At 38.8% G+C, this 288358-nt stretch overlaps 1 protein-coding gene and 1 pseudogene across 1 annotated transcript; both read left to right on the top strand.

Moving 5' to 3' along the window:
- Window positions 1-71326: 71326 nt before the first annotated feature.
- On the top strand, window positions 71327-265184 carry NEO1 (neogenin 1). The gene is made up of 31 exons (XM_032593504.1): window positions 71327-71479; window positions 71827-71939; window positions 85403-85497; window positions 88174-88491; window positions 94149-94424; window positions 98011-98164; window positions 117395-117531; window positions 156263-156417; window positions 158449-158569; window positions 204052-204271; window positions 210835-210989; window positions 213443-213591; window positions 213964-214102; window positions 219792-219841; window positions 220768-220915; window positions 225034-225144; window positions 226264-226458; window positions 232522-232617; window positions 234991-235214; window positions 235300-235438; window positions 237878-237985; window positions 239971-240165; window positions 240815-240847; window positions 243775-243843; window positions 247271-247418; window positions 252997-253235; window positions 253859-253951; window positions 257312-257470; window positions 261459-261722; window positions 264018-264154; window positions 264354-265184. Exons 1-31 carry the CDS (start codon window positions 71327-71329, stop codon window positions 264435-264437), a joined length of 4677 nt encoding a protein of 1558 aa, XP_032449395.1. The 3' UTR covers window positions 264438-265184.
- LOC115515969 lies at window positions 163687-164413 on the top strand (annotated as a pseudogene).
- Window positions 265185-288358: the final 23174 nt, after the last annotated feature.

Below are 288358 nucleotides of genomic sequence, written 5' to 3'. Positions count from 1 at the left end.
CAGGGCTCGAATTCACGGACCACAAGATAATGACCCTGACCCGAAATCGGGCGTTTAACCGACTAAGACACCCAGGTGCTCCAAAACACATCTGTGCTTTTAAAATTAGGAAACAAATTGCAGAAAGACCACATTTTGCATTCTGTTGAAAACCAAACATTTGAAAACAGTTCTAAATAGTTGGTTGAATACACAGTTCTGCTAGCTCTATAGCTCCCTAACATACATATATTGTTTTGAAAAACAACAGAGCAAGTTACTACACGTTTTTAAATTAGTATATGTGCTGCCGAAGCGAGCACAAACACGTTTTTAAATTAAAAGGGAGGAGATTCAATATTCAACAATAATTTAGGTTTCTGGGTTTTTCTATAAAAGTAACCAAACTGCATTTGGAGTGGGTCTCAGGGGAACGTGGGGGTGATGTAAAAAATGATTTTCAGTAATTAATCTGCCCATTTCAATATACATATATTAGAAATAGTTCTTTACTACATAACTATCCAGAAATACGTGCTTCCTTAAAAAAAATTTTTTTTAACTAGACAGGAAGGTTAAACACCAGATGTCTGCTTCAATACCAGACACCTGGCAAACCTATTAAAACTTTGTCAGTCCTCATAGTTCTTTCCCTGGAACTGTGAATTTGTTTTGTGCCACCTGGGTGACTGCAAGGGTGGGGATGGGAGATGCCCACCAAGCAGGCCCCCCAGGCCTTTCCACAGCTGAGGTAAAGCAAGGCCAACCAAAGCCAAAAGAGGGGACTCCAAAGCAGTGGCAAACTTGACAGGGAAGTGTAGAGGCGAGGCCCTGATTCTGAGGGCTAGCATTCCAGAGGCAGAGCCAGGTCCAAATGGACAGCTGTCAACCCGGCAAGGCAGACACAAGTGTTTAACTCAACAAGGAACAGGAGCACAGACCAGGAAGAGATCCAGGGCTGAGCTGTGGTTGGCCATCTCCATTCTCTGGTCAGTCTCTGAGGCCACTATGGCCCAATCCCTCAGACTTAAAGGTACTGGTGAGGGATGAACACGTTTGCAAATTCCTTATACACTGCGTTAGGATCTCATCTAAGGACAGCAATCTGGTGACATGTGAGCCACCACTCTCAATGAGTGGTCCCGGCTGGATGGAAGCAGCAGGGCCTCCCTAAAGAGGAATATGGTACTTGGGTCCTGTCTTAGGAAAATGGGTGGGCCTGGCTAAAGAAGGGCATCCAAAACAAGCTGCCAAGGAAGGAAGGGCCAGGTGAGTCTGGCTTAGTTGCTGAGAGTCAGAGAAAAAAGGAGGTCAATGAAACAGGAGATGAGAGTAGGGAGTAGCAGGTTAAATAAGCTAAGAAGGAAGTAGCCTCAGTGAATTCTGGAGATTGGGCCAGACCTGATACAAGGAGGTGAAGAAGACTATACTAACAAGATTACCCACTAGGGAGAATATTAGATGTTGTTCAGTGTCTCGTGGGGTGGGAATAAGGCCCTCAGAGAATGGGCTTACATAGTACTAGGTGGTTACGAAACTCGCCTTCTAAAAAGGGTGATAGGGCCACTACCTGCAAGCTTTTGCTGGAGGGACAGTGCAAGTTGAGCTGAATTTAGAGGGGTGTGAAAGAACGACGGAAGAGAACTGGTAAAGAGAGAAACGCGATGCTTACTCACGGGGATGACGATGTCTGGGGAATTCCTTCCCTCTCCCTAATTAAATCTTCGGCACATTGTATGTTAATTACTGGGGTTTTCGTACGGGCGAATGAAAAGAGGGGCGCTGGGAGCACAAAAGTTGCTGTAGCTGCATCACAGTGATGTGTGGTGGAAAACAGCACACACATGGTGACAGCTGACAGAGCAGACAGCGCCCCAGCCCTCTGAGCCCTTTTCCTTGGATGAGATTCAACTAGGGTTCCACCTGGAACCTGGTAGAAGGTCAAATGTTCTCTAAGATAAAGTGGACGATGAGATCTCACTACCACTTTTCTGGCCTATGTTCTCCCTAGCAGTCCAGACAGAGAGCCAGCAGAGGGTCACTGGGGATTAAGCAACTGTTTCATGACAGTCTTCAGGCCCCTTGTCTTGGTTCACTGGGGACATCTTTGGATGTTGGTGAGCTGGATATAGAAATAAATGAAAATGAGATGAACACGCCTGGAGAGGGGCAACCGGTATTTTATAAAAAGTGTGTATTGGGTGGTTTTCATTACCTCAAATGGCCCTCAGTAAGCTCCTTCAGGTATTAGGTTGGGCAGACCAAATATGTTGTGTGGTTTTTTTGTTTGTTTGTTTTGTTCTGTGTTGTTGCTGTAATGAGACTATAATCCCTTCTGGAGAAAGAGAACAATCCGGTGATAATAACTTGCAGCCTGGAGTGGAGTAAGTAAAGAACCAGTCCTTATTAAGAAATAGATGATCCAATGCTAGTGAAGTGGATTCTTTGTGCCAATAAGTTGTGTTCAGCAATCAAGGATGGAGCACATTTATCCCTTCCCCCACAGCCCCCGCCTCAGTCCATGCAAAACAAACTGGAGTGAGGACAACACCATCTTGCTCATTTCACACTGAGCGAAAGAGCACGTCAACTCCTTCTCAAGGTTAGGAAGTCCAAACTCAAAAAGGCACTCTTCTAGCTATTGCAGTAAAAATGCTTCCAAAAGCAGGAACTCTGCAAGCTTAAAAAGAGTCCACTATTTCCCCAAACACGACTTTGTAAGGGCTGAGCTGATCAGGGCTAAACAGCTGAGGGCTTTCTGACAGGGGCGCCACGTAGGGCTTCGCTTAGTGGCACAAAGCCCTGTTTCACTAGCCAATCGCACTTCTGAGATTTGGGGCCTCTGACTGAGATGAGAACAGCAGTAGGCAAGACTGTTCTAATCACCCCAGTGCTAGCATCCAGTGCTGAGAGAAAGAGAATGAAGTACAAAGATAAGTCTTGCTCAGTTTGAGATCCTGTTTTGTGCTGATAGTTTCCTTTGGTGTAGGAACCACTTTCTTTTTGTTTTTGTTTTGTTTTTCACAATCACTTAAAAGAAATTGAAATCCTTAATTAAATTCTGTTATTCTATTCCGAAATGATGCTTTGAGTTAGAGAAGAAGCTTACCCCTATTTACTTTACTCAACTAAACTCTGGGTTCAGAAGTAAAGATAAGGGAGTGTTCTGACAGAGATGAGAAGGCGGACAGCCCTTTGGTTTTTGCAATAATCTTAAGTTCTACACGGTTCTAACTAGTCACCAGTTCTAACTAGCCACCAGTAAATAATGCTGCTCCCAAGAGGACCCCTGGAACAGTAAGCAGCTGGACTTGTCTTAGAGATCAGACACTTGCAACGCAAAGTCTGAGAAGAATCAAGTCTCATGCCACTTACCTCACTGGTGTGTGTGTCAGCAACTTATAATCTCTTGGGAGAAACAGGAAATTAATAAAAAAAAAAAAAAGATAAATTGTGACATGCCAAGTACCAAATAAGTGTACATTATGTGAAATTATACCTCTTCTTGTTCATAAAGCTTCGGTACCAGAGTTTTGAGACTTGGTGAACAAGACCTCATTAACCTGAATTCATTCATCCATTCAACCATCTGTTGGTGCGTCCATCTGCCCAAAAACGTACTCCAGTGCCTGCAGCGCCAGCCCTCAGAATTACCAAGACAAATAAGGCGTGGTCCCTGCCTAGTTGGGGAGGCAGACCTGCAAATCATAATATGGCACAAGTGCAATCACAGAAGTGTGTTCGAGGTGGACGGGTAGCCAAAAAAGAGGAAGCAGTTTGGCCACACGAGAGTGGAATGTGGGGGCACGGGGTTATAGGCAAGAAAAACTTCCGAGAAGAGTTGAAATTTAAAAGAGAGTTGGAGCTTGCCAGGCACTTCTAATCAGAGGGCACAGCTTCAGCAAAGGCATGGAGACATACGAAAGCATGGGGTATCTAAGGAGCCAGAAGCCACGTAATATTGCTGCAGGGGTTTGTGTGGCCATGACAGAGATGAACCTGGAGAAGGAGACACAGGCTGGAGTAAGACAAACCTTACACGTCATGTGAAGACATTTCCCTATAGACAATGGGCTTTGTTGGTGGGATTTCTGTAGGACATGTTTAAGAATAATCTCTAGGATGGCTATAAGGAAAATGGATAGGAAGACAGTGAGAACAGGACAAGAACCCGAAGAAGGGCAAGTTGTCACGGTGTTCACACCATGCTTTTTTAAAAGCTTGTTCCTTTTTTTTTTAAATAGGTTTTGGGGTATCTGGGTGGCTCAGTCGGTTAAAGTGTTGGACTTGGACTCAGGTCATGAGCTTGTGTTTTGTGGGTTCAGGTCCCACATTAGGCTCCGTGCTGACAGCTCAGAGCCTGGAGCCGGCTTCAGATTCTGTATCTCCCTCTCTCTCTTCCCCTCTGTTGCTCACACTGTCTCTCTCAAAAAATGAATAAACATTAAAAAAAAAAATTTTTTTTTAAAACAGCGTTGTTTTTTTTAGAGCAGTTTTAAGTTCACAGTGAAATTGAGTGAAAGGTCCAGGGATTCCCCACATATGCCCTGCCCCCACATGTGTATGGCCTATCCCTTTATGGACACTGGCACTGGAGGAGTACATTTGTTACACTCAACAACCTACATTGCCACATACTCACCCAAAGGCCATAGCTTTAGCCTTTGTATGTCTAGACTGAGAAATGTCAATGTTAGTCAATCCAGTATTTTTAATATCATGGATCTTATAGAAACTGGTCATATTTTACCATATCTGGTATTTTTGCCACAAGCATTTTCTCAGCGAACATTTTCACCATTTAAGTAGTTGGCCGTAAGGCAATTTTGCCATAAAAGATAAAAAAATATAACTGATTAACACTTTGGTTTGACAGTTTGTTGTTTCCAACACTGGTTGGCAGTTTGGTCTCATTTCTTCACTGACATATAACTCTATTTTTATAGAGTATACATCGTAGTCCTCATAATGGTCTATAGAACAGAGCAGAGTTTTGAACCCACATTTCCCATAGAACTTTGGAACATCCGTCAGCGGACATGTGACATGTGCCAAGAACAAACAACAGTGTAGAAGGCTTTACAGCACAATGCAAGCCTTGGTTGCAAATATGTATTCTAGAAGGAAGAAAAAATGCAATGTTGAACGAGGAGCCAAATAACAAGCAAAAAAAAAAAAAAAAAGTGTGTCATACTACGAACAAAAGACTTTGGAGACAAGTGCTAGGTACAATCCACAAAATAAAATCAGTTATTTGTGCACTATCTCCATGAATCTACAGTATACATTGTAAATGTATTCAAATATTTTGTAGTTCACAATAAAGTCTTTTTAATTTTGTTGTTCATTTTGATGTTTCCTTATATCCTTTTTAATGCATGCCCTCTTTTATTTTTCATGATTTTATCTTGTATGGCAAAACTGCCCTAGAGCCAATTAGTTATGCAGCAAAAATGTGACAAAAATGCTGCGGCAAAGGTGTTTATGGCGAAGGTATGCAGAGCCATTTTCATGGCATACTGGGGTTGAGCACACTATTGAGTCTGCTTGTTGCCACTCAGCCAGTCCAAAGGCTGAGGGAATCAGCAGCTCAGCCTCACCCATAAAGCCTTGTGCCTCAGTGGCATTCAGTCTACCTGTTCTGAAAATTGATTAAGTAATAATAAACAAGCTTATCTAGAATAGATCTGGAAGCCAAGCTTTGATGTTCTAATTCCAGTTACACTGTCCTCCTCTAATTCAACCATGCTGCCCCTCAGAGCTGTGCTTGAGGAGAATTTCTCTCTCAAGGTATACAAAAATGGGTAAACAGTCCCTAATAGCCAATCAAGGTAGCTGGAGGGTATTTAGGATTGACCTCCTAAAAGATAATCATGCTTGCTCATAAAACCTTTCAGTTTCAAAGTCACAAAGTCTATGTTGTTCAGGTCCACACTATTGTTCACAGCTGGTGAAGTATCTCTGGGATCTGGCACATGTAGATACAGGGATTTTGGATAATCTACAAAAGTAATTGAGTGAGTAGGAAAGCTAAGAACAAAACAATACCCCATTCTTTTGAGTTTACAGCTGAAGTACCCTATTTGCCATGGTACCCTTTCTTTCTCTTCATTTAGAGTTTTTTGTGTTGGCAAAAAGGATCATGCAATAACGTTATTTTTAATTTGCTATTTGGTCTATGAATAATTCATTTAAAGAAAAATCTCACTATCGTGTGAGCTATTTTAGGGTCCTAAGCATTGATTAAAATATTCAGCCTGTTTAACATAACAGCATGGTGCATGGCAATCTTCAGGAAACGTCTTCCCTCTCTGTGCTGTTACATACTTCTGGTGGATTCCTTTTGCATATATCACATTGCATTATATTACAAGACTTTCTTCTTGCCATACTTTATAGTCCACTTACTAAAGGGATTTTCTAAGATTTTTTCCTTAATGTTTGTTTCATTGTGACTAAAAGAGTTAACCGAATGTTCTGAAGATATCTGCCAAGTTGACAGAAATGGTAAAAGTTATTTGTCCTCACCTCATTTTTGTCCTCAAAGCACCACATCTAGCTAGGAGTAAGAAAGGAATGTATGCTGTGGTAACATTAACTTCTTAGTGTCCTGCTCAGACTGCCAACACAGTAGCCAACAACTGTAATAATTTCTGGAAGGCATTTGTGACATTGACACTTGGCCCATTATGAACCGCACCAAACCCCTGAATCATTTCATATGGGTCTGAAAGCTGCTGTCAGGTGATAAAAGCTCTCAATTGTACCGAGTTGCGCCAGATTTGCATTATACTTACAAATTTCTATTTGGTATTTCTGTTTGTGTTTGAATCAGGGCAAAGGTACATTTGGAATCTTAAAATTTCATTCCATATTCTTTTAATCAATACAAATCAAAGCAGTCTCAGAAATGCCTAGTTGTCAATATGTCCAGCCAGGTCAGAAGCAAATGTCATGTCTCTGAGGGTGCATTTTCTCAAGGAAGCAGTGTTCGGGCATATTTGCTTGCCTCAATTAGTCTGATTTAGTGGTTCAGTCAGTGAGCTAGGGCCATCTGGCACTCAGCAGAGCAATTGATTTCTAAGCTGCTGGTAAGGGACTAAAAACCATCCAAAACGGTTAAACCCACCGTCCTGAAAGCAGATTGTACAGATCTTGACATTCCTGGTCTCATAGCTGTCAGGGAACTGCGCTGGTCTTTCACACAATCTTCATCCAGGACTGGAGCCCGGCAGTGTCACATGCCTGGAGAGTCGACTTTGACCATCAGTTCCCTGAGAATGCTGGGAGGTGATAGGAAGGTGGTTCCTTTTGCAAAGTCTGTTTCCCTTAAGTGATTCTTGTTCTTCTCTACTGCCTTTAGCTGGCACAAGGTAGAGGCCTGACAGCCTTGTAGATAAGTACTGCAGGGCATGTTGTAGAAAGGGAGAATGTCATTCTCAGAGGCTATCGATCTCATCGCTTTTCCCCTCACTTCATCCAGAGGCCATGAAATCAATCTTCTACTGCGCGGATACGTGCTTTGGAAAAGTGGTCACCTGTAACTGGAACTACTTAGGACCCCAATCCAATGGCAGAAATGGTGGCTTGCGTTACCTAGATAAGAGATGAGGAGCATGGGGACCAAGATAATCTAAACCAGTGAATTGTATTCTCCTCTCTCTTAATTCGCTGCTGGACTGATCTGGCCATGTAACATCAAAAAGGATAAAGTTTACAAATAAAAGCAAAGCAAAGATATATAAGCACAAATAAACCAAACAGAGGTCAAGAAAGTAAACTTAAGGCCAAAGCCATTTAGCAAAGAGCATAGTTTAATTTTGATAAGAGGTGTATTTCAAAATAGAAACATAACAGCAATAAATCCTAAAACATCAGGTAAAGTCAAAAACATAGAGTAAAACCTGTCAGAAATGCTGTATAAGGGAGAATAAGTGGTATACCTCTAAAACCAAGAGATGCCATAAAAAGCTATTGAATGATAAAAAGAGTTCAATAATGGTAGGATTAGACAAATATACAAAAATCGATAGCTAGCCTGTATAACAGCAATAATGTGTTAACAATGTGATGAAAAAGGAAATCCCATTCTTAACAGCATCAAAAATACAAAAATGGTAGGGGGCAGACTGTGATGAATGTTTTATGAAATTAGGATAAAATGTATCTAGAGAATAAATCATAAAGGGTAACAAAAGAATATATGTTAAAGGTAAGCATAATTAGGGAGAATTAGCCCTGACAGGTATTCAAATGTCTCATACTCACCAATGTATGAGGGAAAAAAACAGCAAAGAGTGTTGGGACACTGGTAATTATGCAGAGAGAGGAGCACCCCACCAAAGTTAGGGGTCAGTCAGAATCTGGAAAAGTTATTTGTAGCAAATACGATAAAAGTGAAACTTGTACTCTTTTAAAAGCTCATTCAAACCAATAAGAAATTCAAAGCAGCAAAGATTACAAAATAGGTGTAATGTCCAGTGATCCCATCTCAAAGGTGGGAATACAAGTTGGTCCAACCCTTTGGAATGTAATTACAAACGTAACTTACAACAAATATGAATAGTATTCACAGTCCTTGATTCAGTCATTCTTTTGTTAGTATCTTGGCAAAACAATTTGAAAAACTTAAAAGTATTATGAACCACTGTACTCAATGCACTATTGTTTGTGTTAACCATGCTATATAAAATAGCAGCTTTGTCCCCCTTTATCCCTTTTCCCTGCTTTTTTTGGGGGGGTGGGTGGGCATTTTTTTTATCACCTGACATTTATTTATTTATTGCCACTCTTCCCCTCACTAGAACTGCCTACTTTCTTCCCTACTGTATTTCTAGGCACCAGAAACTCTGCCCAGCACATAGTAGGAATTTGTGGAGTGAATAAATATTTGTGGAATGAATAAACACGGCAAATACCCAACAATAAGAAAATGGTAGGGGCACCTGGGTGGCTCAGTCTGTTAAGCCTTGACTCTTGATTTCAGCTCAGGTCATGATCTCACAGTTCATGAGTCTTGGGGGTTTTCTCTCCCCTCTCTCAGCTCCTCCCCTGTTCTCTCTCTCTCAAAAAATAAATAATCAAAACAAAAAATAAAATGGTGTAGGCAATTATGACTTATCTATTCACATGAAATTGCCAAGTATTGCATATATTTTTAAGAATAATAATTTATGACAAAGTAGTTATGATAAGTTTAGTTTCAAGAAAGCAGAATATATGTTTAAGAAAGCAGAATATGTATTTATTTATGGTACGATTACAAATTTTCTTCCGCTATTTTCTCACAGAGTTACAAAGTTAAAAACTAGTGTCTTATTTATGTATGTATGTATTTATTTATTTACTATGTTTAGTTTAGAGAGAGAGAGCACAAGCAGGGAATGGGCAGAGAGAAGGAGACAGAGGAGTTGTAGCGGACTCTGCTGAGAGCAGCAAGTCTGATGTGAGGCTTGAACTCACGAACCACGAGATCATGACCTGAGCTGAAGTCAGACAGTCAACCGACTGAGCCATCCAGGTGCCTCTAGTGTAGTTTTTAAAACCAGAATAGACTACAAAGTTTTTTTTTTCTGTATACATTGCAATTACAAATATAGAAAAAAGCGTTGTGGAGAGAAATAAAAATGGAAAGAGATACAGCCAAATACTAAGTGTGGCGTGGGAAGAAGGAACATAGGTAATTTTACTCTTCTATTTACTTTTGGGCATTTTCCACATGTTCCAAAGCATGGATTCCTTTAATACTGGGAAATTTGATAAATTCAGCATCAAATGGGATGGTTTTTAAAATCAACAATGACAAGAAGGTATGATTTCAAACGAAAATAATGACAAGAAGGAAAAAGAGAGGAGGAAGAAAAAGTGCTCAGTATAAGCAGTTACAAGTTAATGTCTTGGCTTATGTTAATGCAATTAGAGAAGTTTGGGTTTAAGAATATGAAAATATATAAAGCTGATTATCCTTTGAGTCACTGCTTGCTTCTGTCATTCAATGACATTACCAGCCTTAAGTTCCTGTTATAAATAAATTCTGAAGCCATCTAGCGATTTCTCAAAAATACATATTCCTAGGGTCCACCCCTGGGAGTTTATAATTCAAGAGAATTGGGGTGAATCTCTTCCCTAGGAATCTTTGTGTGTTTTATTTTTTAATTAATTAATTAATTACTTTTTAATTTACATCCAAGTTAGCGTATAGTGCAATAATGTTTTCAGGAGTAGATCCCAGTGATTCATTCCCTGTGTATAACGCCCAGTGCTCATCCCAACAAGTGTCTTCCTTAATGCCCCTTGCCCATTTATCCCATCCCCCCTCACCCCAAACTCCTCCAGCAGCCCTCAGTTTGTTCTTTGTATTTAAGAGTCTCTTATGTTTTGTCCCCCTCCCTGTTTTTATATTCTTTTTGCTTCCCTTCCCTTATGCTCATCTGTTTTGTATATTAAAATCCTCATATGAGTGAAGTCATATGATATTTGTCTTTCTCTGACTGACTTAATTCACTTAGCATAATACCTTCTAGTTCCATCCACGTTGTTGCAAATGGCAAGATTTCATTCTTTTAGATTGCCAAGTAATACTCCATTGTATATATGTATATGTAACACATCTTTATCCATTCATCTGTCGATGGACATTTGGGCTCTTTCCATACATTGGCTATTGTCAATAATGCTGCTATAAACATGGGGGTGCATGTGTCCCTTTGAAACAGCACACCTGTATCTCTTGGATAAATACCTAATAGTGCAATTGCTGGGTTGTTGGGTAGTTCTATTTTTAATTTTTTGAGGAACCTCCATACTGTTTTCCAGAGTGGCTGCAGCAGTTTCTTTGTGTGTTTTAAACATATTCCTTGGGTGACCCTGTGGTTGGGAATCCCTGCACGAAGTCAGGGAGTTTACCTCTCCTGAGACCAGCACCCTTGAACTTCTGGAGGGGAGGGACCTCTCATCTGCCCCTGAGTCACTACTGCTTCTGCAGTCTTGCTCCAGCTGCTGTGGTTGTGGTTGTCCACCTGAGGGTATGTGTGCAGAATCTAGAACACTCACGCGAGCAGCTAACAGACTGGCCCTCTTCTGGCTCTTTCGCCTCCACTGACTGAGTCAAAGCCCCAAAGCTGTGTCAGGCTGGGCTGGGATCCTCCCAGGCCACAGTCCTCACCATGGTACATTGGCTTAGTGTCACCACCGACTCAGAACCTCTCATCCCAGGGGTCATTATCCTGCAGGCTCCTTTTATAATGTTCTGCACTTCCTCCCCATTGATGCAAGCTCTCAATGCTCAACCTCCCTTCCAAACATCTTTTCGGTTCCCCTGGAAGTCCCATTGGGTTATAAACAAATGCCTCCATTTACCCATTCTCTGCTGAGGCATTCTCTGTATCTCCTATTTTGTTTTGTTTTTTAAATCTAACTTTCTCCCGAGGTCACTTCTGTGGACCTCGTTTGTTCAGATCTCATGTGACCAGTAGGTGGTGTTAATATTCATCTGGGATCCCTCTCTCATTTCCCACCATTTCACTTACATTTTGGGGTCATGACAAAAATTCCTAAGGAAAACAAGGATGCTGTTTGATTTTGAGAATCATGGCATCTACTCAGTGTCTTTTTGTCGTTGGTGTTATATAATGATCGACTCTGAGTGATTTCTCAGATATCTTAAGAGTCAAGTGGCTTATATATATTCTTTCTCTCTACTCTGACTGCTCCATGTCAGCCACCCTGGGTGACCTCATGGGCTTTGTGGATAGCCTGTCTCTTAGCCACACTGACCCTGCTCTCCTCCCTCTCCCTCTCTACCATCTTCACTTCCCGACAGGAGATTGCATGGCAACATCCAGTGCTGGAAAATGCCAGTATAGGCTAGCAATTCCATTGATTCCTATTAGTGGTAAGGTTGAGAATGCCTTCGGCTTGGGAGTTTCTCAGAGCTAATAGAAGGGGACCAAAACACAGGTAGCCCTGATATAGGACATAAGCTAAAGGAATAAATGAGCTTCTTGAGGTTTTTATGTTATCCAATTCAGCTCCCTGGTGTTGGAGAGAGGACTGTGTGTGTGTGGTGGTGGTGGGTGGGTGGGGAGGGGTGTAGAGCTAGGAAGACGAGCTAGGCTTTCCTCGGCTCCTCTGGTAATCTATTGTTTTGGCCACTTCAACTCCTTTGTGGAAAGTGGCTTGGTGTGTGTGTGTGTGTGTGTGTGTGTGTGTGTGTGAGAGAGAGAGAGAGAGAGACAGAGAGACAGAGAGACAGAGAGAGAAAGAGATACAAGTTTCATGGCAGGAAACTGGATAGAGCTGAATCCACAGCAAAGAGAAGGAAACTCCCAACATTTCCAAAACATGGAAGCCATGCACCAGAAAGTGATGCACCAAACACTATTGCCTACAAGTTTCTTGGCTTCCTTGACTCTTCTGAAACAGTATACTTCTAGTCTCAAATACACAACCTTCCGTTTTTATGCCCCTACTTCCTTCCTCATACACAGTTCATCTACTGTTGGATCTTCTTGAGTGCTCCAATATGTTGACACTCTTATTGTGTCCCAGTCATTCTGCCCATTCTGGATTTATTTCCTTACCTATTTAGACTAGACCACATGATTTACCACTTTAATAAGTCACTTTCCAGCATCCTTGAGTGCCTCAATGACTTGTCCTTTTACTTCTTCATCCACTCCTAGAAATCCCCAACTCTGGGTCAATCCAACCATCCACATTCTCTCCTCTTACTATATATTGCTTTCGAGGTACTAGATGGGCAAAAATCACAAATGTATTACTAAGAATTTCAGCTAAACCCATGTATACTTCCCTCTTTTAATCCCCTCTGTGACTCTTCCAAACACTTGCCACTTTCCTTAAACTTACCTTAGCACACCCCTTCTCTTCTTGCCACAGAAGTCCTTGCTCCCACTACATGGAGACTATCAAGACCCTCAAAAATAAATTTTGCGTCCTCTTGCCTCTGAACCTCTCTGCACATATGCATCTTTGCTTTTTTGTTTTCTGGCTCTTCTCAAGCAAATACCTTGATCTATATCTAAACTCTCTTCCACAGTTTAATAAATCCTTATTATTTTTTAAATGTTTATTTATTTTGAGAGGGGGGGCAGGGGCAGAGAGAGGGGGAGACAGAATCTGAAGGAGGCTTCAGGCCCTGAGCTGTCAGCACAGAGCCCGATGCGGGGCTCGAACCCATGAGCTATGAGTTTATGACCTGAGCCAAAGTCAGACGCTTCACCGACTGAGCCATCCAGGAGCCCCAATAAATCTTTATATCAACATCAAATATGTATGCATTAGAAAGATATTTATTAAACACCAGTTACCAGGTTGGACAATTGGGATAGAGTGCTAAATGGAACCCAGCTGCAATAGATGTCTGTTGAATTACTTTGGCACCTCTTTTCCATGAGTTGCACATTCCTCTTTTATTTACTTAGTTGCAGTGGGAGCTGCCATATTACTGCCTGAATGGGTTAGAGTGGGCACCTAAACTAAGGTTGGCAAGTGGTCCTTTCACTGGGAAGTTTGTAACTGGGACTGACAGTCAGAAGCAGAGTATAACAGGGTAGCTTGGAAATTGTTGGCAGTGGCCATTTTCTGCCCTGTGGACTAGGACACAGAGCTATTCTGCAACAAATGTGAAGCTGAGGCAGATTCAGAAAGCTGTGCAGAGACGAGACTCTCCAAAAGAGGTCTTTCTGGGGTCCTTAAAGTGCTGCAGCTTCTAGTTCCATTCCTGAGGTCTGGCTGCATCCTCATCCTGAGATTCCAGGGTCCTTTTCTTTCCGCTCAAGACAGTATTTTGTGTTGGGTTTCTGTCACTTGCAACCCAAAAACAAAATCCTGTCACTCTTGCTGGAAAGTTGGACTGCCTTGTTTTGTGACTGCTGTCTGTTGGGACACATTGTCCTTTGAGGAGAGAGCACTGGGTAGCAAATGTCAGGATGTTGTTTCTTATTTTCATTCTTCATTAAGGTGTTGCAAGGACAACACAGGCTCAAATACAGCTGAAAGCTGCCTGGAAACCACAGGGCCAGGGTGTAACTCTATTCTGCGAAGTCCTTTTTGCATATTGCTAGTTCCTTGAGACTACTGAGGTCAGATAATCATGGGCCTTGCTGAATGACAGCTGCCAAATTATCTACTACACTGCTTCTAAGCTATCAATTATCCCCTTGCTCTCTTGAATCTTCAACACTTCCTTCTCTATTGGCTCCTTGGATCGGCACTTAAATTCACTCGCCTCTTAACAAAATCCATTCTAGATTCCCCAACTCTTTCTTCCCATTATAGGTAAACACCTTGAGGAAGATGTTCATACTCAGTGACAAGCCATAGCAATCAAGTGACCGTACTCTACCCTACAACTCCTCTTGCTGAGGTTGTCTATGATCACCTTATCACTAAAGGCAACAGATGTTTTCCAGGTCTACCTTACTTGACCTCTCAGGAACATGTGACACTATTGACCACTCCTGCATTCCTGAAGCACTTTCTTTTCTTGGCTTCTGTTACACTACATGCTTCTGGTTATCTTTTTATATGTCTGCTTGTTTCTTTCCAAGTTCCTTTTCTTATTTTGTACCTTAAATGTGTTGGTGTTCCCTGGGTTTGGTCCTAGTCCTAAATCTTCCTCTCTGGTCTGAAACTTTCCTGGGGCAATCTCAACTATTTCCTTGGCATTACTGCATATACTGGAATGTAATAGCAACCCCCCCACCCCCAACAATAATCCCTTAGAAAAGGGGTTATATTCTGATTTTATATTCCGATCTTTAAAAAGCCCTTCATAGGGGCGCCTGGGCGGCTCAGTTGGTCAAGCGTCTGACTCTTAATTTTGGCTCGGGTCGTGATCTCACAGTTTCGTGGGTTTGAGCCCGGCGTCAGGCTTTGCGCTGGCGACTCGAAGTCTGCTTAGGATTCTCCCTCTCTCTCTCTGCCCCTTCCCCACGCACGCTGTCTCTGTCTCTCTCAAAATAAGTAAATAAACTTTAAAAAAATTTTAAAAAAGTCCTTCATCTTACTGGATGTTCTCTCAATTATTTTGAACATCAAAATGCTCTTTGGGGGAATATGCATTAGCATGAAGTAATCTCATTCAATGTTCATATAGAAGCCATCTGACAAAATTGGTAAGAAAGGAAACAAAAAATTTAACACCGATTTAGAAATTACTTCCAGGAAAACACCTTCAAATTTGCCAAGTGTTGGATGTCCTTGTAAACAAGCCCTTAAGAGTCATTATGAAAAAATATATAAGTTAATATGAGTACAGGATGAATGATGTAGTGTGATTAGATACTCTGGCCTGGAATAAAATTCCCAGTGATAACGTCAGGTATCAAGTCAAAAATTTAGGTGGAAGTAAAGATCATCTGTCTTGGGAAACCGTGTCAGAGACTCAAAATGTGACTCTGGTGACAATAAAAACACTGTGAAGAGCTTCAATAAAATCATTTTAAAAATTATATTTCCCAAATGAAGTGTGTAAGCATAATTAACACATTAAATATTGTCAGTAGATCTCTAATTATTTCATCGACATCTCTAAAAGTTCATATATTTTAGCTGGTGACAAAGTTTTATTGGGGATGGATTTTAATTGGGAAAATGGGGTTCGATCTCTATTCAGAGGCGCCTTATATTTAGACATAGTGGCATCTGTTGATGACTCATCTCTAGCCCAGTTCTCCCTGCTAAACCCCAGACCCAAATAACAAACAGTTTATTGATATTTCTACTTAGATGTCCCTTAGGCACTTTAAATTAAACTTGTCCAAAGTTACTCACATTTCTTCCCATCTGCTCCCCTCTCAGTGAATGTCACCACCTTCATTCTGACGCCCAAGCTGAAATCTGAGTCCCACTCGCCTCCGGTCGGTCTCCCACACACCTCTGTTGTTTCTGTCTATCTCCTAAATCTCTCTCTTATCTGCTCACTCCTCTTAACCCCCTCTTCTTTACTCCAGGCCACCAGCATCTCCTCCCTGGACTACTGTTAACAAAATCCAAACTGGTTTCGTAGGTCTTGTCTCCTTCCAACCTACACTTCAAGAAGCAGCCTGAGTGATCCTTCTAAAATGCAAATCCGATGTAATTTCTCACGGCAGGATAGCTAACTCCTGCCCCTCTTCTTCCATTTGGCTCAGTTTAGAGACTGATGCTTCTTCCCTAATTCCCTAACCCTCCCCCCACCCCTTCCTTCTGCCCCCACAAACAGTTTAGTCAGGTTAGATGCTCTTACTATGTTTCCCACACTCCTTATCTTTCCTTACCATAACACTCTTCACACTTCTTTGTTATAACTGTTTATCTTTCCTGCTAGACTGGGAAACCTTGTCTATCTGGCTCACCACTGCGTTCCTTGAACACAGGGCAGAACATGAGACGCAGTGTTTTATAAATATTAAATGATTGAACCAATAATTTTGTAATCTCAGCACCCAGCACAGTATCTGGCAAACAACGGATCTTCGATAATATTTGTTGAATTAATAGATTGTTGTGGAACTAAAGATATGTGTTTAATTAAGCAACATGTAATGTGCAAAATTAATGTTGTATAGATGCTTTGTCCTTAAGGAGCACATATCCTTAATTAGACCTAATTTAGAGATGGCTCCCTAGGACAGGCAGCTTTTGGAAGAGAAAGGGAGAAATAAAGTCTTACCTAGTGAAATGTAAAGGGCAAACGTAAAAATGTCAACACCTGTGTAGAAGGAAATTTTGTTTTTATGACATGGGTAACTCCCAGTTAAAATTTTCCAAGACCAGGAAGTGTTCTGTACTGGGATCTACTAGTCAGGGGGCTAGCTTTCTTCTTCTCTACCTTGGATTCTGGTATTCAGCCAGGGAATCAGCTACAGAATCTTAATTACTGCTAGCAATTAAACACTGAAATGTATTGCCTCTCTAAAGTTGGAAAATAATACCTTTACTATAGAGAATATGATTCTTACCAAGTTTTATATTCATAGGCTTTATTAATTTTTCATTTAATTTTTGTATCAAAGTACACTTAGAAAAAATTTCACAGGAATATTCGGTCTAGTTATTTTTGGCCTGCACTTTGATAACTTATACTAACATACAATGGCCAGTCTGTTTTCTTTGCTCTAAAACTTTCTTTGTGCACTATTCCTTGAACACGAGCCTCATGTCTGACTTAGATGGAAAAAAGTGTTAATTTCACGAATTAATGGTTAATATCTCTCCGTAGATTAGTAGTTTAGACTACATAAAATATGTTGATTAGCAGTATAAACGTGGATTGAAGTATTAGCTGAAAATCTTGTTGGGAGGATGAAAGTGATAAGATTCCTAAGAAAATCTCTCAGAGATGCCTTACTAAAGAGAAGTTAATGACTTCAAATGCTGATTTTTAAAGGGAATATCTATAACGTCAGTTACATTGAAACAAGGTGAAGGATCTGAATTCAAGTGTGTGCTTGGGTTACTTGAACTTCCTCTTGAACCGATATAGAATCTGTAACTTTTTATTTGGGGCTCCATGTGTTAGTGGTTTATTAGAGTGGGTTTAACTAAAATTGTGATTTAATCACAAGTCAGAAATACATGATGTGAGTCACCCTCTTTTACAGAAAGTGCTTTAAACTTTTTGAGTTAACCCCGATGGACACGGGGGCGGCGGGGAGGCTGAGACATTAGTGACACAGTTCACAGAAGTCATACCTGAAAATCAGTCTGTTTACTTTATTAACCACAACTCATATTTCTTCAACTGGGGAGATAAATGTAAGCTTCATTTTAGAAGTCACATTATATATTTTATAGTTCTAAGATTGAAAATTTTTCAGACTTGGAAAAGATATCTGAAAATTAACATTTGCAAGGCAATTTATAGTTTCCAAAGGGCTTTTTTCATTATCTCAGAAAACTGAATAATGATGTGATTATTAAAGGTTAATTAAGCAAATACTTGTGAAGTAATTGGGAGGTAATCTATTTCCAATTTAACAGGTCAATCAGGGGTATTTGGAAAATATTTTGCTGGCTAACAACTCTAACCAAAACAAAAAGATATTTAAATTGTTTCCCTAGTGGAAAACAATAAGCGTGTCTGTTCTTTTAGGAGTTAATTGTTTCAAAGAACTGGGATGAGGGCTCCTAATTCCACCGTTTTGATGACCTAAGAGGTTTTACGAGGAGCCTGAGCTCTTCCCTCCTAATGTTAACGCAAGCCTTACGTTGCTTATTTTGGCACTTCAGAATAAAAGAAAATATCTGAAGAAAAATAATTACGAGAAGGCATGCAAAGATGTGGAAATCAAAGAATAAAGCCACCTTAGGGCAAGCAACATATTTTGGTTATGGACTACCCAGGGCAGTGAACAAAAATCCAAACCATATTAAGACGTGACTCTTCAAGCGAATAACCACACAAAGAGATTTTCTTAAATTTTCCACAGCAGTATTCCCATCAGCAGTGTAACTTACAAACTGCTTTTCCCCTAACTCTGGGGCTGCCTCACGATGACCAGGTGCTTAAAATCACATTCCTCTCGCTCCCGGTTTACCGGCTAAAGACGTGATTTCGATTCGAGAGAGCGAAGTGCCCCGCAGAGGTATAGGTAAAAGGTTTGCTACAGCTGGAGCATTAGCCTTGGGCCCCCGCTCGGGCTGGAGGGGTGGACACCGGGCACCTTTGTCTGCGCCCTGCTTCCCTGGACCCGGGCCGAGCGGCGCGGGTGGGGGCGCGGGCCCCGGCCCTGTCCGGGGAAACGCGCGGCGAGGGCGGCCCGGCCTGGAAGCTGGAGGTCAGCGGCGGCGCGGTGGGCCCCCTCCCACGGGAGCCGCGCCAGGTCCCAGCAAGAGCCGGGCGGGATCGCTATTGTTTTTGGCGAGCACATAAATCCCCGCGCCGACCCTCTGTGCACCCAGGTTTCCTCCCGGAGGCCATTCGGTTTCCTCTGAGGCCCTATATAGAGGCCCTGGGCCCAGGCTGAGGAGAGCTGCACGCTCGCTCCGGCCTCCCGGACAAGTCTAGGCTCGGAGCGCGTCTCGCCCCAGGTCTCCGCAGCCCGAGGCGTCAGGGGAGGTGAGAGAGGGGGATTGCTCCCCGGGGCAAGGAGAAGGCGGCGGGGGCGCGCGGGGACGAGGGGCTGCGGCGTGCGGGCGGCCGCGGGGAGGAGGAGGATCCGCTTCTCCGGGGTTTCCCTGACGCCAGCAGCAGCGCCCGGCGCGCGCGCCCCGCGACAGTCCGCGGCTCCGGGCAGGGAAGGGGGAAGGGGGAAGGGAGCGGGCCCGCCGCCGCGGCCGGCGAGGCGGCAGCCGGGATTGGAGCGGGGGCGGGCCGCTCGCGGAGCCGAGGGGGTGCGGGCGAGAGAGGCGCGCGCTTGCGCGTGCGCGGGTGTGCGCGCCCGGGGCCCCCGCCCCCCACCCCCGCCGCCCGCGGTCTCCGCCCCCCTCGCGCTGGTGTGTGGAGTCGGAGTCGGCGGCGGGTGGCGGCGCCTGGAACCTGGAGACCGACCCCCCCCACCCCCGGTCCGGAATGTACTGACTCCCCTTTCTCTGCTCTCCTCCCCTCTCCGCCCCCCTGCAGGAGGGAGGCGCCCCCGAGTCTCCCCTCCCGCGAGAGGGGCCGCGCAGGCCGGGCCGGGCGGAACAGCGGCGGCGGCGGCCGCGGGAGCCGAGCCTGCAACGAGGGACCGGCTGAAGCGCGCGGGAGGGAAGGAGGCGAGGGCTCCGCGGCGCTGGCGCCGCCGCCGCTGCCGCCGCTCGCGGGGCAGAGATGGCGGCGGAGCGGGGAGCCCGGCGACTCCTCGGCACCTCCTCCTTCTGGCTCTGCTGCCTGCTGCTGCTCGGGCGCCCGGCGCCCGCCGCGGCCGCCAGGAGCGGCTCCCCGCCGCAGTCACCAGGTAAGCGGGGGCGCGGGCGCGGCACCCGCACCGGCGGCTGCGGTGTTTTTGTTTAGGATCCTGGAGGAAACGTGCAGGAACTTCTCTGCCGCGGCTCAGGTTGCCAAAGGGAAAGGGGGTCGCGCGGGGCGGAGAGTGAAGTAGGCGGGCGGGGGCGCCGCCGGGGGAGGGGCGGCCGCGGGGGCGCGTCGGGGGCTCCCGGGTCTAGTTCTGCGCTTTGTACCCGGAGGCAGGTTCACCCCTCGCCTCCCTCCCCTCCCCCAGGCTCATCCCACTTGTAAGAGTGGGACATTCTTGTGCTCACACAAGCACCAGTAGAGGCCACTACACACCTCATTAAATAAACAATCGCACGGCCAATTCATTAATTTTCAGGAAAGGAAGGGGGGGGGGGGCTTGAACTCCACATTCCCTGGCCAGGGATTTCCCAGCTGAAGTCCCAGGGAAGCGCTGGCTGATCTCGAGGGACTCCTGGTGCGGGGATTGTAGCCCCGAGGCTGCGGAAGAGAGGGTGTCAGAGGGGCACAATTGCCTCCTCACAACCCCTGTTGTTGACTTAACTATGAGGGCGCCTTGGAGAACCGCTCCAACTGATTATATCTGTTAGTGTTTCCGTTATGAGATGCCTCTTCTTTCCTGGGGGTTACGAGGATATTTACAGCCTGGTGATTGCTCTTAACCCAGGGAATTGTCTAAACACTGGATTTTAAGTACTTTATGTTTCCAAGTGGCAATATATATATTTAGCCTGAAAAGCCTTTTTCAGGTGTTATTTTTAAATATCATTGATTATTGAAATTACCTGCATCCCTTTTTATTTAAGGGAGAGAATGGACCAAACGCCAAGCCTGCCTGTAGACCTCACAGCATAATACGTTGAGAAGAAGCGGGACACACGCAGCAGTTGAAGGGCAAATTAGCATATAATCTGTTTAAATTGTTTGACCAAGGTGGTATATCACAAAACTTGACAAAACTCTCACCTACTAGTATGATATCTGAACTATTTGCATTTGAAAGTCATCTGATGGGGAAAGTGGCAGCTTCTAATCGCTGAACCTTTACTTGTTTTTCCTATTCATAGTGAATAGGGTTTAAAATCACGCTGCAAATGTAACTTTACTGATAAACTTTCTTTTGATTTTCTTGCAGAATATTATTAGCTCATGGCTTTTGTCAGTGTTAAAGCTTTAACTGTGAATACCAATGGGCGTTATCTAAACAGCAGTATAAATAACTGTTTTAGTATCAAACTTGCACTTGCACATTCAGCCTGTACCTAGTTCAGAATACACATTTTGGGCCTGAACTGTAGGTAACTGATCCAACCTTTCTATTCTTGGGGATGGGCAAGTAACATGTAACTATTTTGGAATACAAATTCCTTCTTGCTCTTAATTTATATGTAGTTCATATTATGTCTGTGTTAGGTAATTGGTGGAGTTTGTTTAGAATTTTGTCAGTAATTTTGAAAGTAAAGTGCTAATAATTCTATCAGGTTAATGAAAGTAATGTAAGCAGTCTGTTAGAAGTGGTTGAAATATCTATTTCAACATTGATTCAACTGATGAGCTTTTATTTTGTGCTGAGGAGGTGCAGGCATTGCTTAAAATGTGTGTCCTACCTTCCTGGAGCTTTGAGTCAGGTGAGTGGGTGGGAAGGATAGTCATTAAAGTGCTGATTATGTAATTAAGTAATTGTGATTAACACTAGAAAGGAGAAGAAGAGTGTTTGAGAAAGTGTATACTGCAGGGACCTAACCTATTGGGGTGTCAGAGTATCTGAGAAGTGAGATCTGAAGGGTGAGTAGGACTGGAGGCTGGGAGGCTCGCAACTAGTTAGTGATATAGTGGCAACTAGAACACAGATCTGATTCTTTTTTTTTTTTTTCCTTCAGTGTTTATTTATTTTTGAGAGAGAAAGAGCACAAGCAGAGGAGAGGCAGAGAGGGAGACACAGAATCCAAAGCAGATTCCAGGCTCTGAGCTGTTAGCACAGAGCCTGATGTGGGGCTCGAACTCACGAACTGTGAGATCATGACTTGAGTTGAGTCTGATGCTTAAATGACTGAGCCACCCAGGCGCCCCAGTACACAGATCGGATTCTTGGTTCAGAGTGCTTTTCCCAAGCCACCTTGCCTCATTTCAAAAGTGAAAGGAATAACGGCAATAAGGAGGGGCCGGTCAGTTCTGTCATACGCTGTGGAGAGATCAAAGGAATTGAAAACTGAGTAAGTGGCAACTGAAACAAGTGGTCAGTAAATCACATGTCATTTGTCAGTGGTTTTAATTTTTTTATTTTTGGAGAGGGGTAGACTCAGAAACCTTTTTGTAGGGGATTACAGTGAGTAGGTGGTAGGGGATGGAGGTATTTGGTAGAAAAAGGAGAAAATTATAGAGCGTGGGACAACAGGATAAATGGAGTGGCTTTCCAGTCTCGGGTACACGTTGAAGAGGACAGAGAAGGGGAGGAACTGGTGATAGAAAATGGTCAGCTGTGGTGGAGGGTTAGAAATGATTAGGCATTTAGGCACACTATTTTAGGAAGGAAGGAAGGGGAGATTTGATGGGTAGGGACCTAAGGAAAGACATCAGGGCAGAGCAGCCTGCCTGAGCAGTGCAAGTCTTCTGTACAGAGTGAGGGTTAAGGAACGGCCATTCTGTAGAATTGAGATGCAAGAATGGGGAAAGTTAGGAAGTAAGCTCAGCTAAAATAAGTTTGAATATAAAGTAGACTAGATCAGCTATTTCCACACTTTGTCCAGCAACTTTCTGTATGCCAAGAGCAGAATTAGTGAAGTTTTAATCCAGTATTGGTTGCTTATGAGTTCGTTGAAACACGTAGAAACCTTTTAAAAAACTTTTATTAGGGTAGTCCAGTATTCCATTCCTTGGTCAGAATGCAAAGAAGTATTTGATGCAGTGCCACAATGGTGGTGAGGTTAGCTTTGACCTAGACATCAGAGGTTTTCTGTAGAGGTCCTGTAGCCTAATTGCTCACTTAAGGGAAGAATCCTCTTGTCAGCATCTTGCATAGATGACTCTGTATGCACTGTTTACTTGGTGATGTGATTCATTACCTCACAAGGTGGTCTATTCCTGTTTTGAATAACTTCTGTTAGTAAAACTTTGCTTTATGCAGTACATTTAACTTTAATTTTCACCCTTCCCACCCTTCTTGATTTTTCCCCCCTTTTCTCTGGCCTATTTTGACATCACCCTATCTCTAATTCATCCCTTACTTTTGTGATCAGTTGTTATTCAAGTTTTTCTTTCTCTCCCTCATTAAATTTGGGTATCAAAGTTGATCTCATTCTGCTTGTCTTCACTTGCTACCTGTAAGCTAATGACTCTCCTAGACCACTTTTCTTTATGTACGACTCAGTAGCTTCACTGAATAGGCACCTTACATCATACGATATGGAAGGTAAAACTCATTTTTGTTCCTCTTCTCTCCTCCTTCCTTCATCCCCTTTCTCTAGACAATAACAAACCAGTTCGTGGCCCAGGGCTCTCACATTTTTGAATGATTGCATGGACTTGTCTTCCCGTGTTACCTGTCTTGGGCATCTCTGTTTGCCATTCACCTAAGTTGAGGTCTAGAAGTCATCCTGGACCCTCCCATGGCCCTCATTCCTATAGCCAATACTTCTATTTGATTTTTACCTCCTAGGTCTTTCTTGAATCTGAATCTTTTCCTCATCATCTCCACTGAGACTAACAATAGTGGTCTTATAATTAATCTCTTTATCTCCACTGTTACCCTCCAGACATCTGTCCTCCAGCTGGAATGAGTTTTCTTATGTCCTTTTCTGAGCTTGCCACACTCCTACTTATAGTCTCAAGAGTGTTCCACAGCTTGAGTGTTAGAGTCTAAACTCCTTGGCCTGGAGATTGTGAAGGCCCTTTGTGTTTTTTACCACAGGCCTCTCCCATCCCCCAGTTTAAAGCCTCGCCTGTTGGCACCTGTAATGTGTACCCGGTGTTCTGCCACATCAGATTTACTGCAGGGCTTCATGTTCCCATGCCTTTGACATGCTGTCCTTTCTTCTTGTTAACGCCACTTCCCACCTTGTCTACTTCTGAAGTTCCTATTCATCATTCCGTGAATTTTTCTCTACCATCCCGCTGCCCAAAGAGAGGTAGAGTCCTCATTCTCTGTGTTCCCATGGCTTTTGAGTACTTTTTGTCTTGTGGTATTTTCTTGTCTCCTCCAGTAGTCTGAACCTCTTGAGGTTTGGGACTTCTCTTATTTACCTTTTGTGTAGCTAGTGTAGCATAAGCATCTGGCAGAGGGGGTAACCAGTAAATGTTTGTTGAATGAATGTTGAATTGTCTTTGTTTCTACCTCTTAGGGCCATATAGCACAACTGGTTTCTTTATATGATGGCCTTTCATGTGTCTAATCACAACATTTGTGTGTAAGAATGTCACTTTCCCCTCCTTCTCCTTTCTTTTTTTTTTTTTTTTTGAAAATTTTTTAATGTTTATTTTTGAGAGAGAGAGAGAGAGAGAGACAGAGTGCGACTGGGGGAGGGGCAGAGAGAGAGGGAGACATGGAATCCGAAGCAGGCTCTAGGCTCCAGGCTGTCAGCACAGAGCCGGACATGGGGCTCGAACTCATGAACCGTGAAATCATGACCTGAGCTGAAGTTGGACACTTAACCAACTGAGCCACCCAGAAGCCCCTCCCCCCCTTCTCCTTTCTAAATTAATTGTCCTTTATTCCTTCAGCCACTCTTCACATTACCTAGTTTTCTGCCCCTTTGTGAGTTTGGTCATCCTCTTGATGTGCTATGGTTTTAGCATTTATTACCTTTGTCATCTTTGGGAAGATCAGTGATTTTACTGAGTCTTCTGTAAATAGAGACTGATGCTTGCCTAACAGGATGAGGCATAAAAGAGTGTAGATTTCCAGGAGGAATGTTCAGAGGAGATAAGAAATGTGGCTGTTCTTAGCAGACCGTATGAAAACTAGTATGTGATATGGGATAGAGAAAAAAGACTTAGGGTATGAGGCAAAGGATTTGGGATATGACTCCTGGTTCCATGCTTTTTGTATCTGATGGGGGCTATAGGCAGGCAAGAATAATACCTTGCTTATGTAACTGGATTCTCAGAAAAATGAAATGTGAAACTGCTTACAAACTGTAAAGTACTGTATCTTTGTGAGATGGTTTTAATATTTCTTTATGAACTTTTTAAAACGGTAATTCTGTTAAATTTTTGAAAATGTAGATTTTTTTCTGTTGGCTTAATTGATCATTGTTGGTTTCTTTATAAGTTTTCTCTACATTAATAACAAATATTGGGATAATGTTAATCTCCATTACATGTGGAGGCTTTGGGCTCTATTTAATAGTCTTTTCCCAAACATTGTATTTTATTAGTGATTTCTGTGTGGTTGGGAGGTATTTACCATGTCATTGGTAGGTATTTTGGCTTCTAGGTAAAATCACATCAGTAACAGGAGAACAGAAGAAATGACCATAGATAAGATCAGATTGACCAGATTAGCTACTTGAGGTTAGGAAAAATCTAGTGTTTATGATTTTAAAACATTGACTTTGCCATGGACCACAAGCCAGTGAAAGATATTACAATATAACCCAAATTTTGGTTTCATTTAGAATGAAAAGAGTTTTTTGATTAAAATTTTTTGGATATAGAGACAAAGGTCATTTAGAACCACTGGTGTAATCTTGGTATATTTCTTTCTCGTTTCTGTTAATATGGCACATCATTGTTACGTTATAATCATAGTATATGTACAACTTTATATGTAGATGTTCTCCCTTAATGGTTATGCCAGCCAGGTTTTGGTTGCTACATTATCTTTAATTAATTAATATTTATTTTAAATTTTTGTTTATTTCTGAGAGAGCGTGAGTGTGGGAGGTGCAGAGAGAGAGTGGGGTGACAGAGGATCTGAAGAGGGCTTTGTGCTGATAGTAGAGAGCCCGCTGTGGGACTTAAACTCACCAACCGTGAGATCATGACCTGAGCTGAAGTCAGACCCTCAACTGACCGAGCCACTTAGGCTCCCCTTAAATAATTTTATTTAAAAAAATTTATTTTAAGAATAATTAATATATGTTTGAAGTAAAACAACATAGAATTAAAGTATCACTTCTACCAACAAATCCCGTTTTTACCCATGAATAACCACTTTGAGTATTTTTTCTCCTGCATTTAGATATGTATGTGTAGTTTTATTTTTTACACATAAGCAGGATCATACTATCTATTGCTTTCCAACTTCATTTTGTTAAATAAGTGTATTCATTTTTTAAGTTTATTTATTTTGAGAGAGAGAGGGAGAGAGCATGTGTGTGCACACGCATGATTGGGGGAGGGGCAGAGAGAGAGAATCCCAAGCAGGCTCCACGCTGTCAGCACAGAGCCTGATGTGGGGCTTGATCTCATGAAAGGTGAAGTCATGACCTGAGCCAAAATCAAGAGTCAGATGCTTAACGGACTGAGCCATCCAGGTACCCTGATTTTTTTTTTTTTTTTTAACTTAACAATGTGTTGGAAATCTTTCCAGTATGTATAGATTTTCCTGTAACCATTATTGAAAAAGTCTGTATAATATTCCAGTGAACGAATATGACATTAATAGTGACCAATAAAAGTGATATTTATTGAACACTCACTGAACCGTAGGCATTTTGCCAAACTCTTTTACATGCATTTGATTCTTTATGCCACTTTGTAAGGCAGATGGTAATATCCAGCCATTCTACAAATGTGAAGAAGTTGGCATTTGAATCCAGGTCTTTTCAGCTCCAAAGCTATACTCTTTATTATATTGCATACCTCTGCTGGTATTCTCCTGTTATGGATGTTGACGTTGTTTTTAGAATTGTGCTATAATAAAGAATGCTGTCATGGACATCTTCCTGCCTGTGGTCTTTCGTTTTATATTTTGGATCCCCACAAATGGGGTTACTGGTGAAAAGATAATTTTTGTGTGTATATGAGAGTCAAGGTTGCATTTTTTATAGAAGAGCAATGATATCATTAAGAATAATATCATTTACTAGGACTTGTACAACTTTTGCAAGACAGTTTCACCTCTGATTTGAACTTTGAGTACTTAAGTCCATTATTTTAAAATGCAGGTCCTATAGCTTTTCTGTTTCATCTGTTAACTGCAGGGGTTAATTACCAAATTAATAGGTAATCTCAAAGGTCCTTTCTACCTTCAAGTTTCTATAACTCTGAAGTCTATAAAATTGAGTGGTGGAAATCTAAATGACCTCTATTTAGTTCTTGTGCTTGAACACTGATCATTTCTGTTCTTGGATGCAAGAATTAACCTTTTGTCATTCTTTAGAGGTCGTGTTATTGTACATTTTTTTTCCTGGTATGAAGTTGGATATGATTGGAGAAATCTTTTAAGTTGCTTGTAAAGGATTGTGTGTGATTTTGTGTAAAAATGGACTTATTGGTGATTTCAAGAAATGAAGATTTAAGTGTTAAGAAATTGTGAGATATTTTAAGTTGCAGTGCTACTTGCAACATTAGATGCTTATTCTTAGGCTTATAAGTGATACAAAGTAAATTGCCGAGGTTATAGATCTGACTGAAACCAGCAGATTTTGATTCCTCCTTTGGATTCCCTTATGTAAAGAAAGGGGAGAGAGAGGAATGGATGTTTTATATTGTAGACATTAGTACTTAAATTCTTCTTGAAAGGAGTTAGTAGCTGGCAATCTGAAAATCAGATGTGTGGGTTTTTTGCTTCTTAAAAAGAACCATGAAGGGGTGCATGGGTGGCTCAGTCGGTTAAGCCGACTTTGGGCTCAGGTCATGATCTTGCAGTTCATGGGTTCCAGCCCTGCATTGGGCTCTGTGCTGACAGCTCAGAGTATGGAGCCTGCTTCAGATTCTGTGTCTCTCTCTCTGCTCCTACCCTGCTTGCACTCTGTATCTCTCTCTCTTTCAAAAATAAATACACATTAAAAAAACTTTAAAAAATGAACCATGAAAATAAGCCCTTTAAAATTATTTTATAGCAGGAATTTTTATTTTTTTAAGTTTGTTTATTTTAAGAGATAGAAATAGCATGAGTTGGGGAGGGGCAGAGAGGGTGGGGGGAACAGAGAGAGAGAGAGAGAGAAAGAGAGAGAAAGAGAGAATCCCAAGTAGCACAGAGCCCGACGTGGGGTTGAACCCACGAAACCATGAGATCATGACCTGAGCCGAAACCAAGAGTCAGATACATAACTGACTGAGCACCCAGGCACCCCTAGAACAAGAATTTTTAAATTTAATTTTCTAGTCAGACAGTTTTTCTGTAGCCAAAACTAAAAATTTAGGTAAAATTGGCTAGTTGCAAATATTATATTCATGGCTAATTATGCTCTGTAGAGATACTAAGGTGAATTGTACTAATGGTTTCTTTCCTTAGGAAGCCTTAGTCTAATAGCAGAGATAAGACATACTCAGAGATAATAGATAACTTAATTTGGAGGGAGAAAGTGTCATTACTGCTGTAGGTGGAAGTACAAATTCTGGAATCACTGTATTACTGTTAATCAAGTAATAGTGCTACTTTTCTTGTAATTTTGGTTCTATAGTGTTAGAGTAGTCCTAACTTAGTTTTACCAAGTCGGTAGACTAGAATTCTCAGAGGGGGTTATTTTTCATTTCCTCTAAGTGTTATGGTTACTGGAATGTTTGAATATATGAGAATGCTAATAGTGAGCTGTCTGGGGGTGCAGCTACTTCCATGACCTCAGGAATCCCGAGATTGATTATACTGGTTTTCAGGATTTATTATTGGTCAGTAATAGCCAGTAAAACTTGGTGATAAGTCCTGGGCAAAGGGAATTTTTAACATGATACTACATGGAAATTGGATACAGAATATTTGTTTTTCAGCTGTAGAGTAAGTGAATTAAAGAAATCACTTAGATATATTTATATTTATATACATATATACATTATATGTTTATATACATACAGACCTTATATACATAAGGTATAGTTAAGTTGGTAGCATTATAATGTACAAATTTAGGGACAGAATAACAAATTATGTTTTATTGATAACCTTTTATTCATAGCATAACTTTTAATGTAACATTAAAATTTTTGTAAAATTTAAGGAATTTTTTTGCTGGTTATTGAATGTGTTACAAGTTTGAGGTGGGGTTATTGTGTTATTTTTTTAGTATTTTAATTTATTTTTCTAGAGAGCAGAGTATAAGCAGGGGAGGGGCGGAGAGAGAGGGACAGAGGCTCTGAAGCAGGCTCTGTGTTGACAGGCTGCTAGCGGTGAGCCTGATATGGGGCTTGAACTCACAAACTGTGAGATCATGACCTGAGCCAAAGTCAGACACTCAACCAACTGAGCCACCCAGGCGCCCCAGGGTTATTGTGTTAAATTGATGTAGTGTTACCTTAAGTATCCAAAGGATTGTGGGTACGCTTCTTACGGCAATAACCCCTTTATTAATAATCTACCTCACCTACATAGAATTCAACCAATATGTACCCTTACCTCTAGACTATAACTGAAGATTAGGGAGTAAAAGAAATAATTTTCAAAGTCTGTGCAACGAAGTAGGTAAGTTTCTCAGAATCCCAAAGGTCCTTATTTAGAGCCTATTTACCTTTAATTCACCTGCAGCTCTAACAGATTGTACTGTCTGATTTCTAATTCCATTGCTGATCAAAAGTGGGTAGAAGCTATCTTGGGAATGCCCCTTAACAACAGCAAGTTGTGTCCTTTGTAAGGAGGAAGATTCAAAATAAGATTATAAATGAGACCTCCCCTAAACAGAAATAATTGTCTCAGCTATGTTAAGGAAAGTTTCTTACCCTGTCACTGCTAATGGATTTTGCCTGCCCCTTGCTCTTTCTTTTCCCCTCATACTATAGGTAGTTGCTGACTGGGAGATATATCTTCCCTTAGAAATCTCTGGAGTCTGAAACAAACAAACAAAAAAACAAAAAGAAAAAAGAAATTTCTGGAGTCTCATCTCATCTCAAACTATTATGGGCTGGGTTGACCCCTGAGGTGGGAGAACAGGAAATGTGCATAGGAAGAGGTGAGGCGGCAGGGCAGGGTTCCTGCTCTGCTGGTCCCTGCCCCTCTGGCTGTGGAACTTATCTTTAGTAGCAGCATCTTTAACCCTTGTTGCTAAAATATGTATTGAATACGTATATGAATTTTTAATTTTTATGTAAAATAAAAAGGGAAATCATACACTTCAACCTTTTCCCCAGGGATCATCACTCTTAATAGCTATGGACTTTCTGTTTTATATGTACAATTATCTTAACTATATAATATTTATATAATTAATATATATGTAAACTAACAAGTTGGGTTGTGCTGTGCATACTGTCTTCCAGCCAGCTTGCTTTAAGGACATCTTTCTGTGTGAGTACATATAAATTTATCACACCTGTTTTGATAGCCGTATGGTATTTTTATAGATTTTTAAAAATTTATTTAGCCAGTTTCATTTTGATGCTCCCCATTTTTTTATTGTGAACATATTCAGTGAACTCATTTGTACAAATGTCTTTGTGCATATGTTCAAATGTATTATAGAATAAATCTGTAGTTGTGACATTGTAGGGTAAAAGAGCGCATGTGTTAAAATGTTTGATAGTTATTTTCCAAATTTTTCTCCGAAAGACTGACTTATTCTCCTGTCAGCAGCAAGTGAGACAGTGCTTGTTTCCCCACAAATTTGCCAGCATACTAGTTATTTTCAGACTTAATAGTCTTGCCAGTTCAATCGGTGAAGAAAGTATTATCTCTTTAAATTTTATATCTTAAAATTGTTAATGGGGACGCCTGGGTGTCTCAGTCGGTTAAGCCTCCAGTTCTTGATTTTGGCTCAGGTCGTGATCTCACAGTTCCTGGGATTGAATCCTGTGTTGGGCTGTCAGTACAGAGCCTCCTTGGGATTCTCTCTCTCCCTTTCTCTCTGCCCCTCCCATTTTCTCTCTCAAAATAAATACATAAACTAAAAAAAATTGCTAATGGAGTTGAGCATCTTTTCAGATTTTTATTCATGGTTTGTTTCTGAGAATTGTCTATTCAGGTTTTTTGTTCATATTCCAATATTATTTCTTGAATCATAGGTTCACTTATAAACATAAATTAAACAATACATAATTAAGAATGGGAACAATTTAAAATGTTATAATTGTTAAAACTCTCATGGTTGCTTGCAGTTTTCAACTTAATGAAGAAGTGAACTGAGAAATCAAGTCAGTCTGCTTATCTGACTTCTGCTGACCACTGCTCATGTTCACTTAATATGGTTTCGTAAGCTCTCAAACTATTCTATTTTGAAGGGAAATAAGTTAAATATTTTATTCATTGAGTTGAGTGAAAAATAGGAATTGAAACAGATCCAATACCTCTTTTAAGACAGGACGAGCAATTTTGGTTCACACTGAGTAAGTTCAGTTAATCAAATACTTGAATGTCAGTTTGGCTCAAGGTACTAAGTGGTTTCAAGTGGAAAATGGATTAAGAATGTAGCAGGAGAGAAGTTCGAGGGACAGGGTATGATTTCCATTTTGGACACCTTGAGCCTGAGGTGCCAACAGAACATCTCTGTAAAGACATTACAGAATTAGGCTCAAGTGAGAAACATGACTAGACCCCTGGCTAGAAATGTAGGTTCAGGGGGCAACTGGGGATGGCTCAAGTTGGTTGAGCGTCCAACTTCAGCTCAGGTCATGAGCTCCTGGTTTGTGAGTTTGAGCCCCACATTGGGCTCTGTGCTGACAGTGAGGAGCCTGCTTGGGATTCTCTCTCTCTCGCTCCTCCCTCCCCCCCTTCAAAATAGATAGATAAACTTAAAGAAATGTAGGTTCAGGGATTATATGGATAGAGCTTCAAGTCATGAGGCTAGATCATATCACTGAGGAAGGAAAAAGAAAACAGAGGGCAAAAAGACTTGAGCATAGTTGGGTGTCCAAAGGAAGGGAAATATTACCCTGTCTACAGAAGAAAAGGACCTAGAGTCAGAGATATGTAACATAATGAAGTTCATTTCACCTGTGGATATCTTATTCACAAACATCTGTATGACTAAATGGGACAGTGCAAAAGTAATATTGGTTCTTTTCCCTACTTGCATGGCATAGCCTGGGTTAGAGTGCTAGGCAAGGAGAGGGGAGGCTTCCAAACACCATTCTGAACAACTTTAAATTAAATATATATATGTGTGTATGTTTATATATATATATATATTCACTTACCATCCTGCTGGACTGAGGTAAAAGGTGAATGAGTAAATATATGTATGTGCTTAGAACAGAACCTAGTTTATCTTGATCATTCATTAAATGTAAACCACTGTTATTGTTTTTATTTTATAAACTGGATGGAGAGCCTAGCTAAAAATACGTGAAAATTAGATAGTGCTTATGTAATTTGTTCTATATTTTTACTTGATGGCCGTATATATAATTAGATTGTTAAATGAGGGTGCATATGTTGAGGACAAGGATTTGTTTAGTTTGGAGTATTTGGTTAAAATCTTAGAGGAGGTAGGACTTGACTTGGTTTTGAAGGCTTTTTAGATGGGTAAGTTTTTTTGGCAAGGGGGATGAAGTAAAGAGCAATAGGGGTCAAGGCAGAGTCAAGGCAAAACCAGTTGAAATGTTCCTGATCAGTAAACTATTTCTTGAAAGGTTCATTTTTTTTTTTATTCTGAAGTTTATCATTTGTTATGAAGTGGAGAGGTGATTTCTCACCTGCTAAGAAGGTCATAGGCCAGATAATCTTGTAAAGATTGTGATGCTAAAAAAGAAGCTGGAGACAGTGTTTATTGCAATTTAACACCTGAAAATTAACCTTATCATTACATACCTGCTTTTTAAGACTTCGTTTATCTCCTGGTAGATGTTATAGGCATCTTTTATGAAACATTGATTTGTCTGAAGTTTATTCAAAGTTACAAAAATAAGCTTCAGGATAATGTGTATTGTGAAGTTCTGAGAAGTTAATTTTTTCCACTTTTGAAGAAATGTTTGTTTTTAAAACATTTTTGTGGAAGCTTTGTAGGGGAGTGAACTTCTTTCTTCAGAGTAGCTGTAGTTAAGTAGAGATTTTGCAGCTTCAGAATTAGTTTTATTTGTCAGTCATTAAAATTTGTGGGTAAGAAGTATCCAATAACATTGTGGTAATAACTTGGTAGTCAGTTCCATTTTGTGCACATTTAAGTTTTAAAATTTGCCTCTGCATATGCACGGCAACTTGATCTTGATATCAGATTCCTGTGTCAGTCTTTTTCTTTCAAAACTCCCTGAACAGTTCTTTCCCTCCTCTCTACATTTAATGTTGTACATAGTATTAATATCTACTAGATCTCTTTAATTTTTTAATCTGTATATTTGTAGAATTTTTTTTAGTGTGTGGACTTTGAGATCTAGAAATTTCACCAGGCTCTGACTAGGTGGGAGTTTATTAATTGATTTTTTTTTTCATCCTGGTATGGTGGAGCTTCATTTTAGTTAGGCATTAGGTTTAAAGTCTGTAAGTAAAGTGAAGACTGCCTATTATTACATTTCCCTTTAACATTCCTTAGACAGGTCCACCTTGGAGGCTGATACTTCATCTCTCAGTATGTAGGGTATAGATGGTTTTTCTTTCTAGCATTGGAACAGATTATTGCCTTTGTTAAGTATGAACAAAGAGGAACACTTACATTTATATTGTTCAAAAACATTTTTTTTTTTTTTAACTCTAGAACTGTGGTGTGATGAGATGCTCATACTAAGGCCCACTGGAGCTGAGCTCATCTGGGAGAATAAGTTCATGTCTCAGATTGCATGTTCATATTGAATGGCAGGTAGAATGAGTTGTTCTGTGTGTATTATTTCACATTTTCTCTCACCATATATGGTTGAATTCTTTTAACTTAAAATGTCCGTATGATGTGATTTCTCTGTTTAGTGAGTCTTTTGGTTCTGAATGCACACATCTCTGTTGGGGTAGGACAATTTTATTTATTACGTATACTCTTTTTTTTTTCCTGGAATTCCAGAGACATTTGCTCCCTTATGTCTTTCCTCTGTGACACTCTATTTCTCCTTTTTTGTGTGTGTCACTTAATAACTGTATTATTAGATGAATACAGATTTGGAACATTATCTTTTTCTGGTGAAAATCATGCTATTTACCTTAAAGTCTACTTTTTCTGATATTAATATGGCCCTATCAGCTGACTTTTTAGTGGTTTAAGTGTTTCTGTCCTTTTATTTTCAGTCTTTTTGTAGTCTTTATATTGCTGGTGTAGCATATTGTTAGGTTCTCTTTTTTATTTAGTCCAATGGTTTTTGTCCTTTTACTAGAGTGATCAGTCTATTTACATTTAATGATACATTAGTGGTATATTTGGCTGATATATTTGGCTTTTAAAGCTTCCATTTTATTATTTACTATTTGCTTTGCCTGTTCTGTGTTTTCCTTTCTCTCTTTTTCTTGCCTTCTTTTGATTATTTTCAGTTGTGCAGTTTCTCTTTTAGCTTACCAGTTATATATATTCTTTTTTTAAATTTTTACTTATTTTTGAGAGAGAGAGAGAGAGAGAGTGTGAGCATGAGTTGGGGAGGGGCAGAGAGAGAGGCAGGGAGAGAGAATCCCAAGCAGGCTCCATGCTGCCAGTGCAGAGCCTGACTCTGGGCTTGAATCCATGAACCATGATGAGATCATGACCTGAATTGAAATCAAGAGTCAGACATTTAACTGACTGAGCCACTCAGGCACCTCTACCGGATGTATATTATATTCTTTTGCTCTTCATTTAATGGTTCCCAAATGTATGTTTAACTACTTTTCCCATTTATTGGACAATGTGAGGTTTTTAGAATACATTAATTCTGTTTGTTCTTCACCTCTGATTTTTGTTATTCTTGTTATGTATTTTCTCTTTATATTTAAGGCTTATAAGACATTATTATTTCATAAGTCATTATTCATTTAGATTTATCCATATATTAACTTCCTTAGTTACTTTTCATTTCCTTCCCCATCGCTGAGCTTCTATCTGGGATCATTTCCTTAGGCTTAGAGAATATCCTTTAGTATTTAGTTAGGAGTTATGTCTGCTGGAGGTGAATTCACTCAGTTTTTTTATGTTTGAAAACATCTTTATTTTACCTTCAATTTTTTGGGCAGGGGGTGGGAAGCACTGGGTGTAGAATTCTAGTAGATAGTTTTTTCTTTCAGCCCTTTAAATTTGCCATTCCATTGTCTGCTGGGCTCTATCATTTCTGATTAGAAGTTAGCTGTAAGTCTTAATTTCTTCTTTTTGTAGATAATGTTCTTCCCTCTTTGATCACTTTCAAGAGTTGTTCTTTGTCCATGGTTTTCAGAAATGTGACTGTGATGTGCTTAGTTGTGATTTTCTTTGTATTTATCCTGCTTGTTGAGCTTCTTGTATCTATAGGATCACTTTAATCAGTTTTGGAAAATTCTTGGCCATTATCTCTTTAAATATTCTTCCCTGTTGGAGTTTAGTTCACTTAGGTCTTTGAATCCTCATCACACTGATGGGTTCAGAATGACTGGTTTTTGTAGCTTATCTGCCCTGTTTTGGTTATTAGGGTAAGGACAATGGTCTCTTGTGACTTTCTACATTCTAACCAGAGGCAGCACTCCTTTTATTGATTTCTAAATTATATTTATTGTATTCTTCAGTTACATAATTTCCATTCTGTTTTCTTCTGTAGTATCTAGGTTCCTGCTGAAATTCTCCCATCTTGTATTTTTATTCCTTTAACCCATTCTGTCATATGTATTCCCATGCATGTTTGCTTTTTTGTCTGCTATTTCTCCTTATTTGGGGGTTGTTTTGTCTTCTTATGTGCCTGTTTGTGATTGAGGGCCAGGAACTATGTATGAAAAATTATAGAAATAGTTGAATGATGCTATCTTCTTCCAGTAAGGATTTGCCATTGCTTCTCTTCAGATATGTGGTTATACTAGAGACACTGACAGTGTCAGATCACTTCAGGGCTGGATTTGAAATTACTTAAAATGGAGCTTCAGACCCTATGAGTTGAAATATTTTAGGGGCACCTAGGTGGCTCAGTCGGTTGAGTGTCTGACTTTGGCTCAGGTCATGATCTCGTGGTCCTTGAGTTTGAGCCCCTGTCGAGCTCTGTGCTGACAGCTTGGAGCCTGGAGCCTGCTTCAGATTCTGTGTCTCCCTCTTTCTCTCTGCCCCTCCCCCACTCATGCTCTGTCTCTCTCTCTGTCAAAAATAAATAAACATTAAAAAAATTAAAAAAAAAAAGAAATATTTTAAGTTTACCTTTACTTCTTGGATGTAGCCCATTGAGGTCCTAATCCACAGCTTAAGGGGTTCACCCTCTTCCTTGACAGCCCTCACTCATTTTTGTCCCTTCAGGGATTGAATTTGTCAGAAGCTAAGCTCCTCTTTTCAGGCTCTTCAGCAGTAGTGGCCTTTAGAATCTGCAGATACTTCTAGATAAAAAGCACTGGAATCTTCTTTCCAGTGGAAGATTTGGTCTGAACCACCTAATCTGTCATTTCTGGGAGCTGAACTCTCACAGTGCCCCTTTCATCTTTTCTCTTAATTGTGTTCTGTGAGGAATATTCAAGCTTGTTTAGTTTTTTGTCATGTGCAATCTGCAATTTATTGCCCCTATTGTATTTTTTTGAAAAATCATTCAATTTTGTGTCTGAAAGCAGTCTTCCCTTATGTCAGATTGCTCTCTCTTCAAATACAAGCATTTTCTTAAATTTGGGGGACTTTCTATACTTGAGATTTCTGCATTTGAGAATTCTAATGATATTTGAAAGTTTGTTCTCTCTCACTAAATTTTCCAGGGAAAAATGTTGCTCCAGTTAATAGAAAAATCACTCCTTTAGTCTGGGTCTTTTCTGGTATCCAGGAAGGGGGGGGATGGGGGCTGGTAATTGTGATGATGGCATGGTGTCTGTGTATGCTCAGTGTTGCTGGTAGAGGTGGTTTCTTTTGAACTTGTGTGGAGTCTTGTTCTGATGTTTCCGGTCCAGATGAAAAAATGAAAAATTTTAGATTTGCAGTAATTTTACATTGTTAGATCATTGGTTTGCTGATTTGCAGAGATTAGGGACAAAGTATCGTCAGATAGCTGGGAAACAGGGAGGTTTACTTCTAAAGCATTTGTTTTCAGTGCTGAAGTAAAAAAGAAAAAAATTACAACTCAATGTTGGCAATTGGTTGTGGCATTAGCAGTGCCTCTTCTCTTTTTGCTCCATCATTGAACTTTACTTAGCACATTATCTGCAACATGAATGCTTTGTCAGCCTTTTTACTCAGCGACTTCCTAGTCCATACATGGTTGGTACTCTTCTGTGATTTTCAGTGGGCTACAGACTTTTTCCCCAGGTTTTTTTTTTTTTTTTAATTTATTCCTTTGGTTATTTCAGTGGCTATTAGGGTGGAGTGTTGGGTGGACATCGGTTAAATTCATGAGCTCAGTTTTGCTGTCTTGAATTGATAATCTACACTGTGTATTGTTTAGTCTTTTTCATTTGGCTTGGTTTGGTGTCTGACTCAAGAATAGTTTTATTATTTTCTTTTTACTTTTATGTACATGTAGATTATAATAATGCAACTACTGAAGGACTTTAAGAGACTTTTTGAAAACATTTTTTTAAGTTTATTTATTTATTTTGAGAGAGAGAGAAAGCATGAGTGGGGTAGGGGCAGAGAGAGGGAGAGAGAATTCCAAGCAGTCTCCACGCTGTAAGCGCAGAGCCTGATGTGGGGCTAGAACCCATGGACTGTGAGATTGTGACCTGAGCTGAGATCAAGAGTTGCACACTTAACTGACTGAGCCACCCAGGCACCCTGGAACTAATTAACTCTTATATGAAAGGAACTCTTTGGTAGAATGGGGCATTTTTTATTCTACCTTTTTGTGAATGCTGTGTTCCCAGGGCTGTGCCAGGTTTTGTTTGGGATTACAGACATGGGCAGAGATTGTGTTTCTGTTGTGGCAGAGATACCTTTCTCTGAGGCTGAGAGACTTTTCTTTGGGAGAATGAAAGCACCAGTGTTCATTTAAAATTTTGATTTTTTAACCTGTTAGTTACATTGTTGAATATAAATGAATATTTATAAAGATGTTGGTAATAATTAAAAATTTTTTAAAAATATTTATTTATTTTTGAGAGAGACAACGTGTGAGCAGGGGAGGGTCAGAGAGAGAGGGAGACACAGAATCTGAATCAGGCTCCAGGCTCCACGCTGTCAGCACAGAGCCTGACCTGGGGCTTGAACTCAAGGGCCGTGAGATTATGACCTGAGCTGAAGTTGGACTGAACCGACTGAGCCACCCAGGCGCCCCAAGATGTTGATAATAATTTTTATGTATGTGGAAAATGTTCCAGTTAAAATCTTATTTATAATTTTGATTTTGTTACTTATTACATATGTATATATATGATACATTTCAGTTTATTCTCTGACCAGGTGATCATATATTATCAAATGTAAGGTTTTACGTTCTTTATATGATTGAATTTACTCCTGTGTTACACATATGAAAGGAGGATGGCATGGCTTTTTTTTTTTTTTTTCCCTCTAATAAGGAATCCAGTTAAGAATTTAGTAAGGTAGGACATGAAACAGTAAAGTAGAAGCATTATATATTCATTTTGCAACTTTTTACTTAGGGAAAGAAGAATTAGGAATTTGCTTTAGCCTTATATGTGGAGTTTGCCAGTCTGGAAATCATGCTTTGGAAGTGGTTTGATAGATCAGATAAAGAAGGAATTAGGAAAAGCAGGCAGCTGGGGCCAAAAGGTGGATTGGAAAAGAAAACGGCTAGCTTCATTATGCCGTTTCAAGAAGAATCAGGTTATTTCTGTTATAGATATAAAATGCACTCTAAGGAGAGTTGGCTGTCTTCATTTTGCATCCAACAAGAATAGTATAATTTAGGGAAAGCTATTAAATTGAATCTTCCTGACTAATGCTTTGTCATGATAGAAGTTAATTTTCTTTATATGTTCATCTTAGGTTAAATACATTATTTATGTAATGTTATAAACTTGGTATGACAAAGTACAGTTGCTGCCAAGTTTTCAGTTTTTAATGCAATAGCTTTCACACTTTTTCATGTGTTAGAACATCTGGAAGTAGTGGAGTGCTTTGTGAGATATTGTAGGCTATTAATACCTTTAATTACATTAAACAAATGTATAATTTGTAAGTTGTCAATATGACTTATATGAAGGTAATTCAGCTCAGTAGTTCAGTTCAGGAAATATTTAGTGAACATTTATTGTGTACCATAACACAGGATAATTTCATGATGAAAATGAATCATAGAAGAGGTAGAAGAAAATAGGAGTGAGTTTTTCCCCTCCCAAACATCAATGGTATTTATAGTATCTTGTAAGACTAGTTTGAGATCTTCACAGGCACTGTTTTCCTTCAGCCAATGGCAACATGACTGAGTGATTCTTCAGGTGTAGTCACTACTTTCAGGGCATCATTATACATCTACTGAGACAAAATTTTTGGCTCAGGATCCTGGGAATCTGCATTTTAAGAGCATCTGAGTGGTTTCTTCTACACAAAGCTGGGGACATGTTTTCTAAATTTGACTGAGGAAAAACTCAGAATATTGCTTCTGATTTTAAAAGGAATAGTATTTTAAGATGAACTTCCTCTCCAAGGAAGAATATAATCCATATGATGGCGTAGTTGCTATTTATTCATTTGTATTTGAGAAATATCTTTTTATAACTATGAACATTTGGAATATTGAAAGAGAATTCCATTTCTCAGGAAGTCTTTTACTTTAGTTGTTTTTACATGGAAATAATCATATCTAATGACCGTTAATAGTTTTTCAACTATAAAACGTCATTAGAATTTGAACTATATTCCATTAATAGAATATCTAGAAAATTCAAAATTATAATATATTTCTAAAAGTTTTTTGCTTTTTTGACTGCTTCAACATTTGGTAGCGGGAACATAAATGAAAAGTTGAACTGAAAGTCTTACGTATATAAACTTAAAAAATAATCTTTTTCCCAGTGAATTTCAGACTGGTTCACTCGGTAAAGTTCTAGGAGTACATACTGCATGCCAAGCTCTATATTGGGGCCATGAGAACGATTAAAACTTAAACCCTGTCCTGGTAAGGTTCAGACTCCAGTGGGAATAAGATGGGGAAGGACTATATGTGAACCTTTGATTTGTGCTTTGCCTAACTTTAAGGAGTTTGAAACTTCAGTAAAAGGTAATTAACCTAACCATTATTTTTTTTTCAACGTTTATTTATTTTTGGGACAGAGAGAGACAGAGCATGAACGGGGGAGGGGCAGAGAGAGAGGGAGACACAGAATCGGAAATAGGCTCCAGGCTCTGAGCCATCAGCCCAGAGCCCGACGCGGGGCTCGAACTCCCGGACCGCGAGATCGTGACCTGGCTGAAGTCGGACGCTTAACCAACTGCGCCACCCAGGCGCCCCTAACCTAACCATTATGATACATGCAAGGAAAAACCTGAGTGTGTTTGTGTGTGTGGAGGTGGGTGGTGGTCATGGTGTTGTCTCAGGCCATTACATTAGTCTGGGGAGTCTACAAAGATAACTTGGATTAGGATGACGGAGGTGGGGAAAAGTTTATGGAGTGGAAAGATATTTAGGGGATAAAATAGAATTTAGTGATGGATTGGATATTGTGGTAAGAGACATGTCCAAGATGGTTCCTCAGTTTCTTTAGGATTTATATTGCAGTATGGATGGTAGTATTTTGGCAAGGAAATAAGTTTTTAGGGGACAAAAAGAGCATGAGTTTAATTGTGGACTTAATGAATTTGATAGGCCTTTGGGTTATCCAGGGGGCCATTGGTTCCATTCTGGAAAATAGAAGACATGGGCTGTAGATTTATGTTATCTGCTTAGAGAGTGGTTGAGTTGAGAAGGATGGCTGTTACACAGCAAGAGAGGCGAGTGGAGAAATAGGAAAACCAGGGGGAGGGTTGTATCATAGAAGTCAAGAAAGGAGTCTCAGGTTTTGCTGGAAGAGGAGAATGTCTTTTGCATTTATCTATCCACAAGTTATTGGTGGCCTTGCTAACAGCTTTAAGTGGAATTTGGAAGCAGGTTAAGGGATAAGTGGGAATGGAGGAAGTGAAGACTGAAAAGTTTCAGAAATTTAGCTGTGAAGACAGATGACTTGAATGTGGGTGAGGTCTACTATGAGTGAGGTGTATGTTTAATTGGGAGAGATTTGTGAGTGTGTCTAGAGGGCAGTGGGAGGGTAGTTTGAATATACAAAGAAAATGAAATAGTCAACAGTGTAAGTTTCCTGGGGAATATGGGGTTTGTTCTGAGCATAAATAGAAAGACTTGGATTGGATCGGAGAAGAGTGGTAAGGTCACTCTTTGACTGAAGGGAAGGAGCATGAGAATAGGTGAATATTCTTAGTAAGGAAGCAAGGCCTTCTGTGCATGAAGAGGATTGAAGTGTAAGACATAGTTTCCAGGCGAGTTGCGGAGTTAGTTGATCAGAGAGGAATCCTCCTCATATACTTTTTAAAGTATATGAGAATTTACCATACTGGAAGAGTTAACAAGATTTTAAGTTCTATGGGGATAGCATTGTTTTCTATGCTCCCCCACCCCCCCATCTGCTGGGGGAGGTGGTCCACGAGCATCTTGGCAATAGTAGGTTCTCAGTAAATATTTACCCAAAATTAGAATCTTAAATGAAAAATTCATAAACAGTAACTAACTCTTGACTGACAAATGGTAGAATTAATAAGTGAAAGAAGCCTCTTCCTATAACAATGTTTAATATACCATTTCAACAAATTTCTCCCTGCAGCCTACTAAGCTTTTTTTCTTTAATTAAGTACCTGATTTACACAGCAGATTTTGCTCATTTGAGGCCTCAATCCTCGTCTAAACAGATAAAGGTAACAGCTCAGGCATAGTTAAGATACATTGTAAGTGCAGTCAGGATTTCACCTCAGGGCAATTCACTTCAGACATCCATCTCTAAAGACCTGTTGTGTCTAAAAGTGGGGACTTTTATAACCAATTCCCAGTTATTCAGGGGCTAATTAACTATTTTATTTGTCTCAAGATTAGGTAATCGCTTTGCTTCTCACTGTCTTCTAACCTGGCCCTCTGTTTGGCTATTTTGTTAGTGTAAACTCATGAGTAAGACAGGGAGAAGAAAAACAGAATATAGATAAATTAATGGCTAAAATGAAGTTTTCTTTGGCTTGTTAGTTTTTCTTGTGCGTTTGTTTCTGTGGTTAGTTGGAAGCTGTCAGAAATGACTGTAATATTCAGTGTAATAAAATGAGTTTTCAATATGCGAGGAAACCCTCATGTTATTTAGATTATAAAGATAATTAAGGCAGTTCCAGGCAGATAGTATTATTTTCTTATGTTTGAAGTAGTATGGGCATATGGCTCACTATGGGTGAGGAGTAGCCCTTTTCTCTGTGTCCATTTTCACACCCCTGTCCGTGTGACTGTCCCCTTTCTGTCAGTCTTCTTCGTTGCCCCAGGCACCCCTAGCCTCCTTCCTTGCTTTGCAAGCATATGAAGTGCTGGCATCTGGTGACCTGGGCAGACTATACGACCAAGGTCAGGCAGGGTGCAGAGGTCAGGTAGAGGAATTCAAATTATGATCACTAGACCATGACCCTCTAGGTAGCGGCCATGAGTTTTATCTCCAAATCCTCAGGAACTAAGACAATACTTGGAATATGATTTGTCTAGAAATATTTATTTGTGGAAGGATTTTCAAGATTATAAAGTCATAGTAGGAATGATTTATCTTTCTGCTTTTATAGATGAGGAAAGTGAGGCTTAGATTGAGTAGCAGTTATTTACATATCTGTGACATGGCTAATTATACTTTAGACTGTACATAGAGGTGAGTCCCAGCCTTCTAGGAATCCCAAGCTAAATAGAAAGTCAAGCAACCATTTATCTTAGCAGAGTTTCTTTTTTCTTTTCTTATTTATTTATTTATTTATCTTATTTATTTTTAATTTTTTAATTATTTAGTTTTTATTTATTTATTTTTGCACAGGGTTGAGGTGATTGGTGGTGGTGGTGGTGGTGGTGGGGTTTTGTTTTTGGTGGTTGTATTTGCTGAATACTGTTGTGGCAGGTACAGAGTTGCTTAAGACATAGCTTTGCCCGTAAGGAATTTGTCTAATGTAACATAAGAATCAGTATGTCTCAGAACAGGATATGATTAAATATCAAATGAGTGGTACACTTTTATATATGCCAACTTCATAAAATGAGAAAAAAAAAGCTAATGATCCATCATCAGGAAGACATGCATTTTTAGTTACTTTTCTAGAAGTGGGAACAGATTTGAGTTGAACTCTATATCTGGAAGTACATACTGGTGATTATTGGCCACTAGGTAAGAGATGATGGGAGGCTATTTCTTAGTGGAAGCTGTCCATGAGGAGATGAAGCCAGTTGATGGCTTTTTTGTGCATGTGATGCCTTGTCAGCAGCTAAGGAATTCATTCAGCCCATTCAGTTAAGTTGAATAGTGCTGACCTATCGTAAAATTATTTTATCCATCTGTGTGTTTGCATTGTGAAACTCATAAATTCCAGAATTTTTTTTTTTTTTAACTGGAAGGGTACCTTTAAGATCATCTGCTTTACCTCTTCCCTTCTTTCTGGTCCAGAGAGGTTGCATCACTTGATTAGGTCACACATTAGTTGAACTGTAACTGGCACAAAGGCGTGTCCCCTTGCAAGTTGTACCTTATTTTTCTCTCTGTTGAATTTCTTTTCTTGCTAAATTTAGCAAGACGTTCCCCACGTAAAAAATAAATGTCACATGTTTACACAAATTTGGGGCATAGATGAGTGTGGAAGGAGAGGGTAGAAATCCAGGGAGGGAAATGGTGAAATGTTGCTTCCAGTAAATTTAGTAGAAGTACGGAGAACCAAGAATGTAGGTACAGTTCTGGTCTCCCTTTTGGCCACTTTTGGTTTGTGATGGTGTAACTTTGCCTGCAAATAGCCATGATGAATATTTTCCTTTTTATCAGCAACATGGACGTATGAATAGATCCTGTGACATATCTAGCTGAAAGAAGCTGTGAAGATAATGACACTTAGTATATATTACCTACCCTGCTCTCAAAGTACTTGTAATCTCTTTGAGAGATACTGCCTTCAGAAGGTTTATAGTCAGATGGGGGTTAAAGCGCCTAAAGAAGTTAAATAATAATACTGAATGTCTTTGTTCCAAATGAATGCTGATTACAGTTTTCCCAGTGTCTAGAATGGCGCTCAGACACATAACTTATTAGCAGCAAGTGTTGGTTGGGTGGCTACATAGAGGCACTGACAGTAAACATGGTGGGGGGCTCTGAGGGCTATGGCAGTTGGAGAAGGCCTAGGATCTCCTACAGCCTGAAGGGTAAGTACTTCATTCCGTCTGATCCTGTGTTTCTAACTTCTGACCTCAGCACTTCCCCACTACCTTCTCAGAACCTGAAGCAGTCTCTTCCTTTGATAACTGATTTTTTTCTTTGCCTGACTTCTCACTTTTATTTTGCCACGGCTTTGGCCACCTCCTTAACTCTTCCTTTCTTCTCTCCTCAGGGTTTAGAAGGATCATGTTTTGGTTTCTAAGTTGATTGTGTTTTCTTAGGTCTTAGTTCCCTCTTCCCCTGAAGGGGTTAGGTACTATCTGGGAAAGACCTGAGTTATCGGAAAAAGTTCAGAAACATCTTGTATGGTTCTTAAGAGGAAAATTCTGTGGGATAGGTGATATCTTACAATAACATAGCATTTTTTTTAAGCCACATTTTCAGGCTGTCATAAATACATTTTAATTGGCTGCATTTTAAAAAACAAACTAGTTATGTTCTCCACCCTCTTCAATTTTGGCAGTATAAAGGCCTGTTTCACAGAACACATAAACAAGTAAGTACAAGGCAGCTTGTGTGAATGAAGTTCTGCTGTATAGCACAGTGACTTTCCCTAATTTAAGATGTAGCTCTTGGCATCTTCAAATAATTTGTGTTCTCTGAGGGAGAAGTCCAGTCTATTTAGCTGTGTTTAATGAAAGCTAATTATGATTCTCCAATGGGAAATAGACTCTCAGATTCATTTATTCACTCAGCATGCATTTATTGAGTAGCTACCATGTGCCAGGCACTGTGCTAGGAGGTTATGGGAGAATATAAGAGTATTCAGTCTAATAAAGGGTGTATCATGTATAAAAATGATAATGCTGTGTTGAACGTGATGTATGCCATGAAAAGGGTATAGAGTGCTCTGGGAGTTCTTATTTATTTACTTATTTTTGAGAGCGTGAGCGAGTGCACATAGGCTGGGGAGAAGGGGCAAGAGGGAGAGAGAGAATCCCAGGCGCTTCCTGGGCGTGGGGCCTGATGCGGGGCTCGATCCCACAACCCTGGGATCATGACCTGAGCTGAAACCAAGAGTCGATGCTTAACTGACTGAGCCACCCAGGTGCCCCAGTAGGAGTTCTAAAGATGGAGAATTTACTTCTAGACACATTAACTTAGGGTAAACTTTGCTGGGGTGGTAGAATTGGAGATGGACCATGAAGGCTGAGTACATGGTCCTGCATCGGCAGTACAGGCTGTTGCAGGATGTTGGCCCTGGCTAAGTAGAGGATGTGGACTTGTGGAGATGGGAAGGGAGAGAGGAAATAAAATGGGCAAATGTTGGTGAGCAGGACAGCATTGGTGATACGGTCAACAGAAAGTAGTTTACTTTGAGATTCAGTGTATTAACATAAAGTGGCACAAGATAGGGATGGAAAGTTTCGGTGCTTGGTCTGACAATTGGGTATATTATGAATTGGAAGGGTGGATTAAGTCTAGGCTATTTATCAAAAATTAGTGTTTTGTGGGCCATTGTTCCACTAGTCTAGGAGTTAAGTTTTATCATGAAGAAAAAGTGTTCTCTGTTCAAATAAGAGAATCCTGCAGGGGAGGGAGAAAGATTGATATTTAAGAGTGATTTGTGTGATAATACTGTATTCATTTGTGTTGCTGCATTAAAAATCCATTGTCCTATAGATTTTATCAGTTGAAATCTGTTGTAGTTTTTCATGTTGGTGTCTTGATTGAAGAGCCGCAGTGTAAGTGATCGGGCTGGGCTCATCCCCCTCTTCTTACACCACAGAGGACTCTGTTAGACTGTGGCAGTGCTTCCCACCTTTTGCTAAATAAGAAGTCCAGTACATAATAAAAGGGTCCTAAATGATTTTAGGGACACTGTGATGTAGGCATGGTATGCGTAGCTGTTGGTTACACAGATATAGTAAATGCCCTGTTTTTCTGCTGTGTTGATATAGTTGCCTATATTTTCCTTATGTCTTTCTGCAAATCTCTTCCTCATGCCTACTCACTAGCACTGTTGGGCGTTTGCAAGGTTTGGGAGACTTGAGTCAAGCTGGTTAACTTTTCTATGCCTCCGTTTTCTCATGTGGAAAGCACTACATTTAAACTGGAGTTATATACCTAGTAAGTGACAAGCAGGAGTTTCAACCCAAGCCAGGCTATTAACCAGCTGGCTGTACTATAGTATCCTAAACAGTGTGGTTTTCCCTTCTGGATTGCTGGCTCTTTTCCTCTCTAATGTGCATTCATTCCCATCTCCCCTCTTTTTAGTCATACGTGCTTCCTCTGTTCCAGTGAGAAGGGAAAGCAGCTCTTTGTATTTTATTTTTTTATTGTAGTGGACACACAGTGTTACTTTAGTTTTAGCGTACAACATAGTGCTTGGACAACTCTATACGTTATGCTGTCCTTACCACAAGTGTAGCTACCGTCTGTTGCCATATAACTCTATTACAATACCATTGACTATATTCCCACTGCTGTATCTTTTTTCCCCATGACTTACTCATTCGGCAGCTGGAAGTCTGTATCTCCCACTCCCCTTCACCCATTTTGCCCATTCTTCTACTCTTATCCCCTCTGGCAACCACCAATTTGTTCTCTGTGTTTATGGATCTGTTTCTGCTTTTTGTTTGTTTGTTTTTCTTAAATTTCACATATGAGTGAAATCATATGGTATTTGTTTTTCTGTGACCTATTTCACTTAGCTTTATTTGTATTCTCTAGATCCTCCCATGTTGTTGCATATGGCAAGATCTCATTCTTTTTTATGGCTGAGTAATATTTCAGTGTGTGTGTGTGTGTGTGTGTGTGTGTGTGTGTGTATCACATATTTTATCCATTCATCTATTGATGGACACTTGGATTGCTTCCATATCTTGATTATTTTTTAAATATATTTAATTCTTTATTTTGGGGGAGAGTGCAGGCAGGGGAGCCGTAGAGAGAGGGGGACATTGGATCTGAAGTAGGCTCTTCACTGACAGGCTGATAGCAGTGAGCCTGATGCAGGGCTTGAACTGACAAACCATGAGATCATGATCTGAGCTGAAGTCATGTACTCAACTGACTGAGCCACCCTGGTGCCCCCCCCATATCTTCACTATTGTAAATAATGCGGCAATAAACATAGTGTCTATCTTTTTGAATTAGTGTTTTCATTTTCTTTGGGTAAATACCTAGTAGTGGAATTACTGGATTGTATGGTATTTCCCTATTTAAGGAACCTCTATACTGTCTTCATACCGTGGCAGCATCAATTTATACTCCCACTGACAGTGCACAAGAGTTCCTTTTTCTCCACATCTTTGCCAGTACTTGTTTCTGACAAGAAACTAGCCTAGCCATTCTGATAGGTGTAAGGTGATGTCTCTTTGTGGTTTTGATCGGCGTAAGAAGTGCTCCTTAAATTGTTTTGAAGTGTATATGGCAAAGAGAATGCCAGAATAGATTTTGCTGTAGAGTCTTGTTACTAGTTATTTAGTGCCCCAATTCCTTTGCTCCAAAGAGCAGAAGTTTTACTGTGAAAAGTTTGGCATATATTACATGTTGTTATGCCGTACAGTCAGCCCATAATTGTGACTCTAGGAATACAAATGATGTATTAAAAATATCCTGGAGTTAAAACATACAAGGTAATTTCTGTCAGTATTTTTCCCTGAAACCAGAGTTAGAAAAGAGAGCAATAATTTTTCTTGTTAGTGGGGAAAATTACCCAATTTTACTCTTGGACTTTCTTTTTAATTTAATTTTTTTTTAATTCAGGTGTAATGAAATATAAATATAGTTGAAATGAAGATGTAGATCTCAGGTGTACTACTATTCAGTTTTGATGATTATACCATTTTATTAATTTTTTGCTTATTTTTAATTGGCATGTGAAAGCATATTCTTAGTTTAAATAATTGGGTCCCTTTGCTTTGTTTTCTGTATATTAATAAGATCCATATGTATTTTCAACTCATATCTTTGTTACTCAGATATGTTGTCAGACCATAACCTAGTAGCGGAGGTCGCCTTTTATATGAGCTTCTGGTGTACTTGAATAATTTCCCTTCAAAAATGAGCTGTTAGTGTTGGAGCTACATGGAGTGAATAAATTTCCTGGGAGGAAACGATAATAAAATATTCAGGAAGTTATTAGGAAATGAGAACTTGTGTTCTTGTTCATTCAGATAAGCTGCTGAGACCTGAGTGTATATCAAAACAGTTGGTATTAGAGGAAGGACTGAGAGGTTTGGCAATTTTTTTCTAATAGTGTTAGGGACTTTGGACTATAGAATGATGGAACGTATAATGCGTAATTCAGAGAAACACTTCCCAAAGCTAAGTTGTTTGGGAATTGTTTTTTCTCTATTTGAGTGTTTCTGCCAGGGAAGAAAAGTGAGAGCTTTCTGAAGCTGGGTTGTATGAGTAAGAACCCAGTGGGAACAGTGCTTCTGGGGGAGCCTGATGGCATGTGCTTTTTAAGAGTATACAGGAAGCGGATGAGTATACATTATCCCTGCTTGGATATAACAGTTTTCTTCCTATGCTTTTCTCTCATGTCATTAGACAGTTTCGCTCTGCCCTCAATTTTAGCCACTTTGTTCTAGAGGAACTGTGACCACTGTAACTCTCCAGGCAGTATTTTTCCTTTTACTAACTGGAATTGGCGAACCATTTGTTTTGTTTTATTTGACAAACCAGGTTTAGAGTCTTATTTTTTCCTCAGCATGTGTCCGTGGCAGGGAGGATTTACCCTTAAATTGATGAGTCTGGATCCCCTCACTTATGGAGGCCCCTCTGGAGCCGGGGAGAGGCTCTAGCACCATGTTCAGTATTCATATATTTCTGTAAAGTCTGCAAAATTGAATTTTCCCCCCTATTCTTATTCCTTAAAAAGGGCCCCCAAATTATATATTCTTCAAACACTACAAAACTCAGTTCAGCCCTGGTTCATGTGGCAGGTTGGGTGCTGATTTCTACTTGTGGCTAAGGTAGATTTGAAGGATAAAAAAAGGCAGGAAATAGTAGTGAGGATGCTGAGCTATTGCCTCGTGCTTGTAGTGGTTAGGGGTCTCTTTCTGAGTGTCAGGGTCCTTGGCTCCTTCTCCTGCAAACAGTCCAGGAGGAGGCAAGAGAAGTAGGGATAGGAGTGGTAGAGGGGAGGGTGTGCCCCAGGCAGGGGAGTGAGAAGATAAGGGTGTCTACTTAGATTGAAAGGATGCATTTGCATTTGCAAGGTTTCAGAGAGCATTTAAAATAACTCAAGAGTCATCCCAAGATCATCTGTTTCGTCCTAAAATTTAATAACACCTTTTTAGAATTTTAGGATAATTTTATTAAAATTTTTGAAAAATCAATTTCTTAATTAACTGGTTGACTTGAGATTAAAGTCTTTATTGATGAGAAGAATATTTTGCTGGAAACACAAAAATGTCACTGGTTCTTTTGGTTTGCTGTTAATTTGGGTTTTGACAGCTTATAGGTTTGAGAGGTGTTTCTTGTTGTCTGGTCTTCTTTTCTCATCATGTCTTTTTCTACACTTCCTTTATCTCTCGCTTTTTAAACTTTTGCATTCAGAACTCTTAGCACTTCTGAGGATTTTGAATAACTGAACTGGATAACCACATTTAAAAATCGTATTTAAAAAAAATAAAATTGGGGCGCCTGGGTGGCTCAGTCGGTTAAGCGTCCGACTTCGGCTCAGGTTCGGCTCAGGTCATGATCTCGCGGTTCGTGAGTTCAAGCCCCGCGTCGGGCTCTGTGCTGACAGCTCAGAGCCTGGAGCCTGTTTCAGATTCTGTGTCTCCCTCTCTCTCTCTGACCCTCCCCCATTCATGCTCTGTCTCTCTCTGTCTCAAAAATAAATAAACGTTAAAAAAATAAATAAATTGTATTTCAGTGTTCTTTATTTAAAGATAATTGTTGCTCTGCATGGGTTGGACACAGATTTACAGCTAAATAGGTGTGTAATGTTCTGAGAAGTCATCAGGTTTAAATATGTTTAAAATTATTTCACTTTTTCTAAGTTTTTTTCTAATTGGACTAACTTCTTGGGACTGGTAAGAGCATTTCTAGAAAGTTGTATGGATCTGCCACCTGGTGGTGAAATTATAGCAAGTACTGAATATTTAATGAGTTTAATAATGGATTCTTGCCTTTGTGGACATCAGGTTTAGATTTAGAGTCTCCTTAGGCTCTTTAGATATATGATATTTTCCTCTAAGTTTTTTTTTTTTATTAAGAAAATGTTACTTAAATGTGACAGAATTGGGAAATTTTGACTAATGTGTTGTGTCAATTGTATAGGACTCTTCCTGGCTCATAAAATGTATTTATTACTGAGTTGAAATAAACTCTGAGCATTCTGAGAATGTACTCTCTTAAATTCAAAAGAGATATGAGCTTTTGAGAAGAGAAGATTGTTAATTATTCTGTATCTTTTAATATGGATAGTCATTGACTTATAAGAAAAATAAAGATCACAGGAACAAAGCAATTTTTTAGAGAGAGAAATAAAGCATTTTGTTTATTCCCTTCAAAGAACAGCACCAGGCATTTTAAAGCTTTTTTTTTCTCTTTAGCAAACGTAAAGATTAACAGTACTTTATGGCCCTCAACTGGATTATTAATAAAAATAAGTATTCTATACTGAGCACTTTGTTAGGTGTAGAGGAGAAGGTAGTGAATGTATTTTGTCCTGTGGCATTTATAATCTAGCTAGAAGCAGATATTAAGGAAGTATGTATAGAAATAATTAATTACAATATTGGTAAGTGCTATAAAGGCCAGGTACATCACAGAGAGACTTAAGTCAAACTAGTGTGTCAGGGAGAGCTTCTGTAAGAAGGTGACATTTCAGCTGAGATCTGACAGGTGCAGATCTGGGCAAATGTGGGTATATGTCCCCCTGAAGCAGGAAGGAGGTTGGCAAGTATGAGAAGTTGAAAGAAGATCAGGATGGCTGGAGTGTAGTGAGAGAGAGGGATTGTGGTGTGAAAGAAAACAGGAAAGGTAGTAAAGGAGTAAATCAGGGCCTTGCTGGGTGTGTCTGGAACTTTGGACTTCATCATAAGAGTAATGAGAAGCTGTTGAAGTGTGTCGGCAAGGAGTATTAGAATGAGATTAATGATGAATCAATTGGACAGGGCAAGACTGAGGAGAGGGCAATTGGTTAGGATGCCATTATGGTAGTTCTGGCTTGGACCAGAGGGTATTATTGATGTGGTAAGAGGCTGACATATTTGGAATGTAATTGAAGTAGGATAGACAAGACTTGGTGAATGATTGGATGTGGTGGTCAATTTTTGTGTCTTAGTTTCCTCATCTGTAAAATGAGGATGGGGTGCCTACGTGACTCAATTGGTTAAGCATCTGACTCTTGATTTCAGCTCAGGTCATGATGTCACGGATCATGAAATCGAGCCCTGCGTTGTCAGTGCAGAGCCTCCTTGGGATTCTCTCTCCCTCACTCTCTGCCCCTTCCCTGCTTGCGTGCACACTCTCTAACATTATAAATAATAATAAAAGTGAGAATAGTAATATTACTTAGATCATAGGGTTGTTGGGAGTATTAAAAGGTGAAGTTCTATAAAAAACTACATTTTTTACTTTTTGCCCTTCTGTTCAGCATGGTGCTTTCAGGATGTATTTGTCCATGTTGTTAAATGTGTGCCTACTTAGTTGCCTCTGATATCTGCCATAGTTTTTACAGTATGCATTTTACTTACCCATTTTGTAAGTTGTGCATTCCTAGCTTTGCCCCACCTTCCACTGCCACAAATACAACCATGACCTAAGTTTTTTTTTTAATGTGAATCCTTACTGAGCTTTGCATAAATTTCTCAGAGATATAAGTCCAGGAGTGGGATTGGGATTGTTATAACATATGGCATATATATAATTTAATTTTGCTAAATGTAGCCTATTTTCTAGAGTGTTTGCACTAGTTTATTCTGTCACCATCTCCTCTATCCTTGCCAGTATTTGTTAGGACTTACCTTCTAAACTGCCATTTTGACATGGGTATAAGAGTTATTTCAGTATTGGTTGAATTTGCAAGACTTGCAATGATTGCAGCCATTCAGTTGTCTGCTTCTGTGTTTTTCCTATTTATATCCTGTATTCATTTTTGTGTCAGCTTTCTAGTCTTTCTTGTTGATTTGCTGTTCTTTGTATATCCTGGCTACCATTCCTGTTGGTTCTGGTCATTGCAAATCATTTTTTCACTGTCATCTGTTTACTTTGCCTATTGTGTTCTTTGAACAGAGATCCTTAGTTTTAATGTGGTTAAATCCTTGATTTTTTTAAAATTTCACCTTAGTGTTCGGGCTTTTTCGTGTTAGCAACCCTAGGCCTCCTACATTTTCTTCTTTCTTAATATAGTTTTAGATTTCACATTTAGATAACAAATATTTATTGAGTACCTCCCATATTCTAGGCATTAGGGGGTGGAACTGTGAACCAGATATAAAGAGTGCTTAGCTCATCCATGGAGCTTATGAAAGAGCAACTTTACTGATTCAGGTAACATGAGTGATGAGGAAATTTGGGAGAGGTGTGGGGGTTGTATGGCATACAGACCTTTAGTTCAGTTAAAATTTTAAGTTAACTTATTATAAAATTAACCGTGCATGTTGTGTGTGTGTGCGTGCACACTTGTGAGTTTTATCATGTGTATGATGGATTCCTTTAACCATAATCAGGATACAGAACAGTTTCCAAAAACTTCCCTCATGCTGGCCCTTTGTAGTCAAACTCTCCCTCCAGTCCTGATTCCCACTGATCTCTTCTCCATCCCTATAGTTTTGCCTTTCCCAAAATATCATGCAAGTAGAATTGTATAGTCTTTTGAGGCTGGCTTCTTTCACTAAGCATAGTCTCTTTGAGATTCATCCATGTTATTGTGTGTATCCATAGTTTATTCCTTTTTATTGCTGAGTAATATTCTGTTGTACGGAGGTACTGCAGTTTACCCATTCACCTGGTGAAGGACAACTGGGTTGTCATCAGTTTGTGGGTATTATGAATAAACCTGTTACAGATGTTTATGTACAGGTTTTTGTGTCAACATGTTTTCATTTCTTTAGGGTAAATATCCCAGAGCGAGATTGTTGGGCCATGTGGTAAGTGTTTAACTTTATAAGAAACTGCCAAACTGTTCTCCAGAGTGACTGTACCTTTTTGTATTCCCTTTAGCAATATGTGAGAGTTGTAGTTGGTTGGCGTCCTCACCAGTATTTAGTATTGTCAGTTTGTTGTTTTTTCTTTCTTGCCACTGTAATAGTAATAGTATCGTGGTGTATTGTAGTTTTAGTTTGTATTTCTGTAATGACTAATGTTGTTGAACATCTTTTTCTGTGTTTACTTGCCAGGGTTGGTGAGATGTCTAGTTAAATCTTTTGCTCAATTAAAAAAAAATTAGGTTGTTTTCTGATGGTTGAGTTTTTAGTTTTTTGTATACTGCATAAATACAGTTTTCTTTGTTAATGGCTCGCAATTATATTCTCCAGTATGTTGGTCTATTCATACTTTCAGTGTCTTTTGCAGAGCAAAATCTTTAAGTTTTGGTGAGGTTCAATTTATCAGTTTTGTCTATGAATTGTGCTTTTAGTGTCATGTCTAAGAACTCTGTCTGATCTAGGTTTACAAAAATTTTTCTCCCTGATTTTTGTAAGGAATTTTATAGTTTACTTTTGAATGTAGATTTTGATCCATTTTGAGTTAATTTTTATATAAAGTCAAGGTCTGTTCTTTCTTCTTTTTTTTCCCCTAGCATATGGCTGTCCAGTTGTTTCAACCCTATTTGTTGAAAAGACTCTCCTTTCTTCATTGAGTTGTATTTGCACCTGTGTCAGAAATCAGCTACCATAATTGTATGGGTTTATCTCTGAATTCTGTTTGCTTCCAGTGATCTATGTGTCTGTCCTTTTGCCAGTCCCACATCATCTTAATTCCTGTAGCTTTGTAAGTCTTAAAATGCGGTCGTTTGAATGCTCCAACTTTGTTTTCTCTTTTTTGAAATTCTTTATTTTACTTCATTTGCTTTTTCGTACAACTTTTAGTTCTCTTGTCTTTACCTACAAAGCTTCTGGGTAGGATTATGATTGGAATTGTATTAAATCCATAGAACAGTTTGGGAGGAATTGTCATTTTAACTATGTGAGTCTTTCAATTCAGGCATACAATGTGTTTGCATTTATTTACATAGCCTGTGGTTTTTTTCATCAGCATTTTGTAGTTCTCAGATACCTAAGTATTTCATGTTTTTGGAGCAATTGTAAATGTTTTTTTTCTCATTGTTGATTGTTAGTATAGGAAAATATGATTGATCTTTTGTATGTTAACCTTGTGCCCTATGACCTTGCTTTCTTAACTCATTTAATAGTTCTGAAAGCTTTTTTGTAGACTTTTTGTTATTTTCAAAGTAGGCAGTCATGTTCTCTGCAATAATGATGGTTTGATTTTTTTTGGATCTGTATACCTTTTATTAATTTTCCTTGCCTTATTACTTTGGCTAGGATTTCTAGTACAGTGCTGAATGGTGGTAGTGAGTATAGATGTTCTTACCTTGTTCCTCATCTTATGGGGAAAGCAATTCAGTCTTTCACTATGATGTATGATTTTAACTTAAGGTGCTTTTGTTTGTTTGTTGTTGTTGTTGTTTTAGATACCCTTTATCAAATTAAGAAGTTTCTTTCTGTTCTTAGTTTGCTGAGTTTTTGGTATGAATGGGAGTTGAATTTGACAAGAACTTTTCTACCTCTGTTGAAAGATCATGCAGTTTCCTCTTTAAGTCTCTCATTCTGATGGATTACATTGATTTCTGAATATCAGACCAATCTAACATTCTCGGGATAAACCTCCACTTGGTGGTGACTTAGTAATCTTTTTATATTGCTGGATTTGATTTGCTAACATTCTGTTGAAGATTATTCCAACTGTGTTCATAAGGAATTTTGGTCTATAGTTTCCTTGTACTATATTTATTTGTCTGATTTTAGTATTAGGGTAATGCTAGCCTCATAAAATTAGTTGTGGCATGTTCCTTCCTTTTCTGTTTTCTGGAAGAGATTGCACAGAATGTTATTCTTTAATGTTTGGTAGAATTCAATATTGAAACTAAATGGGTCTTCTAAAATGTAAAAACTTTTGGGGCTCTTGGGTGGCTCAGTTGGTTAAGCATCCGACTCTTGATTTTGGCTCAGGTCATGGTCCCTGTGTCATGGGATCAAGCCCTACATTGGGCTTCGTGCTGGGCATAGAGCCTGCTTGAGATTCTCTTTCCCTCTGCCCTTCTCCTGCTTGCACATGCTTGTTGGTGCTCTCTTTCTGTCTCTCTCTCTCTCAAATAAATAAATGCAAAAACTTTCATAATCAGAATAATAACATTTCAATTGTAGAAAACTTAGAAAATACTGTCAAAAACTTCATAACTATAGAAATTAATGAAAATAAAAATCACGTATTTCACAATTTAGATGATTTGGTTAACATTTGGGTATTTTTTTTCCTAGTTTTCCTCATCTGCATATACATTTGTATATTTCTAAACTGCATATATGTGTGTTTAAAACAAAATTGGGGATCATATTACAAATACCATTTTTTACTGGGATCCAGTATTGCTACCTAAGTTTACTGTATGCCATGATTTTACATAAATGTTATTCTAATGTTGAACATTTAAGTGTGATAAATGCCTCTTATATAAGTTTTTTTTCCTGAAAATTTACTTAAGATATGTTTCTGCAACTAGAAAGGGTTTGACATATTTAAGGCTCTTTATACACATTACCAAATTGCTTTTTAGAAAGGATGTATAAATGTTTACTCACTAATAGATACTTTAAAAAGTATGTATACATTTATATTGTATGTATTTGTGTGTAAATATGTGTAAAATATATTAATATATATTTCTGTTTCTGTGTGTATACATGGTTTATTTTAACTAATTTTAAGGAGTGGAGTATATTATTCTTAAAAATTTAGTTTCCCAAGTGAGTGTGATTGTATTTTATAACTACACACACTTATAGAGATAGTTTTGATACAGAAATGAAAGTTTTTAAATTATGAATGTGCAAAAATGCTGGTAAGAGGTTATTCTTATCATAATAACGATGTGACATGATTCAGTCTTGAATTTTATTCTCTGCTGATTTTTGTTTATCATTGAATGTAGTTTGCACAATATAATTTTAATGAAATCATCCTTGAAAATATGTGTGTTGACTTTTTTATAGGAAATACTTGTGTCAGATAGACACTTTGATTTACAAGGTTAGTGAAACAGATTTCTATGGTATAAAAAAGTATGGAAAGCTCCCAAAATAGAAGTAGTCAGCAATCAGTTTTTAGGTATATTTCAGCAAGGCCATATAGATGTAGAGTTACCATAGGTCCTGGTTTGCTTGTTGTTTCTGGTATAATTATATTTAGCACCCCCTGTCACCCTCAGAAATGTCCTGGTTTGGATAATAAATTATATATTAGGCCTGTATTTATGATAAATTGGGCCTTTCCAGAATATAAACTTGTCAAAGGCCTTGAAACCAAGTTTAATGAGCCAAGGAACTTTCAAATTACTGTTTAGTGTTTAGGAAATTATGTGTGCTCAAGAAAATAGCATTTTTGGACTTCTGGTAACACTTTGTCAACCATGGTTTTTAGCAGCGGTTTTGAAAAAATCTGGTTTTATATTTGTATACCAACATTTAAAAATTTGCCATCTCAAAGTCTGTTTAGTTCATTTATTTCCCATTAACAAAATAATAGGACAGCAATTACTGCTTCTCACTCTCACTGTAGACGGTGTTTTCAGGTCCTTGAGGCAGTGCAAAGACAGAGATTTTATTTCCATATCAGTCTTGGTATGTATAGATAGAATTTTAGACTCAAAAAATGAACTTAAACCCTGCTTAATTTGTGACAAGCATTTGGCCAATATTTGCAAAATGACAGAAGAATCCAAATACAGAGAATACTCTATTTCAGGACAGTAAGAAAAGAAACACAGTCTATATAACATAAAATCATAGGACATTTAATAAATTTATTCTATGCAGAGTATGTTCTAGGTACTATTCTGGGCTCTGGGATGATCATTGAATAAGATAAACACAATTGTTGCCCTTATGGAGCATGAAATCTAGTGGGGAAGACTGAACATTTAAACATGTAAATAGTGAAATGTAGTAGGTGTTTATGGATAATGGTAAGGTGATACTTAAAATGCCCAAGTAATACTCATATACTTTACTAAAATTAGGAATTAAGTACCCAGAACTTAAAATAAGTCCTGAAACCCTAATATCCTGGTGTGATATGTTAGGCATTCACTCATTCCTGTATAATTTACATGAACCTACACAGAAAATAGATGTGCCCAAGTCTCGCTTGGAATTTAATCAAGCTAGGTACATTTTTACAGTTGTTCTTGCTTATACATTTTATGTGAGTTGTTATGTAGGCTTAAATTAAATTGGGTCACCTGGGTGGCGCAATTGGGTTAAGCGTCTGACTCTTGATTTCAGCTCAAGTCATGATCTCATGATTCATAGAATAGAACCCTGTGTTGGACTCTGAGCTGGTTGTGTGGAGCCTGCTTGGGATTTTCTCTCTTTGCCCCCTCCCCCACTTGTGTGTGCTTTCTCTCTCAAAATAAATAAACATACATTAAAAAAGTTGATCAAAATCCTAGTATTATAGTAACAACTTTTTTTTTTACTATGACACATTTGAATTTGATATAGTTTATTGCAGTATACGTTTTATATTGAAAGACTACTGAATATTTTAAGAATTCCTGAAGCTGTGCTGTTTAGTATAGTAATCACTGTCTGCCTGTAGCTTTTTAACACTTGAAGTGTATCTAGTTCAACTTGTGATTTACTGGGAGTATAAAATATACACTGGATTTCAAAGACTTACTATAAAAAATGTAAGATATCCCAGTAATACTCTTTCTGTTGATCACTTGTTTAAATGATTTTTAGATATATTCGGTTAAGTATAGTCATGATTAATTTCATCTGTTTATTTTTTAATGTGACTACTAGAACTGCATTTCATCCCATGAGCTAATTCTCAGGGTAGGCAGTGCATTTGGGTTTCACATTGAATTGGAACAGAAATGTGATACTGTGAGGGTACCTCTTTAACTTTACATTTTTTGTCTTAAGTCGGTTTGTATGGAATTCTGTTTGTAATCAGAAATGACTTTTGCTCCATCATTTAAGTTTAAGATCTGTTTTCTAATTAGGGTTGTAAACTTGAGGACAGAGATGGTCTTGTATTTTAAAAAAAAAAAATTTTTTTTAATGTTTATTTTTGAGAGAGAGTGTGAGCGGGGGAGGAGCAGAGAGAGAGAGGGAGACACAGAGTCCAAAGCAGGCTCCAGGCTCTGAGCAGTCAGCACAGAGCCCAATGCAGGGCTCAAACCCACAAATGAGATCATGACCTGAGCCGCAGTCGGATGCCTAACCCCAGGCGCCCCTGGTCTTGTATTTTTTGCAAATGACCTGCATTATAAAAGTGATAAGTACTTGTTGAGCTGAAGAAGTGCCAACACATAACCACCATCTGTAGCACTGATTTTTAGAGTTACTCAGAGGAGAGAGAGAACACTTATGGCTATGGTGATCTGCAAAAGTGCCATGGAAAAGGCAGAATTTGAGCTTTGACTGGTAACAGTAACAAAGTTACCTAGCATTCCAACAATTGACACTTTCAGAAAGCTTGAATGGGGCCATCATACTTTTGCCATCATAGTGAAGATGGATGAAACTGTCCAGAAGTCTTTCAAATAAAAACAATGCAAAGAGGACTGACTGCCCCTGAGCTAAAGACAAAAACTGAAAAACCAGCACGTAAACATCATAAGACTTGTAATTTACCAGCATTTATGGAAATAATTTCATCTTAGAACATAGTTTTATGTTCATGTGAGGTCAGAATTATCTTAATATTATTTAAAGGCTTTGATTGTGAAGTTAAAGAAAATAACAATTCAGGAAAAGAGGGAAGGGAAATAAGCAATGAGAAGGCAGTAAGAGCATTATAGCTAAAGGGCATAAGCCCCGTATCAGTTAGGACCCAATGCATAAAGCAGTGCAGAAACCCTACCAGTAATTTGAGCAGGGAAATTTTAAAAAGAATTGTTATTCAGGTCAATGGCAATTAAATACCAACAGGAGTAAAAGAGAACACTAAGATGTATGGAGACAGATTCATCCCTTTGGCACCCTTGTGTTGGCTGAGCCTCCTAACAAGTCAGCTGACAGAGGAAGCACATAGTCTAAAGAATCCAGTTCCAGGCCAGTAGGGGCGGATTTAAAACTTAGAGGTAATAAATTAATAACTGGCACAAGCCTCAAAGGAGAAGGAATTTTGTACAAATTTGGAGTACTATTTTGGAAGTTATCAGTAGAAAGGAGAGTGCTGAAGTCACTTTCTGTTCTTTGGTTATCAGGATGTAGAGACATGACCAGGATTGTCCTCAGGGAGCCAGGTTTTGGGACAGGAGAGCTAGGAACATTTCAAAATGGATAGGAGATTTGTTTACAGTGAGATGAGTTTGGTAGGATTCTATAGCATCTTCTCAGAAATGATATTGGTGGCTGAGACTGGAAAATGTGCACAAATTACCAGGGGAAAAGAATATAGAAAAAGAAAAGAGAAAACTAAGGATTGATCTTTGTGAAATACTTTCATTTAGAGAATGGTAGGAGAAGATGCCAGGGAGGTAGAGATAAAGGAGAGTTTTGAAAGTGCACTGTGACAGGGGCGCCTGGGTGGCGCAGTCGGTTAAGCGTCCGACTTCAGCCAGGTCACGATCTCGCGGTCCGTGAGTTCGAGCCCCGCGTCAGGCTCTGGGCTCATGGCTCAGAGCCTGGAGCCTGTTTCCGATTCTGTGTCTCCCTCTCTCTCTGCCCCTCCCCCGTTCATGCTCTGTCTCTCTCTGTCCCAAAAATAAATAAACGTTGAAAAAAAAAAATTTTAAAAATAAAAAAAAAAAAGAAAGTGCACTGTGACAGAGAAGGTGCAGTGAGGGTAGAGGCAGGTGGTCGACATGAAACACCTGAAGATTTTAGAAGTAAAGGCTTTTGATTTTTGGTACAATGGTGATTGTTGGTAGCTCCAGAAAAAAGTTTCAGTAGAGTAGATGAGTGGATAAGCCATGTTATTGTTAAGGAATGTGAAGTGAGGAAGGTGGAGGCAGGAGTACCAACTATTTCAGGAAGTTTGGTAGTGAAGGGAAGGAGCAAGAGAGGAGAGCATCTCAAAGTGTTAGCAAGGATAAGGGAAACATTAAAGAAAACATTTTTTTTCATTTGATAAATGGGAGATTTTTGTAGATCAAGGCAAAGACACAGTAGAAAGGAAGAGTTTGAAGAGGAGAAAGCGATCAGGAGTTGTTTCAAATGATAAAATAGGGTCTAGGTGAAAATGTTGGAAGAAAAAATGATACCAAGGAGAGAAATGTAGGGATCAAAGGAGTTGCACCTCTTTTAGGGTAGAGCCATATGAAATTGCCATATTGACCAGTTTTTACTGAAGTTTTTTCTATTTCAAATAGTTTAACCTGATATTTGTGACACAAAGAGGAAGGATGAAAATAAAGAAAATTTGAAGTACAAAGAAGACAAGTGCAATTTATATAAAAAAGGATTGTGTTTTCTCAGAGGCGGGGTCATCTTAATAGTATGGGATCAAGGCAAAAAGTGAAGCATTTTGGGGAAATATACTTTGGGAAATGTGAGACTAGAGAGAGACAAAGATGAATTAAGAGGCAGTGGTCTCAGCATAAGACGAAGACTAGAATTAATGGAGAGGCACTAGGAGTGAAAAGGATGGACACGTTCATGAGAGATCACTCCAGTTAATTTGGTAAAGTAACTGGGTCTGAGAGTGGTGAGGTAGAAGTTTTGAGACTCGAGGAGTGGAAAAACAGTGATGCTTCTTAAGGAGATTTGGACAGAATAAGGAGAGAGAGATGTTAGGTTTTAACTTGTTGATCTTGAGCTGATGTGAAGGAAGAGATTCAGATTTGTGCACCATTGTTACAGTTAATGGAGTGTGGACAATGAGTAAATGGCTTGAGGAAGTAAATACAGATAAAAGATAATTTTATTTTTATTGGTTAATAAATCAACAGTGTCTGATATTTTCAGGCCATTTATCTTGCTATGCTTTTCATTTTTATTGAGATTTAATGACGTATAACATGTTTTAGATGTACAGCGTAATGGTTTGAGATATATATATGTGTGTGTGTATATGTATTTTGCACAGTGATTATCAGAATAAGTTAACATCCATCAACACAAAGTTATAGTTCTTTTTCTTGTAATGAGAACTTTTAAGATCTTCTCTCTTGTACAAGTATATAATACAGTATTTAGTATAGTCAACATGATGTACATTGCATCCCCAGGACTTACTTATCTTGTAACTGGAAGTTTGTATCTTTTGACCACATCTGTCCAGTTTACCTACCCATGGCCAACCCCCCTCCATCAGTCTATTTTCTGTATCCGTGAGTTCAGTGTGTGTGTGTGTGTGTGTGTGTGTGTGTGTGTATTTAGATTCCACATATTAATGAGATCATGCAGTACTTGTCTTTCTCTGTCTGACTTATTTCACTTAGCATAATGCCGTCAAGATTCATCTATATTGTCCAAATGGCAGGTTTTCCTTCTTTTTTTATGGCTGGATACTATTCCATTGTATATGTATACCACATTCTCCTTATTCATTCATCTATTGATGGACCCCTGGGTTGTTTCCATGTGTTGACTCTTGCAAACAAATGGTATCTTTTTGAAATTAGCAGCTTTTATTTCCTCTGGATAAATACCCAGAAATGGAATTGCTGGATTAATGGTAGTCTATTTTTACATTTTTGAGGAACCTCCATACCATTTTCCATAGTGGCTGTACTAATTTGCTTTCCCACCAACAATGCACACCCTCTCTCCAACACTTGCTTTTTCTTATCTTTTTGATAATAGCCATTCTGACAGGTGTGAGATGGTAATCTTATTGTGGTTTGATTTGTATTTGCCTGATAATTAGTGATGTTGAGCACCTTTTCACGTACCTGTTGGCAGTCTTTATGTTTTCTTTGGAAAAATGTCTATTCAGGTCCTCTGCCCATTTTTAATTGATTATTTATTTATTTTTGCTGTTGTATGAATTCTTTGTGTATTTTGGGTATTTAACCCCTTAATATATATGATTTGCAAGTATTTTCTATTTGGTAGATTGCCTTTTCATTTTGTTTCCTTTGCTGTGCAGAAACTTTTTAGACCCAGTTGTTTTGCTTTTGTTGTCTTTGCTTCTTGATTATGAGTGGACACTAGATTTTCAATATGATTAAAAATAATTTCTTTTGTCCCCTCACTCCCTTTTCAGAAGTAGGAAATTTTGCTTTCTTAAGACTGAGCATAATTATATGTGTAGGAGTAGGAGTACAGATTAAAATTAATTTGCTCAATGATTTGTAAATAACCTGATAAAGTATTATCATAACTGTTTTTGATATCTCAGAGGAAAAAAATGTCTGATAGGCAAGACAGGTTTGTTTTGGATATAAATGAAAGTATTTTGAAATATAATAGAAGATGAACTAATGGACTAATCACTTTTTTAGACATCTGCCTCACAATCATGAGGGTGTAGTTAAGGTTCTTTCCTGTCCTAAATTAAAACAATTTTTAATTCTAAAATTTTTGACTTTTGAAGTACTTTCAGAAAATTCAATAAAGACTTTGGTAAGCATTAAAATAAAAATATGCAGTGCATGGAAAATAACAATTGTGGTAAAAAGATATTTGACTTTACCCATATTGAGGGAAGTACAAGGTAAACAATTTAATAGCATTTTTTTGCCCATTAACTTGGTAAACATTTAAAAGCTATCCAATTTTGGGGCGCCTGGGTGGCTCAGTCGGTTAAGCGGCTGACTTTGGCTCAGGTCATGATCTTGCGGTCCGTGAGTTCGAGCCCTGCGTCGGGCTCTGTGCTGACTGCTCAGAGCCTGGAGCCTGTTTCAGATTCTGTGTCTCCCTCTCTCTCTGACCCTCCCCCATTCATGCTCTGTCTCTCTCTGTCTCAAAAAGAAATAAACGTTAAAAAAAGTTTTTTTTTAAATAAAAAAATAAAAGCTATCCAATTTTGACAAAGGAAAGAGGGAAAATCTATCTTATATACTATTAAAGGGACTATAAATTGACACAGCCTTTTTTGTAGGTGGTGGTATTTATCAGAATTTAAGGTGTGTATTGTTTTTGACTGAGTAATTTTGCTTCTGGAAATCTCTCTCTTACCATTTGCAAGGGGTTATAGGTACAAGGATGCTCAATGAAGCATTGTTTATAGTTGCAAAAAAATTGGAGATGACTTAAACATAACTGGTAGATGTAACTCTCTTTTGTAGTGTGACCATATGTCCCAGTTAGCTTGGGATGGGTCTGATTTACACCTGTGCCACTGGCATAATTGTTAAGAGCACTTTCTTTCACTCTCAGTAGTGTCCTGTTTTGGATAACTTCTGTGTTTATCGTATGTATACACTAATAGCATGGATCACAGTGCATCTGTGAAAAGAATGAACTATATGCACTGACATGGAACTATAGTCAAGATACATTAAGTGAGAGAAATGAGTTGCAGTACAGTATATATCACCGCTTTTATTTTGTTTTTTTTTTAAAGTAAAACTCCTAAACTGTGTGTGTGTGTGTGTGTGTGTGTGTGTGTGTGTGAATGAAACTGAGAGAGAATCTGTTGAAAAGGTGTGGAAGAATTCACACTAATTTGTTAATATGATAACCACTGGAGAGAGGTGTCAACCCCATGAATAAGCATTATGTTTATTTTTTTTAAAGAACCTTGATAAAGTATCTCTAAGGTATCAAAAACAGTTATGATAATACTTTATCATAACAACAAAATGGAACTGTTGGTTGCCTGCAGATGCTATAATTTTTAACTAGAAAACATTAATAATTTACCAGTATAAAATTTTTAACTTAATGTATTTTGTCCTTATAGATAATAACTTATATTTTTAAAAATGTACTCATGGAAATTTAAAAAGTTATTACTATCATTCTACCACTACACATCAACAAAATTTTTAGATTACATCCTGTTCCTTTTATTTGTATATACATAATTCTTACATAGTTATAATCCAAGTGCAGTTATAATTTCATATATATATATTTTAAGATTACACACTATAGTATATTTTTGCTACAATCTAGTAGTTTTCTTGAATGCTTACTGTGTGCCAGGTGCTGTGTTAAATGGTTTACATGTATGATTTATGCATCCCAGTTGCATTATGCATAAACTGAGTCTAGATAATTTGCCAAGACCGTCGTTAACCATAGTTAGAAAATGACAGAAATGGGGTTTGAACTCAGGCAGCCTGACTCTTGAACTCATGCTCTTATCTACTACTCTTATTGCCTCCCTTCACAATTTTTTAGTGATTATATAATATCAACCTGCCATACTTTACTTAGCCATTTTTCTAGTTATATATCTATATATCTCATTTATCACTATTGATGTTGACCTTGATTACTTGGCTGAGATAGTTAATGTTTGCTAAGTTTCTCCACTGTAAAGTTAGCATGCCCTCTCCCCTTTTGGAAGGAAGTCACTGTGCACAGCCTACCTTTAAGTGTGGAGGTTATGCTCCTCCTCCTTAAGGGTGGAGTCTTTATGTAAATTATTTGGAATTCTTCCACGTCGGAGGTTTCTCTGTTTTTAAATGTATTCAACCATTATTTTATACTCTGGGTTATAATATACTACTACTGTTTTGTTGCTCAAATTGTTCCCTGCTTTGGGCCTTTGGAAGCTTTTATTTGGCTCATTTGTCCCTTTGGTATAGCTCCATTTTATTTTTTGTTTTGTTTAAGCACTTCCTTACTTTCTGGCACCACAAGGGTACCCCAGACTCATCTATTATATTTCTTGTCCCAGTCCTAGAATTAGCCATTTTTCCATGGAGCCCTGGTTCTTTTCATAACTATTATTATTGTTATTAATACTATTTTTAGAGAGAGAGAGAGAGCATGAGTAGGGGAGACAGGCAGAGGGAGTGAGAGAGAGTCTTAAGCAGGCTCCACGCTCAGTGCAGAGCCCAGTGTGGGGCTCAATCCCACGATCCATGACCTGAGCCAAAATTGAGTTGGATGTTCAACCGACTCAGCCACCCATAACAATTATTTTTTTAATAACAGCTTTTTTGATATATATCATGTGTGTGTATATATATGTGTGTGTGTATGTATACACACACACACACACACACACAATTCACCTATTTAAGATGTACAATTCAGTTTTTAATATATTCACAGAATTGAGTAGGTATAGCACAGTCAATGTTAGAACATTTTCATCACCTGAAAAAGAAACCCTGTACCCCATTACCAACCACTTCCCATTTCCTGTGTTTCTCCCTCTACCACTGCCCCTCTGCTCTACATAACACTTTCTGTCTCTGGATTTACCTAGTCCAGACATTTCATATAAATTAAATTATACGGTATGCAGTCTTTGGCACTTGGTTTCTTTTACTTTACACTTTCAAGGTTCATTAATGTTGTAGCTTGTATCTGTACTTCATTCCTTTTCAAGGCTGAATTATATTCCACTGTATTGCTCTATCACATTTTATTTATCCATTTATTATTTAATAGATGGGGTGTTTCCATGTTTTCATCTTTTGGCTGTTACAAATAATGCTTCTGTGTACATTTGTATACAGTGATTGTTTTTTTTAAGGTTTGTGTTTGTTTGAATCTGAATTGAGAGCTACATAAAGGTTGCTATGTGTTTTACATTTCTTTTAAGGTATAATTATCCCCCCACCTTACTTTATATGTTAAAATTCATTTGTTGAAGAACCTGGGTCATTTGTCCTAAAGAATTTCTTCTCAGTTGATATGTTGTTGATTGTATCCCCATGGTGTCTCTTGCTGTATTCCTCTGTCCTTTTTATTTTCTCTTAATTGTTAGTTGGATCTAGAGGCTTGATCCATTTCAGGATTTGTTTTTATTTTTGTTTTATTTTGTGGGACTACCACATAGGTGGTGGTGGTACATACTTCCATAAAAAAGCATGTAATATGTGATTGGGTCTGTTTCCCTGTTGCTGTCAGTCACCAGTATTTAGCAAACTGTGGCCTATGGGTCATATCTGGTCTGTGGCCTGTTTTTGTATATCCCGTGAGCTCCTGTTAGTTTTTATATTTTTAAAGTATTGTAAAAAAAATGGACAGTTAAAAACAAAGGAGAATATGGGACAGAAACTGTATGTAGCCTGCAAAGCCTAACATATTTACTATCTGGTCCTTTTAAGAGAAAGTTTGCTGACTCCTGGGCCAATGATGTTTATTGCCTAGAGCTGTCAGTTCATTAGGGGTTGCAAAATGGTGATATTGTATCATTCCCTTCTTGTTTAGGTGGAATACTTGTATAAAGGGAAACTTACTTTCATCAACAGTTTTATTGCCATAAGAAACAGTTTGATTAGGAAAAATGCTTAGTTCTTTCACTTTTACAATGCCAGTTTTCAAAATAATGGTTTGGTTCTGAAACATTCTCTAAAGGTGATGAGTTGTGGTTTTTTTTTTTGTTTTTTGGTTTTTTTTTTTTTTTTGGTTTTGGTTTTTTGAGGACATTATAAAGTAATGGAATTCAGCATATTTGAATGTTTCAATTTGTTGCATTATTATCATTATCGATGCTTAAATGTGCCATATTTGGCCAGTAAAAACTTCTTAAGTCTGTTGTGATGACCCTAGTCATCATTTGATAGCTTTTTGTTTTCTGATCTGACAAGATGTTGCAGATTCATTTCATGTTCCAATTGCATACCCGGAATTAGCCAGTTTTTTAAAGATTCTTTTGTGTGGAAAATGGAGTTTAGAGCCAAAATATCTATGTGGAGAGTATTCATTGCTACTGGCTGGGTCATTGTTATTAGGTCTTTTCAGTCAAGTGAGCTAGGAAATACATATTTTTTAGAAAAGTAAAATACAAATTCATATTGGTTCTTAAGATTAAAACTGAGGGATAGATGGTTTTTTACTTTATTTCATTGATTTTTTTTTTATAGTGATTCAACACTTCTGTACATCACCAGGTGTTCATCATGCCAAGTGTACTCCTTAATCCCCATCACCTATTTTTTTTTTTTAATTTTTTTTTCAATGTTTATTTATTTTTGGGACAGAGAGAGACAGAGCATGAACGGGGGAGGGGCAGAGAGAGAGGGAGACACAGAATCGGAAACAGGCTCCAGGCTCTGAGCCATCAGCCCAGAGCCCGACGCGGGGCTCGAACCCACGGACCGCGAGATCGTGACCTGGCTGAAGTCGGACGCTTAACCGACTGCGCCACCCAGGCGCCCCCCCCCATCACCTATTTAATCCAGCCCCACCCATCTCCCCTCTGGAAACCATCACTTCTCTTTAGTTAAGAGTCTGTTTCTTGGTGTGTGTCTCTCTCTCTTTCTTTTTTTCCCCTTTGCTCTCTTTTTTTTTTCCTTGACTGACTTATTTCACTTAGCGTTTTCTGTAGCTCCATCCATGTTTTTGCAAATGGCATTATTGCATACTTTAAAAAGAACAATATTGATAAATCTCCAAACATTATGCCAAATGAAAGAGGTCAGACACATGGGACTGCGCATTCCCATTGACATAAAGTTCTAAACAGGAAAAAATAACTGACACTGGTGGCCTGGGGGGAGTCGGTGAGTTGCCTGGGGAGGCAAGGCAATTTGGGTTGAGGGGAGGTTGTCTGTCTTGGTTGGGGCTGCATACATGGCATATGCAGTTTTCTAAACTAATCTGACTGTACCTTAAAAATGAGTACGTTAATTTTATAGCATGTAGATTGTGCCTTAAGATCGTTAATTTTTTTACACTTATATTGGCTTTAAAAAGTGTTTTTATTTAAATTCCAGTTAGTTATCATACGTGTATAATTATTTTCAGGTGTACAATCTAGTGATTGAACACATCCTCATCACAATATGTACACTGCTTAATCCCCATCACCTACTTAACCCATTACCCCACCCACCCCCCTCTGGTAACCATCAGTGTGTTCTCTATAGTTAAGAGTCTTTTTCTTGGTTTGCACCCCACCCCCCTGTTTTTTTTTCCCTTTGCTCATTTGTTTTTCTTCTTAAATTCCACATATGAGTGAACTCATATGGTTTTTTTTTTCCTCTGACTGACTTATTTCACTTAGCATTATACTTTCTAGCTCCATCCATGTCGTTGTAAATGGCAAGATTTCATTTTTTTAATAGCTGAATATTACACACACACACACACACACACACACACACACCACTTTTTTATCCATTCTTCTATCGATAGACACTTGGGTTGCTTCCATATCTTGGCCATTGTAAATAATGCTGCTATACACATAGGGGTACATGTATCCCTTTGAATTAGTCTTTTGGTATTCCTTGGGTAAATACCCAGTAGTGCAATTGCTGGAACGTAGGGTATTTCTATTTTTAACTTTCTGGAGGAACCTCTTTACTGTTTTCCAGAGTGGCTGCACCAGTTTGCATTCCCACCAACAGTGCATAAGTATTCCTTTTTCTCTACATTCTCACCAACACCTGTTGTTTCTTGTCTTGTTGATTTTAGTCATTCTGACAGATCACCTCATTGATTTTTCATCTATATTGTGTTTATTCCATACTGGGAATCCTGTTCTCTGTGATGTTAATGAAATGACTCATTTGCTCTATTCTACAACACACATGTCCACATACCAGTCTCAGAATAACAGTACCAATAGTAATTGCAACAAAGTGTTTATTAAAACAGTTAAAAAATTTTTGCCATTCTTTTGGTCCTTAGGGCATATTCCACTGAGTATAGCTTGGTTGTTGTGTTCTTAAATTCTCTTACGCTAGTTCCTGTCTGGGTGGTTATAATGACAACTAGAGATTTAAGTTTGTTTCACTTCTGCTTTCAGTGTTTAGGGATTTTTAAGATTAGTTTTGTATTTTATTTTATTTTATTTTATTTTACTTTACTTTATTTTATTTTATTTTATTTTATTTTATTTTATTATTTTTTTGTTAATGTTTATTTATTTTTGAGAGAGACAGAGACAGAATGTGAGTGGGTTGGGGCCAGAGAGAGAGGGAGACACAGAATCCGAAGCAGGCTCCAGGCTCTGAGCTGTCAGCACAGAGCCCGACGCGGGGCTCAAATTCACGAGCTGTGAGATCGTGACCTGAGCTGAAGTCGGATGCTCAACCGACTGAGCCACCCAGGCGCCCCAGTTTTGTATTTTAAATATGTAAAATATTTGCACAATCCCAAAGTCAAATCTATGAGCAAGTTCTATTCAGAGACATCCAGCTTCAATTTCTTATCTCCGCTAACCATATTTCCTCTCTTGTATGGGTTAAAAATTATGTGTGTGTGTATGTCTAGTAATATCCTACCTTTCTTAGATAAATATACCCACTTTTCTGCAACCTTGCTTTTTCACTTGATTTATTATAGAGATAAAGTTATTCTGTCATCCTGCTTACAGCTGCATAGTACCTCATTGTGTCCATGTACCACAGTGTGTTCAGTGTGTGCCTTGTTGTTGGACATCAAGATTGTTTCCAGACTGTTACTACATGTAGTAATGCAGTGAATAGTCTTGCTTGTACCTATTTTCATATTTGACCAGTGTATCTTTGGGATAAATTCACAGACATAGGATTACTAAGTCAAGGGGCAAATACAGTTATAATTGTGTTAGATGTTGCAAACTTTTTTCTATAGTGGAGATGACATTTTGCATTTCCATTAGCCTGTTTCCCTATACTTTGCCTACAGAGTATGTTGTTAAACATTTGGATTTTTGCCAGTAGGTAAGAAATTTGTATCTCAGTGTAGTTTTAATTTGCATTTCTCTTATTATGAGTGAGGTTGAGTATCTTTTAAAGTGATTAAGGACCATTTGCATTTCATTTTAGTAACTAATTCTACATCTGTGTGAAAATAGGCAGTTACAAAAGCACAGAAAAGTCTTATTTTACTCCCACAAATGTATTTACAACTGCTTGCTTGATATATATGTGGCTTCATTGTGAGTATTTTGGGGTTATCTTTCTGATGCTGTTAACATCTTTCTTGGATTTTTAAGTCTTCTTTTCTCCTCTCCCCTCCCCCCCCACCGCAGGATTACTTCATATCAGAAATATGTTATCAAGAGATTAAGAACTCAATTAATGAAATATGAATTCATGACTTAATATGACAGCTTACTAACGTAGGCTTGAATTAGCTTTAGGCTAATTAACAAGGTCTTGAATTCAGTTTATTTCTGTCATTAAAGACACAGCTGAAAGAAGAATTCTAGAACCTGGTCTACAGACCTTGGGAAATGATGACATGATCTTTCTGAAACCTGTTTATTTTGCAGTGAAAGCTTGTGCATGCACAGCTTTCTTTGCAGAAAATAGCTTTGATATTATAAGATTCATTATTAAGGATTTTTGGTCTTATGTTCTTCTCTTTTGCATATATTTGTTAGATTGTCCTGTGGGATTTCATAAATTTTTACTTCTGTTTAGTAAAGCTGCTGACAGCAAAAGCTTTCAATAAATTATTCATGTGCAATTTGTTTTCTACGTTCAAGAATTAATGCATCTTTACTCAAAAATTTTTTTTTTTAGCTGAACTTGGTAACAGTTTGTAAACATATGGTGGTATAGTCACATAAAATCTGTAATGCTTGTTTTCCATGTGAAAAAAGTACTCTATTTGCAATATTTAGAGCAGTATCAGCTCTCTAAAACATAGCTGATTACTGAAGAATAATGGAAAAAATAGCTTTCAAAAATGTGAAATAATTACTCAAAAAAAAATTGCTGCTCTTTCGAGATGTGGGCCACTAAATCTTAACGGTTTTGCTTGTTCTCCATTATCCGTGTACTTAACATACTCACTTTCATTCATTGAAAACTTTAGGTTTTGTTTTATAGTCTTCATTGCAAGTCTGTCATGTTGTGGAAAATGTGTCTGTTTGGCTTACTTTCTGCTGTCATTTTCAGTTCTTCAACTTCTTCGTCTCCGGTGGCTTCTCTTTCCTGCCACTTCAAGCGCCAGCTTCCAGAATTGCACCCTAGGCCCATCATCCCTCGGCAGCGCCGAGATATTATTAAAATGGTATCACAGCCTCACCAGTCTCCTGGTTTCCCAGGTTTCTCCCGTTGTGCTGGCATCAGTTTTAGCGACTTCAGTTCACTCCTGTGTATTTCCTTCCCTGTCTGTCATAGATTCCATTGACAACCACTTGCTGATATCTTCAAACCTCTTACTTCATTGTCACTTGCTACTCCTCTTCTTAGAGAACTTCAGTTTTCAATGTCTGCGTTCTCTTCCCTTTATAGTCTGCAAAACCCTGTTCTCATACTGGCACTTCTTTAAATACAGTTACCAACCTAACTGTTCCCACAGTGCAGCCCAGTAATCCCATTCTCCCTTTTTGATGCTCCCTTCCATTCTCACTGCAGCCCTTTCAGATGTTTGCCATCACCTGCAGACCTCTGACCCTTCCCGACAGCACAGCCTACCCACAGCAGCAACGGTCATACTCACCTCCGTCAGCAACTGTACGAGCAATGAAGTGTGGCGCCTGGGACCCCACACCAGGCTTCCTCATATCCTCATCTTTCCTTCCTGTTACAACAAAAGAAGTGTCCTTTCCCTGATCCAGAATAATTGTCTGACGTTGTTTTCAGTATAGACATTTAACGCTTGAAATTTCCCTCAAAGCATTACTTTAGTTACGTTGCACAAATTTGACATGCTGTATTTTCATTTTCACTAAGTTGAAAACATTTTGTAATTTCTCATGTGATTTCTTCTTTGATCTGTGAGTTATTTAGAAGTATGTTGCTTAGGGGCACCTGGGTGGCTCATTTGGTAGAGCTTCTGAGTCTTGATTTCAGCTCAGGTCATGATCTCATGGTGAGTTTTCCAGCTATCTGTTACTAACTTCTAGTTTAATTCCATTGTGGTTAGGAGATATACTTTGTACAATTTCAGTCCCCTCATCTGTACATTAGTAGTCATCCACAGATTTGAGGGGACTCTTCTGCCAAACTCCAAAGTTCATGTGCATCATTCTCTCTTTGCAGGTCCCTCCTCTTTTGTACTCTGCAAATTGTAGTAACCTTGGCCTCCCCACTCTGATCTGTTTCTTTAACTGTGAAATTTCAGAGGTCTCTTTGTTTTTCCCTTCTCATGTTAAGGACTGGAAAGATAGGATATTTACAGGCTGTAAGATGGGGTGATGTTAGGGCTCATCTTGTTTGCTTCCTCTCTCTCAGGGGTCACAGTTCTGTGTTTCATGTTGTCCAGTGTCTGAAAAGCATTGTTTCATTGATTTTTGTCCAGTTTCCTAGTTGTCTATGGCAGGATGGTAAGTCTAGTTCCTGTTACTTCATTATGGCCAGAAGCCTGAATCCTGATCTTTTGAATATTCGATTTCACCCTCTCTTCTGGTTCTGTCCATCTTTCAGCATACTCCAGTCTCTCTTCCATTACAGAGAATATAAAAGATGACCAAGCTCAGATTTTCTTTATTTGCCAGTCTATTTCTCCTCTGCCTTTTACAGCCAGACTTCTTGAAAATGGTCTCTATATCTTTCTCAAAAATGTTGCTTGCGGACTGGCAGAATCCACATCACTTGCACAGTTGTTAGAAATGTAGAATTTCAGGCTCCTCCCTAGAGTTACTGAACTGGAGTCTGAATTTTAAGGATTTGACAAGGTGATTGGTATACAAACTAAAATTTGAGAAGCGCTGTTGCACATTTTATAAGCTCTGTTTCTTCATTTTCCATCTTGTTCCTGAGTGCATTGTAATGTGGCATCTGTCTTCATGACACCACTAAATTTGTCCTTGCCCAGGTCGTCAGTGAACTTCTTACTGCATATCCAGTGAGTGAGTGTCCATCTGTATTGTACTCTCAGCCATTCATCCTCCTTCTTGAAATATTTCTTTGGCTTCTGGGATGCCTGTTTCTTGTCCTCTAATTTATGTGACTTTTGCAGGCTTTTTTTCTGCCTTTCTCTTAAATGTTGGTGTTTCGCAGAATGTGGATCTTGGCTTCATATTTTACATTTCTTATTATATCTCATTTTCTCTTGCAACTTCAGTTTCAACATATGTCTCCTGAGTGGAATTTGTGAATTCAACATGAATCTCTGCTGAGTTCCAAGCTTGTATGTCTTCCACATCCATGTACCATAAACACCTTAAACTCCCACATCTACAGCGGACACCATGATCTTCCTGACTGTGTCCTCTTCCTCAGTGACTGGCACCTCCATTCAGCCATTGTTGAGGCCAGAAACTTGTCAGTCATCTTTGACTCCTCCACTGCCCTTACTCTACATTTACTCACGCTCACTTCCACATTTAATCATTCTCCAAGGCTTACTGATTTGACCTTAAGAATTCCTCAGATCTTTCGCCTCTTAGTCACTATTGCTACTTTCCAAAATAGGGCTTTATCAGGCTTCCACAGAGATAACTACAGTGGCTTCCTAACTGGTTTCCTTCTCTCCAGCCTTGTCTCCATTTGGCAGCAAGCAAAGTAAATAAGCATTTACTTATTAAAAGTAAATGTGATCTTCACTTTTCATCTTAAAGCCCTTGCCTGCTTACTAACTTCTTAGCATATAAAAATCCTTATAGTTTGGGGGGCGCCTGGGTGGCGCAGTCGGTTGAGCGTCCGACTTCAGCCAGGTCACGATCTCGCGGTCCGTGAGTTCGAGCCCCGCGTCGGGCTCTGGGCTGACGGCTCAGAGCCTGGAGCCTGTTTCCGATTCTGTGTCTCCCTCTCTCTCTGTCCCTCCCCCGTTCATGCTCTGTCTCTCTCTGTCCCAAAAAATAAATAAACGTTGAAAAAAAAAAAAAATTAAAAAAAAAATCCTTATAGTTTGGTCCTTGCCTACCCACTTCTGAGTTTCTTTGAGTACTTTGCCTCTTCCACCTTGTTTCTAGGCTTTTGCACCTGCTGCTCCATTGATGATGCATTCTGCTCTTTACTAGCTGGCTCTTACTAATCCCTTAGGTTTCATGTTGGGGACACCCGGGTGGCTCTGTCAGTTGGGTGTCCGACTCTTGATTTCAGCTCAGGTCACAATCCCAGGGTTGTGGGATCGAGCCCCACATCAGGCTCCATGTGGAGTGTGGAGCCTGCTTGAGATTTTTTCTGCCCTTCTCCCCCACTTGCACTGTTTTTCTCTAAAAGTTAAAAAAAAAAATTAAAAATCACATTTTGCATAGGTGTCCTCCCTGACTGTCTAGGCCTGGTTTGTTTCTTTCTCTGCATCTTGTACACACCCTGTAACGGTTCCCACCACATTGTTATGATTGTGTTTTTGTGAGCCATGATTATATCATTGTGTGTTTCCACTGTCAGCACTCTAAGAGAGGGTACTAGTGTCTTCCTGTTGTAATTAAGGTGCTTAGCATCCTTCATTCAGTCAACAAATGTTTATTGAGTACCCACTATAGATACCAGACAAGGTTCCTGCTCTTATCATGCTTGTATTATGGGGAGGGGAGTGGATTAGGGTGAAGTAAGAAATAATAAACAAAGTTTTGTTCTTATACATAGTAGATCTTTAATAATTTTTTTGGAAAACTAGTGTATAAATTATTATTTTAATAAGCCCTTGAAGTCCATAAACCTTTGATGTTATTGTTACTGACTTCAGCTCTTGAAATTTTGCTCTCTAAGAATTATTGCACCTTTTTGGATATAGTGAGCTGTGATAATTAGGTTATTGTTCAGAGCCTTTTACTCTACCTGATCTTAGTTTTATTTTATCTAGTTTCCTTGAACAGAGCTGAGGTAATGAAAGGCTATTAGAGGTACACTTTAGAAAGAGTGAGAAGTGATGTTTAACTTCAAAAATAGAAAAATAAAGTTATTTTAAATAATAATACATATAAATTGTTAAATAATAATAAAGGTCAAGGCCTTGATCCTAAAATCAGAAAAATTTCTCCTCAAATAGCTAAAATATACATTTAATAGATTATCTGAAATTGGCAGCATATTTGGAACACTTTTCTTAAAGTGCTGTCACTTTATCAGTTTGTAACCAATTATATGAAAATGTGGTATTATATTTATTTAAAAATCTTATGTACCCAGAGTTTCAATTAAGTACTTTTTGTAAGCATCACAAATTTTAACTAACTTAAGCAAAAAAGGAATTTATTGGAATGATGTCAAGTAGTTTAAAGGATCAATGGAAATACTAAAGAAACAAACAAATGCCCACTGTATCTTTTAGTCCAAAGAGATTAGTATTTAAGCTAAATCTAAGCTTGAGGAAATAATTCCACAAATCTAGAATTGAAGACATTCTATAATACAGCTGTCCTGGTCTCTTCAAAAAGAAGTCAGTGTCATGAAAAACAAAGGCAAAAGGACTGTTCTACATGAAAAGAGACAAAAGAGGGGCTCAGTTGGTCAAGCATCCAACTCTTGATTTCAGCTCAGGTCATGATCTTATGGTTCATGAGTTTAAGCCCTGCATCAGTGTGGAACCCGTTTGGGATTCTCTCTCCCTCCCTCCCTCTCTCTGTCTCTCTGTCTCTCTGTCTCTCTCTCTGCCCTTCCTCTGCTTGCACACACACACACACACTCTCAAAATAAATAAATAAACTTAGAAAAAAAAGAAAAGAGACTAAAGAAACAAAAACAATACTAAGTGAAGTTTTGTTCGGCCTTGGGCTTTAAGAACATTTAGGGAATATTGGGTAGATTTAAATTTTGAGTATATTAAACAATATTATTGAATGAATTTTATTTTATTTTTTTTTTTAGAGGTAAAAGGGTGAGAAAAATATATTGTGTAAATAGCAACTGTAAGAAAACTGTAATGATTGATTCTACATACACCAGATAATATAGGCTTTAAAACAAAAAATGTTACATAACGTAAAATAACATTTTATAATGATATGAATGAATTTTAATTTTCTTAGATGTGATTAATGGTACTGATATATAGGAAAATACCCTTATTTATAGATACTTTCACAATATTAAAACTTTGAGAGGAAAGCTCTGCATTAGGCTATTGATGATCTAAGGAATTATAAAAATACCAGAAACTATGCGACATGTAGCATGTACTCTTAGGCATTAGAACACAAGAAATTCAGAAAGGTGGAATTAATTAACCAAGGAGAGTTAAATTTAAGGAAAAGTAATCTCTTTGGCCTAAAAGAGTTGGTTGAGTGTCCAACTCTTGATTTCAGCTCAGGTCATGATCCCAGGGTCACGGGATCAAGCCCTACATTGTGCTTCTCACTGAGTGTGGAGCCTGCTTGAGGTTCTCTATTTCTCTCCCTCTGCCCCACTCATGCACTCTCTCTCTTTCTAACATAATAATAATCAAACAATATAATAATTCTTCTTACTGCATCCCATCAGGACACATATCATGTCAGGTTGTGTCGTTACTGCTAATACTGAATTTGATCACTTAGTTAAGGTGGTGACCACAAGATTTCTGTCCCATGTGAAGGTACATTTTATCCTTTGTAATCAATAAGTAATTTGTGGATTACACTCTGAAATTGTGTGAATTGCAGAAACCTCTCACCCATTTCATCAATAAAGAATTGATTTTTTTCTGCAATTTTTGATTAAAAGTTTCTAAAAAATTTAGTTTCTAAATAGACATTTCCGAGTAGGTATTAAAGAGAGGATGCTGATAGTTGCTTAAAATCTTTTAGTTTTTACTGTTTAGTTAGTAGACCAGTTGTTTCTATTTGACAGCAAAAAGAGTTTTGCTTTGCTTTGATCCCTCACATCTACTGTCATCATTCATAATCTTTTACCCTTTGCAGAAACAATGCAACTTTTTTTTTCTTTAAAAAGAATTTGTTTGTTTTAAAGCATATTAATGAAGGGTAGCATCTGACAAGGAGAAATATAGTGCAAACCACATACATAATTTAAAAGTTTCCAGGTACCACATTAGAAAAGTAAAAAGAAACTGGTGGAATTAATTTTAATAATATATTTTATTTAAATGACTATATCCAAAATATTTTAAGATACTATCAGTATAAAAATTATTAATGAGATGTTTTGTTTTCTTTGTATGTGTGTATGTGCATGCACTAAGGCTTCTGAATCTTATGTGTATTTTATACTTAAATCTTAATTTAGATTAGTCACATTTCAAATTCTCAGTAGCCACATGTCACCGAGTGGCTACTGTATTGGATAGTGCAGGTTTAATGGTTATGATCTTGGGCACAGGAAAGCCAGAGACTAATTTGATTCAAATCTTACTTTCTTCATGGCTTTGGGCAAATTACTTTTTCTCTTTGTGGCTTAGTTTTCTCATTGTAAATGAGGATAATAATTCCTACAACAAGGGTTGGAGGACTTAATATAGGTTAAGCACTAGAACAGTAGTGGCTTTTCGGTAAATGAAAACTATTATTTTCATATCTTTGGACTTGGTCCTGTAATTCTCATTCTTAGAAGTAAGCTTGTATTTTGTTAGGGAAGCTAGGACTAGATCTTAGATCCCTTGCTGTTTTGGATCTTACTATTTCTTGCCCTCAGTCTCTTACTTTCTGTCTTCTGTGGTGAATTTATAAGCCAGTAAGATAAACTAGATTTTCCAGGCCAGTTTTGATTTCAAGTGTTCTGTCATCACCATAATTCATTGAAATGAATGGGAAAACCTGATAGCTCTGCAGATGGCAATGAGTTATTAAAAGATTTGTCACTATGATTAAAAAACCTCACAGAAGGTTGAGAGCTACAGTAGTCAGGATTGTTAACTTTCTCTCTGTAAAACCCATAAATACCTCTCTACTACAAAAGCCTATATAATTATAGCAGTAAGATGAGATATTAGCACGTGTAGTAGAGGCAGTCCTGTATATTCATGAGTGTAATTGTATTAGAGTTTTTAGAATGTGTTTTAAAATAGATAACTATCGGGGCACCTGAGTGGCTCAGTTAAGTGTCCAGCTCTTGATTTTGGCTCAGGTCATGATCTCACTCAATGGTTTGTGAGTTCAAACCCTGCATCAGGCTCTGCCATGATAGCATGGCGGCTGCTTGGGATTCTCTCTCTGCGCTCTCTCTCTTTTTTTCTCTCTCTCAAAATAAATAAATAGGGGCGCCTGGGTGGCGCAGTCGGTTAAACATCCGACTTCAGCCAGGTCACGATCTTGCGGTCCGTGAGTTCGAGCCCCACGTCAGGCTCTGGGCTGATGGCTCAGAGCCTGGAGCCTGTTTCCGATTCTGTGTCTCCCTCTCTCTCTGCCCCTCCCCCGTTCATGCTCTGTCTCTCTCTGTCCCAAAAATAAATAAACGTTGAAAAAAAAAATTAAAAAAAAAATAAATAAATAAACTTAAATAACTATAATAACTATTCATTTTCATATTAGGTCAAAGTAACTATAGATGATTGAAAAAGTATTTAATGGAGGTGCTTGGGTGGCTCAGTTGGTTAAGTGTCAGACTTTGGCTCAGGTCATGATCTCACAGTTCATGAGTTCAAGCCCCACTTTGGGCTGTGTGCTGACAGCTCAGAGCCTGGAGCTGGCTTCAGATTCTGTGTCTCCCTCTTGCTCTGCTCCTCCCCCGTTCATGTTTGCTCGCTCTCTCTCTCTCTAAAAACTAAAAATTAAAAAAAAAGAAAAAGTATTTAATGAAGGCCTGCAAAGGAGATATTCTGTTGAAAAAGAACTTAACAATTTACTGTGATAAAACATTTTGTACCAAAAATGCTAGTAAAATACTGTATTGCTCATGGTAGAAAAATATGATACCACTTAATAATCAAAGAAGTATTAAAATACAGTATAAAACAGTGTCACAATTCATACCTTTGGAATGTACCTGCAAGTTACTTTTTACATTATATTATCATTGAGCCCATATTTTCATCAGTATAGTAGGCAAAAGTGGAACTGAAAAATACTTTGTTTTAGAAGTTGAAAATATGCTGCATCAAGTATTGGGTAAAATGTCTTACTCTTAGGAAAATCTTCTTACCACAAATAACAAAAAGTTGCTCATAAGATATTTTCATGGAAGTTCTATGTAATTAATATGAAAATTCTAACATTTTTCTCACCTAGCATAATGAAAAATGACCAGTTCAGATTTTCCTATTTTGAGCTGAAATATAAGTATTGCTAGTATTGTTGGCATGTTGACTAAGACTTATTAACATAATTCTCTAGGACAACTCTTAGAAAATTTCCATGTAACTATTCAGGACATTGGTGGTTGGTATTATTTTTAGGTTATCAGATTGTGCCTACTCATCTTGACAATCGTATAGAAGTTACCATAAAATATTAATATTTATGATACTTTAAAAAGTGATATTGAAACATTTTTACAAAGGGCAGATTTGTTTCTTGGTGCTTTAAAAAATATTTATTTATTTTGAGAGAGAGAGAGGGAAAGAGTGTGTGGGAGAAGGGCACAGAGAGAGAGGGAGAGAGGGAACCCCAAGCTGGCTCTACTCTGTCAGTGCAGAGACCGACATGGAGCTCAAACTCATGAACTTGAGGTCATGACCCTGAGCCAAAATCAGGAGTTGGACACTTAAGTGATTGAGCCACCCAGGCACCCCACAAAGGACAGATTTGAAATCATCAGGATATAAATTTTTGAGGCTGATTTTAGAAAACCAGTAGAGACTTGATGCAAAGTTAGTGAGAATCACTAATATGTAATTACATCTTGGCCCAGGAGCCTTTCTGACCTGTAGGATCCTGAAAAGAATGCAAACAAAAGGCAAAAACAAATGAAGGTACAAATAAGCAGGACTTTCCTGAATTCTAGCCTTCTATCAGGGAAGATAGGCCTTAAAAACAGAGAAAGTGAATTGCTAGAAAAGAGCACATAAAGGGTAGGATTAGGAGACTGGGACCTTCACAGAGATAGTTGTCAGAGAAGGCCTTGTAGAAGTGACCATTGAAACATAGAAGATGAGACGGGAAGAGTGGGTGCAGAGCAAGTTCAGGCAGAGGGGACAGCAAATGCAAAGACTTTCAAAGGGGAAAGAACATGGCTTGTTCAAGAAATTGAATAATGTGACTGGAGCTTATTGAGTTAGTGGGAGCACGATGTGAGATTAGGTTGCAGAGAGGCAGGGACTAGATCTGAGGCCCTTTTTGCATGCCGTGGTGATGAATTTACGTTTTACATTCACTGTAATAGAGGAGTAGTGGTTTAAAAATTAGGCAGAGGAGAAAGATGATCAGACTTGAATTTTAAGATCACTTAATATTATTTTATATGTAATTGTAATTGTCAAAATGTGGTTCAAAATGAAAAAATAAGGTCCATGTTATGCATGGCACTTTGTAAAATGTGATTGGTGAAAACTAAGGTGCTAGATGTTAGCAATTTGGGAGAAAATACTGTAGGTTTTTGGACTGTTGAACTTTTTTTTTCCCTGTTTTTCTTCCAAATTTTAATGTAAATTTTAGTTAACATTCAGTGTAATATTAGTTCCGGGTGTAGAATCTAGTGATTCATCCCCTAATACTCAGCATGAGTGCTCTCCTTAATTGAATAGTTAACTTTTTATTGAGGGCTTGTTACCTGCCAGGCAATGAGGTCGGTGCTTTATACCTGTCTTCGTGGAGACTTTCATGCAAGGAGGGCATGGCATTCTTTTTCCTGTTTTATAAGAGAAAGTCAGACACAGAGAAATTAACTAGAACAGCAGAGCTAGAATTCAAAATCATGTCTGCTTGACTTCATTTTACAAAAGAGTTTTCCACCATGGCTGTTTTTTTTGGTGGGGAGAGGGGAATGGCTGAATAATAAAGAAATGGAAACATCTTACTATAACAGATGTTTCTTGAATAAACAAATTCAGATGTATTTTGTTTTGGGGGAATAGTTTGGAAAGTAGATGCTATAAATGAGAATAATCAAGTTGAATTTCCCTGTTAGGATATTAGTAGTCTGAAAAAGAATTTCAGATTCAGCTTTGCTTAGAAGTTGATGTCCACTGTTTTTAATGTTTTAACCAGTACCATCAAAGTTCTTCAAAGCATATGTTTATCAGGCAAGTAGGACCGTCCATATGTAATATTAACAACTAACCACTTGCCTTACTTGAAATCCCAGGAGAAGAGTTCTGCATGTTCTGTAATTGAGTCTTTGGAAGAACTGGCTGTTCAGGGCAGACAGGGGATGAGCTCTGGAGCTGGGAGCACTAATTGTTATGTAGCAAAACAGGGTGGAAGACATTGAACTCTGAAGTATTGCTTGTTCTTGGACATTTTAAAAAATGGCTTATTTATTAGAGAGAGAGTATGCGCAAGCGGGGGAGGGGCAGAGAGAGAGGGGGAGAGAGAATCCCAAGTAGGTTCCGTGCTGACAGTGCAGAGCCTGACACAGGACACAGACTCACCAACCATGGGATCATGACCTCAGCTGAAATCAAGAGCCAGACGCTTAACTGACTGAGCCACCCAAGTGCCCCAAGTATTGCTTGTTCTTAATCAACAACGTGAATGTATTATTTTGTTGAGTCCTTTGAATGGAGTATTGTTTTACTTCCTAATTTTTATACTTTCTGATTATAAATTGAACTTGAAGCAGGAAAGCCTGAACTATATGGTGATTAGTGGACACTAAAGAGTCAGGAAGGATGAAATGTAGGATTTACAGACTGGATAAGATAGGGTGGTCAGAAGTAATGTTATTAAGGAGTAAAGTATGAAGTCCCTTTGACATTAGTCTCCTTAGTTTATAATGAAGACATAATTTTCATAGTATGAATAACAATTATACAGGATACTTGCATTGGTAGGTGTGTAAAAAAGGCTTATCGTTCCATCCTGCATTTCTGCTGCTGTCAAACTTAGAACTTCTGTGGGTGATAAGGCATTTTTTTCTGCTGGTATTCAAATATTGTATGTTATTTTTTTACTCCGGGCATGATAAAATTTAGAATTATTGTCCACGCTGGTGTGCAGTGAGTGTATGATTTGTTGATATTTGGGGGTTGGGGAAGTACAATTGAAATAAGTTCCCTGTGGATATTTTCCTTTCATAAGATGGAATTCTATCAAGAAGTGTGAAATATTTTATCAAAAAGTGAGGAATAGTCTATCAAGAAGTGAGAGCTATTCCATTAAAATGTGAGAAATTTGCAGAGACCTGGGAGTGTAGAAGAGATAAGACAGGATCATTAAGCCTGTTTCAGAATAATGTATAGTGACTGTGGTCATAGTAAACTCAAATTAAGCAAACTTAAGTGGATAGGGAATTAGGACCCTGGTGGGAAGTATAGGCCAGTTTTTATACAGAATCAGCCAAGGAGTTAGTGTCTGATAACTCTTCTAACTGTGACAAAGGAAAAGTGGTTAGAGAAACCGTGATAGATCTTAAGAAAAAAAAAAATTACATTGCTAGCAAAGTATTGTTTACCACCACCACCAAGAAGTTATTTTGTTATTAAAAAATAAAAAGATGACAAGAAGGATGGATAAGCATTTGTTTATATTTTAAGAAGTAAGCAATACAGAAATCCGTGGAGTAAAAAGCCTTCCCCCTGTATGCTCTCTGTCAGTAGTTGAATCAAGTACTTTCCGCAGGAGAAAACACTGTTATACTGTTCAGTGCTTATTCTTCTAGCCTTTCTCCTACATTATTTACATTTAAATATATGCTTACACACATATGTGTATATATATTTTTATATCTTATGTATATTTTAATATTTATATTTTATGTATATATTTATATTTTATGTCATACTATACACATTTTGAACTTGAGTATTTTTTATTTATATATTTTGACAGTTTTTGAATGTCAGTATGTAAATATGCCCCACACTTTTCATATTGTCCCCTTCCTGTGCAGACTACATATAAAAATGAAAATAGCTTTTTTTTCTGCTTCAGCAGTACTATGTTTTATGTAAAATATTCATGCAGTCGCAAAGGTGAAAGAAAAAATTAAAAGTTAACTGAAATCTCACCACCCTGAGATAATCTGCATTTTAATGACTAGTTTTTAAAAGATGTATCCCTTTATGTATTCACACAAGCGTGAACATACAGAACTGCCACATACACGTAATAATATTTATAAAGGGATTATGCACACCAGCTGATTTTTGTCATGAAATTATTTTCTAGGTGCTTGAGGATTTTTATCTACCCACCCCTCCATGTCCTTCCATCCTTCTTCTCACAGTAATAACCTGATACACTTTCCTACTTTCTCAGTGCTCATACAGTCATATGCACATGACATTTCGTTATTTGTACTTGTCCGTATTGTTCCCTTTTCACAGAATTCACTCCAGATCAGCTAAAACATAGCTAATTTATTTTTTTGCTGGCTAAATATTCTAAGGCAGGAGTCAGTAAACTATAGTTACTGGATCAAATCCATCCTGCTGCTTGTTTTTATAAAGTTTCATTGGAACACAGCCTCCACTTTTCTATTGAGTGGTGTGACTTTTTAAATTCTTTATGTTACATATGATATATTTCCTCCCAGCCTTGTCGTATTTTGCTTTGTTACGATATTTTACCATAATTTTTTTTTTTAATTTAAACGCGGGGTTCCTGGATGGCTCAGTTGGTTGAGCATCCGACTCTTGATTTTGGCTCAGATCATGATCCCAGGGTTGTGGGATCAAGCCCCACGTTGGGCTTCATGCTGAGCGTGGAGCCTGCTTAAGATTCTTTCTTTCTCCCTCTCTCCCACATACATGAGCGCTCTCTCTCTCTCTCTCTCTCAACAAAATTTAAAAAATAGAAAAAAATAAATGCAATGAATTGAAGCATATCTATCTTTTTTAGCTTTGAAGTTCCCTGTTTTGATTTAAAAAGTTACCTGACTCGGGGTGCCTGGGTGACTCAGCCGGTTGAGTGTCTGACTTCGGCTCAGGTCATGATCTCACAGTTTGTGAGTTTGAGCCCCGCGTCGGGCTCTGTGTCAACAGCTCAAAGCCTGGAGCCTCCTTCGGATTCTGTGTCTCCCTCTCTCTGCCCCTCCCCTACTCATGCTCTGTCTCTCTCTCTCAAAAATAAATAAACAATGAAAAAAATTTTTTAAAGGTTATCTGACTCGAGGGTTATCCTTGTGTTTTCTTAAAATTCTTACTAATTTTTTCATAGGCCTGGAATGTATTTTTCTATATGTATATGAGCGACATTATAGTGTAGTGTGTTTAACATCACAGGCTCTGGTTTTGTTATTTATAACCTGTGTGACCTCGGACAAGGTAACATTCCTGTGCTTCAGTTTTCTCCTGTAAAATGAGAATAATAGTACTTTTCTCATAGGAGAGTCATGGGGGTTAAATGAGTAGTTAGTTTGTAGAGAATGTTTAGAGCAGTGTCTAATACATAGAACCATGTTAATGTTAGGTTTGTTTTTCTCCCATGTGGATAACCAGTTGTCCTAGTAACATTCATTGAGTAGTTCATCTTTTTCCCCATTTGATATAAAATGCTACCTCTAATGAATGTTAAGTTTCTAAATATATACATATAGCTCTATTTTGTGACTCTCTAACCTGTTATGTGGCTCTGTTTATCTCTGCTCTGGAGCCATAGTGGCTTAATAAATACTGAAAATTGATGAGTGCAGTCCCTTTACCTTGTTATTCTAAATTATTTTCGCTCTTCTTGGCTTTCTTTGCTCTTATATATAATTTTTTAGAGACTCATCAAAGTTTGCAAAAACCAGTTCATTAGTAAGTTTTATCATAAAAGATAGTGATACTAATGGCTAGTATTGGAATGGAAATAAATACTTCAAGCAGTGGAAATTTTTAGAAGCTGGTAAAGATAGATACCATCGATGGTGGTAAGTCGACATTATGAATATGGAGAATAAAGATATGTAGAAAGATTGTGAGCCTCTAGTTCCCAAACTATATGCCGACATACCCCAGGTACCTCACAGAACTCCCAGGCGTATTTTAAGCTGTCTAGGGAAACACAGCGACATCTGTTGGACACTGTGCAGACTCGTAGGTGAGAGGAGTTCCCAGTTTCAACATTTGATTGTGCTATCTTCATTTCAGTGCTGTGATGTTTGTGAAATTGGGTTTTGGTGGTTGCTGGGGTAAAAACCAAGTACCATGCAAAAATCACTGTGGAGCAGGAAATGAGGATGGCAGTATCCAATCTGATTTCAAGGTTTGAGAACACATGCAGTATCCAGTAGGTGTACACACCCCATAATAACTAATTGTGGTTAATTAAAAGTTGAAGTATTTTTCAATGTATGTGTATTATTTTTTCAGCAAGGTACTAACTTCTTAGGACATGAATATTTCTTCATTTGTTTGAACCTAACTAATTCCTAAACAGAACTGTTAGGTATTTCTTTTAGCCTAGGGAATTCATGAAAAAAATTACTAAGAAAATAAAGGCACCAGGAGCCAAGAAAATTTGGGAACTTCTGTGCCTGAACAAACAAGTTATTACAAATATTTAAAGATTAAGAACATTTGAAGTGCTGTGTAGGTAGAGTACTGTATGCCATGCCTGCTTGGGACAGGATGAAACTAATCTCGTCTGGGTACCTGGGACAGACAGCATTTCTGAGAAAGTAGTATTGAAGCTGAGTCTGAAGGAGGACTAGGAGTTAATTGGGGAGGGGTGGTGGTGGGAATGCCTTGTGTGAAGAGGGCAGGAGCTGCAGGGGCCGACAGGAGTGCAGCATGCCTTACAGGGTGAGGGGACAGTGGTGCAGGGGACGGCTGGAGAGTAGGCAGAGGCCAGGTCATACAGTCACATGGAAGTCCAGCTAGAAAGTTTATTTAGATCTTTTTGTAAAAGACAGTGGCAAGCCTTTGAGGGATTTTAAGTGAAGGAACAATATGTTAGGTCACTGCCTGTTTACTGAGGGAATAAAATACAAAGAGGATATATGTAAGTATTTAAGTAATGCTGTATTATAAGTAATGTAGAGTACATATTTGTAAAATTTGAAGTGCCTTGATTTTCAAAGGCATTTGTAAACTTTCATATAATTTAAAAAACTCTTGGAAGACATATACTCTTGTTCACTGTGGCTGATACGGACTTTTAAAATGAAAGAAAATCAAAAGTATGATAGAGTGTTTAGCTGTAAAACATTTACACTTATGTAATTATTACTTTTTTAAATGGCAGAAACTTTGTCCAAATTTTAAAATTCAATTTGGTTTGTTAATAATTATTTAAAATTGTTAATTTGCATATTTTGATTGCCGGTCTAATACATTTATCTCTTAAGTTCCTGAATTGTTTAATTTGGGTGGTATAATAAGATGTAATGTTACACAGGAATGGTGTAAGAGTAATTTCTCTTAGTTTAGCTGTCATTTTGTACTGCCCTGGAGTTGATATTTTTATTTATTTTGCTATAGTACCAATATAACATTTTTTACTGTAATAAGAAGCAAATCACCTCAGCTTACTTTTGAAAAATTCCCAAGGTTATTTTCAAGAGTTTTAAGTCTTGAAGAATCAATTTCATAACCATCAAATAGGGATGGGACCCATCTCTGGCTTTTGGGGAAGGATGATTAGTCTGTTTGGAATTTGATTAGCATTGTAAGTGTTAGAATTATTTTATTTTATTTTATTTTATTTTATTTTATTTTATTTTATTTTATTTATTTATTTATTTTTAATATTTATTGTTGAAAGAGAGAGAGAGCGAGCATGAGTGGGGGAGGGGCAGAGAGAGAGATACAGAATCTGAAGCAGGCTCCCGTCTCTGAGCTGTCAGCACAGTGCCTGATGCGGGCCTCGAACCCACGGACTGCAGGATCATGACCTGAACCGAAGTCGGACATTTAACCAACTGAGCCACCCAGTTGCCCCAGAAAATTTTAAAACAAGCGAATATTATTCCCTTCCCTCTGCCAGTGTGTTTCGTATTTAGTTAGAACTGTTGTTTCATAATGTAATAAAGAGCTAGTTGCATCCTTAAATTTACAATGTAAATAAATTTAGATAAAGGGGTGTGTAGATATATTTTAAAAACAGTCATGCTTTCATTTATTTAACTAAACTTCCCTAATTGTTCACATGAAGAAATCTGATTACAACTGATTGTAATCTGACTGCAAGGGAGTTGGTTAGTACTTTTCTTGAAAAAAAGAGGTAACGCTTGGACTTGGAAAGCTTTCTTTGGCTGAGAATTTAAGGGTTATAGCAGAAATTTTTTAAATGAAATCACAAGAGTACTAGCACAAAACAAAGCTGAATTTTTTTATAATCTTGGGATAAAAACTTCTTAAGCATAACAGATTTATTTCTATGTAGTTAAAATTTATTTTCTTACGATAAAAATAAATTCAAAATGGAAAAAGGAGTATTTGCAAAACATGATAGATAATACCCAAAGATTGCCAAATCAATAGGATGAATGACTCACTAGAAAAATGGACAAAGTGTATGTATGGTGAATTTTGAAAGAAATACAGCCAGTAAACATACCTTATTACTAACAAAGAATCATTTCAATTTTATGCTTCCTTTATGTTTCATAGAAAAGTTCACTTTGAATACAATAATTTTAAATATTTATAAATCCCATTGTAGGGTTTGAAATATTCATGTAATTTAACAATGATTATCTCATCTGGCAGGGTCTTTTTTTCTCATCTTCTAAATGGGTCAAATTTTGATTTCCTCATAAAAGAAATTTTATTAGACACTCATGGTGAAATGACTGTTACTATGTATCATATCCAAGCAGCATAATTATTCGACAATAATTTTTGTCCAAATTATATTTTCTTACAGAAATAGAAGAAGAAAGTTTTGCTTAACTTTGTTCTTTTCATTATTTTTATAGGATCCAGCGTTCGAACATTCACTCCATTTTACTTTCTGGTAGAACCAGTGGATACACTCTCAGTTAGAGGCTCTTCTGTTATATTGAACTGTTCAGCATATTCTGAGCCTTCTCCAAAAATTGAATGGAAAAAAGATGGGACTTTTTTAAACTTAGTATCTGATGACCGACGCCAGCTTCTCCCAGATGGGTCTTTATTTATCAGCAATGTGGTGCATTCCAAACACAATAAACCTGATGAAGGTTATTATCAGTGTGTGGCCACTGTTGAGAGCCTTGGAACGATTGTCAGCAGAACAGCTAAGCTCACAGTAGCAGGTAAGTTTTTTTTTAAGTAATTTATGTATATTTTCAAATTTATGAAAGGTATATCTTGATAAAAAGCATTATCATCCTGGAGTTTTCACTTAACTGATTACCATAAATAAACTCATTTAACAAATACCAATTGAGCATCTAGTGTGTGCATGGGATTATGCTAAGACTTGCTTAGGGCTGTAGGAAGTAAAATGCAGCACTTTGCCCCTTTCTATTATTTAAATTGCTTACAGTTGCTATTTGAAGTATTGAGTCAGTTCGTTTTTTTCTAACTTGGAAATGACAGAGGAAGTTGTATAGGAAAATTGATTCACTGATTGCTAAATTATCTTCCCCAGCATACCAATTTAGTATGGCTTTGTAAGACTTGCAGGATAGTCAGAATCTTGGTTCCTTTATGCCCCAAGCAAGGAACTGACATTTAATTGGATTATTTAAAAACCTATAGGATATAGGTATTAAGGTGAAGAACAGAAAGTTGTAAAGAGAAATATTCACTCCCTTTTAGAACATTCTTATTTGAAGAATAATGGAAAGTGTAAACTGAGTAAGTCATGCTTATTTTGTATTAGATACTTATATTCCTCAGTTCCATGTTTTTTCACTTGAGTACTAGATGAAGTAGTTTTTGTTAAGGGTCACATTGTACAAAAATTGTATTATGTTGGGACGCCTGGGGGGCTCAGTCGGTTAAGCATCAGACTTCAGCTCAGGTCATGATCTCACGGGTTATGAGTTTGAGCCCTGCATTGGGCTCTGTGCTGACAGCCTGGAGCCTGCTTCAGATTCTGTGTCTCCCTCTCTCTCTGCCCCACTCCTGCTTACACTCTGTCTCTCTCTCTGTCTCAAAATAAATATTAAAAAAATTTTTTTTAATTGTATTATGTTTAAGTCTTATATATATACTCGTCTTGGTAAAATGCTAACATGTAAAAAAAATATGACTGCATGAATAGTTCCCCATTTCATTGCCACTCTAGGGTGATGGTTCCCCATCTCCTGCGCACTTCACAGTATACTTGTTCATTCAGAGTATGATGACGCTTTTTCTCTTTGGAACCAGATACTCAAAGCTGAATTTGAGTGTGATATAGAACTATTGTAATTATTCCATAATCACAGATTGAGGATGGAAAAAGAAAAGGGTGAAAGAGTCACTTCTTTTGATAATTAGCCTTTCCTCTCTTTTTTTTCCCCCTTCTTTCCTTCCTTTTTCCCTTTCCCCCCTCTCCCTTCCTTTCTTCCTCTAATCTACTTGTCAGGCTTTCTCCAACCTATTGATAGATAAGTTAGCATGATGACTGCCCCTACACTGTTACTTAGGTGAGCTCCTGTTTATCGTTTACATTTTTAAGCTGGGCTTTAATCGTAACTCCTTCTTCTCAGCTGTCTCCCACAACCAGTCGCCAAATCCAGTGAATTCTGCTTCCTAGTTTCTTGTATGTGATCCTGAGGCCACTTCTCACCATCCCTCACCTTGTAACCATCTGGTGCCTCATTCTTTCCCTCTTCCAGTCCAGTGGTCAGGGCTCTCTTCTCACCCTTCAGTAGCTCCTCAGTGACAACATCAAGTTGATGTCTAAACTCTTACAGGCCTTGTGTCTTTTCACGAGCTAGTCTCCACTTCTCTAGCTTCATTTCTCAACATTCCACCCTGCCTGTCCCTGCCCTCTACCCTCGTCAGCAGGACCACCTGCAGCACATTTTAAGCTCTGCCAGTACTGAACATTTCAAATCCCTTTTATTCTTGGTCTCTGGCCTTTGCTCATGGCTTCCCCACTGCCTGTTAAGCCTGTCCTCTACATTTTCCTCTTTTCTACTCTGCTAGGTTTGTCCAGCCTTCTTTTTAGCTTTCAAAGCCTTCAGGAAATATTTTTGGCCTAATGTAATGTAAACAGCCAATTTTAATATAGTATAATCAGTCCTTTGGCTGCAGACAAGATTCTGTAGGAGAATTATCTAACTCACTCATGGCCTTGAGTATCAGAAGGTAATAATATCTGAGCTAGGAGATGAATAGAAGTTCTTTTTAATAGTTGCATAGTATCCATTGTGTAGATATACTGTGATTATCTAAAGATTCCCTTTTTATGAACAGTTACATGGATAAAAATTGTTTGATATTATAGGCAGTACTGTAGTGAACACTCTTTTCTGTAAATCTTTTCTGTAGAATAGATTACTGGAATAAGTAATTCTACTAATTGCTGGATCATAGTCTATACTGTGTGTGTGTGTGTGTGTGTGTGTGTGTGTGTGTGTAGAATTTTAAAAAGAGCACTGAACTGTTTGGCTCTCCCTCAAAATTTTAACCATAAAGTTACCATATGACTGAGCCATTCTATTTCTAGGTGTCTACCCAAGAGAAATGAAAAGACAGTATGTACAACAATTGTACATGACTTGTTATAGCAGCATTACCTGTAACAGCCAAAAAGTGAAAACAACCTACATGTCTGTCAAGTGTTGAATGGATAACCAAAATGTGGTAAATACGTACATGGAATGTTATTCAGCAATAAAAAGGAATGAAATTGTGCTATATACTGCAACATGGATGAACCTGAAAAACATGATACTAAGTGAAAGAAGCCAATCACAGATCATGTGACTTCATTATATATATATAATGTCCAGAATAGGCAAACACAGGGGGCCAAAAAGTAGATTGGTGGTTTTCTAGGGCTGAGGATGGGGGAAAGGAGACAAGGGCACAGGAGATTGGGTGAGTGAGTACAGGGAATGTGGAATGACTGCAAGTGAGTACAAAGTTTCTTTGGGGGATGATGAAAATGTTCTAAAATTAAACTATAGTGATGGTTGCACAACTTTGTGTGCATACTAGAAACTGTTGAATTGTGGACTTTAAATGGTAAACTTTATGGTATATAAATTGTATCTCAATAAAACTTTTTTTTTTTTTAAGAGACTACCAAATTGCCATCCTAAAAGAACATTGGTTAGTGTTCTTTGGTTACAAGCAATACAGACCGATTCTGGCTAAGTCATGTAAGGGGAATTTTTGAAAGAACACTAGGTAGCTCATAAAATGAAATTTGAGAAGTCTTCTCTGCACTCATTTTTCCACAGTAGAAATTTTTGTTTTACTGCCTGGGCAGTAGCCTGGCTGTGAGTGTTTTGTGCCTAAAGGTGGAGGAATTGGGTGGTCTGAATACAGACACTGTTAATCTTTTCTTGTCAAGTCTGTGTCTCGCTCCCACTCCAGGTCTCTGGAAGTAGCAGGACAAACTGGCCCCCTGCTTGTGAGCACAGGAAGCCCCAGCGATTTCTGCCTCATATGTCCGTACTAGTTCCTCCATCTGCTTTCCCTATTCAGAAAAAAAAAATTGATTCGGGTCTGTGCCTATTGGGGGATAATAAGGCAGACATGGTAAAGTGTTACCAGCTGAGTGATCTGAGCGAAGAGTAGATGTGTTCCTATTCAGAAGCTAGACAACCTGCAAATGTGCCATTTCCATGTGGATTAATTCTCCATCATGAAACTACAAAACCTAGAACTGTTACTCATAATTTACTATGGTCATTAGTCTTTAAAGAAACATTTTGTTGTGTTGTTAGCATCTCAGAATCTTTTCAGATGTTACTGTTAATAACAGTAGCTAGTATTTGAGTATGTGCCAGGCAGTGTGCTTTATATGAAGTGTGTTAAGTATTAACCTTTTTAACATCCAATGAGGCCTCTTATTGTTCTCATTTTATTGAAGAAGAAACTGAGGCTTCCAGGTTAAGTAGCTTGCTAACGTCACACAGCCATGAAGTGGTGGAGTTGGGATTCAGATTCAGATTGCGTGACTCCAGAATTTAGGCTCTTAACTACTGCATTCCGTGTATCTACAGAGTATTTATTACTGCATTCTTGTTAATATTTTATTTTGAAATAATTTCGAGCTCATACAATTATTGCAAGAATGAAACCAAGAAATTACATCTGCTCGTCATTCAGATCACCCAGCTGTTAACACTTTACCATGTCTGCCTTCTTATCCCCCAATAGGCACAGACCTGAATCAGTTTGTTTTTTTTCTGAACCATTAAGGGTAAGTTGCAGACACTGCCTCCACTGAAATACTTCCATGTATATTTCCTAAAAACAAAGATATTCTTCTAAACAACCATCCATCAATTTTAGGAAATTAACCTTAATACAATACTACTGTAGGTACTGTTCATATTTCACTGGTTGCCTCAATAATGTTCTTAATAGCAAAAACCAAAAACAGTATCTTTGTCCCTCCCCCACTCCTTTCTGGTCCAGGATTACATGTTTTATTTGGTAGTTGTGTCTCTTTAGGCTCTTTTGGTCTCCAGTCATTCTTCAGTTTATCCTTATCTCATTTTGTGTTTTCTGGTTTTCCCCTATGAATAGATTCAGGTTTTGCATTTTGGGGAGGAATATCACAGAAGTAAGTGATGCTGTGTTTTTCTTAGTGTATCTTATCAGGAAGCATACGATATTTTGTTCCATTACTTGTAATGTTAACTTTCTTCCCTTTGTTAACATGGACTGTATTAACAAATATATATAATATGGACTATATTAACAAAGTAATGAAAGTTAGTGCTCTATTTCTCCACTGTAAAGTTAAATATTTTGTATTTTCATTAATTAGTAATATGTATTTTGGGAAGAGCTAATTTGATACTCTAATAATATCCTATTCATCATCCATCTTTCACCAACAAGTTTAGCATCCATTCATTATTCTTTTCTGTGTTAATTATCATCATCCCAGATTTAGCTAGAGGAAACTCCCTTCAGTCTGACTTCTGTGTACTTTTTGATATGTTCATGTTGTTCTTTGAATGCTTCCTTACTTCTGTCACAGGATGTTCCAGGTTTATCTTGTACTTTCCTTATTCTAGTCCTAGAATGAACTTCTTCTCCAAGGAGCATTGGTTCCTTGTAGTGGAGAATGTATTTAGAAATCAAGATTGTGTCACCATATCTACTCATTGCTACTTAGGTGGCATTGATTTTGAGCTCTCTCTGGATAGAGCTAGGAAATGTGTGTATATATATACACACACACACACACACACACACACATTTACATATATATTTGTTTATATTTATACAGACACGTACATACCTATGTGTATATCTCATATATATTTGTACACACACATACACTCATGTACACACACACACACATATGTGTATATCTCCTAGCTCTGTCCAGAGAGAGTCCAGAATATATACGTATACATATATATATACACACACACATATACATATGTCTGTTTGTAATGACTATGAAATGTATATATATTATACATATATACATTTACATTTATATATACATTTAACTATATTTGTATAATCACATAAAACTGTTAGCTTAAACTGATACTTCAGTTCTACCAATACGAATATGGGATTTATTCTGCCCTCTGCTTTTCCATATTTATACCTTGCTTCTCCAACTGTGAGGGATCTGATTCCGTTTATCCCTAGTACATTTGCCTCTTTGACCTGTATCCGCGTTGTAGCCAATTTCCTGACCCACAGACCTTCGTCTGGACCCTGGTTCCACTCATGGCCACAGGGGCCGACTTGCTCCTGGTTCCCATGACTGCATTTTAAAGTCACATTTAACTACATTTTATTTCTTCTTTTCTTTTTTTTTATTGTCCAGGTCTTCCAAGATTTGCTAGCCAACCAGAACCTTCTTCAGTTTATGCTGGGAACAGTGCAGTTCTGAATTGCGAAGTCAGTGTGGATCTGGTCCCATTTGTGAGGTGGGAACAGAACAGACAGCCTCTTCCTCTGGATGATAGAGTCATCAAACTTCCAAGTGGGACACTGGTTGTGAGCAACGCCACTGAAGGAGACGGAGGGCTCTACCGCTGCACAGTTGAGAGCGGCGGGCCGCCGAAGTATAGCGATGAAGCGGAGTTAAAAGTTCTTCCAGGTATCCCCCTGTCATCAGGACCCGTGGTTTTATGTTTGTTAATAGATAAAAATGGTTCTTTTAGAATTTTCTTTTTTCATCAACCACTGTCAGATGTGTGGTGTGACAAGTTAATGTCAGCATAGGAGTTTCCGTTTTTTACAGGGGGAGAAAAGAAAACGTGCCAGGAAGATCCTCTCTTTAGTGAATACATTAGTCAGTAAAAATGTATCAAGTGATAAAATGTGTTTCATATCTATGGCTTTCTTCTTGGCCAAACACTAGCTCTGTGTCTTTCGTCAAGCCTCCATCTGCTACTTCCCTGTAATACTTCATACACTTAGGTGTCTTTACCCGTCAGCATCAGAGACTCGCTCAGGCTAGTTCATAGAAGGGATGCGCAGAATGATAACAAAAACAGCAGCTCTGGAGACGCTGGTAAGCAAGAGTCCTTGGATCTTTATAACACTCCCTTATTTTAATGCAAAGCCAGCTCCTTTTTCCCTCTCTTGGTGGGTTCTCACTCTTCCTGCCCCTGCTGGCTCTCCTCATGATCTTGTTTTGTGTGTCTCTTCCTGGCTGTGTCTCTTCTGCTCATAACACCCTCTCACTTGTTGCTCACCACAGTCCTTCAGCCTCCTGATGTCTCACCTTTCGGCTTCCGCTCCCACTGCTGGGTGCCTGATTCTCTCCACATTTCTCCCTTACACCTGAGCTTATGGATATAGTTGGGCCATCCTTACGTTGTTTTGGCAGGTTTGTCATATACAGCTACTTCATAGGCTAATTTTTGGTCTATGGATTGGCTTGCAAAGTGAGACCAGTGTTGGAACAGTGATGCTTGAGGGTGTTCCTGATGAGCTTTGAACTAATTTTTTTTTAATTTTTTTTTTTAATGTTTATTTATTTTTGAGACAGAGAGAGACAGAGCATGAACAGGGGAGGGGCAGAGAGAGAGGGAGACACAGAATCTGAAACAGGCTCCAGGCCCTGAGCTATCAGCACAGAGCCCGACGCGGGGCTCGAACTCACGGACCGTGAGATCATGACCTGAGCCGAAGTCGGACGCTTAACCGACCAAGCCACCCAGGCGCCCCATGAACTAATTTTTTTTTTAATGCAGTTTCTTTCTTTGTTGTCATCATCCATGTCCTTGGCATTCCTGTCCTGTGTGTTTACCCCTGAGGAGCCACAGTTATTTTTTTTAATGTATGTTAGATCATGTCACATCTTTGCTCAAAACCTAATGGTTTCTCATCTCAGAGTAAAGGTTAAAGTCCTTGGCCTGTAAGGATTTATATAATCTTTTTTTTTTTTTTTAATTTTTTTAACATGTATTTATTATTGAGAGAGACAGAGCATGAGCATGGGAGGGGCAGCGAGAGGGGGAGACACAGAATCTGAAGCAGGCTCCAGGCTCTGAGATGTCAGCATAGAGCCCGATGTGGGGCTCGAACCCACAAACCACGAGATCATGACCTGAGCGGAAGTCGGATGCTTTACCGACTAAGCCACCCAGGTGCCCCAGGATTTATATAATCTTAATGCCACCTCTCTTCCCATAATGCTCCTTCCATCTGGTATTCTTCTCTCCCTCACTTTGTGATTGTGGCCACCTTATGTTTCTAGAACATTCCAAACACTGTTTTGCTTTAGGTCTTGCTACTTGACATTTGCTCTGCCTGGAGTCCTCTCTTCCCTCAGATGTCTGCCTGAATCAACTGTCTTATTTCTTTGCTCAAATGTCACTGTATCAGTTAAGCCTTCCTTGACCACTGTTTAAAATAAGTCTTCCATTTCCACCCCATAGTTTCCTCTTCTCCTTCGTTTTACTTCAGAACATATCACTACCTGACATACGCTGTCTTGTTTCTTGTCTCTCTCCTGTAATAGTAGGTAAGCTCAATAAGGGTAGGGAATTTTGCTGCCAAGAATGGTAACTGGCAGAACAGAAGACAGTAGATATTTGTTCAAAGGTGTCTGTTTCTATCAAAATTTGATTAAATGTAGCTAAATCTGGGGGGGTGGGGAAGAGAACTATTACCATATTGCAGTGTCTTCCAGCCTACTTCCTGACTTGCTTTTACATGGCAGAGGTCCTGTTTGTTCTTTATACCTGGGGTACCATTCAAGCAAATCCTTAAAACCGGATCCAAGGAAACAAGATTTTTCAGTGTCAAAGGATGAGCCACCACTCAATATCTGAAACATAAACGAAGTACTGAATGTTTCTTTTTACTTAAGTAAGAGAAAACCATACTTTCAAGCACAGTCTTCTTGAATTAATGCAAACTGCTAATCTCGTATAGAATTTTGGGGATGACGTTGTTTTTGGTATGTTGGTTAAGAGGCAAGGGTGGGTTGATGTCAGCCAAAGAAGCATGTTTAATGGTTGGTTACAGAGGCGAGAGCAGGTTAATGTCAGCTGTAGAAGCAAGTAATTCCACTGCTGAATGGCTGACTTCTAAAGCCTGAGGCTATCACTCATTGGCTGACTTTCCAAGGCATGTTCACTGAAGCGAGTTGTCACTGATCTGTTAGACCTTGTTTATTTGTTACCATGGCTACAGAACTGTCATCAATTAGTTACACAAGGTTAAAGCCAGCCCTGGTGGTGGTTACCGTGGCTGTAGAATATCTTTTCCTAAGAGTATGGAGACAAGAATCACGTCTCTTTACCTGAGAATGTTCTGTCTTCTCAAAATTTAATACTGGAAATAGATGTTCTACCCATAAAAGTGTAGCCTTTTCAGATGTCCATAAGAGGGCAGCTATATAAAGTGGACACACTCCGAGTAGTAGCCTCATAGCTGTACCATTGTAAAAATCAAAGGATTGACAGACTTCGTGGGTAAGGTAAAGAGACAAAACTCAGAAAGATTTTCATAAGTAACACAGATACAGGGATGTAAAGGAAACCTCTTATGATACCCCTATGAATGGAGAGGATGCTGTTAAGGATCCTGAACTTGCTCAGTCTTTTCTCTTTGTACCACTCATGAAACATTTACTTATCCAGCCTTTTATTTTTTATTTTTAAAGTTTATTTATTTGAGAGAGATAGAGATAGCATGAGTGGGGGGAGGGGCAGAGAGAGAGAATCCCAAGCAGCAGAGCCCAACACAGGGCTCGAACTCACATACCGCAAGATCATGATCTGAGCCGAAACTAAGTGTTGGACGCTTAACCGACTGAGACACCCAGACACCCCCTTATCCAGTCTTTTAAGGTGAAGGGGATTCGTGTCAAATAATCTCTCCTAACCTTATGTTAGGAGCTATAACTTGTACATCTTTAAGGCCCCCAGAGAGCGTAGCACGATGTTTTGCACATTGAAATGACTTAAGAAATGCTTGCTAATTTAATTGGAATTTTCTTGTGTCACTTTTTCTTAAATATTTAGTTATATAAAGCCAAACAGGGTGCCTGACTGGCTCAGACAGTAAAGCATGCAGCTCTTGATCTCAGGGTCATGAGTTCAAGCCCCACATTGGGCATGGAGCCTACTTAAAAAATAAATAAAACCACACAGACTGAACAGGAAATTGCAATTCCTCATCATGAAAGTGGTAAAGTGCTTTCTTAATTATTGTCTTCTATTTTTTAGATCCTGAGTTCACATCAAACTTGGTATTTCTGAAACAACCTTCTTCCTTAGTCAGAGTCCTTGGTCAGAATGCAGTGTTGCCGTGTGTCGCTTCAGGACTTCCTCCTCCAGCCATTAGATGGATGAAAAATGAGAAGGCACTTGACCCAGAAAGGTAACGTTGTCTGCCTAAAAGCCTTTTTCAGCCTTAGCTTCAGACTTGGTCTAATCTTGTTTGGGACTACTGATTAATAATGGAAAAAAATGGCTATCTACTTTATTTTTTGTTTAAACACATTATAATGCTCATTTGTCATTCTTGAAATAGTTTCTATACTGTATATGATAAGGATGTTTAAAGAAAAAACTGCTTTCAAAGTACTAAGCGTTTATTCCATTTGTTCCTTCTGAGCTACAGTAGACTTAGCTTAAGGCCTCAAGACCTCCTTCCCTAAACTGTTGCAAGAGTTTCTGGTTCTGACTAGCCTGAGGCTTATCATTCATTTTCATGAGTGCAATTTGCATTTTGTTGGTAGTAGTTTTCTTTAACAATAAAAGAAAATGTGTTCCTCATCCTTTTGTTTTTGCTTTTTAAACTCCTGCCACCCTTCTTCTGTGATCAAAATTCTTCCTCTTCCACAAAAACCTTTCTATTAACATCAGCCATCATGTCACCCCTCATTACTTCTTATGTAATGGGTACTTGACCTACGTAATGGGTGCTTTTCTCTGTTGTACTTTGATAAAAGAACTGAGGTAGTGGCAGTGGTGGTATTCAGGTATATTTTGTTTCCAAAACAAAGTTATCTTGTGCGTTGTAGAATGTTTAGTATCACCCTTGGCCTCTGCCTGCTAGATGCCAATAGCACTCCCAAGTTGTGACAACCAAAAATGTTTCTAGAGCTTGCCAGATGTCCCCTGGGGGACAAAGTGGTCCCAGTTGAGAACCACTGTTGCAGAGTAGTGCTGTCCAATAGAGATATGATGCAAGCCACATATGTAATTTAAAAGTTTTGGTAGTTAAGTTAAAAAAAAACTAAGATGTACATGTGCACTACTAAATACAATAATAATAATTTATACAGTGCACCAGTTAAAGTGAAATGTAGCCCTACCAAACAATAAAGTCATGGTTAGTGTTATTTCAGCTTTTTAATTTTTTTATTTTTTAAAGTTTATGTATATATTTTGAGAGTGAGAGAGACAGAGTGCAAGTGGGGGAGGAGCAGAGAGAGAAAGAGAGAATATTCAAGCAGGCTCTGCACTGCCAGCATGGAGCCTGACACGGGGTTTGAACCCACAAACCATGAGATCATGACCTGAGCCGAAATCAAGAGTCAGATGCTCAACCATCTGAGTCATCCACGCACCCCTGTGTTGCTTCTGCTTTTATATTTAAATAAAAATTAAATTCAGCATTCAGTTCTTGAGTCATTCTAGCCACATTTAAAGTGTCAGAAGCCACGTCTGGCTAGTGGTTATTGATTTGGACCGAGCAGGTCTGAAGATTCCCAGCTGAGTAATCCAAAGTAAGCAGACAGTCTTAGTTTCTGCACTTGAGTAACCAAGACCTGGGAAGGGGTATCTGTCTAGTCAGCTTGGTGATTGACCTTCACGTGGGGATGATAGACTGCAGTAAGGTGTTCCATTACCAGAACTAATGGTATCATCTCCAGTATCACCTCTTTCTTTCTCAGCACCCATCCAGTCACCAACTACTTCTGCCTCTATTTTACTTCCTTTCTTGCCACTCCTTTCTCCAGCTGAATATTTTGCAAAGAATCTATAAGACCTCAAGGGAATATTTAAAATGTATGCCAACTGAAACATAGGGAACCTTTGAAAAGGGGATAAAAATTTGAAGCTCTTAGAGTAGCAATTTTAATTGGCTACATCTTCGAACATAATCTTTATCAGCAGTAGGAAAACTGAAATAGGTTATCTTAAAAGATTTTGTATTTTATCATCATAGAAGGACATTCGGAGGATAGATAGTGATAAAGGAGGTTGAGTTCTTACGTAAGAAATAAAAGTGAGGATTGCTGTGATTCTCATTTGCTTATTCAATAATTATCAACATATTGAACGCCAATTATGTTAAGCACTGTTCTAGGTACCAGGAACAGAGTAGTGAACCAAATAGACTTTTGCTGTTACGAATCTCATATTCTAGTGGGGAAGAGTCAGACAGTAATTATATAAGCATGTAAAATTTCAGTTTATGGTTAAGTGCTATGAAGAACATTAAGACAGAGTATGCCAGGGATGCCAAGAGAGGTAGAGGTAGGATTGCTGTTTTATATATAATGTGTTGGACAGTTGTTCTGTTAGTAAAGTGATTCTCAACTGGGCTCTAGATGTGGGTTGGGGTATACAAACCATGGTAGAAATGTTACATATCTTCCTTTTATGTTGCATAAAATTGTTATATTCAATTTTATTCAAAGATATTTCTCAGGGAAAATTTTTTTTAATTTTTAAAAAATATTTATTTTTGAAAGAGAGCACCAGAGAGAGAGAGTTGGGGAGGGGCAGAGAGAGAGGGAGACACAGAATCCAAAGCAGGCTCCAGGCTCTGAGCTGTCTGCACAGAGCCCAGCGTGGGGCTTGAATCCATGAACCATGAGATCGTGACTTGAGCCGAAGGTGGACGCTTAACCAACTGAGCCATCTAGGTGCCCCAAAAATGTTTTGTAATTAAACCAAATGTGAATATATCATGGCTAGTAGTATCCCTCTGAATTTTAAGGATAAGTCAGAAGACTTAAGACTAAGTAGACTGTTTTCTACCTTGAGTTCTCCAGGTTTCTGAATACTTGGGTTAGGTGGTAGAAAAGTCTGAGAAGCATTGCTTTTGTATAGCACTGTCTCAGGAAGTTCACAAGCATATAAAAGGGCAAATGTTGATGTTGTTCATGTCAGTATTTCCAGACCCTCGCATAGTGTGTGGCACATAATGGGGGAGGGAGAAGTGGTGACCAATATTTTTTGGTCAGATGTCTGAATGTAGTGTAGGAAAATCAGAGTCCTTCAGGTTAGATATAGGTAATTACTCAAAATGTCTTTGTTTCTACCAGTGTATTATGAGATATGTAGGTGGGCCTTAGCTAATAAATTATTTAAACCTCAAATTAGAAAGAAATTTTGTAATTGGAAGAAACAAGTGGGTAGAAATCTAGATAGTACTAGGCTGGCTCTAGTAAAAATCTTTAACTGTTAGACATCTTCTCCATTGCTAATCTAAGACCTCTTTGAAAATGAGTATTTTAAAACATTACTGGATAGGATTTAAGATGGTGGAGTAGTAGGAGCGCCCTAGGCTTGGCTTGTTCCTTGAACACAGCTAGATAAATATCAAATCATTCTGAATACCCAAGAAATTGATCTAAAGACTGACAGAACGAACTGCACAACTAGAGGGAGAGAAGAGGCCACATCGTGGAAGGTAGGTGTGGAGATATTATTTGGGGGAGAAGTAGATCATGGGTGCTGCAAAGATGAGAGAGAGAGAGAAAGAAAGAGAGAGAGAGATAGGGGATCACACAAGGAAAACACTTCTCCAAAACCATTGACTGGGAAAAGGAGAGGGGCTGATTTTTGTGTTTTTACAACCAACAAGGCTCAAAGACTTGAGTTTTGGAGGTCTGTGGCATGGGTGGTGTGGAGCCCAGAGGGCACTGTAGTGCTCCTGTAGAGAAGAAGGGCAGATAGCCCAGGGGCAGATGGTGTACTGGGAGAGGTGGTTCCCCCTTCTTACAGAGCATCTGGGAAAGGTGGCATTGTCTCTCCAGAGACAAAAGGGCTGGTGGGCACCATTAACCCTCCCTTGCCCCTCAGCATAGGCACAGAGCCATCTGCTGAAGGCAGCTTATGTGGACAGTGGCTCTTTGCTGTGCTTTACTCCAGATTCCACACCCCTGCTCTTTGCTGCAACTGCTCTTCTGGGACAAACCTACATCAGTCCCAATGTGGCAAGACCCTCCCTTAGAGGACCAGTGTGAGTCCATACCACACTAGTTCCCTAAAGTTTGGAGTTTTAAAACTCAGCCAGCACACATTGTGCTGTTGGATGGGCAGATGCCCCACACATAGGCAGGGTGAAGGCAGTGAGCTGAAGGACACCTGGGACATTGGGGGAGATTGTTTGCTCTTCTAGGAGGGCTCCTCGAACAGCAGTGGGCATGAACTCTCACTCTGGGCATGAGGGAGGGGGCTGGTGCCGTTTCTGTCCCCATCCCTCAGGGTAAACTGACTTCAGTAAGCAGCACAGCACCAACAGTGGTGGCCTGAACCGCTTACATAAAGGCCCACCCCTCTGTACTTTGCACCCCTCTGCTTTTTGTAGGGAAGTGTGCCTGAGAACCAAAGCAGCAAGCCCCTCCCCCAGGAGACCAGCACAAACCCCCGACCATAGAGTTCTGCAAAGCTTCAACTCTGGTGGAAATAGCATCAGGTCTGTTTTAACAAGCAGACAGACTAGAGCACACCTAATTAAAACCTGCCAGCCACACTCTGGCCAACGTCCAAACACTCCCCACTGCAGGCAAGGAGTAACTGCAGAGGACTGACCTGAGGGAAAGAGCAGCCAAAACACAGCAGTAGAGTGTACACAGAATACACCAGAGACACTTCCTGAAGCACCAGACCCTGGACAGTATATGGCCTCTTCTTCATAAAAGCCGTTACTCTCAGGAGGCAGAAACTTAACAGGCTTTTCTAACACAGAGAAGACAGCAGAGACATAGACATAATGCTAAGATGGAGAAATTGATCCCAAAAGAAAGAACAAGAAAAGGTCATGGCCAGGGATCTAATTGAAACAGATATAAGTAATATGCCTGATCCAAAATCTAAAGCAGGAATCATAGAGATACTAGCTGAGCTTGAGAAAAGCATAGAAGACACCAGGGAGTCCCTTAGCACAGAGATAAAAGCCCTAAAAACTAGTCAGGCTAAAGTAAAAAATACTATAACCAAGATACAAAACTGAAAGCAGAGGAACTAAGTGATACAGAAGATAAAATTAGGGAAAATAATGAAGCTGAAAAGAAGAGGGAAAGAAAAACACTGGATCACAGATGTAGACTTAGAAACTCAGTGACTCCATAAAGCATAATAACATTCAGGAGTATAGATAACATTCTTCTAGAAATCCCAGAAGAAGAAGAAGGAGAAGAAGAGGGAAGAGGGGGAAGAGGGTTTATTTGAAGAAATTATAGCTGAAAACTTCCCTAACCTGGGGAAGGAAAGAGACCTCTAAATCCAGGAGGCACAAAGAGCTCCCATCAAAATCAACAAAAGCAGGCCAGTGCCAAGACATACCATAGTTGAATCTGCAAAATATAGAGATAAAAAAAATCATAAGAGCAGCAAGACAAAAGAAGTCCCTAACTTACAAGGGAAGACAAATAAGGGTAGCATCAGATCTCTCGACAAAAACTTTGCAGGACAGAGGGAGTGGCATGTTATATTCAGTGTGCTAAGTGGGAAAAATATGCAGCCCAAATTATTCTTATCCAGCAAGGCTATCATTCAGAATAGAAGGAGAGATAGTTTCCCAGAAAAACAAAAACTAAAGGAGTTCATGACCATTAAACCAGCCTTGCAAGAAATATTAAAGGGGACTCTTTGCGAAAGAAAGACCAAAAGTGACAGAGACTAGAGAAAGGAAATCTCTAGAAACAACAAAACAAGTAATAAGATGGCACTAAATTCATATATGTCAATAATCACTGAATGTAAATGGACCAGATACTCCAATCAAAAGACGTAGGGTGTCAGAATGGATAAAAAAAACAAGACCCATCTATATGCTGCCTATAAGGGACTCATTTTATAGACCTAAAGACACCCGCAGATTGAAAGGGGATAGTGAGAACCATTTATCATGCTAATGGACGTCAAAAGAAAGCCAGAGTAGCAGTACTTAATATCAGACAAACAAGATTTTAAACTGAAGATTGTAACAAGAGATGAAGAAGGGTACTGTATCATAATAAAAGTGTGTATCTCACACAAAGACCTAACAATTGTAAATATTTATGCCCCCAACTTGAGAGAACCCAAATAGGTACAACCATTAAACATAAAGGAACTCATTCATAATAATACAATAAAAGTAGGGGGCTTTAATATCTCACATCAGTGGACAGATTAAGTAGAAAATCAACAAGGAAACAATGGCTTTGAATGACACATTGGTCTAGATGGACTTAACAGATATGTTCAGAACATTTCATCCTAAAGCAGCAAAATATACATTCTTTTAAAGTGCACATGGGAAAATCTCCAGAATAGATCATATACTAGGTCTTAAATCAGGCCTCAACAAGTGCAAAAAGATTGAGATCATACTGTGCATGTTTTCTGACCTCAATAGTATGAAACTTGAAGTCAACCACAAGAAAAAATTTGAAAAGACCAAAAATACATGGAGATTAAAGCCATCCTACTAAAGAATGAATGGGTCAACCAGGAAATACAAGAAGAAATAAAAAGTACATGGAAACAATTGATAATGAAAATGTGACAGTCATAAACCTTTGGGATGCAGCAACAGAGGTCATAAAAGGAAAGAATATAGCAATACAGGCCTACCTCAAGAAGCAAGAAAAATCTCAAATGTACAACCTAACCTTACACCTAAATGAGCTAGAAAACAACAAATCAAGCTGAAAGCCAGCAGAAGAAGGGAAATAATAAAGATCAAGCAGAAATAAATGAAACAAATAGAAACAAAACCCAGTGGAACAGATCAATGAAACCAGGAGCTGGTTCTTTGAAAGAAGTAAAATTGACAAACTCCTAGCCAGACTTATGAAAAGAAGAGAGGACCCAAATAAATAAAATCACAAATAGGAGAGATCACAGTCAACACCACAGAAATGCAAATAATTATAAGAGAATTTTATGAAAAATTATATGCCAACAAATTGGGCAATCTTTAAGCAATGGATAAATTTCTAGAAACACATAAACTACCAAAATTGAAACAGGAAGAAATAGAAAACTTGAATAGATTGACAACCAGCAAAGAAATTGAAACAGTAATCCAAAATCTCTCAACAAACAAAAGTCTAGGACCTGATCGCTTCCCAGGGGAGTTCTACCAAATGTTAAAAATGTTTGGTTTTTTTTTAACATTTATTCATTTTTAGAGACACAGAGCATGAGTTGGGCGGGGGGGGGGGGGCAGCACAGAGAGAGAGAGAGAGAGAGAGAGAGAGAGAGAGAGAGAGAGAGAGAGAATCCGAAGCAGGCTCCAAGCTCTGAGCTGTCAGCACAGAGCCTGATGTGTGGCTCAAACTCACGAAGCATGAGATCATGACCTGAACCGAAGTTGGATGCTTAACCAACCTACTGAGCCACCCAGGCGCCCCTCTACCAAACATTTAAAGAAGAGTTAATACCTGTTCTTCTCAAACTGTTTTCAAAAAATAGAAATGGAAAGAAAACTTCCAAACTCATTCTATGAGGCCAGAATTACATTGATCCCCAAACCAGACAAAGACCCTACTAAAAAAGAATTCTAGGCCAATATCCTTGATGAACATGCATGCAGAAATTCTCAACAAAATGCTAACAAATCAAATCCAACAGTATATTAAAAGAATCATTCACCATGATCAAATGGGATTCATTCCTGGGTTGCAAGGGTCATTTATTATTGGCAAATCAATCAACATGATACACCACATCAATGAAAGCAAAGGATAAGAACCATATGATCCTCTCATTAGATGCACAAAAAGCATTTGACGAAGTACAGCATCCATTCTTGATTAAAACAAAACAAAACAAAACAAAACAAAACCTACCTCCACATCATGAAGGCCATATATGAAAGATCCACAGCTAATGTTCATTCTCAATGGGGAAAAACTGAGAGCTTTTCCTCTCAGGTCAGTAACAAGACAGCGTTGTCCACCCTCACCATTACTATTTAACGTAGTCCTAGCGTCAGCAGTTCAGACAACAAAAAGAAATGAAAGGCATCCAAGATGGCAAGGAAGAAATCAAATTTTCACTATTCGCGGATGACATGATACTGTATGTAGAAAATCCAAAAGAGTCCACCAAAAAAGCTGTTAGAACTGATCCATAAATTCAGTAAAGTCGCAGAATATAAAAGTCAGCATACAGAAATCTGTTGGATTTCTATACGCAAATGATGAAGCAGCAGAAAGAGAAATTAAGGAATAGATCCAACTTACAATTGCACCAAAAACATAAGATACGTAGGAATAAACCTAACCAAAGAGGTAAAAGATTTGTATGCTGAAAACTATGGAATACTTCTGAAAGAAGTTGAAGATGACACAGTGGAAAAACATCCCATGCTCATGGACTGGAAAAACAATTATTGTTAAAATGTCTAAACTACCCAAAGCAATCTACACATTTAATGCAATCCCTATCAGAATACCATCAGCATTTTTCACAGCTAGAACATACAGTCCTCAAGTTTGTATGGACTCACACAGGACCCCAAATAGCCAAAGCAATCCTGAAAAAGATAAGCAAAGTTGGAGGCATCATAATTCTGGATTTCAAGCTATATTACAAAACTGTAGTCAAGACAGTATGGTACTGGCACAAAAACAAACACATAGACCAATGGAACAGAATAGAAAACTCAGAAATGGGCCTGCAACTATATGGTCAGCTCATCTTCAACAAAGCAGGAAAGAATATCCAATGGAAGAAGGTCTGTCAACAAATGGTCTTTGGAAAACTGAATAGCAGCTTGCAGAAGAATGAAATTGGATCACTTTCTTACACCATACACAACAGTACATTCAAAATGAATGAAAGACCTCAATGTAAAATAGGAAACCATTAAAATCCTAGAAGAGAACACAGGCAGCAACCTCTTTGACTTCAGCTATAGCAACTTCTTACTAGACACATGTCCAGAGGCAAGGGAAATGAAAGCAAACATGAACTATTGGGACTTTATCAAGATAAAAGTCTCCTGCATTGGGAAGGAAACAGTCAATAAGACTAAAAGGAAACTGATGGAATGGGAGAAGATATTTGCAAATAATCTATCTGATAAAGGGTTAGTATCCAAAATCTATAAAGAACTTCTCAAACTCAACACCCAAAAACCAAATAATCCAGTGAAGAAATGGGCAAAAGACATGAATAGACATTTTTCCAGAGAAAACATACAGATGGCTAATAGGCACATGAAAAAATGCTCAATATCACCTATCATCAGGGAAATACAAATCCAGACCACGTTGAGATACTACCTCACACCTGTCAAAATGGCTAAAATTAACATAAGACAACAGATTTTGGCAAGGATGTGGAGAAGGGGGAACCCTCTTACGCTGTTGGTAGGAATGCAAACTGGTGCAGCCATTCTGGAAAACAGTATGGAGCTTCCCTCAAAAAATTGAAAATAGAACTGCCCTGTGATCTATCTACTACGCACTAAATGCACTACTAGGCATTTACCCAAATGATACAAAAATACTGATTCAGAGGGGCACATGTACCCTGATGTTTATAGCAGCATTATCAACAATAGCCAAATTATGGAAAGAGCCCAAATGTCCATTGATTGATGAATAAAGAAGATGTGGTATACATGCAGTGGAATATTACTCAGCCATCAAAAACAATGAAATCTTGACATTTGCAGTGATCTGGATGGAGCTCGAGAGTTTATGCTAAGTAAAATCAGTCAGAGAAAAGACATATACCATATGATTTCACTCATGTGAAACAGATGATCGCGGTATGGGGAGAGAGGGAGGCAAACCATAAAACAGATTCTTTTTTTGTTTGTAATTTTTTTTAATGTTTATTTATTTTTGAGAGAGAGCTGGGAAGGGGCAGAGAGAGAGGGAGACACAGAATGCAAAGCAGGCTCCACGCTCTGAGCTGTCAGCACAGGGCCTGGCATGGGGCTTAAACTCACGAACTATGAGATCATGTTCATGTGAGACTTGAGCCAAAGTCAAACACTTAACTGACTGAGCCACCCAGGCGCCCCCAAACAGAGTCTTAACTATAGAGAACAAACTGAAGGTTGCTGGAGGAAAGGTGGGTAAGAGATGGGTTAAATGGGTGATGGGTATTAGGAATGCACTTGTTGTGATGAGCAGTGGGTGTTATATGTAAGTGATGAATCATTAAATTCTACTGAAACTAATGTTATGCCATATGTTAACTAAATGGAATTTAAATAAAAACTTGAAACTAACTACATATTTTTGACCATTAAATAGATGCGTCTGGGTGGCTCAGTTGGTTGAGCGTCCAACTTCAGCTCAGGTCATGATCTCACAGTCCGTGGGTTCAAGCCCCGTGTTGGGCTCTGTGCTGACAGCTCAGAGCTTGGAGCCTGCTTTGGATTCTGTGTCTCCCTCTCTCTCTGCCCCTCCCCTGCTCATGCTCTGTCTCTCTCTGTCTAAAAAATAAATAAAAACATTTAAAAATTTTTTAAAAATTAAATAAATGAAACATTACCATGGTGTTTGTAACTAAGAATTGATGTATTTACTTAATCTTTTGATCGCATTTGTTTAGATCTAAACCAAACGTAGTATTGAAGGAAGGGTGGTGGAAATGTATCCCATTCATTGAGTTGTTTTATTTTAAAGGGAGAGAATTGAGAAAATATAAATGATAAAGTGTAGAGGAACTGACAGCACAAAGTAATTTAGTAACCATGTAATTTCTGTTTCTGTGCAATGATAGATCAGAACTCAGCTGCAAATGAACAAGTTACAGTTATAAAAATGCTTAATGTTATTATAATTGACAATAGTAGAAAAATTGGATTACTTAAAAAAACAAATGGAGGACTTCCATTTCTGGGAAGATGGAATAGATATGTTTTTTCCTGTTCTTCCTACTATAAAAACCCCAGACATTATATATGAAACAAACATAAGACTCTAAAAGGTGGAGAGAGGAAGACTGACTGGTTAGAGACCTTGGGACCCAAGTAACACCGTGATGGTGACTTCCTTGGGTTTTGTTTTTGTTTTGCGTATCTCAACTTGAGCTGAAGAAGCTTCCAACCTGGAAGTGCCAAGAGGCACATTCAGAATTGCTCTGAACAAAAGTGCACTCTCTCTAGGCAGAGGACCGGGGAAGGTGGTGTCAGTGGACACCATGTGAGAATGCTAATGAGACATTCCTTCTGCCCCCAGCCAGAAGGTAGTACCAGTGAAGGCCTAATGGGGAGTTCTGACTGTTAAGGAATAATGAGGAATCCCTTTCTCCCCTTGGGTATTAAAATGGAGACTGAGGAACCTGAACTTTTGCCTCCCATCTGACAGTAATGAGGTGGTGCCTCCCCCTTCCTCTGCTAGAGCAGTGTCAGAAGAAGCCAGCTAAAGCAAAAGGTTTAGTGACATCCAGAGTCTCACAACAATACCCCAAATATCCAGCTTTCAATTTAAGATCACTCATCAGAGGCGCCTGGGTGGCTCAGTCAGTTGGATGTCTCATTTCAGCTTGGGTCATGATCTTGTGGCTCGTGGGTTCGAGCCCCGCGTTGGGCTGTGTGCTGACAGCTTGGAGCCTGGGCTTGCTTTGGATTCTGTGTCCTCCTGTCTCTCCGCCCCTCCCCAGCTTGCACTCTGTCTCTCCTTCAAAAGTAGATAAGGATTAAAACCAATTTTTTAAAAAAAAATCACTCATCATAACAAGAACCAGAAAAATCTCAAATGAGAAGAGACAGTAGATGCTAACACTGAGATGGCAGGTTTTAGAATTATCTGTCGGATTTTAAACCAGTCACCATAAAAATGCTCCAATAAGCAATTACGAACACATTTGAAACAAGTGCAAAAATAGAGGATCTCCAGAAAGGTGCACCTGGGTGGCTCAGCTGGTGAAGTGTCTGACTCTTGATATCGGTTCAGGTCGTGATCTTGTGGTGGTGGGATCGAGCCCTGAGTTGGGCTCTGTGCTGAGCGTGGAGCCTGCTTGTGATTCTCTCTGCCCCTCCCCCCACTCGATGGCACAGGCATGCATGCCCTCTCTTTCTCTCCAAATAAACTTAAAAAAAAGAGTATCTTAGCAAATACATAGAAAAGTCTCCTCAAATAAATAGTTTTAAGGAACCTAGTGGAAATTTATGACCCGAGACATTAAAAAAAAAAAAAATTAAAAACTCAGTGGATGACCTCAGCAGCAGACTGGATGGGACAGAGGAAAGAATCCTTGAACTACAAAAAAAGAAGATGCAATGATCAGCATTAGGGCTGAAACAGGGGATGCCACTACAGATCCTGCAGGCATCAAAGTGATAATAAGGGAACGCTATGAGCAACTATACACAAGTAAATTTGACAACTTACGCAAAATAAACTGTTTGCTCAAAAACACAACCTACCACATCTAGCCCAATATGAAACAGATAATTTGAATAGGTCTCTGTTAAGGAGGTTGACTTTGTAATTTTAAAACTCCCAAAAAAGAGGGGCACCTGGGTGGCTCAGTCGATTAAATGTCTGACTCATGATTTTGGCTCAGGTCACGATCTCACAGTTCATGAGTTCAAGCCCCATTGTCAGGCTTTGTGCTTTATCGGCATGGAGCCTGCTTGGAATTGTGTCTCCCTCTGTCTCTGCCCCTTCGCCACCCATGGTCTCTATCTTTTTCTCTCTCTCTCTCTCTCTCTCTCAAAATAAACAAGTTAGAAAAAAAGGCTCTCCAAAAAGAAGTCTCCAGGCCCACGTAGTTTCACTGGAGAATTCTAATGTTTAAAGAAGAATTAACACCAGTTTTACACAATCTCTCCAGAAACTAGAAGAGAAGGAATTGGGGGTGTCTAGGTGGCTTAATTGGTTAAGCGTCTGACTCTTGGTTTCAGCTTAGGTCATGATCTCATAGTTGGGATTGAGCCCTGCATCATGCAATGTGCTGACAGCATGAAGCGTACTTGGGATTCTCTCTCCCTGCTTATCCATGCTCTCTCTCTCTCTCTCTCTCTCTCTCAAAAAAAAAAAAAAAAAACACTTTAAAAAAGAAGGAATTGAAGCTAGTATCACTCTGATACCAAAACCAGACAAAGATAGTACAAAAAAGAAAACTGCAAGCCAATATACCCCATGAATATAAACATAAAAATTCTTATTTTGTTTATCCTTTCTTTTTCTTCGAAATTTTTATTTACATTCTAGTTAGTTAACATACAGTGCAATATTGGTTTCAGGAGTAGAATGCAGTGATTCATCACTTACATACAACACCCAGTGCTCATCATAACAAGTACCCTCCTTATTACCCATCACCCATCTAACCCACCCCCACCCATCTTCCTCGGTTTGTTCTGTATCTTTGAGTCTCTTCTAGTTTGTTTTATCTTTCTCTCTACCTAAGTGTTCATTGATGAATGAAGATGTGTGTGGATAAAGAAGATGTGTGTGTGTGTGTGTATGTATGTATGTATATATACACACACATTGTGTATAGATATAGATATATACACACACATTGTATATATACAGTGTGTGTGTATATATATAGATATAGATAGATACACACACATTGTATATATACATTGTATATATACAATGTGTGTGTATACATTGTATATACATTGTATATATACAATGTGTATCTATCTATATCTATATACACAGTGGAATATTATTTAGTTATAGAATGAAATCTTGCATTTGCAATGACATGGATGGAGCTAGAGAGTATGATGCTAAGGGAAATAAGTCAGAGAAAGATAAATACTGGATGATCTCATGTAATTTAAGAAACAAAACAAATGAGCAAAGGTAAAAAAAGAAAAAGGACCAAGAAACACGGTCTTAACTATAGAGAACAAGATGATGGTTACCACATGGGAAGTGGGGGTGGAGGGGGGAATAGGTGAAATAAGTGATGGGGATTAAAGAGCACAATTATCATGATGGGGAAAAAAAGAATCTAGGTTAGAAAACAGAGATTAGGCACCGGGAAACTAGAGTGGGTAAAAAGACCCAAGCAGCAGCGGGAAAAGCCAAGCTAGGGGAAGCCAAGTATGTTTTGAGAAGGGCAATCTAAAGTCATTGAAGAAAAGAGATAACCTGTACTGCTCTTAATTTCTCTCCTTCGAGACTGCCCTAATGCCAAGGCTCATTGAAGAAGAATTAAGACAGCTTTAGTCCTTGAGAACAAGGAGGAGAAATGGAGAACATTCCTGGCCACTGGGAACAAACTGGATGGCCATCCTTCAGAAATGGAGGAAAATTGCCCAAGATGATCTGGGCTCTTTGTAATGAACAAATTCACAGAGATAAGTTTATACAAAGGAGTTTGAATTTTTGGAAGTCTTGTTTATGTAGTGATTCTAAGCATATGAGTGTATATCTTTCCATTGAAAAATATTTTTGTAGAAAAAATCAATTGTATTTCTGTACACTAGCAATGACTGTGTGAACACTGAAGTTACAGATATAATAGCATTTACAGTCACTCACAAAAAAATTGAAATATTTAGGTATGAATCTAACAAAACTTGTTAGATTTGTATACGAAAAACTGAAATGCTAATGAAAGATATTGAAGATCTAAATAAATAGACCTATGGTGTCTTGGGATTGGAAGAGTCAGTATTAAAGATGTCAGTTCTTTTCAAGTTGACACACAGGTTAACTCAATTCCTGTCAAAATCCCAGCAAGATCTTTTGTAAATGCAGACAAGATTATTCTAAAATTTATATGGAAAAGCAAAGGAACTGGAATAAGTAACAGGTTTTTTGTTTGTTTTTTAAGTGAGAAGAATCAGTCTACCTGATTTCAGGACTTACGATACAACTACAGTGATCAAGGCTGTATGGTGTTGTGGGGAGATAGTCACGCGTATCATTGGGACAGAATAGAGAATCCAGATGTAGACCCAAACAAAAATGGCCAACTAATTTTTGACCAAGATGTAAAAGCAGATCAATGGAAGAAAGATAGCCTTTTCAACAATTGCTGCTGGAGCAGTTGGTCACCCATCCATAGACAAAAAAAATTGAACCTCAACCCGTGTCTCACACCTCATACATAAAATTAACTCATGGACCCAAATGTGAGATGCAAAATGAAAGTTGAGAAAAGAAATACAGGAGAAAACCAGGATCTAGGGCTAGGCAAAAAGTTACTAGATTTAACTAACACCCAGTATGCTTTTTTGAAAATTGGGTTTCATCAAAATTAAAAACTTTTGCTGTGCGAAATACCCTGTGAAGAGGATGAAAATGTAAGCTACAGAGTGGAAGAAAATATTTGCAAATCACATCTTCAACAAAGGACTAGTATCTAAAATGTATAAAGGTCTTTCAAACTTAACGGTACCAAAGCATATTATCCCAATAGAAATAGACAAAACATGAATAAACGTTTCACTGGAGAATATATGCAGATGGCATATAAGCACAAGAGAAGTTGTTTAACATCATTACCATTAGGGAAGTGCAAATTAAAATCACAGTAAGATATTGCTGTGTATCTATCAGAATAGCTAAACTTTTTAAAAAGTGACAGCATCAGATGCTGTCAAGGATGTGGAGAACGGGATCACTCTGACAGTGCTGGTAGGAATGTGAAAATGGTAGGAACTCTGAAAAACTGGCAGTTTCTTTAAAAGCCTAACATTGCAAGTGTAGTGTGACCTAACATTTACACTCTTGGGCATTTATCACATAGAAGTGAAGTTAATGTTCACACAAAAGCCTGTATATGTGTACTTAGAGCAGCTTTATCCATAATAGCCTCAAACTAGAAACAACCCAGATGTCCTTGATTGAGTGAACAGTTAAAACAAACGGTGGTATATCCATACTGGGGAATTATTGCTGAGCAATAAAAGGAACGAACCACTGGTACGTGCAACAACTTGGATGAATCTCTGGGGAATTATGCTGAGTGAGAAAAGCCAATCCCCAAAGGTTATATACTGTATGATACTGTTTATATTACATTCTTCTTGAAATGACAAAATTACTGAAAGGGAGAACAGATCAGTGGTTGCCAGGGGGTAATGAAGAGATGGGAATAGGAGGGAAGAGAGTGCGGCTGTAAATGGCTATAGAAGTGTCAGTATCCCAGTTGTGGTGGTGTATTCTACAACGTTAGCCCTGGGAGAAACTGGGTGAAGGGTACACGGGATCTTTGATCTCTCTTATTGTTTCTTAGAACTGCAGTTACCTCATAGTAAAAAGTTGAATGAAAAAAGCTGGAAGAGAATAAATTTTGTGCCAGAAAGTATATAAGACTTAGCTTTCACCTACCTTTCCTTTTTTTGCTGTTTTAAAGGAAGAGACATCTAAGAAGTCTTTTTGTGCTCTGCATCTTACTACCTTCCATTTTTCTCCAGCACTTTCATGAATCCTCTTTTCAAAATTTTCCCTGTCCACTGACTCCTTCTCTTTTGCCTGTGAAAAGGCTTAGCTCTCTCTCACTGAAATAACAACACACACACACAAAACAAATTAAACAAGCAAATTTCCTTTTGCTTTCTCCTTCTCACACACTCTACCCTAACCTTAAGAATCTTCCTTGACATTTGTCTCTTCCTCAGCTTCTGTCTCTAATTCTCTCTCTCTCCCTCTCTCTGCACCTTCCCTACTCACTTGTTCTCTCTCTCTCAAAGATCTGTTGCGGTACCTCCTAACTATCTCTGAAAGCCGTCCGTGTTGCTGCCACCTTATTCTAAGCTACTGTCAACTGTCACCTCAGTTACTCCAGTGGTCCCCTGTTCTTCCCATACTTACTCTGGCCTCATTCCAGATGCATCCTCACACTCTGGCCAGAGTGATCTTTTCAAAGCTCAGATCTCATAACATCATTGTCAATCCCCTACCCATTTATTCATGTATTCATTATGTATGTATGTATGTATTTTTTTTATTCATTGTTTTTAGACTAAGGACTCAAATTATTAAAATGGCTTTTAAAACCTTGTGTGGTCTGGCTCCATTCTCCTCTTTCTTTTTTTTTTTTTTCTCTCTTAAACCAGGCCACACTAGTTATTTTTAGATCCCCAAATACAGCGTAGTCCTTTCTGCCACTGTACCTTTGCATATGCTAGTCCTTCCTTCTGAAATCTTTTTCTCCTTTTCATTATTGATTAGCTCCTCCTCATTTTTCCGATCTCAGTCCAAAGGTTACTTTGGTCAGAATATTTCTTTATTTCTAATTTCCTGGTAGGTTCTTTTGGTATGCCATTTTGTGGAATTCTCATCTTTTATGTGTGTCTTTCCCACTGAGTTGCATGGGTGCACTGTTGTGTTTTTGCTCACTGCTACATCCCCAGCTACTACCTGACACATAGAGGCATGCCAACAAGTGTTTGCCAAATGAGCAGATATATCCCTCTCCTTACCTTCTCTTGCATCGTTTCTAAAAGTGGTCAATACTTTTTGTTTTCTCTTTACCTCTGTTATTATTGCCCATATTTTATCTTCTTTCTCTTTAATTCTGGACCATTACAGTGATTTTACAATCAAACTTTCTTCTTCTAGTTTTTTCCCCTTCCTCTTCTTCACTAAATTATGTGATTTATCTGCTTAAAAGCCTTTTCCTCGGCCAAAAAAAAAAAAAAAAAAAATTCTTAGCACACTAAGCTCTCTTAGATTGACCCCGACTACCCAGGGATACACACACATACTTCCTTTGTCCAGCAACACTCAGTCTAACTTGGGTTCAGTGACCAGGCATAAACTTTTCACATATTGTTCCTTTTGCTTGTATCTTTGAATTTTGGAGTTCTAAAGACTTGATTGCCATCTTACTGTAAGCCAGTATATCATCGTGTGAACAAGTTAAGTGAATTCTACCAGGCTAATGGACATTCTTCCTCCCAGGCTTCTTTTAAGGGAGTAAAATCAATTCCATTAAGAAAGATTACAATCTGTAGTGATACTCAGTTATGGCAAATATGAGGCAAAACAAGTATCAGGAGTATTTTTTAGCATAACTGTTAGATATAAATTACTATCTGTCAGTTCAAAAGTCCCACACCAACTAGTATTTCAAGTTATGTTCAACTGGGTATCACATGTATATATTGCTGAATTTCCACTTGTGAATGTTGTTTTCCATTTCTTAAGATTAATAGCGATTTTATCTAAGGGTGAAATAGAGGATTTTAATTTTTGTGAATTTTTTCCTATTTTTTGAGGCATGGAATGCCTTTCTGTCTTATCCTAGTAGTCCGTGCTCTGTTTCATGATATGTTGTATTGCTTCCCTATCTCATCACATTAAATTGGGATTTGAGGGCATAATAGAGATGTTTCACGTTGGAAGGCCGCTTGACAAAGTTTAGTTGTGACCTTGCAGGGTATTTCTTAGAGAAGTCGCCAGACCTCATTCTGGTTTTCCTCTTTTTTGTTCAGAAACTTAATCTTGTTTATCAAATTCAGGAAGACTAATTACTCAGGCTAAAAGTGTACTGACATTTAAGCCAGAATAGCACTTTACTTAGGTTAAGAATTATAATTGTAGCACAGAATAAATAGTCATTTCCTCTATTTTTTGCACAGCAGGAATTTTATATGAAAAGCCAAATTATAATCAGAACATTTTTCGTTGAACATAGATACAGATAGGAAATGTGACAGTACTAAAATTTGAGAGAAAAAAATTTGCCTATGAAAACCAGGTTAGACATAGAACCTCAAAATAAAAATAAAATTACAACTCTACAAACTCTCCAAATCAACTAAACTTGTTTACTTTGTAAAAATTTGATGAAAATATTGATTTGTGATTTCTTCCTCAATGTTATAGGATTATTTTACTTTTTCTTCAAATATTCCTTTAAAAGATTTAAATCACTCTGTAGATTTGGATTATAGTGGGCAGCATCCTCGTTGATAAATGGCATGATAGCTGATTCTCGCCCGGCAACCACACCCAGGGAGCTGTTCCCTGGCAACCGTGTTCCCTCCCTTCCCTCCCTTTTTCCTCCCCTTCCCAGCCAAGCCACCACAGGAAACTTTCAGTAGGCACTGTGGCCCCATGACTTTATGTCTCTGATCTGACATTTTACTCTCTCCATTAGTCCTCTCAGTGTGGCGTGCTATAGTGGAGTGACTCTGAGATTGATTCCAGACTTTAAAATTACATAATTTGTAGAAAAACTGGGTAGAGTCGGGAGGCAGGGATGGACTATGAGGAGTGGAATTGGTTACAAAAGTGGTCTGCTTTTGAGAATAATTAGAAGTGTTGGAGATAAGTCACTGTAACATTTTGGTTTGTATTTGTGATATTTATGCATTTAAATATGAGCAAAGCAAATTGGACTAAATTATATTCTGCTAATTTTATGTTAGTCTCAGTCCTTATGTAGCCATATGAATAACCTGTTTAAGTGTTTTCTCTGTTTTATGTGGAAAGTTTCTCAGGTATTATTTTCCCAGCTCTGAAATGTATCAATATTTTTTACACAGCTCTGAAAAATTGGCGTTGCTGGCAGGTGGTAGTCTGGAGATCAGTGATGTCACCGAGGATGATGCGGGGACTTACTTTTGTATAGCTGATAATGGGAATGAGACCGTTGAAGCTCAAGCAGAGCTTACAGTACAAGGTATGTAACCATTTCCTGTATAAATAAATTCTCTGTACTGTATGGGTTTGCTAATTATTTAACATCAAAGTGAAAGAGGCAATATAGGATAGAGTTAAAACCCTGAGCTTTAAGCCAGATTGCTTAGGTTCATACCAAAGGAAATTTGCTTAACTTCTCTGGCCCTCATTTACCTCATCTGTAAAATGGAGATGATAAGAGCACTCACCCCATTGAGGCTGTTTTAAGGATTAAAAGAGTTCGTGTTTGTAAACCTCCTGGCCTATGTGACTAGAATACGATAAGAGCTCAGTTACTGGTATTATCTGTAGTACTAGTAGTAGTGTGGGGAATGCTGTGTTCTGGGGCATCTGGAAGGTTCAGTTCACTCTTCTTGTCACAGAGACTTCTTGTACTCTGATCTAGATCTTGTACTCTGATCTGATCTTGTACTCTGATCTAATACTTTATCTCCTAAGTATTGGTGTTCCCTCCTTTTAGGAGAATAGATCACCCAGGACGGAATGCTCTGTGACTCTCAATGTAACATGGTCGTCTCTCCGATGATTTGATGATGTATTTCTTTCTGTTCAACTAATGTTGGTCATCACAGCATCTCCTCTTACAGGTTCTCTGATTTAGAAGTCAGAGAAAATGAACATGACATGTGCACATAATCTCTTCTTTATCCTATCTCCCTTGCCCTTCCTCCATATTGAAATGTACCCTCAGAGAAATATTTGCTCTCTCCTATGATTTGTCTATACCCTCATTTATCTTGTTTTTTTCTTTTTTTTTAAATTTATTTATTTCTGAGACAGAGACAGAGCATGAGCAGGGGAGGGACAGAGAGAGAGGGAGACACAGAATCAGAAGCAGGCTCCAGGCTCTGAGCTGTCAGCACAGAGCCCGACGCGGGGCTCGAACTCACAAACCGTGAGATCATGACCTGAGCCGAAGTCGGTCGCTCAACCGACTGAGCCACCCAGGCGCCCCTCATTTATCTTGTTTCAAATAAAAATTTTTAAGGACTTTTCTAGTACTTTCAGGAAAACTTACCATTGTTTGGATATGTAGAGGTATGTATTGGTTCATGATATTCGTTATTACCTTGTCTCAAATTGTATCATATTTGATAAAATACTTCCTGATCTGTGGTTTGGGGTTGTCTCATATTTTTATTACAGTTTCTCTTGGTACACTGGTGGGTTTTAGAGTAGGAATCACAATAGTCACATTTATACTCCCAGCAGTCATGGAGGACTCAAATTTGTTTTGTTCTCATCCAACATGGGGCTCAAACTCATGACCCCAAAATCAAGAGCCGCATGCTCTTCTAACAGAGCCAGTCACGCACCCCTCAAGTTTGTTTTTGATAGGAATTGGAGAATAGATTGCTTGGGATCTTATGCTGACAAAAGCACAGAATGTTTATGTTCTCTGTTGCTATTTGTGGGTGGATTCGTAATCTCTGAAAATCAAAAGAGCAATCCTTAGACTATAACTATTACGGTTATTTACATAACTTTTGCCTCAGTTGAGCTCAGCCATTGTTCTTGGCTAGGTGGAAGGTTGGCCATGACCAGTTGTAGAATGACCAATTTATTTCTTTACCTCTATGTGGGTGGGATCATGCAAGTAGAATATTAGTGAACTCCATCGTATTTGGCCCCTGTGCCTCCCTTAGTAGATGTTTTCTCTTTTTGTTTTTACCATTAATCAGATTCTTGGCCTAACACTCTCTTCCATTTCCTACCTGTGCCTCAGTTTCCTCTACTGTGAAGTACCTTGTCGTTAACCTCACATTGTGAGGCATGGTGTTCACCATACATGTCAGTTCCATTTGTCCATGTGGTTATTTTCTCCTTTTTAACTTTTATTCATTGTATGGAATCAAGTTAGGACTCTTCCTGTTAACTTAATTAACTATATTTTTTTAGTTATAATACATACATCTTACAGTTTGTACCAAGTTCCATCTTATTATCTGTGCCTATAGAAAGTACCTTTTAAATGAGTACATTCTAGAAAACTGAGAAACGAATAAGAGTGAGGAAACCTAGGTGTTAAAAATTGTCACAGACCTTCTCTAATCAAAACAGCATGGTATTGGCCCAAGAGAAGTCAACCAAAAGGAATAAAATCTAGCTGTTACAAGTGAATACAGAACTTAAAAATATTATCAAAGTGGGAATTCAGTTCAGAGGGAAAATCTTTTATTTACTAAAGGGTATTGGTATAATAGATTTTCAAGTAGGAGACTATAAAATCGGATCTGTACTTCAGACCAAAGGTCAGAATGTGAAAAAGTGAAGATTATATGGATTAGTGTTTATATTATCTCTGCTGGAAAAGACCATCTCAGGAAAAACAGAAAATAGGATGTCAAGCAAAAACTGACACATTTTGACAATGTACACATTTTTAAAGAAGTTATGTAGAAGAGCCCCTGTAAATAAAGGCTAAATGCAAATGGTAAACTAGGAGAAAATAGTGTAACACATAACTGAGAAAGGGTCAGAATTCTGAAAATGCAGTTTTCAGAAAATGATTTTATTTTTAAATTTTTTTAATGTTTAAATGTTTATTTACTTTTGAGAGAGTGTGCGAGCAAGAGCAAGGGAGGGGCAGAGAGAGAGGAGACAGAATTCCAAGCAGACTCCACACTGTCAGAACAGAGCTCAGTGTGGGGCTTGAACCCACGAACCATGAGATCATGACTTGAGCTGAAATCAAGAGTTGGTCGCTTAACCGACTGAGTGACCCAGGTGCCCCTGGAAAATGATTAAAAAAAAGAAAGAAAGAAAGAACCTAAGGAAAATTGGTAAAGAATATGAACAGACAGTTCACAAAGAGGAGTTTATCAGCCTATTGCATTTCTTCATGAGTAGATAGGAAAAATTAAAAGATACCATTTTCCCCAATGATTATATTGGCAGAAATTGAAAAGATTTTGACCTCCACAGCATGTGGTGTGGTGTTCAGAGTTGAAAATTATTAGTGAAAGCGTCTCAACAGTACAGAATACTGTTGTACAGTAATACGAGCGTTACCTCCTTGGTACTAGATAATTGTATTCCTCAATGAAATTTAAGATTGAATTAGCTTTTTGATACCCTTACTATAGGGAACAACCAAATTCATTTATTAACCACGCCTTATCAATTGTCCACCAGCTCTTTCTCTTCCTCCCCAGCCTCACTTGGAGAGGATGTATAAGGTTCTATGTCAGGTCACTTCACTTCTTGCCTACTATTGATAAAACATCCTGTATGCTAACTTCTCTTTTTCTACCATAGTTTCAGATCGGCTTGAGGCTAATAGTTGTCCTAATTCCTGACTCACAGAATCTTTGAGCATAAGAAAATGGTGGTGGTTTTATGCCACTACGTTTTGGGCTATGCAGCATTAATAATTTGGGAAAGTTCATTATTATTTTTTAAAAGGCTAGAATCAAAGGAAAAGTATATCAGAGATAACCCAGAACTAAAAATTTTGACCAAACCAAGTGTGGTGGTAGAATAACATATACCATTTGATGGAGAATTATTGGAAAAGACTAACCAAGAATTGAAAATAAGCATGATAAATATATTTCAGAAGATTAGAAAGATATTAGCAATATATTTGACATTGATAGGATACTGCAACAAACAAATGAGTAATTTTTTTTGTTTTTTTTTTTTGTGTGTGTTTTGTTTTTGTTTTTTAAAGATTTTGTTTTTAAGCAATCTCTACACCCATCGTGGGGCTCGAACTCACAACCCTGAAGTCAAGAGTCATATACTCTACTGACTGAGCCAGCCAGATGCCCCTAAACTGTTTTTTTTAATAAGTGCCTGTGAAACAGTTACTAAAATGTGCCACATATTGAGCATAGAATAAATCTTAACAAATTTTAGAGAATTGAAAGTCTATAGATTTGACTACTGTAGAATTAAGTTTGGAACTAATTACAAACAAAGTAACTTTAAAAAATGGTAACTTGAAGATCTGGTAGTGTTTGGGCCTTAAGTGAATCACTTTGAAATAATCCATGAGTCAGGAAAGAAATGATGAAAATAGAAAACAGTTTGATGAAACAGTGGAGGTGTGACCTATCAAAACTTATGGGATACTTACAAGACATTTATAACCTAAGTACAGGTATTAGAAGAGAAGAAAGACTGAAAAATCAGTGACTTAAATATCCACCTCAAAAAGCTAAAAAAAAAAAAAAAAAATAGCAAACTTAACCCAAAGGAAATAGAAGAAGGGAAGTAATGGCAAGAGCAAAATTAATAATATAGGAAAAACCATTCAAAATGGAGAGTTTCAACAAAGTCAAAAGTTGGTTCCTTGTAAAGCATAAAAACACTGATAGACACCTGACAAGACTTAAATACAAGTCTTGACAAAGGTCTTTATTTAGACCAAGAGTGTGCAAAACTACAGCTTACAAACCAGATCTGCCCAACTGCTTGTTTTTGTATAATAATAGCTAAAAATAGTTTATACAGTTTTAAATGGTTGAAACAGGATATTTAGTGATATATGAAAATTTTATGAAATATGATTTTATTGTCCATAAATAAAGTTTTGTTTGGTATACAGTCACATTCATTTGCATACTGACTATGACTGTTTTTTTTTTTTTTTTTTTAAATTTTTTTTTTTTAACGTTTATTTATTTTTGGGATAGAGAGAGACAGAGCATGAACGGGGGAGGGGCAGAGAGAGAGAGGGAGACACAGAATCGGAAACAGGCTCCAGGCTCCGAGCCATCAGCCCAGAGCCCGACGCGGGGCTCGAACTCCCGGACCGCGAGATCGTGACCTGGCTGAAGTCGGACGCTTAACCGACTGCGCCACCCAGGCGCCCCTGACTATGACTGTTTTTAATGGATTTGAGTAGTTGTGACACAGACCACATCACCCACAGATTCTAAAATACTATCTGGTCCTTTTCAGAAAAAGTTTAAACTCTCGATGTATACTCTGTAAACTCTTACAAATCAACAAGGTAAACAGGTAAACAAAGACAGATAAACCAGTAAAAAATCAGCAAAAGACTTGAATGGCTACCTCACAGATCTTCAGGTGGTTATTAAACATTTGCAAACGTGGTTTATTATCATTAGTTTTCTGATATATGCAAATAAAAGCTACAGTGAGATACTGTTGTACTCCAGAGTGGTTAAAATTAAAGAGATTAACAACAGGAGGTGTTGGTAAGGATGAAGAACACGCTGATGTAGTGTTATTAGGACTATGCATTGATGTAATCATTTTAGAATACTGTTTGGCAGAATCTACTGAAATTGCACACAAACATATTTTACGATATGATGGTGGTATTCCTAGGAGTATACTTAACAGAAATGTGTAAATATATGCATCAAAAAAAAAAACACATGATAATGTTCTCATCAGCTTTATTCACAGTAAATAAAAACTGGGAATAATTACAACATCCATCAACAGTAGAAAAGATAAGTAGTATTTTTAATCCTACAGTGGCATATTATCATTGACAGACCACTGCTACATTCAGCAACATGGATAAATCTCACAAATACCATTGAAAGAAGGAAACAAGGCACAAAAGAACACATACTGTATGAGTCCATTTATCTTTTATTTATTTATTTTTTTTACACTTATTCATTTTTGAGAGACAGAGCACAAGCGGGGGAGGGGCAGAGAGAGAGGGAGACACAGAATCCGAAGCAGGCACCAGGCTCCGAGCTGTCAGCACAGAGCCCGATGCGGGGCTTGAACCCACAAACTGTGAGATCATGATCTGAGCCAAAGTTGGATGCTGAGCCACCCAGGCGCCCCATTTTTACAAAGTTCAAAAATAGGCAAAACTAATCAGAAATTAGGATAATGATTACTTTTGGACAAGGTAGTGACTGAATATGGGACAACAGGACCTCTGGTGTGTTCTGTTTCTTAATCTGGATGGTAATTAAAATAATTGAACATGTACTGTTAATGTGTGTCACATGAGGTTTTCTCTTTTTTATTGTTTACAGATAAGAAGTCATTATGTACAGAAAAAGTTTGGAAAATTTTATTTTGAACTTTGTCCCATAACTGAAAGTATTTTCTTTTTCAAATGGGGTAACCAGTTTATGAGAAAGAGTTGGAGATTATATACATAAATATTTATATAGTTGTTTCTATATATGGTCATACCTATCTGACTTCTGTTATTTTTTAAGAAGTTATAGCCGCAGGAAATGCCATAGTGAGTGTTAATGCAGAAAAAGGTTATAAGTTCATTATTCATCTGTTAAAAATTTCAAGTGTATTTTTTTTATCATTAACTCTTGGGATTTCTACACATGCTGTGACGTGAATTAGCCCATCATGTATTTCCTGTCATCTCAGATTGCGGATAACACCCATTGGTCATGAGTTGTTTTTTTTTTTTTTAAGAGGAATTTTTCCTTTTCTCTTACAACATTCATAACAGTCTGTGATACGCATCTCCACTCCCTCCCCCATGCACAAAAGAAGAAAATTTTCCATTTGTATCCTTGTGAGATAAATTGATAAATTCTAAATTGGCCACCTCCTTGACTTTGTCAATACTCATAATAAATGTGTCACTGAAGTTTAAATTCTACCATCTTTCTCTGAAGTCAGAGTCTAATGTCATTCTACATTTACCCTTCTACTCTGCCTGCTCTCTATCCACATCAAGACATTGATCTCCTTTTCTGCCAGTCTGCTGCTTGATTTCATTTCCCTTTAGTTCATAATGAGTTACAATATTCTGCTCTCATTTATTAGAACTCTCAGTTCTCTTGGCTTAGGATAAAATAAACTCCTTGTGGCATATTTATAAAACATTACCAGACCTGGGGCACCTGAGTGGCTCATTCAGTTGAGCGTGCGACTCTTGATTTCAGCTCAGGGCATGATCCCAGGGTCACGGGATCGAGCCCGCATCAGGCTCTGCATTGGGTGTGGAGCCTGCTTGGGATTCTCTCTCTCCCTCTCCCCAAGTCTTTCTGTCTGTCTGTCCCTCTCTCTAAAAAAGAAGGGAAAAAAACAACCAGACCCTTCATATAAAGTCAACTTTTTCTTTTTTTTTTTTTTTTAATGTTTATTTATATTAGAGAGCATGTGCATGCATGCACAGGTGAGGGAGGGGCAGAGAGAGATGGAGATAGAATCTGAAGAGGCTCTAGGCTCTGAGCTGCCATCGCAGTGTTCAGCTTGGGGCTTGAACTCACGAGCCATGAGATCATGACTTGAGCCAAAGTCTGATGCTTAACAGACTGAGCCCCCCAGGCGCCCCTAAAGTCAACTTTTTCATTGTTAACTGAGAGACACCGGAGAGTAGTTAAGAGCAGTCTTTGGACCCAGCATGCTTGGATTCCAGTCTTACTTCTTTCGCTTACAGAAATGAGAACACGGGCAAGTTATGTAACTTACCTTTGTCTTAGTTTCTTTTATCAGTTCAGTAAGTGGTTGCAAGGAATTGATTAAATAAACTTCTGGCATTCTTCCACCTGAACCTGGGATGGAAATAGAGGTCATCTTTACCAAACTGCATATTGTTTCCTGAACATACTATATTTGCTAGCTGTATTCCCCTGTAGCCTCACACCCTCAGCTAAAATTTTCTGATAGTCCTTCAAGATTAGTTCTAATCTTAACCTTGCTGTCTTTTCACAACCATTCTCTTACCCTCAGGTAATTATTATGTCTCTCTCAGTAGTTCTCTTTTTACCAGTGTTTCTTATTGATTTGTTTGTATGCCTTTTCCCACTACTGTTAGACTGGGGTCCTTATCAAACAGGGACTGGTCTTAATAATGATTTATCATAATGGATTATCAGTAAATAATTGTATGAATGAATGAAACTTTGCATTGAAATTCTGAAATGTGAAAACTAGGATGAGTTCATGTTTGTGGTTACTTTATTACCCATGTTTTCCTTTGCACCTTGTTTTTTATAGACTTGTAGTGTAAAAAATTAGGATTAAAAAAAGTCTTCTAAGGACACCTGGGTGGCCTAGTCAGTTGAGCATCTCACTCTTGATATCTGCTCAGGTTGTATTCTCACAGTCATGAGATTGAGCCCCACCTCCAGCTCAGCACTGACAGCATGGAGCCGGCTTGGGAATCTTTCTCTCACTCTCCCTCTGCCCGCTCCCCTGCTCACATGCTTTCACGCTTGCTCTCTCTCTCTCTTTCTCAAAATAAAGAAATAAACCTAAAAAATCTTATAAAAGCTTATCCTGGAGAAAGATGAATCATTACCCTAATTTATATAATTGAGGCCATAAGTGCCACGTTCATATATATAATGTTTATAAACAGTGCTTTATTGTCTTTATTGCCATTCTTGACTTTTTGATGCCTTCCATAAGCCAACATAAAACTTGAAAGGACCAAAGCCAATAAAGATGAGCTTTCTTCCAAATGGCTGCTTAAAAACACTTATATTCCTGGGTGGCTCAGTTGGTTAAGTGTCTGACTCTTGATTTTGGCTCAGGTCATGATCTTGCAGTCTGTGGGTTTGAGCCCACAGTGCTGACAGTGCGGAGCCTGCTTGGGATTCTTTCTCTCTCTGCCCCTCCTCTGCATGCATGCACGGTCTCTCACTCTATCAAAATAAATAAACTTTAAGGGAAAAAAAATCCTTTATATTCCTTATTTGCTGTTGTAGTTCAAGACTGTGTGCATTGAATCCCTTCGTCTTTACTTCCAACCCCATGAGATGCTCCAGTACTTTGTCTTGATAACACTGTATTATCCTGCTTCTCCTTTTATTTGTCCATTCCTCTGCTTTTCTTTTATGGACATCTTTTCTTCACTTCAGTGTGCTCATTAAAATATTAGTGTTCTGCAAAGTTCTGTCTTTAACCTACGCCTCTTTGTACTCCTGGCTTCTGGTATAATTGACATCGCAATAACTCCCAAATTCCTATAGCAGACCCCTTGCTTATCTTCAGACAATTCCAGTTGATGTCCTTCAACCTTTACATGTCCAAAACTGAACTGAACTTTCTTCCTTCAAAATCTTCCTCTGATTTTCTATGTATTAGTGGTGTCACTGCCCACCTCTTCACTTGTGCTTGAAACATGGGAATCATTTTTGATCATTTCAATCTTTTTTATTTCTTCTCACTTCTAATTCATTAGGTTCTTGTTGTCCTTGTCTTTACTCACCTAGTTCAAGTTCAGTTAATCTCTTTCATAGGCTGTCTTAGTATCCTAACTGGTCTTTCTTGTTCTAACCTGGTTTTCCATCAAATCAGTTTTATCAGAATGGCAGAAATGACCAAAATCCTTCCATTAAAATCTTGGAAAAATAACTGCCACAGATAAAAGTGGAACGTATAAATGAACAAGAATGAAAAGAATGCCTCTGTTGAAAAAAAGGGAAAGAGAAAATAGTCTGTTTTAAAAAACGAGATGAAAATGGAAAATTGACCTGAAAAAGTTCAACTTCGCAAATAGTAGAGAATGCAGATTAAGGTATGGGCCTTTCTTGGCCCATAGTGCCGTATATGTGCTGCTGAAGCAAGCACTTTTTTTTTTTTTTAAGAGAGAGAGAGAGAGAACACAAGTCAGGGAGAGGGGCAGAGGGGGGTGAGAGAGAGAGAGAAAGATATCGAGAGAGAAAGAATCTTAAGCAGGCTTCATGTTCAGTGTGGAGCTCAACATGGGGCTCGATCATGACTTGAGCCTGAAGTCAAGAGTCGGATGCTCAACTGACTGAGCCACTCAGGCACCCCTGTAGAGTTTTAAAATAATAATCTACTCTTGGCAAAATTGTAGTTAAGTGAGGATTCTCATACATTGCTGGTAGTAGTACACATTGGTGTAATCTTTTTGTTAAGGCAGTTTGTTAATCAAAAGTCTTAAAATTTGCACATCCTTTGGCCCACAGTTCTACTTCTAGTAATTTCTTTTAATGAAGTAATCTAGGATGTGTGCAAAGATTTATGCATAGAAATTGCAATGATACATATTTTTTGGAGTGATACATATTTAATGGAGAATTATAAACCACCTAAATGGCCAACAATAGGTGATTGATAAAATAAGTTTTGTCCTATCCATATATCAGAACACTGTGCATGTAACAAAAATCATATTTTATAAGACTATTAAGTGGCAAGATCATATGGTTTGAATACATTAAATAATATTTGTGTCATAGTTACGGTATAAATTGGGTCATACCTTTGACTTTCATTTACAAATTACCACAATTAGCAAGAAGCCTTAAATGTCTTCCTTTTGAGGTCTCATATGTAATTTTCAGAATATTGGATGTTTACTTATCTTGATGTGGTCATTTTTCTTCTAAATGCCAAGCAGAGAGAGAACTAGAGTCTGAGTCTGATCAGTTCCAGTATTGCCATTGCTTCTTGTTTTTTTTTTTTTTTTTTTAATTTTTTAACGTTTATTTATTTTTTGAAAGCAGACACAGAGCACAAGCAGGGGAGGGGCAGAGAGAGAGACACAGAATCCAAAGCAGGCTCCAGGCTCTGAACTGATAGCACAGAGCCCGACGTGGGGCTCAAACCCACGAACTGTGAGGTCATGACCTGAGCTGAAATCGGCTGCTTAACCCACTAAGCCACCCAGGTGCCCTGTTTCTTCTTCTTTTTTTTTTTTAACGTTTATTTATTTTTGAGAGAGAGAAAATGAACGAACAGGGGAGGGGCAGATAGGGAGAGGTCAGCTGAGCTGTCAGCACAGAGCCTGATGAGGGGCTGGAAGATCATGCATGCAAGATCATGACCTGAGCATAGTGTCTGACGCTTAACCAACTTAGCCACCCAGGCGCCCCTAATATTGCCATTGCTTCTTAAGGTATTATAGCTAGCTAGCTTCTTAGAAACCCCATGTGTTTCTTTTCTTTGTGCTGTTCCTTCTGTGTAGTTTTCCTCTTTTTACCCTCTTGCCTGGCTTTTCTCAGAAATCTCTGAAACTCTTGCTCCCATTTACTCCCTTTGTTTGCGTGGGCCCATTTTCTCTTACTTCTTCCATTACATATTCTGATTTTGCATATATACCTTGCATATATCTTCCTCACTTGTTACATTTAAGTTTCTTTTTTTCAGTTTGTGTATGTTTCTTTCTTGCCAGTTCCTTGAAGACAGGTCTGCATCAGTTTCAATTTTTTGATCCATAACACCTAAATATAGTGTCTGACACTACATTTTTAAAAAATGTTTATTTATTTATCTTGAGAGAGAGAGAGCGAGTGTGTGAGCCAGGGAGAGGGGCAGCGGAGATAGAATCCCAAGCAGGCTCCACACAGCCAGCATGGAGCCTAATGTGGGGTTCAATCTCATGACTTGAGGTAAAATTGAGAGTCAGCCTCCCAACCAGCTGAGCCACCCAGATGCCCTCAACACATTTTTTTTAACAGCAAATGGGTAAGATACTTGGACATTTTTATAATATGCAATCTATATCCAGAATTTTTTTATAATTTCACTTTATAGATGTTCCATTTTTGAAGCCATTGCTGTAAGTCAGAAATTATTTTATAATCTTTATTGGGACCTGAATCTCTTTGAATTGGTTTGCAGTTCTTACATTTTTATCATACCAGTGGTCATGTTAGCTTTCAGGTAAATCCCGTATTTTACAAGCTTGAAATAATTTTCTAATAGTTATGTAAATTTATTCTGAAGTACAACAGCCTCATTTCCATGGTAACTAACCACCTTCAGGAGATAACCTGCAGGTATAATAGAAGAGATGAGGAATATCCACATGAAATAAAATGAAATATGATGTAAATTTAGAAGCTAGATTTATGTGGAATACAGATGCATGTTTCAGACCACGAAAATACTACAAAATAGAAGAGCCATTCATATGTCAAAAGATCCTGCCTGTTTTGCTGTTTGTGCATTAGTCAAAGTGCAACATGACAAGAAGAATTCAACTCTGTTGTGCTTTTATGTTACCAAATGACCCTAATTAGGAGGAAGCTTTGTGGGACAAATAAGCAGGAATCGTGGTATACAAATAGATCCCTGGTTTCTATAAGATCACTACGAGATCAGGGACACCTGGGTGGCTCATTTGGTTAAGCGTCTGACTTTGGCTCAGGTCATGATCTCACAGTTTGTGAGTTTGAGCCCGTATTGGGCTCCGCGCTGGTGGCGTGGAGCCTGCTTGGGATACTCTCTCTCCCTCTCTCTCTGCCCCTTCCCCGCTTGCACTCTCTCTTTATCTCAAAACAAGTAAGTAAACTTAAAAAATAAATACATACATACATACATACATACATACCACTTAAGAGACCAGCATTACCTCATAGAAGGAATATGATATGATGAAAAGAGCTTTGTTTTTGGAGGCATGTCCCTGTTTCCCAGTCTCTGGCCATGTCACCTTGGCAAATTAGTCAGTTACTTGAGCCCCATTTTTCTTATTTGTAAAATGGAGATGAGAATGCCTTCTTTTTGGTGATGAAGTAAAGAAGATGCAAATACAGTGCCTGGTGCTTTGTGGGCATTTAGTGAGTTGCCTCCACTAATGTCCCTGGGGTTTAAAGACTCTTTCCTTTCTATCCAAATCGTCTTTACTTGATTCTTTCTTTGATTTCTTTTTTGTCTATTTACCTAGATTCTACTTCCTCCATAGATTATTCAAATGGACATCTCAGATGACTTTCTGTTTTGGTTTTGTCCCATTCCACAACCATCAGATACCATTGGCTCCACATTTTGTTATCTGTGAGCCAGGCCAGTGGCACTCCACTCTTAAGCCCAATTTAGCTTCTTAGGCTCTCTTGCTTATCTACCCTGGCAGATTGGACAAAATATTAGTATACACTTTTTATTGTTTGTTTAAAGAACATAAGAATTGCAGTATTTGGGCAAAGTCATTTAGCTTACTCTGGGTCTCTTATTCATTAGTTTTAGCTATCTTTTCTTGAATCTGTTATACATTCAGTCTTTTCGAGTGAATGTATTCCATATAGCATTTACTGTCTTACTAGCTATATTTCTTTTACTTCGAAGGGTGCTATTGAATTTACCAGATTTGGTAAAGAGATCCATGCCAAGAAGAATTTTAGTAATTTCAGTTGTATTGGCAATAAGCCTCTCATTAAATATATTGAATCTCCTAAACTTCCCATTCTCTTAATTTTAGTTGTTTTTCTCTTTCTTCATTAAAGACGTAGTAGCTGGAATTAGGCACGACAGGAAAAGTGGAACAACTTGGTGAATTAAAAAATGCCACCTTCTACTAAAAATTGAACTCTCGGAAGCTCCAGAATGGTCAATAGAAAGATACCTCCTAGTTAGAAGAATATGTAGGGCAAGTTTCTTCTTCATTGCAGATTTCTTCCGTGTTTATCCACTCCCACCCCCCATCATTAAGTGTTTATTGTTGACACCTTCAGGTGAACCCAGTTTATGCACAGGAAAGGAATCTTACCCCAACCAGAATATCTTATCAATACGGCACAGTTATCCTCAGTGTATCTGAAAGCTAACTTCCCTGCAGTGATATAAATTGTGAGAATAACTTGACAGCTTAAATGAAATTAAATCTGTTCTGCATTTTCCCCAATCCCCATTGTAATGGATAATGAGCACTTTATTGGTCTTTTTGTCCAGAGAAATTTCTGAAGGTGAGATCATGTCAGTGCTCTTCAAACTTTTTGGAGGTGGGAGGATGGAGGGAACTCAAGGAAGATTTACTTTCTAAGCAAGAAACTTAAAATAGGTAAACATGGAACTTCTCTAATGGAAGCTAAATAGGAAGGGGATAGTCTCCACCCCACATCTCCTCCATTCTTTGTGTTAGTATTTTTCTTGTCCGTGATTACAAATACAGCGTTTCAATGACCATCTTAAAAGTAATATCAAAGTGGGCGGCTGGGTGGGTCAGTCAGTTAAGCATCTGACTTCAGCTCAGGTCATGATCTTGCAGTCCATGGGTTCGAGCCCCGTGTCATGCTCTGTGCTGACAGCTCAGTCTGGAGCCTGCTTTGGATTCTGTGTCTCCACTCTGCCCCTCCCTCGCTTGCGCTCTGTCTCCCTCTCTCTCAAAAATAAATAAACATTTTTTTAAAAAGTGTTATCAAAGATATTTTTCAAGCAATATTTATTCAGTACTTCAAGTTAGGCATAGGGCAGAATCTAGTGTTACTGGAGATAGAATGGCAAATGGGTTGCAGTCTTCATCCTCAAGGGTACAATAGGTGACACAGTGAAGTCATTAGGCATTTCTAGCCCAGGGTGATAAAAGCTGCGATATTATGTGTCAGCTTTGTCTCTGACACTCATTCTTGTCTAGTTGATTTCAGTGACTCTTGCTCAGAAAGTAGAAGAAAAAACATGACACTAGATGTTTTTAACAGATGAATCTAATTGCTTGAATTCTTGACGTCACATTGTGAATCAGAAATGGACAATCAGTCCAGACTTTAAGCATTGTTTTTTTTTTTTTTTTTTTTTTTTTTAACAACATGGATGGGGCCTCAGGGTATTTTGCTAAGTGGAATAAGTCAGAGAAAGACAAATACCGTATGATCTCATTGATACATGGAATCTAAAAAAACAAGACAAAACAAAACAAACCATCAACAACAGAAAAACCTGAATTCATAGATACAGAGAATATCTAGATTGGTAGTTGTCAGAGGTGGGGTGTGTGTGTTTGTGAAATGGGTGAAGGTCATTGGTACTTGTTTATGTGAGGCTTCTTTCACCAAGCATAACATTTAAAATTCTTTCACATTGTTGCATGCAGTAGGAGTCTGTGTCTTTTTGTTGATAAGGAGTATACCTGTTGTGGCTGATCTTTCCCCAGAGTGGTTGTACCAGTTAATATTCCTGCCAACAGTGTATGTGAGTTCTCTTTGCTCCGCATCTTAGCCAGCAGTCTTTTTAATTGTAGTCATCCTGGTGGATGTGAAATGGTATCTCTCTCGCTTTAATTTGCATTTCCCTGATGATTAATGATGTTGAGTAGTTTACCATCTGCTTGTTGGTCATTTTTGTATCTTCCTTTGTGAAATTTCTAAGTTTTTTAGAGTATTGATTTTGTATGTAGGTGATGCATCTTATTTATTGGTACCTGAAAGATGTGGGAAATAGAAAAGTTAAAATTTTTTTTTAAATTTTTTCTTATTTAAAAAAATTTTTTTAATGTTTATTTTTGAGAGAGAGAGACCGAGCAGAGCATGAGCAGGGGAGGGGCAGAGAGAGAGGGAGGCACAGGATCTGAAGCAGGCTCCAGGCTCTGAGCTGTCAGCACAGAGCCCAATACGGGGCTCGAACCCGTGACCTGCGAGATCATGACCTGAGCTGAAGTCAGATACTTAACTGACTGAGCCACCCAGGTGCCCCCTAAAATATTTAACAATATTAATTTCAGGTCTTTGCTTTATATGTCTTTAGAAAAGTTGAATTTTAGCTATCACTACTACTTCTATTATTTTTGGATTTGGAATTTTTCTCAGTATAGCTGTTTGAATTTCTCTGGAAGAAGCAAAAGAATAATGTCAAATGTGCTATGAAATATCTGTAAATTCCAATTCAATTCCAATTATGTTTGCCTCTGTAAACTATTTCATAATACCTGTACCTTGAGTAAATAATTAAATTGGCCTAGTATATTAGTCTTCATCTAATTATAAGTATTTTAAAAAAACCTAATTATCAAACCTAATCCTCACATTAGCAGAGGTAAAATACCATTTTCCCAAAACCCTTGAGAATTTTTTTAAAGTGTATTTATTTATTTTGAGAGAGAGAGAGAGAGAAGAGGAGAGAAGAGACAAGAAGAGAAGAGAGAAAGGGGGAGAGAGAGAGAGAGAGAGAGAGAAAGAGAAAGAAAATGAATCCCAAGCAGGCTCCTCACTGTCAGTGCGAAGTCCGACCTGGGGCTCGAAGTCACGAACTGTGAGATCATGACCCAAGCCAAAATCAAGATTTAGAAGCTCAACTGACTGAGCCACCTGCGTGCCCCAGAGAATTTTTTATTTCTATACTTGTGAAGTAAATTATTTGTGAAGCATTGACCTTGAGCTCTAGATTAAAGGGAGCTGTAGAACATACACTACATCACACTAGTGTGTTCAAGTGAGAAAGTAGTAATAGCAAGTGCATTGGCCAGAGCTCTTATCGTCTGCCCTTCTCAGGGGATCGTAAGGACTAATTTCCAGTGATTGTGTAACAGAATTATACCTATCAATGCATTTTACATTTTGAGGCTCTAAAGGGATTTAATAGAGAAAGCACATGTTATCATATTTGACTCATAAATGATGCTCCACAAAATTTAGTTTCCTTTTCACTTATAAAACCCTAGAGGGGCTATTGTTACTAATCTACTGATTGATAAAGCTTCCATAAGTCCCCAAATTACATTTTCCTCTTAAACCTTTTTCTTGGGATACTGAAAATTGTTGCTGCTGAATTTTTAAAAAAATTGTAACAAGACAGTGGAATTATGAGACATTTTTATGTGCCAAGAACTTTTATCATATTGGAAATATCAAGCACCTTTTATTTTATTCATAAAATATAATCTATACTTTATCACATTTACATTGTATGAGTATACCTGGCAAATTCCTTAAATGCCTTTTGTATTAGCAGAGTTTTCACATGCATATGTCTTATTTCCTTTCAAGGAAAAGTAATTTCCCTAAAGTCACAAAGTGCACTTGAAGGCAAAGCTAGCAGTAAAAGCCTGGAACTTCTTATTCCTAGTGTGTTCTCTTCAAGCAGTGTATACTACTTCATGAGGGTCTTTATTCTCTCCCAGTGCTTTTTAAACATTTTTAACTACTACAAATAGTAAGAAATACATTTTATGCCACAACTCAATATATATATTGGATCCTACACCTTTCTATTGATCTATATCTATTACGTAGACAGGTTATAGATATAGGTAAATACAGATATATCTGTCTCTGAAGCAAACATTTTACGAAACAGTAACTACTCACACTATGTAAGATGCACTGTTTTCTGTTCACCCCATCCTCTCTTCCTGTTCCGTATTTTTAAACATTGATGTCACGAAACATCAAAGGAAGGGTCAGCTAACAAAGTAGTAGTGGGCGAGTCCACTCTGATGGGAAGGAGGCTTGTATCACTGACATTGTGGAGAATTGCTGGCACATGGTGGTAATAAAAAGCAGACCAACTTTAACTTTACGTTGGTTTGATTATTGTTTTTAACCTCTACAGACTGTCCTTTCTCAGTTTCTGCACCAGAGTTGACTATGCCCACTGGACTGCCCTAGGTACACCAGTGGGTCAACGGTTTGAAAAACAGATATTCTGCTTTGTACTAAACTGCCGAAGCTTGTGATTTACTGAACTTCTACAAGAACTAAAATGCTTATTTTCAGCTGCTGTGTAGAATTTTCAAATAAATATATTCTTATTTGCATATGGACAAAGGAAGCAAGGATTTTTCTAAGCTAGGCCAATTTGGAGAATTTTCATGAGTAGTAAAGAATGAAAAATATGCCAGTAGCAGTTTGATAAATCAGGAACATGTTTAAGAACAAGCTTTTCATCTTTGGAGATGAGGAATTCGTTCACAATAAGCTTAATGATCATTTACTGGGTTTGATTGGATTATTCTTCAGCAAACTGTATTCACTCATTCAAGGTTTCTGTAATGAGATTATAAAATTATTTCTCCAGAATGTAAATTGATATTACAAAAATAATTTCATCACTTTTTTAGATTATAAGAAATAATCGATATTATATATTCCCTCTGTAAAACCAAAAGAAATCTGGAAAGTTAAGAAAAATAAGTCACTTATAATTTCATCACCCACAAATAGCATTGTGGTTAACATTTTAGTTTATATATATTTATAAATTTATTTAGTTTATATATTTATTTTAGTTTATATATATTGGTGAAATATATTAAGTCATCAATAAATCCATGTTTCTTAAAATATGAAATGATACCATTAATTCTGATTTTGGCATGTTTTTATTGGGTATCATGGTCACATCTTTCTGTGTCAGGACACACAAATGTACATTGTATATAGTGGTTTACAGCAGTCAGTAAACTTTTCTTAAAGGACTGGATAATAAGTGTTTTAGTCTCATGCACCTTTTGGTCCCTGTCACAAGTACTCATTTTTGCCATTGTAGTAGAAAAACAGCTGTAGACTCTACCTAAACTAATGAGCATGACTGTATTCCAGTAAAACTTTATTTGTAAAAAGGGAACATACTTTGCTGACCCCTGTGATAACAGTATTCCAGTGTTTGCATGTGTTTATCCAGGTTTTTAATAAATATTTAGGTGGCTTCTAGTGTTTTGCTATGGTAAATTACACTGCTATAAACGTACATATCCACTTGTACACTTTATCTTTTTATGATTATTCCTAGGACTATTATTGCTAAAATAAAAGGTATTCATGTTTTAAATATTGATACATCTTGCCAGGTTGCCATTCAGAAAGGTGGTATCACTCTGTTTACTCCCTAGTAGTGGATTTTTAATTCAGAAGAGATTTGACATCTTTCAGATTTTTTTTGACTTTTTATTTTCTTTAATTGTCCATTCTTAATGGACAGTGTTTGGATTATCTTTTATTGACTTGTAGAATTTTTTAATGTATTCTGAATACCAATTCTTTGACATATGAATTACAAATAATTTATTCAAATATTTCACCTGTATTTTTTTAACAGCTGCATTGAAATATAATTGACATCAATGTACTGCATACATTTACAGTGTACAGTTTGATAAATTTTAGGTTTACATGCATGAAACAATGACCAAGATCTAGATAATTAACTTATTCATTACTCCCCAAATTTTCTGATGCCTCTTGGCACTCCCACCTGCCCTTCACACACCCCTTATCTCTAAGTAACCAGTAATCTACTTTCTGTCTTTATAGATTAGTTTATATTTTCTGGAATTTCACATACATGGAATTGCATAGCATACACTCTGTTTTTGTCTTATTTCTTTCAGCATACTTATTTGAAAGCAGCCATGTGATTGTATCAGTGGTTTGTTCCTTTTTTTGCTGAGTAGTATTCTAATGTATGAATATACCATAATTGTTTATTCATTTTGATGGACATATGAGTTGTTTCCAATTTTTAGCAACTTAAAACTGCTATGAACATTCCTGTAATTTGTCTTTTAATTTTAAAGTGTATTTTATCATACAGAGAATTTTTATTTCTTTGTAGTCAACTATGTTGGAATTTTTCCTTTTGGAATTATATCTTGCTCCCCCTTATTCAAAAACATTCTTTCCCATTTTCTTCTATTGCTTTGTAGTTTATTTTTACTTTTTGATTTTTGATCCATCTGGAGTTTTTCTTTTGTTTTGGTGGTTTTTGTGGGGATTTTTTTGCTATATGGTAATATTTCCCCAAATGGATTACGTGTTTCCCCACCACTGTTCTTCCTCCCCCCCCTAGTTATTTGAAATATCACACTTTATAATCCAGATTTCCAAATTGTGTAGGTCTTATTTCTAGACTCTGTTTTATTGATAAATTTGTCTATTCCTACATCAATACTGTACTGTCTCAGTTATTGTTTAGATATTTTGTTAAGAGGATCCCCTCTCATTGTTATTCACAAAAAAATTATTTTTCTCAACATTTTTTCATCTAGATGTACTGTGGAATCAGCTTGTCAAATATTCTTAAAATTTTTCTTGGGATATTAAATGGCATTTTATTGAATTTGTAGATTGACTTTAAAAGAGTTATGGGGGGCGCCTGGGTCGCTCAGTTGGTTAAGCGTCCGACTTCGGGTCATGATCTCGCGGTCCGTGGGTTCGAGCCCTGCGTCGGGCTCTGGGCTGACAGCTCAGAGCCTGGAGCCTGCTTCCGATTCTGTGTCTCCCTGTCTTTCTGCCCCTCCCCTGTTCATGCTCTGTCTCTCTCTGTCTCAAAAATAAATAAATGTTAAAAAAACTAAAAAAAAAATAAAAATAAAAGAGTTATGGTTGACCTTTTGACACAAGCATGTCTGCCTAGCCAGGTGTATGCATGTCTCTCCACTTTTATTATTTTTAACTCAACGTTTTTAATAGGTAAGGTAGATAGAAGATACAAAACGATATATAATGAAATATTACCTAGTGTCCTACCCCCTTTACAGAAGCAACCACTACTATTAATTTCTTTTGGGGGCGCCTGGGTGGCGCAGTCGGTTAAGCGTCCGACTTCAGCCAGGTCACGATCTCGCGGTCCGTGAGTTCGAGCCCCGCGTCGGGCTCTGTGCTGACTGCTCAGAGCCTGGAGCCTGTTTCCGATTCTGTGTCTCCCTCTCTCTCTGCCCCTCCCCCGTTCATGCTCTGTCTCTCTCTGTCCCAAAAATAAATAAACGTTGAAAAAAAAAAATTAAAAAAAAAAAATTTCTTTTGTATCCTTCCAGAGATATTCTGTGCCTATTCAAGCCAATATGTTAGTAGAAGTAGCATTAAATGTAACAAGCAGATCTAGCTTCTGTGGGGCCTGGAGTGAAAACTAAGGCCTTCTGGAAGAAAATGAGTATCAAATTAGGTGCAAAATGAGTATTTACGATGAGAAAAGAAACCACAACAGATACTTTTTTAAAAGAACTGATAAAAGTACAAACAAGGCAAAAATCCAGAAAAATAACACTTCTTTTTTACTGTCTTCTATACACTTACATAATATTTGTTTTGCCTGTATTTTATTTGGTTGTCTCCTCTTATAACAGTGATTTTTTTCAAGTCATTCTCTGTGAGAACAGAAAGTTCATTTGGTCTTTTTCCTCCAGTGTTTAGAATTTGGCCATGTGATAGGACTCTGCACCTTTGTGTCTCAGCTATTTAATTATTTTTGTAGCATGAATTAGTTTTTAATTTACCTTTTCTTGGTTGTATAAGAATATGAGTGACATTGAAAAGCTTGTTAATCATTTTTTTTTGTTAGCTTACAAAAATTTATTTCGCTTTTCAGTTTATTTGGTTTTTGTTTTTCTTTTTTAAATTATGTAAGTAACAGGGGTGCCTAGGTGGCTTAGTCGGTTAAGCATCCAACTTTGGCTCAGGTCATGGTCTCAAGGTTCATGAGTTTGAGTCCCACGTCGGGCTCTGTGCTGACAGCTCAGAGCCTGCAGCCTGCATTGGATTCTGTGTCTCCCTCTCTTTCTGCCCCTCCCCTACTTACACTCTCTCTCTCTCTCAAAAATAAATAAACATTAAAAAAAATTAAATTATATAAGTAGTATAATGTTATTAAAGGATCAAACTGTATCCACAAAGTAAATCTTCTGCATTTCTCCTTTCCCATTCCCACCCTGTTTCTCAGAGGTAACCTTTGCCATTAGTTTAGTATATATATACTTATGGATGTTTTTAGAAAGCATTTGTGTACATGTACATCTAGAAATATATTGGGGTTTTTTTTGTTAACAAATAGGATCATACCATCTGTGTTGCTCTGCAAATTGCTTTTTGACTTAAGCTTTAGTTTTTTCATGTTTGTACATATAAGACTGTATCAGTATATAAATTCTTGAAAGCAGTGCTTATCAAACTTTCAATGTGCATGCAAGTCACCTAAAGATCTTGTTAAAATGCCAATACTGATTCAGACAGAGGGTTTAGAGTAGGGTACAGAGGCTGTGTTTCTGTTTTTTTTTTAATTTTTAACATTTATTTATTTTTGAGACAGAGACAGAACATGAACGGGGGAGGGTCAGAGAGAGAGGGAGACACAGAATCCAAAGCAGGCTCTAAGCTCTGAGCTGTTGGCACAGAGCCCGACACGGGGCTTGAACTCACGGACCATGAAATCATGACCTGAGCCGAAGTCAGATGCTCAACTGACTGAGCCACCCCAGCGCCCCTGGAGGCTGTGTTTCTAATAAACTCCCAAATGATGCCAATGCTGATGTTCCTTATACTTTGAGTAGGAAGACTGTAGTATACTTTAACTAGATGTGCCATAGTTTAATTATCATCCACTTGATTACATTATTGTCCTGCCCCCCCCCCCAAATAGTACAGCAATGCACATTGAAATTTCTCCATGAGAGGGATTTTCTTGAATGTTCTAAATAGACAGTCATTGCCATGGTGTACTGGGGAGAGGGGAGTGGCAGGGAGAGATTTTTCCAACCCCACCCCTATATTTATATTTCTTTTCTTTTTCTTATTTCATTACATTATTAGAACTTCCAGGAGCGTGTTGAATAGTCTCATTGATAGTGATTCTCTGACAGGAGTATAAAGCTGATACAGCCATTGGTAATATGTATAAAGTCTTTAAATAGGAAAACACCATGACCTAGTTATTCCTTTTAGGAATCTAGTCTTTTGAAACTCTTTGACATGTGTGCAAAGATCTGTGTATAAGGATGTGTATTAAAGCATTACTGGTAAAATAAATTATGGTGTAGTCAGACTGTGGACCACTGTGCTGCTGTCAAAAAAGAGATGGTCATATAAACTGATAAGTGAGAGAAACCCAGGTTGCCAAAGAGTATTTATTGGCTGATCCATTCTATATTTTAAAGTGTCTGTGTGTGTGTGTGTGTGTGTGTGTGTGTGTGTGAGAGAGAGAGAGAGAGAGAGAGAGAGAGAGAGAGAGAGAGAGGGAGGCAGGCAGGCAGGTGTGTTTGGAATACATAGAAAAAAGTTTGGGAAGCTTACCCACCAAAAATAGTGTTTATCTCTGGGGAAGATATGATAATTGACAGGTAGTTTGGGGCTTGGTATAGAGAAGGATTTTTTGTTTTCTGTTCTCTGTTTCTTTCTTTCTTTTTTTTTTTTTTGTATTGTTTACTCTTTCTATATTGACTACTTATTCAGCTTCTAAAATTAGAAAATGAGGAAAGTAGAGAGAAGGAGAAAAGAAAACAAAGACACTCTCAGCAGATAGAACTAGCTGAAAGAATAGGGAGAAGGGGGGAACAGACAAATCCAAACCAGTAGTCAGTAAAATTTTCTTAAATAGTCTGTGAACCTAGAAAAAGTCAAATGGTTCAAAAACGTATATGGTGCAATAAAATAGCACCTCACACCAATTAGGATGGCTACTCTCAAAACAAAACAAAACAAAACAAAACAGAAAATAACAAGTGTAGGCCAGGATGTGGAGAAATTGATTGGAACTCTTCTCTACGATTAATGGGAATGTGTAGCCATTGTCAAGAACAGTATGGTGGTTCCTCAATAAATTAAAAATAGAATTACCATATGATCCATCAGTTCCACTTTTGGATATATATTCAAAAAGAATTGAAAGCACGGTCTCCTGGGTTAACTGTACATTCATGTTCGTAGCAGCGTTATTCAGAATAGCTAAAATGTTAGAAGCAACCCAGTTGTTGCAGATGAGTGGACAAGCAAAACATGATATGTACATACAATGGAATGTTATTCAGCCTTGTGAAGGAGGGAAGTTCTGACGCATGCTTTGTGACATGGATGCACGTTGACAGTATGCTAAGACAAAATATGATTCAATTCATGTGAAGTGCTTAGAGTAGTCAGAAGCAGAGAGACAGAAAGTAGAAGGGTGGTTGCCAGTGGCTGGTAGGAAGAGAAGGAAAGGGGTGTTACTGTTTAATGGGTATAGAGTTTCAGTTTTACAAGATGAAAAGAGTTCTGGAGATAGATTATGCCGATGGTTGCCCAGCAGTGTAAATGTACTTAATACCACTGAACTGTATACTTAAAAATGGTTTAGATTGGGGGCGCCTGGGTGGCTCAGTCGGTTGAGAGTCCGACTTCGGCTCAGGTCATGATCTCGCAGTTGACAAGTTCGAGCCCTGCATTGGGCTCTGTGCTGACAGCTCGGAGCCTGGAGCCTGCTTCGGATTCTGTGTCTCCCTCTCTCTCTGCCTCCCCCCCCACTCATGCTCTGTCTCTGTCTCAAAAATAAAGATAAACATTAAAAAAAATTTTTTTTAAACTTTAAAATGGTTTAGATTGTACATTTTCTGTAATGTGTATTTTACCACAGTTTTAAAAATCAAGGGGAAGAGTATATGGCAACAAGTCACTGTTCATCTTTCTTCATTTGCCAGTTTCCCAGTTATCCTCTTGAGAGGTAACCACTGGACCAATTTTTTATGTATTCTTCACTGCATCGGTAGTTAGTCATATCTCTCTCTATTTGAACTCCCATCTATATAACACTTATTAAGCATGTCTTTATCGTCATTCTCCTTCACAGCATCCTTTAAAATGTTTTTTTAACTCAGTAGTTGCTTATTGAATATTTGTTTGATGAGTGAGCAAATGAATGAATTCAATGGTTCCAGCAGGCACAAAAATTGGGGAGCTCTCTGTCTATATAAATTGTGATAATGTATGTAGTTATCTCCTTGAGTGACTGACCCCTAACACAGGGTTCTCACACTTTACCATGGTTGAGAGTAATTTCAGAGAGCTTGTTAAAATGTGGATTTTGTGGCCTCATCTTTTGCAGTTCTCAAGTATGTGGTAGTGTGAGGCCAACACTCAGTATTTTTCTCAGGCCCAATACAGAACTTTGTGTAACTCTTCAAATAGTCTGTGGATCTCACTTGGAGAAACCTTATCCTAAGTTATTTGTATGCTGCTACAAGGCTGAAAGCAGAGAATTGACAAATTGAGTACAGCTATTAAGGGAGCATTTCTATCTAATGTACTTATAGTGCCAAGCGAAAGTAATCAACCTTGAGGCCCTCGTACCTTTGTTGGGGTGTGGTACACAGCTGATGTTCATCATGGCAATATTGTGACACCATGCAAAGATTAAGTATGTCCCAGTCTTATGAAGGAAGGGGAGCTTATGTTTAGTAAAGATTTTTGAGAATTCTTAAAAAATAATTACTTGTAGAGCACAGTTTCTCAAGTTTAAGACATATAAGGACCGTAAGACCCAAAGTTTGAGTAACATTGCATTGGGATTGAATTCTGCCATTACAGAGCCAACTGGTAAACATGAATGTGAGTGCTGAAATAACATGCTTATTAAATTTTTACATTATCATAAACATTTAAAATTCATGCAGAAAATTCACAGATAGCAAAGAATAAATTTATGAATTCTTGTTGGAGAAACAATGGTATGAAACATTGAATCTGTGAAAAACTTGAGAATCCTTGAGAAAAATTCTTATCTGAGCATCTTCTGCTGATTAATGGAAGTTTTAGAATTCAAATAACCATTCATGCTGACAAATAGACATTGAGCATCTGTTTGGGTTTTCAATGGTAAATAGGGCAGTGATAGCCAAGATAGCCAATGGTAAATAGGTCTGCTGGGTTTTCAATGGTAAATAGGGCAGTGATAGCCAAGAATTGGGGGAGAAGTAGATCAGGAAATGTTTTTAGTTAAGATCCTAAGGACAACTGAGTACCTGTTAGATAACTTGAGGGGGGAGAATTAAGGAAATGTGATGAAGCTGGAGGCGTGGGGAAGGAAGGAGACAAAATTTCAAGGTCATATGGCAACTTTGTCACAATGTTGCTCCATAGTTATAATTTCCTCCTGGAGAGTAAGGAAAACCTATTCACTTTCTTTGGAAGGAGAGGCTTTCTTGAGAAATGTTGGAGAGCTCTAATGTATTTTTGCTTTGTTAGTTGAGACAGTACTTAAAGCAGACTTGTTGATTAGATTGCCAAATGACATCCTCAAGGAATTTAAGCCTGTTAAAATGCTTGGGTTTTATTTGTTGGGGGGTTTTTTTGTTGTTTTTTTTAAGGACTTACATGTAATTTTGTGAATAATTGAAAAGAAGCTTAAGAACAGCAAGTGTGCAGTTTAAGTAAAATGGACAGAATTGATTTATTTCTCTACTTAAAGAGCTTTTTAGGAATTCCAATGCTTAAACCTTTAAAATGCAACAATAGAAATTCCAACAATTCAGAGGTAATGTAAATGAAAACTGTTATAATCTTCCAAATAAGAGCATAATAAAGTAACCTTGAAACATTGCTGTTGGCCCTACATTGTTTTCTGTTTGAATTGAGTGGTAATTTCCAACGTTGCAAAACAGCGATGGAATTAAGTGATGTTTCCAGCAAAAGAATTTTGCAAGTATAATATGTTTTAGTATTAAATTCTACTTGTGCATTTAGCAATTAAAATTATTCTTGTAATGATGATGGCATTAGAAGTGATAGGGAGCTGTCAAAGAGAATTTGAAGCTTAATTATCTCTTTGGTAACAAAATGCATAATCTTCCATTACGACGCTTATTTTCTTATGGTAATTGACTCATTTGCTCTCTGGTTATCAATTTAACTTCCCAACCACAAACATCTGCTCTTACATTGTGTTTAATTGGTGTGAATACTATCTACAGAGAAGTTAAAATCCAGAGCACATTTTAAAGGCTATATTTTGTAATTCATGAAAGGGAAAAAGTAAATGATGAATTGAACATTGTGATAATTTTTTTCTAATAGTCTTTGAATGTCTGTTTACTAAAAATGCATGCTAAAATCATATTAATTGGGATTTTTTGAAGAGGATTTTGCTGTGTTTTCCAGAATTACTTACTCTGCCTTATGGGGAGTCTCAGTCCTTGAGACTCAAGAAATACATCATTTCCTCAGAAACATGATACCCTAGTAGTTAAGATTGCAGGCTTTAAAGGTAGACAAAGATTGTTCAGTGTGTTACTGATGAGGTTTTGGGGTGACGATGGGGTGGTCCAGAGCTGACGGCCAAGAATTCTTGAAGATGTCTTTGATGCAAAAAGGTGATTTTATTAAAGCACCGGGACAGGACCTGTGGGCAGAAGGAGCTGCACTGTGGTTGTGAAGAATGGCTGGTTTTATACTGTGGAGTTGGGGAGGTAAAGGCATCTGGGAGGCCTCCAGAGGGACTTTGACATGCTAAAGAGGACTCTTAAAATTGAGGCATTGCTATTATCAAGCTGGTTGTTTCCCCCCTAGTAAGGCATTAACATTGTGACAGCAGAGGATTCCTGGAGAAATGTTATACTCTGTATTTGCCTCAAGTATTTGTCAATGGGCTGCAGGTTATAAGGGAATTTAATTTTACCTGCTATTTCCTTCTTGCCTGTGTTCCCTACATCACTATGGAAGGGTGATGTTAGAGTTCCAGGAAACTGAGTCTACAGTTTCTGGAGATCAGGTTATTGATAAGATTGCCTTTTTCTTGTAATTTACTAAGATATTTGCAAACTGATGGAGACTCCTGTATGACTGTGATCTCTATCAGTTGGCCATTTGTTTTGTTTCCTTTCCTTTGTTCTTGGGCAACAAGGAGTGCCTGAGGAGTATCACATGTATCCCACCGTGGGGTAAGGGGGTGGTCTGCTAGCTTGTACTTTGTCCTTAGCCACTTCCTCGTTACTATTTAGTCTAAAGAAGAGGGTGGGGACAAATTGTGTGTGTTTGCTTATAAGTTTTAAAATGGGAGGCTAAACCTTAAAAAAATTTTTTTAATGGGTACCTATAGGGGAGAGAGAGAACAGGGGGAGAAAGCAGGGGTAGAAGCAAGACTTGTTTGAGTATACCTTCCTTTTGTAGATTTTACGAAGTAATTTCAGAAAGGGGAAAGTAGAATGAAACAAATGACTCCAAATGTGTATCTAGTTGGTAGTGTAGCCACACAGAAAGTTACAATTCCAAGTAAAAGTTATTACAGGGGTGCCTGGGTGGCTCAGTTTAGGTCATGACCTCACAGGTTTGTGGGATTGAGCCCCAAGTGGAGTTCTACACTGGCAGCATGGAGACCACTTGGGATTCATTCTCTCTCTTTCTCTCAAATAAAGATTTAAAAAAAAGAAAGTTATTATTACAAATAAATGTAAAATGCCAATTGGACCATATATATCTAATGGGATATATGCTGAGGACAAAAAAGACTACAAAAATCTTGAGCTGCTTTCTGGTATTATATTGTTGGTGGAAACATTGGTATCATTATTCTGAGCCTACTGAGTGTAAGATAAAACATATGAGTTGGTGTCAGTGAGAATGGATTTTTAGTATGAGAGAAAAGAAATACAGATGTGAAATTATTATGATCTAGTTAAAACCTATGGTTTTGAATTTAATTGGAGAACAGAATGAAATCATGATCAATTTTATATTTAAAAAGTATATAATTGCTAGTTTTGTCCACAAATAGGGCCTAAAACTGTGACCAGAAAATACCAAAGACCACTAGGATCATGTCAAAAAGGACTCAGGAACTTTCAGTGGACTCAGGCTTCCAGTAGTTAGAAAGGGGGATAGTTTGTGAATCAAAAGAATAATAACTTGCATGGATTGAAACAAATCAAATTTATTTTAATCCATGAAATCATAAGAGTACTTTTTAAAAAACCCTTCAGTGATTCCCTTCAGTTGGGAGAATATTAGAGAGCCAGACCATTATTTTGAAAAATTGATAAGGGAAGAAATCAAACATTTATCCTGCTCTTTCTTTGAGAGGTATATTTAAGGATAACCAAATAATTGATGAGGGGATTTTTTTTTATAGAAGGAATGACAGAATAAGAATATTATTATTTCACAGTATATAAGACTGCTAACATCACAAAAAGAGATGGTCACACGTTATGAACTCTCCTGACGGAAGGACCGTGGCACTACTTACGAAATAGACTTGAAAAAATAAGAAGGAGCCTAACTCCAGTCAAGAATCTACATTTAACTGCTAAATGCAGGACGAATGTGTTTAAATACCACCATGGCATGAGGTCAGCAAAAGACAGACTGCAAGAAACTTTATAGAGCAGATGATTTCTACAGCAAATTAATTGCAAACAAAGATAGGAGATAAAGAGGAAACATGTAGGTTAAAAGAAATGTAAGCAACAGATTAATACCAATGAATGTACCTTGTTTGTCCAATTCAAATAAATCATTTTTTTAAATATAGGCCAGTTAGTAAAATTAACTAATTGATGGCTAATTGATGATATTGAGAAATTATTGTAGATACCAACCTGATGATGGTATTATAATTTTGTTTAGAAATGGGAATTCTTGTTTTATAGAGGAATTTACTTAAATACTTATATATAATAAAGTGATACCCGGGATTTGCTTTCAGAGTAACCTGGGGAAAGACATGGGGTAGAGTTAGGATATAGATGATGAAATACACTGGCCATGAGTTGATAATTGTGGAAGCTATATGACAGTACATGGGGTTTATTATTACTTTCTCTAAAGTAAAAAGTTAGAACATAGGGTTTAAAGTCAGTCTGCTTAGGTTCAAAATCCAGATCTGTCACTGACTAAGCCTTGTGACCTGATGGAGCTACTTACCCTCTCGGTGTGTTAGTATCCTTGTCTATATAATGGACCTAAATAGTAGGGTTGTTGTGAGAAATAATGATAAGAAGTGGAAAGTACTTGTGAATGTTAGCTATTATCATACATCAGATATATAAACCAAAATCATGATGTTGCAGTTGGTTAGAGACCTTGGTGTATTTAGGAATAGTCCAGTTGAGTTGCTTATTTAGTATAGGAGCAGAATGAAACCCATGGCCAACAAAATGTCTACTGGTAAAACCAGAACTCATGTGTAAATCTCTTGACTTCAGTCATTGCAGTGTCTTTACAGTAAATCATTATTGAATAATATTCAAATAAGCTTAAACATCTGATCTTAAATAGGGAACACTCAGGATTGAAAATACATTATTTTTTCCTGCATCTAAAATTTATTGCACTAAAATGAAAACTCTGGGTTGTTCTTCTTTGTATGTTTTCTTTGAGAAAGAGCAGATAAACTTGACCAAAGGTGAGTCTAAATTCATCTGGAATTCAAAACAAAACAAAACAAAAAACTAACAATATGAGGAAAGTTTTGAGGAAATAAATATTTTAAAATATTGTGTAGTTACAGTCATTAAGTTTTTGGTTCTAGTGCAGGAATAGACAGATCAGGGAAACCACATAGTATCCAGAAATAGCTGCCCCTGAAGAATACATAGGATTTTAATATTAAAACGATTTTGGGGTGCCTAGGTGGCTTAGTCAGTTGAGTGTCAAACTCTTGATTTCAGCTTCGGTCATGATCTCAGGGTTGTGAGATTGAGCCCCACATTGGGCTCTGTGCTGCCAGCATGGAGCCTGCTTCGGATTCTCTCTCCCTTTATCTCTACCCCTCCCCTGCTCGTTCTCTCTCTCTCTCTCTCTCTCTCTCTTTCTCTATCTCAAAACAAAAATTTTTTTTAAACTTTTTTTTAACATTTATTTATTTTTGAGACAGAGAGAGAGCATGAACGGGGGAGGGTCAGAGAGAGAGGGAGACACAGAATCTGAAACAGGCTCCAGGCTCTGAGCAGTCAGCAGAGCCCGTCGCGGGGCTCGAACCCACGGACAGTGAGATCGTGACCTGAGCCGAAGTCGGACGCTTAACCGACTGAGCCACCCAGGTGCCCCAAAACAAATTTTTTTTTAATTTTTTTTTTCCAACTTTTTTTTCTTTTATATATATGAAATTTATTGTCGAATTGGTTTCCATACAACACCAAGTGCTCATCCCAAAATGTGCCCTCCTCAATACCCATCACCCACCCTCCCCTCCCTCCCACCCCCCATCAACCCTCAGTTTGTTCTCAGTTTTTAACAGTCTCTTATGCTTTGGCTCTCTCCCACTCTAACGTCCTTTTTTTTTTTTTTTCCCTTCCCCTCCCCCATGGGTTCCTGTTAAGTTTCTCAGGATCCACATAAGAGTGAAACCATATGGTATCTGTCTTTCTCTGTATGGCTTATTTCACTTAGCATCACACTCTCCAGTTCCATCCACGTTGCTACAAAAGGCCATATTTCATTTTTTCTCATTGCCACGTAGTATTCCATTGTGTATATAAACCACAATTTCTTAATCCATTCATCAGTTGATGGACATTTAGGCTCTTTCCATAATTTGGCTATTGTTGAGAGTGCTGCTATGAACATTGGGGTACAAGTGCCCCTATGCATCAGTACTCCTGTATCCCTTGGGTAAATTCCTAGCAGTGCTATTGCTGTGTCATAGGGTAGGTCTATTTTTAATTTTCTGAGGAACCTCCACACTGCTTTCCAGAGCGGCTGCACCAATTTGCATTCCCACCAACAGTGCAAGAGGGTTCCCATTTCTCCACATCCTCTCCAGCATCTAGAGTCTCCTGATTTGTTCATTTTGGCCACTCTGACTGGCGTGAGGTGATACCTGAGTGTGGTTTTGATTTGTATTTCCCTGATAAGGAGTGACGCTGAACATCTTTTCATGTGCCTGTTGGCCATCTGGATGTCTTCTTTAGAGAAGTGTCTATTCATGTTTTCTGCCCATTTCTTCACTGGGTTATTTGTTTTTCGGGTGTGGAGTTTGGTGAGCTCTTTATAGATTTTAGATACTAGCCCTTTGTCCGATATGTCATTTGCAAATATCTTTTCCCATTCCGTTGGTTGCCTTTTAGTTTTGTTGGTTGTTTCCTTTGCTGTGCAGAAGCTTTTTATCTTCATAAGGTCCCAGTAATTCACTTTTGCTTTTAATTCCCTTGCCTTTGGGGATGTGTCGAGTAAGAGATTGCTACGGCTGAGGTCAGAGAGGTCTTTTCCTGCTTTCTCCTCTAAGGTTTTGATGGTTTCCTGTCTCACATTTAGGTCCTTTATCCATTTTGAGTTTATTTTTGGAAATGGTGTGAGAAAGTGGTCTAGTTTCAACCTTCTGCATGTTGCTGTCCAGTTCTCCCAGCACCATTTGTTAAAGAGGCTGTCTTTTTTCCATTGGATGTTCTTTCCTGCTTTGTCAAAGATGAGTTGGCCATACGTTTGTGGGTCTAGTTCTGGGGTTTCTATTCTATTCCATTGGTCTGTGTGTCTGTTTTTGTGCCAATACCATGCTGTCTTGATGATTACAGCTTTGTAGTAGAGGCTAAAGTCTGGGATTGTGATGCCTCCTGCTTTGGTCTTCTTCTTCAAAATTCCTTTGGCTATTCGGGGCCTTTTGTGATTCCATATGAATTTTAGGATTGCTTGTTCTAGTTTTGAGAAGAATGTTGGTGCAATTTTGATTGGGATTGCATTGAATGTGTAGATAGCTTTGGGTAGTATTGACATTTTGACAATATTTATTTTTCCAATCCATGAGCAGGGAATGTCTTTCCATTTCTTTAAATCTTCTTCAATTACCTTCATAAGCTTTCTATAGTTTTCAGCATACAGATCCTTTACATCTTTGGTTAGATTTATTCCTAGGTATTTTATGCTTCTTGGTGCAATTGTGAATGGGATCAGTTTCTTTATTTGTCTTTCTGTTGCTTCATTGTTAGTGTATAAGAATGCAACTGATTTCTGTACATTGATTTTGTATCCTGCAACTTTGCTGAATTCATGTATCAGTTCTAGCAGACTTTTGGTGGAGTCTATCGGATTTTCCATGTATAATATCATGTCATCTGCAAAAAGCGAAAGCTTGACTTCATCTTTGCCAATTTTGATGCCTTTGATTTCCTTTTGTTGTCTGATTGCTGATGCTAGAACTTCCAGCACTATGTTAAACAACAGCGGTGAGAGTGGGCATCCCTGTCGTGTTCCTGATCTCAGGGAAAAAGCTCTTAGTTTTTCCCCGTTGAGGATGATGTTAGCTGTGGGCTTTTCATAAATGGCTTTTATGATCTTTAAGTATGTTCCTTCTATCCCGACTTTCTCAAGGGTTTTTATTAAGAAAGGGTGCTGGATTTTGTCAAAGGCCTTTTCTGCATCGATTGACAGGATCATATGGTTCTTCTCTTTTTTTTTGTTAATGTGATGTATCACGTTGATTGATTTGCGAATGTTGAACCAGCCCTGCATCCCAGGAATGAATCCCACTTGATCATGGTGAATAATTCTTTTTATATGCTGTTGAATTCGATTTGCTAGTATCTTATTGAGAATTTTTGCATCCATATTCATCAGGGATATTGGCCTGTAGTTCTCTTTTTTTACTGGGTCTCTGTCTGGTTTAGGAATCAAAGTAATACTGGCTTCATAGAATGAGTCTGGAAGTTTTCCTTCCCTTTCTATTTCTTGGAATAGCTTGAGAAGGATAGGTATTATCTCTGCTTTAAACGTCTGGTAGAACTCCCCTGGGAAGCCATCTGGTCCTGGACTCTTATTTGTTGGGAGATTTTTGATAACCGATTCAATTTCTTCGCTGGTTATGGGTCTGTTCAAGCTTTCTCTTTCCTCCTGATTGAGTTTTGGAAGAGTGTGGGTGTTCAGGAATTTGTCCATTTCTTCCAGGTTGTCCAATTTGTTGGCATATAATTTTTCATAGTATTCCCTGATAATTGTTTGTATCTCTGAGGGATTGGTTGTAATAATTCCATTTTCATTCATGATTTTATCTATTTGGGTCATCTCCCTTTTCTTTTTGAGAAGCCTGGCTAGCGGTTTGTCAATTTTGTTTATTTTTTCAAAAAACCAACTCTTGGTTTCGTTGATCTGCTCTACAGTTTTTTTAGATTCTATATTGTTTATTTCTGCTCTGATCTTTATTATTTCTCTTCTTCTGCTGGGTTTGGGGTGTCTTTGCTGTTCTGCTTCTATTTCCTTTAGGTGTGCTGTTAGATTTTGTATTTGGGATTTTTCTTGTTTCTTGAGATAGGCCTGGATTGCAATGTATTTTCCTCTCAGGACTGCCTTCGCTGCGTCCCAAAGCGTTTGGATTGTTGTATTTTCATTTTCGTTTGTTTCCATATATTTTTAAATTTCTTCTCTAATTGCCTGGTTGACCCACTCATTCGTTAGTAGGGTGTTCTTTAACCTCCATGCTTTTGGAGGTTTTCCAGACTTTTTCCTGTGGTTGATTTCAAGCTTCATAGCATTGTGGTCTGAAAGTATGCATGGTATAATTTCAATTCTTGTAAACTTATGAAGGGCTGTTTTGTGACCCAGTATATGATCTATCTTGGAGAATGTTCCATGTGCACTCGAGAAGAAAGTATATTCTGTTGCTTTGGGATGCAGAGTTCTAAATATATCTGTCAAGTCCATCTGATCCAATGTCTCATTCAGGGCCCTTGTTTCTTTATTGACCATGTGTCTAGATGATCTATCCATTTCTGTAAGAGGGGTGTTAAAGTCCCCTGCAATTACCACATTCTTATCAATAAGGTTGCTTATGTTTATGAGTAATTGTTTTATATATTTGGGGGCTCCTGTATTCGGCGCATAGACATTTATAATTGTTAGCTCTTCCTGATGGATAGACCCTGTAACTATTATATAATGTCCTTCTTCATCTCTTGTTACAGCCTTTAATTTAAAGTCTAGTTTGTCTGATATAAGTATGGCTACTCCAGCTTTCTTTTGGCTTCCAGTAGCATGATAAATAGTTCTCCATCCCCTCACTCTGAATCTAAAGGTGTCCTCAGGTCTAAAATGAGTCTCTTGTAGACAGCAAATAGATGGGTCTTGTTTTTTTATCCATTCTGATACCCTATGTCTTTTGGTTGGCGCATTTAATCCATTTACATTCAGTGTTATTATAGAAAGATACGGGTTTAGAGTCATTGTGATGTCTGTATGTTTTATGCTTGTAGTGATGTCTCTGGTACTTTGTCTCACAGGGTCCCCCTTAGGATCTCTTGTAGGGCTGGTTTAGTGGTGACAAATTCCTTCAGTTTTTGTTTGTTTGGGAAGACCTTTATCTCTCCTTCTATTCTAAATGACAGACTTGCTGGATAAAGGATTCTCGGCTGCATATTTTTTCTGTCTAGCACACTGAAAATCTCGTGCCAAGTCTTTCTGGCCTGCCAAGTTTCAAAAGAGAGATCAGTCACGAGTCTTATAGGTCTCCCTTTATATGTGAGGGCACGTTTACCCCTTGCTGCTTTCAGAATTTTCTCTTTATCCTTGTATTTTGCCAGTTTCACTATGATATGTCGTGCAGAAGATCGATTCAAGTTACGTCTGAAGGGAGTTCTCTGTGCCTCTTGGATTTCAATACCTTTTTCCTTCCCCAGTTCAGGGAAGTTCTCAGCTATTATTTCTTCAAGTACCCCTTCAGCACCTTTCCCTCTCTCTTCCTCCTCTGGGATACCAATTATGCGTATATTATTTCTTTTTAGTGTATCACTTAGTTCTCTAATTTTCCTCTCATACTCCTGGATTTTTTTATCTCTCTTTTTCTCAGCTTCCTCTTTTTCCATAACTTTATCTTCTAGTTCACCTATTCTCTCCTCTGCCTCTTCCATCCGAGCCGTGGTGGTTTCCATTTTGTTTTGCATTTCATTTAAAGCGTTTTTCAGCTCCTCGTGACTGTTCCTTAGTCCCTTGATCTCTGTAGCAAGAGATTCTCTGCTGTCCTGTATACTGTTTTCAAGCCCAGCGATTAATTTTATGACTATTATTCTAAATTCACTTTCTGTTATATTATTTAAATCCTTTTTGATCAGCTCATTAGCTGTTGTTATTTCCTGGAGATTCTTCTGAGGGGAATTCTTCCGCTTGGTCATTTTGGATAGTCCCTGGTGTGGTGAGGGCCTGCAGGGCACTTCCCCTGTGCTGTGGTGTATAACTGGAGTTGGTGGGCGGGGCCACAGTCTGACCTGATGTCTGCCCCCAGCCCACCGCTGGGATCACAGTCAGACTGGTGTGTGCCTTCTCTTCCCCTCTCCTAGGGGCGGGATTCACTGTGGGGTGGTGTGGCCCGTCTGGGCTACTTGCACACTGCCAGGCTTGTGATGCTGGGGATCTGGCGTATTAGCTGGGGTGGGTAGGCAAGGTGCACGGCGGCAGGGGGGCAGGCTTAGCTCGCTTCTCCTTAGGTGATCCACTTCAGGAGGGGCCCTGTGGCAGCGGGAGGGAGTCAGATCCGCTGCCGGAGGTTTGGCTCCGCAGAAGCAGAGTTGGGTGTTTGCTCGGAGCGAGCAATTTCCCTGGCAGGAACCGGTTCCCTTTGGGATTTTGGCTGGGGGATGGGTGGGGGAGATGGCGCTGGCGAGCGCCTTTGTTCCCCACCAAACTGAGCTCTGTCGTACGGGGGCTCAGCAGCTCTCCCTCCCTTTGTCCTCCAGCCTTCCCGCTTTCTGAGCAGAGCTGTTAACTTATGACCTCCCAGACGCTAAGTCGCGCTTGCTGTCGGAACACAGTCCGTCAGGCCCCTCCGCTTTTGCAAGCCAGACTCAGGGACTCTGCTTGGCCGGCGAGCCGCCCCTCCGCCCCGGCTCCCTCCCGCCAGTCCGTGGAGCGCGTACCGCCTCGCCGCCCTTCCTACCCTCTTCCGTGGGCCTCTCGTCTGCGCTTGGGTCTGGCGACTCCGTTCTGCTAATCCTCTGGCGGTTTTCTGGGTTATTTAGGCAGGTGTAGGTGGAATCTAAGTGATCAGCAGAACGCGCGGTGAGCCCAGCGTCCTCCTACGCCGCCATCTTCCCTCAATCCTCCCTTTCCAACGTTTTTTATTTATTTTGGGGACAGAGAGAGACAGAGCATGAACAGGGGAGGGGCAGAGAGAGAGGGAGACACAGAATCAGAAACAGGCTCCAGGCTCTGAGCCATCAGCCCAGAGCCTGACGCGGGGCTCGAACTCACGGACTGCGAGATCGTGACCTGGCTGAAGCCGGACGCTTAACCGACTACGCCACCCAGGCGCCCCCAAATTTTTTTTTTTAAAGTTTGAAACCAAAAAACGATTTCAAATCATGTAATGTTATTGGGATTACTGAGGTTGCCATTTAGAAAAATGTAAAGCTGGATACTTGGTGATGTCCAGATTGTTTCCCAGACATACTAGAAGAAATTGCAAGTGAATATTTTTATAGTATGTAGGCAGGGAAAACCTTTGGAGCAAGAATAACAAACTATAGATGCCAAAAAAGGGAGAACTGATAAATTTTACCACATACAAATTGAAAATTTTGGTAGAACAACAGGTGCCTTAAGTTAAAAGACAAAAGAAAAAGTTGGGAAGAAATATTGGCAGCGTGTATGAGACTTACATTAGTGTATTAGCCCGGGTCCAGTCAGGGGCCAAAAACCACACCAGGAATTTGAACAAAGAAATATTAATATAAAGAATTATTAACTAGTAAAAATGTTTTAACTACTAAAAAGGACAAAGGACTCTAAGGAATACTGAAGGAGCAGGTACTACCTCTAGAGCAAAAGGAGCGAACAACTTGGAAAAGGGCATCCCAGTCTAAGGTTGCAATTCAGACCTCAGAGAGGGTATAATTGCTGCCAGAGAACACAGCCATGGGCCAAGCTGGTCCACAGGAGATCTTCTAGATTCCACAGACCTGAGCTTGTGTGTGGAAAGTTACCTGCTGGGGTACCACGGGTCTAACTGATGATGAGCAGGAAGTTGCTTCTTAAGATCATGTGTTCTTTCCATCCTTGGCTCCTACCAGTTTCTGGGGTTCTACCTACTTGCTCCACTCTACTCTTACTCTTCATTAACCCTGGATTTGTTCCCAGGACCTGCCCCAGTCTAGCCCTATAGCCAGTGGAGTAGGCAAGAAAATGAAAAAAAAGACCAAAGCAGATTGGAAGAGAAGAAATAAAACTGTCTCTATTCACAGACAACATGATTGTTTATGTAGATAATCCCCCAATTGTCTATAAAAAGCTACTAGAACTAATGAGTGAGTTCAGCATGAGCATAGGATAAAAAGTTATATACGTAAATCATATTAGCAGTGAACAATTGGAAACTAAATAAAAAATTAAGTATGAAAAAAGTAGCACCAGAATCCTTAGGGAAATACCTAAAAAAAGTATGAACAAGATTTGTATACTGAAAACTAGGAAACAATGATGAGAGAAACCACAGAACTAAATAAATGGAGAGGTAAACCAAATTCAGGGAAAGGAAGACTCAGTATACTTAAGATGTCAAATTGCCGCAAATTTAACAATCCCAATCAAAATCCCAGCAGGCTAAGCACATTTTAGCTCAACCATTAAAAACAAAAACAAAAACAAACCTTGATGTTTTCATGGTTGCTCATTTGATAGAACTACCCTACAGTGGAACTTGCTGCTTTCTGATACAGGGAGGCTTATCATTTGAAATTTTGAAATAGGGATTAATGAAACCCCTTGTCAAGGATATTGTATAGGAAATTACAACGTTAGGTTGGAGGTTGACTAAATGATCTATTCTTATCCTTCTAATTCAGTCTTTCTCTGTTATTTGTAAGTCAGTGATTTACAACTTTAGGGCAGGGAGAGAGAGATACTGGAATGTTGAGACTTTTTCTGCCGAAGGTCCTGCCACTCTTTCTCCCACCTTTGAAATCTATATCATGCAATGAGGGATGTTACTAACGAGAGATGTTACATGAGTGAACTACTTAAGGCCTCTAATATGACATTTGTATTCCCTTTTTGGTTTTTTTTTTGGTGTTTGTTGTTGTTGTTGTTGTTACTTATTCAGCTGACTGACAGGAAAAATAATGTTAGTTTTCTCAGTTTTTTAAAAAATTTTGGTTATGGTTCTTCCGAAATGGTATAAACGTTAGGGAAGTAGTCTTTTAATACTCATTTTTAGACAGTTTAGAATATTCATATCAATTTCTTCAATATAGTCCACTTAATATATATTTATCAACAAGGAATCTCAGAAATTATCTTTATAATTATCCTTCCAGTTAATTGTACCAAAATACAATTCGTAAAGATATGTATGGAGTTCCAACAAATGTTTTGAATGTATGTTACATGCTTTTATAAAACTATGTGAAAGCCTCAAATAATAAGTAAAAATCCTGTGAATTCTATGATTTAAAAAAATTATTTGAAATGTGAATAGCTAGCTATATTTATTTTTATTAATATCCTAATTTCCTTTCTATTTTAAAGTCCAACCAGAATTCTTGAAACAGCCGACGAATATATATGCTCATGAGTCCATGGATATCGTATTCGAATGTGAAGTGACTGGGAAACCGACTCCAACCGTGAAGTGGGTCAAGAATGGAGATGTGGTTATCCCAAGTGATTACTTTAAGATTGTAGTAAGTATTTTTCAGAGGACGCTTATCTCTGAAACCTTTACATGTCTTTATTTTCTTTTAATTTTTTTAATGTTTATTTTTGAAAGAGAGAGAGAGAGAGAGACAGAACTTGACTGGGGAAGGAGAGAGAGAGGGAGTGACAGAATCTGAAGCAGGCTCCAGGCTCTGAGCTGTCAGCACAGAGCCCAACATGGGGCCTGAACTCATGAATCGCAAGATCATGACCTGAGCTGAGTCAGACACTTAACCGAGTCACTCAGGCGCCCCTTTGCGTGTCTTTAAATGCACTCACTAAGAGATCTGTTGTCTTCCACATGCCAAGTTTATGTACCGCAGATGAAGATAGAAAAATATTACAGAACGTAATCTCTTCACTGGCTGATAAGAAAGCTGAGCCTAGACATGTTTTGGTAGTTTTTATGGGATCGCATAGCATGTCAGTAGTTGAAGTAAGCCTAAGATCCAGAACTGATCAGCAGTCTAGTATTTCTACTCAGACATGCTAGCACTTTTAAAGACAGCTGTCACTATTTTCTTGGTAATGATTATCCTGTTGCTCTCTTCATATCTCTATTCAAAGAGCAGCATCTGTCCTTCATATATACTGATTCTAGGCCCTTCAAAATAAGTATGACCCAGGGTTGTGACAATAGATTAAAAAAAAATTCTTAAGAATTAAATAGCATTAAATTTATTTAAGAATACCAAGCCATTGGGGCGCCTGGGTGGCACAGTCGGTTAAGCGTCCGACTTCAGCCAGGTCACCATCTCGCGGTCCGTGAGTTTGAGCCCTGCGTCAGGCTCTGGGCTGATGGCTCAGAGCCTGGAGCCTGTTTCCGATTCTGTGTCTCCCTCTCTCTCTGCCCCTCCCCCGTTCATGCTCTGTCTCTCTCTGTCCCAAAAATAAATAAACGTTGAAAAAAAAAATTAAAAAAAAAAAGAATACCGAGCCATTAATTGTTTTTTGTTTTTTATATAGGGTTAAATGCTTAGTAAATATTGTCTACTGTTATCATTGTTTTAATCCTAGTAATAGAAATATCTAGGTTTGGGGCGCCTGGGTGGCGCAGTCGGTTAAGCGTCCGACTTCAGCCAGGTCACAATCTCGCGGTCCGTGAGTTCGAGCCCCGCGTCACGCTCTGGGCTGATGGCTCAGAGCCTGGAGCCTGTTTCCGATTCTGTGTCTCCCTCTCTCTCTGCCCCTCCCTCGTTCATGCTCTGTCTCTCTCTGTCCCAAAAATAAATAAACGTTGAAAAAAAAATTTTTTAAAGAAATATCTAGGTTTTGGTAATAAGGATTCATATCTTAAGGTACATATATGACATTCATAGAAATAATCAGAAGTAATTATGGTTGTTAATGATATAATGTCTTATTATAAATTTCTCTCATTAGTGATTCATTCTTAGTAAGAATATAGTTTCTATTTTGAAGTGCATAATCTTGTATGTTATAAAAGGTAATTCACAAGTGTTTAATTAAAAAGCAGTGTGTTACAGCTAAATTGGCATTTTTTTACTCTTTTTTGTCATTTTCACAGTATTCTTAAAAATCTTAAAACCATATTAATAACAACAGTATTTGACATTTATATTACTTTATAATTTAAGGGAAGTCGTATATATGTGGCCTCCCTTAACTTATCGTGGTCTAATCTGTTACAACTAATGATATTAGAGATAATTTTAAGAAAGTGCCTTGAATTCATAAATTCAGACTTTTGCTGTGGTCACGTGGTATTGCATGTCAGGTATTTTTCCAGACAAAGATGTAGGTTTTCAAACATTATAGGTATTACTTTCTATAAGGATTAAGTTCTTAATTGGTTAGTTACAGTGTTTCCTGTTCTAGGCAGTTAAATCAGTACCTTGTCAATAAAATTCAGTTAACAGGTACATAGACAGATATTTTGATAGCTGAATCATACAATTTTACTTGTTCTTCCTCCCCAGAAAGAGCATCCTCTTGAGATTTTCAACTAATGTTCATCAGTTGAATCATAACATTTTGCTTATGTTTTTCTTTCTCAGAAGGAACATAATCTTCAAGTTTTGGGTCTGGTGAAATCAGATGAAGGGTTCTACCAATGCATTGCTGAGAATGATGTTGGAAATGTACAAGCTGGAGCCCAACTGATAATCCTTGAACATGGTAAGAGGGGCTGAAATAGTAAAATGAAAGAGGCTGACTGTGTAGAGGAACTAGTACCTGTCACAGTACCTATTACTCTGGGATACCCCATGATTAATATCCTGTTTGTAAAGGCCAGTATATGGCATAGCTACGAGGAAGAGAAAGCAGTCTAAATAATTTCTGTTGCTTAAAATGGCCTATAAACACAACTTTGGAGAATGTTGAAAAGGAAAACTGTAAAATTAGACTTACATGAATGTTCTTCACATTTCAGTTATTTTAATTTTACAAATATATTTCTGCTCTATTAAAATAGAAAAACTTTACTTGAGGTAATGTTTATTTTACATTAAATTTTTCTAAAATAAAAATAACTTGCCTTTTCTGATTATCATGCACAAAAATTGCTTATTATAAGATCAGACAACATTGAAAAGTAAAAAGGGGGAAAAAAACCCCTACTCTATATCAGTCAAAGTCGATGGGGAAACCACACAATAATTTGAACAGATGATCGTTAATACACAGAACTATGAACTATAATGGGATTAAAGTAACAAAGGGTTGGCTAGCAAGAAGTAAAGAGAACTCTAGTGAATATAAGAATGGCAGATATAAAGAGCAGCCACAACCTGTAGGTCTGAGAGAGAGTGTTCAACCCCTCAGGACTAAAATCCAGACCGTGTTGGAGAGAGTGTGGCCATGTCTCACTGGACAACAGAGTAATTGCTGTGCTATTATGCTGTCAAACCCTGCTCAAAACCCAGTGTCTAGTGTGCTAGAGAAGACCAGTCACAAGGGGATGTCTCCCTGAAGGCTTTCTGCTACAAAACCACCTGAGGGGTTGGAGTGTTGGGAGAAGCACCCTATAGTAATAAAATTTAAAACATATGTCCGCTGCAGAGGAAAGGTAGATAAATGGGCCAGCTTCATTTTTGCAGAGCAGGCAATAAAGTATGACTTCGGAGTTGAGAGGCAATAAATTGGTAATGGCACATGCCCCATATCGTGCCTTCTAGGAGTACTACATATGAGCATGCACAGATGTGTATGTGGTTGAATAACACATTTGCTTAGAACAGCATGCTGTGGACGTCTTCTCATGTCAGTAAACACATAGATCTATGTCAACATTTTCCACTGTTGAACAGTATATATGCACTTTGTTTTGTATAAGTGATTGCCTATTAATATTTAAATTGTTTCTTACGTTTTACCATTATGAACAGTGCTGTGCTGAGCTTCTTTACATGATTATTTTCTCACACTAAATTACTAGAAGTTGAATTGTTGGATAACAGTTCTGTGTCAAATTGATAAGGATACCTGTTGGATGTATTGTTTGTTTTAGCAAGGAGCATTTTTCATTTTGTGCAGTTCTCAAGAGTACATGGAGAAGATAAAGCTTTTGACATGTAATCTGGTATCCGAGTCAAATTAAGTTCAGGTTCCAGTGTGGCCCCAGCCACATAGCCTCGTTGGGAAAGCTAAGTGGCAAAGATGGCGCCTACCCCGGCTTTTCACTAAAATAGCATATAGGATTTTTACATGCTCTTTCTTGAAAATGTATTTAAGAGTACTGTTACAAAAAGGAATAAAATATTAGAACTGTTCTTTTTCTTCCTGTATCTGTTTGTGACTATACCTTTCCCTATTTATTGAAAATGATTTAGTAGAAACTTCTTACTTTTCCATCTTGGCAAAGTGCCTGAGTATGATTACCAAACCAGGCACGAAGGTAGATAGACTTGTTTCTTTTTAGCAGCGGCAGTGGTTTCCCTTGATAAAATTTGTGAGTCTCTTGGGGTGATTTACGTGGAACTAATAAATAAAGAGATTTCAGTATATTTGTGTTTGGGATCACCATTACAGATTTAATAGTAAAGATGGTTGGCTTTGCTAGGAGGTCCCTAAGCTAAACCTAATTGGGTTTTCCTCTGAAAATGGGTGGCATGATCATTATAGTTGCAGTGTGTGTTTTTTTCCTTTTTGAGACAACATTTCAAAACCAGACAACATTTCCAGGCTGGCAAAATTTTTTAGTAGCCTTGTCAGGGGTGAATTAAGAATGCATGGATTATAAGGAAGGAAGTGGCATGTTATTAATTTTGCTTTTTTAATTTGCAAGATAAATATGTATGTGGAAAAGCTAAAAAGAGAATATAACAGTTTATAAGGTCTGATCTCTGGAGTTTATAATATTGTAAAGGATGTAAGAGGTGTACAATTTAATACTAGTCCATAATAAGTGTTATTTTTATAGTACAAATAAAGCAGTAATGCAGCATATAGTTTGGAAGAGAGGAATTCTGTCTGTGCGATCATGGACGTTTTTTCATGGAAAGTATCCCCTTTGTAATAGGCCTTGAATTATAAGATTTCCAAATGTTAAAAAAAGGGCTTGGGTCAGTATGGAAATAGAGTAGAATACCTATACCTGTAGGAAGGTAGCCTGTAAAGACAGAATAAGATCAGATTGATCATGGCCTTGAATGTAAATAGTCAAAACAATACCGTAGTTAGGCAGTCTGATGATACAGTCAGGTTTATTTAGAAGAAGTCCATCTGAAATTAATATAACACTGTGTGCTAACTAATGAATTAAAATAAAAACGTAAAAAGCCAAAAAATGAAAATACAACCATCCCACACACCCAAGAAAAGAAATAGGTGGCAGATTGAAGGGGGCATCTAGTCGAAGGAATATTGTTATAAAAAGACCATTCTAAGTAGTTATACTAGAAAAATAGAAAGCATCCTAATAAAAAATATATGGGGTGCCTGGGTGGCTCAGTCGGTTAAGCGTCCGACTTCGGCTCAGGTCACGATCTCACGGTCCGTGAGTTTGAGCCCCGCATCAGGCTCTGTGCTGACAGCTCAGAGCCTGGAGCCCATTTCAGATTCTGTGTCTCCCTCTCTCTCTGCCCCTCCCCTGTTCATGCTCTGTCTCTCTCTGTCTCAAAAATAAATAAACGTTAAGTGATTTATTTAATCCAGACTTTATCAACTGATTGGATATTAAACATTATTATAGAAAAGTCAGAAATACTTCCCAGGCTTTTTCTGGGTGGCTAGAAGAGTGGTGATGCCTTTCCACAATAGAAAAGGAAGGTGGACGGAAGTGGAAGGGGACTTCTACTCAGGTATAGATAGTGGACATAGAACATCCCACTCTCACCTACAATAAAAAAGCTGGATGATTTACAAAATCATAATTTTTCTGAGTCCATCAAAGAGCTGAGCTTGCAAAGCAGCCAAGCAAATTAAATTCCAAAGAATTGAACACTCTCCTGTCCCCAAGGAATGGGTCATTAATTGTTTCACCTTTGGCAGAGCACGAAAGAGTTGGCTGCTGTAAGAGTGGATAAGAAGAAATCAGCTAAAGTTTTATGTGATAGTTAAAGACTAAGCATGAACTAGTTTGGAATACCTCAAGGCCCCAGATGAAAGGGAAGTTCATACAGGCTTGCAAATACATATCCCTGGAACTCCACAAGATACTCATTGTGAAGACTGGAGGCAAGTCAGAGACTTGAGAAAAGTCATTTTGGGGGTGCTTGGGTGGCTCAGTTGGTTAAGCTAACTTCGGCTCAGGTCATGATCTTGAAGTTTGTGGGTTTGAGCCCCATGTCAGGCTCTGTGCTGATACCTTGGAGCCTCAAGCCTGCTTCAGATTCTGTCTCCCTCCACTCTCTGCCCCTCCCCGATGCACACCCTATCTCTGTCTCTCTCAAAAATAAATAAACGTTAAAAAGAAAAAAGAACAGTCATTTTGGTGGTGAAGAGGTAAAAGAGGTAATCTGTAGCTGCTGATAGATAGGTACAAAACCACTCTCATTTACTCAAACTCCTTTAAGCCTCAAACCAGTGCAGGAGGGGCCGAAAGCCTTATTTCATAAATTTATGGGGGGAAGATGAGAAGCCAAACCCTTCTGCTTCCCGAGGGAGGAACCAACCCTCTGATGCGCAGGACCTCCTAATACTGAGGCTGACCAAGGACAATTGAAAATCCTACCTGCCCTACCACCGAGCAATAGACAAAAAAGCTTTCTACTGCTGGGGGAAGGTCAAGAATATAGAGATCCCTGTGTCATAGAGTTATGTAGAAATAGTTGAAAGCTGAGAGGAAAACAGGTAAATTGAAGAACTCTCCTTCATCTCTCTTCTTAAGCACAAGATAATGGTAGTCCACCATTAGAAGAATTTGAAATCTATGGTGTGCTGAAGGTAACTAAAACAATAGTAAAATCTATACCAAGTTCAATTCCTATCTAAATTGATTTAACTCCTCCACACTAATGGCTTGACAGAATAGATATGCCATGTTCCAAGTGCAAATAATAATTATCTCAGTCTCTGCTCAGCATTCAATAAAAAATTATTGGACATAAACAGAGCAAGGGAAAACTGGTCCTTTGTTGCTAGATAAACATTCAACAGAACCAAATTAAGGAGGCCCAGATATTGGAACAATCAGACAGGGACTTTAAACTAATTATTATTAGTATATTAAAGGACTTAGTAGAAAAGGTAGATGACTGAACAGAGGAGGAATTTTGGCAGAAAGATGGAAACCATGAAGATACTATATTTGCATTTGTCCAGAGAGTGAAAGGGTTCTATAACCAGAGGAAGGGAAATTATTAAAAATAATAGTATCAGAGATGAAGCATTTACTCAGGGTGATCATTGGGCTCACGACAGCTGAGAAAATAGTCCATCAACTTGAAGATAGTTCAATATAAATTATTTAAACTAAAATAAAAGAAAAAGAGAGCATGAACAGAGTATCTAAGATGGGAAAATATAAGATGGTTTAACAAATTGGAGCCTCACAAAGAGAAGAGAACAAGAACAGAACAGAAAAAAATAAATATTTGAATAGATAATGGCCAAAATTTTTGAATTAAAAAAATGAACAAGACCATACCACAGGTCAAAGAAGAAGCTAAGATAGCCCCACGCAAGCTAATGATAATAATAATAGTGGTAGTAGTAGTAATAAAAGAAGACACACCTATATGCATCATAGTTAAATTACTGAAGACCAAACATAATGAAGAAGTCTTGAAGGCAGTCAGAAAGTTTTAAAAAGATACAGAGGACTTTTTCCTTTGGTGGCACGCGGTGGCAAGATGGTGCGAATTTCTAAGAAGAGGAAGGTTGTTGCCATTGGCCTCTTCAAAGCTGGATTGAACGAGTTTGTCACTTGGGAGCTGGCTGAAGATGGCTCCTCCAGAGGTGAGGTCTTAGTTACACCAACCAGAACTGAAATCATTATCTTGGCCACCAGGACACAGAATGTTCTTGGTGAGAAGGGCCGGTGGATCCAGGAATTGACCACTGTGGTTCAGAAGAGGTTTGGCTCCCCTGAGAGCAATGTAGAGCTTTATGCTAAAAAGGTGGCCACTGGAGGTCTGCATGCTATTGCCCAGGCAGTCTCTGTGTTACAAAACTCCTAGGATGCCTTGCTGTGCGGAGGGCCTGCTTATGGTGTGTGGTTCATCTTGGAGAGTGAGGCCAAAGGCTGTGAGGTGGTGTCTGGGAAACTCTGAGGACAGAGGACCAAATCCTTGAAGTCTGTAGATGGCTTGATGATTCACAGTGGGGAACCTGTTAACTACTACATCGACACTGCTTGCTGTATGCCATGCGCTGCTCCGACAGAGTGTGCTGGGCATCAAAATGAAGATCATGCTTCCCTGGGATTCACATGGCAAGACTGGCCCCACAAAGAGCCTGCCTGATCATGTGAGCACTATGGAACCCAAAGATGAGTTATTGCCCACCACTCCCATCTTGGAACATAAGAGTGGGAAGCCAGAGCTACCTGCCATGCTGTAGCCAGTACCCACAGCATAACAGGGTCTCCTTGGAAGCTGGATCTAGAGTTTGCTCTGTAAAGACCTTTAATAAAATCTTTGAAAAAGACACATGGCCTGAATAGACTTTGCATCCACTATTTGGACTGAGGATTCTTTTGCACCAAAAGAATATTACTTGATTGATTCTTAGGACTGCCTGGTTCATAATGCTTCTGGGCTTTCCCTTGGTTTCACCTGTGATTGTGAGGCAAGAGCCAGAACAGGAGGACCCAAGCAGAGCTAACCCTAGGGATATCCTGTAGGGGAGTAAATCTGGCGATGCTGAAGCACCTTGATCAGTTCATCTGTGGTTGGGGATTATAGGTTTAGAACAGGGATATATTTGAGATGGTTTTCTTTATGTGGTGTATAAGGAAATCTGTATTGCACACAGAAAATAAATATAGTGCCAATTAAAATACATAGAGGAACAAAAATAAACATTACAGCAGACATTTTACCAGAAATGGTGCCAGCCAGAAGGCAGTGGAGCAGTTTTAAAGTCCTATAAGGAAAGAAAGTCAACCCAAATAATATACCCAACAAAAAATATCTTCTAAAAATTAAAGTGAAATAAAGACATGTTAGAACAAAAGCTGAGAAAATGTACTGTCCGCAGACCTGTGCTACAAGTAATGTTAAAGTTCTTTAGGTAGAAGTAGTATGATACCCGACAGAAACTTACAGGTCTTCACAAAAAAACAAAACAGGCCAGAGTGGGTTAAAAACAGAAAAGTAAATATAAAATTCTTTCTTATTTTCAGCAGTTAATGAAATAACTTACTATCTAAACTAGGGACCACCGATATTTCAGTAAAGGTCTAGACCATAAATGTTTTAAATTTTATGGGCCAGTATCTGTCACAGCTACTCAGTTCTGCCCTTGTAGCATGAAATCAACCATATAAATCAACTTCGACTTTTCAGTAAAACTTCATTTGCAAAAAGAGGTGGCAGGTCCTTGTTTGCTGATCTCTGGTCTAAAGAAAAATAGTTTATAACCTATAAAATTAAAATGTATGACAAAACAGAGTACAGTAGGATTAAAAATAAACTGTTGTAAGATCCCTTTATTACATATCAAATTATAATATATGAAGTAGACTGTGATAATTTAAAAATGCATATCCTAAAACTTAGGGAAACTACTAAAAAGTAGAGAAGGAGATTTAGCTAATAAGTAAACAGTGGAAATAGAATGGAATCTTAAAAATTAGTCTAAAATAAGGAAAAGAGGAGAAAAAGGGAACAAAGAACAAATGGACAAATAAAAAACAACTAGCACAATAGTAGATTCAAATCTATGTATCAATTATTGCATTAAATGTAAATGGCTTAGGCCTTAAAACAAGTCTCAAAACATTTAACAGCATTTAAATCATCCAAGGTCCATTCTTGGACCTCAATGGCATTAAAACCAAAACTCAATAACAGAGACTAGAAAATTCAGAAATATTTGGGAATTAAACAGCCTTCTAAATAACCCATGTGTCAAAGAACAAGTCACGAGGAATTAGAAGATACTTTTAACTAAACGAAAATACTCCTTATCAAAATTTGTAGAATGCAGATAAAGTGGCATTTTGAAGGAAGCTTTTAAAAGCTAGATTAAAAACGAATTAAATCTAAAGCATTCAGAAGAAGAAAATGATAAAGAACACAAATGAAACAGAAACAGTACTAACAGCTGTTTACTAGTTACTAACTAGTTACTAACTAGTTTTTTGAAAAAATAAATTTAATTGGAGTATGTTTACACTGATCAAGAAAAACAAAAAAATATCAGTATCAGGATTGAAAAGGAGGATGTCATTACAAATCCTATAGACTTTAAGAGGACATAGGGAATATTAGAAACAACTTTATGCCAATAAATTTGAAAAGGAAGGTAATAGAGCTAGTTTGGTTAGGAGTGTTGAGTTTAGGTTAGAATAGAAGAAAACTAGTTAAAAATGTCTAGAATCAGGAGCAGTTCATGTCAGAAGCTCAGGAAAAAGGTTGAGGAAGAACATAACAGGCTTTGGTTTTACTAGGTTTTTTAAGAGTTTTAATCAAACTCTTGCTATAAATTAAGGCAGCTAAATATTTTATTTTCTTGTATGTAGTGAATATTTTGTCCCCAACTTTTATGTGGCAGTCTTTCACACTATTGTAAATTAAAACTCCCTAACTCTGTCTTTAGTAAGTGGAGTTTTAAGGGATCATATATTGTCTAGTCATATTTTTTTGCCTTCAGACTATTGTCTTAGTCAGCTAAAGTTCATCTTTGCATACTGTCTTGAAGATCTGCATGGATACCATCACTATAATCTTTGGGTAAGTTTCTTGCCATGTGTTATTTTCTTAATCAAAAAATTCATTCTTGTTTCTACCTTAAATCACCACAATTTTCTGTGGACTTACATCTCAGCCTCTTACTTTATCTACTTAAAGATAGCATTTATTGGGGCGCCTAGGTGGCTCAGTTGGTTAAGTGTTCAACTTTGGCTCAGGTCATGATCTCGCGGCTTGTGAGTTCAAGCTCCCCATCAGACTCTGTGCTATCAGCACAGAGCCCACTTCAAATCCTCTGTCTACCTCTCTCTGCCCCTTTGCATCTCTCTCTCTCTCTTTAAAAATAAACATTTTTGGGGCGCCTGGGTGGCGCAGTCGGTTAAGCGTCCGACTTCAGCCAGGTCACGATCTTGCGTTCCGTGAGTTCGAGCCCCGCGTCAGGCTCTGGGCTGATGGCTCAGAGCCTGGAGCCTGTTTCCGATTCTGTGTCTCCCTCTCTCTCTGCCCCTCGCCCGTTCATGCTCTGTCTCTCTCTCTGTCCCAAAAATAAATAAACGTTGAAAAAAAAAATAAATAAACATTTTTAAAAAATGAAAATAAAAATCTTCTTTTATCTCAGTCTTATACACATCATTTAAAAAATATGGCCTATAAGAAGCTAGAAAAAGAAATTTATATAGCAGAAATAGCACTTCATATTTGAATGTATGAAAACGTGAAATCACAAATCAGTGTGGATTGAAAGAAACCTGCATTACTTGATATGTGGATAATTGGTGTTTTGTAAAGAATTACATTATGTGTTTATCTTAATGTCAAAATAAAATATAGAGAGAGTTGGGGCGCCTGGATGGCTTGGTCGGTTAAGCGTCTGACTTCAGCTCAGGTCATGATCTCACGGTCCATGAGTTCAAGCCCTGCGTAGGGCTCTGTGGTGACAGCTCAGAGCCTGGAGCCTGTTTTGGATTCTGTGTCTCCCTCTCTCTCTACCCCTCCCCTGTTCATGCTCTGTCTCTCTCTGTCTCAAAAATAAATAAACGTTAAAAAAAATAGAGAGAGAGAGAGTTAAACTTTTAATTGAATCCATAAAAATGTTGAAAGATGACAGAAGAGTCTTGCCATTTGCTTTTACATATAAAAGAGGTAAGAGAGAATACAGATGGAAATTTGGTATTTTAGGGTGTAAAAACTTAATTCTTCTTCATAGAAAGTATAACTAAATTAAAGAAGAAACAAGGTAGGGAAGAAGTTTAATATTCTGACTATGTAAGAATGCGCACAAATAACTAACATAAGCTTACAATTCACAATAGAGCAAAGATAAAGATAATTTCTAAACACGACGTATGTTCCACTTCACTATCAAAGATACAAGATTAAGTCAGTGAGATGTCATTTTTGCCTAATGAAGATTTTATATCTTCTAATGAATTATTAGTTTATAATGGTTGGTTAGTGTGTGATTAGGGGTTGTGCTTTGCTTTCACTCAGCAAAAATATAAATTGTTACATCATTTACTAACACCATTTTGACAATTATATGTTAAACATTACTGACTCAACCCATTAATTGTTCTTTTAGGATTTTTTAAAAATTATTTTATTTTTGAGAGAGAGACAGAGACAGAGTGCCAGCGGGGAAGGGGCAGAGAGAGAGGGAGAACAGAATCCAAAGCAGGCTCCAGGCTCTGAGCTATTGGCACAGTGCCTGATGTGGGACTCGAACTCACAGACAGTGAGATCATGACCCGAGCCAAAGTCAGACGCTTAACTGACTGAGCCACCCAGGCGTGCCCCTTTTAGGATTTTTCCTAAGGAAGAAATCAATGATTTGGACAAAGACTGTTAATATCAGCATTTGTATTTTAAAAAGAAAAAGATAGGGATAAAGAGAGAAAGAATAGGAAATGACTTACATGTCCCAAAATAGAGGAAGTAGTTAAAATAATTATAGTACAACATTGTGATGGAAAGGTTATTTGGCCATTAAAAACCATGTCTTTGAACACTCTTTAATGACATCAGGAAAATCTCCAGATGTAATGTCAAGTAGAGAAGTAAAATACAAAGTTATGTATACCAAATAATCTGAATTTAGTTAAACAATTATATACACATATGGAGACATTCCCATACCAAAATGTTAACAGTGCTTATCTTTGGATACTAATATTTTTTCAGTTTTCTGAAATAACCATATATTCCTTCTATAATCAGTAAAGGTTTTATTTTTTTTAACTTAATACTAAAGCTATCTTTCAGTGCTAAAATTTAGAAAATACACCAAACACATAATTTTGAGGACTTTCTGCCAAAAACGTCTAGAATTACAAACACTTCCCTTCATAAGAGTTGGGTTGTATTGCAGGAAGTGAACAAAGCAATTTCCAGTAGACTCACTGCTACCCCTGATTTGGTAGGACAAGTACTAGAGGCCTGAGCAGCCTGGAGGAGGAAGGATCGAAACTGGCCTGCTTGGAGCCTCTCCCTTTGCATTCATTACCATTGTGAATCTCCAAGAGTAAAATAGAATGCAAGTATATAGCATTCCCAAATCTGTTTGACTATGGAGCTTTTGTCTTTTTTTATGTACACTCATTAATATCTTAAAGGGCACAATTTGGGATACATTGATGTAGAGATATTCAAAGGTGGATGGACAAAAGTGATGTTGGCAAACAGCCCACAGGCCAAGTCCAGCCAACCTCCTGTTTTTGTAAGTAAAGCTTTGAGACCCAGCCACGCTTGTTTACTGATTGTCTGTGTCTGGTCTGTAGTTGTTTTCACACTACAATGGCAGAGATGAGTAGTTTAGACACAGACCACATATCCCACCACGTCTGAAATACTCATTCTAGCCCTTTACAGAAGTTTGCTGAACATGGACACAAATGAGAGGAATCGTTCAACCCTGATACTTTGTGATCCTAAGTTATTTCTGGTCACTGGAAGTCTGTTTCAGTGAAAAGTTTTAAAATGAAAAAAGTGGGGGTAGGTAGAGAAAGGCAGAAGAAGGGCAGGAGAGTGAAGGATATAAGGGTAACAGAAGAACGTCAGACGTAGCGTGTAACTCGATGTGTCATGGTGACGGACTCCAGAGAGGAGCTGTTAACAGAAGAACTACCAACTACAAGAGAGTTTGCTAGCACATCTTTGTGGCTAACATCCGAGAGACGTTTAAATACCAGAAACCCCATGGAGTAAATTATTGAAAGTGGAAAGAATCTTAAGATGATGTTTACCTTCATGCATCAGGTTTAAAAATAATATTGAAAGTATTTGAGTGTCTTTGAGACTGAGCCTTATTTTTGTAGGGGGAATTTTCTACTGCCCACTGGCTACCATCTGCTGGCTAGTGCTTCGTTGCAAGAAGGTAGTTTCGAGTACCCACAGTTGGCCTCCGATATAATTTGGACGGTTCGGGTTTAAGTTAATTATCACCTTGGAATGTTAAATGAAACTTTGTAATTATAATTAAAATATATGGAACATGTATGCAACAACACTAGAAAACAGAATTTCTAATTGGGAATTAGAATTTGAGAATGAGTATGTTTGAAACATACCTTTCTTTTTTTTCCTCCAGCTTTATTGAGATATAATTAACATTCAATGTTGTGTAAATTTAAGGTATATAATGAGATGATTTGTACATGTTGCAAAATGTTTAGCACAGTAAGGTTAGTTAACACATTCTCTACCTCACATAACTGCCATTTTGTTATTGTTCTGGTGAGAACATGGTGAGCTCACCCCTCCTACAACTTTCAACACTACAACAGTATTGTTTATTAGAGTCACCGTGCTACACATTACAGCACCAGATCTTACTCCTTTGTAAGTGGAAGTTGGTACCTTTTGACCAACATTTCCCTATTTCCCCTGCCTTCAGTCCCTAGTAGTCATTATTCTACTCTATTTCTCATACAATATGAGTCAATGCCAAGCATAGCTTTCTTAAAATATTTAATTTCATGTGTGTTGGGAGTACTTTTTAAAAATTTTTGGTTAACATACAGTGCAAGATTGGTTTCATGAGTAGAACTCAGTGATTCATCACTTACATACAATACCCAGTGCTCATCACAACCAGTGCCCTTCTTAGTACCCATCACCCATCTAGACAATCCCCCTCCCACCTCCCTCTATCAACCCACAGTTTGTTTTCTATCATTCAATATTCTCTTGTGGTTTATTTCCCTCTCTTCTCTCCCCACCCCCTGTGCTGTTTTTAATATTTACTTTATGCATTTCTAGGAACAGCAACTGTCGATTTTAGAATCTCTTGTAGTTTTAAAAATAGTTACAGCAGTATTATTTTTATTTGCTGCCAGTTAAATTAATATTATCTGTCATTTTGTGCCAAAGTACTTTCTATGTCTTATTGTCTACTGAATGACTTTAAGTATTGGCATTATGAAGTATTGCAGTTAAGATAGTAAGAATTAAGTAAAATGTGTTTTGTCCATTAACTTTTTATTAGCCTTTCTTCCTGTCACTTTGAATTTAAAAATAGATTCCAAAATTATCTTGTAAGATTTAAATTTAAAAACACAAGAATGTTTTTCTTTGTACACTCATTCATATCAAGTCTGATAATTGTCAGTTGTAGTTCCAGTAAGGGAAGATGGGCTGGTGAAAAGGGAGTAACATGAACTTGTTTTTAGTAAAGGAAATTCATACTTCACCAGTTCATTAAATGACTTCTAGGATATTATGGCCATGGTAGATAAGGATACATATTCAACTTCACTTTTTTTGTGTGTGACAGAAACATTTGCAAAAAATTCCACGTGGTATCTAAGGTAAATACTGAATAATAGAAGTTCTGGAATAAGTGACTAAGGCCTGGCATGATTAAAAGTTGGCTAGGTAGCAGGAAATCATTAGTCATTAGTGGAATATTTTAAATCTGAAGCGCTAGGATGTGTGATAGTTGGTGTTGATTTTAATCAAAGGATAAATTCTAATCAGTTATTTTACCTTTTTGTAGCAGTAATTATAAATTTAAGAAAAGTTTTAACTCAAGACAACTATGATGAAATTTGACTTCTTAATCATGAATTCCATGTCCAGGAACTTACTGTGATTGAAAATGCATCTAATGTCAATGTCTTGGTTCTGGTTCTTGTCTGCCATTAACTTGCTGAATGATTGGATCAGGTACTGAAATTCTCTGATTTTAATTTTCTGTAAAATGGAGGATTTAGATTATATGACTTCCTTATCACTCAAATATTCTGTTAAATGCAGCTGTTACAGAAATATATGCACTAACTGTAAGATGCATTTTGAATATTTTTGTTTAAAATAGATATTTCAAACAAATATAGTTATTTGTATTAAAATAGATACATTGTTTGCAGAAAGACTGAGGCGTTGCCAGTTACCTGCCATAATGTGTATAATGACACAAACCTCATACAAACAACCTGAATTACTGGCTTCATGTCCCAGCCCCACTACAGATGAGGTAGTTAATCTCTCTGAGTATCATTTTCCTTATCTATAAGTATAAACAGTAATCTCTGCACAGCACACTTCTGAGGGGCAAATAGACTAATAAAGTTGACCCTTGAACAACATGGAGGTTAGGGGCACTGACCTCTGCACAATCAAAAATTTTCGTATAATTTGACTCCCCAGAAACTTAACTAGTAATAACCTATTGTTGGCTGGAAGCCTTTAGTAGTAAACAGTCAATTAACACATGTTTTATATGTTATGTGTATTTTAGACTACATTCTTACAATAAAGTAAGTTAGAGGACAGAAACTGTTAAGAAAATAATAAGGAGGGGCACCTGGATGGCACAGTCAGTTGAGCCTCTGACTCTTGATGTCATCTCGGGTCTTGATCTTGGTGTCTCGAGTTCAGGTCCCACATTGGGCTCTGTGCCGGGCATGAAGCCTACTTAAAAGAAAAGAAAAGAAGGAAGAGAAAATACATTTGAGCTACTATACTGTGTTTATTAAAAAAAAAAATTGTGTGTAAGTGGACCAGTGCAGTTCAAACCCATATTGTTCAAGGGTCAGCTGTATATGTAAAGCATATTGTAAATCATAAGCACTCTGTAACTCTAGGGTAATAGTAATTTGAAAGAATGTACAAAGGCAAAGCTACTGAATGGGAATTTAGTAGTCAACATTAAATTAAAGTGGAAATAGAAGGTTAACTTCATGGGGGCACCTGGGTGCCTCAGTCTATTAAGCATCCCAATTCAGCTCAGCTCATCATCCTACAGTTCATGAGTTCAAGCCCCACACTGGGCTCTCTGCTGTCAGCACAGAGCCTGCTTTGGATCCTGTGTCCCCCTTTCTCTCTGCCCCTCCCACTCTTGCTTTCTCTTTTTCTCTTGCAAAAATAAATAAACATTAAAAATAAAAAGGTTAGCTTCATGAAGCAAGGTTTGAGAGTTTTTTCAAGTAGACAGTAATTATTTAATATTCAATTAGATCATTTAAATTTGCAAATAAGAAAAAAATCTTATGTGACCAGATTGCAAGGCATCTGAAATGGTTTGCTTAAAACTAACTTGCACAAAATAGTTTTAAATAAATATAATCCACGTTCACTGTAAAAATAAGAATGAGTAATTGACTGCAATAAAAGTAAATGTACCTTTTACCCCTTCCCTTAATCTCACTTCCTAGAGATAGCCCATGTTAGCAAACATTGTGTATTTATTCAGTAACTATTTGTTGAGCAAAATTCTATATGCTATTTAAAATTGTATATTCGACTGCACTGAGTGGTGGGGGTGAAATAGCCAACAGGCAGGCATGATTCTCTGCCCTGTTAGTGTTTATACACTCTAAGCATAGACAGACATTGAGCAAGTGAATAAATAAAGTAATTATCGATTTTATGCCTATTTAAAGGAAATGAATCCTTTACCCTCTGATAAAGAATTATTGAGGGTATACTGAGAGTTAACTTTAAATAGGATGGACAAAGAGGCCCTTTCTGATGGCATATGTAAGTTGAGACTTGAGCCTTAGAAGAAGCCTATGTGTGCGCACATTTTATACTTACATATGCATATACACATGTCATGATTAACCTTTTCATTTGCAGAAATGAAATTATGTTTTTCTATGACTTAACTGAATGGAATTTGTGGACATGCTGGCACTTACAGGTTTCCTTTTTTTCTTCTTTTTTTACTTGCTCTGTTATCATCAGACTGGAGTATGAGGAGACTTGTGTTTTCATGTTCTTGATGGCAGTGTAAATTTTTTTGAAATGCAGTTTTATAATTTAGAATTCATATGCCCTTTCATCAAATAACTCTATTTGTAATAATTTATCTTGCATGTATAGCTATCAAATATTTAAAGATATTTATGTTAGGCCAGGATAACTCTGGAAACAATTCAGTCAATACAGTTAGTAAGGGGGCTGATTAAATAACATGAATGCAATGGATTACTAGGTAGCTGTTAAAATATAAGGTAGATATGGAAAATATCTGAGTTATATTATTAAACAAGTTGCAGAAAGGTATATGTAGGCTGATTTCATTTGTGGGAAAGGTAAGATAGAAGGATATTTGAACAATACCTTTGAACAGGGGTTAGGGGCCCCAACTCCCGTGCAGTCAAAAATCTGCCTGTAACTTTTGACTCCCTAAAAACTTTACTAATTGTGAGAACCATGAGAGATGACTTTTTACTGCAGTACACAATTTGCTGGAGAGACAAATGCTTACACAGAGATGGTTGGTGTTACACAACCGTCATTAGCTTCACACAGCATTTTCAGCAGATACTTGCAATACCTTAGCTCACCACAATGGCAACAAGACATAGCTACTAAATTATTACAGTACAGTATATATTGCAGTTGATCTTATATAGGTACAATTTATTTTTAAAAATTTTTTAAAGCATTAAACTACTTTTTAATATTTTTTAATGTATTATTTTTGAGAGAGAGAGAGAGCACATGTGAGTGGGGAAGGGGTAGAGAGAGAGGGGGATAGAGGATCCAAAGCAGGCTTTATGCTGACAGCAGGGAGCCTGAAGGGAATTTTTTTTTTAACTTTATTCATTTTTGAGAGACAGAGCATGAGCAGGGAAGGGGCAGAGAAGAGAGAGACACAGAATCTGAAGCAGGCTCCAGGCTCTGAGCTGTCAGCACGGAGTCCGATGTGGGGCATGATCGTGAGATCATGACCTGAGCCGAAGTCTGATGCTTAACCAACTGAACTACCCAGGTGTCCCAGCAGTAACAATTTAATACTGTCTTTACATTTGTTTACATTCCTCTAAACTGCACATGGCACCATGTATATAGACTGTGCCTAAGTTCTGATTACTTTTACCTTGGTGTATTTTAACTTTGTGTGTATTTTATGGTAGTAAATTATAAAATAGACTAGTATTTCCATATATTTATGTATTGATGACATATCTAACTTTTTCTTACTTTTTTGGATATTTCTAGGCTATAAAGTTTTATTATTATTTCTAGGCTGTGAGTTTTTTCAAATTGTTTACAAATCTCCAAAATAATTTCTAATATATTTATTGAAAAAAAAATTCATGTATAAGTGAACCCATGCAGTTCCAACTTGTGTTGTTTAAGGGTCCTCTGTAGATGTATATATGCTTATAAGAAAGTTTTATAAATCTACACAACAATCTGTTAATTGTGCTCAAATGTGAGGAATGGAGTTGGCAGTGTCTGAAGATGGGGAGGGAAGGACAGTGTTTTGTAAGTATTTGAAAAGTCAAATAAAAAATCTGTTACAAATTAAATTTGGAATATTGCAATCAGGTCTATATACATAGTGATTTTTATTTTGTTCAGGATAGTTTAAAACTTTTTGAGTTTATTTCTTAAAAACAAAATACTATTAGAGAAAAAGTAGGTATTTAAAGTATTTGGCCACTATCTCCAAATATTTTCCTATCTTCAAATATCTTCTATTAGAGCTCCCCCCCCCCACCCACTGGGAGATGAATCATGTCATATAAGTGCTAAGGCAATTACATATAGTTTATTAAAATATTAAAGCAAATTTGTAAAACCAACAAGAATTTTATTGAGTGTGTGTACTGTGTAAATAGAGCTTCCTAGTTACCCGGCAGCCAGCAGGAGAAAGAAAAATCATAGAGTCCAGTTTAGCTGAGTTGGAGACTCAGTTAAGTGACATGCCTTATATCACGTCGCTAGTTAGCATCAAAGTCAGGACTGGTATCTATGTTTTCAGTTTCAGAATTCACTGTGCCACTTAGCAAATTTAATGTTTTTAAGACAAAGATCATCCACATTCTCTTAATTTCAAGGTCATTTCTTTGAGTCTGCTGTTGTTGTACTTACTGACAAGGCTGGTTATGTGTACCACTTTGCAAGGGTGACCATGCATCTGGTGTGCCTGAAACAGCCCTAGTTGATGTCTGTTGTCCCAGCATAATTACCAAAAGTGCTTTCTTTTCACTCTCCCAAGTTATCTGGCTGTGGACAGTATATTCTACAGTCGCTCCAATTATTGCCAATCTATTGAATCTGAAAAGCCACGAACAATACCAGGGTAGAAATTTGGTATTATGAGTCTAAAGAACTGTAGTGCCAGCTGTGCTAAATGCCAAAACGCTGCTGTAATTCTGAGTGGAAAAAAATGACTGCTACTTAGTTTGACGGACAAGGATGGCTTCTTGAAGGATATGGCATTTGAGCTGAACATAGAAGAATGAGCAGGACTGTAGATTGGTCAGGTTACACAAAGATGAGAGAGGATGACATTTCAGATGTGTAAGTAAGAAGGCTCAAAGTGCATTTGAAGAATACCAAGCAGCTTAGTTTACCAGTCTTCAGAAAGCAGGAATATAAGAATATACATCCCAGAATCCAGATAGGCCGGATTATTTAGTACCAGCTCAAAAGATTGGCGTTTACTGAGTAGCTACAATACCCCAACAGTTTTCAGGTACACAAAGAAACAAGTAGCGCTTTGTGTACAAGTAGTACGCAAGGATTGGTCTATTGGAGGTGTGTTGAGTGAGTTTAAAGAGGAAAACATGAAATCTGTGATACTGATTAGAATTCTGTGCCATATCAGATGTGATGTTTTAGACTCTCCACTGGGCATTGACAGTGGAAAGAGAAACTCTTTTTATCTCTCAATGGTCAACATTTAATAAATGTTGGATAGGTGTTCCTACAAAGGAAGAGAGGACAAGATTTGTGATTTGGGGGGGGGTGGGATACTTAGGGTAAGGAAGAGAAGATTTAAGTTTCACACTAAATTCAAGTAGAGAGATTCTCTGTATAAGTCCAAGGTTATGATCTTAGTCTAGTTAGGTTAAGAAAGTTTGTCCCCATTACAGTTGACTTGTGCTGTTGTAATGAATGCTCTGTTTTTAGAGAGCTTTGGAGAGGTAGAAATATAATTAAAGTATGATTCATCTGTTGAATGCTTAACATTTCATCTTTGACAAAAGTCATGAATTTTGAGGCCAGAACTTGTGAGGTCCAGGTAATAACTTAGTGCCTCAATTATAGATTTTTGGTCTCAAGTAACTAAGTAGAAGTTCTACAAATGACCTTTCTGGACACAAAGATGGATTTAGACATTATCAAAGAGCAAGCTTGAATTTGAATTTAATGCTGTTATTTTGTTATAAAGAAAGAATCTATTATGCAGTGCTAAAACACCAGAAGGAAGATAGTATGTCTGAGTATCTTTTAATTGGTAGCTATATTTAAGAGATGATAAATTATACAATAATGTCATCGTTGGCAGAACATTATTTAGGGCTCTAAGACATCAGTGACAATCTGGCTGCTTGTAGGCTTTATTTCATATAGTTTCAATGCTGGATCAGTGTATTCTTCGTTTTAGGTTATAGTGTTGTTGGTGTTAAGAACTTCTCCCATTTGGTGCATGCTTAAGGGAGCACCAGAAATTAAAAAGTATAATATAACTTGATATGCATTTTGAGTTACATTTTTCTATAGTATTAGCATTTTAAATGCTACTACTACCTCATAACTACTATAATATTGTCCTCATACGTATGCATATTTTAAAAACCAACTTTGTTCACTACCAGAATCTCTCTCTGAGTTTCCTTGTATACATTGTGTACCTGAGCATTGTAGACCCCAAATGACAGAAAGAATGTGAGAGACTTGTTAGTGGGATTCTAGTTGGTTGACAGTTTTCTCCTAATTTTTAGGATTCCTCTTCAGTTCACACTCCTTTACACATTTGAGTAGTTGGGGCTTCTTGTCAAACTTGGTTGAAGATCCAGATTAGGTACTACTTGAATTCTATCACTTTTTACACAATCAGAGGAAATAAAAACTGCTAGAATTGGGGCTCCTAAATCTGAATCTTAACAAATGCCGAACAAATGCTAATGCTCCTTATCTCTTGACTATGTCTTGGGAGACTAGTTACGATGAGAGTTAATGTAAATCATTTAAGCACATTGGAACAAAGTCCGTTTTCTCTTTTTATTGGTCTAAATGGGTAATGAGCAAAAATATCTTTACTCATTTTGTCTTTCCTTTTTTCTAGAGTGTTTAAATCACACAGCATTTTTATTTAGGATGAAAGGAGAGAAGGCTATCTTTTTTCTGGGCTCACTGCTGTGGCAGGTGCGTCATTAGCATCTGGCACACCTTTTTTAATGAGTGCTTTTGATGTCAGGAAAATGTCAGATGACTTCCTTAAAATTGAAACATATCTCCTGCACACAAGAATGGGAGGAGTATTTTGTGTTCATTTTATTTTATAACTTCCTTCAGTTGTTTATATAAGTCATTTATTTAAACCAGCAGTTCACTGCAGGGGCTGCTTATCAGAACACACACCTACTAAAACTCTCCAATAGAGTGCGTTCCTCTGATATCAGGTTAGTTCTTCTCCTACCTTTGGGATTTAGTTCCTCAGAGGAAGAGCTCTAAAGTCTGTGGAATCATCACATGCAACTTTTATGCCCTTGCTTTGAAATTGTTTGAATACTTAAAATATGTAGCCTTGACAAAGCTTTTTTGTGAGTTCATGTTCACATTGCATCGTGCCCCTAACCAGTTGCCTAGCTCTTTAACGACTGTGCTGGTGGACATTTCAGGTATTTGCATAGTTTTGAATTATTTCATTTTGGAGTATGCTATTCTCTCACAACCCTTGAAGACCATTAATAAATTCATAAGCACCAACTTCAGTTGGGCCTCAGACTCCTGGAAGACCCTATTAGGTTTTTCTAGTCTACTTCCTCCCCCTTTCTTGTGTATCAATTATTTTAAACCTTCATGCTCTTCAGACCTACTATTTTAATGTCAGAAGATGACCACAGTTCTCCTTTCATTGGAATTTAAGATTGTTTTTATGATTTAATACACGGTCAGTTTTTGGTGAGAGTTCTACTGGTATCATGCTTGCTAGATATTACCGCTTGTAAGTATCTGTTAGCTCAAACTTGTTAAGTGTGTTTGTAAAATCCTTTAGAGCCTTACCTAATTTTTGTCTACTTAGTCTGCCAATCTCTAAGAAAATATATTTCTAAGAAAAGTATGATTGCAAATTCAATTCTTATATTTCTTCTAACTATAATTGTTTTGAATATTCAGAAGCTTTGTTAATGCATTAGGAATCATGGCTTATTCTCCTGGTTAGATTACTATGTTTCATCAAATCTAAGATGATAAGATGCATCCTGATTTCAGAGATCTTAAAATGTGAAAAAGTACATCATACAATCTAGAAAATGTGTTATCAGCAGGAAACATTCATTTTGCCCTGATTAATTCTTGTTACCTTCAACTATGTTTTGTTTATATTGACATTACCTCATTTCTTTTTTTTAAGTGTAGTTATTTTTTTAGAGAAAGCGTGTGTGTGTGCATGCACAGGGAGGGAGAGCCAGAGAGAGAGGGGAAGAGAGAATCCCAAGCGGGCTCTGCTCTGTGCTGTCAGCACAGAGCCCTGTGCTGGGCTTCATCTCACAAACCGTGAGATCATAACCTGAGCGAAAATCAAGAGTCAGACGTTTAACCAACTGAGCCACCCAGGCGCCCCTGCCTGTTTTCTTTTTAATACTATTGCCTGATATATATTTTCTTTTATTTTCAAAGTTTTGGTGTTCTCTTATTTTATTGATTATAGACAGCTTTACACTTACTGTTTTTATATCCTTATGAGTCCTGCCAATCCATCCTAATTTGTTTCTATTTATCAAATGGTTGTCTTTAAAACTTTTATGTACATATTTACCATAGTTTTTTTTTTTAGTAGCACTTAGGGTTAACCACAGTCTCTTCCCTCTCACCAAATAACTAAAAAGTTCATCATGCTGTCACTGCCTTCTTCCTCAGATGCTGTGCCTTCCTCCCAAATGTATTCTTTGGACTACAATTTCTACTTTCTTGGATGTGTTTAAATTTACTTTGCTAGAGTATACCTTGTAGTAAATTTCTCAGAAAGAATGTGTGAAAAGTAAATTTAAGACTGTGTATCTGAAAATATATTCTTTGCTCTCATGTGAAGCTTCATTATCTCTTTAGCATACTCTTTGGAATCTTTTTCTTGTTCATATTTTGGATAATAGTCATCTGTTTTATTCTCTGTAAGCTTTTGGAATTTTTGTCTTTCATTCTTTGAATTCTGCAGTTCGTGACACGGATTTCTTTCTTCCTCCACCTCCAATTCATACTGTTCAGCATTGAGTGGTCCCTTTAAAACAGACTTGCATCTGTTTAGTTCCAGAAAAATTTTATGATGTTACATACTTGACCATTTATTGCTCTTGCTGCTTGTTCGTTCATCTCCTCTCAGACTTTTCCTTTACATGTCACTTCTTGTACTTGAGTGTTTTGTTCTGGCAAAATCCCTAGTTTACTTTGCAGTCCACTAATTTTATCCTAATTTTGGGTCCAATTTTCTTTTCTGTCTGTATTTTTTAATAAACTTTTAATTTTAGAATAGTTTTAGATTTATAGGAAAGTTAATGAAGACAGTACAAAGAGCTGTTATACATTCCACACCATTTCCCCATTCACATTTTACATTAGTATATTTTTCAGGGTTAATTAAACAATATAATGTAAACATCACTTTTTTATTAACTAAAGTTCATACTTTATTCAGATTTCCTTAGTTTTTATCTAATGTCTTTTTTCTATCCCAGGATCCTACCCAGAATATACATTACTTTAGTCATCATATCTTGTTAGACTCCTCTTAGCTATGACAGTTTTTCAGACTTTCCTTGTTTTTCATGACCTTAACAGTTTTAAGGAGCATTCGTCAGATATTATGTAGAATGTCCTTCTATTAAGAGTTGTCTGATGTTTTTCTCATGATCATATTGGGAATATTATTTGGGGAGAGGAGGACCAAAGAGGTAAATTTCCATTCTCATCACATCATATCAAGGCATACACTGTCAACATGAATGATGACTGTAGATGTTGACCCTGATCACCTAGTTAAGGGTAGTACTTCTCAGGTGTCTCCCGATAAAGTGACTTCTTTTTTACTTTTCTATATCCTGCACTTTGGAAGAAGTCACTATACATAGCCCAGACTTGCAAAATGGGGAGTTATGTGCCACCTCCTTGTGGGCAGAGTAACTACATAAACTATTTTAAATTCTTCAGTGCAGGAGATGTGTCTGTTCTCCCCCCAGTATTTATTTACTCAGTCATTTGCAAATATTTTCTTAAGGATTTTGCATCTGTGTTCATATATCATGAGATATATTGGTTTGTAGTTTTCTTTTCTGGTTTGATATTAGGATAATGCTTTCTTTATAGAATGACTTACAAAGTGTTCTTTCTGTTTCTATTTCCTCAAGAAATTGTGGGGAATTTGCATTAGATGTCCTTTAAGTGTTTGGTAGAATTCACCAGTGAAACTGTCTGGGCCTAGTGCTTTCTTTATAGAAGGTTTTAAATTATTAACTTCATTTCTTTAATAGTTATATGATTGTTGAAGTTCTCTGTTTCTTCTTGTGTAAGTTCTCATAGTTTATATTTTTTAAAGAATTGGTCCATTTTATCTAAGTTATTAAAATATGGACATAGAGTTTTCATAGTATCCCCTTATTATTCTTTATTTGGTAAGTTTATTTATTTTGAGAGAGAGATTGGGGGAGGGGCAAAGGGAGGGGGAGAGAATCCCAAGCAGGCCCTACGCTGTCAGCATGGAGCCCAGCGCAGGGCTCTAACTCATGAACCATGAGATCATGACCTGAGCCAAAAACCAAGAGTTGGATGTACAACCAACTGAGCCACCCAGGCGCTCCCCCTTTATTATTTTAATGCCTGTGAGATCAAGAGTGATGGCCCTCCTTTTATGTCTCATATTAGTAATTTGTGGCCTATTGTTTTTTTCTTGGTGCCTGACTAGAGTTTTTCAATGTATTGATATTTTCAAATAAGCAGCTTTTAGTCTTGTTTTTCTCTGTTGTTTTCCTGTTTTCATTTTTGTTGATTGCTGCTCTAATTTTTATTATTTTTTCTTCTTGATTCAGGCTTAATTTGCTCTTCTTTTTCTAGTTTCCTAAGCTAGAAATTTAGGTTATAGATTTTAGATTTTTTTTCTTTTTTAATGTATGCATTAATGTTGTAAATTTCTCTCTAAACACTGCTTTTGTTGTATCCCACAAAGTTTAATAAGCTGTGTTTTCATTTCATTCAATTCAAAATATTTTCTAATTTTCTGTGTGGCTTCCCCTTTGACCCATGAATTATTTAGATGTGTATTTATTTTTAAATATGTGGGGGTTTTACATGTATATTTCTATTACTTATTTCTAGATTAACTCTGTTGTGGTTAGAGAACCTACTGTTTTATGATGTTTATTCTTTTAAATTTGTTAAAATGTGTTTCATGGCCCAGATGTTGTCCTAAGGAATTCCTATATAAGTTTTTAAACAATGTGCATTATGCTGTTGTTGGGTGTTTTATAAATGTCAATTAGATCAAGGTGACTGATGATACTATTCAGGTCATCTACATGCTTACTAATTTTCTTCCTGTTTGATTTACAATTTACTGATGGAAAGTTGTTTAAACTCTCCAATTATGACAGTGAATTTACGTGTTTCTCCTTGTACTTCTTTCCATTTTTGCCTTATATACTTTGGCACCTTTTTTGGGGTGCATATGTGTGTAGGATTGTTATATTGTCTTAGTTGACAGCTTTTTCATTATGTATTGCCCTTCTTTATTCGTAGTAATCTTCCTTATTCTGAAGCCTGCTTTGTGTAAAATTAATATACCTAGCTATTCCAGGTTTTTTTTGATTAGTGTTAGCTTTGTATATCATTCTTCATCCCTTTATTTTTTGTTTACTGAATTCATTATAACTTTTACTCATGTAGTCTTCTAATCAAGGGATTTATTTTCTTTTCTTTATTTGTGAGAGAGAGAGAGAGAGAGAGAGAGAGAGCGAGAGTGCACAAGCAGGGGAGAGACAGAGAGAGAGAAGGAGACACAGAGTCCAAAGCAGGCTCTACATTCCGAGCTGTCAGTGCAGAGCCTGATGTGAGACTCGAACCCACAAACTGTGAGATCATGACCTGAGCTGAAGTCGAACACTTAACCAACTGAGCCATCCAGATGCCCCTAATCAAGGGATATTTAAACTACAACTGCTAACATGAAGATCTTTAAAAAAAAACAAAAAAAAAAGCAACTATATTTAAAAAGGGATCCTCCTCAAAATTTTGGAGTTATTGTTCTAATTTGTAACAAAAAGATGTTTCTAAGTCAACTGAGCCTCACTGGACAAGCCTGAGAAGAGAATTTATAATCTTGATTCCTATTCACAGCCCCTAATCCCTTGAATATTATCATAAACTAGAATTGCCCTAGCCTATGGTTTTTTTGTTCTAGCTGTCTTTATCCTTTTTCTCTGTCTTACCTTCTCCTGCCAGTGTTCTTTTCTTAATTTTTTTATTGAAATGAAATTTACTTTCTTAACCGTTTTTAAGTGTCCAGTTCACTGGCATTAAATGCGTTCATATTGTTGTATACTGATTACCACAATTCATCTCCAGAAATCTTTTCATCTTGCAAAACTGTAACTCTCATATAGTGTTTGTCTTTTTGTGATTAGCTTATTTTACTTATCATAATGACTTCAAGGTTCATCCATGTTGTAGCATATGTCAGTATTTCTGCCTTTTTAAAGCTAAATAATATTCCATTGTATGTATATATCACATTATGTTTATCCATTCATCCATCAGTGGATCCTTGGTCTGCTTCCACATTTTAGTTATTGTGAATAATGCTGCTATGAACATGGGTGTACAATTCTTTGAGGTTTATACCTAGTGGAATTGCTAGATCCTATGAATTCTATTTTTAATTTTTTTAGTAACTGCCATACTGTTTTTCATTTTACCATTTTACCATTTTACCATTTTACATTCCCACCAGCAATGTACAAGGGTTCCATTTTCTATACATTCTTTCCAACCCTTGTTATTATCTGTTGCTGTTTGATAATAGCTGTACTAATGGATGTGAAGTGGTCATCTCTTTACTTTAAATGGGTTTAAAATGGATTTCTTATAGACAACATGTGGTTGTGTCTTGTTTTTTTAATATATTCTGTCTCTATCATTTAATAGCCTCATTTAGACAGTTTACATTTACATTGAAATTGATTACTGGGGGCGCCTGGGTGGCGCAGTCGGTTAAGCGTCCGACTTCAGCCAGGTCACGATCTCGCGGTCCGGGAGTTCGAGCCCCGCGTCGGGCTCTGGGCTGATGGCTCAGAGCCTGGAGCCTGTTTCCGATTCTGTGTCTCCCTCTCTCTCTGCCCCTCCCCCGTTCATGCTCTGTCTCTCTCTGTCCCAAAAATAAATAAACGTTGAAAAAAAAATTAAAAAAAAAAAAAAAGAAATTGATTACTGATGTGGGGCACTTGGGTGACTCAGTCGGTTAGGCATCTGACTTTGGCTCAGGTCGTGATGTCACAGCCCATGGGTTCAAGCCCAGTGTCGGGCTCTGTGCTGACAGCTCAGACCCTGGAGCCTCCTTCAGATTCTCTGTCACCCTCTCTTTCTGACCCTCTCCTGCTCATGTTCTGCCTCTCTCTCATATAAATAAACATTAAAAAAATTTTTTTTAATAAAAATAAAAAATAAATTGACTACTAATGTAGTCAGATTAATGTCTACCATGTTTGTAACTGTTTTCTTTCTATTCATTGAATTTTTTGTTGTTTCTTTCTCCTCTCTCTTTCTGCCTATTATGGTTTTGAGTATTTTCCATGATTCTATTTCAGCTCTTCTCTGTCAGTTATAGTTCTTTTAGGGGCACCTGGGTGGCTCATTCAATTGAGCATCCGACTTCAGCACAGGTCATGATCTCATGGTTTATGGGTTCAAGACCTGTGTTAGGCTCTGTGCTGACAGCTCAGAGCCTGGAGCCTGCTTCGGATTCTGCGTCTCCCTCTCTCTCTGCCCCTCCCCTGTTTGCGCTGTGTCTGTCTCCATCTCTCAAAAATAAATAAACGTTAAAAAAAATTTTTTTTTAATTATACTTCTTTTAAAAAGTTTTTGGTAGTTGCCCTAGATTTTACAAACGCCTTTTTAACTAATCTAAGTTCATCTTCAAATAACACTATTAGGGCTTCCTCTAGTGTAAGTACTTTATAACAGAGTGTTTCTAATTTTCCTCCTTCCCATTCCTCTGTATGGCAGTCATTTATTTCACTTATCCGTAGTACTACTTTAAACAGTTACCTTTTAGATCAGTCACGAATATGAAAAACAAAAGATTTCTTGCACTGTCTACTTTCTCCTTTAATACAGTCATTGGATGCATACAATTTCTTGTTTACTAAACTAGGATCACTGGGTAAAGGATTTGTGCCTTTTATCATTTGTGTCCTTTATCTAGGATTCCTAGCATTGCCTGTCATGTAACATTTCAACAGATATTATTAATAAATGCATATTTATTCAGTTTAATTTATGTCTTTATAACTGCATCCTTTTAAATCAATTTCTGCATCAGGGTTGTTGACTTATAAATATTTGTGTGGATTTTATTTAAATAGGAGTAGGGATCTTGAATATATCTGTTTTAATCCTGCTGATGGGATTAATATTTATGAATACCCAAGAAATGGAAAATAGTTTTAGAATTAATTAGATAGAGGCTCCTTATTATACTGGCATCAATAAAAGTATCTAAATTTGCATGAAAATTTCCAGGAAATTCAAGGTATTTAGGAGTAATTTGCATGCTAAATAAACATTTAGATTTTTTCTTCTAGAACTTAAATAATGTGGATCATCACATGGAAGATGATTCTCAAATCAAATGTAGGCATCACGGGGCGCCTGGGTGGCTTGGTCGGTTAAGCGTCTGACTTCGGCTCAGGTCATGATCTCACAGTCCGTGAGTTCGAGCCCCGCATTAGGCTCTGTGCTGACAGCTCAGAGCCTGGAGCCTGTTTCAGATTCTGTGTCTCCCTCTCTCTCTGCCCCTCTCCTGTTCATGCTCTGTCTCTCTCTGTCTCAAAAATAAATAAATGTTAAAAAAATTCAAATGTAGGCATCAAATAAATCATTGTTTCTGTTACATACACCTAAAAGGAAAATAGCATGTATCTGCCAAGTCTTAAAATTCATGCCACAATTTCATAAAGCAATTTGATTATAAAATATCTTTCTTTTTAATTATACATAACTGAGATTTGTCCCTCTTCAAACAAGGGATATGTTAAACATAGAATCGCTAAGATTTATTAACAAGACCATATTTTTTCTGTTTCAGAATATCATAGAATTTGAGAATTATAAGTGTTACATGTACAGTGATTGTCTTAGGAATAACTCCTTCCATTTTCCAGTGACAGGGCATTCTTTCTCATAATATATCACATTCTATTCAACATAATTTAAAAAATTATTCCTTTAAACTAAAATCTTCTTTTAAAAAACTCTGTTTTCTAGAGCTGCTTTCTTACTTGTAGTTTGAACCTTTAGAATCTATAAAAACCTTAAGATTTTTAACACTAACCCTCATGTGGGGCATCCAGCAGAATGAGGTGGAGCAGAGGCAGTGGTGCCATAGCTGTTTCTTTATATGAGTCTCCTGAAGGCAGATGTTTATAAACCAGATTGTGACAGTATAAGAGGATGCTAAGCCTAAATCATCACCATTGTGTCGCATTATTCCTCTGCTTTAGTTTTCCTAATTCGATGTCATTATATTTTAAAATTGGAAATAGTGGTGAACTATTTTCTTTTGAGAAAGGGGGAAGAAATCTGTCTTTTTCTCATGCGTCTCCGTTATGCGCTTCCATGAAATACGCCTGATCTGTTGAGAGACACCATTGGGAGCAACCAGTGCACAGCTTTGAACTCCCTGTAACTGCCACATATTTTTCAGTGGCTCCTTTATGTGATGGATTACTCTCAGGAGCAAATAATTTGTAGCTCTTCTCACATTCTGTTAGAGTTTTTATTTTTAATAAAGTGCTATGATTAATAGTCTAATGTAATTGTTGTTTCCCCGTTGAGTGTAAATGCTTCATTTGAATGTCTTTAATCTGAAGGAACAGTTGTTTTATTGGACTCTTGTTGTTTTTCTGTGCTTCTCAAGGTTTTTTGATTGCTTTCTTTGGGCTCTTTACAGTAGGAGGAGGAAATGAATTTCTCCATCAGAATTGTGGAGTAGGACCCAATAGAGAAACGTTAGGGATGAATACTGAGATACTTGAACATTCATGCATATATTTTTATGATAATTTAGAAATGGGATAAGCATTTATTGCAATTTTGATTGATTTTCCAATGGCAATTATGAAAATACCTTGTCTCTTTGGCCTACTGGTGTTATGATGACATTTACATTATAGATGCTTTCTGAAATGCCAGGGTCCTTTCACTAAGTTGTTTTTCTTGTTGTTTTTGTTTTTTTGTTTTTGTAAATTAAAGGATAAGGTAAGACAAGATGTAGAGAAGAATCGTTGAAAAGTGGAGAAATTGTGCACTGAGCTTTTAGAAGAATCTGATGCCCCACTCATCAATAGGACAGTTGTTTGTTCTTGCTCTTGAAGTGGTAACACTCTTCAGCCTGGTCATTCCTACATCCATTCTCAGAATCCTGACTGGGAGCAGAAGTGTAGGAAATACTTCTGTGTAACCACAGAGCAATTTCCCTTTTGTTCAGAAATCCAGAGTTTCAGGTTAGGCTTCTTTGGCACTAAACATTGAATACTTCATGAGCCCTTGCCAGCAGCCAACTACGTTGTTAATGGTGTAATGGCATTGGAAAGGTTGTTAATGGTGTAATGGGATTGGAACCTTATAAGAATTCAAAACTAGTAAGAAAGAATCTTGTGAAATTAGTGTTGAATGCATCTAACTTTATTTGAAAACTAATTGGGTGAAACTTTTACATATAAGAGAAAAGTCGCTTAAGACTAATTTAGAAGTTGAATAGCATATGTTTACTTATATCTACACAGATATCATTTTGGCCTTTTTTTGGCTAATAAGGGTATTACTTTTACTGTGTCTTAGAATTTAGGGAGAGCTGCTTATTTTGGTATAGTTAAAAGTCTTTATTTTCATGTAAACTAAGTTCTTTTTAGAAATTCAGCTTCAAAAGTTTTCTTTATGATATCAATTCATATTTTAAAATCTTTCATATCTCCACAATTACATACTTTTGTTCTCAAATGTTTTCTTAGTTTTTATTTATGTATTCAGTCACTAAGTGAACATTTATTGAATTGTAGTAGATATTAGTTTCTACATAGGAAACTAACGAACATATCAATTTAGTAAAAATAAGTGTTTTCTATAATGACTAGAGCTTAGAAGTGTTTTTAATACAGTGCTTTTTTTATTACAGTGGTACTTTTGAAAGAGCATTTTTAATTATTGTAGTATATTTTTTAACAGTTTTTAAATTTTTTAATTTTTTTTTTTTTAATTAGAGAGCGAGCATGCGCATAAGCAGGGAAGAGGGCAGAGGGAGACAGAGAGGGAATCTTAAGTGGACCATGGTCAGCATGGAGCCCCATATGGGGCTCAATCCAGTGACCCTGGGATCATGACCTGAGCCTAAATCAAGAGTCAGATGCTGAACCAACCGAGCCACAACCCAGGCACCCCTAATTATCATATCTTGAAAGTACTTGGGACTTACATTTCCAGCCATGACAGAGTAACTAGTACTGGACTAGCTGTCTTGATCTAAACAGCTAGAAAACTGGACAAAATATATGTAGTAAGTATTTTTAGACATTTGAAAACATGCAAGACCATAATCCCTAAGAGAAGGAAAACTAATGAGATGAGCCCCATAATTACCTCCAGCTTTCTGCCTGGAAGCACTTTCCAAACTGCAGTACAGGGTTGAGAGAAGGAAGCAGACAGCTTAGAGTCTCAATGAGCTAAGGAGACAGAGATCAGAGTTTAGGGTGAGAAAGGGTAGTTGGAATTTGTGGAGCAGCCCAGTGGAGAGAAATGAGATGTACAGAGAAGCTCAAGAAAACTGTATAGGGTTCCCCTTGAGTCTTTTACTGATGAATACTAAGCTGCACATAAACAGAGCAAGACTCTACAAGTTTAGCAAAGAACATCTATTAAGGAAAGAACAATTACAATTACTAGAGAGCTGGAAAATTCTTGGAGCATAAACCTGGTTGAGAAATGTTTATATTCTGTCCAATCAGAGTAGAGAGAACTTATTGAACACTCTAGGTCTTCAGTGGAGACTACAGAAAAGCTATTTTGAGAGTAGGGCTAATATAGTTCTAGATACCAGGCTACTGTAGAACCATCAGTAACAGTTTAAAACAAATCTTGAAAGGAACATGTTCAACACTCTACTTAGGAAGACAACAAAATCCAAACAACCAACAGGTTAGCATACATAATATGTAACATATAATCACAATTAGTTGAAAGGCAAAGAAAGGAAAAGAGAGAAAAGGAGGAGAGAATGGGGAGGGGAGGAGAGAAAATAGAACAGGGAAAGGAGAGAGAAGAGAAAAGGAAAGGAAAAGGTTAACAATTAACCTAGGAAAAAACAAACAAACAAAAACAACCTAGGGAAAAAAATTCAGTAGAAAACAAACTCAGAAATGGCATTAGTGGACAAGGAATGTAAAGTAGCTATTATGGATATGTTCAAAGATATAAAGGAAAACATGAACACACAGGGAACAAATGGTGGCTCAGTAAAGAAATGGAAATATAATAAAGAACTAAATGGAAATTTGAGTACAGAAAAACACAATATCACGAGGAATACTTGGAAGAACAGAAGCTTGCCGGAAAAAAAATTTAAGGAAAATCAATGACGCTAACAAGTACAAGTTTCTCTTTTCAGCTGTCTTGTTGAACTGTGCCTAAAAGGGTCATATAAGTTAATACTAATAGACTCACTATTAATGTAGATCTGCACATTTGGAACATTCTTATGTAGCCCTGTACAGGCAGTATAAAATTAATTTTAAACAATTACATAAGTGCTGTATAGGATAGCAAAATAAACTTACTACATGTGATATTGTATGACCTTTAGGTTATTGGTAGCTCAGTAGATCTCATCAATATGATATAAATGCCGAGAATCTATTTTAACCTTTGAATACAATGACAAAAATATATAACATTCTTATTTATGTTTTGGCCACTTTAGTTCAAGAGTTTATAGAAAGGTTTCGAAACCATGTTATGAAGGGAATAGAAGAAAGAACTGGCATATTTTAATCAAAAGAAGACGACTACCCTTAAATACTTTAAAGTAGTCTTTGGCAGCTCATTCATATTTAAGAATATGGTATTAAAAATATTGAAAGTTCTATTTATATGAAAGGAACTTTTAAAACACTTTTCAAAGTAATTTTAGAATTGCAGAAGTGTTAGAGTGTAGAGAGCTCTCATAGAATATATTCTCCACCCAACTTCATCTAGTGTTAACGTCTTAAATAACCGTGATGCAATAAACAAAACTAGGAAATTGACATCAGTTAACTGTTAACTATGAACTTTATTCTGATTTTACTGGTTTTTCCACTAATGTCCTTTTTCTGTTCTAGGATCCAGTTTTGGATCCCACGTTGCATTTAGTTGTCATATCTCCTACTCTCTTTAGTCTGTGACTATACTTTTGTCTTTCATGCCCTTGACTCTTTTGACTCTTGAGAAAAGTATTGATCAGGTATTTTGTATATTGTTCTCAATTTTCGTTTGCCTGGAATCATCTCATGATTACATTAGGTTAATGGAGTACATTAAGGCTATAATTTTTTTTTTTTTGACAAATACTATAGAATTGATGTGCCCTTTACAACACATCCATATCAGGGTTATATTATGCCAGTATGTCTTATTATTTGGTAATGCCAACTTGATCATGTGGTTAAGGTGGTGTCAGTCAGATTTCCCCATTGTAAAGTTTTCTTTCTGTAATTAATAGATACTTTAGGAGATATACCTTGAGGTTATGCAGATACCCTGTTTTCCCTTAAACTTTTGAGATGAAATCTTTTTACTGCTAGGCTTTATTATAGGACAGCTGAGTAGTCATTCTTTTTTTTTTTTTTTTTTTTTTTAAGTAGGCTCCACACCCTGTGCAGAGCCCAATGCAGGGCTTGAACTCACGACCCTGAGATCAAGAGTCGGATGCTTAACCGACTGAGCTGCGCAGGTGCCCCAAGTCATTCTTTTTTGTTATTCTTGCTAGGACTTTACCAGATAGCAATATTTGTAAGTCTTCTCTGCTGCTCAGCTTATCCAGAGAGGAATGCTTCAATTTCCTGCTTAGTGATAGGAAGCCTGATGGCCAGCCTTCTGGAACTTGCTGAGGAGAATGCCAGGGAGTTTCATATTTGAGTACGTGGTCTTAATCCCCTTGTTGGCTACCGCTGAGCGCAGAGCCCAGCCTCTCTGATTTAGTTTCTCCTGAGTATAAACCCCGTGTTTCCAGGGGTGAGGTGAAGGTTGCATAGCTCCTAATTCCTTTGTGCCCCATGTCATCCCTGTCTCCTGAAGTGCTGCCAGCGCCTCAAGGCCAGTTTGTTGGGAGTCTTATCAGTCTGTCCCTCTAGGAGTACTTGGTTCAACTCTGCTCCATCAATTAATCTGTCCGCTTTCTCTTTGCATATGTTTTGGGGTGGGATTACAGCTACCTCTTTTGTTCAGAATAGAGTTTGTGTTCGTGTTTCTTGTCCTATTTGTTGTTGGAAGGTATTTATAAAGTTGTGGACCCAGAGGTATATTTGGCCCTCTGTCCTAAAACTGAGGCCAAAGTAGATTTTCAGAAGATTATTTGGCATCGCCTCTGAAGCATTCAAATACACAAACCTTTGGCATTTCATTTCTAAGAATCCATCTTACAGAAATATTTGCACATGTGCACAAAGATACACAGATAGGAAAGTTTTCAAAAACATCATCAAAATAAATAAATAATGGAATCAGCCTAAATGTAAGTAATAATAAGGAAATTATTAAATTAATGGTGATGTTTGTGTTATAGAACAGTGGGTAGCAGTTGGGAATAATGAGGTTTGTTTTTATATACTGACATGAGACGTTCTTAAAGACATATTATACCATACAGCAGTTTGCAGAGCAGCATTTTTGGTAGCATTTTATTCTCATATTTTTATGTATATACAAGCGTATAATTGAAAAGGAAAATAATTGGAAGAATATGAACCAAACCTTTAACGGTGGTATTTTGGAGATGATGAAAAGTGGAACTTTAATCTTTTGGCTTTGTATACTTCTGTATTGTATATATTACTTTTATAACAAGCTTATTACATTTTTATTTTTATTATTTTTATTTTTTTTAATTTTTTTTAATGTTTATTTTTGACAGAGAGAGAGAGACAGAGCATGAGTGGGGGAGGGGCAGAGAGAGAGGGAGACACAGAATCCGAAGCAGGCTCCAGGCTCTGAGCTGTCAGCACAGAGCCTGACGCAGGGCTCAAACTCACAGATTGCGAGATCATGACCTGAACCGAAGTCGGATGCTCAACTGACTGAGCCACCCAGGCGCCCCAACATTTTGATTTTTAAATAAGAATATGAAATAGACTGCCTAAAGAAGTAGTTGAACAATGACTAGATTTCAAACAGAGGCTCTTTGAAAGAACTGTCTGCTAGATACTATCTCAGGTATTATTAAAGATTGCCCAAACTGGATTATGGTTTGGGGAAAAGAGATTTCACGATCATATAAGAATGGGAAAGTCTAGGTTAACACACCATATTCTCCTGTAGAATTTCTGGGAGTCTTTAACATACTAAAAAGGATGATACATCTGCACAGTCTCACAAATATGATTGTTCTCCTCTTTTATGGTATATTTGTTAACATCTCCCAAAAGAAATGCTTTGTAGAACTGCACTTTTGTTGACATTGCTTTTATGTTTAGAGCAATAAGCACCATGTTAATCTGGCTCTGTTTTGAACAATGAATTTTGAATAATACTGCTGTGAACGTTCCTGGGAAATACCAATTTAGTAAATTCCTTTATGCAAGGAAATGAAGGGCTTGAAAGATAGAAATTTTTCCCTAGATGCCTTCAAAACCTTCTGAACTCCTTCAAAAGGTAAGAAAGAAAGGTTATGAAAAGGGAACAAAATTTGGGGGCACCTGGATGGCTCAGTTGGTTAAGCGTCTGACTTTGGCTCAGGTCATGATCTCATGGTTCGTGAGTTCAAGCCCCACATCAGGCTCTGTGTTGACAGCTCAGAGTCTCGAGCCTGCTTCAGATTCTGTGTCTTCCTCCCTCTCTGCCTCTCCCCCACTCATGTTCTCACTCTCTCTCTCTCTATTAAAAAAAATTTTTTTTAAAGGGAACAAAATTAGGATTTCGAAAGAAAACTTAAATGTGCCTATTCACAGCTCACTTGGCTGGTATGAGTGGGTATCAAATCAGGATAATTGGTTCCACTTAACTGAGGGCAACATGCCCAGCACAGAATTTAATGATCTCTACCTAGAAACTGTTTTCAGTGCATAGATGTATTGGTTAAACTCATAATTACAAACTAAAAGTGACACATCATCCATCACAAATCTAATGTATCGTTAAAACTGGATCCAGCAACCACAGTGTAGCTGGATTTTGAAAATGATTTCTCAGAAAAATGAGAATATCTCTGATGATTTTCTCAGGTAGCATACTACATCAGGAGGAATATAATCCTTCAGGGTCTCACAGATCCCTTCAGAGCCTGTGGAGTGGTTAGGTTTCAGCGAAAGCGCCAGTGTGAAGCTGCTGCCAGGAGTTTGAGCAGCAGGTCAAAGCTAACAGCTTTTTTTGATGTTCACATTTTGAAAGTTTGATACCTTTTCTCAAACATATTTCCCAGTTGCCTTTCACTTGCGTCAGATTTACATGGTGTTTATTGCTCTAAATAGAGTAGCAGTGTGAACATAGGTGCAGAAGCTGAACAGCCCATTCTTGTTCAGTAACCAAGCAAACCTAGAGCACGGTATGTAGGACCTTGACCCTTGTACTGAGGCGTTGCACTTCATTCTGTAGATAGTTTTGGGGAGAGATGTGACAAGATCTTTTACTTTCAGGGGTGAACTTTGGTGGCAGATGGGAAAGGAAGCAGCTTAACTCCTAATACAATCAGACTTCTTTATTTAAAGAAAGATTTCACTTGTGCTTTAGGACCCTTGATGACTAACTGGCATTTGTAAAATCTTTGAGTAATTTCTGGACATTTTATTTTTTTTGTGAAGGCTTCAGATAGGTTGGTTTTAAGCTCTGATATTTTGAGCAACAGAAATGCCCTGGGATTCTGTCACTATTACTATTGTAACTGTCTATTTTAACTATACACTAGAAAAAAGTATGTTTAATACTTCCAAATGGCCAGGTTAAGCCATTTCATTCTTCTTAGTGATTTTATTGTAGTATGATTTACATACAATAAAATTGATGCATTGTAAGTTTACACTTTAGTAATTTTTAGTGAATTTATAGAGTTGTGTAGTCATCATCACAATATAGACACAAAACATTTCCATCCCCCAAATCACTTAACATCTGTTTGCAGTCAATACCTGCTCTTGTCCCCAGCTACAGATAATCAGTTATTTGCTTTCTGTTACTATAAAAGCGCCTTTTGTAGTTCTTTTACACAGAAATGGAATCATGTAATATATAGTCTTTTACAAGCGGTTTTTTTCATTTAGGGTAATATTTTTGAAATCATCCATATTGTGGCATACATCAGTATTTTGTATCTTTTTATTGCTGAATAATATCTTTTATAGAGATATACCTCATTGTGTTTACCTATGTATCAGTGGTTGGAGACTTGGATTGTTTCTAGTTTTTGTGTATTCTGAATAATGATACTCTGAACATTCATGTATAAATCTTTGTGGGGATATTTGTTTTCATTTCTCTTGGGTAGTAGATTCTAGGAGTAGAATTTCTGGGTCATATGCTAACTCTGTGTTTAACTTTTTAAGAAACTAAAACTCTCTACAGGTGACATCATCTTGTATATAGAAAATCATAAGGAGTGCACAAATAAACTATTAGAACTAATAAATGAATTCAGCAAGAGTCAATATCTGTACCCAGAAATCATTTGTATTTCTGTATACTTGACAGTGGACAATCTGAGATTAAAATTAAAATAATTTCATTTAAAAAATAATAATGCTTAGTAAATTAACAAAAGAAGTGTAAAACTTATGGCCTGAAAACCATGAAACATTTTTTAAAGAAATTGAAGATATAAATAATAAATGGAGACAGTTCGTATTCATCAGTTGGAAGACTTAAAGCATTCCCGCCAACCACGTATGAGGATTCCAGTTATTTGTGCCCTCACAACTTTTGTTGTACGATACTTAGTTACCCTTTTTGATGATATACATTCTGGTGAGTGTGTGGTTGTGTTTTAATGTACATTTCCCTAATGACTAATGGTGTTTGCACATTTTCGTGTGTTTATTAGCAGTTCTTATGTTTTCTTTGGTGAAATGTCTAAGTCTTTTACCTACTTTTAAATTGGGTTATTTGTTGTTGTTATTGATTTATAAGAGTTCATTTTATATTCTGGTCCTTGATATGTATTCTGACTTGTATGTTCAAGTCCTTTATCAGATGCATGATTTGGAAATAATTCCTGCCAGTCTGTGGCTTTACTTTTCATTTACTTAGTTGTGTTTTTCTTAAAGTGAAGAAGTTTTTTATTTTTAATAGAATGCAATTATCAATTTTTTTCTTTCATGTCTTGTGCTTTTGTTGTCATATCTAAGAACACTTTTCTAACCCAAGTCACGAAGACTTCTTCCTGTATTTTCTTCCATAAGTTTTCATTCTTCCATTAAGTCTACGAGGCATTTTGATTCATTTTTGTATGTGGCATTAAGTAAGGATCTAATTTCATTACTCTGCATATGGATATATAGTTGTACTAACACCAGTTGTTGAAAGACTTTTTTCCCACATTAAAATTTTTTGACACCTTGGCCAAAAATCAGTGGACCACAAACTTAGGGGTTTATTTGTGGACTCTCAGTTCTCTTCCATTGATTTATATGCCTACTAATATGCCAATACCAGACTGTCTTGATTCCTGGAGCGGTATTGTAAGTTTTGAAATGGAGTAATACAAGTTCTCCAGCCCTTTTTTCTGTTTCAGAATTGATTTGGCGATTCTAGGCCTTTTGTCTTTTCTGTTACATTTTAGGAGCGGCTTGTCTTCTTAACAATGTTGTCCTCTAACCCATGAGCATTTATTTATTTAGATTTTCTTTTCATTTAGATACTTTTGTTTTAGATGTTGTTTAATTTCTCTCAGCAATGGGTTGTAGTTTTGAGGATATAAATCTTACACTTCTTTTGTTAAGTTTATTTCTAAGTATTTTGTTCCTTTTTTGATGCTATCATGAATGAAGTTGTTTTCTTAATTCCATTTTTGGGTTGTTTATTCCTAGTTTATAGAAATAGAGTTGGTTTTTGTATATTGACTTTGTGTTCTGTGACCTTGCTGAACTTATTAATTCTAGAAGGGTTTTGTTTTGTTCTGTTTTTTTTTGGGGGGGGGTGCAAGTAAGCAAGGGGCAGAGAGAGAGAGAATCCTAAGAGGGGCAGAGAGAAACAGAGACAGAAGCATTGCTCACCTGAAGTGGGGTTCACCCAAAACGGGGCTCATCCGAAGCAGGGCTCACCCATAGTGGAGCTCGAGGTCACCTGATATGGGACTCAGACTCACCAACTGTGAGATCATGACCTGAGCTGAAGTCAGTTGCTTAATGACTGAACCACCCAGGCACCTTTTATTTACTTTTTCTCTTTTTCCCACCTTCCTGCACTGGCTAGAACTTTCAGTACCTGCTTAATATAAGAAATGAGAGCTGACATGTATCCAACCTTAAGGGAAAAGCATTTACTTTTTAACCATTTCATGTAATTTCACTGTAGATTTTTCAGGATGAGGAACTTCTGTTCTTTGTTGAGAGTTTTTATCATGAATAGGTAGGTGTTTGATTTTGTCAGATTGCTTTTTCTGCGTTTATTAAGGTGATCATATATTCTTTTTTGTCTCAATATGGCATATTACATTGATTTTTGGATATTAAACTAGTCTGAATTCCTGTGATAAATCCTACTTGGTCATAATGTATAATCCTTTTAAAATGCTACTAACTACGGTTTGCTAGTGTTTCATTAAGGGCTATTGTATCTGTGATCATGAGGGATATTGATCCCTAGTTTCTTTTCCTTTGGCTTTGATATTAGAGTAATATCGGCCTCACAGAATGAGCTAGAGGTGTTTCTCTTCTGTTTTCTGAAAAAATTACGAAGGATTAGTTTTATTTCTTGTTTTAAATATAGCATTTACCAGTGAAGGCATCTGGGCTTGGACTTGTCTGTGTGGGAAGATTTTTAATTACTAGTTAAATGTCTTCATTTGATATGGCCTTTTGTAGCAACGTGGATGGAACTGGAGAGTGTGATGCTAAGTGAAATAAGCCATACAGAGAAAGACAGATACCATATGGTTTCACTCTTATGTGGATCCTGAGAAACTTAACAGGAACCCATGGGGGAGGGGAAGGAAAAAAAAAAAAAAAAAAAAAAAAGGACGTTAGAGTGGGAGAGAGCCAAAGCATAAGAGACTGTTAAAAACTGAGAACAAACTGAGGGTTGATGGGGGGTGGGAGGGAGGGGAGGGTGGGTGATGGGTATTGAGGAGGGCACCTTTTGGGATGAGCACTGGGTGTTGTATGGAAACCAATTTGTCAATAAACTTCATATAAAAAAAAAAATAAAAAAAAATAAATGTCTTCATTTGTTTTATTTCTACCTAGATTTTGTGTTTCTTCATGAGTAGGTTTGGTAATTTTTGTTTTTCTGGGAATTGTTCTGTTTCCTCTGAGTTATCTGATTTATTGACATAAATTTGTTCATAATTTTACCTTATAACTTACCAATCTATAGGGTTGGTAGTATTGTCTCTTCTTTGATTCTTGAATTAGGCAGTTTATGTCTTCTATTAATTTCTTAGTCTTGTGTCTTTTTTTTTTTTTAAAGAACTTGGCTAAAATATTATTCAATTTAATTTTTCCCAGCTTTGTTGAGGTATGACTGACAAATGGTAATATATTTAAAGTGTCCAACATGATGATTTGATACATGTATACATTGTGAAAGGATTCCCACAATTAAGTTAACAAGTTAATTAATACACCTGTCACCATACATGGTTACTTTGTGTGTATGTGTGAGAGAACGCTTAAGATCTGCACTCTTCACTAAATAGGAGATTAGGTAATTTATGGGAGACTTCTTTTCTGGTAAAAGTATTTAAATTTCCCTTTAAGCATTGCTTTAGCTGCATCCCATAATTTTTAATTTTTTGCTTTTATTTTCATTCAGTTAAAAATATTAACTTTTTTGTGTGATTTCTTCTTTGACCCTTGGGTTACTTAGAAGTGGGTTGTTTGAGGGGCGCCTGGGTGGCTTAGTCGGTTAAGCGTCCGACTTCGGCTCGGGTCTTGATCTCACAGTCTTTGAGTTCAAGCCCCGTGTCGGTCTCTGTGCTGACAGCTCAGAGCCTGGAGCCTGCTTCAGATTCTGTGTCTCCCTCTCTCTCTGACCCTCCCCCGTTCATGCTCTGTCTCTCTCTGTCTCAAAAATAAATAAACGTTAAAAAAAAAAAAGAAGTGGGTTGTTTGATTTCCAAAAATTTGGGGTTTCCCCATATTTATTTGGATTCATGTGTTTGGGGGCTCTACTGTTAGATGTAAATGTATTTATAATTGATATGTTCAAAGAGGTATATAATTCAATGATAATGGTTAGAGATTTTAATAGTCTACTCTCAAAAACTGATTAAAACAATCAGAAAAAGCTAAGAGTATAGAAGATTCAAACATCCCTATCAGCCACTTTGACCTGATATTACAGAATCTTTGCACAACAACTACATAAAACATAAAACAAGTCTCAAGAAATTTTAAAAGACTGTAACCATACAAAGTATGTCTCTGACCACATCAGAATTAAATAAGATATCCACAGTACACCTGTTCTTTGTCTGGGGCTTGCTATAGAAGCCTCAGAGGTGCCTCAGGGCACCTGGGTGGCTCAGTCGGTTGAGTGTCTGATTTTGGCTTAGGTCATGATCTCATGGTTCACGAGTTCAAGCCCCACATCGGGCTCTCTGCTGTCAGCGCAGAGCCCGCTTTGGATCTTCTGCCCCCATCTCTCTCTGCTTGAGAGTTGTAAATCCCTCAAGCTCAGGGTTCTTCTCCTGTTACAACCTGCTGCAGGTGTAGGCATCCATCCTGGGCCTTTAAAACATTGCCTTTGTGGCACTTGAGGGGCATGGAGAACTGATGAAAACAAACAAGAAGCTCTGACCATTGCCATTGCCCTGAGTAATGAAGTTCTTTGTCTCTGATGTGAGGCTTGTGTTTTTGCCTGTGCCCATGAAACAGTAATAGGCTGTCTTGTTAGCTTAAAAGTAAGGTAAATCTCTGACACTGTATACTTCCTGACAGTTTCCTTTAGTTCTTTGAACATATTTTTAACAGCTCCTCTGAAGTCTTTATTAAATCTAATATCTAAGGACCCCAAGACCTTTTTATTGACTGCATTTTTTTACATTAGCCTCTGAGTGTAAGTCACACTTTGTTTCTTTGCATGTCTCTTCATTTTTTGTTGAATATTGGATATTTTGGATAGCATATTGTAGCAACTGTGGGTTCTGAGTCCTCTTCCTCCCCCCACTCCCGTTTCCCAAGCTGTTCTTGTTTCCTTAGTGTAGTTAGCTTGCCTGGACTAAATCTGTGACATCCACCTTCCCCACAATGTGTGACCGTTGATGTTTCTGCTCAGCTTTTGTTCTTTATTGTTTTGTTTTTATTTTTAAGCCTGCATTTCTAGGGTAACCCTTGTGTCTGTATGGATTAGCATTTATCCAAATATCAGTCAGAAGTCAAATATCAGTCAAATATCTCAAGCCAGTAAGCCTTCCACTTTTAGCTGATGGATCTGTGTGTGGTTTGGGCAATGCATTCAAAGTTCAGGTCATTTTTTAGCCGGCCTCAGCTTTTGCTTTCTGCGGGGCTCTCTCACTTGTGCTCTGAATACACACATAGGTTCCGCTGGCTGGGGATATGTAGGTCATCTGGACCTCTTCTTGGCTCTGCTGCATATACGCATGGCTTTCAGTCTTCCTGGATTATGTGGAGAACTTCTCAAGCCTTCTTACTATTTTTTACCTCACCAAACTCCCTGTTAAATCCAGCCTATCATCTGCTGTTTGCCCCCAAATCACAGTCGCAGGCTAGCAGAGACACTGGCCCTTCCTTTTCACTTGCCACCAACATTGCCACTTTAGCTGGCAGTGCTCCACATCGAGTGTGCCCCTCTGATGGCAGCAGCAGGGCCACTAGCTTCTGGGGCCTGCCGTACCCTGGTTGAACAACTACTCCCACAGAGCTGGGGAGCTTGGAACAGACCCAGGCAAGAATGGCACACACAGACTCACTGATTTTACCTGAACTGTGGTAATTTTTATGAATAAATCCTTCTTGGTTTGTTGTATGCCTTTGGCCAGTTTCCAGTTTTTGACAATTTTGTCCAGCTTTATAGCTGTTTTTGGGGAAGAGCATTTGTTGACATCCTCAAACCATCATGCTAGAAGTCTAAAGTCCCAATCTGTATCATTCTGCCATTGATCCTGGTGTATCTTAACTGCCTATTTGATTCTCTGAGATCACGTAAGACCCTTTCCCTTACCTGCCCAGCTAGATCATGGAACGGCAGCAAAAGAACCAACTTGGGGAAAGTGGGTATAAAACACTAGGACCACAGTGGACATGGATTTTTCCCATAGTTAACTAGGAATCATTTACAATGATCTGCCATTATTTACACTTTGATTCTGTGTATAACTGGTAAAATACATTTGCAAAGCAAATGTTTACATAGCATCATTATATTTGTATATACTTTGTAGCAGCTACAAAGATTAAAATATTTGTGTGTGTGATGAGCTTCTAGAAACACTGGTCCCCATTGCACTAACATTCTCCCTGATTTTTTTCCACTTATTCAATAAATACACATTTATTGATTATCTAAGGTATACACATGCACAACGAATGATGCCAAGAGGAAACAGATATGGATTTCATCCTCAAGGAGCTTACAGATGAGCGTGACTCATCATGAACATGAAAAATATAAGTGGGAAGTGCTGGATGCCATTCAAAACATTCACATGTGTGCCCTAGAGTTCCATGGGCTAATTGAAATGTCTGTGTCTGACCAGTTCTTAGTTATCACCCATCACTTGTAGCACCTGATCTTCCTGCTTACATTCTCCTCCTGGTTGCCTTTATATTTAGATTTTTCTGTCAGTGAAAACATGCACCTAGTGCTTCCACATACACTTTTCTTATGGATGATATTCGTGTGGTTCATACCAGCCTGGGACATGAGTGGGGAGCGTTTCCAGTTACAGACAAGGAAACTGAGATCAGAGAGACTGTGTGACTTGCCCAACTTCACGTTATTAGGACGTGACAGAGTCAAGTTTTGAATAGAAGGTCTTTGTACTTGAAATCCTGGGCTTTTTCCAGTATGCTGTACTGCCTCTCACAGTACAGATTTCCTCTCCTCTCCAGCCAGCAGATAGTTGGGAAAAACTTAGCTTAGTGGGTCAGGTCAGACTTGGAAGCAGTTTTTACTTAAGTGTATTTCTGGATAGACACAGAAATGAAGCAACAAAGGAAGACTATTGAGGCTACTCTTCAAATCATTTCCCTCTAAGGGTTTTTAGTGACTTAATTTTACATAGTCAGAGATTCAACATCTCCAGTTGCTTCTTACACATTTCTCTGGCACATGTGGGATCATTACTTTCGACACAGCGTGTTCATCATTTGCCATCTCTCCCTCAGTCTCTAGTCTCTTTTAATGTTGTCATTCTCTGTGAATGACACCCCCAACCACCCATTCTCCCAAGCCTGGTTTCTCCAGGAACCTGGAGTCCTTGACTCCTTTCTTATCTTCACCCCAACATCTAATCCTGTCATTCCCATCCTACCTCATAGGGTTGTTGTGTGAATAAACTGGCACAGCATGTGAAAAAGAACTCTGAAAGCTGTGAAGGAGAGGTATTTCTTTTCTCTGAGGAAGCGCATCTATTCAAGCATCAGGGATAAGAATGAGGCCTTAGAGGCCATTCAGACGTAACGGTCTTACAATATTGACACTTGTGTCAGTGAAATGTGGACTTGTATCTTCTGTGACTGTGGCTGTGACTTCATGGTCTTACATGCTGACAGCACTCTGTTCTCTCCAAAGTACTTTCTCAGAAGGAGAGGAAAAGAGAGAGTAAGTGACATGCACAAGATGATAAAATTAGTAAGAGGTCCAGCAGGGGTAGAGCTCCTATTGGCTAAATGCAGAGGCCTCTTAAACTAGAAATCAAAGTTGATTTTTTACACTCCATCACTTACCATCTGTGACTTAGGATGAGTGGTTTAGCCCTCTTAACTGTCAGCCTCTACACAGAAGACAGAAATAAAATTTTTCATAGAGTTGTTGTAAGGATTCAGTGAGTACATGAGCCAGAGTGCCATGTAGAAATGATAGCTGTTGGATGACTTCCACCCTGCGCCACCTGAAGAGCGACGTTAGGTTGGTCTTCCTCTGTACTTTCCCTTAGAGAACTCATTCTACCTGGTGTATTTATTTGACTGCTTCACTTTAGATTCTCTGCAGTTCACAGATCTTTCCTGGAGATTGTTGAGTTAACATTTCATTGAAAACCAGCTTCAGGAGTTTTCGTGTTTTCCTCTCTGCCCTTTTTCTCCTAATTTTCCCATTAAGGTTTTGCCAGAATTCTGATGAACTCCTTTAGTTGAAAATTGTGAAATTATCCTTATACTTTCTGGCCCCAAGATGAAGGAGATTTTAAGTTCACTATTAGGAAAATCAGAAGTGTCCAGCAACAGAATGGACTGCCTCAGCGAGTAATAAAGTTACCCATGACTACAAATATATGAGGCTCTTGACAAGCAGAGCTTTGACTTGCCTTCACTTCATCTGTCCCACCCAGTTCCTGAGTTCTGCAAGCCACGGAAATATATATTGCAGAGAGGGCTGTAACAAACAGATGAGCTACCTAAGTGTTGTATTTTTATGGTTTTGGAATTTTTGATTCATGTTTTTATACTATTGTAGTTAAGTGAATTGATGAAGATAGCAGATGAACTATTTGTGAAGTGAGGAAAGTTGTCGAACTTCCCTGGGGATTGCCAAATTACAGAGAGCAGAGTTTAATGTTAGTCTGAAGTTAAAGAGGTGGCTCTTGAATCTCCTGCAGAGCCGAAGACCCACAGCTGTGCCTTAAGGCTGACGGTAGCCTGGGCCTATGCTGAGAGTACCTACACTCCTCCATACTGCACATGTTATTCCATATTTGATAAAGTAGCTAAAAATACTGAGGTTTTATCAGTAGATGAGACTTTTATGTGAAAGGTTTGACAGGTGATGCATGCTGCTTTCAGGATTAAAAAAAAATTACTTGGTCACTGCTGTGTCCTTCTGTGAGATGTTTTATTCTCAGCTGTCACCTTCCCTGTCCCTTACCCACAACCATTATAGTGACCAAAAAGTCTGCTTGCTCTACAGTGATGTGTCTTGAATAGTGCCCATTAGTTTTCAGTAGTTACCCCTGGCCTGCATGTTAGCCTTCAGTTTAATGGCCTTTTTTATGTTCATTCATTTTATTTTATTTCCCATCGTGGTTTTGTTTATTTCTTTTTTGTTTTTTGTTTTTCTGTTCTCTTTTTTAAAACCGTCGTGGTTTGCCCTTCATATTCCCCAATGTTTGCACATGACAAGATGTTGCCATCCCAACATTACCTCCCACTTCACTGACCAGTGCCACTACTGACCATCTAGCACCAGCCACAACGGGACCACTGCCTTCAGCTCCTCGGGATGTCGTGGCCTCGCTGGTCTCTACCCGCTTCATCAAATTGACATGGCGGACACCTGCATCAGATCCTCACGGGGACAACCTTACCTATTCTGTCTTCTACACCAAGGAAGGGATTGTTAGGTAAGTGTCTGTATGTCTGGAGCCAGTGGTTGCATCTTGGTCTACCCCAGGCCAGTCATGCTCACCCTGGCTCTTTGTTGTGCAGAATCTGTACCAATTTCCAGTCCAGAAAATATGACCACCAAGATGCATATTTCCCAATTTTAGGTCATTAAAACTTATCCCAAACAGACTCAAGTCCTGGTATTCTTTCCTGCCTCCCTGGAATGACTTGGGGAGAAGGTAGATAGAGCTTTTTAGGCAGAAGTATTAAAATGTAATGAGGGCTGTTCTTTTTTCATAAGATTCAGTCAGCACAGCCTATAGGATGTGGCTTACTTAGAACATTCAGATTCTAGAAATTAAGGTAGACTTAATTTACAGAAGTAATCGTAAATGAGTATTTGCCCGCACCCTTATGTGGATGTGGACTGCCCAGCTCTAGGGGGTCTCCTTGATGATATAAGAGTAATTAGTAGCTAATTTTCCTAAAAAACAGCACTTCCATTAAATTTCTCTCCATCTCCACCTCTTTTAGGAGCTCATGTTGCTTCTCCATTGCTTATGGGAGATTTTCCAGAATCCCCAGGCCACTTTACCCATAGTCCAGCTTTATTTTATTTGTCCAGCCTTACTTGCCTCACCTCACAGTTTAATTCACTTTCTAATGAAACCAGTCCAATTCCTATCACTACACTGCCTTTCTTCAAGTGTGTTCTCTTCTGTCACTTCCCCCTTTCCCAACTGAAGCTGAAGTTAGTGAATCCTTTGTGGCCCAGATTAAGCCCCATGAAGTCCTCATGCATTTTTCTCCACTTTTTCACATAGTCTTTCTCTTATATGCATTTCTGCCACTAATATTGCACTTAATTATGACAACATAGGATCTTATACTGCCATAGATTGTTACTCTTCTATTTTATGTATATTTGTGTTGTTTTCCCAACCAAATTATAAAAACTTTCGGAAGAACCAAGCCGCATGCTGTGTATTCTTAGCCTTGTCCAGTAGATTTCTTTATTCATATCAAAATAAGAAAGCTGAAATCACTGTTTGGTCTAGGGCCCTCACAGATGAAATAAAGCTTGTGTTTCTACCAGGGTGCTTACATCTGGTACATATTGTATTTAATAACTAGACTGTCAAGTTCCACAAATACAGGAACGTAAATCATAATCCCTTGATTTAATACTTTTGAGAAGTCCGAGTGACCTAATTTGAGCCAGTTGGAGATAGATAGAGCTTTGAGATAGATGGAGCTTCTGCTAGAATGATGTTTATCTGAACACTGTACCAGATGTTTTGGGCATTGCAAAGATAAAGAAACAAAAAGGCAAGACATTACTACCGAATGGCTTGTGTTAGAATGCCTCCAATGGTCTTTCACATCTCCTTGCTAATTTCATAATATTTCACAAAAGAAAAAACCATTTAGTAATTCCTCAGAATAACAAACTTCTTTCCATTATAGGTCCTTTGTCTCTGCTGTTCCTTCTACCAGAAATGCATTTCCCTCACAAACAACTGTTTCTGGCTTCTTACCAGTCATCTTCAGATGACACCTTCGTAGGCCTTCCGTGAATACTCACCCGGCTTAGCCCCCCTCCAACCCTATCACACAGTGATGTTCTGGGGCCAGCTTGTTTCCAAGCATGTTGTTAAATTTTCAGGAAATATTGTAAACCCATGACAACTTGGTAGCTCAAAATGGGGTGTGGCATGAGTATTTACTGAGACAAGTGCTACAAACCAGAGCTGGTTATTAAACGTTGACCACAACACCACTGCTGTCACATCATCCTGTTTTGTCTTTCTGCTTGTTTCCAGAACACGGAACACTCTGAAATTTTCTCTCTTTATTAACCAATTTCTGGTGTCTGTCATATCAGTAGAATATCACCAGCACCTGGAACAGGGCCTGGCATATAATAGCAGTAAATAAATACTTGTCCAGGGAATAAATTCATTTCAGTCAATGGAGAGGTAACAGCTTATTCAAGAAGTCATGTTGAGATAATTGACTCCATTTGGTGGAAAGAATGGAAGTTCTACAGCTCTGTCTTATATCATGTATGACAATAAATTATAGATAGATGAAGAGATTTTAAAGCTTATAAATGTATTAGAAGAAAATACAACTGCTTTATCATTTGAGTTTGAAAGGCCTTTTAAAGGAAGACAGGAAATCCAGAAGCCACAACAGGAGAGATATACAAAGCTTATTATACAACAATGTAAAATTCCATGTGATAAAACATCATAAACAAAATCAAACCATCAAGTGATAAGCTGGGGAAAAATTGGTAACAGTTATAAGAAAATAATATTGCCATCCAGTCTATATAAAGAGCTCCTATAAGTCATAACTAAAAGATACTCCAAGAGGCAAATGGTACAAGTGGATGATTAACAGAAGTTAATGGAAAGCCTGTTAAAGTTAAAAAAGGTTTTGCCATCACTTGTAGTCTTGGAGATACAATGTAATAATACAAAAAGTGAAACCATTTTTCACTTACAAAGTTGGCAAAGATTTTAAATTGATAATATCTAGTGTTAAGCAAGTTAAATGCTGGGAAGAAATCCACTCTAGGCTTTTGGTGGCAATATAAGAGTAGCCTTTGGAGAAAGTGGTTTGGCAGAATTATTTTTTTTATCTCTTTAATGCATATACCTGTCAGCCCAACAGTTACACTTCTGGGTGTTCTATAGATAACCGGTATGCATAGGGCACTCATAAAAATGTTTATTGTAGCATTGTAAGAATGAAAAGAGGAATGAAAGTAAATGCCCATTCATGGAGAAATGAGCACATAATTAATATATGTATATCCACATGAAATGTGATATAGGAATTTTTAAATGATGTGTCTATATATTTTGATGTGTATGTAAATGCTTAGAACAGTGATTCTCAAACAGGCAGTTTGCCCATCCCTTGGGAGACATTCGGCAACGTCTGGTGACATTTTTGGTTATTACAACTGAGATGAGGGAGGATGCTTACTGATGTCCAATGAGTAGAAGCCACAGATGCTGATAAACGTCCTGCAATGTGCAGGACAGCCCCTTACAACAAAGAATTATCCTGCCCAGCAGCTCGCTAGTGCCAAGATTGAGAAAAGCTGACATGGAGAGATCTGGTAAGATACAGGTCAGTCCATGCCATGGTTAGGTGTCAGGGAAGGACATGCTTTGAGGAGAGAGAAAAACTGGGACTTTCAGATTTTTTTTAACTATATATACTTTTGTTTTTAATGAGAATCTGTCACTTCAATTTAAAATTAAATTGTCAGGCAGGAAGACAAGGCAAGTATATATAAAGGAAGAAGAGATGCAAGGAGGATCCAACTTAATGTGTCTGTCTGGTGTTTGAAGGATGGGAAAGTAAGAAAGCTGGCTTAAGTGGCCCAGAGTTTTGGTAGGAATTAGTAAGAGATTATAATAAAGTGGAAGCTTGGAGCCAGATGTCATAATGCCAGTAAGAATTTGGACACAGTCAGTTAAGAAGGGACCATTTTAGACTCCTGAGCAAGTGTGCACTGTGATTTTATTAGCTTTTCTTAGTAGTTTATGAGCACTACATAGAAGAGGAGAAGAAATAAAGTCAGCGAGACAAATCAGGTAGTTAACCTAGTCGTGTGGTAGGTATGGCCTGGACGAAAGGGAGAGCCGTGACTTGGAGTGGACAGGATAAATATGGGGAATATTTCAAAGGAAGGTTCTTGGAGACTAATTTTTTTGTCACTTCATTTGTGAATGAAGCTTATGATTTCTGAATATAAGCAATGAAGGAGTAGAAAGAACACTAAGTCAGAAGACTAGATCCTGCTCACTTGTTTTATAAATAGAATTTATTTGACCTTTATAAGCTTAACTTTTCCCATCTGAAAAACGAGGGTCGTAACTTTTCTTCATAGACTTATAATCAGAATGCAGTGTGAGGAATTTACAAAGCCTTCCACTTCCTGCATTGGAAAAATCAACCACCAGGTGGCAGTATGTGTCTTGGTCATATATTGGTCATGTGTATTGGGTGCCAGAGTTTCTTGAGATTTCAAAGGGTCCTTCCTCTGCGTTTGCATCTAGGAAATGTTCACCTTGTTTTTTTTTCCCCAATGCCTTTAGTGTAATAGAAGTGCATTTCTGATATTAGGCACTAAATGGAAAAAAACAGAGTGAGTTATTCCAAAATTAATAGCATTTCAGAGTTGGACGAAACCTTAGCTATAAGTTGAGCCCAGGAGTTGGCAAGGCAGGAAGACAAGGCAAGTATATTGGACCTTGGACCAAACCAGACTTGTTATTTTTATGACCCAGGAGCTAAGAATATTTTTACATTTTCAAATGGCTACATTTTAATAGGTTATATAAGTAACTACATAATATTTTCCATTTTGTCTGTAAATATTTGCTTTCTGGCTCAGAAGGAATTAATGATTGGCCTACAGTCCCCTAGAAAGCTAGTAGCTTGCCAAAAGTAGAATTGAAGCTCTTATCGCCTAGCCCAGCACTGTCTTAATATAAAAAATACCTTTGTCTTTCTTCCTTGATTCTTAGCTAACACATTCTAACCCAAGTTCCATTGTAACGTCACACATTTATGAGAATTGTACTTTGTAACTCACCCTGGATCTTGTCCTCAAGTCAAAAGTTTTTTCTAGACAGACACATGGTTCTGGGACCTCAAACCAATCTAGTGTTACAAGCTTTTGCAGGTAGGTGCTGGGTATTTATTTCATCTGAAGGAATCATACCTATTACTGATTTTTTTTAATTGTAATGCTTCTATAGAAATTTATTCCAGATTTTTAGTTCTCTTCACTCATTTCTCTTGTTTTTTTCCCTTTCACATAGGAATGAACAAAAAATATACACGTTATTATTACTATACAAAGGTTTACGTACAGAAGGCAAATTTCCGTTCATGCATCTGCACACGTTTGTGAGTGCTGCAGTATGAGCATTCTGCTCAGTTCTTATGTAATATGTGAATGTGAATGAGACACTCACTTCAACTTAAAGTAAAATGGTGCCTCCCCCAACTGTCTTTCTCAAGATAGTCTCAGCTTTTTTGTACAATTAACTTTTTGTTTGAACTTTTATGTACAGAGTGAGCAGAACAGACCACCTGTGCTCTCACAGGCAGCTTTTTTTGGGTAAAGTGTAACATACCAGACAGCAATCATTTGTGATCAGACCAAAGGTCAGAAACTTCAAAGTGTAAGAAATCAGCTCATATCCTCCATTTAAATGTTGTGATTTGGAGGGTTAGCTGAAGAGAAAAGTACCTGTATGTACCTCAGGTATCTTAGAGCAGTAACTGTTCCCATAGTGCTCTTCTCCAGTGGACCTACCTGCTCATATAGAGACAGACACTCTATAAGTATGATGTGGGTACTGTTTGTTTGTTTGTTTGTTTGTTTGTTTTAAATTAAAATGAGGTAGTTTAAAAAAGCTAGAAAGCTATTGAAAAACACAAATATCTGAAATGTAAATGTTCACATACAATCAGGCCAATTGATGTATGGTCATGTAGAACTAAATTAATTTTAATCAGTGATTTCAGAGAAAATTACCAATATTTTAAAGTAAGAATTTTAATTCAATTGATTATGTGGTTTCAGGTAATTTCTTCCACAGAGTAGTTTTGGGCCTTTTTTATTACTGTCAGGATAGATACAGAGCTCTCCTTACATGATCGGTGATCCATAAAGGCCAGCTATTTGTCTAATACAGTGAATGAATACTTCCACAATATTTGTTGAAAACGCTTGTGTCATATGAATTAGTTTTTATTATAGTACATACAGTAGGCTGAACATAATTATGGACCCAAGTGTGGACACACAGACCCTGAGGATAGAGAAAACAAATAACTGCTTTTATGTTTTCAGTTCATAGCACCAGACCACTGGATTCATTTGTCCTGTTTGTCATAAAATTTGTCAAATATTTCAAATCAGTTTGGAAATCATTCAAAAAGAGTATTTGTTTTAACAAATAAGTTATGAAAATCAGTATCAGGATTGGCTTATTTTAAAAATTGGATTACTTAGGATTCATTTAAATGTTTAATGTTCCCAACTTTAAAAGTGTTAATCTCTAGTTTTCTTTTTATTGGGTCTTTTATCCAAAATATACACAGACTTCCTTGGTATTTTCTTTGATAATTGGGTCATACCTGTAATCAGCTTCTGTTTGTCTCCCTGGAAATCACTCCTTAAAAACTCAGTGATTCCTAAAGCCTGCAAAATTGATGACCAGCTGTCCCATTTGAAATGGCAGTGAGAAGATCCTTGTCTGTGCCTTCTCTGAAAGGAAGTTGTGGTTATGACCTGCAAAGTCAGTCATGTTTAAGCAAAATGTCAGTAAGTTATCAGGCACATGTGACATTGTTCTTTGCCAGTGTCTGTATTCTGTGCCCTGTTCCACCCCAAAGGTTTGCTTTTTTGAGAGTTCTTTGACTTCAATTAAGATTTTGATGTGGTATTATATCTATAGGACTTGCAGTGAAAATGAAACCGCACATTCTAGAAGTATTCCTAATCAATGCTGTTTCTTTCCAAACCCCTCTTTGTCTAAAGGGAACGTGTTGAGAATACCAGTCGCCCAGGAGAAATGCAGGTGACCATTCAAAACCTAATGCCAGCCACTGTGTACATCTTTAGAGTTATGGCTCAAAATAAACATGGCTCTGGAGAAAGTTCAGCTCCACTCCGAGTAGAAACACAGCCTGAGGGTGAGTCTTCCACCTGTCTGTTGGCCATACCTGTAGGTAGACTTATAGCAAGGTCTGTCTTCTGTGTAGCCTTGCGTACTATAGCAAGTGCGGAAAGTACCAGTTCCTTGCCATCAAGGACTTGTGAATTAGGGCAGATAAAATTAATTCCCATCAAACAGTAGCAGATGGTGTAAGGCAATATGATTCTGCCGATACACAGTCCAGTTTTATTGATCCCGTAAGACCTACCTCAGATGTCTTCTAGCGTCTTTCCTCTGATCCTTTCTATCTAATATTGTACCTCTATTATTCTAAGGAAAGTAGGCAGCACAATCTTTTGGTCAAGGAGTTTGATTAGAAGAAAGAGGTGAAATAAGAATGTAGGTGGAAGGGGAACCTGATTCTCTTGAGGGTATTTGAGGGATGGAAAGCGACTATAACATGTTTTGGCAAAAGACAAGTTAGCAGAAAGAGACTTACACTTCATTTGGAGGTGTTCAGCCTGTGGCGGGCGAAGGTGTAAGTGTTGGAGTCAGTCCTCAGAAAATATTTCACATGTTTAGCTGAACAAACCATCTGAAAATGTTTTCCATTTATTATGCCACTGTGCAGGTTAAATGGAAGAATTTCTTAGTGCCTTTTAAGGATAATATTTGCTTATGTTTATCCAGTGAATATATTGAAAGTGATTTCAAGGGAATTGGGGGACTGTTTTGTTTTCCTTTTCCTTTGATAAGTGAGAGGAAAGTTTTCCGTAGCAGGAGAAGTGTGACAAATCCCACCTGTCAGGCTGCACAAAAGGATGCTCTTAACATTAAATGAATAACATGATTTATGGCTAAATAAAGAAACAACTGTCAGAATAACCACATTTAGGTTTCTCTACTTTGGTAGCAAAACTGTCAAACTGTGGTGCTGTTATTTAAGAAATCCAATTTGTTTTACATTTTGCTAGTTTTTTCCCCTTCTCCTAAAATCTAATGGATTCTGTTGCAGAAACACTAGCACCAGAGAAATTGTTTTCAAATATAGACTGTCTACCAAAGTGTAGGTGTAGGCAACTTCCAGAATTTGTGTATGAATTGGAACTGGAACCTATCAGACAAAAAGAATATAGTAAAAAGGTATGGGAACTGTTGTAGGAGGTAGAGCTGGACAATCAGGGGACTAACCATCCCACAGAGGGTGTTGTAATAATCTCCTAACTGGTCTCCTTGAGTCCAGGTGTTAGAATCAGAAAGTGTGCAACTCCTGGCCCCACTGCTCACTAACTTTCCCATCATTTAAGAACGATTCTTAATCTCAACCTCATGTGTAAATAGGGATGACAGTAGTATCCCTCTCATGTGAGTTAGTACAAGGATTAAATAAGACATAATTGAAATTTATGTAAAGCGTAAAGCACTTTAAGCCGGACTGATTATAAGCATTCAGGAAATGGTAGCTATTTTTAAAATCATTATTCTTTTATCTAGTCTTATTCCCATACTGTTTTTCTTCCATGCATGTGTTCACATGTCCTTTCTAAATACAGATCTGATCATGTCATGTCATGTTCCTGCTCATAATTTTTCAGTAATTACCTAACACCTACAAGAGATAATTCAGACTCCACAGCAGCACATTAGAAGCTCTTTGGCTCGTGTCCTCCTTTTAAACATTCTCCCTCCCACATTTATTCAGTATTCAGCCTGAACCACATTACACTGTCTTCTCACGTATCATCCCCATTGACTGGAATAATTTTCCCCTTGGTGTCTGAGAAAGCTGTTCCTTCTTGCTTCCCAGAAGTCTTCCCCAGTCCTTCCCTTGCCTCCCCACCCCCTCCCAAAGCAAAGTGTGTATTCTCTTTATGTTTTTGTTACAATCACGAAATCTGTTAGCACTTGTGACATTATTTGTAACACTTATATGTCTGACTTCCCTCTAGACTGGGAATTCTTTGCGGGCAGGCACCCTGTCCATCATCATTTCCCCAGTTCCTGGTAAAAAAAAAGGCGCTCTCTCTTTTTTTTTTCTTATTAAGTTTTTTACTTTAATCCCAGTATAACTAACATACTTATATTAGTTTCAGGTGTACAATACAGTGATGCAGCAGTTCTGTACATTACTCAGTACTCATCATGATAAGTGTGCTCTTAATCTCCAGAAGGCTCTCTTTTTGTGATGGCTGTTTTTGTGTGCTACTGAAGAATTAGGACTTTATAAACCACAGGAAAAATTCTGCAATGTTTATTTTTTTCATTGAATACATTTGAGATACCTCACAGATCATTTTTGGTTATAATTTGAGTCATAAACAGGGCAATGCATTTAATTATATATTATCCTAAAGCCACTTCCATCAAAACGTTTTCTCAGTTTTTATTGTTTTTAAAAACATGGCCAAAATGACATTACTGCTGAGAATGGTTATTGAGGAGTATATTAAATATCACTCATATCTCACTGTCTCAAAATTTTCCTTCTAGTTCAGCTTCCTGGCCCAGCACCTAACATCCGAGCACATGCAGCTTCACCTACGTCCATCACTGTCACCTGGGAAACACCTCTGTCTGGCAATGGGGAAATTCAGAATTACAAATTGTACTACATGGAAAAAGGGACTGATAAAGAACAGGTATAAGATGAAGCCATTTTTTCATCCATTGATTGGAATAGTGGAGTTGAAATATATTTCCGAAACTCAATACTTGCTTGTCTAGAAATCTGAGAATAAAAAAGATGTATATAGGAAATGAAAAGTCAGCAGACTCTATTTCTTTGTACCAAGTTTTATTCTGTATTTTTTATCAGCAAGGGTCACTAAACAACAAGCAGTATTTCCCAGTAAATTGCCAGTGTTTATGATTATTCCACTTTGTTAGGTAGCATTCTGTAAAAGAGATAAAAATCTGTATTGTATCAAATATAGAATTTGTATAGCGCATTATTTCACAGCATGTCTTTTGGCTTGAGTTGTATCCATGGAAATTGTTTTATTTTATTCAAGGATGTTGACGTTTCAAGTCACTCCCATACTGTTAATGGGTTGAAAAAATACACAGAGTATAGTTTCCGAGTGGTGGCTTACAACAAACATGGTCCTGGAGTCTCCACACAAGATGTTGCTGTTCGAACGTTGTCAGATGGTGAGTCTTTCTTCCTTTGGAACACGTGCCGTGCTTGGGGGCCCTGGTGGCCTAGTAGCAAGGTCATGGGCTTTGATGACAAGAAGATTCAGTTCAAACCCAGTTCTACCCCTTTTCTGGACTTCAGTCACTTAACATGTCTAAGCATGCTTCCTTACGTGTGAAATGTAGATAATACCAACTTCATTGGTTTGCTGTAAAGATTTACTGAGAGTACAGAACATGTAGTGCCTGGTACTAAATAGTTTCTCGTGTTTTTATTTTTGTGTAAGTAAATGGTGTTGCTTGTTCGTAACAAAGACCATTCCAGGACCGATGGAAGGCTGGCTTCCTTGACTTAGCAATCATATTTGTGTTCTGAATGGCTCTTTTTAATTCTGAGTATTTTGTGACAGTTTCATTTCTGTCTGCATTTTGAAGCTAACTTATATTCGTATAACCATGATCTGGAGCAGTATTTTTCAAACTACAGCCTGCCAAGGGCATTGAGTAGGTTAAGACCAGCATTTTTAAAAAAATATTTTTATAATAGAACAGAAGATAATGGCATTTATTACAATTAATAAGTATATGATGTATTGTTTTCTGAAAGCAATATTTTTTAAGAATCTGGGCCAGTTTGTTTGTTTATAGAATTTTCCTTAGTTTGGATGTGTCTAACAGGAAAATTCTACCAAAAAAAAACAAACAAACAAACAAAAAAAACTAAACTGGCCTGAATTATTTTTGTTTATTTATTTAATTAAAAAAAATTTTTTTTTAAGTTTATTTATTTTTGAGACAGAGAGAGACAGAACATGAGCAGAAGAGGGTAGAGAGAGAGAGGGAGACACAGAATCCTAGGCAGGCTCCAGGCTCTGAGCTGTCAACGCAGAGCCGAATACAGGGCTCGAACTCACAAGCTGTGAGATCATGAGATCATGACCTGAGCTGCAATCGGATGCCCAAGCAACTGAGCCACCCAGGCACCCCTGGCCTGAATTCTTAAAAAATATGAGTCTCATGAAAGAAAAGGTGGGGGAGGACAATTAAAAAAAGTATACAGACTATTCAGAGGAAAAAATGGGGAGTATCATGGGGCACCTGGGTGGCTCAGTCAGTTGAGTGTCTGACTTCAGCTCAGGTCTTCATCTCCCAGTTTGTGAGTTTGAGCCCCGCGTCCGGCTCTGTGCTGATAGCTCAGAACCTGGAGCCTGCTTTGGATTCTGTGTCTCCCTCTCTTTCTCTGCTCCTCCCCCACTTTCTTTCTGTCTCTTTCTCTCTCTGTCTCTCTCTCTCTCTGTCTCTCCAAAAATAAATAGATGTTAAAAATGGGTGAGGGGGGTGCCTGGGTGGCTCAGTCAGTTAAGCGTACAACTTCGGCTCAGGTCATGATCTCACGGTTTGTGAGTTCAAGCCCCTTGTAGGGCCCGTGCTGACAGCTCAGAGCCTGGAGCCTGCTTCGGATTTGTGTCTTCCTCTCTCTCTCTGCCCCTCCCCTGCTCATGCTCTGTCTTTCTGTCTCTCAATAATAAATAAATAAGTGTTAAAAAAATTTTTTTTAAATGGGGAATATCCTACTATAATCTAGGTTAAAGAAGAATAAAGACATGAAATAAAAAATGTGTATTATCTTCAACTGGCTTCCAGATCTGGGAGTAAAATTAGCTATAAAGGGGGGTGTCGGGATGGCTCAGTTGGTTAAGCATCTGACTTCGGCTCAGGTCATGATCTCACGGTTTGTGAGTTTGAGCCCCACATTAGGCTTCTGTGCTGACATCTTAGAGCCTGGAGCCTGCTGTGTGTCTCCCTCTCTCTCTGCCCCTCCCCTGCTCACACTCTGTCTCTCTCAAAAATAAACATTAAAAAAATTAGCTATAAAGAATAATATTGGTACAATTAGTTAATGTTAGGTAGGCAATTTTAAATATTAGGTATGTTACATAATTTTTTTAATTTATTTTTTTAATATTTAAAAAATTTTTAATTACAGTGTAGTTAACATACAGTGTTGTATTAGTTTGGGGTGTACAATATAGTGATTCAGTGATTCCATACACATTGCTCAACACTCATCATGATAAGTGTACCCTTAATCTCCTTCACCTATTTCACCTATTCCCACACTCAACTCCCCTCTGGCAACCGGAAGTTTGTTCTCTGTAGTTAAGAGTCTAGGTTTTTTGTTGTTATTGTTTTGGGGATTTTTTTTTTTTTTGGTTTGTCTCTTGTTTTCTTCATTTGTTTGGTTTCTTAAATTCCACACATGAGTGAAATCCTATGGTATTTGTCTTTCTCTGACTGACTGACTTCGCTTAGCATTATACTCTCTAGCTCCATCCATGTTGTTGCAAATGACAAGACTTCTTTCTTTTTCATAGCTGAGTAATATTCCATTTTGTGGGTGGGTGGTTGTGTGTACATACTGCATCTTTATCCATTCATCTATATATGAACACTTGGTATGCTTCCATTGTTTTGCTATTGCAAATAATGCTGCAATAAACATAGGGGTACGTTTATCTTTTTGAATTAGTGTTTTTGTATTCTTTGGGTAAATATCCGGTAGTGAAGTTACTGGGTCATACGGTAATTCTATTTTTAACTTTTTGAGGAACCTCCATACTGTTTTCCAGAATGGCAGCACCAGTTTGCATTTCCATCAGCATCGCAAGAGGGTTCCTTTTCTCCACATCTTGCCTACGCTTGTTGTTGTGGTTTTGATTTCAGCCATTCTGACAGGTGTGAGGTGATATCTCATTGTGGTTTTGATTTGCATTTCCCTGATGATGAGTGATGTTGAACATCTATTCATGTATCTGCTGGCCATCTGTATGTCTTTTTTGGAGAAATGTCTGTTCATATCTCCTGCCCATTTCTTAATTGGGTTATTTGGTTTTTTGGTTTTGAGTTATATAAATTCCTTATGTATTTTGAATACTAACCCTTTATCAGATATGTCACTTGCAAATATCTTTTCCCATTCAGTAAATTGTTTTTTAGTTTTGTTGATTATTTCCTTTGCTGTGCAGAAGTTTTCATTTTGAAGTAGTCCAATAGTTTATTTTGCTTTTGTTTTCCTTGCCTCAGGAGACAACATTTTTTCTAGAAAAATGTTGCTGTGCCTGATACTAGAGATTACTGCCTATGTTCTCTTCTAGGATTTTTATGGTTTCAGGTCTCACCTTTAGGTCTTTCAGCCATTTTGAGCTTTTTTTTGTGTATGGTGTAAGAAAATGGTCCACTTTCATTCTTTTGCATGTGGCTGTCCAGTTTTCCCAGCAACATTTGTTGAAAAGGCTGTCTTTTTCCCATTGAGTATTTTTGCCTCCTTTGTTGAAGATTAATTGACCAAATAATTGTTGGTTTCGTTTTGGGATCTCTGTTCTGTAGATCTGTGTGTCTGTTTCTGTGCCAATATGATACTGTTTTGATTACTGCAGGTTTGTAGGTTAATTTGAAATCTGGGATTGGATACTTTGGTTTTTCAGGATTGCTTTGGCTATTCAGAGTCTTTTGTGTTCTACACCAATTTTAGGATTATTTATTCTAGTTTTGTGAAAAATGCTGTCTGTATTTTGATAGGGATTGCATTAAATTTGTAGGTTGCTTTGGGTAGGATAGACATTTTAACAATATTTATTGTTCAATCCATGAACACAGAATATCTTTCCATTTGTTTGTGTTGTCTTCAATTTCTGTCATCCATGTTTTGTAGTTTTCAGAGTACAGGTCTTTCACCTCCTTGGTTAAGTTTATTCCTAGGTATTTTATTGTTTTTGGTGCAGTTGTAGTTGGGATTGTTTTCTTAATTTATCTTGCAGCTTTATTACTAGCATATAGAAATGCAACTGATGTCTAGATAATATTTTTGGGTTAAGATGAAATGTTCTGAATGTGATTGTTTTATTATAGTTTTGTTGGAGAACATCCTTGTTCTTAGGAGGTACGTACTATATAGTATTTAGGAGCGAAGTATGATGATGACTGCAGCTGTTCCTCAGATGGTTCAGAAACAGTACGTAGATATATAAATATGCAAGTATAAATATAATGAGAGAAATAAAGCAGATGTGCCAGAACATTAACAATTTGTGAATCCAAGAAAAGAATATGTAGAAATCAATATCTTATTCTTGCCGCTCTTTTCTGTGTGCTTGGCATTTTTTCAGGATAAAAAGTTGGGAAATATAAATACAAATTATAGTTTGGTTAGCCAACTACATAAGCCATTTGGTCAGGACTTTTGAGAAAAATTGAGAGAAAAAATGTTTAATGTAGGCTTTTAAACTTACACATGAACCAGTTTCAATGCACTCATTGGAATGCTGACTACAGTGCCTGTCATGGGAACTGAATGTGTCTGAGCATGGTGGTTAAGGGCAGCACTGTGGATTAAGACCATTCTTTCCCTACATTAGCGAAACAAGTAACTCGGTCAGGTTCACTGCCCTGAACCTCATCTATAGCTTTCTCATCTATACCATGGGAATGATTATAGAAACTCCTTTGTGGGATTGTTGTAAGGATTAACTACCTGCCATGTAGGAACAGGCAGCAAATCTTAGTCATGATGATGAAGAAGATGAAGACACCAGCAACAGCTATGTTGGCTGCCTCTGCAACTAAGTCAGGGGTTCTTAGCCAGGAGATGATTGGAACCATTCATAGACTTTTTTCAAAATGCACTGGAGTCCTACTCGAGGCCTTCTCTGCCTAAATCTCTGGGTTGAGGCCTGATGTACTGTGTTTAGCACAGAATACAACATTGAGCAAGAAATAGTGTCTGTCCTCCAGAAGCATATAGAGCAGTGGGCACTGAGTCATATATCTGGTCACCAAATGTCAGAGAAAGGGAGACAGAAGTTTCCGTGGATGCGTTAGGAGAAAATGAGTTAAAGTCAGCATTTTGTGAGTGAAGAGGAAATTAATCAGGTTTACTTAAATTCTTTTTGCCTGCTGTAGTTTCTACAAAGGGATGCTGGAAGGTGTGTGGATCATAAAATTTGAGAATGCCCTGCCTTGTGTTCTCATACATGAGAAATTAAAGTTATGCAGCTATTTGTTTAACCAGCAGTCCCAAACTTGTCACATCAAAATGAGTGTTCCCTGCAATAGAATTTGTCTTGGGAAAACAGATGGCCCCTTTACTGAAGCTGTCATTGTATATCTCTCTTTACTCTACTTGGGAATTGGCTTCAAAACCAGTTTAGGAACCCCACAAGAATGCAGAGCTCACTGATTTATGCACCTCATATTTGGGGCTCATAACAACATTACCCAGTACATTTACTCGCCATATTCGTTAGACTTGTTTCCAGAAAATTTGTAGGTCTTCCCCTAGGTAAAGATATGCTATCACCAAGAATATTCAGAATGATATGTTGAAGGTTCAGAATGTATATATGGGGTCTAAAAAAGTTTAGAGTCAATGTCATTTCCTTGAAATGACTCCCCAAAGGTGCAACCTAACTTGGATATGGGGGCCTTTATATGAATGTGTCCCTTTTTTTTTAAGTCAGTCAAATATGGCCACACCTTATCCACATACTTCTATCAACATGAGGGCATTGGCAGCTAGGTTTAGATCTGCAAGTTGTATAATCAGTGTTTGAGATGCACATTTGTATAAAGTCTGGCCAGGAATGTCACATGATGGGTAAAAAAAAAAAAAAAAAAATTTTTTTTTTTTCTTTTTCTGCCTGTCCAGTTCCCAGTGCTGCTCCTCAGAATCTGTCCTTAGAAGTAAGAAATTCAAAGGTAAACTTTATGTTGCTATTCATTTTTACTAGCATACTGTTAAGTCTCGGGAGGGCTTATAGACAGGGAGAGTCTGTGTCAAAAGACTTGTCATCAAGCAGAGAAATAAGGTGTCATAGATATTCCACCTGCCAGTAAAACTGAATTCGGAAACCGACTCCAGGATTTTCTGTTTAACTTTACTGCCTTTCTCTCATGCCAAAATTACTATAGTCTTTTCTGCAGATGTATCGCAGTTATGCAAATCATGACATTATAAATCTCAGCAGTTCAGAACATTGGTGATAAGGTAGAAAGAAGTAAGTTTATGATACCATAACCCCTCAGTTCCATGCGTTGAGCTCAGTGCAAAGCCGAAGGTGGACATCTGTCAGAGCGTTGCATGTGCTCAGACTCCCTCATAGTCAAGTCCCTGTTCACTGAAGACCACGTGTGCCTCTCAAAGGCCCAGAGCCCTTCTGGGCTCACTGACACCTGAGACACTCAGTCCTTTCAAAAAGTACCATAGGACCCCTTTTCCTTTCGTCAAAAACCACTATTAGTTAACAGTTCCCTTCTTGAAGAGTTTTTGGCAGAAATTGCCCAACTTCAGCTGTTCCACAGTGGAGATAGAAGAGAGCACCTTACACCTAAACCATAGTTTACTTTCTAATCCATGTGCCTCTGACCTTATATTTTCCTTATGAAAACTTTTCTGAGACTTTTGCCTAATGTATAAGGGCCCAGAACATACTACCTGCAACTGGAATCTCCCCATTCGATCATTAAAGATTTTAAAATTGAAAAGTAATTTTGAGTGATCCTTAAGCAAAACTCCGAGCACCCTGCTGCCTTTAAAATGTCAGTGCATTCAGGATAATAATATACAAAACAGGACCAAGCTTTTGATAGATTTGGTCGTTTCCCAATATTCTTGTCTTCCCCAGAGTATTGTGATTCACTGGCAGCCACCTCCTCCAGCCACACAGAATGGTCAGATTACTGGCTACAAGATTCGCTACCGAAAGGCCTCCCGAAAGAGTGACGTCACGGAGACCTTGGTGCCTGGGACACAGCTCTCTCAGCTGATTGAAGGTAAGCTGCCCCGCACGTGGGCAGAAGTTAGGAGACAGCGTCTTTCTCAGGAGTTGAATTATGTTAGTCTAATGACCACTCTGAGCTGGTGACTTAATGTGAAAACAGTGCAAGAGAATTAATTCAGTCTACTTCTGACCTGATAATCAAGTTAGTGGAAAATAGTGTTAAGTGTTCTGTTATCTGAGTCTTGAGATTGTGTTTGAGTTTCATTTCTTCACTTGGGGTTTTCTGTAGTCTCCACATTTTCTTTTTTGAATATATAGATACAGATCTTCCTTGACTTACAGTGGGGTTATGTCCCAATAAACCCATCAAAATTTGAAAATATCCTAACTCGAAAATGCATTTAATACACCTAACCTAGCAAACCTCATAGCTTAGCCTAGCATGCCCAGAACACTTACATCAGCCTACAGTTGGGCCAAACCATCTGACGCAAAAACCATTCTATAACAAATTGTTGGATATCTCATGTGCTTTATTGAATACTGTACTTAGAGTGAAAAACAGAATTTTGTAAGTGTATCAGTTGTTTACCTTCGTGATACAAGGTTGACTGGGTGCTGCCACTGACCCCACCCAGCATCACAAGAGAAGACTGTGCTTCATATCACCAGCCTGGGAAAAGATCACAATTTAGAATTCAAAGTACAGTTTCTACTGCATGTGTATCACTTTTATATCATTACAAAGTCAAAAAATAGTAAGTCGAACCATCCTAAGTCTTCATTTTTTTGTAATCTCAAAAGAAGGTAAAACAAAGCTGTCTAGGCCAAGAATCTGCTCAGTCTAGCTGTTAGCAGAGGTCTACATAACACGGACACCACTCATGTATATGTGGCCCGAAGCAACGTTTGTGAATAGCTATAGCAGTGTAGCAATCATTCTACTACTTGCTACATGATAAGTTTTAGAAAGTTCTGTCAGGGATAGCTCCTTTTGGGCAGTTTTCCCTTTTTGTGCAGCAGAGCAGGTGGCATAGTTGGTAAAAATGGACCCTCTTGCATCTCTAATATGGATTCCCTCTACAGATGACAGAATGCCGCCCCCCGCCCCCACTTCTTTCCTCAGGTAGGGGAGTAGAGTGGGCTCGGCAAGGACCAGTTGGCTTTGCAGGAGAAGCATGAGAAGAAACATGAAGTGCTTTTTGCTCTTTGGATATTGGGACTATGCTTACAAGGAACAGAGATAGATGCCCCTAAGAAGCCATTTTGGGGCTTCCCAGCAGAGCTGGTAGAAGAGAACTACAAGAATTGGAGATATTGTCACCATTATTTAAGCCCTGAGAATTAGTTTCATCTCCCTTGAGGAGCTCTCAATTTCCCTTACATTGCTTCCCTCCTGGGGAGAGAAGCGTGACATCAACCTCTTTGCTGTGCCCAAGGGGTCACATTCTTGGCAGAACCAAGATCTGGGGTCAGGAAGTGTAATGGTAGGAATCTCTAACAATTAATTGAGTCTCTGTAGTGGAAACTTTGCTCTGGTAATCCAGCACGCTTTTCTCCTTACTCCTCAGCTCACAGATGGGATTGACTTCTTTCAAAACAGGTGAATGTTTGTCTCTTAGGGTAGCTTTCAGTCTTTTAATTTATTCACGGGAACCCCACAGCTCTAAGCTTCAGCGTGTAAACACAGTTGAAGTAGTGTTGCTGAGACATCTCACAGAGGAGCATCTTCTATGTTCTTAAAAATCAGTTTCTGGGGCGCCTGGGTGGCTCAGTCAATTGAGCGTCCGACTTCAGCTCAGGTCATGATCCTGCAGTTCACAGGTTCAAGCCCCATGTCAGGCTCTGTGCTGACAACTCGGAGCCTGCAGCTTGCTTCAGCTTCTGTGTCTCTCCCTCTCTCTGTCCCTCCCCTTCTCGTGCTCTGTCTCTGTCTCTCTCTCAAAAATAAACGTTTAAAAAAATGAGAAAAAAAAACGTTTCTGATTTTATACCAAATACAGATAACATTTCCCATCTGTAAGGCCTTTATTTTGAATATTTAGTAGTAGATACTTACTGTGTACCAGGTACTGTTCCTGTTACTAATATAAAAACAGAGTGTAGTCCTGGACCATGAGGAGACTGTTCATTTTCTCAATGAAACATTTGACATGTAAGCCAAGTAATCACCTTCATGTTAAAAACAGCTTTTTCTTTCTTTTTTTTTTAATAATTTTTTTTTAACATTTATTTTTTACTGAGAGACAGACACAGAGCGTGAGCAGCGGAGGGTCAGAGAGAGAGGGAGACACAGAATCCAAAGCAGGCTCCAGGCTCTGAGCTGTCAGCACAGGGCCCGATGCGGAGCTCGAACTCACAAACTGAGATCATGACCTGAGCTGAAGTCGGTTGCTTAAACAACCAAGCCACCCAGGTGCCCCCAAAACAGCTTTTTCTTTATCGAGAAAATCCTTGGATTTTAAAATCATATATGGATTCATTTGTTTAATGGACTATACTGAACTTTTGTTCATATGTGCTGGCACTAGGTACACAATGGGGGGGGGCAAAAATGGACATCTTTGCTCTCCTGGCGCATTAACTTGAAGCTTGATAAGTATTAGCAATGTGGATTACCAGGATCCTGTACCGAAACACAAATATGACTAAGTGGTAGCCAGAAGGAATTGTTGTTTCTTCGTTTTATGCCACTTACAGCACTTAACACATTCTGCCATGTCTTTGTAAACATTAAGTGTGGGCCTTAGTTTTAGTCTGCATTATGTAGGTTACTTATGGGGAGAGGAACTCAGCCTCTTTACACTCATGTCTCCTGCTCACATGGGCGTGTGCACTGTCACTTGCTTACGTGCTCTCTTACATTCTGACTTTCACCTACAGGGAGGGAATGATAATCTGATTGGTTGAATTCTTTTAGGACCTCAGTTGAGCCATGTTTGCCGGTAGTCCATATTATTTGTCTATTAACAGTCATAAACACATGCACAACCCTCTCTGGCACTTTTGGGTTCAGTGTATGCAGGGAGGTGACAGGTTGAACTGACTTGGGCCCAGTCATTTGACTCCTCCTCCTGCCCTGCTTGTTGCTTCTCCTGTGGGCAACCAGCTTCAGGGTGGGCCTGCTGAGAACAGAACCTCCCACCCATCTCTCACGTGTGACAGGATTGTTTTGAGCCACGCTGCATCCTGGCCGTGTCCTCCCTCTCAGGTTCTCTCTTAAGAGCTTCTGTACTATGCTGCTGGCCAAAGAACCTAATATTTCGATATGGGGAGGTAGGATCATTTCTCACAACCTTATGAGATCTAAGGCTATATTTAGTATTTAAGTGCTCAAAAGATGTATACATGTGAGCTGTACGCTGAAAAATGGTTAAGATGGTAAATTTTATGTTATGTTTTAACAGAAGAAAAAAATGGATGTGTAAATAATATGAATAGCTGACCATATTACTGCCTGTTGCCCTATTTTGTAGGGTAGACTTTTACATGTGGGTTTTTGTTGCCTTCAGTACATAGGCAGGTTTATTACTGATAGTCATTATGAAAAATTGCATAATAGAAAGGGCTTATTCCTAAGTTTATGGGCAGGTAGGCTGTTGCGAAAAGATTTCCAGGACATATTTGGTGTTTAAAATTGTTCTACTCTTGTTATGGGGATGACTCAGAGAACAGAGGTTGAGGTAACCCAGCAGGAGTTACATCTTTGAGTTATTTTCTGGTCTTGGGTATCTTCTGAGACCAACTGACTTTGTTTCTTTGTTAGGATTCTTTCATTATCTTTGACCTCTTTTTGACCTTAGCTACCTTAGTAACAAAGTGAAGAGATTACATTAAATGATCTCTGAGGGGCCTTCAGACTCTTTAAAAAAAAAAAAAAAGAAAAAAAAAAGTCTGTAATCTCTTGGGACCTTTAATCATTGGTTTTCCTCCTGATTGTGTGGGCTTCAGCCTCTCCTGGAGATGTGGGGAGCTCCTCTGAGCTGTGTTGATGTATTGCTTGTGCTATGTTAACTTTAACTGAAACTTTATCAAGATAGTAGCTGTGTATGGAGTTGGTGGATGGGATACTTGGTTAATGACAAATTGTTAATCTTCTGTTTTCCAAATCTGTTTCAACTTGTCTTCTTTTTTTTTTTTTTTTTTTTTTTCTCCTCGTTTGGGTCTCAGGTCTTGATCGGGGAACTGAATATAATTTCAGAGTGGCTGCTCTAACCATCAATGGCACAGGCCCGGCTACTGACTGGCTGTCTGCTGAAACTTTTGAAAGTGATTTAGATGGTAAGAACAACAATCAACAGGGTTGGCAGAAGCTAGGTACTAACTAACTGTAGTTAAATTATTTAAACTGGAAAGCCACAGATTTGGTGGTGTATGTGGCTTAAATCTGTGAACTGTAATATATTACACTGCTGTCCTTACTGTAATGCAGCAAGTCTCCTAGAATGCTTTTTTTTCCCCCAGTGGCTTTTAGAGATCTGTCCCTTTAAGCAGAACCAGAACAAATAAAATGTACAGGTGCTTTAAGTCTAGTTTTTTTATCAAGGCCATTGAGTAGATGGATAATCTAAAATTTAACACTGAGCCACATCAATCCCTCCTTTTTCAGCTACAGTTCCCCTTTTCTCTTAGTCCTGCACACCTTGCCCTTTTTCTCACCTGTGTTCAGTGAGTACCTCCATATAGGGTGTGTGTGTGTGTGTGTGTGTGTGTGTGTGTGTGTGTGTGTGTGTGTCTGTGTCTGTCTTTATCGGACACTGGTACTGCACTTAGGAGACAAAAGACCCCGGTCCTTATTCTCATTCTTGGCTTACCACTTTTTAAATTTAGATAGCAAGTTATGCCTTGAAGTGATGGATTTGAAAGATACTATAAATTGCCACCTTTTTTAAGCCTCTTAGTCTCCCACCATTTAAATCAATATGTAGTTCTAAGGTTTCCTGTTTTCTGACTTACATTACTTAGAGGAGTAAATAATTGATACAGTTGCTGTAATGTGATACTTGATCACCTGTTGACAACAGGCTTCTAATTAGTTGGTATTCTGCCTTTCTCATTCTACCTAGTTGAGTCTGGGACTCAGATGTGGGACCAAGAGGAATGAGTAGTTATTGAAAGGCAGTTTATTTGTTTTCCCCATTGGGCAGAGGTTCTTAGATTCCTTTGCCTTCCCTTCCAAATTAATATTTCATTGTCTTGTATTTTAGGCTGTTTGGGTTTTGTTTTCTTCTTAGAATGTGGTAAAACCACAGGCCATACTTCACTATATATACAGATTCTCTGTGAATTCTTGGGTGTAATGGAAAAATCTTAGCCCCAAATAATTTGACAGGAGGCTAAACACCATGACCCAAGGATGGTGAAATATTCTAAGTCCTGTTTTTCTACTTTCCTTCCCAGAAACTCGTGTTCCTGAAGTGCCTAGTTCTCTTCACGTCCGACCACTTGTCACTAGCATTGTAGTAAGCTGGACTCCTCCAGAGAATCAGAACATTGTGGTCAGAGGTTATGCCATTGGTTATGGTATTGGCAGCCCTCATGCCCAGACCATCAAAGTGGACTATAAACAACGATATTACACCATCGAAAATCTGGGTATGTATGCTGAGTAGAGGAAGTAAATGCACATGGAATTTCTTTCTTTTTAACTTTTTAAAAAAATTTAAAAATTTTTTTATTTTAGAGAGAGATGGGAGAGAGGGCCAGAGGGAAAGAGAGAGAGAGACAGAGACAGAGACAGAGGGAGAATCTTAAGCAGGCTCCATGTTCAGCACAGAGCCTGACACGGGGCTTGATCCCACGATCCTGGGATCATGACCTGAGCTGAAGTCAAGAGTGTTGGATGCACTACCAACTGAGCCACCCAGGTGCCCCTTAACTTTTTATTGTATAATAACTTTATTTTTACAGAAAACTTTTAAAAACTACAAAGAATTCCTATATATCCTTCACCAAGAGACCCCAAAGGTTAACATTTTACCATATGTGCTTTATCATTCTCTATCTTCCTATACATACATATTTTTTTCTCTGAAACATTTGAGAGTAAGTTATACATGTGATGCCCTCTGCCCTCTGACACTTTTATGTGAGTTTCCTAAAACTTGAGGGCATTTTCTAATATAACCATAGTACATTTATCAAAGTCAGCAAGTTAACACTGAGACAATATCTATAGACTTTATTTATATTTTACGAGTTATCTCATTAAAGTCCTTTATAATAAAAGAAAAACATTGTTTTCTGGTCCAGAGTCACTTACTGCATTTAGTTATCATGTCTCATTAGTTTTCTCTGACATAGAGTAGTGCCTTGTTTTTTTCTTATATTTTATTACTGTGACATTTTTTATAAGTATAGACCATTTATATTTTGTAAAATGTCTCTCAGTTTAGACTTGTCTCATGTTTCCTCACTACAGTCAGCTTACCCATTTTTGGAAGAAATGGCATCCATACGTTGTGTTCTTGTCAGTGCATCACAACAGGAGGCACGTGAAAGGCTGTGATGTTAATGCTAGGTGATGTTAATCAATCACTTGGTTCAGAGGGTATCTGCCACATTTCTCCAACATAAGGTTACTGGTTTTTTCCTTCATAATTAATAAATACCTTGTTGGGGAGATACCTTGAGTCTTTGTAAATATCTTGTTTGTCGTCAGATGTTCACTCACTTGTTTTAGCATTTTCCTAACAGGTTCTGTGGTGGTGTTTCCCAAGTGAAGTTCTAATTCTATTACTTCTACATTCATCAGCATTCTTTGATACAGAAGCGCTTTCCTTTTCTTCCTTAGTGAAAGAATGGCCAGTGGGAGTCTCTTTATAGCCACTTCTTTTGTTTGACATCTTCCAGCTTTCTGTGGGTACTTTCTTCCTTGTGACACAGTAAGATATTTTCCCTGCCCTTAGCCCTTGAATCAGTCATTTCTCCAAGGAACACTGATTTCTTTTTTGGAAAATGATATTTAGAAACCAGTATCTGCACTGTACATACTTCCTGTTATCAAGGTAGAAAATCCTGAGGAATCTGTAAAAACTCTAAGTGAGCTTAACAAAGTCACAAGAGACAGAGTTGATATACAAAAATAGTTGTGTTCCCATGTACTCACAATAAACAGAAATTGGAATTAAAATAACAATACTAACATAGCATCAAAAAATATGAAATACTTAGTGATAAACTTTAAAAATATGTAGAAGGTCTGTACTGGAAATTAGAAAACTATTGCTGAGAGAAATTAAAGATGACTTAAATAAATAGAGGTACCATGTTTATAAATTGGATAATACTATATATATTGGATAATACTATATATACTAATAAATAGAGGTACCATGTTTATAAATTGGATAATACTATTAAAAGAAAATGATTTTATTAAAATGACAGTTCTCCCCAGTACTACTCCAAGTAAAGTCCTGGCAGGTTTTTAGTAGAAATTGATAAACTTAATTCTAAAAATCAAAGGAACTAGAATAGCCAAACATTTTTTAAAATGAAGAATCAGATAGTGTGGTCTTTTCAACATTTATTCAAGTGTTTTCTGAGACCCACACTGCCTGATTTCAGTACGTATTATAAAGCTACAGTAATCAAGACATTGTGATGGTATTGGTACAAAGGTCGGTGTTATAGATCAATAGAACAGAATGGAATCCAGAAATAGATACATAGGTTGATAGAGTGAAATGATTTTTTGATTGATAGAGTTAATTGATTTTTTTTTTTTTTTTTTACAAACACGCTGCCATAATTTAGTAAGGAGAGGGTAGTCTTTTCAACAAAAGGTATGGGAGTAATTAGATACCTGTATGATAAAGAAAAGGAACTTTCCTTGGCCTTTATCTCACACCATACACAAAAACAGATCTAAATGCAAGAGCTAAAACTATAAGACTTCCAGAAAAAGACAGGGAAAAACCTTCATGACTTCGAGGTAGGTAAGGATCTCTCAAGATATAAAAAAGCATAAGTTACAAAATTAAAAAATTAATCTATTGTACTTCATCGAAATTTAAAATTTCATCTTTTGAAAACACACCAATAAAATGAAAAGATAAGCCACAGACTAGGGGAAAATACTCCTCATTCAAATATCTAACAAAGAATTTGAGTCCAGAAAACATAAAAACTCTTACAACTTAATAAAAGAATAGGCAAAAGATTTTGATGGGCAATATACCAAAGAAGGTATGTGAGTGGACAGTCAGCACATGAAAAGACTCTCAGCATCACTAATCATCAGAGAAATGCAAATATAATCACAACAAAATACCACTCACATTCTCTACAACTGCTAAAAATTAATAGTCTGATTATATATCAGCAAAGTTCAGCCGAACTGGAACTCATACTTGTTGTGGGAACATCTGAGGTTACAACCACTTGAAACAGTTGAGAGGTTTCTTAAAAAGCTGGCCACACAACCCAGCATTCCCACTCATAGATGCTTAGCCAAGAGGAATAAAAATACATATTTACACAAAGTAAATACATATTTACACAAATCTAAAAGGAGTAAACAGGTAAATGGTAAATTGTATCTGTGCAATGGAGTACTCAGCAATTGAAAGGGATAGGCTGTGGATAGACACAGCAACATAACGAATCTCATAACATTATGCTGAGCAAAAGAAGCCAAACACAAACACTGCATTACTACTTTTCTATGAAATTATAGAGTTGGCATCATTTATCTACGGTGACAAAGCAGGATCGGTAGTTGCCAGAGGAGACAGGGGTGATGGGAATTGACCGCAGGGGACACAAAAGAACTGTTTGCAGTGTTGAAAATATTCTGTCTGGATTGTGGTAGTGATCACACAGGCAGGTATATATATTTGTCAAAAGTCAAACTGTATACTTAAGTGGGTACATTTTATTGTATGCTAATTACACCTGAAAGTTGATTTACAAAGCCAAAATTTTTTTGAGAAATAGTAATACTTTACAATAGAAAATGAACTGATTTTGGTAGCTGTAATTACTTTTCCAAATTAGGCTATCATTATAGAGATCTTTCTTTGAAAGGCTTCTCTTGAAATTCAGAGTCTGCCCTGACCAACTTTTTTATTCAAATCATTTCTTTGTAAATATCTTTCCTAAGAATGACTTTACGTGCCTAACAAATGAATTACCTTCATCTTTTCTGGTAGAGAATAAACAGCAATTTAATGCTTTATTCAGAAACATTATTTGTATTTTTTCCTTTAAGAAGAAACAGCACAGCTAACCTAGGAAGTATTCCCCATGTGAAACAGTCTTATAAGGCAATTGTAGGAGAACAAACGAAAAGCTTTGCTGGTAGGATAAAAGTGTCTCTGTGGTGTTTCCTTTATGCAGCTGCTCAAATGAAGATCCTCTGCAGTACACATGGTCCTTGACCTTCAGGTGCTTTCAGTCTAATAGGAAAACACAAGAAACAATGAAATGAGTTGATGTGAAGTATGTTCAGAGAACAGAGAGCTAGTTAAGGTAACAGTGGAGCAGTCAAGGAAGAGGCTTAGCCTGCACTTGAAAGACTGAGTCATGATTGTGTTTGAAAACGAAAATGAGAAGGAGCAGTGCATGTGCTGAAGAATAAACAGACTTTATTAGAAAAGAGAGTGGACATTGAAAAATAGTAAAAATGTTTAATTTGGCATTAGGTGAAGTAAGCTTGAGCTGTTTGTCAACACAGATAGATCAAAAATGCATGTAATGTTAAACAAAAGAAGAAAGTCAGAAGTGGAAAAAGTACATTTAGGAATTCATTAATCAACCAACAGCTCTCTCCTTCCAGTTGATGTAAACTTCTGCTAACTGGGTATCTGCACCGGGATATATCCCATATTCTATCGTAATTTAACCCAAATTAAAGTTAGTGTCTTCTGAAGATCTTTCAGTCAGTTAATATTTCATGAACACCTACAATATCCCAGACTTTCAAACAGACATGATTCTAATTATTAGAAATAATACTATTTTGAGATGATTCAAATTGTTTAGAGTGCTGAGGAAGAGATATGAGGTGGTATAGCCTATAACCAGAGAGGCTAGTCCAGTCTGGGATGAGCCCTCTTGAAGGAACAGGCACCGTTCAGGCAAAGAAGGGTGATTGTATCACAGCACATGGAACAGCTGCACATGTTAAGGCCCAGTGGTAGGAGAGCTCACGGTGCTCAGTGAACTGAAAGATAGCGGTAAAGAGCATAGAGCACTGAGAACAAGGCAGAGTGGTGAGAGGCAAGAAGGTGGAATCAACAAGACTTGATCATTTGCATAAAGGGGAGGAGGGAGAGGGAGGTCTTATGATTCCCAAGTTTCTGACTTGAGCAGCAGGATACATAGTGCCATTTACAAACTAGAGAACACTGGAGTAGATCTGAAGTGGGGACAGAGAGGGAGATGCCAAGTGGAGCATGCCAAATAGACAGTTGAACATAGAGGTCCAGTGCTCAGAAGAAAGGTCTAGACTGGAGATATGTATTTGCATTTGATGGCACGTGTGTGCTCATCCAAACTAAACACAATAGGAAAAAAATGAAGAGTGGGAATTGAAGGGGGCCTAGAATCAAGCCTTGAAAATGCGTCCATGGTTGCTCTGCCTCTGTCTCTGATCCTAGTGAGTGACATCACCATCTATCATGTTGCCCAAATCAGCACCTTTTCCTTTTTCCTCACCTGTCAAGCACTAAGTCTTGTTGATTCTATTTATCATCACTTCTTTCTGACATTGGAAAACGAGGTGCCTTTGTACATTTCCCACTGATAACTAGAGAGTGGGCCACCAAGCAGACCAGCTCTTTTAAGCTTTTGAAGTAATGCAGACCACTTGAGGTGTGGCCTCTTGGAAAACTGCCCAACTTCACCAGAAATAAGTGGTATGGGTCAGCTCCTTACCCTGCCATACTTCGGTGGAGCCCAAGTCCCATTTCTGGAACTGGACTTCAAAGTATGAATACTAAACCTTGCCTAGATCAGGAATGTGAGAAGTAGAGCCTTCCTGATTTGCCAACAGGAGAACGAATTCTGCTCCAACCATTTTATGCCCCCTTTCCACCAAGTGTCACTAGTAGCATTTTACATGATCACTGGAGGGAGCATTTCTTTCCAGCTTCATTTCCTGCAACATCACCTCCAGGCCAGTTGAAATTTGGGACCATACCTTATCCAACCAAGAAGTCTACCTGAGGGCTAGATGGGGGTTGGCAGTTCCTGGATTTGGAGGTCCTCCACTTGCTGAGTTAACAGTTCTGCTACTTCTCCACTTGCTTGGCTGTTCCATTCACTGTCCTGCTTTCTGAGAATAAAAGGGGTTTAATTCTAAGCTCCATCTATGGGCTTACAACACAAAAAATTCCTATTTACTCATTCTCATCTGAGCCCCTCACTGTACAGTAACATCAAACCATTGGTTAGTTGAGGCCAAGAGAGGATTCAGGTACAGCCACCCTCACTCCTGGAACGAACTCCAGATAGTTGATCCCAGCCAACTTTTCTGGGCTGTGTACGATGCCATCTCCATTTCCTCACACCCCAGAAGAATCCCCACATGAAATTCTCAAAATCTTTCCTAACTTGCTCTGCATTTAAGATCATGCATAGTCACCCTTGGATTTTTAAAATTCTGGAGTGAGAATTTTTTTCTAAGTGTTTTCACTTGTTTCTTTCCTTCAGATCCCAGCTCTCACTACGTGATAACCCTGAAAGCCTTTAACAACGTGGGTGAAGGCATCCCCCTGTACGAGAGCGCTGTGACCAGACCTCACACAGGTAAGCCATCCTGACCATCTTCAGTCTTCAGCATTTTTTCCAGCAGCTTATGTGGAATGTTGGCACGAGGTCTGCCCCATAGGTATCAGTGGAACGGAAAGTATATGCCACTATAGACTTCATATAGGAAAATGGGCTTTCAGCAGGGAAATTTGTTAATTTCTGGTTTTCTCTTTTTAGAAAATATTAACAGTCCTGTTATGCAAATAATTCTTTGTAGATATGCAGCAGATGTTTTTAATATATTGGTCTCTAGAAAGCATAGTTGTGAGAGAATTAAAAGTGATTTTCATCTTTTGGTCATGTGAGTTACAACTAAAAGGAGTGAAAAAAAAGAAAGGATCTCTATGACTCTGGAGGAATTATATAGGTTACTGACTGTAGCAGTAAATGTGTATGATCAGTGAGTGAATCCATCATTTTCTTTACTAGTTGCTTGAGTTGATTGGGAAAGTACTTCTATTTGCTTTTCATAAACTTTGTTTATATAAAGAGTATAAAGTCCGTCGTACTATCCATTTGATCGACTGTACATTTATTACAAAAGAGACCAAAATACTCATTTTTTTTTGTAACAAAGGAATACACATATAAAATTTCTGTAGGTAAATAAAATCTCTAATTTAGAGCTGTATGAGAAAGCTTATTGAAATAAATATGTAAGACTTGTAAATTTTTCTAAGTAATACTGAAAACCCAAGAATTTATCATTTTCAGAAATGCTCTTTTCCGTTTGTTTTCCAGAACTGTGAATCTCTATTTCCTGCCGTATTTTTTGGATACTTTGTATAATAGTGCAAATTTGACATTATTCTTTTTAAAAAGATAATCTCTGTCCCTTTTGTTCTTTAATGCTTTTACTTGACAAGACCAACATCCTTACTGCCTGTTTGGTAGTTCTGTCCTGTCTTCTCCTGTGTGCTTGCAATTTATAAGTTCTTTTTCCAGAAAGGGGAAAAAATGTAAGATGAAAAAGAGAATATTTAAATAAGTGGTTTGCTACTTTTTAAAATTGGCTTATAATAGAAAAATTTTTTTGAAATTATTTTCTCTTATGTGACTTAAAAATAATAGTCTTCTGGCTAGAAATATACAAGAAAATATTCCTAAGTCATGTAACATCATTATCTTTTCCAAGAGTTATTACAAATAAAAAAAATTTCTCAAAGAAGTCTAACGATTTTTGCATCTGAAGGTGCATATTCTGTAACTAATTGGTTTGTGTCCTAATTTTTGAACAAAGCCCTTGACTAGAATGTGTGCTATTCCTCTGTTATTTTTAGTACTCATTGTGTAGGAATACACAAATGGAGACTATTACATTAGTTTGGCAATTATTCATGAACAAGGTCCATGCCATTTCAGATTTTGAGTTACAGGAAGGGCTAATTTCCATAACCATGTGGGAAACCCATTTTAAAACCTTAACTTAAAATAAATCAATCTGTGTATACTTAGAAAACCTGACCAAGAGTTGATAAAGCCCAATGGATCCTGCTGTATCACCCTGGGTTTGTGGTCCTTGTTGCCTTTGTGCACATTCCATCAAATAAGAACTCTTACTTCTAAAGTTCATAAAGGCTGTCACTTGGATCCATAACTATGTCATTTCCCATAACTGATTGGGATTCATTAGATGCGTTGTTTTCTGACCCTACTGGAGAAAGTACAGCAGATGTTCCTGCATGGTATCACCTTACCTTTTCCCCAGGAAGAATAATACCCTTGAGAGTTACTTTTGCTTTATTTGGATGTATGCCATCTTGCTGTACTGCTTATAGACCCAAGACATCAGTAGATCTCAACTGGACCCTGTGGGTATCAGATAACCCTAACACCAAGGCCAGGTTAAGTTGCCATTGGCTGGCATTCAAGACTCAGGTTTGAGAGTAGGACCCTTACCTGGTCATTGACATGCATTGATAAGCCATGTCCCAAAAATTCGGCCATATTCACTGAAATATCAAAACAGATCATAAGCTTTGTGTTGCTTGTTCTGAAATTACACCCTTGATTTTAAAAGCAGATTGTATCTTCTCACAATCCTTTTTGGAAAGGTAGTAGAATTTTCAAGTAATTAAAAAAATTCAAGTATGATTATGTTAATATCACTGGATTATCAGATTTTAATATACATACAGATACTGTAGAGAATATAATTATTTCCCTAGAGATTTTCCTGCAAATTTTTCCTGAAAGAATGCAAGTAGAAATATTCTTTTTAATGAATGATGGTTGTCTATTAACTCTGGATTCTATTTCTCTTTTTCCATTCCTCATCTTTCATTCCATTATGTTACCCTGCATTTCCTTTTCTTTTATTTTTGTTTATGTTAAAATGCCACTTCCCTTTTTTAATTACTTTTTACCCAGACACTTCTGAAGTTGATTTATTTGTTATTAATGCTCCATACACTCCAGTGCCAGATCCCACTCCCATGATGCCACCTGTGGGAGTTCAGGCTTCCATTCTGAGTCATGACACCATAAGGATCACATGGGCGGACAACTCACTGCCCAAACACCAGAAGATTACGGATTCCCGGTACTACACAGTCCGATGGAAAACCAACATCCCAGCAAACACCAAGTACAAGGTACTGGCACATTTGCTGTGGGTGAGAAAAGCTAATAGCTATTGATATTTCCTAATTCTAAAGTTCTTCATTCATATGCTTCCAGAATGCAAATGCAACGACTTTAAGTTATTTGGTGACTGGTTTAAAAGCAAATACACTGTATGAATTCTCTGTGATGGTGACCAAAGGTCGAAGATCAAGCACATGGAGTATGACAGCCCATGGGACCACCTTTGAATTCGGTATGTATTGTCTGAATCTTACATCACATGGCATTTCTTCTCTTTGCAAGACATGAGAGACAGTGGAAGTCCATGTGAGTATTGTCCCACATCCCAAGTCCTGAGACTTCTCATCACCTGCTTCTACGACCCAAGGAAAATTATCGAGGGTGTGAATTAGCAGAACATAGTAAGCAGCTACAGCTGGAGTTCAGTGTTTGAATTGTTTTCTTCATCACTGAACAAGAACATTAGCAAATAATGGGATAATATAATGCAAAGTATACTAGTTTTTAGGAATCAAGAGACTTGAGTTCAATCCCAGATCAACCAAACACTGACTGTGTAAGTCATAAGTAAGTCATCCAGCCTCTCCATCTGTTTCTTCCATCTGTAAAAGAGGGGTAATAATATCTGCTCTTCATACCTTACAGGGTTATTGTAAGGGTAAAATGAGCAGATGAGAAAGCACATGGTAATTATAAAGCACTGTGTAGATGTAGAGGATTACTGTCATTAATCCTGCTTTACTGCTAAATTGAGAGAAAAACAAGTGACCTGCCCTTAACGAAGCAGCTGCCAATGCCATGCTTGCTGGAGCCTCAGAACTTTACTGGTAGGCCACAAAGCTGCCCCAGCAGTCTTCTTACAAACCAGTTAATATCTGGTTGATATCTGATAAATCTCCCATTGGGACAGCCTCTAACAGGTTTTGCCTGTAAATAAACATGAAAGGTAAAAGGCACCTAAACAAATTAAGGGGAAAGCAGGCTATCCAAGTTTGAGATTCCATTTGCCTTTTGCTCATTTGTAGGCCTACCTTCTACCTCTTATACTTTTCTAGCATGTGGATATGTGTAACCATTGGGAGTCTCTGTCTCTTCTGGCCTCCTATGGCTTTTTTCACCTGTATATAATGAAAAAAATGGAGCTATTAAGTCTCTCTGGACTGGGCCTGGCCCTAATGCCTTTTTGTCTTCTGCACAGTTGATTGGACTTCCTACAGAGAAAAAGGGTTGACTTTGGAGAGCTTAGAATTAATAGTGCACAAAAGTTTAGGTAGACATTGAGTTTACTTTCTTTGCTAGTTTTAAGAATATCTTTTTGCTTGGGGCCCCTGGGTGGCTCAGACGGTTGGGCGTCCGACTTCAGCTCAGGTCATGATCCCGCGGTCTGTGAGTTCGAGCCCCGCGTCAGGCTCTGTGCTGACAGCTCAGAGCCTGGAGCCTGCTTTGAATTCTGTGTGTCTCTCTCTCTGCCCCTCCCCCGCTCATGCTCTGTCTCTCTGTCAAAAATAAATAAACATTAAAAATAATTTAAGGGGCGCCTGGGTGGCGCAGTCGGTTGAGCGTCCGACTTCAGCCAGGTCACGATCTCGCGGTCCGTGAGTTCGAGCCCTGCGTCAGGCTCTGGGCTGATGGCTCAGAGCCTGGAGCCTGTTTCCAATTCTGTGTCTCCCTCTCTCTCTGCCCCTCCCCCGTTCATGCTCTGTCTCTCTCTGTCCCAAAAATAAATAAATGTTAAAAAAATGTTTAAAAAAATAATAATAATTTAAAAAAAAAGAAAATATCTTTTTGCTTAATTCCAACCCATTAGTTAATAAATGATACTACATATTCCCTTAGGATGTGTGCATTTCACCAGGCTTCCTGCCTTCCATTTTATGCTAGGAGAATTCCAGTATTTTAGGTAAAGAAGAGTAAATTGAAGGATATACTTAATTTGCTCATTTCTCTACTGGTACATTAATAGTTATCAGCCATGACATTGAAATACAAGAAATGCAGTGTTGTTTTATTCTGTTGTTTTTTCCATTTCATAAACAACTTTACATTTCAGAACAATATTCTCAAATAGTTGACAGTGTGTGTTTAGTGCAAACTTAAAAGCATCAATTTGTAAATCATTTGTTTTTTGAGGGAATAGGGATTTTTAAACATTGTATTTGGTTTGGAGAGCCATCTATAAATGAAGAGAAAATTATTTTACACTTGAAAATATTCTAACAAAATTATCCAAATTTGAGGGGGAATGTCATCTTGGGCAAATTACCTGACTTTTTTCATTGCCAGTGCCCTGATCTGTCAAGCAGGGATAGTGGTAACTGCCTTTCAAGTTGCCATAAATATTAAGTGAAATACTGTTTATAAAATGGCTGGCATATAGTAGATACTTGGTAACTAACTACAAAGGTCTTTTGACTTCCCTAAGTATCCTATAAATCCCTGACCCGAAGCCAAGATAACAATTCTGTATTCTCATTGTGTGGTATTTTCTCTTTGGTACTTGGCATATTCTTCTCTTGATTGGAGCTGTTTGCAGGTAGACTTTGAGTTCTTTGAAGCCAGGAGGCTTTATCTTTTTTGCCTTATACCTCTTATTGTACCTTATAATGGGTTGAGGAAATGGTGACTTAAATTGAAATGGACAGGAACTAATGAAAGTCTTGTTTTTTTGTAGTTCCTACTTCTCCACCCAAGGACGTGACAGTTGTGAGTAAAGAGGGAAAACCTAGGACCATAATTGTAAATTGGCAGCCTCCCTCAGAAGCCAATGGCAAAATTACAGGTAAGCTGCCTTTGAGTGTATGTCTGCCCTCTGTTCCTACCCGGCAGAAGCATCCCAGCAGAGTGCTGTGTGGTTGGGGGAAGTGGGAGTCTGAAGGCTGGCTTGGTCATTTTATGAGGTGCAGAGTCATGGTGATCCTTGAAAGTGGACCTAGGGGGGTGCTGTTGCTCACAGTAAGGTAAAAATGAATGGCCAGTTGGTTGTTCTGACTCACTTTGGGTGAAAGTCTGATGGGCGTTGTTACATTAGACAGTCTTTGGCTATGGTGGGGCTTTATGGACATATTTATTTTCATCAGAAAAGCTCTTCTTCTCTGCCTCTGACTAGATAATCAGCTTTGGCGTCAAAGACCCTGCCTGATTCTAAAGGGTAATACCCAGTAAATATAGATTCGAAGACCCAAAAAGCCCATTAAACTTTTAATTCAGTTTTTTGTCCCCAGACCTGCTACTTCAGCTTCCTGTGCTCTTAACACTAGAGTTAGAAGTTTGAATTGGCGTAGGCCTTTGAAGGGACCTGGGATTTTTCCTTGGACTTCCAGGGAACTTGCCACAGTAGAGGACACTGTGTCTTCCTTGGCTTTATCAGGGAGGAAAGCCCAATGGGATTTAGCTCTTAATTATTCCCCTTGAAATCTCTGCTCCGGTGTAGGTTTATGCTGAGGAACAGGAGTTTGCTTTCTGATGTTCCTATGTATGAATAAGGAGGCCCAAGGGAACTGATCGCATTTCTCAGTGTTGTCCTGCTTCCACTTCCAGTTAGAATCCCTTTCCATAAATCCCTCGGCTTTCTCATGGTGTGTGTGTGTGTGTGTGTGTGTTTTTAACTTCCCTGTTCCTTACAAGAAGGAAGCATGACTTGACTTGGATTACATTTTATTTTATCTTTAAAAACCAGTAATGATGCATGCAGTGCATTTTTGCATTGTGTAGGTCAGGTAGGCATGTAGCTCTTCCTGCCTCAGCCATGGAGACTGAGTGCCCCCTGGTGGGAGTATCAGGTGATGTTTCACTAGGACTTCAGCCACATCAAGTCTGCAGTTTTAATAAAGGTACTGCCCAACCCTCTCCCCGCCGGGGCGGGGGAGTTTTTCTCCTGGGAAATCATGTTGGTGCGAGGTAAAACAGCGCTTCAAATCAGTGTCTGTTTTCAAAAGTGCATTATTTTATTTATTTATTTTTTTTTAATTTTTTTTTTCAACGTTTATTTATTTTTGGGACAGAGAGAGACAGAGCATGAACAGGGGAGGGGCAGAGAGAGAGGGAGACACAGAATCGGAAACAGGCTCCAGGCTCTGAGCCATCAGCCCAGAGCCCGACGCGGGGCTCGAACTCACGGACTGTGAGATCGTGACCTGGCTGAAGTCGGACGCTGAACCGACTGCGCCACCCAGGCGCCCCAAAAGTGCATTATTTTAATTGTAGACCATTGATGTGTATGCTATTCAAATATTAAGATGTTGAAGTGATTGGATTGTTTCCTTCTGAGAGTTCTTGCCCCTGTATTATTAACTTATGATAGTTACTATATAACTGCTTTTATTGCTTCAACTGCTGATACAGATGATAACTTACAGCTTGGCACTGTTGAGATTGCGGTTTTCTCTATATTATGTTTAGTGTAGCATTTTGAAGGCATTTTACCCTTGCCCCCCCGCCTTTTTTTAAGTTTATTTTGAGAGAGAGAAAAAGTACGAGTGAGGGAGGGACAGAGAGCCGGGGAGAGAGAGAATCCCAAGCAGGCTCCACACTGTCAGCATAGAGTCTGACTGAGGGCTTGATCTCACAAACTATGAGATCATGACCTGAGCTGAAATCAAGAGCCAGATGCTTAACCCACTGAGCCACCCAGGTGCACCACCATTGCTGTTTAATCAGTAGCTAGTTTTCTACTTGTATATGTCATAACACATATCTTTGTTGACTTACCGATTGCAAAGAAAAAGCAGGAATAAGGTATCTTTTCTCATTTCCTCCTTTGGACAGGTTACATCATATATTACAGTACGGATGTGAACGCAGAGATACACGACTGGGTTATTGAGCCTGTTGTGGGAAACAGGCTGACTCACCAGATACAAGAGTTAACACTTGACACACCATACTACTTTAAAATCCAAGCCCGAAACTCAAAGGGCATGGGACCCATGTCTGAAGCCGTCCAATTCAGAACACCTAAAGGTAAAACTCCACTAAACAGTGTTTTCTTATATGTCTCTTTAGTGAGGCAATGCTTGCACATATAACTTTAGCACATAGAAACTGTGGAGAATATAAGAAGTCCTGATGATGAGTTTATGAGCCACAGTGTGAACCTTTATCTCAAAATGATCCTTCACTCACCCATTGACCACCAAATCAGTGCTCCCTAGGTTATTGGCCTAACCATATCACTTACAAGGCTGTTTAAGGCAGATGAATTGCAATGATCCTAAAGTTTTTACCGGTCAGATCAGATGTGATCCGTTTAGTTACCGGGTACAGTAATAGCATGTTAATTTCCTTTCAACACATGCAGGCTCTCAACCTGAAAGGCTTATGGACCTTTGTAGAGAGACACTTTGTAGAGAGAAAGACACTAACGGGGGATGTTTGAAGAAATCTCTAGGTAAAAAAGTAAAGATAAAGTACTGAACCATGTGAGATTAGGAGTAAAATTTAGCTGGGGACTGAGTCTGGAAATTTCTTTTCTGTTAGTACTGAAAACAAGATTCAATTTGTTTGGAAGTTTGTGGGTTTTTTTTTTTTCCTTTAAAAATTCTGCCTGTCCCATCTTCAAAGCTTGTGATCCTTGCTCTTGTTTTTTCTTCCCCTGTGCTTGGCCTGTTAGCGGACTCCTCTGATAAAATGCCTAATGATCAAGGTAAATCAGTTAGATGGCCTCTTCTTTCCTTTCCTCTCTTTTGTGACCTATTATTACTAGCTTTTTGTTGTTTTTGTTTCTTTTTTTTCCCCAAAAAATCGGTACTTTGTGTTAAGAACCACATATTTATTGGCCAAAGTGGAGTTGAGTCCATGTTCGTGGCACTTGGGGTATCTGAAAAGCTGGGGATCTACTTAGAAGCTAAATAGGCAGCATCAGAAACGGAGCTGTAGATGAAATTCTGCAGCTGTAGGAGATTGGCCTTAAGTATGGGTCAGTTTGTCCTTTGTGTTAAGATACTGAAATTCTGTAACAATGATAGGCATTTGGGCCATGATGGGAACCCTCACAGTTGTTTGTCATATTTGTAGCATCTAGGATTGTATTAGTATTTCTAAATGAAAAGTTGTAATCAAATTCAGCCGATACCCTATTTCCCTCCCCTCACAAAGAATCTACCCTAATGAATTGTATGGTCATCCATGACAAAATTAGTGCTATTTATTCTGTTACCCTAAGCTTACTTCAGAGCTTTTCTCCATTTCTCCCTTAAATATACTTGCTCATTTCAAAAGAGGTAGAAACAATTTAAAATGGAAACTTAAGAGGCACTGGCCTCAGTGTCCATTCTTGAAATTATCTGTCCACATGGTTTTTCTGCTATAATTGCTATGGTGGAGAAGTAACTGGATTGTGGTTTTCATCTCCAGGGAGTCAGCTACAGTTGGTATCTGTTTTCTATACCAAGAGCAATGAAGGGAAAGTTGATGATTGCTTTCAAGATTTAAAAGTAGTTTTTAGAAATAAAAAGTCTTTGGATTTTGGTGAATGGCAAGGAAGAGTCAGAACTTGAGGTTACATGTTTCAGGCTTTAGAAATGTGTTTGCACTCAGTGAGTCTTTCTTTGTATGTGCTTGTGTATATGTGTGAGGTACCTTGATGATGGTAGACATTTTAACTTAAGCATGAGAACAGAAGAAGAACCCTACTGTGTGCACAGATTACAGATGTGCTCACTGTCCTTCCTCTACTTCACTCGATAAGCTAGAGTACAAGTCTTCACTTGCACCACACCTCTAGCCTTTAAATTCCTTACCCATGTTTATTTTTGGTGTTTGGTTAATCCTTGGAATTTCTTGCTCATAGGTTATATTTAAAAGAAAAAAATGCTGGGGAATACAGGAATTCAGCCAACCAGTTTATTGGCAAAGTGTGTTCTTTGGCAATTAGTTACATGCTACGATGCTCTGGATAGTTGGACTTATAGGTGGGCTACCTGAAAAAGAAGCAGACCTAAATGTGAAGAGCTTTGCAAGTACTAAGTCATCCCCTCCAACTAGACTTCATCACAGTGAAAAGAACAGCTGGAGTCATGGCCTGTGGTGTGTGCCACTTGGCAGGAATGATGGCGACAGAAACAAGGGGATGAAGTAACAAGTATGGACAGCAGGAAAGGGATCAGGGACTCTGAGTTAAATATGCCCTTTTGGATACCCAACAGCTTGCATTACTTTGGGAGTTTTGAGCTTCTTGAAACAGAAAACATTGTTTTCATCTAGATATTTATTCTGTTCAATGAACTATATACACAGATGTTCAGATTTTAATTGTTCATTTAGTCCAATGCTATTAACTTTTATAGAAGTACTTGACATTAGCTGTAATATTTTGTAGAAACACATCTAGTTTATGTATTTCTAGTCAAGCTTTATTTGTAGAAATAACTCATTTTTAAGTGTTTTCTGAAGCTTCATGCTCTGTGCCTCTGCAAAGGGAAAGATTATATTCTTCCCTGGAGATTTATTATATTTGTAATAATAGTAGTTAATATTTGTTGAACATTTGCTATGTGTCAGGCGGTATTCAAAATACTTTATAGGATTAAATTTCTATTTAATCATCAATACCATTTCATGAAGTAGAAACAATTATTATCACTGTTTTACAATGAAGAAACGAAGACCCTAAAATAATGAATAACTTGCCAAAAGTCAAGTACACGAAAGGCCAGTATTCAAGTGCAGGCAGTGTCCTGTATTAACCATGAGGAGCAGCTTTGACTTTGCAATTCTTTCAGACTTCAGGAGAAATCCAAACCTTGAATTGAGGAATACCTTTGATTTACTGGGAAAGGGCTCCTTATATTTGCTTTACCCAAGCAGCTTTTTCTATAAATGTGAAGAACAAAATCTAAGACCAAGAATATGAATTATTAAAAAAACTGATCTTTGTATTTCATGAAGTCTGTTTGTGAGGTGGTCCCAAGCCTAAGGTCGACAGCCTCACTCATTGTGTTTCATTATGATGGATTAGGAGACAGTGTCCTTGGTGAGCAACTAGAGGGAAGACTTCATTTTTCCATCCTTGGGTATTTAGATTGGCTGAGCAGGAACTGAGAACCCGATTTGAACCTCCACTTGTTTTCCTGCTCCTGCTTAAGGCAACTTTATAATTGGAGAAAAAAAAAATCCAAACACTACTGATACCTGGTAGGCCAGATCAACATAGCCAGGTCCTTGGAAGAGTCCACTTCTGTAATGCAGAAGTCAACCCAGCTGGTCCCTCTGTTCCTTTTCTGAGAGAAGCTAGTTTTGCCATAAGTGCTCTGAGCAGTCTTTCAGGAACTGTTTCCTGGGCGAGAGGAATGGGTGTGTTCCCACCTTATGAACAGCAAGTGGCAGTCTAGTTACATGCTAGATACAGCCATGGAACAAGGGTGTCAGCCTTTCAGATGCCTCATTGCATAGAAAGCTATATACCTTAGTTTGCTTTGCACAGCCTATTTTTTCCCCTGTTGTTTATGTGCTACTTTGTTTTCTCATGGACAGAGTAGACTGAAAATATTTTTTGTAGAAAACACTTGATGTGAAGCAGACTCATCACACCAATGGCTTGGACCCTTACTGATATGATTTCTTCTCCTTCAGCCTCAGGGTCTGCAGGAAAAGGAAGCCGGCTTCCAGACCTAGGATCTGACTACAAACCTCCAATGAGTGGTAAAGCCTTTCTTATGGCTCTTCTGGCTTCCTGTGGGCATGACACAGTTCTACTTGAGTCTCAATAAGTCTTTTGTAGCTTGTTTGTGGTGGGTTGTGGCATGTTACCTATTTCCTTTTACTGAGTAGAGTTTAATTTAGGCATTTTCTGGCAAATGTTCGCTGAATTATAATGAATTACCCATTCATTATAGGATCCATAAGTAAAATTGTTTCCCCACATACACAACTTAAAATAAGATTAATTCTAAACAAATGAGTCTTCCTTTGCCCACTGCCTGCTTCTATAAAATTAGAATCTTGCTTTCAGAAATAAACCTTCTAATGTGATTATCCATCACATAACAACAAGCCAAAGAAATGCTTCAGAATCATGAGTTTCTCCCCCACACTGCTTACCACACTGTTTTTAATTTGGGAATTCTAAAAACTTCTTCCCAGTTTTCCTAGCCAGGCTAAGAGCTGGTGCCTTCTGATTACTTAAGTGATGGCACCTACTTCTCTGTAGAACTTCACTGTTTTAAGTTATTGTCACATGTGAAATTACATTTGATCCTCATAACACTGTGAAGCAGGGAGAACAGATGTCATTCCCATTTTTACATTAAGAGACTGAGTGAAGTGAGTGCCTGGGTCCACCCACTAATTATGGAAGTCCTAGAACCAAAATCCAGGTCTTCTGACTTCTGATTGTGCCTTTTCCACTATCACATGCAGCCTAAAAGGTGTGGGGTGCTGTTCCAGATGTGGGAATCTGAGTCCTAGGCTGAGTTCTAGGACTCTTGAATTTTTCCTCCTGGGATGCATGTGTTACATTTATGTGCTGTCCACAAAGAATATTCATGATTATGAGAAAAGCAATTACTTCCTTGTCTTTTCTTTCATTTATACTTTCATTCACACATGTTTTTAAAGGTTCAGGTTCTGTGTAACAGGCTATGGGAGCAAAAAGAATGGGTAACAAACCAGCTGACGGAGAAAAGGGAAAGCTTCATAGAAGAGGTGATGACTGACCCAGATATGAAAGGATGCATGGAAGATGGCTTGACATTTGTCAAGGAGGGGGTTGGACATTTCAGGAAACAGTAACAGCATGTGCAAAAGCATGGCAACAAAAAACAGCCGGCTCTCTCCAGGGATCACGCTGCCTAGAGACAGGATAGAGAGTCTCACACCAGAGAAGGTAGTGGGTTAGAACCAGCCTGCCGAAAGCTCAGGTACCCACACTATGAAATGTGAGTTTCATCCTGTGCATAGCACATGTAAGATACCTCCTACCACAGGGACACTGGGGTTTCCATTTATTGAGTATCTAGTGTTATTACTCTGATGAATGAAGAATGAGTCAGGGGCTAAGATTATGAAGTCAGAGTGGGGAGTTAAGAAGCTGTTGCAGTAGTCCAGATGAGGCTTAAGAAATGGCCTATCATAATGTCCCTAACAGGACACGCTCCTATGGCAGCTCACTCTCACTCTATCTTCCCTGGGGGGTTTTGGCCCTCTCAGAAATTAGAGGTCAAATGCGGTTTAATGGGAATTCATCTCTGTTGAGAACAGGGAAGAACTGCCCCCACCACCCCTGCTAGCCTCCACACCCCAGGCCCCTAATCTCTGATTCGTACCGCCTGTCCCACCACATATCCCACCCTGTAACTCAAAACTGCTGTTAGTGAAAGTTATTTATGCAAAGCCCCAATATGGTCTAATTTTATTAGTCCCTAGCTCTGTAGTCTTTCCCGAATATAAAAATGTTGTTTTACTAAAGGTCGTTATGTACAGTATACGTTATCTGTCTGCTTACCTTTCTCTCAGATGAAGAATAAAAATAATCAAAGCAAATGTAGAATAATAAGCTCTAAGCCCTCCTAAATCAGCCCAGATTTCTAGCACTGTGCTTAGATGTAGCCTATAAAATCATATAATCAAAAGTTGGAAGGTCAGCTAATACAGTGTTCTGGATAGGATTCCCACAATAGGTAAAGTTTGAATTAGATCCTAAGTTTATAAACCAGAGTTGTATTTGAGAATCACTTTAGGAGCTTTTCTAAACACTCACATTCCCAGGCCATAACTTCATGTTAGGAATTTCTTCCACAATCTCCCAGACGGGTAGATTCTTAGGCACTTCTAGAAACTAAACACTCATTACTTGGTAAGACAGCTCATCCATCATTGTGCAGCTCTGTTTGTTAGGTAGGAGAGAGAGAATCGCTAGAAGGAAAGACATCAGATATCTATGGTAGAGCTGTTTGGTGGAATTTCCCACATTTTATAATATGAGCATGCATAACTTTTATCACAAGGTGGAAAGCAAAGCAGTGTGTTCCAGAAGGTAGAAGAGCAACACAGAATAGAGCTAAGTTACAAAAGGCCTTGGACGCAGAGTTTGGCCCTCATCCTGTAAGCAGTGGGGAAATAGTAACAGGAAGGAAAGCCAAATTTCCTCAGGGTCATAAATGATCCAGCCTCTGCACACTCATCTATCTCTGTCTTTTTGTGCTCACTTTCTTCCCTGTAACTTTGCATCTCTCCTTGCTTGAGCAACACTGGCTGCCTTCCTCTTCCTTGGACATGCCAGGGCTCATTCCTGCCTTAGGATCCTTCCGCTAGCTGTTCCGTCTCGAATGTTCTTCCTCCACATGTTTGTATGGTGGGATCTTTCTTGTCCTTCATATCTCAGCTCAAATGCCATTTCCTCAGAGAAGCCTTTTCCAACCATTCAATCTAAGATAGCCACCCAGTCACTCTGTATCATATCCCCTCATTTTATTTTTTTCACAGCACTTATTACTAATAATTTCTTACTTGTTTATTTTCTGCCCCTACCCCAGCAGTCACATCTTTGTTGTTCACTGTTGCATCCTTAGTAACTAGAACAATGCCTGGCACATAGTAAAACTACTCGGTAAATATTTGTCAAATTAATGCGTATGTACAGACCTGCTTTTTCCTGAAATTGAATAAAAGAATTGACTTTGCAAAGACTGTATTTATAAAAACAGACTGTATTTTTCAAGTAGTTTTTTGTGGTCTCGGACATCTCTATGGTGGGGAAGACTTCAGCTTTCTATGAATGTACATTTTTTAAATGGTTTTGAAAGTCATAAAACTAAATGATTTACAAATGGTGCTTTATAACACAAATTTATGCATAATATAAGACCACGAGGGGCAGACCCATTATTTGTCCAAGTATAATGTTTAGTATAATTTGAGAAGCTTTTATTGAACCAGCTTTGTGCAAAGCACTGTGCTAAGAACTGTACATAGTGCAGAAACTTGGGTCTCTAGATTTTGTGAGACACCTGTATGCAAGGCACAGCAATGAGTGTATTACAGAGAAGTTCACATGAAGTTTCCATAGCCTGAGTGTATACATGTTTGGAATTCTCTAACACTAATAAATGTCCCGGTTTTCCCTCTCCAGGCAGTAACAGCCCGCATGGAAGCCCCACCTCTCCCCTGGACAGTAGCATGCTGCTGGTCATCATTGTTTCTGTTGGCGTTGTCACCATTGTGGTGGTTGTGGTCATTGCTGTCTTTTGTACCAGGCGTACCACCTCTCACCAGAAAAAGTAAGGAGCCCCAAATGTAGCCCATGATTTTTGCCATTGATTCTTTTGCTACTATGTGACTTCTGTGTTTGGCGTTGTACAAAGAGATCAAACATAAAATGCACTTCTCCCTTGAAAAATGTGAGGATTAGGGACACTGACCCTAATTCAGAATTAGGCAGTCAGAATTCTGCAGGTAAATTTTGACGACCCCCAAATTTAACTACCAGTAGCCTACTATTGACAGAAAGCCTTGCTGGTAACATAAACTATTGATTAACATCTATTTTGTATGTTATATATTATATACTGTATTCCTTCAGTAAAGGTAGAAAAAAGAAAATGATTAAGAAAATCATAAGGAAGAGAAAATACATTCACAGTACTGTACTATAATTATCAAAAAACATCTGCATGGTGAATAGCAAACGTATACCCTCACCCTGGCCCTAACCCTAACCCTAGATCTGGAAAGTGGATTCCTGAACACCCAATAAGAAAAGCTAGGAAGCAGCCTAGTTATTTTGGAGAAGACCCCAAATATTTAAGAATTTCTGAAATATTTAAGAATTTCTGAAAATTGGTATGAAGGTAGAGATAAAAACAGAAGGAATAATTGAATATCTATTTAAAGACTGTTTAGAGCCCCAAATCCCCTCCTTGCCTCAGTTCAGTAGATGGCTACCATTCTGTTTTCAGCCAAGCAGAAGTCTGGGGTTTTACTCTCTAGAGAGGTCTCTGAACTGTCGGATGCCAGGCACTTACCCTCATGCTCACTCTAACCCTAGATCTGAGGGGGCAAAAGGGAAGATATGGTATATTTATGCAATGGAATATTACTCAACCATAAAAAAGAATGAAACCTTGCCATTTGCAATGACATGGATGGAGCTAGAAGAGTATTATTTTAAATGAATTAAATCAGAGAAAGAGACAACCATATGATTTCACTCATTTGGAATTTGAAGCAAAACAAATGAGCAAAGGGGGAAAAGAAAAGAGAATGGCGAACCAAGAAACAAACTCTTAACTATAGAGAATGAACCAATGGTTTTCAGAAGGGAGGTGTGTGGGGGACGGGTTAAATAGGTGATGAGGATTAAGGAGGGTCCTTGTGATGAGCACCGGGTGGTGTATGGAATTGTTGAATCACTACGTTGTACGCCTGAAACTAATATTACACTGTATGCTAACAAATTTAAATAGAAATTAAGAAAAAAAAAAGTCTGCATGTAAGTGGACCCCTACTGTTCAATCCCATGTTGTTCAAGGGTTAACTGTACATGAAAAATTATGTTTTAAGTATTTTTAAAGGAAAAGAAGAAGGGTTCTCATAAGTGTGTATCACTCGGTGTCCTGGCAGGAGAGAGGTGGCACACTCAAAAAGAGTGAAAGGAAGATTCTCTTTCCTAACCTGACTCTTTCCTAAATGGTCCCTTTAGGACATTCACAAAGTCATAGGTGGGGTTAGGAAAGAGGCAGAGATGTTTGAGGGCCAGCAGCCATGATGGGCACTGTCACCCTTAGGCCTAAAAGGGCAAGAGGTCTTTCTGAAGAATAGCTGTGTTCAGAGGTCTGAAGCAGTAGGAGAGGGCTTTCTGACAGGAACTGGGTGTGGTTGTAGGAATGTAGTCTCTGCCAACCTCTAGCCCAGCAGGGAGGGGACAGGCTAAAAACTCCTACTCTCCAGTCTCTTGCCTGTGTCTTCTGTTGGCCAAATCCATAGGAAGCCACATAAAGCAGATATAGTTCATTTGACTCAACCTCTCGGGTCACATAGAGAATAGATCTGGAGAGGAAAGTGGACCGCGTCCCGCCTTGCTGGTTTGGAGTACTGTTTAGACGTGCACACAGTGAGCCAGATGGACAGGGGTTTATGGGCATTCTTACAAGCTTTTTCATGGCACAAATATACCTGAAGTGGAAGACCACAGCCCTCTTTATTCTACATCTAAGCTTAAGAATATTTTCCAGAAAGTGCTACCAAGTGTGGAAGTTGAGGTTAGGGCTGGCAGGGGCAGGTTGGGGGTCAGTGGGGACAGATACTGATTTAGGGAATAAGAAAGGCTCATTTAAGATCGGAATATCAAATGAGCAGAGGGGTCAGGTGGCTGCTAGCTCTGAGTTCCTCTGAGATATTGAGGGTCGTGGTAATTGTTTAAAGCAGATAGCCAGATGATTGAGTTACATACTGCTTGATAACAGCCTACACTCCTGAACTTGACAGAATCCCTGACCCAACACTGCTTTTAACTCCTATATAGTATCTGGCCAGCGAGACAGATACCAAAAATAAAAAGGTTCCTGAGTTAGCCCTAATAGCAAAACACATTATGGGCAATAAAACGACTTCAGTTGCAGTATCCTAAAAGATCATAAGATGGAGATACTGCTGCGTAAAAGAGAGAGAGACCAGTTCATGTTAGTGTTTGTGATTATCCCTCAGACTTGGTCTGCCCAAGGCGAGATGCATGTGTTTGATAACAATGAATTTGGTTTTAGTACCGAGGACGAGTACAGACTAACCACCCTGTCACTGCCACTAGTGACAGCTTCATGTCATTTTGTGTACATTATGTGAGGTGCTGAATCTTTCTTTTGCCCAGAGAAAGTAGCTTTCTAGATCTTGCAGAGCATCTCTTTTCCAAGGGAATGGGAGCTCCTTTTATAAGCCTCCTGGTTACTGCCTCTTACACCTCTCCTTGTCCCCTTTGATTATAGAAAACGGTTTCTCTTAAAAGCCTCAGAGATGACATTATTTCTACTCTAGAATTTTCCTGCAAGCTTCTTTGTTTGGCATTTCACATTTATTTACCTTTATGAACTTAGTTTTATATCTAGTTTCAGAAATCTTGAGATCTTTATTTAAAATAAAAAAACAAAGTGACATAATTCCTTAGTGCTTTGGGGAATTTAAAATTCAAAGTAAATAAAAAATACTTATTCTTCAGATTGAGAGGTAGGAAACTGAGTGGATAATAGGCTCTGTACAAAAGGCTCTGTACTTTGTACTTGAATCTGCAAGTCCTACAGATTTGGGTCCTTTGGTTTAAAAAGAATTGTACCGAGGGGACACCTGGGTGGCTCAGTCAGTTAAGCATCCGACTTCAGCTCAGGTCGTGAGTTCAAGCCCTGCATCGGGCTCACTGCTACCAGCACAGAGCCCACTTCAGATCCTCTATCCCCCTCCCTTCTTGCCCCTCCCCACTCACACTGTCTCTCAAACATGAACAAACATTTCAAAAAGAATTGTATTCAGTCTTCATGGAGCTTTCCCTCCCCCTCTCCCAGTGACCATCTTTCCAGGTGTTCCATGAATACTAAAAAATATGTGAGCTTTTCTTATCACTTTTCTCCCTTTCTGATACCTGAAGTACCTCCCATTTCAATTGTAGCTGTTTATAGACTCTTACAACCTCAGTGATGACCGAGCATTTAGGGCCTCATTGCTTCTCAACATGTTCCTCATTAGCCGCCTTACCCTTGGCAGATGAGAACTACCTCCGGGTACCACCATTGGATCCAAAAACCTTCCTCTGCATACTTCCTCCAGTTGTTCATTTATCCTCTGGATCAGTGGCTCTCATCTTTCTAATACCTTATACTTGCTGTTACCCCCTCTCTAGCACAGCCAGCCTTTCACTCTCTCGGTTCTATACCTTCAGCAGTTAAGTGTGCTCAGACTCTTTCATCTTAAGAAATCAGTATAATTATAACCCTTATTCTGCTGTGTAGTCCTTACCACTGGCCTTTTACAAACCCCTGTCTTTCCCTTCATCACAGAATTTCTTGATTACTGTGTCCACTCGTCCACTTTTCCATTGCTTACTCATGCTTCAGTCCTTTTCAATCTGGATTCTGCTCCTACAACTTTTATCAAAATTGCTTTTGGTAAGGACCAGTGACCTCCATATTGCTGAAGCCAGTAGACATTTTTTAGTCCTCATCTTAATCTCTCAACAGTGTTCAACTCGACTACTCCTTCCTTTTGAAACATTCTCTTCTCTTGTATTTCATGATTGTATGGTTTGTTTTTTTTTTCACAGCTCCTCCTGTCTACCCAGCCATCAAATACAAACCTTCCTTAGGGTCTGGTCCTAGGCTGACTTCTCCCTCTATGCTCTTCCCCAGTGATATCTGCTCCCATGGCTTCATTTACTGTTGGCATTCCAGTTACTTCTGTGTTTCTATCTCTAGCCAGGGCCTCTCTTCTGAGTCTCAGACTTGCACACCACTTGCCTCTTCTGCATTTCCTCTTGAGTGTCTCAGAGGCACTCAGCATGTCCAAGACAGAATTTATAATCTTTTCTGTGAAACCTGCTTCTACTGCATTAATCCCAATGTTAGTGAATGGCTTATCCTCACACCTTGTCTTCATCATCTGCTCCTCTTGCTTCGTCACTCCCACCCCACCAAATCTCAAATGACCAAATCTCGTCATTTCTGCCCCCTGAATAGCTGTCAAGTGTGCCCTTTTCTTTCATTCCACTATCTTGAACCACCATCAGTCATGGCTAAGACTATTGCAGTAGCATCCTGTTTGGTCTCCTGTTCTGTCGCCTACCACATAAATCCGTTCTTCACACCACAGTTAGCATAAATTTTTAACTCAAAATTGATCTTCTTACTCTCCTGCTTAAAACCACGTAGTGAAATTAAACTCTTGGCATGTCTCTAAAAGCCCTTTATGGTCTGGGCTCCCTTTCCACCATCATTTCCTGTCATTCTTCCCATGGTTCACTGTGCTCCCACCACTCAGGACTTCTTACAATCCCACTGATACACCAGGCTGTTGTGCTCTGCTGCAGGACTTTGACATAAGCTGATTTCATCACCTGGAAGGCATTTTCCGCCCTTCCTTCTTTAAGTCTTAACTTTGGCATCACCTCTTCCTCCAGGTTTGTCCTCTCCACCTTATGTGCAACTATTAAGAAGTAACTGTAACTCTTGGCATTTCATTAAGTTCAGAATATTTTAAAATACTTAGTTCAATATCTCTTCCTCACTTGACCAGAAATGCTGTGGGCACAGCAAGCCAACACAGGGATTGACTGGCATACAATGGATACCTAATAAATGCTTACGGGGTGGATGAGTGAGCGAATGGAGAAATTAAGGCACAGAGGAGTAGACACTGTCATCTGCTTTCGTGACTTTACCTGTTTGGTAGTCCTTGTTTGGGTTACCTAAAATGTTCCCTGCCTTTTTTATGAGCCATAGACTACCTCTACTCCACTCTTACATTTCTAATTAATGTTTTCTGTCTATTGTTTGGAACTGGAGGAGAAACCTTCTGCTTTAGAGATTGTTTAATCTTAAAATGCTGTCTAATCTGTTGATAAAAAAAATAGTCACAAAGCAGTAGTCAAATGTGCCCTTGTATGTATCTCTAAATACGGGTGGACAAAGCAGAGATACCCTTATTATTCCCTGAAGTGAACTTACTGCCTCAGTTTTTTGTTGTTTCGTTTGTGTGTTTTTAGTTTCTGCCTTTGCTTGAAGCATCTCTCAGATGGGCAGTTTTAGTCACTCAAGCCTTTGACAAATATGTTCAAAAGCATGACTTTAAAAAAAAAAACCCTCTTAAATTTGTGCCTAGGAAACGAGCTGCCTGCAAATCAGTGAATGGTTCCCACAAGTACAAAGGGAACTCCAAAGATGTCAAACCCCCAGACCTCTGGATCCATCATGAGAGACTGGAGCTGAAACCCATCGATAAGTCTCCAGACCCAAATCCCATCATGACTGATACTCCAATTCCTCGGAACTCTCAAGATATCACACCAGTTGACAATTCCATGGACAGCAACATCCATCAAAGGCGGAATTCATATAGAGGTGCAGGTTATCCCCAAATATGGGGAGACTATTTCCATTTAAATCATTTTCTGTTTTCTACAATTGCCTCAATTTGGTGATTCCTGTGTGAGGTTAGGTTTAAAGAAATCTGTGTGGTGGGATTTGGTCAACATCAGGTAAAGAATAGCTAACCTGAAGGAAAAAAAAAAAAAAAAAGAATAGCTAGCTTGTTGTGGGGGAGAGGTTCTGTACCCAGATGAGATAGCTTTCTGGATCTGTTAGGTCTCCTCTCATGTGTTGCCAACTCGATACTCAAACATTTGAGACAACCTAGCCCACGTCTGTACATTTCGTCCTGTCCCTTCATTTGGAGTCCACCTGTCATTGTGGTTTTCAGAATGTTCTGGTCTGGATGCCCTTACTCACAGACACCACACTGAAGCATGGTAGGCAGCATTGTGTCAACTGCATTGACTCTCAGCAGAGACTTCCTGTAATGCACTACCGGTCATTCGCCTCTTTATTTCATTTCCTGCAGAAACACCTCATCCCCATCATGGTGTTTGTGAGTCCTGAGTCCCCCACCAGAGATGTTCTACTGCTGAGCCTACCTAGTGGCGTAGGGCATACACTTGTAACTAACCTCTGTATTTGATGTCTAGGGCATGAGTCAGAGGACAGCATGTCTACACTGGCTGGAAGGCGAGGAATGAGACCAAAAATGATGATGCCCTTTGACTCCCAGCCACCCCAACGTAAGTTAAAAGCCTCTCATTTGCCCTGTGCTATCAGTATATCTAGTCATTCTGGGGAGCAACTATGAATGATCTCTTTGACTTCACTTGATCCTAACACAAAAGATAACCTACTGAAGCTGGCACCTTGAGGGAAGAAATACCAAACATACTTTGCAATTAATATTATTCGTGAGACTATTTTCTTTAGATAAATAAGCTAAAAAGCCAACTCCCTCAGTCTCTCAGGAACAGGGAAGTTGCCAGTCTCCCTGACAATGTGCATAGCATCTCCATGGCACAAATGAGGAAGGCAAATTTCACAGTACTCCCTAGACTTCCTGATACGCACTCAGTGTTGATGGGGCACCTGTGGAATTTTTTCTAATTTGTGGACTTTATATTTTAGAGAATTTTTAAGTTTATAAAACAGAGTTTTTAAAACACAATTTTTCAACCTTATTTGAAACCTTATTTGCCTCACTTTCATAAGCATAAAAGTTACCTAGCCTTCTTTAATAACGTTTGAAATCCAAAGTGAAATATCATGACTGAAAACCCAAAGGCAATGGGACAGACCAATTTCTTTCTTAAAACGACTGTGTCTTCTCCCTTGTCACTGTTTTCAAGATAGGGAAGCAGTTCAGACTAGCTAGCACAGTGGGGCTCTCAGTGCGGGTCCCTGCACCAGCCTAGAGTGATACAAAACCACCTGCCTACTAAGAGCAAGTTTAAAAAACTTGGAAGTATTTGCTCTAAGCTGAACAGGTGCCCAGCAAGCCTTAACACTGCCCATCCTGAAAGCATCCATTAGATCACTTTTCAATTTAACCTAAATGAGCCTTTGAATTTGTTATTCATTTCATAAGATGTCTGATTTCAGAACTCTCGGGCATCTCTCTGTTGACAAGTGGCAGGGATTTAAACCACAGATACCCTACACACAAAGAAATGAACCATGACTCCCTATGCTTGGAAACTGGCGAAACACCCAAGTGTGTAAGTGTGCGCGCGCGCACACACACACACACACACACACACACACACACACTGTGCACAAACATGTAGGCACTAGCCTCTAAAAATCAACTTTGGAAGAGAAAGGCTGATTCGTTAATAGGTCATTTCTGCACGAAGTAGTTTTTGCTCAGGGACCGTGATGAAAAATGAAGAGCCTGAACTTGGAAACATGCAGGGGGAAAATATGGTTTTCCTCTTATAAGAGGTGCCCAGGATGGGGTCCCCAGGTTTAAAACATAAATGTCTGAAAAGAGTAAATCCATTAAAGTTGCTTTTAATTTATAGGAAGATGGTAGCTATGGTAGCTTGACTGCTTATTTGTTTCGTATAAGATTTTAGTTTTTACCTGAACTGGCTTATTTTTAAATGTTAAGGAGAAAAGATATGTTATACCAGTTGCTAACAGTTATTTTTTCTTTCTTTGGGAGGGGGATGGGTAAGGTATACACATAAATATACAGTATTATTTAATTTGTGCCTTAATGGTTGGGTGAGTGAGTGGAATCTTTAATTCAGGAATCTGGAAACCAGGTACCCCGATGTACTTGTGACCTTCAGGTTTTGAGATCTCCTTTTCTGCCTGTGGCTCCAGTCCTTTCTCTCAAGCTGCAGCTCCCTGAAGTCTGTCTTCACCATCCACCTCCCTATTGCCAACGTTGGGCTGGGCTCGGTCAGCCTTGTACAAGACCTTGCTCAGAAGCATCAGGATCCAAGTCAGTTGACAGCTAGTAATTGCCAGCTGTAATCTAGGCAGGCACTCTCACATTTCTTTTTCTACTTACTCCACTTGGAAAGATTGGAAATGCCTTTAAAAAGAGGAAGCCAATTTTGTTTTTCTTTGTTAGAGTCCTGCATACCTAGGATGCTTTGCAGGTTGGACTTCCTAGGTAAAAATCAGGAGACTTCTTTCCCTCGTCCTAGCCTCAATTCTAGAAAATGCTGATTCTGAAGCTTGTTGCTCCTAACAACCACCTATCTTCCCCCTAAAGGAAATGCTGACTCCCAGACTGCCCTGAACCCTCCTCTGCCAGCTTTTCCAAGTGTTTTATTCCGAAGGACCACCTGAGCCTTCTGGTCTCTTGGTGGAGCCATCTGCTTGTCCAGCAAGTGGCCAGGACAGGAAATAGCTGGAGAATAAAAGCATCCTGTTTATTGACTAGGATTTTTCTTCACCAGAGTAATTTTGAGTGGCCTCACAAAGATCTAGGGAGATCCTTGATGACAGAGACATTTAATAGACTCCAAAGGCTAATTAAGCTTTATCATAGTTTGTGAAGCCCTTACTTAGAGGGAAAAAAAAGATCCCCTGTGTTCCTAATCAGCCCCACCTGTTTGCCTGTTTAAGGGTTTAGAGCCGACCATGTTGGTCTTAAACATTCTGTTTCTGAAAGTGCTCTAAGGGAGGACCAAAGAGAGGCTTATTCCCCAGCTGGGCTTCTGGTTTTGTTTGTTTGCATCTCAATCAATAATGAAGCCTCATTAAAGAAGTGTTTTGTCTTCATAGAAAGTTGTATATGAGATATCTGTGTGGAAACTTGGATTCTATAGCTAAATGCAGCAAATTTAATTCCTTAGCTTTTGTGGGATGGAAAGAGGCAATTAGGAAAGATCCATTTATATTTTAAAATGTGAATGGATATGTCTGAGCTTCCAGACGAGAAGAGAAGCGGTCAGAGATGGTGCCATAGGCCTGTGTTCCATACTTTTCTTACAACTTTGGAGTCCAGGCCCATTTGCATCCTTTTAAGAGACGAAAACTGATTAAGCGGCTACTCATTCATTCAGCCTCAATGCCTACTGCATGCCTCATCCAACTGTAAGAAAACAGAACGTGTTAGGAATATAATCAGAGGAAAAGAGACTTGTATTTTTTTTTAGCAGGAGAAAAAAAAATGATAGAAACCTCAACCATCATTTGTTTGCTAATGGATTTATATTTTGTGACATATTCAGTTCGATGTTTTAATAACTCATGTAATCCATGTTTATTGTAGAAGAATTGGAAAATACAGGTGAACCAAAAGAAATTTTTTTTTTGACTCCTGACCACTCTTCCCCACAAGATAATCCCCATAAACATTTTAGTACCTATTCCTCCAAGGTTTTTTTTTTTGTTTTGTGTGTGTGTGTGTGTATGTGTGTGTGTGTGTGTGTGTGTGTAGACAAATACATAGCAGTATGTTGACTTTTTAAAAAAACAAATGTAAAATCCATGGCTAATTGTTCACATCCAGCTGCCACCCAGAAGCCAAGGGAACGGTCGTACCGCATGGGAGGGGCAGGGGCGGCTTTGCTCTTGAACTGTACTTGTGTGTGTGTGCAAGCACGTTAAGCACTTCTCTGTCTTGTGTTCGTTCACAGCTGTGATTAGTGCCCATCCCATCCATCCCCTCGATAACCCTCACCATCATTTCCACTCCAGCAGCCTCGCTCCTCCAGCCCGCAGTCATCTCTACCACCCGGGCAGCCCGTGGCCCGTTGGCACATCCCTGTCCCTTTCAGACAGGGCCAATTCCACAGGTGAGAGATGAGGCTCGAGCCCCCGATGGAAAGCATCCTGGGAGTTGGCAAGCCCAGATGGGGAGGACTTGCCCTGCTTAGAAGGATTTGGAATTTTTCTGTGTTATTTATGTATCATAACATTTCTGTTACTGACTCAAATTTGTTTCTATAAAACTCACCCCATTTTCTTCTCCCTAAGTTGTTAAGTACTCAGTGCAAGGTGTTCTTTCAGTAAAAACGCAATAACTCTAATCACATAACCATGTCCTGTTCCATCAAGTTGCATCTTAATTCAGTCATGTTTTCAAGTTTCTTTATTTTTTTAATCTTACAATCTGAAAGGAAATCTCATTCTGGGTGATTTTTCAGACACTAGAGGTAGCCTTTGCCTCATAGTCACCCTGATGTTGGGAGGGTCTGGAGGGCAGCCATAAGGTAAATTCTCATCTGAGGTCTCACTGCATTCCTCCTGCTGTGGCCTGGAGTGAGAGGAGTACCGCAGGGCCACATTGAATTCTGTGCCTCAGATTGTACACCTCAGGATGTGCCCGGTGGACGATTGAAGTTACAAGGGATTGCACAGACATAGATCATCTCTAAACAACAGGTAGAAATTAGCCTAAAAATCTGCAGTGCATTGCCAGACAACCATGCCCCAGTTGGGATATCTCAGGAAATAGCATTATCAAAACAGTTTTAGGGAGGAAATCGTGAAGGTGAGGAGACAGTAAACGGAACAAATACTGTAATTCCTCATTAGATGAGAATGAACTTCCATCTTCTCAGTTTTAAGGCAAAAATCTAGTAGCTTCTCATATGCACAGTATGTTCTTTTTCCACCATTTGAAACTTGTCTATTAATAGTTATGACGTTACTAGTAGGACTAAATTTTGGTCGTTCTGGAAAACAAGAGAACTTCAAGTGAATTCCATTTTTTAAAAGCACCTCAAAACCTCATGCTAGAAGTTTGGGTTGCCAGTAACACTCCCCCTCCCCTTTAAGTTTTGATCAATTTGAAATATACCTAAAACATCAAATGAAGGTCAAAGCTTTATTTAGGGATCTACTGACTCCCACAATTACCTCTCCCAAAGCTTTACTTGGTTTGGACAACGCCACTTAAACCCACGTCAGAAATTGCCCTTATGCTCTCTCCCTCAAGATCCAGGTTTGGGGTCCTGCCGTAGGGAGAGACCATCTGCCAGAGGCTGTATGGAGAACAACCCTCTGGCTCACAGACTTAGTCTCAGAACAGGGACCAGAGAGCAGACCTCCAGATGTGCTCTTAGAAAGCATTTTTATGTCCTGACTCTGTTTCTCTATTTTTAAGCCAGAGGAGTCCCACCCACTAAGATGTGGGCCTGCCAGAGTGCATGGTAGGCTCTTCCCAACCAGATTAGCCCCTCTTCCTTCCTCTCAGACTAGGAGGGGTCAAAGGTTGGCAAGAAGCAGGGCAGCCCCGCCCAGCCCTCAGCCAGGTAGTCTAGTGCTGCTGAAAGCACTAGTCTGTACGGACTTGGGCAGAGAGTGAAGAGAGGGCAAAGTAAAGATCTGCATCACTAGAGGGTTCCTCACTTTAATGACCAGGGGGATAAAGAAGGTAAACTAATGACTGGGAAAGTCACTGAAGATGGATTTGAAACATAGAGCAAGTCTCTAGAAATCATCTGCATTCTCTCACTGTTGTATTTCCCTGTGTCTCTGGAGCTCCGAGCTGCCACCAGCCCTGCACATGCGGGCTAGGCGTGACTCGGACCGGCCAGGGCAGTCCTTGCTCTGGAGACCATTTACTGTGTCACCACCACTTGACATAGGAAGAGCACTTTCCTTCTGTCCAAGCCCTTGGCCAGTGTGAACTTTGTGTGTCTTAAACTCTGAGAGGTAAGTCAGTCAGGAAGTAGACTCCTCACCAAGTGGAAGTTTAGTTACAGCATAGTTTTCCCCGTGAGCCAGCAGTGTTGCACACTTTCAGGGCACACCCTTCACTGAGAGTATAGTGTGCCTGGTGCCCTCTGTAGTTACACCACAAGACAGCCCTGGTCTGTGGCAGCAGGCCAGGGCTCTGACTCATGTAGGCAGCCCTATCTTCTTTTTTTACATTTCCCACCATCTCTTTGGCCCTCAGAAGCTTATGTATGAAATTAAGGCCGTTGAGGCAGCCAAGGTAGGCCTCTGTGCCCAGAGCTGACCCAACCGCCTGCCGATACAAGCTGACGGTCCCAATTGGAGCCTGCCTTTTTCTCTGCTACTCCCTGCAACCCTCCTTGACCAGCTTCTCCCTGGCCGAGGATCACACGGAGTGGGTCCAGCAGCTCCCAGCTGTGGCTGTGGCTGTGGCTGTTTAAGCAAGCACAAGAAACAAGGTCCTTGGTGCACCTCTTGAGAGGATGAGAAGTGATCTAGTCCTAGTAGGGTTATCATCCCAGCCAGGCTTTCAGCACTAGGGGGAGGGGAGTCCCTCATCCCTGAGACCCAAGGTCTTTAAGCTAAGGGAGTAGCACTCGTGACTGGTGTGACTTGTCTCCTAAGAGCCCAAGGGAAGAGATTCAGTGATACCTCAGCAAAACAGGCAGGGAAATAGGTTGGATTTCTTCAGGCTACTCATGCACTACTACTTAAAAGGGTTTATTTTCCTTTTTAAGGTTGAGGACTCTAGGAGTCAGGGGAGGCCCTCCTCCTGACTAGCTGGTGCAGCCTATTTGCGGAGAGCTGGTGCCTCTGGGCCCCTTCTCAGGACAGGGATGTTGGTCTGCACCCCTGTTTGAAAGGGCTTCCTCTTATGGCCAGCCTGGGTCTTGGTGCTGCTTCTGCCGCTGCAGGGTCAGGGGCCATGTGGTACTGGAAATGGAAGGGCAGTTTGACGTGGTAGTTCAGAGCATGGGCTTGGGAGTCAGAGCACAGGGGTTCCGATCCCTGCCCTACCCATTCTGTCTGCATCTTTGGGTGATGCCTAACCTCCCAGTGCCTTCTGAGTTAGTATGAGGACTGAGGGAGGTAAGGAATACGAAGGGCATAGCATAGTGCCTGGCTCAGCGTAAGCACTCAGTAATTTACAAAGAAAAGAGCCTTATCAATTATTCAGGTCCCGTGTTCAGCACATTTCATACATCTTCTCAATCCTCAGTGAGTTATTTTATTCTTCCTGTTTTGTAGGTGAAAAGAAAACAGAGAGTTTCAGTGACTGCCACATTCACCCAGCTAGTATGCCAGGATTAGAGTCCAGGTTTATCAGACTCCAAAGCCAGTGCTTTTTCCATCCCCCCATGCTGCCTTCTAGAACAGCTCTGAGCCCTCTTCACATGTTTTGAGATTATCATGTTCTTCCTTAGTCTCCCCCTTCTCCAAGCTGATCTACCCCTGTTTTTCCCTCTGGACCCAAACACCCCTCCTATGGCATGCTCTTAAAGCTATTTGCAGACCTCTGGACTATTTGGTTGTCTAGGTCTCACTTGAGCTGTGGGGCTGTTGCTCTGGTGAGGCTGCACACAGTCCACAAAGGACATATTCACCACTTGTGGCATTGCTTCTCCTGTAGTAACCACCAGGCCTTGTGGGCAGATACTTGTCAGGTACCCAGCCAGCCTTAGTTGACTAGATGTGTACTCTGTGAAAGACCAGCTTCTAAGGCTGAGTGTCAAGGAATGATGTTTTAATCTCTTTTTATACTTATTTACATCTTAATAGACAGTAGTCTCAGGAACCTTTCTGTGTACTACACAGTAAGTACTGAGGAGAACTTTAAATCTGTAAAATTGTGACCACTTAGCTGTGTAGGTGAGAAGGTTCCAGCAGAGTGGCTGGTTGACAAAATTCTTTGGGACTCTCTTAGGTTAGTCCATTCCTACCTGGCCTTGTCAGTAGTGCTAAACCATCTTCCCTTGGACTAGCACTGATCCTAAGTGCTTATTGAACTGGTTTCGGGGCCCTTAGAAGTAGCCAGAACCCCGGTATGTGCGTATGTTTCATGGTAGAAGAAATGCTAACATTTAGACTTTCCTGCTGTAGAATCCGTTCGAAATACCCCCAGCACTGACACCATGCCAGCCTCCTCGTCTCAAACATGCTGTACTGATCACCAGGATCCTGAAGGTGCTACCAGTTCCTCTTACTTGGCCAGCTCCCAAGAGGAAGATTCAGGCCAGAGTCTTCCTACAGCCCACGTTCGCCCTTCCCACCCATTGAAGAGCTTTGCTGTGCCGGCAATCCCGCCCCCAGGTCCTCCCACCTATGATCCCGCGTTGCCAAGCACACCATTACTATCCCAGCAAGGTGAGTGAGGGCGGCAGCACCACTGGAGGGACCCTTTGGCTCTGGCTTATGGCAAAAGTCACTTCTTTGAAAATAACAAAGCAAGTATCTTCCAAGGTCATCCTAGCAATTTAGAGTAGCCGTAAGTCATTGCCCCTCTCAGGAAGTACATGGGCTCCCCTCCTTGGGGAATGCATATGAACCAGAGAATAATTTGGTGGGGAGTGAGGGCTGACTTTCCAAATCGTGTTTTGGGTGCAGAATCCTTGATGGTAAAACCCAGTGGCCATGGGTATGGGCAACAGATCTAATCCATTCAGTTTCCCAGAAGTATCATCCTGTAGGGTTCCTACAACCTAGAGAAGGATCAGGGAGGCCAAGACACGGAAGCCAGGGGACCCTTTGGATGGGAAGTCTGTATTCCCTAGGTTCACGTGGCCCAACAAAGTCCCCTGACCTGAGAGGCATGCTTTTCCCCACTTATGTGTTACGATGGTTTGTTTTAGAATAAGTCAGTGGTTTTCAAGCTTTTTGGTCTCAGGATCCCTTTATACTCTTAAAAACTATTGAGACCATGAGAGAGCTTTTTTTTTTTTTCATTAAAAGAAATTTTTTTTTAATGTTTATTTATTTTTGAGAGAGAGAGGGAGAGAGAGAGAGACCAAGTGCAAGTGACCGAGTGCGAGTGGGGTAGGGGTAGAGAGGGAGACACAGAACCTGAAGCAGGATTCAGTCTCAGAGCTGTCAGCACAGAACAGTGAGATCATGACCTGAGCCGAAGTCGGACGTTCAACCGACTGAGCCACCCAGGCTCCCTGAGAGAACTTTTCTTCACATGGGCTATATCTGTCTATAATTTACTATATTAGAAATTAAAACTCAGAACATTTTAAACTATTTTATTAATGCATTTAAAAATAGCAATAAATCTATCATTTGAAGATAGCTTATTTTTCTGAAAAATAACTTCTCAAAACAAAAATACAGTGAGAAAAGTGACATTGTCTTCTGTTTTTGCAAACCGCTGTAATGTCTGGCTTAATAGAAGTAGCTGGATTCTCATACCTACTTCTGCACTCAGTCTGTTGCAGTATGTTATTTTGGTTGAAATATAAAAAAATCTTGGCCTCAAATAAGTTGGAAAAGGGAAGAGTATTTTTGTAACCTTTTCAGATAACGGGATATTCTTTTTTGATACTATAGCAAAATGCAAAAAGTTGTAGTTTCTTATAGGTTTGTTTGTAATGTGGAATCAGAAACCATACCCATGAACTGTTCGTACTCTGTTCCATTAAAATCCATCTATCTTGTACTTTGAGTGCATGATATCAAACATCACACATTAGTCCTTTGGAAAATACTGGTTCAGTAAGTTATACAGATCCTCCAAGTCTTGACCTATTTCATTGTACAATATCTAAAAATACATTTATTAATATCCCCAAAGGCTGTGAGTATTGGGAGGCTCTGAAGCTCATGCTGGCAGACACAAGTTTTTCAGGATTCTAATTTTCACTTGAAACTTAAATTTTATCGTTAGCAGTAACTACTGTCCATTGTTTCTCTTGAAGTGACCAGCTGTTTGTACTTTGTAGAAAATTTCTACAAACGCTCAAGTCTGAATAACTGGTTTGCCTTTCTTTGGACTAACGGTGCTTCATGATAAAAGCAACAATTGCGCTTGTAACTCAAGCTGTCACAAATGCCTTACTCGAAACAGCCACCATCCTTGAGTATATAGCAGGAGTTCTTTATGCAGACTTTCCATCTTGTCGCGTAGAATATTGAAAAGATGTGTAATCAAGTTGAGATTTAATAAAATAATTTTTACTACTTCCTTAAGGATGATCTTAATGAAACAGTCAAACTGTTTTGTTTTTTTCATTGCAAGGGGTGTCAGCTGATGACTTACAGTTTGGTGCCACTGCCTTAATTTGTGCTAAGGCTCCAATAGTTTTACCCACTGCTTTCATACCCTGAGTGCAAAGGTGAAAAATGTCTTCATATTATTATGAAAAGAATTTTGACCTCCTGGACATCCCACAAGGATTCCATGGATACACCAAGGTGTGGTGACGCTTTGAAAACCATACGAGTAGATTAGTTTTCCAAAGCCAAATGGAGTATTTTCTCTGGCCTCTGAGATGCCACACTTTCTCCCTCCTTCCATCTAGTGCAGCCTTTTCAGAGCCTGATCTGTGCACTGGGTCTGGGTGCGCCCCTCACCCAGAAGCAGCATTTTGACCTTAGTTGCCTTGGTGCGGAATGGGGGGAGCGGGCTCAGCCCTACACCTGATGGTGTGCTTTCCCCCTCAGCTCTGAACCATCACATTCACTCGGTGAAGACAGCCTCCATTGGGACTTTAGGAAGGAGCCGGCCTCCTATGCCAGTGGTGGTTCCCAGTGCCCCTGAAGTGCAGGAGACCACGAGGATGCTGGAAGACTCCGAGAGTGTAAGTTCCTGGGCCACCAGCCCAGCCACGATGTCTAGGTGCATGTCCCACAACCTGCGAGTGTGCTGGTCACACTGATCCTCGGTGCCGGCCCAGAAGTGTGAAGCAGATGCACTCATTCATTGAGCAGATGTACACTGAGCATCTCCTCTGAGCCAGGAAGCATGCTGAGGGTTTATCTGCTTTCTCTTTCCTGCAGAGCTACGAACCAGATGAGCTGACCAAAGAGATGGCCCACCTGGAAGGACTAATGAAGGACCTAAACGCCATCACGACAGCATGACGACCTTCCCCGGGACATGACTGCAGACCTGGGTCTAGAAGTCTTGGGACGGAGCCTGGAAAGCAAGGATTGTACAGAGCACGTGAGGACAGCACTTGAGAACACAGAGCGAGCAAGCAGACCGGTCAGCGCCCCTGTGTGGGGCTGGCTCCGGGCATGGCCACCTGCCTTCTCCTGGTCAGCCTGGAAGAAGCCTGTGTCGAGGCGGCTTCCCTTTGCCTGCTGACACCCTGCAGGACTGGGCACCATGGGCCAAAATTTTGTGTCCAGGGAAGAGGCAAGAAGTGCGACGACCTACATTTCACTTTGTGGTCAGGCTGTGTCTTCGTGCTGCGACTGCATCGCCTCTATGGAGTGTAGACATTGGCATTTATGTACAATTTTATTTGTGTCCTATTTTATTTTACCTTCAAAAGAAAAACACTATCAAAAACCAAGGGAGTCCATGGTGTTCTCCACAAGTGGTTGACGTTTGACTGCTTGTTTGAATTATGTATGGAAAGTCATTGACAGTGTGGGTTGTTCCAGGGGTTGGCTTGTTTTTTGTTTTTGTTTTTATTTTTGAATTCCAAGTCATTGCATCCTCTACCAGCTGTTAATCCATCACTTTGAGGGGGGAGGAAATGTTGCATTGCTGTTTGTAAGCTTTTTTATTATTTTTTTATTATAATTATTAAAGGCCTGACTTTCTCCTCTCATCACTGTGAGATTACAGATCTATTTGAATGAAATGTAACATTGAAAAGACTTGTTTGTTGCTTTCTGTGCAGTTTCAAAGTATTGGGGTGGGGGTGGGCTGGGGGGTTGGGAATAGGAAATGGCGGGGCTGCTGAGGTCTGTGAATGTTTCAGTCGATGTACTTTCTTCCAGAAGCCTGCAGAGAATGGAAGCATCTTCTTTATTGTCCTTTCCTGGCATGTCCATCTCTATTGTCACTAAGTTGCAACTGGAGTTTTCGTTTGGATCTAGTTAAAAAAAAAAAAAATTCTTCTGTGCAATAGGTGAGTTCGAGAACTTAGCTGCCCTGATGTCTTGGTCATATCCTGATAAGATTGTCCATGCTGAGGCGCCAGTGCCATATTTCCAGCTACAGGAGTGATGCCGGAACAGGACAAGAGCCCAAGCCTGTTCCTGGGAAATCGGGGGAAAAGATGGAGTCCCTTTCCTGCTGTTATCATGTGTTCCCTGGGGGAGGCCAGAGGTGAAGGAAGGAACTTTGTCTCCACACAGGACTCCTTGCTTCTCTCTAGCTCCTGTCCTCAGCCAGCCTGGCTCTCGCTGCCGTGTTTCAGAGCCGCTTAGGAAAAGCATTCCCAGGATGAGGCAGGCAGGGGCTGTAGCACCCCTGAAGCTCTCCTTTCTGAACATTGTAGATAATGGGACAGGGACAGCGGAAGGGGACAGAGGAGGCAGCTGCCCCCTCCTCCATCCCAGCAGCTCAGTGAAGCCCCTAATTAGAACAGGGTAGCAGGAGGTTGGTGAAGTAATGCTGAGAGGCCCAGCCACATACACAGAAGCCTTTGCCTTTGCCAACAGTTCTCATGTTCTTTGTCTTAAAAAGGTAAGGAGCTGAGGTGGGTTTTTTGGGTTTTTTTGTTTTGTTTTTTCTTTTGTTTTGTTTTTTACTATTGAGAATCTATTCTGACAAAACACAGGACTGACCCTCAAGCATCTTCCCCTACTCCCTACCACTCCCCGGAAGACAGTGTGTGGAAGGCAGTGTAGGAGCATCATGCTTTGGTTCTGTAGCCAAGAAGAGTTCAGCTCGCTGAGACCACCAGGGGGCGCCCAGCCTACCCGCCTTGGCCCTGCAGGCACCCCACTTGCCTTTGTACATTGGTCACTTCTCCTTTTTTAGGTCTTAACACATATTTGCTTTTTTAGAAGATGAACTCTTTGTATTTATTATTTTGGGGGGCAATGAAAAGTGCAATGCCGGAACTCCCGCCACCGTGCCGGCCTGTCGTAGAGGGCAGTGCCAGGCGGGATTCTGGAAAACCAGTGCACTTCAACTGATCCTGAACAGAGCACTCAGAGCACTCTGGACACCAGGAGGGCTAGATTCCCCAGAAACTGTCTTACCTTTTGCCCAAAGAAACGTGCTCGGTATTCGGGGCATTCCCTCCCGTGAACCCTGACACTCGTGTTACCTCAGGGCCTTGGAACCTGGATACTGCCACAGAGCTGGGGCGGGGGGGGGCGGGGCCTATTTTTAAATAAAATAACTGTTCAAAGTCGGGGGATTTTTTAAAATTAAAAAGGAAAGCTATTCTGTATTGCACCTTTTCACAATTTAATACATTTTCTTACATTTTCCTGTGATTTTTGCAATTAAACCATTGTGTGTCTTGTAATGTCTAGTTGAGCTGCTGTTCAGCAGCTTCCTTCAGGAGGATTTGGAACACATGTGTCTGTTGCCTTGTCGCCTGCTGGAGGGGGGCCTGGAGGACTGCTGGGGACTAGTCTCTGTACACACTTGTTTGGCCTTTTCTGTAGTTGATGCTGTAAACTCTATGGCTTTTTAAAAAAACAATTTCATGTTTTTATTTAGTATTGGAAATCCAATACACTTTTTTAATCCAATCAAACTCTGGTGTGGTCAAAGAGTGTTTTTCCTGGAGAAAACAGAACTGCGGGGTCCCCTGTTCCCTGCCCCAAAATGACTTTACCATTGCCCTCACCACCTCAAAGGCAGGAGTTGTGCAGGGTACGCAGGGAGGTGTGGCAGGTGAGCCAGGAGACTGCAGGCAGTGGTAGGGTTGTCCACCAGCCCTGAACGGGAGTCCTGTCCCTGTCCCCGACACCACCCCCCACCCCCCGCTTTGCTGCCCTGCAGGGAGGAGCAACCTGAAGAATGGGAGGTGACAGCTGGTCCAAAGGGCCAAGTGGCCCCAGCAGAGAAGTGCAGCCGCCCCCGGAGGGTGTGTAAAGGCCAGGTCACCGATGTGGCAGCGTCCTCGGGCACACTGAGCACCCTGCAGACCTGCGCCCTCCCCTCCTGCCCTGCCTCTCATGGGCTTTGTGACACGAGAGGCAGCGTCCACCAGGAGCCCCACCTTTCCCAGGCAACCTCACTCTCAGTCTCCACCCTGGCTCTTAGCTTAGGCTACTGTAACAAAAATACCGTAGACTAGAGGACATAAACGGCAGACAATTATTTCTCACAATTCTGGACGCTGGGAAGCTCAAGGTAGAGCAGATGTTGTGTCTGGTGAGGACCTGCTTCTTGGTTCGCAGATGCCATCTCGCTGTGTCCTCACATGGAGGAGGGGCAAGGGAGCATCTGGGGGCTCTTCTAAGAGCACTGGTCCCACCCACGGGACTCCACCCTGTGATCTAATCACCTCCCAAAGGCCCCACCTTCAAATAATTCATTAGGAATTAGCGTTTCAGTATATGAATCTGGGGGCCTAAACTTTCAGTCCGTAAAAGCTGTGAGGTCTCTCATGGTACACGAAGGTCTGGGCTTGGAATAAGGGTGAACACAACAGCCACAGGCCCTCCCCCTCCATGAACTTGCAATAGTGTAAGGGATACAGAGCCCAGCGTCCCTACCGACTGCTCTGATGTCAGCACTGTTTCTGCTCTGCTGCCAGGTGCACCTTATGATACACAAATCTCATCCTTCCCATTAGCAGCCTCAGGATGGAGTCTGAGCTCTCAGGGCTGAGGTCTGTGCCGGTCCGCTCAGCCTCCCGGGCAAGGCTTCCATCACCTCGTGCTCCCAGGATTCTAGCCACAGAAACCTGCTGTGAGACAGTGTGTAGGCATTGCACATGGACCGTCCTCTCTACCAATGCTCCTGTTCCACCAGTGCTGGCCCTCCTCTGTCTCCCTAGAGGGAGCTCTTGGCACGTTTTATCAGTTTGAGTCTTTCCCCACTGGACAGTGGACTCAGTGGGGACGGATTAATTACTCTTCTCCTGATGTCAGGAGAAGTTTCTGACAACAACAGATGCTTGTTTCCTGGATGGATGGACAGATAATCATGAGGACTCACGGCATAGAGCATGTTGGAAGGCTTCCCACACAAACACCACCCCACCCCTCCTTTGGACTCTCGTTACTGGTGCCAGGACCCTACCATTCCAGCAGACATGGCCCCGTGGTGTCCTGGGCTGAACTTGAAAGAGAACACCTGTCTGCCTGGCAGTCCTAAGTAAAGATGCTGATGCCACGGTGACCAACTAGGTACTGGGAACTAGGGCAAGAGTGTCCTCCAGATTGGCTCTAAGATGAACATTGTGAGCAAGACTCTACGTGAAGAAGTACCCTCTCTCCCCAGTGCATCGGCCTCTCCAGTTTCAGCCATCTTCTGCTAGGGGTGTGATATCATCACGAGAGACCGGAGAATATCCCTGAACATGCCATCAGATTAATGGAGATGGGGGCATGGGCAGGGGTAAAGAAGCAGAGAGCCAAGAGGGGCCCCAGACAGCAGGCATGACTCTTCCCCTTGGGTTTCCAGCTACCAAAGGAGGGGGTTCACCAGGAAAGCTGGGAGAAGAGGGGGGAGAGACTAATTGAAGGGAAACAATACTTTCTATTTTTCATAATCTTTTAAAAGTATGTAGTAATACTTTTTAAAGTATTCATGATATTTTAAAAGCACATTGAAAAAGTGCTACTCAAAACAATTGCTCTCTAAGCAGAGTGGATGATGTTCATCTCAAGATACTCTTTTACTCAACTAGGGACTTGATGGGTTTTGGAAATGACAAGGTAGGCCTGGAGCTGAGCTGAGAAGGGGTTAGAGGGGGCTCTTGCTGCACTATAAAGGAAGAGGAATTAAGAATTTCCCGAAATAATGGAGTGGGGGGAGGTGTGCTGGCAACATGTATAGTCAACAAGATGGTGGGAGAGTGAGGGGCGAGGTGGGAAGTTACCCCCAGTGGGAAATGGCTGCCCTCGAGGTACCCAAAAGGGCATTTTCAAATGGGAAGATCCGAGAGGTAAATTTAATGCTGTTTGCTCCTTGCACAACTAGGACACAAACCCCCTCCAACTCCCCAAATTCTGCATGACATCTGCCATGTGTATAAGGCCTGGCATGAGTTACTGGTTTCCCCCCAGCAAAGAAAGGGGCATGTGGGCCAACACAGTGATGGACAGACCACAAATCAGGCATGGTGGGGGTGACCATAAATGGGATTGGCTCACCAGAAACAAGAGCCCAGAGCCAGAAATGACTAAAAGAATCTAAACCTGAGAATTCGCAAAAATCCAGGGGGCAGAGGGGAGGGCACGAGACCTTTCACAGGTCAAGAGATGTGAATGCCAATCAGCTTTGTTCAGATTTTAAGAGGCAGGCTGACCTCAGCTGGAGTCTGGGTTGCAATCAGAGATTTCCACACTGTCCGTCAGCGTCCTGGAGCCACTCCCTGTCACCTGACACAGGAATGTATGCTCGATGCCTGCTCTTCCCCAGTGGGTCTGCCTTCTCTGACCCTGGTCTCCCAAGGGAGAAACCTGGGAGCCATTCTAAACTCTTCCCTCCTCACCAAAGCACATTGCTCAGCTAGTCCTGCGGCTCTCTCTCAAATGCCCCCCAAAGTGGCTCCTCTTTGTTGTGTGTTGGGCAAATTCCTGGCCCACACCCCTGCCTCTGCCTCACCGGCAGTCCAGCCTCCACACGACGATACGGGTGATTTTTCTAACTCAAATCTGGCCTCTCTCCCCTGCTCAACACTATATGTTCTCTTTCCCGTCACCTGCCCTGCGGAAAAGAGACCAGTGCGGCCCTGTTCACCTCTTCACATTTGCCCCTCAGTCTGTCCTCTCGCCCACACGTGGCCCTAGCATTAGAGAACCATTTGCACTTACAGAATAAGCCACACCGTCCAACCTCTGTACCATTCCCTTTGTCTCAAATCACCACCCTACCCACTACCATCACTGCTGGCTTTCCCTGGCTAGTGAATTTCCATTCGTCTTTAAGGACCCGGCCTAACCACCCGGTCCTCTGACTGTCCTCATTCATATTTCTGTCTCATCCAATACACTGTGAACTCCCCGAGGAAAACGATCATGCTAGTTTTTGGATCCCCCACCCCAGGGCCTAACACACAGTAGGTGTTCACTGACTGAACTTTCCTGAGGAAGATGGACTGAAGTTACCGTGGCCCAGTGCTGGGGGGTTGGGCAGCACCCTGACTCATCCTGGGAGCATACACAGGTTTCGCAGAGGAGGTAAGGCTGAGGTGAGTATGGGAATTACCATGAGCCCATCTATCTGGAGGGAGAAGGAGCCACTGCAGACCTGGGCAGCTGCGCCCTTCATGTGGCCGTCAGAAGACCTAGAGGGGCACACATCCCAGCCATCCTGTTTCCTGCTGAGGCTGGGGCCTCTAGGACTGTGCTCAGCCCGCTGCCATCAGATTAAGGGCTGGAGTCCCAGCAGGCCGGAGCAAAGGGTGTGGAAGATGACAGAGCTGGTCCCGCCCTCCCCAGAGTCCCTGGAACACTGCAAGGATGATTCTGGGCCCCGTCGAGCTGGGTTTGGTTGGCCAGGTACCACAGGTGGAGGGCAGCCCTGGTGAGTTAAGAATAAGGTGGGGTTCCTTTCAGAAACTCAAAACCCAGGTCTTAGAATTCTGGGCAGCTTTCTGAAAGAGGACAGGAAAGTCTACTCGTGAAGGCAAAATGATGGATCAAACTAGTTGCCTGGGACCTGGCAGGAGAACCGGCTGAAGAACATTCTAGACTAACACACAGAAGGAAAACTTACTCCTCTTCTACTTTGAAGGATTGGTGTTAATTGTTCTTTAAACATTTGGTAGAATTCTCCATTGAGGTCCTCTGGTCCTGGACTTTTCTTTATGGGAAGTTTTATTACTAATTTAATATCCCTACTTATTATAGATCTATTCAGATTCTCTATTTCTTCTTCTTCTTCTTATTTTTAATGTTTGTTTTTTGAGAGAGACAGAACATGAGCAGGGGAGGGGCAGAGAGAGAGGGAGACACAGAATCTGAAGCAGGCTCCAGACTCTGAGCTGTCAGCACAGAGCCCAACGAGGGGCTCAAACTCACGAGCCACGAGATCATGACTTGAGCTGCAGTCAGATGTTTTACCGACTGAGCCACCCAGCTGCCCCTCTCTCTCTATTTCTTCTTGATTTGGTTTTGGTAGTTTGTGTGTTTTTAAGAATTTGCCCAATTTCTCAGTGTTATCGAATTTGTTGGCAAACAGCCATTCATATACAGTGTTCTCCTATTTTCCTTTGTACTTCTTAAAGGTTGGTAGTAATAGCCCTTCTTTCCTTCCTGTTAGTATTTTGAGTCTCTTGCTTTCTCATTCTCTTCTCTGTTTTTTGGCAGTCTGGCTTTAAAAAAAATTGCAAGTAGTGAGTTTATTTTCTTTGATACAGAATTAACAGGGTTAATTTGATGCCAAGTCCCAAATGAGGTAAACGTGTAACATTTGCCTGTGAAAACTTCCCTTGAAACAGATCTTTGTGAACGTTATTGATTGTCAGATCAAAGAAACTAGTCAGTTCAAGTTTGTTCACAGAAATTAAAAAAAAAAATGTTATGTGGGAAGTTTCAAAATGGCAATTCTATGCCAGAGCCATAATTACCAAGGGTGGGGGGAATACCGTCTCTGCTGAGCGTATCAACATCACGTTAATACTAATATATCCACTTTATAGGAAGGCATGTGCATCTTGCAAAGAGAATGGATACAAACCTATTACCTCATTTTGGAAATGGACTCAGTTGCCTTATAGTCTCCAACAAGGTCAGTTGTCAAAATGAAAATTTGTCAATTTCACTGATCTCTGCAAAGAACCATCTTTTGGTTTTGCTGACTGTATCATTTTTCTACACTGCATTTATTTCTGCTCTAATTATTATTTAGTACTTAATCATTTATTATCTCCTTCCTTCTACTTGATTTGTTTACTTTGCTTTTATTTTCCTAGTTTCCTAAGGTGAATGTTCAGGTTATTTTTTGATCTAAGATCTTTTTTACATATAGGAGCTCGTTTGCTATAAATTTCTCTCTGAGCACTAGTTTTGTTGCACCCCATATGTTTTGGGATTTTGTTTTGTAAGTTTTGGGGTTTTGTTTCCATTCATCTCAATTTACTTTTTAATATTCTTTGTGATTTCTTCTTTGACCCTTTGTTCTTTAGAAGTGTATTGTTTAATTGTTTATTGTTAATTAAACAATAAAAATTGTTTAATTTTTATATTTGCAAATGTTGCAAATTTCTTTGGCATGAATTTCTTTTAAAAATATATTTTTTAATTTTTTTTAATGTTTTATTTCTTTTTGAGACAGAGAGAGACAGAGCATGAACAGGGGAGGGTCAGAGAGAGAGGGAGACACAGAATCCGAAGCAGGATCCAGGCTCTGAGCTGTCAGCACAGAGCCCAGTGCGGGGCTCAAACTTGTGAACCACGAGATCATGACCTGAGCTGAAGTCGGACGCTCAACCGACTGAGTCACCCAGGCGCCCCTGATTTCAATTCTTTTAAATTTATTGAGATGATCTATCCTGCAGAATGTTCCATAGGCACTTGAGAAAAATATATATTTTGCTCCTGTTAGGTGGGGTATTCTAGATGCCTATGAGGTCTAATTGGTTTGTATTGCTCAAATTTTCTATTGCCTTGCTGATCCAGTTGTTCTACCCATTATTGAAATACTACATTTAAAGTATTTTCGGGGCGCCTGGGTGGCGCAGTCGGTTAAGCGTCCGACTTCAGCCAGGTCACGATCTCGCGGTCCGTGAGTTCGAGCCCCGCGTCGGGCTCTGGGCTGATGGCTCAGAGCCTGGAGCCTGTTTCCGATTCTGTGTCTCCCTCTCTCTCTGCCCCTCCCCGGTTCATGCTCTGTCTCTCTCTGTCCCAAAAATAAACGTTGAAAAAAAAAATTTAAAAAAAAAAAGTATTTTCAAGTTTTAAAGACTACAACTATTATTGTTATCTATTTCTCCCTTCCATTGTGTCAGTTTTGCTTCATGGATTTGTGGCTCTGTTGACAGGTGTATATATGTTTATAATTGTTAAATGTTCTCTATAGATTGACCCTTTTATCATTTTTAAAATATTTTTTAACTTTATTTTTTATTTTTTAAAATTTACATCCAAATTACTTAGTATATAGTGAAGCAATGATTTCAGTAGATTCCTTAGTGCCCCTTACCCATTTAGCCCATCCCCCCCACAACCCCTGCAGCAACCCTCAGTTTGTTCTCCATATTTATGAGTCTCTTTTCTTTTGTCCCCCTCCCTGTTTTGATATTATTTTTGTTTCCCTTCCCTTATGTTCATCTCTTTTGTCTCTTAAAGTCCTCATATGAGTGAAGTCATAGGATTTTTGTCTTTCTCTGACTAATTTCACTTAGCATAATACCCTCCAGTTCCATTTACGTAGTTGCAAATGGCAAGATTTCATTCTTTCTGATTGCCGAGTAATACTCCATTGTGTGTGTGTGTGTGTATATATATATACATACATATATATACATCTTCTTTATCCATTCATCCATCGAGGGACATTTGGTCTCTTTCCATACTTTGGCTATTGTCGATAGTGCTGCTATAAACATGGGGGTGCATGTGTCCCTTCGAAACAGCACACCTGTATCCCTTGGATAAATGCCTAGTAGTGCAATTGCTGGGTCGTAGTGTAGTTTTATTTTTAGTTTTTTGAGAAACCTCCATACTGTTTTCCAGAGTGGCTGCACCAGCTTGCATTCCCACCGACAATGCAAAAGAAATCCTCTTTCTCCGCATCCTCGCCAACATCTGTTGTTGGCTGAGTTAATGTTAGCCATTGTGACAGGTGTAAGGTGGTATCTCATTGTGATTTTGATTTGTATTTCCCTGATGATGAGTGACGTGGAGCATTTTTTCATATGTCGGTTGGCCATCTGGATGTCTTCTTTGGAGAAGTGTCTATTCATGTCTTTTGCCCATTTCTTCACTGGATTATTTGTTTTTTGGGTGTTGAGTTTGATAAGTTCTTTGTAGATTTTGGATACTAACCCTTTATCTGATATGTCATTTGCAAATATCTTCTCCCATTCTGTTGGTTGCCTTTCAGTTTTGTTGATTGTTTCCTTTGCTGTGCAGAGCTTTTTATTTTGATGAGGTCCCAGTAGTTCATTTTTGCTTTTGTTCCCTTTGCCTCTGGAGACGTGTTGAGCAAGAAGTTGCTGCAGGCAAGATCAAAGAGATTTTTGTCTGCTTTCTCCTCGATGATTTTGATGGCTTCCTGTCTTACATTGAGGTCTTTCATCCACTTAGAGTTTATTTTTGTGTCTGGTGTAAGAAAGTGGTCCAGGTTCATTCTTCTGCATGTCGCTGTCCAGTTTTCCCAGCACCACTTGCTGAAGAGACTGTCTTTATTCCATTGGATATTCTTTCCTGCTTTGTCAAAGATTAGTTGCCCATACGTTTGTGGGTCCATTTCTGGGTTCTCTATTCTATTTCATTGATCTGTCTGTTCTTGTGCCAGTACCATACTGTCTTGATGATTAGAGCTTTGTAGTACAGCTTGAGGTCTGGGATTGTGATGCCTCCTGCTTTGGTTTTCTTTTTCAAGATTGCTTTGGCTATTTGGAGTCTTTTGTGGTTCCATACAAATTTTAGGATTATTTATTCTAGCTCTGTGAAGAATGCTTGTGTCACTTTGATAGGGATCATGTTGAATATGTAGATTGCTTTGGGTAGAATAGACATTTTAACAATATTTGTTCTTCCTATCCAGGAGCATGGAATCTTTTTCCATTTCTTTGTGTCTTCTTCAGTTTCTTTCATCAGCTTTCTATAGTTTTCAGTGTATAAATTTTTCACCTCTTTGGTTAGATTTATTCCTAGGTATTTTATGGTTTTTGGTGCAACTGTAAATGGGATCGATTCCTTGATTTCTCTTTCTGTCACTTCATTGTTGGTGTATAGGAATGCAACCTATTTTTTGTGCATTGATTTTATATCCTGCAACTTTGCTGAATTCATGAATCAGTTCTAGCAGTTTTTTGGTGGAATCTTTTGGGTTTTCCCTATAGAGTATCATGTCATCTACGAAGAGTGAAAGTTTGACCTCCTCCTGGCCTATTTGGATGCCTTTTATTATTTTTTTTTTTAGATAAAGTTAGATTTTTATTTTTTATTTTTTAAATATATGAAATTTATTGTCAAATTGGGGGCGCCTGGGTGGCTCAGTCGGTTAAGTGGCCAACTTCGGCTCAGGTCATGATCTCTTGGTCCGTGAGTTCGAGACCTGTGTCGGGCTCTGTGCTGACAGCTCAGAGCCTGGACCTTGTTTCAGATTCTGTGTCTCCCTCTCTCTGACCCTCCCCTGTTCATGCTCTGTCTCTCCCTGTCTCAAAAAAAAAAAAGTTATTGTCAAATTGGTTTCCATACAACACCCAGTGCTCATCCCAAAAGGTGCCCTCCTCAATACCCATCACCCACCCTCCCCTCCCTCCCACCCCCCATCAACCCTCAGTTTGTTCTCAGTTTTTAACAGTCTCTTATGCTTTGGCTCTCTCCCACTCTAACCTCTTTTTTTTTTTCCTTCCCCTCCCCCATGGGTTCCTGTTAAGTTTCTCAGGATCCACATAAGAGTGAAACCATATGGTATCTGTCTTTCTCTGTATGGCTTATTTCACTTAGCATAACACTGTCCAGTTCCATCCACGTTGCTACAAAGGGCCATATTTCATTCTTTCTCATTGCCACGTAGTACTCCATTGTGTATATAAACCACAATTTCTTTATCCATTCATCCGTTGATGGACATTTAGGCTCTTTCCATAATTTGGCTATTGTTGAGAGTGCTGCTATAAACATTGGGGTACAAGTGCCCCTATGCATCAGTACTCCTGTATCCCTTGGGTAAATTCCTAGCAGTGCTACTGCTGGGTCATAGAGTAGGTCTATTTTTAATTTTTTGAGGAACCTCCACACTGTTTTCCAGAGCGGCTACACCAGTTTGCATTCCCACCAACAGTGCAAGAGGGTTCCCGTTTCTCCACATCCTCTCCAGCATCTATAGTCTCCTGATTTGTTCATTTTGGCCACTCTGACTGGCGTGAGGTGATATCTGAGTGTGGTTTTGATTTGTATTTCCCTGATGAGGAGCGACGTTGAGCATCTTTTCATGTGCCTGTTGGTCATCCGGATGTCTTCTTTAGAGAAGTGTCTATTCATGTTTCTGCCCATTTCTTCACTGGATTATTTGTTTTTCGGGTGTGGAGTTTGGTGAGCTCTTTATAGATTTTGGATACTAGCCCTTTGTCCAATATGTCATTTGCAAATATCTTTTCCCATTCTGTTGGTTGCTTTTTAGTTTTGTTGGTTGTTTCCTTTGCTGTGCAGAAGCTTTTTATATGACATCCCAATAGTTCATTTTTACTTTTAATTCCCTTGCCTTTGGGGATGTGTCAAGTTAGAAATTGCTACGGCTGAGGTCAGAGAGGTCTGTTGCTGTTTTCTCCTCTAGGGTTTTGATGGTTTCCGGTCTCACATTCAGGTCCTTTATCCATTTTGAGTTTATTTTTGTGAATGGTGTGAGAAAGTGGTCTAGTTTCAACCTTCTGCATGTTGCTGTCCAGTTCTCCCAGCACCATTTGTTAAAGAGACTGTCTTTTTCCATTGGATGTTCTTTCCTGCTTTGTCAGATTTGTTGGTCATACTTCTGTGGGTCTAGTTCTGGGGTTTCTATTCTATTCCATTGGTCTATGTGTCTGTTTTTGTGCCAATACCATGCTGTCTTGATGATTACAGCTTTGTAGTAGAGGCTGGGATTGTGATGCCTCCTGCTTTGGTCTTCTTCAAAATTACTTTGGCTATTTGGGGCCTTTTGTGGTTCCATATGAATTTTAAGATTGCTTGTTCTAGTTTCGAGAAGAATGCTGGTGCAATTTTGATTGGGATTGCATTGAATGTGTAGATAGCTTTGGGTAGTATTGACATTTTGACAATATTTATTCTTCCAACCCATGAGCACGGAATGTTTTTCCATTTCTTTATATCTTCTTCAATTTCCTTCATAAGCTTTCTGTAGTTTTCAGCATACAGATCTTTTACATCTTTGGTTAGATTTATCCCTAGGTATTTTATGCTTCTTGGAGCAATTGTGAATGGGATCAGTTTCTTTGTCTTTCTGTTGCTTCATGATTAGTGTATAAGAATGCAATTGATTTCTGTACATTGATTTTGTATCCTGCAACTTTGCTGAATTCATGTATCAGTTCTAGTAGACTTTTGCTAGAGTCTATGAGACTTTCCATGTATAACATCATGTCATCTGCAAAAAGTGAAAGCTTGACTTCATCTTTGCCAATTTTGATGCCTTTGATTTCCTTTTGTTGTCTGATTGCTGATGCTAGGACTTCCAACACTATGTTAAACAACAGCGGTGAGAGTGGACATCCCTGTCGTGTTCCTGATCTCAGGGAAAAAGCTCTCAGTTTTTCCCCATTGAGGATGATGTTAGCTGTGGGCTTTTCATAAATGGCTTTTATGATCTTTAAGTATGTTCCTTCTATCCCGACTTTCTCAAGGGTTTTTATTAAGAAATGATGCTGAATTTTGTCAAATGCTTTTTCTGCATCGATTGACAGGATCATATGGTTCTTATCTTTTCTTTTATTAATGTGATGTATCACGTTGATTGATTTGCGAATGTTGAACCAGCCCTGCATCCCAGGAATGAATCCCACTTGATCATGGTGAATAATTCTTTTCATATGCTGTTGAATTCGATTTGCTAGTATCTTATTGAGAATTTTTGCATCCATATTCATCAGGGATATTGGCCTATAGTTCTCTTTTTTTACTGGGTCTCTGTCTGGTTTAGGAATCAAAGTAATACTGGCTTAATAGAATGAGTCTGGAAGTTTTCCTTCCCTTTCTGTTTTTTGGAATAGCTTGAGAAGGATAGGTATTATCTCTGCTTTAAACGTCTGGTAGAACTTCCCTGGGAAGCCATCTGGTCCTGGACTCTTATTTGTTGTGAGATTTTTGATAACTGATTCAATTTCTTCACTGGTTATGGGTCTGTTCAAGCTTTCTATTTCCTCCTGATTGAGTTTTGGAAGTGTGTGGGTGTTTAGGAATTTGTCCATTTCTTCCAGGTTGTCCAGTTTGTTGGCATGTAGTTTTTCATAGTATTCCCTGATAATTGCTTGTATTTCTGAGGGATTGGTTGTAATAATTCCATTTTCAGTCATGATTTTATCTATTTGGGTCATCTCCCTTTTCTTTTTGAGAAGCCTGGCTAGAGGTTTATCAATTTTGTTTATTTTTTCAAAAAACCAACTCTCGGTTTCATTGATCTGCTCTACAGTTTTTTTAGATTCTATATTGTTTATTTCTGCTCTAATATTTATTATTTCTCTTCTTCTTCTGGGTTTAGGGTGTCTTTGCTGTTCTGCTTCTATTTCCTTTAGATGTTCTGTTAGATTTTGTATTTGGGATTTTTCTTGTTTCTTGAGATAGGCCTGGATTGCAATGTATTTTCCTCTCAGGACTGCCTTTGCTGCATCCCAAAGCGTTTGGATTGTTGTATTTTCATTTTCGTTTGTTTCCATATATTTTTAAATTTCTTCTCTAATTGCCTGGTTGACCCATTCATTCTTTAGTAGGGTGTTCTTTAACTTCCATGCTTTTGGAGGTTTTCCAGACTTTTTCCTGTGGTTGATTTCAAGCTTCATAGCATTGTGGTCTGAAAGTATGCATGGTATGACCTCAATTCTTGTAAACTTATGAAGGGCTGTTTTGTGACCCAGAATGTGATCTATCTTGGAGAATGTTCCATGTGCACTCGAGAAGAAAGTATATTCTGTTGCTTTGGGATGCAGAGTTCTAAATATATCTGTCAAGTCCATCTGATCCAATGTATCATTCAGGGCCCTTGTTTCTTTATTGACCATGTGTCTAGATGATCTATCCATTGTTGTAAGTGGGGTGTTAAAGTCCCCTGCAATTACCACATTCTTATCAATAAGGTTGCTTATGTTTGTGAGTAATTGTTTTATATTTTGGGGGGCTCCCGTATTTGGCGCATAGACATTTATAATTGTTAGCTCTTCCTGATGAATAGACCCTGTAATTATTATATAATTCCCTTCTTCATCTCTTGTTACAGCCTTTAATTTAAAGTCTAGTTTGTCTGATATAAGTATGGCTACTCCAGCTCTCTTTTGACTTCCAGTAGCATGATGAATAGTTCTCCATCCCCTCACTTTCAATCTGAAGGTGTCCTCAGGTCTAAAATGAGTCTCTTGTAGACAGCAAATAGATGGGTCTTGTTTTTTTTTATCCATTCAGATACCCTATGTCTTTTGGTTGGAGCATTTAGTCCATTTACATTCAGTGTTATTATAGAAAGATATGGGTTTAGAGTCATTGTGATGTCTGTAGGTTTCATGCTTGCAGCGATGTCTCTGATACTTTGTCTCACAGGATCCCCCTTAGGATCTCTTGTAGGACTGGTTTAGTGGTGACGAATTCCTTCAGTTTTTGTTTGTTTGGGAAGACCTTTATCTCTCCTTCTATTCTAAATGACAGATTTGCTGGATAAAGGATTCTTGGCTGCATATTTTTTCTGTTCATCACAGTGAAGATTTTCTGCCATTCCTTTCTGGCCTGCCAAGTTTCGGTAGAGAGATCCATCACGAGTCTTATCGGTCTCCCTTTATATGTTAGAACACATTTATCCCTAGCTGCTTTCAGAATTTTCTCTTTATCCTTGTATTTTGCCAGTTTCACTATGATATGTCGTGCAGAAGATCGATTCAAGTTACGTCTGAAGGGAGTTCTCTGTGCCTCTTGGATTTCAATGCCTTTTTCCTTCCCCAGATCAAGGAAGTTCTAAGCAATTATTTCTTCAAGTACACCTTCAGCACATTTCCCTCTCTCTTCCTCCTCTGGAATACCAATTATGCGTAGATTATTTCTCTTTAGTGCATCACTTAGTTCTCTAATTTTCCCTTCATACTCCTGGATTTTTTTTATCTCTCTTTTTCTCAGCTTCCTCTTTTTCCATAATTTTATCTTCCAGTTCACCTATTCTCTCCTCTGCCTCTTCAATCTGAGCTGTGGTTGTCTCCATTTTATTTTGCAGCTCCTCCTGGCTGTTCCTTAGTCCCTTAATCTCTGTAGCAATAGATTCTCTGCTGCCCTGTATACTGTTTTCAAGCCCAGCAATTAATTTTATGACTATTATTCTAAATTCACTTTCTGTTACATTGTTTAAATCCTTTTTTTTTTAAACTATTTTTTTTCAACGTTTATTTATTTTTGGGACAGAGAGAGACAGAGCATGAACGGGGGAGGGGCAGAGAGAGAGGGAGACACAGAATCGGAAACAGGCTCCAGGCTCTGAGCCATCAGCCCAGAGCCTGACGTGGGGCTCGAACTCCCGCACCGCAAGATCGTGACCTGGCTGAAGTCGAACGCTCAACCGACTGCGCCACCCAGGCGCCCCGTTTAAATCCTTTTTGATCAGTTCATTAGCCGTCGTTATTTCCTGGAGATTCTTTTGAGGGGAATTCTTCCATTTTGTCATTTTGGATAGTCCCTGGAGTGGTGCGGAACTGCAGGGCACTTCCCCTGTGCTGTCTTGAATAACTTGCGTTGGTGGGAGGGGCCGCAGTCAGACCTGATATCTGCCCCAGCCCACCGCTGGGGCCACAGACTGGTGTGTGCCTTCTCTTCCCCTCTCGTAGGGGCGAGATTCACTGTGGGGTGGCGTGGCCCGTCTGGGCTACTTGCACCCTGCCAGGCTTGTGGTGCTGGGGATCTGGCGTATTAGCTGGGGTGGATCGGCAAGGTGCACAGGGGCGGGAGGGGCAGGCTCAGCTCGCTTTTCCTTCGGAGATCGCTTTGGGAGGGGCCCTGCGGCAGCAGGAGGAAGTCAGACCCACTAGAGGGATGGATCCGCAGAAGCACAGCGTTCAGTGTTTGCGCGGTGCAAGCAAGTTCCCTGACAGGAACTGGTTCCCTTTGGGATTTTGGCTGGGGGATGGGCGAGGGAGATGGCGCTGGTGAGCACCTTTGTTCCCTGCCAAGCTGAGCTCTGTCGTCTGGGGCTCAACAACTCTCCCTCCCGTTGTCCTCCAGCCCTCCTGCTCTCCGAGCAGAGCTGTTAGCTTATAACCTTCCAGATGTTAAGTCCCGCTTGCTGTCCAAACACACTCTGTCTGACCCCTCCGCTTTTGCAAGCCAGACTCGGGGGCTCTGCTTTGCTGGCAGGCTGCGCCTCTGCCTCGGCTCCCTCCCTCCAGTCCGTGTAGCGCGCACCGCCTCTCTGCCCTTCCTACCCTCTTCCGTGGGCCTCTTGTCTATGTTTGGCTCTGGAGAGTCCGTTCTGCTAGTCTCTTGGTGGTTTTCTGGGTTATTAAGGCAGGTGTGGGTGGAATCTAAGCGATCAGCAGGACGCGGTGAGCCCAGCATCCTCCTACACCGCCATCTTCCTCCTCTCTGGATGCCTTTTATTTCTTTGTGTTGTCTGATTGCAGAGGCTAAGCCTTCCAATACTATGCCGAATAACAGTGGTGAAAGTGGACATCCCTGTCTTGCTCCTGACCTTAGTGGGAAAGCTCTCAGTTTTTCCCTACTGAGGATGATATTAACGTTGGTTCGCTCGTGTATGGCTTTTATCATCTCGAGGCTATGATCCTTCTATCCCTACTTTCTTGAGGGTTTTTGTCAAGAAAGGATGCTGTATTTTGTCAAATGCTTTCTCTGCATCTATTGAGAGGATCATATGGTTCTTGTCCTTTCTTTTATTGATGTGATGAATCATGTTAATTGTTTTGTGGATATTGAACCAGCCCTGCGTCCCAAGTATAAATCCCACTTGGTCGTGCTGAATAATTTTTTTTAGTGTATTGTTGGATCTGGTTGGCTAATATCTTGTTGAGGATTTTTGCATCCATGTTCATCAGAAAAATTGGTCTATAGTTCTCCTTTTTAGTGGGGCCTCTGTCTGGTTTCGGAATCAGGGTAATGCTGGCTTCATAGAAAGAGTTTGGAAGTTTTCCTTCCATTTCTATTTTTTGGAACAGTTTCAAGAGAGAATAGGTGTTAACTCTTCCTTAAATGTTTGGTAGAATTCCCCTGGAAAGCCATCTGGCCCTGGACTCTTGTTTTTTGGCAGATTTTTGATTACTATTTCCTTACCGGTTATGGGTCTGTTCAAATTTTCTATTTCTTCCTGTTTCAGTTTTGGTAGTGTATATGTTTCTAGGAATTTGTCCATTTTTTCCAGATTGCCCATTTTATTGGCATATAATTGCTCATAATATTCTCTTATTATTGTTTTTATTTCTGTTGTGTTGGTTGTGATTTCTCCTCTTTCATTCTTGATTTTACTTATTTGGGTCCTTTCCTTTTTCTTCTTGGTCAAAGTGGCTAGTGGTTTATCAATTTTGCTAATTCTTTCAAAGAACCAGCTTCTGGTTTCATTGATCTGTTCTACTGTTGTTGGTTTTTTGGTTTTTTGCGTTTTTTTTTGGTTTTGATAGCATTAATTTCTGCTCTAATCTTTATTATTTCCTGTCTTCTGCTGGTTTGGGGTTTTATTTGCTGTTCTTTTTCCAGCTCCTTAAGGCATAAGGTTAGGTTGTGTATCTGAGATCTTCCTTCTTTAGGAAGGCCTGAATTGCTATATACTTTCCTCTTATGACCGCCTTTGCTGCATCCCAGAGGTTTTGGGTTGTGGTGCTATCATTTTCATTGACTTCCATATACTTTTTAATTTCTTCTTTAACTGCTTGGTTAGCCCATTCATTCCTTAATAGGATGTTCTTCAGTCTCCAAGTATTTGTTACTTTTCCAAATTTTTTCTTGTGGTTGATTTCGAGTTTCATAGCATTGTGGCCTAAAAATATGCACGGTATGATCTCGATCTTTTTGTACTTACATAGGGCTGATTTGTGTCCCAGTATATGGTCTATTCTGGAGAACGTTCCATGTGCACTGGAGAAGAATGTATATTCTGCTGCTTTAGGATGAAATGTTCTCAATATATCTGTTAAGCCCATCTGGTCCAATGTGTCATTCAAAGCCATTGTTTCCTTGTTGATTTTTTGATTAGATAATCTGTCCATTGCTGTGAGCGGAGTGTTGAAGTCTCCTACTACTATGGTATTGCTATCGATGAGTTTCTTTATGTTTGTGATGAATTGATTTATGTATTTGGGTACTCGCACATTTGGCGCATAAATGTTTACAATTGTTAGGTCTTCTTGGTCTATAGACCCCTTGATTATGATATAATGCCCTTCTGCATCTCTTGATACAGTCTTTATTTTATTTATTTATTTATTTTTTAAATTTTTTTAAATATTTATTTATTTTTAAGACAGAGAGAGACAGAGCATGAACAGGGGAGGGTCAGAGAAAGAGGGAGACACAGAATCCAAAACAGTCTCCAGGCTCTGAGCTGTCAGCACAGAGCCGATGTGGGTCTGGAACTCACAGACTGCGAGATCATGACCTGAGCCAAAGTCAGACACTTAATCAACTGAGCCACCCAGGCGTCCCATACAGTCTTTATTTTAAATACTAGATTGTCTGATATAAGTATGGCTACTCCAGCTTTCTTTTGTTGACCATTAGCATGACAGATTCATCCCCTTATTTTCAACCTCTAGGTGTCTTTAGGTCTAAAGTGGGTCTCTTGTAAACAGCATATAGATGGGTCTTATTTTCTTATCCATTCTGTTACCCTATGTCTTTTGATTGGAGCATTGAGTCCATTGACGTTTAGAGTGAGTACTGAAAGATATGAATTTATTGCCATTATGATGCTTGTAGAGTTGGAGTTTCTGATGGTGTTTTCTGGTCCTTTCTAATCTTTTGTTGCTTTTGGTATTTATATATATATATATATTTTTTTTCATCTTTTCTCCCCTCAGAGCAGAGAGTCCCCCTTAAAATTTCTTGCAGGGCTGGTTTAGTGGTCACAAACTCCCTTAGTTTTTGTCTGGGAAACTTTTTATCTCTTCTTCTATTTTGAATGACAGCCTTGCTGGATAAAGATTTCTTGGCTGCATATTTTTCTGATTCAGCACACTGAATATATCCCACCACTCCTTTCTGGCCTGCCAAGTTTCTGTGGATAGGTCTGCTGCAAACCTGATCTGTCTTCCCTTGTAGGTTAGGGACTTTTTTCCCTTGCTGCTTTCATGATTCTCTCCTTGCCTATTTTGTGAATTTGACTATGATATGCCTTGTTAATGGTAGGTTTTTGTTGAATCTAATGGGGGGTCCTCTGTGCTTCCTGGATTTTGATGTCTGTGTCTTTCCCCACGTTAGGAAAGTTTTCCACTATGATTTGCTCACATAACCCTTCTACCCCTATTTCTCTCTCGTCCTCCTCTGGAACCCCTATGATTCTGATGTTCCTTTTTAATGAGCCACTGATTTCTCTAAGTCTTAAATTGTGCTCTTTTGCCTTAATCTCCCTCTTTTTTTCTGCTTCATTACTCTCTATAAGTTTGTCCTCTATATCGCTGATTCTCTGTTCTGCCTCGTCCATCCTTGCTGCCGCTGCATCCATCCGTGATTGCAGCTCAGCTATAGCATTTTTAATTTCATTCTGGCTATTTTTTACTTCTTTTATCTCTGCAGAAAGGGATTCTAATCTATTTTCGACTCCAGCTAGTATTCTTATTATCGTGATTCTAAATTCTGGTTCAGACATCTTGCTTGTGTCTGTGTTGGTTAAATCTCTGGCTGTCATTTCTTCATGCTCTTTTTTTGGGGGTGAATTCCTTCATTTTGTCATTTTGAAGGGAGAAAAGGAATTAATGAGGTAGAAAAATTGAAATTAAAAATTAAAGTTAAAAAATATTACAATTAAAAATTAAAAATACACACACACAAAAATCGAATAGATGATGCTAGATCGTAGGTGTGTTTTGGTCTGGGTATAGAAAGTGGTTTGACAGATTAGAGAAGCAAACAAACAAACAAAAAAGGGGGGGGGTGAGAGAAAGAAAAAAAGGAAATCGTTTGAGAATTTGAAAAAATGAATACACTAAAGTAGGCTAAAGTACACAAAAGTAGAGAATATAGTAGAAAAAATTATAGAAAAATATTTTAATAAAAATTAAAAAGAAATATGAATTTTTTCATTTTCTGTATTTAAGAAAAAAGAAAAGAAATGAAAAAGAAAAAAGAAAAGACAAAAAAAAGAAATCGTTTCAAAATTTGAAAAAGTGAATACACTGTAGTAGACTGAAATAAAATGATGGGAGTAAGATAGAATTTGAAAAAATTTACATAAAAGCAAAAAATATAGTAATAAAAATTAAATAAAAATATTTTAAAAAGAAATTGAAAGTAAAAATGAAGTTTTTCTCTTTCTGCATTCAAGAAAAAGAAAAGAAATGAAAAAGAGAAAGAAAAAAAGAAAGAAAAAAGGAAATTGTTGGAAAATTTGAAAAGGTGAATACAGTGAAGTAGACTAAGATAAAATGATGGAAGTAAAGTAGAATTTGAAAAAACTTACACAAAAGTAAAAAATATAGTAATAAAAATTAAAGACAGAGATTTTTAATAAAAATTGAAAATAAAAATGAGTTTTTTCTCTTTCTGTATTCAAGAAAAGGAAAAGAATTGTAAAAGAGAAAAAGGAAAAAGAGAGAGAAAAAAATTGAATAGATGAACCTGCTAACAGATTGATGTAGGACTGAAATTGCTTCGTTTTCCCCTAGAGGTCAGTCCATACATGGACTGGCTCTTTATAGTCCATAAATTAAGCTGGCGGTGAGGTTTGTGTTCTTGAAGAGCGAACTTGGCCCAGTTGGGCAGAGCTCGGTGTAATATCTCCACTCTCCCCTAGATGGCGCTGCTAGCCTACTGGGGTGGATTGTTGCGGTGCTCGTTGGTGCGCATGCGCATGCGCTGGAGCGGTGAAAAATGGCGCCACCCAGCCACCAAGTCTGTTCTCCCAGATCAGCAATCGCGCACGGTCCTTCATCTTCAGCTCTTATCCACTCCCTGCTTTTCCACTCTCTGTGACCAGGCCCCAGGCAGTACCTCTCTCCCAAGTTCCGTCTCAGATGCAGCTGTCCTCCCCGGCCCCTTACCTCCGAAGGACTGCGGCTTTGACCCGCTCCGCCCCTCTGCGGGAGGGTCTCACGGAGCAAGGGCCGAATCAGCAATGGCCGAATGTCAGCTGCACCCAGGAAAGCCCGCTGGACCCTGCTGTTGCCAGTGCCGCAGACTGCGGCCAGGTGCCAGCCCGCACCTCCCCCCCCCCCCCCCCCCCCCGCAAAAAAAATCGCAAGACAGTGTAGCCTCAGCATTTCAGGGACTATGGGAAATTGCAACACACATCTGACACCAGGCTTCACCCTCAACAACCTTGTCCCAGCACCAGCGAATGTGGCTGCCTTCTGGGGTCTGCTGGGACCAGGTGGCTTCAACATTCTCTACCAAATGTCCTTCCAGCAGTGGAACTGCTTTCCCACGTGTGGCCTGAGAACCTCCCTGACCCCACTCTGTTCCTAGGGATTCACCTTTCTCACCGCCAGGTATGGAGCTGAGGAGTTGCAGCCTTTGCGCTCCCCTTGTTTACAGTCTTCATGGAATGTAAACCCTCTCCTTTCTCCTTTCTTCCTTTTTAGTTTAGTCCCTGCGGCTGTTTCCAATTTTCCACTTTCTCTCCAGCTGCTTTTGGGGAGGAGTGCTTTTCCCGTATGCTCCCCCTCTCTGCAGTCTCCATCCTCTCTCCACCCGCAGGGCTTCTTGCCCCCCAAGTTCAGCTCTTTGTGTCACGTACCTGCTGAATTCTGTGGTTCAGGTTGTGCAGATTGTTGTGTTAATCTTCCAATCGGTTTTCTAGGTGTGTAGGATGGTTTAGTGTTGGTCTGGCTGTATTTCAAGGATGCGAGACACACAAAAAACTTCCATGCTGTTCTGCCATCTTGGCTCCTCCCCTAAAATATTTTTTATCTGTAGTAACGATTTTGTCTTAAAATCTACTTTGTCTCATATTAGTATAGCCATTCCAGCTCCCTTTTGACTAAAATTTGTATGATGTGTCTTTTCATATCCTTTCAACTTACATGTGTATTTGAATATGAGGTGTGCTCTCACAGACAGCATAGAGTTGGATTTTATATATATATGAGACATATTTAATGTATTAAATAATATCAACAAATAGTATTATATACAATTTATTATGTTAATATATTCATAAATAATATAGTTATATTTTATTATATATTAAGATCTGTCTATCAAAATTAGATATTTTTATTATTCATTCTACAAGTTTCTGCTTTTTAATTTGATTGTTTAATCTATTTACATTTTATGTAACTGCTGATAAGGTAAGATTTACATTTGTTATTTTGCTATTTGTTTTCTGTCTTTATTTTTTTTTGTCCTTCTCTTACTCTGTTACTGCCTTCTTTTGTGTTAAGTAAATATTTTCTAGTGTACCCTTTTACTCTCTTGTCAAAAGGCACAAATCTTAAAAGAAAAATTCGAGGGGTGCCTGGGTGGCTCAGTCAGTAAGGGTCCGACTTTGGCTCAGGTCATGATCTCATGGTTCATGGGTTGGAGCCCCACATTGAACCTGGAGCCTCAGAACCTGGAGCCTGCTTCGGATTCTGTGTGTGTCTCTCTCTCTGTCTGCCACTAATGCTCTGTCTCTCTCTCTCTCTCAAAAATAAATAAACATTTTTTTAAAAATTTGGTAAGTTGAACATCATCAAAATTAAAAATGTTTACCTTTTCAAGACATGGTTAAGAAATTTAAAAGGCAAGCCAAAAACTGGGAGAAAATATTTACAAAATATGTATATTATAAAGGGCTTGTATTCTGAATATATTATTTATAATTCAATATGAAGAAAACTAAGAAAAAAATGACCCAGTAAAAACCAATGGGTAAAGATTGGAACAGTCACTTTACCAAACAACACATATGGATA

Source organism: Lynx canadensis, chromosome B3 (assembly GCF_007474595.2).
Source record: "Lynx canadensis isolate LIC74 chromosome B3, mLynCan4.pri.v2, whole genome shotgun sequence".
Lineage (NCBI taxonomy): Eukaryota > Metazoa > Chordata > Mammalia > Carnivora > Felidae > Lynx > Lynx canadensis.
This window is presented reverse-complemented; position numbering and strand designations above follow the sequence as displayed.

Coding starts and splice junctions, on each gene's coding strand:
- NEO1 (XM_032593504.1), top strand. CDS start 71,327: ATGTGTCTGTTTGGCTTACTTTCTGCTGTCATTTTCAGTTCTTCAACT. Junction 117,532..156,262: donor AGCAGAGCTTACAGTACAAG/GTATGTAACCAT, acceptor TCTATTTTAAAG/TCCAACCAGAATTCTTGAAA. Junction 226,459..232,521: donor TTACACCATCGAAAATCTGG/GTATGTATGCTG, acceptor TCTTTCCTTCAG/ATCCCAGCTCTCACTACGTG.